This window comes from Myotis yumanensis, unplaced genomic scaffold, assembly GCF_028538775.1.
Source record: "Myotis yumanensis isolate MYYU_CA2020_CCGP unplaced genomic scaffold, mMyoYum1.0.hap1 SCAF_12, whole genome shotgun sequence".
NCBI lineage: Eukaryota > Metazoa > Chordata > Mammalia > Chiroptera > Vespertilionidae > Myotis > Myotis yumanensis.
This window is the reverse complement of record NW_027223763.1, coordinates 59,997,428-60,254,093: the sequence shown is the minus strand read 5'-3', so window position 1 is coordinate 60,254,093 and position 256,666 is coordinate 59,997,428. Positions and strand designations below refer to the sequence as shown.

At 42.0% G+C, this 256,666-nt stretch overlaps 1 protein-coding gene and 1 non-coding gene across 13 annotated transcripts; one reads left to right on the top strand and one right to left on the bottom strand.

Annotated features, from left to right (window-relative positions):
- Positions 1–16,026: 16,026 nt before the first annotated feature.
- Positions 16,027–243,408, top strand: SLC24A2 (solute carrier family 24 member 2). Of its 12 annotated transcripts, none has more exons than XM_070431739.1 (12): positions 16,027–16,196; positions 18,075–19,159; positions 91,246–91,359; positions 153,182–153,220; positions 156,035–156,143; positions 178,989–179,039; positions 198,340–198,438; positions 200,866–200,984; positions 219,084–219,224; positions 228,134–228,223; positions 237,428–237,594; positions 241,530–243,408. In XM_070431739.1, the coding sequence occupies exons 2-12, from the start codon at positions 18,230–18,232 to the stop codon at positions 241,777–241,779; spliced, it is 2,109 nt and encodes a 702-aa protein (XP_070287840.1). In that variant the 5' UTR covers positions 16,027–16,196; positions 18,075–18,229; the 3' UTR covers positions 241,780–243,408. The 12 variants fall into 12 exon arrangements, with proteins under 12 accessions (XP_070287840.1, XP_070287837.1, XP_070287844.1 ...); XM_070431736.1 differs by having other exon boundaries at positions 219,081–219,224; XM_070431737.1 differs by lacking the exon at positions 16,027–16,196 and adding an exon at positions 16,685–16,800 and having other exon boundaries at positions 219,081–219,224.
- Positions 196,574–196,680, bottom strand: LOC139021373 (U6 spliceosomal RNA). Its single transcript, XR_011473478.1, has one exon. It is a non-coding gene; the product is annotated as a U6 spliceosomal RNA (small nuclear RNA).
- Positions 243,409–256,666: the final 13,258 nt, after the last annotated feature.

Sequence of the window (256,666 nt, the reverse complement as noted above, 5' to 3'; positions counted from 1 at the left end):
CCCTTGAGATCAGAACAAGACAGTTCTTGCCACTTCTTTTCAACACAGTACTGTACTGGGGGGTTCAAACAGGGAAATTTGGGGAAAAATAAATAAAAGGCAACAAGATTAGTAAAACTCTCTACTTAGAAATGACATGATCTTGTATACAGGATATCCAAAGGAATCCACTTAAAAAACTATTAGAATTGGTAAACAAGTTAAGCAAGGTGGCAGGATATAAGATAATATAAAAAAAATAAGTGTATTTCTATACACTATCAATGGATAATCCCAAAATGAAATTTAAAAAATAATCCCATTTACAATAGCTTTGAACAGAATAAAATACTTGGGTTAAATTAACAAAAGAAGCGTAAAACATGTACTCTGAAAAGCTATAAAACAACACATTGTTGAAAGAAATGAAAGAAAACCTATATAAATAGAAAGAATTCCCATGTTCACAGGTTGAAAGACTTAATATTGTTGATCTAGCAATACTCTACACAATCAACACAATCCCTATCGAAATCTCAGGGGGCTTTCTTGCAAAAATCTAAAAGCTTGTCCTTCAATTCCTATGGAAATGCAAGGGACCCTGAATAACCAGACCACACTGAAAAAGATCATTGATCCAGGACTCACGCTCTGTTATTCCAGAACACTAGAAGATGCTCCAGATCATGGTCCAGTGTCAATATCATTCCTTCTTCACTAAAAACAATTGACTTGTACATTTTTAAAAGGTGAATGTAATGGCATGCGAATTGTTTATCAATAAAAATCTTTTAAAAACCCCAATTCTCCAATTCATTTTTCTCAAATATTTAAGTACCCCCTTTCACAATTTCTAATAATGGCATAATTTCCAAACTACTTTTCAACTCTAGCTCTATCAGCTGCCAATTGAGAAGCAAATATTTCTCTAATTTTCATTATTTCATTTCTCATATCTTCCAAAATAGTGGGTAATTCTCTCTGATGTTTATTTGATGAATAATAAGTAAGAAGTTATCAAGAAAGCATGTATTTGATATCTAAAAGCATCATCCAGAAATGATTGAATATGGTGGCTTATCACCAAGTTAAAATAACTGGAATTTTAAAAAATTATGTTAAAACTCCAGACTTTCTCCTTAACATTACACGGGCACATCTGTATAAAGTCAGTAAAGTCTTTATGTCAATATATTTCACTAAAATCATTTTTTGTCTGGTACCACCAATATAAACTTTTATAGCATTTCAGATCTTATTTCTGTCAGCTCCCCAATGTTAAAAAAAATTCCAACTGTCTTCAAAGTATTGAATTTTTCATTTAAAGGAAATTATTCTACTATATTTTCATAGAGTAAATGAAGTTTTATCAATAATGATTGAAATTTTACTGCCTTAATTTATGTTTTCAAAAAAAAATAGTGTTCTCTTTTCAGTAGATAGATGTTTTTAACAAGCCAGGACTACAAATATGGATTATAATTTATGTATTTATATTGATGTTATTCTCTTTTTAAAGTCCTATTAAATATTCAGGCCTAAAATTGTCCATTATTTCTAAGGATTTTCAAGTCACTTTATTTACTTTTTCAAGAATTTGATGACTGAAAATTTTTTTCTTAATAATGATTATAAATGTTGTTTGAATTACAAGATTTAATATGATTCCTAAACTAATAAAATATTTGTGTTTAATATTTTTACCTTTTAATAATATAATTTTTAGCCCTGGCTGGGTGGCTCAGTTGGTTGGAACATATTCCCAAACACTGAAAGGTCATGGGGTTTGAGTCCCTGTCAGGGCACATACCTGGGTTTAGGGTTCAACGCCCAATCAGGGCATATATGAGTGACAACTGATCAATGTTTCTCTTTCCCTCTCGTTTTCTCCCTTCCTCTCTGTAAAAATCAATGAACATATCCTCGGGTGAGGATTAAAAATATAATAATTCTAGAAGCCCGGTGCACGGATTCATGCACCGGTGGGGTCCCTCAGCCTGGTCTGTGCCCTCTTGCAATCTGGGACCTGCAGGGATCTGGCCGAAACTGGCAGTCTGACATCCCCTGAGGGATATAGTAGTGCGTGAAGCGGCAGGTGGCCAGGGAGGAACCCGAGCCTGGGTCGGGTGCTGTGCCTCTCCCACTCATCCCGGCCCCACTGTGCCTTCCACTGCCGCTGCTTGCAGTATTGCTGTGGAGGTGGGAGAGGTTTGTGCCACCGCAGCTGCACTCACCAGCCATGAGCCTGGCGTCTGGTGCCTGTTGGTCAGCTGAGCGGCGTTCCCGCTGTGGGAGCACACTGACCACCAGGGGCAGCTCCTGCATTGAGCGTCTGCCCCCTGGTGGTCAGTGTGCATCATAGTGACTGGTCAACCGGTCATTCAGTCATTGGGCCGCTTAGGCTTTTATATAGAGAGATAATCTTTATTTAATTTCTTCTTATACTCCTGCTGATCTAAATTTTTCCTATTAATTATACTTAACAGAAATTTTGAGAAACAAATACATTTTGTTGTCCTTCATTCTAGGTATTTGTATTCAACCTTTTGTTATAAATCCTTATATTTGAAAACATTAAAATGTACATTTACACAAGAATTGCAACACAGTAACTATAAAAGACAAATGAAAAACAAACCATTCTGGATGGCAATCACAACTATAATTCCAGGATGAAAATAAACTGGTGAGCTTCCCAAAGCACAGAATGTTTTATAAAGAATACACAATCTATCTGCACTGCTTACTGGATATTGGCCAGCTGGCTGCAGAGTTACAACTGTTTCTCAGATGTTGTTATGAAAGGTGGCCATTTATCAAAGTTATTGGGATATTCTACAATATTCCCTAGGATTTGTGAATTTATTATTATTAATATTATTATTTATGTTATAAAATTAACTTTACTGCGTATCACTGTTACTGAAATAAAATTTATCAAGTAGTATAGAAGTATTTCCATATTTTAACAAGCAGTCTGGCCTTAACTATCTGCCCTGTCTGAGTCTGCATGGGCCTCTCCATATAGGGAACATGAAAATTACCCTAAAAAAAAAAAAAGGGGACTATCTCCATTATAGTCTCATGTGTGCCTGGGACAGGAGACTGACAAGACAGGAAGTGTTTAAGGAAAAATAGTGACTCTTCCCCATTACCTTTGCTAAGAACTTTCACCAAGACAAGGCTGGAGGCCCATTGGTCCTCCCTGTGGATTAATCACAAGGCAGAATCACCACTGGTTATGGGGGAAGTGAAGACATCCATGGAGAGAAGACTCATCCTTCCCATCCAACTTGTGAGAGAAAGATACACATGAATTCTCAGAGTTTCCAACAGCAAGAAATAGAGTTCAAGATAAACAAGAGGGTCCTTTCACTCTGAGTCACATGTATAATGATGTCCATTGCAGTTACTTATAATTGGGACTCAACAAAAGAGTAATGGAGGAATTGTTCAAATAGATTATGATCTACTTATAATAAAATATTCTGGCCCTATCCAGTTTGGCCCAGTGGATAGAGCGTTGGCCTGTGGACTAAAGGGTCTCAGGTTCAATTCTGGGCAAGGGCACGTGCCAGAGTTGTGGGCTGGATCCCCAGTAGGGGGCATGCAGGAGGCAGCCAATCAATGATTCTCTCTCTTCATTGGTGTTTCTATCTCTCTCTCCCTCTTCCTTCCTCTCTGAAATCAATAAAAATATTTTTTTAAAAAATATTCTGTAGCCCTTTTTTAAAAAAGTAGTCTTTCAATAAGGTAGTAGTACAAAAGCACATTTTCTTCATTGAAATCCCTCCAAAACAACAAAATGTATAGACAACAGTATGGTAATTACCAGAGGAATTGAGGGTAGGGGAGATAGAAGAGGGTTAAGTCGGGGGGGGGGGGGGGGAGATAAGTGATGATGGAAGGAAACTTGACTTTGGGTGGTGAACACACAATAAAATATACAGATGATGTATTATAGAATTGTACACCTGAAACCTATATAATTTTATTAACCAATGTCACCCCAATAAAGTCAATAAAAAATAACAAAACAAATCATATAGTCAAGGGAATTCCATCTACAATCAAGCCAGGACATGGCTCTATCCCAAACTACCAATGATAAAGATTTCCATGAAATATAATGATATTGGGACAAATTAAGGGAGAACTCCAAAAAAAGTAATACATAATATTCCTTTTATTTCACTTTTATGAATTGAATAAAACTAAGTAATTTATCTCAGCATTCAAATGTACAGCAGTACATTCCTCATCCCACAGTTGAGGCTCAAGACAAACATCGCTGAGAAAAAAAAATGGCGGAGGCTTAGACGGACGTGTTGGTCCTTCGTCCCGGAGCAGATAGGGGCGAGCAGCTGAAACGGGTAACAACCAGCCCGATCAAGCTGGGGAGGTTCAGCTGAGAGACAGTCTGCAGCCAGGAAAGACAGAGAACTCCTGAAAAATGCGGATGGTTAGAGATTGAGGCTGAAACTTCCCCCTGGGCGCCAGCGCAGCGGCGAGACCGCGCCATCTTGGGAAGCGGTTACCTACCAGCATCCAGAGATCGGCTACTAACCCAGCGGCTACTAACCCGGAGGCGGCGACTTGCGGGCGGCGCGACTGCGGGAGCCCAGAGGAGGCCTGCGCCCCTCCACGGAGGGGCGGACACTCCTGGGCAGCCAGCAGAGGCACAGCGACCACGCCATCTTGGGAAACAGAGCTGCTTGAGACTAGGATCCTGGCCTCAGCACCACCCAGTCTGATCTCAGACGCATACCAGGACCCTGCAGCCACTGGGGACAGAGACCTGTGACCACAGCTACAGACCTGCAGACACGGAAAGTTCGGAGATCCCTGCAGCAGATCCGTGAGTAGCAGAGCCCATCCCCCCTTCCCCCAGGATCGCGGGCAGTGCCAGAGTAACTAACTGATAGACCTACCCCTTGCCGGGGCCTCAGCGCTGCAGAAACTTTGGCCTGAAAGTGCGCGAGCACCTTAGAACTGATCCTATGCGCACTTCGGGCTTCAGAGCCCTGGGCTGGGAGCAAAAACGCGCACAGCACCAGGAACTAATCCTGTGCGCACTGCTGGCATCAGAGCCCTGGGCTGGGAGCAAAAACGCGCACAGCACCAGGAACTAATCCTGTGCGCACTGCTGGCATCAGAGCCCTGGGCTGGGAGCAAAAACGCGCACAGCACCAGGAACTAATCCTGTGCGCACTGCTGGCATCAGAGCCCTGGGCTGGGAGCAAAAACGCGCACAGCACCAGGAACTAATCCTGCGCGCACTGCTGGCATCAGAGCCCTGGGCTGGGAGCAATCGCGCGAACGGGAGTTTGTCCGCCTAGCACAGGCCCAGAAACCCCGTTTCTCAGGGCAGGAGGCAGCACCAAGCACCAGTGACTTGACTGTGTTTCTTATCACCTGCGCCTGAGATCCTGATTTCCTGTGCATTCATACTAAGAGCCAGTGAATCCAATTCCTGGTGCAAGGGCACACAGGGACCCTGATTCTCAAGGTGAGGTTGCGCGAAGCAACAGAGACTCTGATACTGAACTCTTGGGGAACTCTGACTCCTGGCGCAAGCTAGGGGGCTCTGCTCTGGTGCTAAACACGCATCAGGGGGGCCTCTATTTCAGCACAGTGCAGGCAGGGTCCCTAATTCTAAGGGCACGCGCGAGGCCACATTGAGTGTTGGCAACACTGACACAGAGCGAGCCTGGTTCCCACCAACCAACAACAACCACACATCTTAGTGTCAGAGCTCTTCAGTGACACTAGGGTGGTGGGAGCCTCCCACTGCGCACGGCCCAGGCCCACGCAACTCAACCTTTGAACCATCAGGAGATAATCAGAATGAAGAGACGACACAATACCCAGAGGAAAGACAATGAAGAATCACCAAGAAAGGAAATTAATGAAGCTGAAGCGTGCAACATGACAGAAAAAGAATTCAGAATGATGGTTGTACAATTCATTCACCGGATGGATGAGAAAATCAACAACCTATGCAAGAATCAGGAAGAAATGAAAAGTGATATAGCTACAATCAAAAACACCATGGAAAGTTTCAACAGCAGACTAGAAGAAGCAGAAGACCGAATTAGTGAGTTAGAAGATAAGGCAGAGAAACAAGCTCAATCTGAACAGCAACTGGAGAAAAGAATTAAAAAACAGGAGGAGAGCCTAAGGGAGCTTCAGGACAACATGAAACAAAGTAACATACGCATAATAGGGCTGCAAGAAGGACAAGAAGAGCAGCAAGGATTAGAAAATCTATTTGAAGAAATAATGACAGAAAACTTCCCAGATATGGGGAAGAAAAAAGTTACACAAATACAGAGAGTCCCAGGCAAGATGAACCCCAAAAGACCAACACCAAGACACGTCATAATAACGATGGCAAATGTACAAGACAAAGAGAGAATCTTAAAGGCTGCAAGAGAGAAACAGAGAGTTACCTACAAAGGGTCCCCCATCAGATTATCAAACGATTTCTCAACAGAAACACATCAGGCCAGAAAAGAATGGACGGAAATCTACAAAGTGATGCAAAGCAAAGGACTGAATCCAAGAATACTCTATCCAGCAAGGCTATCATTCAAAATTGAAGGGGAAATAAGAAGCTTCACAGACAAAAAAAGGCTAAGGGAGTTCATCACCACCAAGCCAGCAATGCAAGAAATGCTAAAGGGACTGGTGTAAAAAGAAGAAATAAAAAGCCCAGAAAGAAAGCAGCCACAAAAAAATAGAAATGGCTACAAACAAGTACCTTTCAATAATAACTTTAAATGTAAATGGACTAAATGGTCCAATCAAAAGATATCGAGTGGCTGAATGGATAAAAAAACATGACCCTTACATTTGCTGTCTACAAGAGACCCACCTCATTAGAAGGGACTCACACAGACTGAAAGTGAAGGGATGGAAAAATATCTTTCAGGCAAATGGAAATGGAAAAAAAGCTGGGGTAGCAATACTTATATCCGACAAAATAGACCTCAAAGTGAAGGCCATAACCAGAGATAAGGAAGGCCACTTCATAATACTAAAGGGATCAATACAACAAGAGGATATAACCCTGATAAACATATATGCACCCAATGCAGGAGCACCCACATACATAAGAAAACTCCTGGAAGGTATCAGGGGAGAGATCGACAACAATACAATCATAGTAGGGGACTTTAATACACCACTAACATCACTGGATAAATCCGCTAGACAAAAACTCAGCAAAGAAACAGCAATCCTAAATGACTCACTAGATCAGATGGACTTAATTGACATCTTCAGAACACTTCACCCCACAGCTGCGGAATATACATTCCTCTCAGGTGCTCATGGGACATATTCAAAAATAGACCACATATTGGGTCACAAGCAAAGTCTCCACAAATTCAAGAAGATTGAAATCATAAAAAGCATCTTCTCAGACCACGATAGCATAATGTTAGAAATAAACCACAATAAAAACAACCCAAAATACTCAAACACTTGGAAGCTGAATAGCATGTTATTAAATATTGATTGGGTTACCGATGACATCAAAGAAGAAATTAAAAACATCCTGGACACTAATGACAATGAAAACACAACAATCCAAAACCTCTGGGACACAATGAAAGCAGTCCTGAGAGGGAAGTTTATAGCTCTACAGGCCTACCTCAAAAAACAAGAAAAAATGGTAGTTAATCATCTAACTCTACAACTCAAAGAATTAGAAAGAGAGCAACAAGAAAAGCCCAGAGTGAGCAGAAGGAAGGAGATAATAAAGATTAGAGCAGAAATCAATGAAATAGAGACCAAAAAAACAATACAGAAAATCAATGAAACCAAGAGCTGGTTCTTTGAAAGGATAAACAAGATTGACAAACCCCTAGCCAGGCTCACCAAGAAGCAAAGAGAGAGGTCCCAAATAAACCAAATCAGAAATGATAGAGGCGAAATAACAACAGACCCCAAAGAAATACAAATGATTGTTAAACAATACTACGGACAACTCTACTCCAACAAACTAGACAACCTGGAGGAAATAGACAAATTCCTAGAAAAATACAACATTCCAAAACTCAATCAGGAAGAATCTAAACATCTCAATAGGCCAATAACGATGGAAGAAATTGAAGCAGTCATCAAAAAGCTTCCAGCAAACAAAAGCCCAGGACCAGACGGCTTCTCAGGGGAGTTTTACCAAACTTTTAAGGAAGAACTGAAACCTATCCTCCTCAGATTACTACAAAAAGTCCAAGAGGATGGAACACTTCCAAACACATTTTATGAAGCTAGCATCACCCTAATACCAAAACCAGGTAAAGACAACACAATGAAAGAGAATTACAGGCCAATATCCCTCATGAACATAGATGCCAAAATCCTCAACAAAATCTTAGCAAATCGGATCCAGCAGTACATCAGAAGGATCATACACCATGACCAAGTAGGATTTATCCCAGGGATGCAAGGATGGTACAACATCCGTAAATCAATAAACGTGATACATCACATAAACAAATTGAAAGAAAAAAACCACATGGTCATATCAATTGATGCAGAAAAAGCATTTGACAAAATCCAACACCCATTTTTGATAAAAACTCTCAGCAAGGTGGGAATAGAAGGATCATACCTCAACATAATAAAAGCCATATATGACAGGCCCACAGCCAACATCATACTCAATGGACAAAAACTAACACCATTTCCCCTAAGAACAGGAACAAGACAGGGATGTCCACTCTCTCCACTCCTGTTCAACATAGTCCTGGAAGTATTAGCCATTGCAATTAGACAAGAAGAAGAAATAAAAGGCATCCAAATTGGAAAAGAGGAAGTAAAACTGTCCTTATTTGCAGATGACATGATATTATACATACAGAACCCTAGAGACTCCATCAAAAAACTACTAGACTTAATACATGAATTTGGCAATGTAGCAGGATACAAAATTAACCCCAAGAAATCTGAGGCATTTCTATATACCAATAGTGAACTTTCAGAAAGAGAGATTATAAAAACAATCCCATTTACCATCGCACCCCAAAAATTAAGATACCTAGGAATAAACTTAACTAAAGAGGTATAAGACCTCTACTCAGAAAACTATAGGACATTGAAAAAAGAGATAGAGGAAGACATAAACAGATGGAAGAACATACCATGTTCTTGGATTGGTAGAATCAACATCATTAAAATGTCCATATTACCCAAAGCAATCTATACATTCAACGCACTTCCCATTAAAATACCAATGGCCTTCTTCAAGGATCTAGAACGAACTCTCCAAAAATTCATCTGGAATAAAAAAAGACCCCGAATAGCTGCAGCGATCCTGAGAAAAAACAAAGTAGGTGGGATCTCAATGCCAGATATCAAGCTGTATTACAAAGCCACTGTTCTCAAAACTGCCTGGTACTGGCACAAGAACAGACATATAGATCAGTGGAATAGAATAGAGAGTCCAGAAATTAGCCCGAACCAATATGCTCAATTAATTTTTGACAAAGGAGGCATGAACATACAATGGAGCCAAGATAGTCTCTTCAATAAATGGTGTTGGGAAAATTGGACAGATATATGCAAGAAAATGAAACTAGACCACCAACTTACACCATACACAAGAATAAACTCAAAATGGATAAAGGACTTAAATGTACGACAGGAAACCATAAAAATTCTAGAAGAATACAAAGGCAGCAAAATCTCAGACATATGCCAAAACAATTTCTTCACTGATACAGCTCCTAGGGCAGTTGAAACTAAAGAGAAACTGAACAAATGGGACTACATCAAAATAAAAAGCTTCTGCACAGCAAAAGAAACCATCAACAAAACAACAAGAAAACCCACCTCGTGGGAAAACATATTTGCCAACGTCATATCTGATAAGGGCTTAATCTCCAAAATTTATAGGGAACTCATACAACTTAACAAAAAGAAGATAAACAATCCAATCAAAAAATGGGCCAAGGATCTAAATAGACACCTTTCAAAAGAGGACATTCAGAAAGCCAAGAGACATATGAAAACATGCTCAAAGTCACTAATCATCCGAGAGATGCAAATCAAAACAACAATGAGGTACCATCTCACACCTGTCAGAATGGCCATCATCAACAAATCAACAAACGACAAGTGCTGGAGAGGATGTGGAAAAAAAGGAACACTTGTGCACTGCTGGTGGGAATGCAGACTGGTGCAGCCACTATGGAAGGCAGTATGGAGGTTCCTCAAAAAATTGGAAATGGAACTCCCATTTGACCCTGTGATCCCACTTCTAGGAATATATCCCAAGAAACCAGAAACACCAATCAGAAAGGATATATGCACCCCGATGTTCATAGCAGCACAATTCACCATAGCTAAGATCTGGAAACAGCCTAAGTGCCCATCAGTAGATGAATGGATTAGAAAGCTGTGGTACATCTACACGATGGAATACTATGCTGCTGTAAAAAAGAAGGAATTCTTACCATTTGCAACAGCATGGATGGAACTGGAGAGCATTATGCTAAGTGAAATAAGCCAGTCAATGAAGGAAAAATACCACATGATCTCACTCATTCATGGATAATAAAGACCATTACAAACTTTTGAACAATAATAGATACAGAGGCAGAGCTGCCTCAAACTGATTGTCAAACTGCAGTGGGAAGGCCAGGGAGGGTTGGGGGGGAGGAGGGAGGGGATTAAGAGATCAACCGAAGGACTTGTATGCATCCATATAACCATAACTAATGGACATAAGACACTGGGGGGTAAGGGAGGGCAGGGGTCTGTCAAGGGCGGGGGGGAAAAAAGGACACTTATGTAATACACTTTGTAATACTTTCAGCGAAAAATTAAAAAAAAAAAAAAAAAAAAGACAAACATCGCTTCTTTACCAATATTTTAAACTATATTTTATAGTGAAATTCTGAGCCAGAGAGAATGCAGCAGCAGAAGGAAGCAAGCAGGGCACCACTTTTTTGAGCTCTTAGAAGTGCTTGCCCTCGGAATGGGCTGTTCTGATGCTGGGCCCCTTTCCCAGCCGGTCTCCTTATCTCTATATTCTTGCTGATGTGGCTCCGAGAGGCAGAGGAAGCCCCTGGAGGTCACTCAGGACGTCTTTGCTGGAATCAGGAAGACAGACAGGGTTTTGGACTCCAAGTCCCTTCATGAAATCAATAGACTCCTCCCTCCTTCCCTCCGCCCAGCCCTGCCTCCGTACTGCTTCCACCTTGGTATTCAGGAGCCCTGAGCTGAGCTGGTATTGCAAAGAGAAACTCAATTTTTGTACTTCCTGAGCATTTAAGCCCGAAAAAAGTCCTGTCTCTAATATAAAAACCACAGGCATTCATCATTTCTCAACTCCTTAATAGATAGGGAGGGAAAGAAGAAGAAATAGCAATAATTTGGATGTGTTGCTTAAATGCTGCTGCTGAAACCGCTGTCGAAAGCAAAGTAGCGAGTACTTTTGTCCCTGTCTGAATGGGACAGTAGGAGTACCTACTTCTAGTACCCTAGATGTCAGTGTTTTCCTCCTAAATTCTAAATTGCACAGAAATTTCTCTCTGCTTTTATTATTCTCATTGAACTGGAATGGGAGTTCATAAAAAAAAAAAAAAAAAAAAAGGCGGGGGGGAGCCAACTTCAAACAAAAGGAAAACAGAGTCAACCCAGGGTTGGGGGCCTGAGGAGGACATTTTTTTAGAGAACACCAGGGTTTTATTCTGGTATTTACACCTGTGATTTTTAAATAAGCAACATGGGTCCTCTTAGGAAGTAGATAATTATCCTAGATTGTCAACCAGCTGGTGGTAGAAAAAAATCCACAGGAATCACCTAAGCTTGTAATCCCAACAGGAAAAATGCAACTAACTTGGTTAGGCAGCAACTAAAAACTGCAGTCATATAACAATGAGGATTAGTAGAAAGAACTTGGCCTGTGGAGCCAATACTGGGCACAAATGAGAGCTGCTTGATATTAGGCAAGCTCCTTGACCTAACTGAGCCTCAGTTTTTTCATTGGTAAATGGGAATAATAATAATAATAATGAGATTGGAAAGATAAGTTAAAACTTCTAGTTCATGGTAGGTACCCTGTTCATGTTAGTTCCCCCCCCCCCCCCCCCCCCCCGCCGCTCGCCCCCAATCTTTTCATTCTTCTCCCAAGCATACAACAACTGCACTTCCTTCCTCCTTGAAATAAATATGGCTGTGTGAGTTGCTTTAGCAAATGAAATTTGAGCAACTTTAAAAGCAAGTCAAAGATTTGTCATGCATCTTTTCTCTCTAGAAAGCAACTGGCAATGTTGCAGATAAGTGAGCAGCTTGGGGTCAGGGGTGAGGATGACACAGTAAAATTCACAAAGGATGGGTATTGTGAGTGAGAAACAAGAACTTTTGTTACTTTATGCCACTGTGATTTTTGAGCTCTTTGTTACTGCAGCATAACCTGCACCTTCCTATTAACTCACTAACCTTTAAATAACTGTATTTGCCAGTAACTCGTTAATTCATTCCACAGATATGTGTTGAACAAGCATGATGCTACATGCTGGGAAATGCATGATCCTGATTCTTGCCCTCAAAGAGCTCATGGTAAGGGGGGAAAAAGAGGGTCATTCTCGGAAATCTTTAAAAAAATATATCTCCTGTTGATTCTAATGATTAACAAGAGTCAAGGTTGGGACATATATCAAATCCTTCATATATGTCCTGACTGCCTGCAGAAACTGGTCACAGAGAAGCTGGAGATGATAACATAAGGGTAGTAATGTGGAGGGAGAATGAGAAAAAGAAAAAAAAAAAAGACGGTTAAACTGACAAAGTAAAAACTGAGTACTGCATCTTGTCTGTTGGTTGCCTGCAATTTAACCTGCCAGGAACTCTCTCTGACTATTTTAGTACCATGGGACTTAGGAACAAAAGTCCCCGGGGCGATCAAGGGACATCCCCTGGGCGGGGCACCAGAAGTAAAAACCGAGGAATCAGAGGCATGTTAGAGCTGCCTTGGGGAGATAGTGGCTCTGGGCAGCAGCAGAGGGAGAGTGTGGAAATGGGGATCGCCACCTGGAGCAAGGCCCACAGTGAGTGCAGAAAAGGCACCTGGAAGAAAAAAAAAGGAAGGGAGGGAGGGAGGGAGACAGGTAGTGTGGGAGGGTGGAGGGAGGGAAGAGAGGAAGGGAGGAAAAAAGAAAGAAGGGGGAGGAACCTCGAGTTTAAAAGAAAGGATAGTGCTCGTTGGCTAGAGCAAGGCCTAAGGGAGAGCCCAAAGCTGGCACCAATCAGTTTCTGTCCCTTAGAGCATTCCAGCAGGCCCCCACATGTGTGTCAGTCAGATGCCTGCCCCCCTCGGGCAAAGCTCCAAGACCAGCAAAGTGACCGACCGCTCTGCACAAACTCTGGGCCTCCACAGGGCGCCTCTGCTGGGCCTGAGGAGGCTGAGTGCAAAGCGAGCGCCTTGAGAGCTGTTTCTCAGGTTGTGGTCGCTTGTGGGTCTCATGGCTGGGAGCCCCGTTGGTTCTCAAAGCTAGCAAGGAGGCCTGCTGCCTTTCACCCCTCAATTCTTCCCTTCTTCCTGCCTGTAACACAGATGTAACGCCTGGAAGAGGCAACCACTTTGTGGCTGTGAGGATGAAAACCATGCATTAAGGAAGGCCGATCAAAGGATTTGGGTTTCTTGATGGCATCATTGAGCTATCATACAAATCCTAGAAAGTCTGCATTCAGGCTTCTTTTTACATGGGACAAACTCTCATTTGGTTGAAATTCTACGGATGAGTTTCTATTATATGCAGCCAAGTACAAACCTTAACCAATACAACCTGCACACTGATAATTTCTTCATCTGGACCTCATCTGGGCCTTATTCCCTTCCCATCAGTGGGACTCTGGCTATTTCTGGGCTGCATGAGGAAGTAGCTGGCTAACATTTATAAAGATCCTGGGAGAACATTACATGGTTATAGGAATATATTTTAAAAATCTATTCCAATCTTTTTCTTTTAAGCAGAACCTGTATACTGTACATAGATTCTCTCCTTCCCACCCTATCCCTACGTAGCCAGGGGCACCCATTGCGGGAGGGAAGATTAGAATCGTTAGACCAGGAAAGCACAGACAAAGAAAGGCAAGGTAAGGTAAAACCTAATTGATCACCCTGAGGTTCAGTTTGTATAGAAAAGGCAGAATAAATGCATGATTGTTTCTTTTTTAAAAAAACAATTTTTAAATAATGAGTTCATTCCCTTACCCATCGACAGTACCAATCAATTGAGTTGCTTTAGAATTCTTTTAAACTTGTAGATATAATCCTATTTGATGTGTTTGCAACAATTGTAACTATCAAATTTTCATGCTCAAATTGACCCATCCTTGCCTAGTGGGCAAGGCCTATTTGAATTGGTCCTTAGTCATTTTGACACAATCCTAGTGGTTGATACTTTCCTTGCTTTCTGTAATTATTTTAAAATAAAATGATCTGGTGTCTGGGATTTACTTTAAAATGATGGCATGAGAAAAAGATGAACCAATTAATTGGCCATGAGTTGATAACTGTTCGGGCTGGGTGGTAGCCCCATGGAGGTTCATTATACTATTCTCTTACATTTGTGGATGTCTGAAATTTTCCAAAATAAAAATGAAAGATAAAAAAAAAACACCACACTTCAGCTTATGACTTCCAAGAGGACTCTGAAGTCCTTAGCAAGACAATGGTCTTAAGTGCCTGACTTTGATGGGAGAAAGAGATTTCTAAGGCTTTTTTAAAAAAATATATATTTTATTGATTTTTTACAGAGAGGAAGGGAGAGGGATAGAGAGTTAGAAACATCGATGAGAGAGAAACATCTATCAGCTGCCTCCTGCACACTCGCTACTGGGGATGTGTCTGTAACCAAGGTACATGCCCTTGACCGGAATCGAACCCGGGACCCTTCAGCCTGCAGGCCGACGCTCTATCCACTGAGCCAAACCGGTCAGGGCATCTAAGGCTTTTTTTGATGTAGCAAGAGTAAGTGTAGATAGAGGTCTGATATAGAACTGTATTCAAATTCATAAGTAGGGAGCAATCCGGATATGACCCACATCCCCCCAGTCCCAGGAAGGCAATAAAAAAAAAGAAGCCTGGGCTGGCTTTAGCTCAGCTGTTCCTTCTTCCTGTCAAGTCTTCGCTTGCCAACCACTCCTGCTTGCCAGGGTGGTTCCAGACCAGGGGCACCCTCCAGTCCTTTAAAAAACAAACAACAACAAAACAAAACAAAACACCTCTAAGTGGAAAACAATAGGAGGGTAAAGGGTAAGGAGAGTGGAGAAAGTCCCAGGGTTTCTCGTGGGTGCCTCTTGGCAGTTTTGGTGGTGGTCACAGGTGGGTAGAAGGGGGTCCCTCACGAACTGGCTTGTTTCTTGTGCTCCCACTCTTGGGCCCATTTCTTGCCTCTAATCTCCGACAAGCCTGACTCATTTTCTCGTGGTCAAGAGGCTCTTGCTTTCCAGAGAGGGCAGGAAGGAGCACTGAGCTGGGAGCCCAGATGCCAGCGTCTGAGCCCTGTCTGTAACTCAAGATGACACTATTTTAGATCTCAGCTTCATCACCCATGAAATAAGCCTCCAGTGTTCCCACCATGCGAAGCTGGGACTCCAGGAGCAGACGGCCTTGTAGGCCTTCATGCCTTTCCCCCAAACATCTTTTCCACCTTTACACATGACATCACCTCCCCAAGAAATAGTAACTGTGGTCACTTTTTGCAAACAACTGGGGAGGAGGTGCCGGGCATAGATGACACCAAAGTTGGCAGCACTCTCAGGCTTGGGGAATCCGTGCGACCCGATCTGGACGATCTCTCCTCTCTGTCCTTGCTCGCCCGCAGATCCTGACCCCGGTTCCCACTGCGGAGAAATCTCCTAAGAGACGGCTGCCGGCGTCGCCTCTGCTCCCGGGGGGCGTGGAGCCGAGCGCGCGGGAGCCGAGCGCGCCGCGGCCACGCTCCCCGCGCAGAGCCGGGAGGGAGGGGCCGGAGGGGCCGGGCCGCACCAGAGGCGGCGCGCGGGGCTCACGGCGCTCAGTCTCCCTCGGAACCCAGCCCGGCCGGCGGCAGCGGCGGCGAGTGCGAGCCGGAGCCCGAGCCCGAGCCCGGGCCTCGGAGCGGGGAGGTGGAGGGCCGGTGCAGGGCTGGAGCAGCGCTGGACTGGAGCGCAGACCGCGCCTGGACCCTCGCCGTGTGCGCGTCTCCCTGGCGATCCCGGTGAGTGCCCGAGCCCGAGCCCCTGCCAGCCGCCAGGCTTGGTGGCCGCCTCGGTCCCTGGTCGCTGTCCCCAATCCCGGTGGCGCGCACCCCGCTGCTGCGCCGCCGCAGCCTCACAGGTGGCTCCGCGGTGGACGTGGCTGCCCCAGGCCCCGCCAGGAGTTAGCCAACTCTCTCCGCTCCCGGCGCGGCTCCCGAGCCTCCGCGGCTCCCACCTACCGCCCTAGCTTCCGGCTTGGGGTGGGGAGCGCACCGAGGGGTGCTCCCCTTTCCCCACCCACCGCTAACGATTCGGGGAGATGTGGGCCAAGCGCCTCCCCGAGCTGCAGCTCAGCTCCCGGCTCGCTAATGGGACAGCCTGTCCTTTAGTTTTCTTCTCCTATGAACCCACCAGGGAAAGTTCGGGACCACACGGGGCAAAGTTGGGGCGTGGCTGGGGGCACACTTCGCCGGCGGGGGCCGCTCTCCTGGAGCGGAGCTGTGGGTTTTTGCGGGTCGAGCCCGACTCCAGCTGGAGCCGACAGTGCACCCTGGGAGTTGAGTTGGTCTCTGCCGGTGGCCGGCTCAGCGGCTCAGCGCTGTCTGCGACGATCCCGGGAGAGCTGTGAGTCGCTCTATGGCTCCTGCTAAGAGTATAGACTAGACAGCTGGGACGGGCTTGGTTTATCTCAGAAATAAGCGGCATCTCCGCCTGGTTTGACTTGTGCTCTTGCTATGCAAACCTGAGCTCCAGCTAATCTGTGTTTAACTGGCGTGTGTATAATTAGCTTATTTGACACCTGAGATGATCCCTGCGAATGTCCCTAAAGTGAAATCTTTGATGTGGGGATTGAGGGGGGCGGGGCGGTGGGAGGGGGATGCGGAGGAGGAAGGGGAGACTGTTTTTAAAGAAAGTTAGAGAGAGGAACCTTCAGAGTATCAGCAGCGGGGTCTGGATATTTTACCCATCCCCTCTGTGGGCTAGAGAATGAGAGCTGCGTGGATGTCTGACTAGATGAGTCGGTATTGGGGCTATTTTGGGCAGGTTTTGTGGCTGGAGGTATTGCTGCAACTTGCATATTGTTTATGAAGTACACATTTGGTCTCTTGAAATAGCCTTCTTGTTAAGAGTTGTTTGATTTGCTAAGTTGTCTATTTCGAATATGACTGGAGATTGGTTTTTAAAATGAGCTTTAGCTGACAACAATGTCTAGATGTAGAGGGAAGACCATTTGTTCGTGTCGCTAGAACATTCTTTTGTAAACTTAAATTTTTCAACGTCTAGCTTTCTGCATCTGATAGAGGAGAAGCTGTTCATGAAAAAATCAAATCCTGAGATCTTTATGTGTTCAGGAAAAGACTGCTCCCTCCACCAACACTCAACCTTTTCCAAACAGTAGGTTAAATCAGAAGATGTGCCTGCATCTGGAATTACATAATTGGACTAACAGAAAACAGTAAACAGTTGCTGGTTGTCAAGTACATGGGTAGTTCTAAAAGCAGTGGTATCTTTATAGCACTGGGAGGTTGTTACGTGATTTAGGGTGGAATAAACAGACAGATTTTCATCTAGAAAATTTTTATACTTCACACACATCTACATAGTCTATACCTAACATTGGACTTACCAAAATGCTTGTGTTTGTACATAGATTGTTGTAAGTGCCTACTATGTGCCACATCCTGTTCTCAGTGCTTTGTGTGCTTTAACTCATCCTCAAAGCAATCCTTGGTGGTAGGTGCTGCCATTGTCCTCGTTTTTGAAATGGGGCAACTGAGGCACAAAGGAGTTACGTAACTCACACAGCTATAGGATAGGACTGTCTTAAATCTACAAAGTTGGTTTTGTAAAAAAAGACGTATTTATGATGACCTTATCCTTGTTTTTACTTTTTGAAGCATAAATGTCGAAAGTATTTCCTGTGATGCATAAGAACCCCTGACTGTGGAAGTGCCGTGCAAGCACCATTGACTCTCAAGTGAGGCAAATTATGAAAGAGCCGTCTGGTTGAGTTTACAACTGGAAGACCACCACGCCCACCAGGAAACCCGGGATGGAGCCGCACCAGAGCACCCCCCTCACTTTCCCTGAGAAACGGTGTCCAGAGAAGTCACCGTCTGGCTGCAGGAAACATTATACTGTCAGGAAAAAACTGAAGTTCATCCGAATCTTAGGCCTTTTCATGGGCCTGGTAGCCATCAGCGCGGTCCCATTTGCAACTGGTGTCTTTTCTGAGACAGAGACACAGAGCCCAGGAGAGGCCAATGGTGCAAAGGGCCCCGGGGTGGCACCCAGTTACCGGCAGAGAACTCTCTTAGATTTAAATGACAAGATTCCGGATTACACTTCACAGCCACCTCTTTCTGAGGAAGGCACATCTGAGAATAGTACAAAGGAGGAGCAAGGAAACTATCCAAGAGACATCTTTTCCCTCGAGGAGCGAAGAAAAGGCGCCATCCTTCTCCACGTCATTGGCATGATCTACATGTTCATCGCCTTAGCCATTGTCTGCGATGAGTTCTTTGTTCCTTCTTTGACTGTCATCACTGAAAAGTTGGCCATCTCTGATGATGTTGCCGGAGCCACCTTTATGGCTGCTGGGGGCTCGGCCCCAGAACTTTTCACGTCCCTCATCGGGGTGTTTATTGCTCACAGCAATGTCGGCATAGGCACGATCGTGGGCTCGGCAGTGTTCAATATCCTCTTTGTTATTGGCATGTGTGCTCTGTTCTCCAGAGAAATCTTGAACCTGACATGGTGGCCACTCTTTCGGGATGTGTCCTTCTACATCATTGACTTGATCATGCTGATCCTATTTTTCCTGGACAACATCATCATGTGGTGGGAAAGCTTGCTTCTCTTAACAGCTTACTTTGTCTATGTGATCTTCATGAAATTCAACGTCCAGGTAGAGAGATGGGTGAAGCAAATGATAAGCTGCAATAAAGTCGTCAAGGTGGCAGCACCAGAGGCCCAAGCAAAGGTTGGTGGTGGGGGTTGTTTGTCGAATGTTCTGAATTATGATGTTTTTGAGATCTGCCATTTTTTAATGTGATGGTGTTTGGGGCTGCAGTGGATAATGGGTTGCTTTTTACAGTTCTCCGCTAGCCAGACTAACATGGCAGTGAGAAAAATTATGTGGAAATGTTCTTGTGAATCTTTACTAAGTTCTCAAGCTGCTTGCTTCAGAGTAAAACACTGATATAAATATAGGTTACATAAGTACCCCAGAGCAAACTCAGTAAACAAAATGATCTGTCTCTTATTTTCTGCAAGTAGGTATAATGATTCTGTGAACAATTTAATGTTCATGGGGAAGTTAATGGTAATTAAGAAAGAACATTTGTGTCACCAAAGCTATCTCTTTTTTTACAAATATATTTTATTGATTTTTTAATAATAAAAAATTATTAAAAGGAAGGGAGAGGAATAGAGGAAGGGAGAGGGACAGAGAGTTAGAAACATCGATGAGGGAGAAACATGGATCAGCTGCCTCCTGCACACTCCCTACTGGGGATGTGCCCGCAACCAAGGTACATGCCCTTGACCAGAATCGAACCTGGGACCCTTCAGTCCACAGGCCGACGCTCTATCCATTGAGCCAAACCGGTTAGGGCCAAAGCTATCTCTTTAAGTCAACAGCCTAGTAACTAGCAGGACTGGTCATTAGAATGGGTCATGGCTATTTTTGATCCACACAGAAATGCTCCGGATCACTTGGTCAGGGACTGATTGGGATCCATTACAGAGAGTCACTGGCAGGCTCTGCTCTCTGCCGATGTAGCTCGTGGCACATTTCGCACACCATGATAAACATGCCCCAAATATTTTTATAGTAGACTTTGAGGGGTTTTTAATGACAATAAGTGGCCATCCTACCACTTAGCTGGTGAGCATATTGGTAAAGAGCTTAGGAGAAATTGATCTGCAAAAATGTAAATCCTTGCATTGGGATGTTGTCTCTGAATGTGATTTTAAACAGAAAACCAAAATACATATGCAGACTTCATACTAGCATCTGGGGAAATCTCATGTGTGCAAAAAAACAGATGTTGAGTGGAGGGTGAGATATTTTGTTCAGCATGAACAGAAAAAAAATTATATCAATTTAGTATAACTCCTTTATGGTCAAGTTCGATGACCTATCCATTTTTTTCTTTTCTTTTTTTTTTTTGTAGCAGCCATGAAATGGGAGCAGAGTGCAGAAAAACATACCAGTAATATTTCTATTTATTATATGCAAAAGAGAACTGTGTTTTTTAATATTTCACTCAGTGTATGGTTGTTTGTTAGAAACTGCAGTAAAAATAATCACTTCGCAATATACATGCAAATAAGCATTCCGGTGTGATACATGAGTACATATCCTTGTGGGCGTAGAACAGGGTCATTACTAAAGCCCCTTTCCTTACTCTAACTTTATAGCCAAAACAATGACCCCTCAAGCCCTCTCCTTGACTCTGATTGCTAGTTTGAGTGGTTTGCATTAATAGTGTTACGTGTTTATGGCAACTAGAGTACTGAAGGAAAAGCATATATTTTAGAGGCAAGGAAATGATTTGGTGTCATAAATATCCTGGGCACATCAAGGGTAAAATGTCTTTTTGAGAACTCACCATTTTTTTTCCCTGTTACCCCATAGTGCAGCGGTTCTCAACCTGTGGGTCACGACCCCTTTGGCAGTCGAACGACCCTTTCACAGGGGTCGCCTAAGACCATCCTGCATATCAGATATTTACATTACGATTCATAACAGTAGCAACATTACAGTTATGAAGTAGCAACGAAAATAATTTTATGGTTGGGGGTCACCACATGAGGAACTGTTTTAAAGGGCCAGAAGGTTGAGAACCACTGCCATAGTGGAACTTCATTAATTTAGATACAGACTTGGCTAAAGGTTATGTTGGCAACATTCATGTAAAAGGAATTTGTAGGGCCATGCAATAGTGTATTGAAGATTGCAGGGGGGGTTGTATTCTGATTGGGGTGGGATGCTGGTCTCATGCATTTGGGAATAACTTTTTAAATACCGTTTATAGACAGTGTTTAGTCAGTCAGAAGCCATTCATTAAAGTAGTTCTAGCAGGATTTTTACCTTCTTATTAGATGACTGTCATGTCATTTTTATGGTCATTTAAAAGTCAGAAACTTAGGCTCACATTCCTTAATAGTTGTTACTCAGTTCCATAATTTTTCGCTATGCTTGATAGTGTGCATATTTTAATTTGGAGATTTTAGATTTATCTAATTAAAATAGGAAGAAGATTGTATTTATGACTATGACTCCTGTTTCTGATTTCCCCCCAAGTGTGTTCATGTGTTATTTTCCTTTTAGCACCAAATACCTTTAATTTATTCCTTTTAATTAGTGTTATTTCTTTTGGTATTCAAAAACTAAGTTGAACTATTAATATAATGGAATCATAATTTTTAACATAGCTATGCCTTGTTCGGTAAGCAAAATGTTTGCTGGGTGAATCAAAATGCTAGAACACAGTTACACAGTTTTAGGTGAAACGGTGCATAATGGTGTGCGATTTCCTTCAGTAAAATTTTGCCTTGTCAGTTTCACTTTTGAATGAATGATTGCTGAAAAATTTTGTTCTCAGCAGTTAGTCTTTATCAAGCATCTGATTTCAGAATCTTACGGAGATTTTGCTCCCGAGACCCTAAACATAAGGTGTCCCACAGGCAGATGAGTCCTTGGGCGTGGCCATACAATCCTCTGAGGTGCAAGATTGATTTCTGGCTGTGCACCCCACCTTTCCCACAGAAGTCAGTGCTTCTAGCATCATCAGAACACTCAAAAGGAAGATCCTAAGCCAAAATCCAGCCCTCAGTGGAGTCTTCATAAAGAGAAATGTGCTGTATGTAAATTTAGGAAGCAAAATACTAAGCATGTCTTCATGCAAAGCCACTGTATTATCTTATTGCATAATTATGGGGCATAGGAATTTGGAGAAGTAGAGGAAACATTTTATATATTCTTGTACAAATCATTAAAGGTTCTGGCTAAAAAATCTGGACTCTAGTCAGTGAAATATCTTTGGAATGACTTGCTTCATAGACAAGTTGAAAGTCTTAATTTGGTTCCATTATTGGTGAAGTAGGTATAGGGCAACTGTGAAGCATGGAAAAATGTGAACGGCCATATTTTTCATAGTTAAAGTCATAGTTTATCATCTCAATTGCTCCACCCTGTGTGGTTTTTATTGGTAATTATTTATTTTAGTGATAATATTGTCCTTTTAAAAAAGCTGTGTGGTGTCACAACATGGTAAAGGTACCCTACCTAGGCTTTGACTTCGTGGAAAAAAAGGGAGGGTACCCCCATGTGTGTAATAAGCCCTGTGATCTCAGAGAAGTCACATAAACTCTCTGAGCCTCCTAATGAAAATAATAATACCTACTTGATAAAGTTTGGAAAATTAATAAACGAAGACTGTTCAGCAGCTGCCATAGTCCTTGGCAAGTGTGTGTTGTTCAGTAAATGTTCTCTCTTCCTTTGATCTTTTGTTCTTAAATGGAAAGAGAATCAGAATACATTATTTCAAATTTGAGAATTTCAAAACATTTCTGGAAGGTTGGCATTCACCCCAGTGAATCACTGAGTTAAGCAGGCCATTGTTTAGAGGCAAATACTGTTTGTCCTATTATAATATTTATAAGCCCTAGTTCACATACAGTGAATATATATATATATATATATATATATATATATATATATATATACACACACATATATATACACATATATACACATATATACACATATGTATACATATGCAGGCCACTTATTATCATAAACTCCAAGGAGACCTCCAAATGCCTTTGGTATCCCAAAATTTTATTGTGTAGAATTTTGCTTGAAATAAGTAGGCCATTAACTGGGGTTTAGAAAGATCTATGCTAAGCAGAGATTTTTGTTTTAAGGGTGTTTTTATTTATAAATGGTTAAGATTCTCATCTAAAAACCTCTCCACAGCTGGTTAGGAGTAAGTTTGAGTCCTGAAGGATGCAACGCAGGCGAGTTCCAGGGCTTTAGAAGCAGTTCACTGTGCCGGGCCGGCTGCTGAGGTCTGTTGATCTGCTGTGGTGCTAGGCTGTCATTGGCCTAGAAAGCAGCTGTCCATGGTGTTTAACTTCTTAGACTTGGCACTGTAATCTGACAGCAAGTCAGCCCAGTTGTAATGAAGGGAATGTTCTAAATGAAGATGCGTAAAGCTGATAGTCTAGGAACAGGCTACTTAGCAATTTAGGTGTGCCTTGCTTTATTCAGATTGTGTGTTCCTGAAAAGTTGTTTGTAAGCAGAATTTTTGCAATTCAAATTGTTATTAATGTTCATGGGAAAATCAGAAATGAAATGTTATAAATATTTCTCATACAGTGAAGTATTTCTTAAAAACCATAAATAATATTATGAATACAAATATATAGTCCCGAGTTTGCTTAATGCACAGAATCAATACTAATAAAAGGGTAATATGCTAATTAGACTGGGAGACCTTCTGGACGTCCTTCTGGACAAAGCCATGGTGACGGGCTGAGGCAGAGGTGGTTAGGGGTGATCAGGCCAGGAGGGGAGGGCAGTTGGGGGCAAGCAGGCCAGCGGGAGGGGGGGCAATTGGGGGAGAGCAGGCTGGCAGTTGGGGGCAGTTGGGGGCAATCAGGCCAGTAGGGGGGACAGTTGGGGGTGAGCAGGCCAGCAAGGGGGGGCAGATGGGGGTAATCAAGCTGGCAGGGGGGCAGTTGGGGGAGAGCAGGCCGGCAGGGGGCGCAGTTGGGGACAATCAGGCCGGCAAGGGGAGGCAGTTGGGGGCGAGAAGGCTGGCGGGGGTGGCAGTTGGGGGTGAGCAGGCCGGCAAGCAGGTAGCAGTTAGGAGGCAGCGGTCCCAGATTGCAAGAGGCATGTTTAGGCCCACAACGATCGGGCCTAAACTGGTAGTCAGACATCCCCGGAGGGTTCCCAGATTGGAGAGGGTACAGGCCTGGCTGAGGGACACCACCCCCTCTCCCCCCAGTACGAATTTTGTGCACCAGGCCACTAGTATATTATAAAACTCAACCTTTGCTTCCCCTCCAAGCCTAGTAAACAAATTAGTAAAATAATTGTACAGATTCCAAGGAAGGGAAGGGAAGATCGTCCTTATAATAGGTAAAAAGATAGTATTACTTCACAAACGTGGAAGCTGTCCTTCTCAAAAGAAAATGTGGGCATTAAAATTCTTAACAGACTAGATGCCTATGAATCTACTGTGCTTATCTAGGGGTCCGAGTGGCACCATTTCCCCCTACTTATAGTAAAAGTAAGCCCTTCAGTTACTGCATGTGATTCAAAGAATGAACAAGGCATTTTGAGGGACCCGCAAAGCCCAGGGGACTTTAATACACTGCCCCCCTTGCTACTCTGGTGTTACCCTGGCTACTCTGGTTTCTTCAGCAAGGGACTACCTCAACTTTGTGAATCTTCCTGACAGTGTTCAGGGGAGACGTTACCCCCTGACCTCCCTTTCTCCCTTCCTCTTCTTCTTCTCTCTTTTGTCCCTTTATCTCCCTTCTCCTCTTTAACCTCCCTTTCTTTACTTTCCTTTTTTTTTTTTTGGTAGAATCAGATAATTTGTATTTTAACTTTAACAAGGTTGTTATGTTAAGCTGCTCTCTGGCTATTGAGGAGGCAAGTACATCTATAGTGTGGATTGGATTGGATTGGTTTTTGTTTTTCATTCTTTTACTATCAACCTTCTTTTGTTTTAGGTAAGTCTCTACTGAACAGACTATACTGGCATTTTGTTTAATTCGGTTTCACAATCCTTCTCTTTTAACTGCAAAGTTTAGTTTATTTACATTACGGTGATTACTGCTACATTTAGATTATTTTCTACTTGGTATTTTATACTTTGTATTTGTTTTGATCTTTTTGTTTCATTTTATAATTTTTCTTTGCCTTTTGTTTTAGATTGAGTTTTTTCTGTATCTTTTTTTTCCCCATGAATAGTTTGGAATTTATATACCCTATTTCTATTTTTTTAGTGTTTACCCTGAGTTTTAACATGTATATTTAGTTCAATATAATATAAGGTAAATATCTTTATACTCCTGCTAAACAGCCTAAGATCTTAGGACATTTTAATGCAATCACCTCTCCCCCGTTATATAAGATTTGAAGTGCATGATCTAAGTTCTACCTTGATATTTTATAGTAGCTTTATTGAGGTCTAATCTTCAGTTTTAAACCTACAAATTAGACATTGTCTCTATGCCATCAGTGTTTTTAGATTTACCCACATTTTTACTAGCTTTCCCTCCTCATTCCTTTTCTCATGTCAGACTATTCTCCTATGAATTTTTTCCTCTGCCGACTTAACATTCTTTACAAATTTGTTAAGGTGAATGCTCCTGATTTTTATTGCTTAGAGATGTATTTTATTTTTGTTCTTAAAAGACCGTTTTGATGGGTAGAAAATTACTTTTCAGCCCACTTTGAAAATAATATATCACTGAATTCCAATTTTGCTGTTCAAAAGACTGCTGTTGGTGTAAAAATTGTGCCTCTGTAAGAAATCTGTCTTTTCTCTTTGACCGCTTTTAAGATGTCTTCTTTGTTTTCGGTGTTCATAATTTTCCTTATGGCAGGACAGTTGTGTTTTTTCTCACTTATTTATCCCCTGTTTGTGATTCATTAGACTTTTCGAATTTGAGGATTAGTATCTTTCACCAATTTTGCCTCTACCTCACTCTTCTTGTGATCTAGAATTCTGGTTAGAAATACCATCTCAACCTATGTTTTTTAACTCCTCATCTTTTTCTTTTAAATCTGTGTCCCTCACTGTGGTCATTTCTTCATAACTGCCTTCTAGTTTCTAATTTTCTCCTCAATTTTGTCTAATCTATTCTAAAGCTCATTGTTTAGTTTCTAAGATTAATTATTATATTTCTGATTTCTAGAAGTTTTTATAGCTCTTTTTCAATCAGTCCGGTTGATTTTCATTGTTTCTTTTTCTTTCATGCCTTCTTTTATGAAACATTCAGGGAAACCTTTATATTTAAACATGTTAAGTATATTTCCATTTCATCGTTGATATTTCCAGTGTCAATATCATTGCAGGTTTAGTTTTGTTATTTACTGATTCTCAATTTGTAAGGTTGCTTCCTTATTTAGTGATTCTTCTATGAAATTTTGAACTCATATTCCCTGGAACTTTACCTGTGGGAAGTCGTTGAGGCCTGAGTTTTAAGTGTATTCCTCCAGAGAGGACTGTATTTTTCTTTTCTCAAGCGTCTGGGAGTACAACAAACCTGGAAACATTCTAACCTAAATGTATTACTTTTTTCTACCTAGGTAGTGTGAATTGAGACACACATTCTCTCTCTCTCTCTCTCTCTCTCTCTCTCTCTCTCACACACACACACACACACACGCACGAAATTCTTAAAGGAGCCTTTTTTTTTTTCAATGCCCTCAAAACCAACACCAAACTAGGCACATCTTGCTTTCTTCCTTTGCCAGGCATTTTTTTTTCTTTGTTCACCTCAAAAAGTGTCATCCCTTCAGGATTTGCAGCTAATTAGGAAGGAGTGTGGCTGTGTGGGCCTTATGTTTATAGTTTCTAAAACCTAGATTTCAGGCAACTGTGGAATGGCAAACACCTTGAAGGCAAAGCAGTGCTTGTGTTTACTTGGTGTTCTGGGTTCTATTCTAAGAAATTCCTCATTCCTCATGAACATATTTGGGTAATTTAACAACATATGTAAAACATAATGTCCAACATGTTTAGATATAAAGGTTTCCCTGAATGTTTAATCCCTCATATTGCCAGAAATGTATGTTTTAGACTAGATTTATGAAAAGATAATGCATATAACAAGGAAACTGATAGGGAATTTTAATTGTATTCTTTCAGAATGTTTAACACCACCTGGCCATGATAATATAGCTCCTGCCAACAACAAATTTTGAGTAAAATCAAATCTAATAGGCAATTCTAATAGTAAGTTACATGGGTCCACTTTAAATTTGCCTTTTAAATAATATTTTTTACCAAATACTAATATATCTATTGTACAAGATTACAAAAATACACCAATATAAAATATAAAAAGAACATTTAAAATAATATACAATCTCTCCATTGTACCATCCCAAGGTAAAGTAACCCTACACATTTTTGCATGTAGTCTTCCAGATTTTGCTTTTTCTTACACACACACACACACACACACACACGCATTTACATATATCCCTATATATTCAAATAAATTGGAATGATATTGTATATCCAAAACTTTAAACTTATGGGTAATAACATTTTAATAGTGTTTTCAACTCAGCTTATTATGAGCATTTCCTCATGTCGTTACATGTTCTAAAATGTTATTCACTGTTTAGCGTTATCATAAGCTAGAAAGTCATTTTCATGTTATAAATTACTGTGACATATAAGTACTATAAAAATGCTACAACTATTAGCCTTGCACATGAATTGATGATTTTAGAGAAGCAGAAATTCTGAATCAGTTTATGAGTTTTTTTAAGTTTGTGCTACATTGCAGCATTTTATAGGTAAAATAGCATTTCATTGTTTTAACTTCGATTTCTGTGATTAATTGGGAAACTAAGTATGGAGATTCAAATTTATCTTATGTAGATTGCCAATTTCCCATGTTTCCTTTGTATCATCTTAAAAGTTTGCCGTGATGGCTCAGATCTCTTACAAATATATACTGAGAGTCACTAACCTTAGCTGTCACCCTCCCTGCATTTCCATGTCTAACTAAAGCCAGGAGTTTTTGCAGTTTATGTTTTAAAGGATAAAGTATTCTGGAGGATGAGGACTTGTGACCCAGTAGTTGGGAAATGAGGTTCAAGGGACTGGTTGTGTCCTACAGCATGTGACCTTGGAGGACCCTGTACCTACTAGGCCTCTGTTTTCTCATCTGAAAAATGGGAGATTTGACATGGATGACCTGAAAGATTGCTTTCAGCTTGTCATTTCTGTCCTGAGAAGTTCTAATACTTACTATGTCAAAGTAATAACCTAGTACATTCACCTAAAACAAAAGGCCAGATTCTAACCATACTCATATCACTGAACTCTTTTTCTAAACTGGCTTACATGACCCTAGCCAGTTTGGCTCAATGGATAGAGCATCGGCCTGTGAACTGAAAGGTCCCAGGTTTGATTCCGGTCAAGGGCTCATGCCCAGGTTGTGGGCTCCATCCCCAGTGGGGGGCTTGCAAAAGGCAGCCATCAATGATTCTCTCTCATCATTGATGTTTCTATCTCTCTCTTCCTCTCTGAACTCAATAAAATATATTTAAAAAATAAAAATATATAAAAAGATGAAATACAAATGGTCAAAGAAAACCTGAATAATCAAGGAAATGCAAACTGAAATAAATTTTTAAACTGGTTTACATGGAATGTTTTCATGCAAATGATTTACTGGCTTGGCCAAGCAATCATTCTGGCTGAAGCATGCTGTGGGAGTAGCTCTTCCAGACAGACAGAACAACTTGCATGGGAGAAAGTCATTTAAAGTTTACTGCAGGCCACTGGGCTTCCTCAGCATCTGTGGCTTCACGCAGTGAAAACCCCACCTGGCAGCTGCAGGTGCCTCCCTGGGTTGCTGATCTCTCCGGGGTTGAGAGAAGAAAGAGATCTGGAAACCATGCATGTGCTTAACACCAGGTCCTTACTACACCGCACTCTAAATTATACATCACATCAGGAATCTGAGCATAAGGAAACAAGTGATTGCCTAAGGTCCAGATTTAGTCATGCTACACTCCGTTTGAACTTGGGTCTGTCTGACTCCTAAATGCATGCTTGTTCCCTCAGTGCTTCTCACTGGACAATGGGGAATAAAGACAACACAAACCTCCAAATTAGATTGACATTTCATGTTGGGCTCTGTTAAGTCAGTGGCTCTCAAATATGTTTTTACCATGACCCCCACTAAGAAATATATTTTACATCCCAACCCAGTATATACATGCACATGCATGCACACGTAGATGTGTATATGTTTACATATACATATAAAAATAAATCTAAGTCTTATGTCATATTTTCTATTGTATTAAGAAAACTAGTTTTGCCCTGGCCGGGTGCCTCAGTTGGTTGGAGTATCATCCCATAATCCAAAAGATTGTGGATTTGATTCCTACTCATGGCATATACTTAGGTTGAAGGTTTGATCTCCAGTTTAGGCATGTATGGGAGGCAACCGATAGATGTTTCTCTCTTTCTCCCTTCCTCTCTCTCTAAGAAGAAATAGAAACATATTTTGGGTGAGGATTTAAAAAAAAATACTGGTTTCAACCCTCCAAAGTAGTTTCATGACCCACCAATGGATTGTGACCTGAGATATATTTTTTTTAATATCATGTTGAGATTTCTTTTTTCTCTTCTTCCTCTTACCAGAGCTGCCCTGCAAGCCTGTGCTAGTTTACTAGTCGTTTGTCTGATCAAGGGATGAATCGGGTCAGAAATGCAGGCATTACCCTGCTGGACAAGCTGTGTGGTTTGGGGCGGACTGTGGCTGCCCAGGGGAAGGGGTGCCTCTTCTTCATTCAACAGAGGTGCCCTTTGGGCTGGTGGCGGCCTTCTTCTTACCTTCAACTTCTCCCTTTTATACTAGGCTATTTAGACTTCCTCCCCAAGCACGCACTACATCTATGACCAGTTAGGTAACCGGCCAGTGTAGATTTCTGCGGAGTCCTCAGATGCCAACACCTACCAAGGCGTGTCTTGCTCTCTGTCTGTGACACAGATTGATTGCAGGGTAAGGAAGGTGCAGATCGAAGCATGATATGCTCCCTGAACCTCATCCTTGGCTCCTGATAAGCTTGTCATCGGGTGGAAAAGAAATGTAGATGAAACAGGGAGGCATGAAATCAGAGAGAAGCAGAACCTTGGCAAGAAGACCGAAGCTGCATTTCAGTTACGTTGGTTTCCTTTTTATGACGGATTGGATTTGTAAACCGAGGGATACACACACGGTTCTTGTGCTAGAAAAGCTGGCGTGTTTGGAGAGGGTCTGGGCACCAGCTGTGGTAATGCCATGTCTGCAGCTCTGAAGGATGCACTTGGAGTCCTGCATTGCAGGGCCAAGCCTGAGGAGATGGGTCCCTTCCGTCCCCCACACTGGCTGTCTAAACCTGGTCCGAACGCTTTGCCCAAAGTGTCCTCTCTTTATAAATGAAGGGGCTAGTTTCACTTCAGGATACCCCGCTCCAGCTCCAATAACTGTGCTTCTCTGTTAATGGGAAGGAAACCGTGTGTGTCTGTAATTATGGACTAAGCAATAAAAGAGGTGGTCAGGTAATAAAGCCCGGAACTTGCCTCCTTCAGAGTTCTTTTCCAATGAGCGGGGATAGATTCGTTGGAGGGGCTCTGAGGGCTTCTTTACCCACCTGTGGGACCTTCTTGGAAAGGGCCAAGTGAGTGTCTGGTGCTCTGTAACCTGCTTTCTCTTTTACTGCTTGCTGGACACTGAGCTGGGCAAGCAGGTAGAAATACAGGTTTTACCCTGAGCAGCCCTATTCCTCCCACATAACCTGTCGTCTGTTGCCCTAACCACTCACGTAGGCTGAGTCCACTTCATTTTACCTGCTACCTGATGGCAATCATATAGATGTTGATAGGCACTGAGCACTGGTATGTGCCAAGAACCCGTGATTCAACTTTCTAAAAAGGAGTAAGATGGTTGAGATGTAACACAATGGAATTATTATTTAAGCCTGGGCTAGAGTGTGACCCTCCTCGCTATTTGATCTTGGGCAAGTTACCTAACCTCTCTGAGCTTATGTTTGCTTGTTTATAAATTAATAGAATTTCCCTTGTAGAGAGGCTGTGAATTTTAATGAGATTGGTCAAGAAAAGTGCATAACAGAGGATGAGCCCAACCACCCACCCAAAGTTGCTCTACTCCTGGTCGCTTGTCCTCTGAGTCCCTTGCCTGTGCCACTAGCCTGCTCTCCCTGGTCCTGTGTCTCCTCTGGCTTGTTTTTCTCCTGCCTCCCTGCCTGTCTATGCCTCTCATACAGCCATATGAAGGTACAGTTTCCCCACTAATCCCTCACTAACAGTCTGATCCTCAGTGTTTGGACTTGAACCTGCTTCCCACTGTTCTTGTACAGGATTAAGAGAGCAGCAATTTCCCTATCTGTGAAACTGAACCTCACTCAACCATGAAATTCTCTGGAGCCCTCCTGCCACTGCCCTATAAATGTACTTACTCTTTTCTTACATACATCATCAATATTTCATCTTAGTTTGTCATGCCTCCATTCACTCGTGGCTGTGCCTTAACATTGGTTTGCAAGCTTCTGTGTTTCCTGCCTTGGGTTCAATCATACCCTTGACTCGGGGACTAACCAGTCCCATTTGCAGTGTTGGGTGCCTAGTTCATGGGTAAAAGGGCAAAGGGACTTCAAGATGTTGATAATGGCCCTGGCCTGTGTGGCTCAGTTGGTTGGAGCATTGTCCTGTGCACTAGAAGTGGGCGGATTTGATTCTTAGTTAGGGAATATACCTACGTTGTGGGTTCAATCCCTGGTTGGGGTGCGGACGGGAGGCAACCAGTTGATGTATCTCTTTCACATCAATGTCTGTCTGTCTGTCTGTTCACATCTATGTCTGTCTGTCTCTCCCCGTCCTCCCTGCTTTTCTCCCTCCCTCTCCTTTTCCCTTCCTTTCTCCTGCCTTCCTCCCCTCTCTAAAATCAATTTTTTTAAAAAAGATGTTGATAATGGTGGTAATGAGTGTTCAAAATAAAAAGTCTGGGCCTGAATCAATCATAAAATGTATGGCTTATGTATTCAAGTCAAATGGCAGGCAACAAATTTCTGATTTAAGAAATAGGAATCATTGGAAATTCTCTAATCCTCTCAGGTTGCAAGTATGGGTGCCAGGACAGCTAAGGGCTCTCCATCATAGAAGCGAGATTACTTCCAGATGTGAACTTGGCCCATTTTGCTGCCTGGACCTTGGCACTTAGCTTTATTCATCTTGGTTGTGGGCCACTCCTGCCCACCCACCTCTCTCCCTCAATGTGGCTGCTCCCACGCCAGGCCCTGGGAACACTGGCATCCATCTTGAACAAAGCTTCGTCAGTGGAGCTACATACAGTAAATAATAATACCGGTAATGATCTACTTCGTCATTGTCTAGCGTGAGCAGTCATTGCGCACACCTGATTAATGAGCACACTCCGAGGGTAAGGAGAACTTATCCGAGCGATCATGCTTTGTACAAAAAAAAAAAAATGCACAATGGATTCACGCTCCAGTGGTTTCCAAGGCACTCGGGAAATATCCTCTCTCGCGCCTCTAGCTCGCTTCTGCTGCACAGTCACTGGTGGCACGGCGGACGCAGCGCCGCGGCCCTGAGCAAGAGGCTGATTTATTTAAAATGGTTCCGATGTGCCAGGCTGCTCTTTTGATGCTTCCTTTGAAGGGCCGTGACAAATCGGCTGTTTTCTGCTGCCTTTTATTTTAAGACCAATTAAGTGGATAGCCACAAATAGCTCTGACCTTGAAAGTCTCAGGGAAGGTGAGATGTGATAACAGGCTTAGGAAACATATGTTTTGGCACATTAGTGCTCGGCAAGTCACACACACTTAAGGAAAATAAATAGAACAGGACAAGATAGTGCTGTGCTTCAGGAGGAAACATTTGGATGTCCTGGAAATATCTGCACGTGCTTCACTGGTGGATAAGCATAAACTGTGCTAACAGTTAATCCAACTCTATCTCGCTTCGCTGTGGCTCTGGGCACAGGGCATGGCCAGTGACATTCAGTACATAGTCACCTTGGATCGGCATCCCCGCTGCATGCCACTACTGAGCAATGCTTCCTTCTCCTCAGCAGCCCCATACATCCTTTCAGTTGGTTATTTTTAGTAAAACAGTGCTTAGAGCACCATACCTCCATTTCAGCTCCATTTCTGGCAAATGTGGATCACAGGACGAACCTTCTGTAATTGAATATGTTGTTTTAAAAATATTATCAGCATGGGGCTCCCCATTAAAATGTTTAGAGTTCTAGAGTTGAGTTATAGAGGTTTAAAGAGATTTTTTAACCATCCTAAAAAAATAATATGAATTATTTTGTGATGTGCTGTGCGTTGCTTTCTTCTCCTTTTAACCTAAACCTAACTAGTCCAGAGGGGGGGGGGGAGGGGGGGAGGAATTGCTTGTCCAAGAATCTTATGGATTCACTGGATGGTCATTGTTACGTTTTAGTTTCTACACACCTATTTTAAAAAGTCTTTATGTTCCTACTGCCTCATTAAATGCTCCAGTATCTCATGAGTTATATATGTGTTTATCTGTCCCCAATTTTCTACATCAAGAAATGGGAGCAGATGGCTTTTCCCTCATCTCGTGGGATAGTGTGATAATTAATGAGGTGATAGGAATGGATCACTATCTGAGCCCACGTTAGAATGTAACTGCAGACACTAAGAGACAGTGGCAAATGCTGAATGAGAATATTAGGAAATGGGATTAGAATGATTTCAAACACATTTTTATTGTAGGGTTTAAGTAAATTGTCTTTAGAGAAAGGATTGCTCTAATGTAAATATCCTGAAAACATATTCATGGAGTCATTGTAAGAGATTAATAGAGCACTTTCTGGCAAGCTATACTTGTATATGATTGTAATCTCACCAACTTACATTTATCTGGAAGTACTGTATCTAGATGTCCAGAACAGAACCAAGATCCAAAGCCACAAGGACTTGGGAGCAGCGAAATTGATACTAGAAGATTAATGCTCTAAATCACAGGCACTTAATCATATAACAGCATTTTGAGACTCTTACTTTTACCAAATTCAAATAAGTTAGGTTGCCTGGCTTTTATGCTCACAAAGAAACTAGAAGCAGCCCACATGGTGTTATGGGGAGGAGGATGGTAAACTCCTAACTCGGGGTGGATTCCTATGTGCACAACTATAGCCAGACCGGCTCTTGGCCTGCTCACTGTCTTTAAGCAGATTTTGAAAGGCTTCCTGGTGTGAGCAGACCAATTAGAAGAGGCACACACCTTCCAAGTGTAGAGAACCCAATTCGTGCAAAACGTGATGAGCAGAAGACATATTTGTGCCAAGAGAAAGGTGCCATCTCCTCTGGGTAAGCAGAGTGCCTCCAGGAGTTACACCTTGGCATAGAACACCCTCCGTCATACACCTCTGGACAGTGCAGACATGCAAGGCATACGTCGCTGCCCTGCAGATTACATCAATGAGACAGCCAAAGGCAATGAGGATCAGAAGAACCATAAAACCACTTGTAAATATATCTGTCCGGGGTAACTGTAGGTTCCAAACAGAGTACTTTGCCTTCTCCTGGCACCTATGAGCATGAAAGTGGTAAAGTAATTAATGATGGTAATATCCATAGAAATGTTGAGAAAGTCTGAATCATGTCCACTGTGCCTTGTGCTAGAGCTAATGGAACTGTTGCGACAGAATGTACGTTGGGAGAGGAGTGACCTACGTGTTCACGTCACTGGTGCCAAGATTCTGGTGAGTGGTGATGGTGGCCCTGGCCAGGAAGCAGTGAGAAAGGATCAAATTCTGGACAGATCTTGAAAGTAGAGCATTAACACCATTGGCTGATACATTAGATTCATGGTGAGAAAAAAGAGAAATCAAGAATGATACCAAGGTTTTTGGCCTGAATAACTGAAAGAGTGGAATTGCCATTAATTGAGATGGAGAAGACATCAAAAGGAGAAGTTTCCAAGGGGAAGTTCAATTTTGGGTTTAAGTTTAAGGTTTAAAAGCAGCCACTGAACCCATCAGTAGGTGAGTGGTACATTTATAGAAAGTACCACTGAGCCGTAAAAAGAATGTAATCGTTCCTTTTGCAATAGCATGGATGGATCTAGAGAGTATTTTGCTAAGTGAAGAAAGCCAGTCAGAGAAAGACAAGTACCATATGATTTCACTTATATGTGGAATCTAATGAGCAAAATAAACTAACAAACAACATAGGAACCGACTCATAGATACAGAGAACAGACTGACAGCTGTCAGAGGGGAGAGGGTTGGGGGCTGGATGAAAAAGGTAAAGGATTAAGAAAAAAACTCAGACACAGGCAATAGTATTACCAAGGGAATGGGAGTGTGGGGGAGGTAGAAGAGAGTAAAGGGGAAATAAATGGTGATGGGAGGAGATTTGACTTGGGGTGATGAACACACAATACAATATACAGATGTTGTGTTGTAGAAACCTGTATAATTTTATTAACCAGTGTTATCCCAATATATTCAGTTGAATGAATGAATGAATGAATGAAGCAATGAGAAGGTCATTGGTGACAAGACCTGGCGTGGTGGAGTGGATGGCGTAGAAACCTGGGTAAAATGGGTAAGGAAATGGGAAGATGGGAATTAGAGATATATATAAAGGGGAGCAAACAAATATGTGCAAGTCAACAGAAAATGTGGGGTCAACAGACCTTTATTAAGTGGGAAAAAATTATAGCACATTTGTGCAGTTATGCGAATGACACAGTGAAGTGGGAAGATTCGATGATGATACTAGGGGAGAATTGCCGGAGCGATGTCCTTGAGTAAATGGAGGGGGAGGAAGATCCTGGCACAAATGAAAGACTTGGCTTGGAAAAGTGCTACTTAGAAAGGGGTGAAGCCAGGTAAATGCACCCCTGCAGGAAATGGGTGAATTGTTGGAGGGACTTGTGGAAGTTCTCTTTTGGTTTCTGTTTTCTCAATAAAATAGATTTCCAAAATTTTATTGAAAAATGCTTTGATGAGTAATATATTCATCTGTTGATCACACCGACATTCAACAAAATAGAGTTTTGTGGCTCAGATTGAATTCCAAAAATCTGTATTGCTTGGGAAGCCAAAAATAGAGTGATAAACATCAACCATCTCATTGTGAAAGACCACATTATTTTTTTGATAATAGCATGTAACAGGGTATTTATTTAGCTGAGTTCATTGGGCCTAACCGGTGGCTTTCTCACTCCTGTAGAAACCCAGTTATGCAGTTATGGTTTATGGTAGAAACATTGAAGACAGAGAAATATAAGCTTCATTCGGGCAGGAATTTATTTTGTGCACACATGAACTCCTAATGCCTAGAAAAGTGCTTGGCAAATAATAGGGGCTCCATAAACAATTATTGAATGAATGATTGATGCCAAACCAAGGGTAACAAGAGTATTTTTCACTTGAAAGGATGGTTATCAACAATTTTAAGTGGTATGCTTCTACATTCTCGATTTCAACTGACAGTGTCCATACAGCTACATTGCTGCTACTTTTCTCCGAACACTTTATTTTTCAAAACTGACTAAAGAATATTGTTTATGGCTCTATGTTTATGGGATAATTTCAGTCTTTTCATCCATAAATTCACTTTGCAGTTGAAAAGCTGGGAGAATGAAAATCTGCTCCACGATCTTATCTGGTCCAATCTCATTATTAAGTGGTTATGGAGATCATAAAGTTTAATGGGTAAAATGCTGGGTACCATCTGTTGGTGAGTTGGACACCTACACTGAGAAACCAGATATGGTGAAACTTCAAAACAAGGCCTTTGGTATTTAAGTTATGCCAACTTGCTAGCATATGGCAGGCATAGTAAGAATCAGAAGCTAAAGAGAAGCATCATGCTTTGTTTTACAAGTCTAGGTGCCTGCTTGTAGTTGTCTTTGATCTTCTGTGTAAGCAGTAGGATCTCAAAATAAGCTAATTGTTCTTTATCCCCCTTTGTTCGGCAAGATGAGTGTCTTTGCATAAATCAATAGGCACATACTGATTGCTGTGCAGTCTTGACACAAAATAGCTGGGCAAGCAGTCTCTCCCAGAAGCCTCAGCGGAAAGGTGTGTTGCAGTGTGCGGTAAGCTATTGAGTCAAGGAGAACAGATCATTTTACCTTAGTAGAGAGAGAAGATGTGTTTTAGCTCTAACTGGCCTGGGTAGCAGGAATTATTGACAGATACTAATGATTAGTAGGAAGTAAAATAACTTCCTTGAGGCATTGGATTGTGGTACCTTTAGAGGAATCGTCATTCTTCTTAAGAACAAACCAAATCTGCCAAGGGTCTCCCTTCTTCTTGGGCCCGCTCATGTGCACAGTCCAATTGAAAGATCTTTTTGATGAACACTGTTCCCATGGGACTTTCTGGTTCCATGGACCAACAGAAGAAACCATGCTTTCTTATTCCTTTTTAACACAGAGAATTTATTTTCCAAATAATGTTACATTCTCTAACTCTTAGGCCTGTTTGGTTTTAATAGAAGACACAGAAAGGGAAGGTGAGAGTTTCATATGAAATAGTCCCACTTGCACAGTACAGTACAACTTCATGAACCTGCCAACAGGTTATTTATCATTGCCCCTTCCCTCCCCTTCTGAGGAGGGCTTGGGTTGTATTCATGTGGACAAGCAAATGGTAATGGGAACTGGGGCTGATGGGCCCTTCCTGTGTCTAACTTCTTTAACAATGTAGTTCAGGCAAAAAGCTGGACTTACTTCTATTGGCAGGTCATAGATTATTTTTCTTCATGCTCTGTCAACTAGTTCTTCCTATGACATTGAAATTACCCTAACGTAGACTCAGCATGAAATCTCTTAAGTTGCCCCCTTGGTATGTCTAGATCTTTGTCAAAATCTTTACTAGGTTGTATGTGATTTTAAAAGACTGGGAAATCCCAAGGGCTAGTTGGGGTCTTTGGGATGTTTCTTTATTTACATCCTGAGCTTCGCCTTTTCCTCAAGCTATTTTTTAGCTATCAAAGAGATATTTCAGTTTTGCATCTATTTGCTAACCAAGAAAAAAAAAATAACCTTCTAGGATTTTAGGTGAGCATTATTTTAAAGCAAAAAGAAGAGGAGGAAGTGCAGGAGGAAAAGAAGTTGCATTCGAATTTTTTCAATCTTCTTTGCAACTAAATTTATGAATCAGTGAAATTTTCTAAGTATTGGTTATTTTTTTATGTAGCCATGTATTTTGTTACTATGTTAATCTTATTTAAAAACTCTCAACTTATCGAGCATACAGTGTTCTAAATGTAGGACAGACTCCATGCCTGGCCCTGGGGGTGGAGAGATAAGTGAGACAGCCTCGCCTTCAAGGAATTTATAATCTATCACTGTTTGGCCAGTTGTTTCCGTTGTGAGTTGGCAAATTGAGTAGGTTGACCCTAGAGTTTTGAGGTAAGCATTTCTGTTTTTAAGGGGCTTCAGTGGAAGCCTGAGGCATGGATCCCAAGCCTTAGATTTATACATTACTGGTACCCTCACCCACTATCCCCCAAATCTTCCTAAAACTTTAGTATTTGCTAGAAGGACTACAGAAACATGTTCTTTTTTGAGTGAACAGACGTCAGACCCCTTTTAAAGAACCTAGTGTGAAATAGAACCATACAAAATCTGATGTTCTAGTTCCATAATCTGGGTCTTTAGTATAATCTTCAGTGTCTCCCAAAAGCAAATTATTTGTGACATGAGGACATGTTTGCCCAAGCAAAGAACCCAACTGAGCCTCCCCCCTCCACCCCAAGACTTCTGACCTATGGAAAGTGCAAGATAATAGATGGTTGCTATTTTAAACCTCAACATTTGTGGTAATTTGTTAGACAGCAATAAAAAAGTAATATGAGCACCCATGATATGAACATTATGTAAAACACTATCCAGAAATGTTAGAATATCAATAGCTAAGCTTTGAGTATTTTCAAAAAATCACCATATTTCATCCCATGATTCTCCTCTTCTTGGAGTTTCTGTGGAATTGTTTTCTTTTTCTCTGTGTTTATATAGCTTAAAAAAAAACTCCTCTACAGAAGGACACATCTATTTGTTTATGGATTTATAATCAAATATTTATTATTTATCAAGTATGTATGTGCCTGGCATTCAGCTGGGCATTTGGAGGTAAAATCTGACTAAGGCCTGACCATTGCACATCAGGAACTCACAGACAGGAAAGCAGATTATTTCATACAGTTTCGATGCTCGAGTTTGAACGTTATAGCTGGTTACACAGGACACTGGAAGCAGTTAGCATTTAGCTTGGTGAATTTGCCGTCATCAGGAGCCTGGCTCTCAGCCCAGCGAACTCATAAACCGGATTGTGATGGCCCATTGCAAAGGGATTGTCTCCCAGAGGTGGACTTGAATTGCCCGAGCTCATTATGACTCCTGTCTATTAATACAAACCCAATTAGAGCCCATGAAAATACAATGAGAGCTACATCTCTAAAACCAAATGGAAAGCTCAAATCAGCAAATCAGTGCCTTATTATCCTCCAGTAGGCAAGTACATGGAAAACAAAATTATAATAATCAGGATGACAATCTATTAATTTACAATGAGGAATTAAACTGTCAAGTTGACTAGTCTGACCAGCACATCGGCTCTGTATAGATAACAAAATGAGAAACCAGATTATGGCATCAGGATGGACTTCAGAAGTGTTCTTTTGCCTAAATGCTTGCTAGACTCTCACTGCAGCAGGGATGACCTTACACTTGCTCAGCCAAGATTTTCCTACCCTTGAGAGCCCTTGGACAGGCCTGGCGAACTCTGCCTCAGGGCCATACTTTCTGCTCTTTGCTTTACTTCACACCTGACCACCTGTTCATGCTGCATCGCTATATCAGAGTACAATGTTTCCACTTAATTACGGTCACTTTTAAGTTCTCCTTCTTTAAGGTTACTCCCAAGTCACCTTGATTGAAATTTGGGATATTTTCAATATCCTATACTCTTTATTCCCACATTACAGACTGTTCCCTAGGTTTGTGTTCACAGAGGGCTAATCAATATAATATGATAAGTGATGAAAAAGAAGTGTACAGAGGGTCCTAAGGGAACTTGGGGGAAAAAGAAACTAATATTTATTGGATTTCTACTAGGGATGAGGGACTGTGGAAAGCATTCTACACGAATTACTCATATAATCCATAATAACCCCATCGTGTAGGAGCTGGAGATTAAGGAATGTACCATTATCACAAAGTGAGTAAGAAGCAGGACCAGTGTTTAAGCCCAAGGCTTATGTTCTTAACTGCTGTGCTCAGCTGCCTTCCCTTCATCATTTAGTCCTCACACCCACTCTGAAAGATGGAGAGGTATATCAGTCTGAGCTCAACTGCAGAAAATAGAAACCATTCTATTATTTAAAAGAGAGAACGGGTTTTAATGTAGGAACTGGGTGCTCCTGGAGGAGCAGGCTGGGTCTCCAGGAGAGACTCCCAGGCTACACAGTAAGACTGGCCTGTCTTAATCAAGAAGGTGGGGAATCAAGAAGCTGCCACTGGAACTGTTGCATTCTGGGATAAGCACCCAGTGCCCTGCCTCTCAACATTATGGTCCTTGTCACTAAATACTACAGATTCTTTTTTTAAAAAAATCCTTCAGTGATTGCTAGGATAAAAGGCAGAAAAATTAGAAGCATAGCCTCCACTTTGACCCGCTAAATGTAATTTGAGAGTCTCTGATTAGCTATATGTGAATGATGCCTTATACCATAGCTGCAAGGGAGGCAGGAAAATCACATTGTTAGAATTTCCAACCCCTGTAGTTCAGGAAGGCTTGCTAGACGGAAGGTGGAACAGATGCTAAGCACCAGTTCCCATGTCACTGGGGAGGAGTCCCAGGCTGAGGTTACACAGTGTGTCTAAGGTCACACAATGTGAGATAGGCTGGCCAGGCTCTAATGAATTGGTCACACTCTAAGCTTTGTGGTCATGGTCCTCAGCATCACCTACCATTCCCTAACTCAGCCTCGTTGGGGAAGGAGTGTTTACAAGAACATCTTCGTGGGGAAACTGGGTCTTGAAGGAGTGCTCTGTGGTCATGGGAAGGCAGTGCGTGGGTCAGGGCCTGTGATGGCAGGTGGATCCTTTCTTTTACTCTGCCACTGAGAGTGTGGCTCCTTCCTCAGGATCTCTGAGGAATCAATTAGTGGCTAACCTTGATGAAATCTATATAATAGATTTCTCACCTCTATAAAGAAGTTTAAGTTATTAATGTCATGGAAAAGGTTAGGGACCAGTTTTTCCCTTTTTCAGTTTCTTAAAGTATATCTTTCTTGCATGCATGTTTAAATATATGATTTAATCAATCATTTACACACCGTTGCTGCTAGAAAGACTATTGGTTCTCAAAGAAGCTTAGTGGTGGATGTAGATGGGAGATACTGGCAGACGCTGACTATTGGAGTCAAAACAGGATCCCCTTCGGTGACAGAGAGACATCTGGGGAGACTGACTCACTCTCCCCATATAATCTCCATTCAGATGCCATAGGATGCCCATGCGGTCCTCAGCCTGGTTTTCTCACTAGTACATACCTTTAGTGGGACAGTAGATTTGAAGGAATATTTTATTCCTTAAAGAGGTGACTGAATAGGCAAATGATGGGCCTGGTGGAAAACAGTGAGGAACTACTAAAGCAAAGACGTATAAAAGGATACTTGAAATGTGAAGGTTCAGATCTCATTGTTCACAATAATGTAATTTAATTCATTCCTTAAAAATAGGGGTGAAGATAACATTGTAGTTTGAAAACAAAGGTTGGTCTTGTGCCAGTCTGGCTGAAGCACCAAATTGCATAGGAAATGGACAAACTCTGGGAGATGTTAGTAGTTTAAAGACATTAATTTCCCCCCATGTTTCAGCTCTGCTCATCAGCACTTAGAACTCTCCAGAATAAGAGCTATTCTCTATTCTTAAAAGCTTTATTGATTGTCAACCCAGATAAAATTCAGGGTTTCAAAACTGCTGGGGCTTGGGAATCTGAGAAATCAGGTGAGTTGCCCTTGGGAAGCCCCAGTTAAGTAGAGAGACGTGGTTAGATGAGAAATGATACCGTTGTGTGTTCCTGTCCTCTCTGCCTGCTGAGTCAGGGGAACACTGGTGTCTAGAGACATCAAAATGGGTTTTCTGTGCCTGTCTTCTCCATCTAGCCAGAGTGTGCACAGAAAAGGAGAGGGTGTGATAAAAAGTGAGTATAAGTCAAATCCCACTTCTGCCTCCTTTGAAAGCTGTAACTTTAGGGATTCTGGCATTTCCATTTATCTTGCATCTGACATTTGTCCTCATTTTGTCTGTTAATCCATATAGAGAAGTTTGAGCATAGAACAGTGGTTGGGAGCTTATACTGGTGCCAGATTACCTTGGTTCAAAATCTGACTTGATAGCTTATTACCTGTATGACCTTAAAGAAATCACTTAATATCTCTGCTCTTTAGTTTTCTCATCTATAAAATGGACATGATAATAGTCCCTACTTACAAGGGTTGTTGTGAGGATTAAATTAATAGATCACGCCCCCCCCCCCCCCCACACACACACATCTTCTATAAGAGTTTGCTATTATTTGTTAATTTGAGTTCTTTATTTCTTCTTCCCCACAACCAAATGAGGAAATCATAGTTATTAAGACTATTTTACATTTGAGGAAATGGAAGCTCAGTGAGTTTGAGTTTGCCCAAATTGACAGGGCTCATAAGGGGCTGAGCCAGGATCTCATGACCGCACAGCCTGTATTAAATGGCATCTTCATTTACTGTGAGGACCACCCTGACAGACTTAATGCTTAAAGAAACAAGCATAATTTTTACTCAGCCATAGGGAATCCTTGTCTTTTCTCATTGGGATCCCATGGTAACCCCTCATTTTCTGGGTCAGACTTGCTCTCTCCTTCACTTTATGAACCCCCATCATTGCCCCACATTTGATTTCTGCTAATACACAGTAACTCACCTTTCTAGGTTTGTATATCTGCCAAGAAAAATCCCCTGCCTTCTTCTTCCTTTGCTGGATCAAGTCCTCACTCTTTCTGCACCTAATTTTTCTGGTTTCTGTTCTTTCTTATTACTTTCCTGGCAAGCAGCTAGCACTGATGTCACACAACTGAATACTTGGCAGGCACTCATCAAATGAACATTTTTAAGACTTTGACAACTTTTTACCTATAGAGAAAGTGGTTACTACACTGCACACTCTAATTTTGGCCAAGGATGGCTCCTTTGCAGAAAGAAGCTGGTGCATAGAGAGGAGCAGGACGGGTTCTGTCTGTGGAGATTAGATGGAATCATCGTGCATGTGCTCAGAACTGTCTAATTCAGCCAGGGCCCCCCTCTTATTTCCTAGCGGAGTGCATTCCCGGGTTGGCATCACCCTTCTCCTGATCTCAAGCCATAGACGTGCGAAGGAAGCAACCCTGGGCCTATCTACAATGCTCGGGAAGGTGGGCCTGGCCCTTGGCTCATCTGCATGAGTCTAACACTTGATGGGAAACTTGGGGGTGTAGCTGTAGAGTTACAGAACTCTCAGCTGCCGGAGTCTGAGTCCCTTTTTTTCTCCCCAAATTCTCTGGCTTGTCTCCCTTCCCCCCAATATTGGTTCAAGTTTCATAGGATGAAGCCAGTAGATCAGTGATTCCCAAAGCTGGCTGCACATTTGAATCATCTGGGAAGTTTTAATAAGATCCTCCAGGTTCCAGCCCACCAAAGAGTCTGATGCAGTGGTTCTTGAGTGGGTGTGAGCATCAGTATTTTTAGAAGGTTTCTCAGGTATGTCTATTTTGCAGGTGACTTGAAACCACCAGTTGACTAGCCATGGTGCTTTGGCCAGCCCTTCATATCTTTGCCTCAGTTTCTTCTTCTATCAAATGGAGATAATAATTCTGGTTTCATAGGGTTGCTGTCCTGATTAGAATTAGAATAGATAAAGGGCCTAGGAAATTTTCTAGCACATGAACTCTGGGCCAGCATTCATCATAATAATTATCACTGTTATAATTATTCTAGTCAGAGCTTGTGCAAAGTCTCAGGGAGTCACAGGTGACTAAAGCAAGTCCCTGCCCTCACACGCATACTCCTCTGAAGGAGACAAACATGTCACTGTCACACCCAGTACAAAGTAGCAAGCCCCACAGTGAAGGCAGGTACAATGTGCTCTGGGCAATGGGGAAGCAAGCAGTTTCCGGGAAGCAGGCCCACCACTTGAGCAGGGTCTAGAGCAGGGGTGGGGAACGTCCGGCCTGCCATAGAAAGCCCAAGAAATCATTTGCTCTGGCCCTGCCAAGTCATCGGGGATTTAACCAAATTAAATATTTGACCAAATATAGCAGGCTACTTTTTAAGTTGATAATTTTGTATGGCCTGTGAATGATGGTATAAATATCCAAATGGCCCTTAGCAGAAAAAAGATTCCCCACTAAAACCTTACACTAAAAATGGTCTAGAACAGTGGTCGGCAAACTCATTAGTCAACAGAGCCAAATATCAACAGTACAACGATGGAAATTTCTTTTGAGAGCCAAATTTTTAAAACTTAAAACTATATGGTAGGTAAATTGTTATTAACTTAATTAGGGTACTCCTAAGCTGGCCTTTGCTAAAAACATCCTCAATCTGATTGAGGTACGTTCGCTGAGGTACTTCCAACTCTCCCATCCACACTTGTCTTGTATACTTGTTTTGTCTATCTCCTTTCTGAAAACCGACTTCTGCGCATGGGCCACGAAGTTTCAATCGCACTGTACGTGCGCACCCACACGTGATATTTTGTGGAAGAGTCACACCCAAGGGGCCAAAGAGCCGCATGTGGCTCGCGAGCCGCGGTTTGCCGACCACTGGTCTAGAAGGACAATCTTGCCAGATAAAAGCAGGGTAGACAGGACATTCCAGGTAAACGAACATCCTATGTAAAGTCATCTTGTTGGGAAGAGCATCAGATGGCAGACAACCGGCCAGTACGTAGTGTGGCGCCATCTGTCGCTGGGGAAAGTGACCGTTGGCCCAGGGGCTGGAAACAATGACCAGTGCCCCAAACCTTGAAGGACCTGTGTGCCTGCCCAGAGGCCATGTGGGTTTTATCCTCTAGGCTTGGAAAGCTGCTTAGGGTTTTAAGAATTGGAGACATGCCCTCAAATTTGCATGTTAGCCTGGATGGCATGACTCAGTGGTTGAGCATCGACCTATGAACCAGAAGGTCACAGCTCGATTCCCATTCAGGGCACATGCCTGGGTTGCAGGCTCCATCCCCAGTGTGGGGCGTGCAGGAGGCAGCCAATCAATGATTCTCTCTCATCATTGATGTTTCTGTCTCTCTCATTCTCCCTTCCTCTCTGAAATGAATATATATTTTAAAAAATAAAAATAATTGCATTTTAGAAAGCTGTCTCCTATAACAATGAGAAGAGGAAATAAAAAGGAAATAGCTGGTTGGATGGGGGGAGGGAATGGCTCATGATGACATCTTGAACTAAGGAAGAGGCAGGGAGTGGGACCTGAGGGGCAGCCTCAGAAGGCTGTGGCATATGCCTGATGAAGGGAAAGGTGGTTCGGGGATGCTGGAGGCTGCCAGCCTGGGCTGTTGGAGTCTGTAGCCTGTAATTGAGGCAGGACTTACTGGAGGACAGGCCTTAGGAAAAGGGAATGAGTTAAGTGTTGAGCATGTTGCGTGGGAGACCTTCAGGTATCCAGGGAAGGATGTTTCCGTGGTGTTCTTTAGACTGCTGAGGAGGAAGAGAGGGGTTGTTTTGCCCCTGGGCCTTTTCCATCTTCCCAGTCAATCTTCCTGCATCTGGACCTCTGTGACAACATTATCCTCCAACCAGCTTCGAAAAGTAGAAATCAGAGTCATCTTCAAAGGCGCCCTTTCCTTGATCCGCCTTCCCAACACCAGTCTACACCGGCAGCATCCAATGATGGATCCTCCTGGTCCAGAGGCCCTGGTAACCACAATTCCTCTTGGCTTGAGTTCCTGTAGGGTCTAGCAGCCGCATGCACCGTCCGCCAGCTTGGCAGATTACACCGGGCGGGATCACAAAGCATGATCCCAGATGGAAGAATTTGGGTCCTGGTGCACTGCAGTTCAACATGGACTTCACACTGTTAAAGAAAAAGGTTCTTAAGTCCAAGTGGGGTGGGCGTGCGAACTAACCACTGCTGCAGGACCCTGGGCCCCCCAGAGTCTCACCCAATGGGGATTGCTAGATTAAATATAGGACGGCTAGTTAAGTTTAAATTTTAGGGAAACAGTGAATCATTTCTTAGCGTAAGTATGTCCCACATATTGCCTGGGATAAACTTAAACTAAAAACAGTGCCTTATTTATCTGCTATACAAATTTAACTGGGCACTTTGGGTTTTTATTTGCTAAATCTGGCTATCCTAACCCCAATCTTCCTTGGACATTTCTTGTAATGCAAGAATCTCTTCAAATAACAAGTAAATGGCCCCTTTTGCCTGTAGCACAGGGAGACCAGCTGAACTCGATTATGGAGTGACCTAGCTCTGATTCTCCCTCATTTCACACCCAATAAACGTCTTTGTTTCTTTTTTTGTTGTTTGTTTTTGAATCTCTAGTGGTCTTTATTTTAGCCTATGAACACAGCCATCTAAAAAAGAAAAAAAAAAAGATGTGAAAATATAGCCAAAAGATATTATGATTGGTTTTATAGAATTCAAACAGGAACACAAGCCAAAGGAAATAAACTATGTGCTGTTTCTCTGTCTCCGTTAAACAGAGATAGTGAAGACCCGTGTTTCGCTGAGCATTCTGGGGGTCTGAGTTGTGTGCCTTTTTGTTATTGATTTTATTAACCTTTCTCCACTAAGTAACCTGAACTGAGGGCAAGGCAGAGAGGCGACTTGGGTCAGTATCTGAAATGCACACGTCGGCCTTGCTGATTCACCATGCTCTTGGAGGCTCCTTGGTGGCATCTGGGAATAACCGGAATCTCGCTGTGCCGATCAGATGCGTCTCTTCCTGCGCCGGAAGGTCTCCAGGCAGAGGGAGACTGCACAATCTGGTGCAGCAACCTGTTCGAGAGAGGAGGAGGTTCTTCTTGTTCCCCGTTGAACAGAAACCCACTTCCTCTCACACTTTCTCCTTCTGAAATGAGGAAAGGCGCTTGCCATCCTCCCTGGGATTGGACTTAATCTTGTGATTCTTCCTTCTGCACCTGGAGGTGCTTTTTCCCCTTCCGGTGAGGCCAGTGCCATCAGGAAGCTGAGATTATGTTTGACTGTGTTGTTAAAAAAACAACAGCAAGATACAATTGTACCTAGCCTGCCTAGACAAAAGACTGACAAATACTGCTGAAAACTTAAAGTTAAATTACAAAGATCATACTCCCTATGAGTATTCATCCTATGGGTACATAATGAAACTAGTGTCTCATACAACAGTGTGAGAGAAATAAATTTACAATAAAAATTACAGAGATCACCATTTTCATCCAACCAGCCAAATCCTCGCTGCTCAGCTGTGACTCCACAGAAGTTTAATTAAACGTTCTCACAAGGACACCTCGACAAATTGTTCTACCACTTCCCCTACTGCATCAAAGAAAAGTCCGTGCTAAAAACCCTGTCATTTCTCGATGTAATTTCCAAGGGAAGAGAATAATGTTTTGTTACTTTGTTGGGGGTAAAGAAACCAGTGTCTCAGGGTAAACAGGAAAATCTGTCTGCTGTTTGTGAGCCTGGTGGGAGCCAGGGAACCGAAACCTCAAATCCGCTTCCCTACACACCATGTTTACAGCTGCCTCTGCTGCGCTGAGTGTGAGCTGCTGTCAAATGCTAATGACTTTGGATTATTTATTTTTTTTAGTAAATAATTCAATAAATACCCTGGGATGCACTCATGATGTTCACTATTGCATATCTCTTTTATGAATGTGTAGCTTTTGTAAAACCAGAAACTAGAGAAATCTGTATAGGCTAAGAGGTCGAGAAGCAGCCGAGTGTCAGCCCCGGGCACAGGCTCAGGAGCAAGACTGCTTGCACTCCGCGTCCTGCGGTGGCACCACTCACCAGCTTTGGGATATCTGGCAATTTATCACCCTCTTGTGCCTCAGTTTCCTCCCTGTGAAATGCAGAGAGTCGTGTGGGTGAAATGGGTTCATACAGAGCAGCTGTGTCAGTTTCTAGCACACAGCCTTCCTGCGTATGGTATGTGCATATGTACGTGTGTGTGCCACCATGAGTGTGTCCTAGCCGTCTATGAGGCTATGCTCATTTGATCTGTACTTGGGCCATTTCTTCCTGAAGCAGGTAGAAATCCATGAGTGTATAAAAGACATTCATGGTAAAAGTTAATTTTCAGCTAAGACATGAAGAATTTGCTTTGGCTCATCTCATGAAAGGCAGTGTGGCGTGTCAGATAAAAATAATTTTAATAACTACCTTCTATCACATGCCTATTGCATGTTGGACACTGTGCCAAACACTTTCGCAGCATCACTTAGTCCTCTCGGAGGTAGGGCTATTATTCCTGTTTGGTAGATGAGGAATTGAGACTTAAAGAGGTTAAGTATTTTGGTACCTACTTGTATAATACAACACAAGGCCAAAAAAAGCAAGTTGCAGAAGTGTTTATAGATCTATAGATCTTTTATAGAAGTGTTTTAGAGATCTATACATGCTTATAATGGAAGAGATAGAAAGGAAAGGTGTAAAATGTGTATGGGAATGATAAATAGCCAATCTGGGAGTGAGGAAAGGGAGGGGGGGAGAGTACAGAGAGGCTTCGACTTTATATTTTCTTTCAAACAAGTGTCAATATGGCAAAATGTTCGAACCTGAATGCCAGGCAGAGGATTCACAAGTGACTAGTATATTCTCTGTGTCTCTTTGAATGTTTCAAACATTCATATTTGTAGAAAGAGGTTCTGTCATAGTGGTCTGGAGAGTGCCCGCACAGCACTGGCCCACCGCAGACAGTCAACAAATGGGGTTTTTCTTGACAGCAGGCCGTTTGCCCCTATAAACACTGATATGAAATAAAACTTGATTCTATTGTTGGAATTACATTCGGAAGCGAAAATCCAGCAGGTTTGGAGCTCTGACAAGAATCCCCAGAAGGAACTCAGAACACCTTTTGCAAATGTTCTTGCTAGCGGTCACATAAACCAACAAGATAGACAAGTGTGACTAAAAATACAAGTGTGACTAAAAATAAGTATCTACAAGTGTATTAAAAAAATGTTCTCTATCAGAAATAGCACTCAGCCTGCCTCCCCATGAATCTCCTGTAGGCTTTTGACCTTCACTTTTTTTAAATATGTGAATTAAAGAAGTGAGGAAGGGAATACTGGATTTAGAGTAATACCAGAATCAGGGAAACTTTATTTTCTTAGTCGATAAAAATTTTAAAACTTCCCATTGCATGCCCTTGGGTACATTTTATAATTTTGGGCTTATTGCAGAAGCAGTATCAATTTTATTGATGCACTACTCTGTTGTAGTAGTGGAGTTTTTATTACTGAATTCCATTACAGTTAGTTAGAGTGAACCTACACACATCATCTGCAGTTGGAGTTGCCTCAGGCACCCTAGCAGCACAAAGGTATTGAATATTTTCCTATCAGGATTAGCAATTTCCCGTCTGTTATGGCTACTCGAAGAATCAGCAATGCATTTTTTTTTAATTTAGGTTTTGCATCTACTTTCAGAACTACTTATAACTTTGGTGAACAAAAGATAAATAAAATATTTCAATTTTTTCATTGACGGTCCCACTGGAAAGTTGCCACAGGCTCTGAAAACACAGGCGCTACTTACCTCCTGATAAGACTGTGCAATTGAAGGGAGGATTGCATTTGCACAGGCATGTGCGAGTTCATTTAAAAAAGACAAAGACTCCCTGGCCAGTGTGGCTCAGTTGGTTGAGCATTGTCCTGTCCACCAGAAGGTCTTTGGTTCGATTCCTGGTCAGGGCACATACCCTGGTTGCAGGCACCATCCCCGGTAGGGATGTTTGCGGGAGGCAACTAATGGATGTTTCTCTCTCTCTCTCTCTCTCTCTCTCTCTCTCCCTCTTCCTTTCTCTCTCTCTAAAAATCAACAAAAACATATTGGAAAAAAAATGAATAAATAAAATAAAAAAGACAATGCACTATAATGGATGGTGGAGCTTTGGGTGATGTTCTTACTTTTCTGTAATCTTTTCTGCACTTTCCAGTTTTTCTGCAACTGATACACTTGACACTTACAAGTAGAAGGAAATGCTATTTCTAAAACACAGAAAGAAAAGCCTGGAATTTTTAATATTTTGTGTGTACTTCCTTCCAATACTTTTAATATGGATAAAAATTTCTCTACAAAATTAAAAAAAGAAAAAAAAGGCTGGGATTTATGTTAGGAAACCAGACTAATATTCTTAACTCTGACACTTCATAACTACAGTTTAAGAAGGTCACAACTTTTTATTGCTAGTTTTCACATTTATGAGATGGCTCAATGGGGATAATAAGCTTATTTGGCTTGCTTCGCCTAACATGTAGGCAAATCACAAAATTATATTATATGTGAAACCCCTTTAATAAAAAGTGCTACGTCAATGCAGGGGCTTTCCCAGCATGTTGAAGAGGGATTGGAGTTGTAAGGTGAGATACAACAAGGTAAATTAACTCCCTTCCAGCAGAATTTCTTCCCCTCGTGGACTCACAGGCAGGTATATTTTAGGGCAGTGGTTCTCAAACTTCACCTGGAGGGCTCATTGACCTATAGATGCTGGATCCAGCCCCAGAGCTGCTGATTAACAGGTCTCAAGATTTTGCATTTCTTGAAGTTCCCAGTTGTTTCTGATATTGTTTCTACTGGGATCGCCTTGAGAACCACTGTTTTAGGATATATAAAGGTATATACATGCACACAAATATTCCAGATTGTTCCATGACTAGAAGCTTCCTGGTGACCTTCAAGAGTATACTTCCTGGTGACCTTCAGAGTGAAATTGTATTGAAGTTGGCTGAGGAAAGAGTCATGGGTGTGGAAAAGAAGTCAACTCTTAGAAACTAGATGTTTGGGAAATTTTGAGAGTGACATAGCGTTTGAATGAGAAGCAGAGTCAAATGAATATTTAAACAAGAGATGAAACTTGCCGAAGCCAGTTTGGCTCAGTGGATAGAGCGTTGGCCTGTGGACTGAAAGGTCCCAGGTTCGATTCTGGTCAAGGGCATGTACCTGGGTTGTGGGCACATCCCCAGTGGGGGATGTGCAGGAGGCAGCTGATTGATGTTTCTCTCTCATCGATGTTTCTAACTCTCTATCTCTCTCCCTTCCTCTCTGTAAAAAATCAATAAAAATATATTTTAAAAAAAGAGATGAAACTTATGGCTGGGGTCCATGAAGTATTTGGTTGACCAACTCACAGTGTTGTGCAGTGTTTTAAATGAGTGGCCAATATTGAAAAGTTATCAGACTTCAGGTGGAAATCCAGATTTCTGCCTCTTTTTAAAAAAATGATATGTGGCAAATTGAGGTCAGCATTCCCACATGACAGCAGTTGGCTGGAGCCAAGGGATAACTCTTCCCCTTACCTGAGGCATATGCAGTTAAATAATTTACTTAGAACACTTTATATGATGCAAGAAAGAATAGATTAGGGATTGCAAAGTCCCTCTATCTTTGTTGGATATAACACAAATTTCCCCCAAAAATGTCTTCATAGCAACTGCTTTGGGCTACATACAGCTCCCACCCACACCCATTCTGTGTTCTGCTCTGGGACAATGGTAAAGTCTGAGAAATACCACCAAAGGAAAACACTTGAGTCTTCAAAGTTAAACTTAGAGTAGCATAGTAAGTTAGCATTGTTTTTAAAATGTAGAAGATTGGTGTTGCCTGTATTTGAAATACTGTTTCTGTAAAAAGCAACTGATTAAAATTTTGTATTATTTATAAGGTGAATTAAAAAGTAATGTGTGGTTAACCTCCCATGAAGTGATAAAGTGATGGACCAACCCTATGACATAACCTGAGGTGTAATTATCAAATTTAGCTCTAACTGCTTTCTTAGCCCAATACTGATTTTGACTTTTTTATCTTTTTATGTGCTGTTGTTTTGTGAGAGAAACTAAACACAGATTTTCTTTATTTTTAAAATAACAAGGTTTGCTCAGACTTACGAAAAAATCAGAGACATTTAAATTTTTTTAAGTCTTTCATTGAAACACAGAAGAGTTCTTTGGTTTTCGTTGGAAAGACCCATGTCCCTTTGGGATGTCTGTCTGTTGAGAGAGGTCCTCGTTGTTCCACTCCAAATGCAACAAGACAGTCCATGAAGCTGTCATCCATTCCAAAGGCAGGGCTGCTTTCTCACCATTAGAAGTGCATTTGTGGCCCATAGAAACCAACTGACTCAATGTCCTGTGAGGCTTCCCTGAGGACAGGCATGTGTGTGAAACGGGGTGGAGGGTGACGTTCGTGGATTCCTTTCACAGGTCACTTTTTAGTTTGCCTTGTTCTTAAAAGAAGAAATGTTCTAATGCTCTTTAGAGTGCCTTCATGAAATGAGGACATCTTTATTTCTTCCTTTACAAGCTTTATACCTTTTCTTAAAAATATTTTTTTAGTGATTTCAGAGAGGAAGGGAGAGAGAGAGAAACATCAATGATGAAAGAGAATCTTTGATCGGCTGCATCCTGCATGCCCCACACTGAGGATCGGGCCTGTAATCTGGGCATGTGCCCTTGATGGGAATCGAACCTGGGACCCTTCAGTCCACAGGCTATCGCTCTATCCACTAAGCCAGACTGGCCAGGGCTATACCTTTCTTTTTTCCTTGCTTTATTGCATTGGTTAAGGCCAATACTACTTTTAGACCAGCATATCACAAACACAGTAAATTTATTTTAAAATGCATGGGCTCCTCTCTCAGTTGGAATCTGTTACCTTGATGGTTCACTATTACCCTAACACCATCTAGCCTAGTGGTTCCCAGCATGGCGCACATGCCCCACAGGGGAGCAATTTGATTTTTAAGGGGAGCAATTTGAGAATGAGTTATTAACAGTGAATTTTTTGCATTTATTATGGTTCTAGGGGCCTCATATACAGTACATAAACATATATTATGACATATTTATGCATTTCAGTTCTCTATTATATATTTTGAAACTTCATTTGCTATTTTTCCATATCATTTCATATTATTGTTATTTTTTTAACAATTTCTTAGTGATTTCTTCCTTAGTCCTTCAACTGTCCTTCATTCTTTTATTTTCCTCTTTCATGGATGCCATGTTCTTTGGAACCTTGTTTAGACCAAGTTAATGGCCTTTTAGGCTTCCTCCATGTGAATAGGAGTTCACTTTTTGAATAGTAACAATAATATGTCACAAGGGGGGGCATCAGGATTTTAGAGATACTTAGGTGGGACATGGCCCAAAAAAGGTTGGGGACCACTGATCTAGCCCCTAGAAAATGTATCCACCATATTTCTTGCATTATCTTTGAAACACAGGTGATGGCATCTAGATTCCATGGCAGTGTGTGAGCCGTGCTCACGTTGGTAGTAAGGACAAACACTGCTTGGCAGTGAAGGGAGGTAGGAGTGGCAGAAGCACTTAGAGAAAAGGGCAAATTAATTAACTTGACAAATCTATTCTCTGAGATAGCGTGAATGTATAGATTCCTGTATAAAGAAGTATTGTTTACTTCCCTTTGTGTTATTTGTAGTTCTGGGGATTGGGCAGTTATGCATAAATTAGCAACATTTTTGTGCAGTAGTTGTACAACCCAGCTAAGGAATTTTACAATCAGAAACAACTTATATTACTCTTCAAAGTAAAAGTTAGAAAACTCCACACAAAAATAAACAAAAGACGGCTGTTGTAGCTATATTAAAGTTATTACATTTTGTTTCCTTCGTCTATTTTATTATACTATTAAAAATGTAGCGACTACATCATGCATGCTTATCTTACTGAAATCCAATATAAATGAGTATTTTTTATCATTTTCTGGACATCGTGTAGTAAGAAACTTAGAAGGTTTTAATTCCATTTAATCTCCTCCATTTTTGTATTACTATTTTCATTCTAAAGTTATCTCTGCATGGCTCAAGCTATTTTATCCACTCTCTGCTCACTTCTTCAGAGAGCTTTGCCTGTGTCATCATAATTAAAATAACTTCACCACCTGGGCTTAGTAGCTCAGTTGGTTGGAGCATCGTCCCATATACCAAAAAGGTTCCAGGTTCCATTCCCAGTCAGGGCACATACCTAGGTTGCAAATTTTATCCATGGTCAGGGCACATATGGGAGGCAACCAATTGGTGTTTCTCTTTCACGTCAATGTTTCTCTCTCTCTCTCTCTCTCTCTCTCTCTCTCTCTCTCTCTCTTTCTCTCTCTCTCTCCTCCCATTTCCCTCTTCCGTTCTCTCCCTCTCTCCCTTTCTCCCCCTCTCTCCTTTCTTCTCTCTCTAAAATCAATAGAAATATCATGGTTCAATTCCCAGTCAGGGCACATGCCTGGGTTGTGGGCTCGATCCCCAATAGGGGGCATGCAGGAGGTAGCCGATTAATGATTCTCTCTCATCATTGATATTTCCATCTCTCTCTCCCTCTCCCTTCCTCTATATGAAATCAATAAAAACATATCAAAATAATTTTTAAAAAGAAAGAAAATAACCTCATCCCACCTGTTTCTTCTCATTTCTTATTTCCTTTTGTTTCTCCTCAAGAACTTATAACCTGAAATAAGGTATGTCTTTTTCTTGTCTCTTTCATTAGAATGTAAGCTTCATAAAGGCAGGGCTATCTTTAAGAATGCAGGTATTTTTCATCAGGACTTGGCCCAATAAGTATATGTTGACTCACAAATATAGGTCAGAGTTGCTCAGTAGGGACCGTAGGCACTAACTCTCAGGATCAGGAATGCAGGGGAATATAGCACTGGAGAGCTGCTGCAAACCACCAGGCAGAGGAATTATATCAAGAAAACGTGCGAGGGACACTAGGATCACTCCAGAAACTGCTAAGTGGGCAGATTTCCTCTCTTCATGTTTTTCCTTCCTTCACCATTTCCTGAACATCTGTTCTAATCTGGTTGCCAGGCTAGGTGCTGAGTACTGTGCTAGCCCCCATGCTGTGTGCGATAAGCAGCATTCCCCATAACATTCTTTCATAGATTATCATTGGAAACAAGACCTGCCTAAAGGTGAAAGGGAGTAATGGACCAGATGACTGAAGAGAATGTTGTAACCAAAAGGAATGGTGATTGTTCTGCTGCTGAGGCATTCCTGGGCTGAAGGGAATCAAGAGCTTTGATCCTGGTACCCTTAGGTCAGCAATGTTAAGATGTGATGCTGCCCTAACTGGTTTGGCTCAGTGGATAGTGGGTCCGCCTGTGGACTGAAGGGTCCCCGATTCGATTCCAGTCAAGGGCACATGCCTGGGTTGTGGGCTTGATCCCCAGTGGGGTGTGTGCTGGAGGCAGCCAATTAGTGATCCTCTCTCATCATTGATGTTTCTATTTCTCTCTCCCTCTCCCTTCCTCTCTGAAATCAATAAAAAAATATATTTTTTAAAAAAAGATGTGATGCAAAAGGGCATTCACACATAAAGATGCTGAGAACTGGTCCAAGAAAATTCTAAATCCAGAGGCCCTGGATTGATGGTGCCCTATTTCCCTCATGTGGAGACTCAGGGACCAAAGGCTACCAGACCTGGAAACTTGGACGAGGGTATCATTTGGAGAGCAGCCATATCAGCCTTTTGTATTTTTATTTTTGAAGCACCCGTCAAATCTTAAGACTTTAAAACAATAGTGTGGTGATGTGGAGAGGGTCAATGGAGTGGAAAAAGTGGGACATCTGTAATACTTTCAACAATAAAAATAAATTTTAAAAAATAAAATAAAATAAATGTCCCATCCTTATGTGACCTTACAGTCACCGTTTTCTTCCCTTATAGCAGTTGGGCCTGATGGTGTAAGGGATACTTCCCTCTGCCTTTTGCCCATTTCTGAAATTCAAAAAACAAAAAGGTCACAGGTTAATTCCCAGGTTTTACTCACAGAATGGCAGCTGGAAAAAGTCAGGGTTTTTCTTTATAGTTAGAGCCGTATTATTTTCACAGTTTCAGTTCTTGGCCTTTTCGCCAGCCTGACAGGCAGATGGGAGGGCAGCTGGGCCTGCAATAAAAAGTGCCCCGAGCAGCCCGTCCCTCTGTGTTGTGGTCAGCCCCGAAAGAGAAGAGACTAGCTTCTGTGGATGAGAGCGATTGGCATTTGCAGGCAGAGTAATTGCACGGGAAGAGGCCACCGTGTGTGGGGGAGAGGGCGACCTCAGGCTGTGACCTTAGGATGCCCTCCTAACGCATGCCCAGCATAGCTGAGGCCTCCTCCAGAGACTGCCAGCCCGGAAGGAGTTGCAGGGACCCATGTACCCATGCCTGTTAACAGCCAATGTTTCCAGTGTTTCTGCAAGTGCTGGTCTCAAGGTGCCATCTCAGTTCCAGCTACTAATCAGTGCTTTTTCTGAAAGCTAGTTGGACTGTGTGGAGACTGACCCCACACCTCTGCCTCTTCAAGGCCAGCCAGTGGGGCTAAGCCACTTGGAATGTTTGTTGGGGCGGCATACATAACTGGGTGCCCACTGGGGGTGAGGCACTGGGCTGAATAGAATAGGCAGGTATCTGCACCTGTCCTTTTTTGGATATGTCCAAACATTCATCAGGATGAGAACTTCTTCTTTTTAACCCAGCAAGCAACCCTTTAAAGTTTTATATTGGGCATCCACAAAAAGCATGACCATCGGTATCATTTTTGAGCACCTGCAGTATGCCAACATCTCAATGCTTTCCTCCATGTTCTCAAATGTTCACAGCCCTGCAGAGTAGATACTGTTATACCCATTCCTCAGATCAGGAAGATAATGCACAGGTGGTTAAAGAAATTGACTCACAGTGAGTAGCTTGCAAAGGTAGGATTCATATGTAGCTCAATTTGATAACACTGTATGCCTTTAGAAGCTGTGTTAGTGACCATTTACATCACAATGTAGTTCCCCTAACTATTGATGCGTGTTTAAGCTGCTCCTCTTCTTCTCCATAAGCAATGGTACAATCAGGGCTTCCATCTCTCTAGTCCAGCTTAGGTTGCACCTGTATAAAGAGATCACACCCCAGTCACAAGTTTATTCTTTTTGTAAGTTATCACTCAAGCAATGTTGAGGTGCAGTCAGTTTCCTTCTCTATAACATTCTCCTTCTCTTCAAGGCAAGAAATATAAAATGCTAAGATAATTCAGCTAAGGGGTGAATTTTCAATTCTTTAATTCTTCCCTTTGAATATGCAAAGTGGCCAGAGATTGTGGTATTCATTTACATCAAAGTTTCATTTGAATGGACTGATGACAACAATCTGTATCTTTTTTTATGACTTATCATCATCATCATTATTTGATAACAATTTTATTGTTACTAACAATTGTATATCCTCCTATAAATATATTTTAAATACACATATACTATGTAATTGCAATAAATGGACATTGTAATAAATATTCTATATAATAAAAGGCTAATATGCAAATAGACCAAACAGTGGAACAACCGAACAACCAGTCACTATGACATGCTCTGACCACCAGGGGGCGCGTATGAAACATGGTGGGCGTTGGCCACAGCGGGATGGTGGAGCAGGTGAGCATGGGCGCCAGACCAAGGCAGGGCGCCAGTCACTGTTATCGGGGCAAGCCTCTGGTGGTTACGGAAAATTATTTGCTCCTGCACACCGTGGTCCCTAGTGCCAGCCCCACTCGCACCCGCTGCCAGCTCCATAGCCACTGCTTGCACCCGCTGTCGGTGCCCAGCACCGGCCCCGATTGCTTGGCGCTGTCAGCAGGTGCAAGTGGTGACTGCCAGCTGCTATCGTCCCTCAGGGCTTCTCCACCTACTCCTGCTCCTGAGGGGCGATCGGGGCCGGCAGCCACCTCTCACACCCGCTGCCAGTGACAGCCTGGGTCGCACCCATTGCCGGTACCAGAGCTGCCACTTGCACCCACTGCCAGCACCAGCTCCGCTTGCACCTGCAGCCAGCGCTGGAGCCGGAGCCATCACTCACACCCGCTGCACTTGGCACTGGTCCTGATTGCTCAGCACCGTCAGCAGGTGCTAGCAGCAGCTGCAGGCCCTGATCGCCCCTGAGGGCTTCTCCAACTCCCCCTGCTCCTGAGGGCCACTTGCACCCACTGCTGGTGCCTGCCCCAATTGCTCCATGCTGTCAGTGGGTGTGAGTGGGTGTGAGTGGGGCCGGCATTGTCAGCGTGTGGGAGTGGTGGCGGGGGGAGTGGGGTTGCTGGCAGACAGGGCCAGGGGCCGGATGAAGGCACGGAGTATGGGCCGAGGCCCGCCCCTGTGCCCACCTCAGCCTCGCAGCCCACAGTTCCTTTCAAGGTGCACAAATTCGTGCACTTGGCCCCTAGTATTAATTATAAGTATACAGGCAGTCCCTACTCTTCTCGTTTCTAGTGCCCCTGCCATGCAAAGTGAGAACACAGTTCCAATATGCACAAGCATTCCCTAACAGGTTTCTGTGCAAGTGAGAACTACCTGTCATCATTATTTATTCAGTGTCAGCTCTGCACCTGGTACTGTATTTGACATATTACCCATGCTGTGGATAGTAGTCAGCTCTAGCTGCTATAAAAAAATACCACAGACTGGGTGGCTTAAACAACAAACATTTATTTTCTTAGAGTTCTGGGAACTAGAAGTCCAAGATCGAGGTTTCAGTCCATTCAGTTTCTGGTGAGGGCTCTTTCCTGGCGTGTAGACTGCAGCCTTTTTACTGTGTCCTCACATGGCAGGAAGAGAGAGGAAGTGAGGTCTTCGGTGTCTCCTTTAACCTTAGTAACTTCCTTATAGGTCCTATCTCCAAATACAGCAGGTCCTTGAATGACATGGTTTCATTTGGTTTTGTTTCATTATAACATTGATGAGATGCTGTAAGAACTTAACTCTTAAAAAAAAAAACTTAACTCATATCAATTAGCCCATGGTAAAATTGGTTTCTTTATATGTTGTTTCACTTACAAGTTGCAGAACCTATAAGTGAGGACTTACTGTACAGTCACATTGGGAATTAGGGCTTCAACATATGTATTGGGGGTGGGGGGTGGGGGCACAAACATTTAGTCCATAACCCCATGTGTATAATCCTCACAAGAAACACATTTTACAGATGGAGAAACTGAGGCACAAAGAAAGTAAATCATGGTGGCAGCTCATGCCTTGGTCCCCACCACCATGGCTTTGTCTTAGAAGGAAGTCGGACGTCTGGAAGATGGCCAGTTGACCTGGTTTAATTAGTATATTACCCTTTTATTAATATATATATTAGAGAAAGGGAGAGAGATAGAGAGAGAGAAACATCAATTATGAGAGAGAATCATTGATTGGCAGCCTCCTGCATGTCCCCTACTGGGGGGGATCGAGCCCACAAGTAGGCATGTGCTCTTGGCCAGAATCGAACCTGGGACCCTTTAGTTCACAGGCCACTGAGCCAAACCAGCTAGGGCTGGAATGCTACTTTCTTTATCCTCACTTTTCCAGTTCATGCAGCAAACACTTGTCGAGTGTCTACTGTGTGTAAGGCAAGGGGATGGGCTCTAGGGTTGTTGGCAGAGATGAGTAAGACAAACATGACCAACTCTAAACTCATGTGCTCTACTTTACTTTTATCAATTATTTTATTGTTTTTCATTTACGTACAGTAAACTTCATTCATTTTTTGTACTGCTTTGTTTTGAATCCAAACCTCAAAAGCAACAAATGTTTTGCTGTTGAATATGACTTAAATGTTTGTGTCCCCCTAAAACTCATATGTTGAAAACTGTGCTTAGGTCATGAGGGTGGAGTGCACAGGAATGGGAATAGTGCTGTCATGAAAGAGACTCCACAGAGCCCTCTAGTCCCTTCTGCCGTGTGAGGATACATGGCTGGCACCCCGCTCTCAGTCTTCCAGCCTCCAGAACGGTGAGAAATGCATTTCTATTGTTGATAAGCCAACCGGTCTGTGGTATTTGGTTATAGCAGCCCAAACAGACGGAGACACCTTTTATCCCGCTAGTGCATGAAGCCAGCTAGCTTCGAGTTCTTTGGTCCTCTGTGCAAACACGGAGGAGCCTTCCACTATCTGGAGTTTCCTAAATCAACAACCTGCGCAGTTACACTTATTTTTGATGTAAAATGTTGGCTACGGTTGTTTTGGTTTGGTTTGGCTTTGAGGTAAGCAGGATGTGGCCTTTGGAAGGTATGCCTGCCTTCTCTGCCTTTCTCCCCCCAGAGTTGAGAACCTTCTGTACTCATTACATGTGACAGCATAAGGCTTTTTCATTGTAACAGAGCAGAGTGAATAAAAGAGCTTTAATGAAAGGAACAGTCTTCTGAGCTAAAACTGCATGCCCACCGTGGAGCGCTGGAAAATGCTAATACTCCGTATATTAAAAGGACAGCCAGCTTAGCCCCCTTAATGCCCATTTGCCTGAATTTATGAGATATCATTCTTTTCGGTTTGGCATTTTAAAAAGTTATCCAGTTGGGAGTGAGTCAAAAACTTTTTTCTGTCACTAATTCACTGAAAATGCCAGTGGCACAAAACAACTCAAGTGAGACCATCTGCCCGTCAAAAACCTTCAATGCCCAAAGCTCAAGGGGGGTGTACTCTTTGGACCTGAGCTGGGACTGACACACTGACGAGGGCCCGGCCTCCACGCCCAGGGCAGCTGGCCCCGCTCCAGCTCCCCACATCTTTGCCTGAGGACCAGTTGAACCTACGTGAGCTGCTGCTATTTCACGGGGAAAGGGCTAATGACACGGCCCTCCCATGGCTGGTCAGGCCCTTAGGCGTAACCCACTTTCTTTCCCTTTGGTGAACTTCTAGAGGTGTGCTGTGAAGACTGAAAGCAGCCCCTTTACCCACTGACAAAGGACGGGGAATGACCTTGGTTTATGATTTCTGATTTTTAATAATAAATGACCATGTTTTCACATAAAGGCAAAACTAAGCAGGTCTTTGTTTAGAGGGATGTAGTACAATAGGGTTGTTTCTCAGATAGAGTCTTCCTTTAAATATTTAGGATAAATGAATTTTCAAAAATGATTTCTTCGAGCTCTGGCCAGGTGGCTTGGTTGGAGCAGCCATCCTGTACACCAAAAGGTTGCGGGTTCGATCCCTGGTTGGGGCACATACAGGCGGCAAAGCACCAATGTTTCTCTCTCATACTAATGTTTCTTTCTCTCTCTCTCTCTCTCTCTCTCTCTCTCTCTCTCTCTCTCTCTCTCTCCTTCCTTCCCTCCCTCCTTCCCTCCATCTTTCTCTAAAATCAATAAAAATATCCTCAATAAGGATTAAAAATAATTTCTCCTAGAAAAAGGCAAAATTACCTGAAAACCTAAAACAGTTGTTGAAGGAAGAGTGAAATATGTAGTGTTCATTCTTCTGACAAATAGGTGCACGTGTCTGCTACATGCTTAGGTTTCTGCAGGACCCAAACTGGCCCCAACCTCTGCCTTCCTGGAGCTTACCTTCTCATAGGGTACAGCATGAGGAAACGATGTAGTGTTGGGATGATGCAGAGCGCTGTAAGCAAAAGAAAAAATTAGGAAGAAAGGTTGGGAAATTTTAAAGTCAAACTCTAATGCAGGGTGGGGAACCTTTATTCTGCCAAAGGCCATTTGGATGCTTATAACATCGTTTGTGGGCCATACCAACTTAAAAAGTCGCCTGCCATATTTGGTCAAACATTTCATTAACTCACCCCTAATGCCGTGGCAAGGCCAGACCAAATGATTTCACAGGCCTTATACAGTCCTGGAGCTGGATGTCCCCACCCCTGTTCTAATGCAAAAAAAAGGAATGCTGGTTATGAGCTAAGCATGTAAAGCGAGTTATTTAAGGCCACCTTTCAAAATCTGGATTGAAGCATTCTTTTTTTTGTTTCCTGGGGGAATGGCAGAAATATCACTGTATTATAAAGATCTCCCTCTTCTTTGCTTCTATCCACCTAACAATGTCTTAAGTTATTTATATCAACTTGAGTTAGAACTATACAGCATTAAATCAAAGCACACTTGCCTGATATGAACAAGTCAGGAGCAGTAGCTCCTGCAGACACAGAATTGCTGTTTTTACTTTCTGTGTCCATAAGGTGACACAATCCTTGCTTTCTTGGTGGTGGAAGAGCTTTATCCCAAATTACTCAGGTGCCTGGGTGAAATGGGAACAAGTCATAAGTCTAGGGTTGACCTCACAGAGGCATCTGGCAGAACGATGACCTGCCGTGTACTGCCAAGCAGTAAATACAATATGCTCTTTCGGACATGAAGAAAAAGCCCAAGATGTATCCAGAGCATTCAGTGTAACTTGAAAGCTAACCAGAAAAAAAAGAACAACCCTGTTCTTGCTTTAAAAGAAAGGCTCTCTTGATTAGGTTGAATTTGCCTTGGGTAAACAGATCAATTGCACAGGGTACAAAAATATTCTATAGAACAGTTGATGAACCGCAGATGAATTGAACTAAGTGAGCCATATGTGGATCACTCTGTCCTGTAATGATTTTAAGTGAGTCATCTGCCTGGCAGCTAGAGGATCTTTTGTGCCAAATGGTGTGTTCGCCAAGAGGAATTCGGTGATAGCGAAGAAAGCACAATCCCAGTTCACACTTGGTTCAGTTTGGGGAAGGTCGCTGAGGTCTCCACGCTCCAATCACAGCCTTCCTATCTGTCTCTTCCTGTTGTAAGGGCAGTGGCAGTGCTGGGCCTACTGGTTGGAAGCAATAGGCACCCTCCAATTTTATTTGCTTTCACACTAAAACAATACAAAATGAACAAACAGGATAGAATAATCTGGACTCATACTAATGCACCAATGATTGCCCTGTTGTTTATGGAACCTGATTTTGCCGTCTCCTTTTACTTTTGGTGGTTGAAGTAAGATATTATTTTTTTTTTATTTAAATTCTTTATTGTTTAAAGTATTGAGGTAAGATATTCTTGAAGTTCTATTTTCATCCAGGCGAGTAGAAAGTTGTTATTGCAGCAAGGAGCCTGTTGAGAGAAAGTATAATCCTTTGCCATGTTTAGTGTGAAATGCCTGTCTGAATAATGAAAGGTCTTGCCATGAAGTGACTCCGGGGAGACTGGTTTGGGAGGTGTTATAAAGCTAAGGAAGAAACCTTAATCTGCCCGCACAGGCCTGGACGCTGCTTCCTCCCCTCAGTGAGCCTGTGGATTCCTCAGAGCTGGATTGGCTTCAAGAATCAAGTGATCACAGTGTTTGTAAATAGTCCTTATTATGCAGAAGCCCATACACTAAGAAAATAAGGTTATTTCTCCCAATACTGTGTGAGTTTGAATAGAAAAGGGCCAGGACATAGCATGAATTGGACTTTTCTTTCAAACCTGACATTCCTCTAACCCAGAGAATTTTGGTGGTGGTTGTGTATCCTGGGAGTAAGGGGAGAGCTGCTCTAAGATGTGCTACATCTAATGCTAACCTGTGGACTCACAGCCATCCAGTGCTGTGTCTTTAGGAACACGGAAAAGGAGTACAAGAAGCTACTGCCTCCAAGCTCTCACTCCTGAAATACCTAACAGTGGCCTTCGTGTGTCTTTTTAAAGCTGAAATCCTTATTCATACACCATCTCACCATATTCTTGTGTATATTTCCTTTAAAATGGCAAAAACAAATGTGTGCATTAAATAAAACACTGTGGTATACAAAAATGAAGCCCTGGGAAGATAGCTTATCTGGTAGAGAGTTTACCTCCAAATCTGAGATTTTATCAAAACATTCATCGGAGTTTAGACACATTCCATCCTAAGCTGAAAGAGTAAAAATAAAATGTCGAGCCAAATTCTCTTACCTAAACTATTTATTTACTCTGGAAGAGGCATGTTTGGATTGGCATTAGCTCTTTAATACTAAAGAAAAAGCTGATTGAATTGTATGTGATTACAGTGTACAATGTGAACCTAACTACTTATCAGACGTATATTGTGCAACGTATACTCCAGGGTGCTGTTGACATTTGGGGCTGGATGCTTCTTTGTTGGGAGGCACTGCCCTGGGCACTGTAGGATGTTTAGCACCATCCCTGGTATCTGATCTAGGAGCCCCCGACCCTCCCGTTGAGACAACCAAATGTGTCTCCAGACGTTGCATTTCCATTTTTAAACTAAGACTGAATCCTTTCTGCACTTAATAATGTGGCTCTTTTGGAATCAGAGCATATGGAGGTAATTAGATTGGGCATAAACTCGCTGTTCTCCATTTATAAATGCTACTGAGAAGTCACTTGGCATTGTTTTGCTGAAATGGAAGTAATATATCAGACCTTGTATTAATAATATTACCTTCTGTCAGGGCCTCCTCCTAAATTACCCTCTCTAAAAAAAGCGAAGTGCATTTAGAAATTTTATTCTGTTCCCAACTCGTCTTTTTCAGATCTGAATTATGCAGTGTTTTTGCAAAATATTTGTAGAATCTTCAATGTAGGTTTAACTTCGGAGACATCACCTTTTTCACAGGAAATGGCTTGTTCAAATTGTGTCATGCTTGAAAACCCGATATGATCAGTGCTGCTGCATCAGTGTCATTCCCTTCCTCCTTGCATTCCTCACTAAGACCGACTGAGCAACCACCAGCCACGCACTTAACTGAGTATATGAGATTCACCCAACCTCGTGGCTGCGGGTTATCCAAAAAAGAAGTCTTCTGGGCAGACTTGCTCTTAAATTCTTCTTCAAATGAATTACCATTCTCTCCCAGTTATAATAATTATCTTGGTATCAATATCACTGCATAGCAAATTAAATTATAAGATAATGGCAGAAGTAAAAGTTATGTTTGGGTATTAATCTTATATGGATGTGCTACAAATCATATTATACCATAAGTTAGATTACTTCATAAATTAAAGGCATCTAAATAGTTCAGTGCATTCAACCAATATACAGTTATGAATTGCAGTTACTGAATATGGCAGACTTCATCAGAGAAATTTACCTTGTATAGAACTCAATACCTGAGAAGTTTTCAATAAATGTTGTTGAATTAAGCTCTTTATGATAATCTCTCTACTAAAGTATGATACATATAGAAGACTTTATAAACTGTGAATTTTGCTTTAATAGTTTGTTCTCACTTTTACTCTGGCCCTGTACTTCTTTTTATTCATCATTAACAGAAATTCTCTTAAAATTAGTTTTCAAGGAGAATTCCATGAATAGGACAGTAAATGATCTGTCTCGATCTGGCTCAGCTATACTGGAAGGAAAGCTAATAGCCCTAATATTGTTAGGGTCCCTTCCAGTTCTATATAATCAATCCTAATGTCATATGGCAAAAATTACTTATTTCAGAGAGTATTTATTAAAATCAATATAAGAAGATAAAAGATTCAGTTTATGACCTTAGACGGAGTTTAAGGGGAGACAACTTTGACCATAAGTGAAATGGAAGGTGATAGAATGTTTGGAATGTAAACCACTTGTATTAAATAAGATTTTTTAAATGGGGAAAGAGTACCAGATGTTCTGTTGGGTCGTTCTTTTCTGGTGCATCTCATTTTTCTTTGTTGTTACCAAAAATATGAAATAAATTAAAACTTCACATGCACGCAACCAAAATAGAAAAAGAGAGTAAATGACAGCAGCAGCTAAAATAATCGCCATACACTATTTGGAGATTTATATGAATTAAGTTGCAGGAATGTTCATGATAAAAGTGGCATCTCTCATTGAAAAACAATATAATTTATCTAAAAATGGATACATGTGTGCTGCTTAGATTGACAGGTTTTTAAATGTTGATGATAATTTTATCACCCAAGCTCCAGTTTTTATGTGCCGTTTGCTTTGGGATTTTCCTTGAATTAAAAATTGAACAATCTTACTGCGGTGCAGAGATGATTTCATTACTTTCAGAGGTGACCTTCTGGATTCTATTAGGACAAGAAAAATAGCCTTTAATACCGTCACTCAAAACCTATCTTCTCATACCGGCTTCACTTTGTTCTAGCCCCTTGAAATAATCTAGAAGCTCTTTGACATTTCTCCTTCACTGTGTCCTTCCCAACCAGAGTCAGTTAGGTGTGGGTATGGTTGTTTGGTAGTCTTCTATATTGTTTTCTTTGTTTATTTGATTCTGCTACTTGTGATTTTGGTTCCCCTGCTCTTTAAGTTGAGAGTATCTTGAATAGCCTATTCCTTTGTAACTTTGCAGAGTCTAAGTCAGATCTTGTACCTAATGGGTATCTGGTAATAGTATTAACTGGTCCTTTCTGATGAAATATCCCTTTAAAGATTTTCTGGATTTTTTATGAATTTTTAGCTATTTCATAAGAACTACAAAGTGAATATTTTAATCAACTATTTTAGCTTTCCTGTTGAAGATATAATAGCGGCAAAGGAGACAAGGCTTTTATTAATGTTACTATGTAACAAGTCATAATATTTTTTATTTTAAAGTAATAACAAAATATGTGTCCAACCTAGTATTCTCAGCTCAGCCCAGGTAACTTCTATAAGGGGTCATGTTTTTAATTTCTTCAATAGAATTTTAATCTCGTAAACTTTCCCAGGTAGCATTCTTGAAGATGGTGTCTTATTTCACCTGCTTTAGGATGCCTTAATCCAATTTTTTCACCTCAGTAAACCTATTTACACCCACTTCCTACTATACATGAAACTACTTAAATACTGTTCTCTGTAATTTCCATTTAAATGTAAACAAGGTCATGGAAATAGCATGTACAAAAAATATAATAGCAATTGGCAGGTAGTTTCTGGAATGCTTTGTCTTCTAGGAGGGATTGTGTAACCAGTGGGATGTGAGGAATTTGGTAAAGTATCATGGAAAGTAACCTATATTGGGAAATTAAGAGGAAAGGTGAACAAAGTGAAGTTGAAGAAGTGAAGTCTATTAATCTGAAAAAGAGCAACAAACCTTATTAATTCAATGACTATTTTCAGGTGTCTGAAGAATAATGGCCAATGTTTTTTCCATGAATATACAGAGAGTAAGACTTTTTAAAAAAAGAAATAAGGATTAGGTGGCAAAGATTAAGGTTAGATAGGATAGAAATATCTCCCAAATGAAGACTGTTGTGTGTTGGAGTGATTTATTTAGGAGGACTGTGGAATTGTCTCATTATAAAGTCATAAGAAAGAGGAAGATACATAAGTGTCTGAAATGATGGAGACTAAATGAGATTTTAAAGAGCCTCCTATTTTAATGGTTTTTAAGATTTCTTTCCATTTATTACTTAATTTCGTTATTAACTTCCATGATTCCATCAAATTTATCATCATCTTGTGATTAAAGCTTTTTAAACCTTTATTCTGAAAGAAGACTTTAATGTTTTATTATTTGATAAGAACAGATATTTTTGTCCCTTTTTCTCTATGTTTTTCTTTTTTTATTGTTGTCACTCCAATCAATAAAAATCACTAGCTCCAAAATAAAAAGTAATTCCAGATTTGCACAAAAACCCTCTGGCCAGGCTCAACAGAGGGTAGACATTTTAGAATATTTATAATGGAAAAGGCTAACTATAACTGAAATTTAGCTGAGATAATTTTGTTCTGTGTCTTTATGAATATAAAGAATTGATGTTTTGATTTCAAAATAAACCAGGTGAATTGTATTTTAAAAGTGGGATTTCAGAGTGGAAAAATTTCCAGATTAGATAATTAGATGCTGTTTTCCAGCTCTGTGTGTGTGTGTGTGTGTGTGTGTGTGTGTAAGAATTTACATTCCCATCTCATTGGGACAGCAGTGACTTTCCTTAAATCTGTAAAAGAAAATAGTTACTATGGACTGAAACTTATAGAAAAATTGGCATTCTTATAGTTCAGAATTACACATTCCAAAGCAGAATTACTAGGACTTAAATAGCCTCTTCTATCAAGCACTATACTTTGGAAACTTAGAGAAACAAGTCAGGATAATATTAACATCAGGGAAATATGTTGTACTGGAAGAACTTTCAAAAAGTATAACACACACACACACACACACCACCCTACACGCACAAATTATTTCAGAACTACAGAAAGGAAATTGAGGGTAGGAGTTTCTATTTAAGTGTCAGAGAAGGACAAGTACTATGTGATTTCACTTATATGTAGAATCTAATGAACAAAATAAACTAACAAAGTGGATACAGATTCATGGATACGGAGAACAGACTGACAACTGTCAGAGGAGAGGGGTTAGGATCTGGGTGAGGAGGGTGAAGGAATTAAGCAAAGAAAAAAAGAAAGACTCATGGGTACAGACAACACTATGGTGACTGTCGGAAGGAAGAGGGTAAAGGGGGGATAAATGATGATGGAAGGAGACAACTTGGGGTGTAAACACAATACAATATACAGATGATATATTGTAGAGTTATACACTTGAACCTATTCAGTATAATTTTATTAACCAATGTCACCCCAATGAATTCAATTTAAAAATTAAAAAGAGAATACATTATATGCTCTTGGGCTATACCAAATGATTTTTTAAAATACGTTCAGTGTAAAGTATCCCCATACAACACACTCTCAGAAGCGGCAGCTTTATGGAGAATTCTTAAGCACCATGGACAGCTGCCATTTTCTTTCTGCCCTTTTGTAGTTGAACAGCATTTGGAACCGGTTAAGAACAAATTCAGGGCTCATATGGTTTACATGCTCACTGTGAAATTCTACCCTGCATTTTCTCACCAGGCTGTCTCAGATGAGCACTTCCATCTTCAAAGGGGCCCTTCCCCCTTCATTGTGTGTACCATCTTATGCAAGTCCTTTTGCAGTATCTAGTATATTATTGTAGACTAGAGGCCCGATGCACGAAATTCATGCAAAAGTAGGCCTTCCTTCCCCCGGCTGCTGGCACCGGCTTCCCTCTGGCACCCAGGACCCAGGCTTCCCTCATAGCCCAGCTTCGTCCAGAAGGACGTCTGATCTAATTAGCGTATTATGCTTTTATTATTATAGATTCTCAGAGAGAATCATATTAATGATCCAAAAGCCCTAAATCAGCCTCACTCAGTTTTGGTTGGCACTCACCGAGGTTTTTAAGATACAATATAGCAAGGCAGGAATTGCTTGTATTGGTTCATTATGATACTAGTAACACAGCTTCAGCAGGTTTATCTCAAGCCAGCTTTGCCCATTTTTGTTACCACCCTGGCCACCGTAGGGATTTGTGTGAACCTTATCATAGAGCTCCAATAGAATCTGGATGGACATCAGAGTTATCTCAAGTAAAGACTAAGACCCTGAAAGATGATGTAGCTTGCCTGTTGCTAAACATGGTTTCTAGGTGTGATCAACTATTATGTGCACTAACCAAAACCCAGAAAAACATAATTCAGAAAAGAGGATAATAACATGAGACTAAACATTCTGAGTGGTTGAGGTGGTTATATGAAGTTTGCTTAGGTTGGAAATTCATTTTGCTTAATCAGTGAACCAGCTGATATTCTTGTAAGTACTCAGGATTTCATCTTAATCAGAAATGAAACTTCATATACATCCCTAAACTCAACCCAGACTGGTTCCTGTCTTTCTCTGCTCTGTTTCTTACCTTCTGGATTCTTTCTCTTCTGCCGTTGGTGGGGGATTAGGTGCAAATCCACAAGAAGTCCAATTCCTCTCAGTTATCAGCCTCAGCTCTTACCCTGTACAAAAAGGTCTGGGAACCAAGATGTAAAGGCATCTTGAGAGAACTGAGCATCATCTGAGATCATTGAAAAGAACTCAGATTCAACAAAAAAAAATTATGGCCCTGCTTGGTGTGGCTCACTTGGTTGGAGCGTTGTCCCATGCATCGAAAGGTCACTGGTTCGATTCCCAGTCAGGACACATACCCAGGTTTTGAGTTTGATCCTAGGTTGGGGTTCATGCGGGAGGCAACTGATTGATGTTTCTCTCTCACATCAATGTTTCTCTCTCTCCTTTCCCCCCTCCCTTCCTCTTTCTCTAAAGTCAATTTCAAAACAAATGTATAAAAAATATTTAAACAAAAAACAATGTGAAGTAATGTAGGTTAGAGGTGAAACAGAGTAACAGTGCCAAAGAAATTAGTACTGAGTAATGAGTCATCTACAGTTTTTTCAGATGTTAGCTGCACTTCCTCTCCCACTAATTTGATGACAAGAGTATTGTGAGGAATAGACTCGTCTGACCTGAAAGCTCAGTGCTGGTAACCACGGAAAAGAATGTCTTGCAACTGTGAGCACCAAGATAGCAAACTGCCTCAGAAAACTCCTTAAACAATAAAATCCTAGCAGTCCATGCCCAGAAGGGAAACTCATCAGGAACCTCGGCGGGTTGGATCATGTATGAAGTCGAGGTGGAGAGGAGCTGGTGAAACTCACTGTGTGGGAGGCTTGATTGCTTTCTGCCAATATTCCATTTGACAGCTTGTTGCAGATGGGTTCCTCTTCCTCATACAGCTTGAAACATGTCAGGGGAAATGTGTCCCACTTTCCTCCACCAGCTTTAAAATTTCAAAAGGCAAGACAGCGGTATGAATTCAGAGGGAGTCATGAGGGAAATAAGTTGACACCACACTTTAAAGTTCCAGAAGTTAAAGAGGAGTGAAAGTGGGTCATCTTTTAATGAACTAATAGAAAGGCATTGCCACAGTGGGAACTGATGATCCAACTATTTGAACATGCATGAGATTCATCTCAATCCTTGGCATTTTCAATGTTCCTGACACGTGTCCCCTTAAGCCTGGCTGGCAGTAAGGGACTCAGGTGCCAGTCTAAGTAACACAGTGATGCTGGCACTGAGGGACTCGGGTGCCAGTCTAAATAACACAGTGATGCTGTCACAGCATCGTCGTCCAGGTGTCATCGTTGTCTTCATGTATCCCAACCCAGCTAGATCTTAACACATGCATGCCTTGTCTTTTTGTAACTAAAGTTTTGAGTAAAATTTTCATGTGGTTGAGTCATTGAAAAATGAATTCTTTGACCCTTTTAAAGAAAACCTTAGCCAGTATAATAACTGCAAGAGGCTTCAGTTAATATTAGTCATAGGAAAAGAAGAAAAACTGTAGCAAACAACTGAGAAAATAATTTTAAAACCAGGTTAAAAAATTTAGAATCTCAAGCATTATATTGGGCCAGATCAGGTAAACTGATATTCTATGACTTTATTGTTCATTAGTTTAACTTTTAAATTTAGATGACTTTGTATAGACTTCAATTTTTCTAGAATTCTAAAAAAAATCAAATAAATAGGTTTTGTTGTTGTTACAATGTTCCTAATGACCTATGAAGCAAATATTTTAGCAGCATCTTTTTAATTGATAAATGCATTTTATCCTCATCCTTTGAATATTAGGAATCCATATATATTGCATATGCCAATTCCTGTTTAATCAAAATCTTAAATTGACCTTATCAATTCATTCTACCAGTTTCAAATAAACGAGTATACTGGGCTGTTTATAAGGCACCTTTCTCCCATAGAGCCTTAGTATGGGTCTCTTTCTGGTCTAACATTCCTATTTTCTTTTCTGAAAACTTGAGAACCAGTGAGTCAGCACAGCATGTTCAATGTTGCAGAGAAATATACTGCAAAGCTTAGAGGCCTTTGGCCCGTTCTCCAGGCTGCTATTCATTAGCTCTTGCCTTCTGATTCCGCCTCTATATTTTGTCAAGTGATGCGACTGTACTTGGCATTTCAGGAGGAATTCTCACAATCTTTGGCAAAGTGAACTGCAGTAGTTCATCCATTATCCAGAACTCAGATGTCAGATTACAAACAACTTCAAACATCTGGAATAGCACAAAGCCAGGTTTAATGGGAGAGGGGGGAAGTGTTGGGAACATATACATGTGTGTTTTATAGGATTTTTTTTTTTGGTCTGGACTTGGAACAGATAAAAATAACATTAGTAGCCAGGGGTTCTAATCCTGAAACCCTGAGACCATTCCTGCTTGTGTTTATGCACAGCCTCACAAAAGGATTCCTGTTCATAAGGATGACCATAGGTCATTAACACACACACACACACACACACACACACACACACACACACACACACACGCATGCCGAGCGCACACACTCAATGTTACAGATATTTTGTTACAAAAGAGAGGGAAGAATTGTGTGTTTTGAAAGATTTTAATCAGTGAAAACATGAAAAATGGGAGAGTAAAATTACTTAATTTTTAAAAAGTTGTACTTCATGTATTCACAAGTTATTCCCTGGAGATTCTTGGGAGCTCAGGTGTTGTGGAACTTCATTTAATAGGTGACTAGATTCAGATTTTATGAGAGTTCTCCAAGTAGGAGATATCTGTACCCCTTCTCCAAAAATGTGCAGTTTTCTTTGCACTTGTAATTTCTCTTCAATGCTCACAATTCGTTCCAGAAGAAAGTCAGCGTCTTAGAAGTTATTCTAATATGTCTTAAGGAATTTGGGAAGAATATAACAAAATTTAGGTGGGAAAAAAATCAATCTTATGGCTAAGTAAGGACTTCAGAACATGAATTAATATACTAGGGTTGGAGTCAGGGTAACATGCCCTGAATTGATAGGCCTAACAAGTAATGCTCATAAAAGCCTCTTAGAAACACATTGGTTTGTGAAGGACAAATGTCGGTCTTTAATCAAGCACTTTTCTAATTATGCGAATGCTTTTTGTTCAATGGCAAGCTGATATCAATGTTTGTAATGGGTGAGAACATTGTTTCTTGATGATATGAAACGATTGTAATTTTTGGTCTCAAAAGTACATACTATTCATAAATGTGGCTGACAAATACATTTAAAATGTTTTATTTCTGCATTCAAAGCATCCTTTTAGACATGGTGACTAAAAGTGTGCCTGTCATTATTGTATATAACAACCAATACAAATTTAATAGCTAATAGGTTTGAAGCCTTTCTGCTGGTGACATGTCTCCATTGCCCCCAAATGAGGACATTCTGTCTTCTTCCAGCTTTCCAGTGGTGCCTACTTTCTTCCTTCATCTACTGTATTCAGCAAATATTTATAAATCATCTGCCAGTTGTCTAGATACTAGGTGCCAGGGTTACAGCAATGAACAAAACAGATGAAGACAGAAAAGAAACAAAGAACTATATGATATAATATTAATCAATGGTAAATACTGAGGAAAAATAAGACAGGGAAGGGGGACAGAGCAAGACGGGTGTCTGTTTTAGCCTGGGTTTTGAAAAAGGTTCCCTAGAGGTGATTTTTGAGTACAGACCTAAATTAAGTGAGGGAGCGAATCATGCCAATATCTAGGGCAGTGCTTCTTAACTGGGGGTGATTTTGCCTCTCGAGGGACTTTCTGGTTGTCACAACCTGGTCAACGTGGGAGCAGGGGGGTGGGAGAGTTGCTATTTGCCTCTAGTAGGTAGAGGCCAGAAATGCTGCTAAACATCCTAGAATGCACAGGGCCGCCCCCTGTAACAAAGAATTCCCCAGCCCAAGGTATTAATGGTGCTGAGGTTAAGGAATCCTGATCCAGGGAAACAGCATTCGGGCCAAAAAGGAACTAAAAACACAACCGGCTCTGAGATGGGAACATATTTGACACGTTGGAGGAAGGCCTTGTGTCTGGAGCACAGTGACAGGGATACTTACCCAGGAAAAGAATTCAAAGGAGAGCTTAGGACCAGGTTGTGTGGGATAGTGGTCAGGAACTCTACTTCTCCATTCTTCACCGCTGCCTCCCACTCTGCTAAGCTCCTCTTCCACAAACCCCCTAGGAGATGTCCAGAGAAACTGACTCTGGGTCTTTGTAGGAGAAAAGGATTTCACATACTTGTTTAGCTGAAGAGTAAGTTCTCCACACCCATCTTGCATAGTGATGGCGGTATCTTAGCACTGGCTTTCCAACGATCGAAATCTGTTCACTGAAGTTGTAGAATGGAGCTCTCCAAAATGGTAGCCACTAGTCTCATGTAGCTATTTGAATTTAAATTAGTGAAAATGAAATAAAATTAAAAAGTCACTTCATCAGATGTACTAACCACATTTTAAGCGCTCAATGGCCATATGGCTGGCATTTGGGAGAGCTCAGATATAGAGCATTTTCCTCATTGTTTTATTGGGAAATGCTGCTGTCAAGTAATTAATGACATAAGGAACCTTTGAATTGAGCAGTTATTTCCACTTGTGAGAGATAAGGAAACTAGAACCAAGAAAGGTCACCTGAGATGCCCAGGTAACTGTATCAGGTTTTGTCCCATAAGAAAACACCCCAAAAACTTAGTAGCTCAAAACAGAAATCATTTCTTTAGATTGCAGTTCTGTGGGTCATCAATTTGGACTGGACTCACCATGGCAGTTCTTCTGGTTTCAGCTGGCTTAACACACGTGACTGCCAGGTCAACTGCTGAGTTAGTTGGGAGTGGTTGGCCTAGGCTAGCCTCCGCCATGATGGCTCATTATGTACTCTTCATGTCTGTCATCTCTAGAAGATTGCTCGGAGCTAGTTCACATGGTAGTGGTGTCAGGGATCTTGGAACAAGAACCAAAGGCTAGGTTTGGGCCACCCACATCATTTCTAATTTATTGCATTGGCGAAAGGAAGTCATAACACAAGTCCTGATTCACAGGGTAGAGAAATGGACTCTTGCTGGGAGGAGCTGCAAAGAGTTGTGACCATTTTTAAATGTACTATCATCCCATAGCTAAGAAGTTGAAAATCGGACCTCAAACCCAAGTCTGTTATGTCTAGTGGTGTTACTACTCTAAATTTCTCAGAGCTTTTCCTCACCTCTTTCTCTGCTGTCTTCCAAGTCCTGTTTCATTAAAACGTATGTGTTTGCTCTCCAGGCCATTTAGAAATTTCCAAAACAAGACAAGAACCTTGGATTCTGGAAAATGGTGTATATTCAATTAGTACTCAACTAATTCTCTTATATTATCCTACCCAGGAAAATGACAGATCCTTTTAAGTAAATAATTAAAAAACAAACTTTATTTTATAAAATATGTAAGAAGAATTTTGAGAAAATATTTTTAACCTTTGAGGCAAATGGTAGCCCCCCAAAAAATGACCATCTAAAGAACAAGCTTAATTTTGAAATGGAGGCACACTGAGGGAAATCAGACTAAGAAGCTGGAGCACAGGGGAGTCTCAGGGTAGGGACAGAATATGAACTTAGGGTGAGTGCTTCTATAGAAGGTAAAAGAAGATTGTGAATGATTATAATCCTAGGGAAACAACACAGGTGTTAAGTAGACTCATTTAACATGATTGTAGTCAATGCTTTCTTGTACTATTAATCTCTTTAAAATTATAGCCAAAATTCTGCTATGAAAATTTGAACAGCCTTTTTGGAAAATAGGTTGGCAAGATACATTAAAGGACTTAAAGTTTTGTTAAAATTTTCTCAGAATTTCCATTTCACAGAGTTTATCTAAACAAATGCTCAAATATACAGTCAACAAGGAATGTCCATGAATGTTAATGGCAGTGATGGTTGTGAATGTAAAAAATTAGTAACAATCTAATTGAGCGACAATAAAGCAATCAGTAAATCTGTTATGCTAATTATTAAAAATAAAGTTTTTAAGCAGGCTAGAAGAGGTTGATGGGGGAGGAAAGAAGGACCTATGTAAACTTTCAACAATAAAGCTTTTATAAAAATAAAATAAAGTTTTTATAAACAGTAAAATCTTTAGGCTAGAAGATTAGTGGGGTAAAATGATTAAATCTGTATATATGTTCTAATTCTAATTTTGAATAACTATACTTTATATTTTGAATGAAATATAATGAAACATGAATTATTTTTATAATCAGAGAACATTTTTAAAAATTTACTTTATATAATATAAAGTATTTGAAAACCATTCACCTCTGAGGAGAGTTATATTCAAATGCTATTGCTTTTAGACAAACGGCCAAAAATTTAGAGGTATAAATAGATCCAAAGTAATTCATGAATTTATCTGAATCCTTCCCAAAGCAACTTTTAAGGATAAGTTGATGAGATGTTTTACTTACTAAATAGAGTTCTATTTAACTTATTTTTTTTTAAGTAAAAGAAATCTTGAATCAATCTTTTTCAAAAACTTCAGGGACAGGTTTCAGTTTTACATGGAGTTTCATGTATTTCAGTCATGAGCACTTCTTTGTCTTAGATTTAGCCACTAATGAATCCTACTCTTTTATATTCAGATTCTTTGTTTTCATTGTAGCTCTTTCTTACTTAAAAAACTTTACATGGTTAAAAAATTAAAACAGTACAAAAATGATCACAGTGAAAAAAAAGTCTCCCCACCCCAGATCCTCAGTCCCCCAATGTCCCTTCCCACGAGGACACTGTTAGATGGATTCTTCCATCAATAGTCTAAGGTGGTACATGCATTTTTATGTGAATAGACTCCCACCCTTTTTTTTAATACATATTTTTTATTGATTTCAGAGAGGACAGGAGAGGGAAACAGAGGCAGAAACATCAATGATGAGAGAGAATCATTAATCAGCTGCCTTCTGCATGTGCCCTACTGGGGATCAAGCCCACAACCTGTGCATATGCCCTTGACTGGAACCATACCCGGGACCCTTCAGTCCTCAGGTCGACACTCTATCCACTGAGCCAAACCAGCTAGGGCAGCTCCTACCCCTTTTTTCACGAATGAGACCATATTATACACTCTGTACTACACCTTTTTTTTCTTCCTATTTTATTTATCTGGGAGATGATTTTGCATGAGCACTTAGAGATCTCTCCATCTTCCCAGGAACCATATGGAATCCTGGTCTGCAGTCAAGAGCTTTAACCCCCTCAGCCTCTGGGACAGTTTTCTGTGTTGCTCTTATCCTGACCTTCCTCAGGCTCTTCCTGCTAAGACATTTCGTGACTTCTCAGGAGGACAGATGCCATGGTGTCATTCAGGGACACAGCAAAGGTTCCCGTACTGTCCCCTGGACTCTGCAGATGATGAGCAGGTGACTGCCAGATTTATGCTTCATTAACCAGCCCATTTTCCTCAGTTATTTCAAGGAACGGTCCCAAAGTCCTTTCAAGGGTGGAAACTTGATTTTGGAGCTCCCGGTTCTGAGTCCTCCTCACTGTACAATTTTCCACCTGCCCACACTGCAGCTTCTGCTTCGCTTTTCTGCCCACACACCCGAGATCTTGTTCTCAGTTCTGAGTATTACTCAGCAACTCTGTTTTCTAACTTTAAAAACAAGTTGAAAGGACAAAGTCCCTACCAAATCGCAGATGTAGATTTCACATTTCTACTTAGTACACTGTATGTTATGTGCTTTGGTTTCTTTAGTTAGATGCCACGCTTAAATTCCAGGCATTACCCTTATATTGTACAAGCAATATAGCTCCAGTTTAAAGGATGAAAAACGTTAATTAGTTTCCTCAGTCAGTAGAGTTTACCCTCACTCATAAATTTGCTGAGATCTTGGTAGTGGATGCCTTTAAAATCTTCTCTAAGTGCTTATGGCAGTAGCTTTCAAATTTTGTGGTGTCAGGTCGCCTTTACAGACTTAGAAATTATTGAGAACCCTAAAGAGCGTTCGTTTATGTGGGTTATATTTTCCCCTATTTACCATACTTGAAATTAAAAGTGAGGGAAAAAATTAAAACCCGAGAAAAATCCGCGTGCATATGACATTAGCCATCAGAGCAGTGGCATCATTGTCAACATGTAGTCTCTGGAAAATGCCAGAATATGCTTTGAAGGAATGAAAGCAGAAAAGGCAACTACTGTCTTAGTTTTATTGTGAAAGCAGTGTTGACCTCACAACACCCTGCATGGAAATGCACCGACCCTCAAGGATCCCTAAACTCCACTTTGAGGACTGCTGGCCTCTTCTACACATTTGAAACAATTGCTTTGCAAGGAGAGCCAGGTATTTTGTGTCCAGAAATATTTCTCTCACTGCCACTTAGTTAATCGTGGCCTGAAGTGACTGACCTTAGGTCTCCATGCGGAGGACAAGAAGGAAATAAGCATTTGTTATGTATATTTTCAGTGTCTCTTCCATCATCCCCCACTTTCAGTTTATCACCAATCTCACTCCTTTTGCAATCATCCGTTTGCACTGACATTGGCCTTGTTCAAACTGGGATTATCTCTCACTGCGTTAATGCAGCAGCCTCTTAGCTGCTCTCTAGTCCTCCTGTCTTGCTTCCATGCCTTCCTCCATGCTGTGGCCAGAGCATTCTTCCTAAAACTCCGAGCAGAACATACCGAGTCTGAGAACTCACATTGCCCTCTGGGTAAGTTAGACTTCCTCTGCATGGCTTTCAGGGCCATTCATGACTGGGCTCTGCCGACCTCTCCAGTGTCACTTCCGTTCTTTCCACGCCCCCACCCTCTACCCCAGATTCATACCCTAACTATTTTAGTTTCCAATCACCTGAATATGCACGCTCTTTAAATGTGGTGTTCCCACCATTGAAACCTTATTACACTGATTCAATTCCTGTGGGTTGTTTTCTTCCACTTCAGCCTGTTGGCTCATGTTTATTTTCCTAGAAAGAACTCAGTGAAAACATAAAAGGAATGAGGAATATAGTTTTATTACTTTTATTTTTTTTTTTTCAAGAGTCGTGGTTACAGCAGAAAATACAGGTAAGCAAACACAGAAGAAAGTTTTAATCTCCTTTAACTCCACCACGGTTGGGATTTTGGTATATAATGTTATCTGTCTCTCTTACTGTCTTGCTGTCTCTCTCTTTCTCTCTATATCTGCCTCTCTCATTCTCTCATATGTATGAATTTATACATATTTTTAAATCTTTACCAATGTAATATCATACAGAAAATAATTCTTGTGAAATCAGCCTGTTTAATTGCCATTTAACTGCAAATATCTTCTTTTTTGTGTGGGGGAAGGAGTCGGGGGAGAAGGGGGGAATGGGAATGGTGGGGCTCCTCCCCAGAGGGAGAGCGCGCCTACAGATACCTTCCCATGCCGCTAATCATCGCCTCGGGGCGTCTCTAGCTTTAAGGCTTGTGAATCACTGGGGAACTTGTTAGAAATGCCGAATCTCAGACCTGGCTCCAGAGCTACTGAATCAGATGCTGCATTTTAACAAGTTTCAGGTGAAGGTGATGGACCATATTTCAGTTGCAGAGGTTGACATACTTTCTGAAGACTGTTGTGTCCCCAGGGTCAATGTATTGAAGTTTATGTGATTAAGCACCATGTTGTCAAACATCAGTGTTATTTCCAATTTCCTGTAAGTGTGAGGCACATCTGAATAAATATTAGCACACATCCATCATTACTTCCTTAGGAAAAAATACCCTGTAAGTAGTTTGCTGGAGCATACATCCTTTTAAGGGAAATCATTTCTTTTTAAAGAATCCAAAACAGTAATGAATTCCACCTCAGAAAACATAAGACTAAAGTGTAGGCGTGGCACTTCCTGTCGTCTGCATTTCCCCATCAGCAGTGAACCAGGACACAGCTTTCTTTGATAACTTTGGTAATTGTGATCACACTGTTCTTATTATTTGAAGTGCCTTCCCTCTATCTTCTCTTTTTTAAAAAAAATATATATATATTATTGATTTTTTACAGAGAGGAAGGAAGAGGGATAGAGAGTTAGAAACATCAATGAGAGAGAAACATCGATCAGCTGCCTCCTGCATACCCCCTACTGGGGATGTGCCCACAACCAAGGTACATGTCCTTGACTGGAATCGAACCCAGGACCCTTCAGTCGGCAGGCCGACGCTCTATTCACTGAGCCAAACCGACTAGGGCTCTATCTTCTCTTCATGTCATTTTGTCCACCCTTAATATGCAGTTCTAATGTCACTCCAAAAAGTCTTCCCTAACTGTCCAACTTAAAGTGGGCTTGTTTGCTTAATATTTTCACCATTATCCTCTGCGCCAAATATCTCAAAGCATACTTATTTACTTTCTCTTGATGCCATTTAAACGTATCACTTGGCACTGCCCTAGGGAATGGATCTTCAGTGCACTGCATCCGGGTCCTCTGCAGCACCTCTCATGGCAGTTTACACCAGAGAAAGATTTGGTGTGGTGGAAGGAACACATGACCTGCAATGAGAAGGCCTGTGTTTGAGGCCCAGCTCTGTCATTTACCATCTGTGTAATCAAAGAGCGAGTCATGTAACCTCTCTGAGCCCTAGTTTTGTCATCTGTAAAACGGTAATAATATCTATGGTGCTTAACTACCAAATCACTTAACGAGGATGTTGTGCAAATTAAGACTATAAACCATAATTTTTTTTCCCAACATCTAAGAATTACTTTAGTGAATTACACTAAAGAGTTTCAATTTAGGGCTTATCTGTCTCTATAAACTCTGCCTCATCAATGCAAGTCACATTCTTTCACTCAGCCTACCCCTCACCAGAAAGAGCATATCTGCCTGGCCAATGTTGCTCAGTGCTTGAGCATTGACCTATAAACAGTGCAATTCCTCATCAGGATATAAGCCCAGGTTTTGGGCTCGATCCCCAGTAGGGGGTGTGCAAGAGGCAACCCATTGATGATTATTTCTCATCATTGATGTTTCCTTCTCTCCTTCCCTCTCCCTCTCTGAAATCAACAAAAATACAGTGGGGCCTTGACTTACGAGTTGAATTCGTTCCGTGATGGAGCTCGTAACTCAAATTACTCGTATGTCAAATCAAAAAGTGAACGAGTGAGACACGTGATGCTGGGCTGATGTTGTGGCATTCACTGTGACGTTCACTGCGCCAACTAGCGGTGGGGTATCTGAAGCTGGCTCGTAACCCGAATTTTAGCTCGCAACTCAAAGCAAAAAATTGGCTGAGAGACGGCTCGTATCTCGAAAAACTCGTTAGTCTGGACACTCGTAAGTCAAGGCCCCACTGTATTTTAAAATTCAAAAAATAAAAAAGAAAGAGCATATCTGGGGCTCAAGGACCTTTTCCAGACAGCAGCATCTGACAGGAATTAAACAGTGTTAGTTCTTATCGCATTTATGCTTCCTATTTATGTTAAGCAATGTTGGTTCTCTAGTTATAGGGGTGATATGAAGCCCACTTTTTAAGTAACATTTAAGTTTTTAAAAAAGGCAAGTCAATTTAAAGTCAAATGGTTGGTAAATAATAGAGCATAAGTCATGAAAATATGGCAAAATATCATGCTGATGTTATAAAAATGACTGAAGGTTGGGCAATTTCTACCTATGGGAAGCCCCCTTCCAACTGCGTAGCAATACGTATATAGATATCTGTTGTTATGTTAGCTATGGTGTGGGTTGTTCTCCAACAGAGCCCTAGACATAATAGATTCTCAAGAAACACCACACAACTGTGATTTAAAACTGACTGAAAAAGCCAACATTCTGTTTTCCTGACAAACAACTATCCACTGTTTCAGCTTACACATCCAAAGGACACAAAGAAGAGAGTTTGTTTCTGATAAAGAAGTTGGATATAATGGTAGTAAGGGAATTGATCAAAGTAACTGGGATGGCTCAACATACACCAGTTACACCTGGGTGCAAACAGACAGTATGTTACTTGGCAACAAGGCCTTTCTCTTTATTACCAAAAACGGTATTTGAAGAGTAGCTATTGTACAGAGGATACTTTGCCGGGAAAGATTTGGCAAAATCCTGCATTTATGGAAAAACAAAAGGTTTACTATGTTCTGGATTAACATAATTACTACTATTGTATTAGAACTCACAAAAAGGTCACATCACATTTTTCAATTAACTTCGATGACATCTCTCAAAGAGGGGGCAAGTATTATTAATTCTCCCTCTATCAGGGATGGGGCTGTCTGGCCCATGGCCCATATAAGGCCTGCAAAATCATTGGGTCTGGCCCTGCCAAAGAATTAGGGGTGAGTTAATTAAATGCTTGACCAAATATAGCAGGCTAATTTTTAAGTTGATAGTTTTGTATGGCCCGTGAGTGATGTTTTAAATATCCAAATGGCCCTTGGCAGAAAATAGGTTCCCCACCTCTGCTGTAGATAAAGACTTATAATCAGTCACAGAGAGCTTAATGATTCGACTAAGATCATAGGGTTATTTATTGCCAAAATGAAAAACAAAAGATGCTCACTCTGTAGACGTCTTGTAATTTTGTCATTAATACCCATCCAGGACATGCTTCTGGAACACTACATCTTCTTGTTGATCTGAGTATTAAATGGTTTGATTCAGTGTTTCTAGACTTGGATTGTGCAATAGCTGGATTAAATTAGGTGATATTAAATTAAATAGTGGCATTTAATTAAGTTAGATGAGATTAAGATGAGCCCTGATGTGTTTGGTTTTAAGAGAGCAAAGGGGAATGAGTCTTTGATTAGAAGGATGCTGACCAATTCACTTCTTTTTTTTTTTTAAGAATTTCAATTTTTAATGAACAGAATATCTTAGTGGCTCCTTTTAAGTCATAACATATTTACATGTTTGAGTCTTGTTAAATATTATTATTACAATTGCTTATGGACTAAAAGCCTGATAAAAATGAATGGAATGGAGTCTTTTACAGTGTATTTTTTTTCTCCATTTGCATCTCTCCCTACACTCAGTACACTTTCTGCTCTTCTCTGTCCCTGAGGATGTTGAACCTTGTAGACCAGTTTTTCTCAACCTGTGGGTCGAGACTCCTTTGGGGGTCGAACGACCCTTTCACAGGGGTCGCCTAAGACCATCGGAAAACACATATATAATTACATATTGTTTTTTGTGATTAATCACTATGCTTTAACTGTGTTCAATTTGTAACAATGAAAATACATCCCGCATATCAGACATTTACATTACGATTCATAACAGTAGCAAAATTACAGTTATGAAGTAGCAACGAAAATAATTTTATGGTTGGGGGTCACCACAACATGAGGAACTGTATTAAAGGTCGAGGCATTAGGAAGGTTGAGAACCACTGTTGTAGACTAAGTAACCAGGGCTCTTTGCCTTCTTGCTTCCAGTTGAATTGGGCCCATGACAGAAGGCAGGCGGATGGGAGGAGAGAGAGGTTGGGCATCACTACAGCTCCTGGTGAGCAGCCCCTCTTGCATGGCTACAGCTCCTATTAGACTCTTATAACCTCATTTCTCCCTTTACTCTTCAGGTGGTGGCTTGCTGCTGTTGCTAGCTGCTGGGTACTCACTCCTCTATAAATCACTTCTTGAATTCCTCTTCTCTTTATAATCAAAACCAAAGCAGGAGAATGAGGTGATTAAAATCTAAGGCCCTGGAGTTGAACCAGTTTAGTTCCAAATCCTGATTCTACCATTATCCATAGGATCTTGGGCAGTTATTTAATGTCTCTGATCTTTGGCCCAGTTATAAAATGGGAAGAATAACAGTCCTTATATACTTATAACAAGGATTTCATGCGTGTGTTTTTAAAAAATGTGTTTAGAACAGTGCCTGCCAGGGGTATAGAAATACTACAAGGTGGAAAACGTTTCTGAAAGGGAAAGTGTGAGCTCATGTTTAGACATTTCAGGCCCCTCTGGGGTTTACAGTCCTCCTCTGGAGAGGAAGTTATTCTCTTACCTCAAATGATGGCAAATGCCCTTTGGATCTCTTGTTTCTTTCATTGACAGGTTGTTATTATCAAAAAAAGTTCTAAGCAGAACGTTTTCCATGTTGTCTTCAAGCCTTTGTCTCATAGGAGACTTTCTACTCCTTTACTAACATTGTCACTTTGTTGTCCTAATGTCACCTCTACTGAAACAGAACTCAATATCACCTCCTCAAACTCAGGTTCTCTTCTGACTCTCCATGGCTATCATCCTCCCATAGTGGCCTAGAACTCATTCCTTAGAACTCTGGGAGATGGTGTAAAACACACATGTGGTAGCCTAAATAATGGCAACCCCTCCCCCCAAAAGAGCCATGTCCTAATCCACAGAACCTGTGAATGTGTTGGTAAATGTGGTGACTCTACAGATATGACTACATTAAGGGTCTTGAGTTGGGAAGACATCCTGGATTATCCAAGGGACCCAAAGTAATCTCAAGAGGGAGGCAGCAGGGTCAGAGTCAGAGAGAGATCTGAAGGTGCTAAGCTGCCGACTTTGAAGATGGAGGAAGGAGCCAAGAGCCAAGGAGTGGGAGCAGCATCTAGGAGATGGAAAGGCAAGGAAATAGATTCTCCCCCTAGCATCTCCAGAAATAACACGGCTCTAATAACACCTCGATTATACCCATTTTGGAGTCCTGACTTCCGAAACTGTTAGATAAATTTATGTGCTTTAAGCCTTTAAGCTTTTTTTATAGCAGCATTAGGAAATGAATAAAGCACAACTCAGAGTTCCTCCACCCAAAGGGCAAGCGAGCCGGGGTGTTTATATATTGCCTATGAGTCATTGGCTGAGGGCTGCTGGGTGTGGGCTGTCAATTCTTCAGCTGTCAGATGAAGGGAGATACACGCTAGCAGTCAGAAGTCAGCCAGAGCTAAAACTTCAGGGACATGGACGGGGCACCAACAGAACCTGCCACAATGTGTCCTTCACCTGCTCTTCCTATCTGATCTGCCCCCACTATCATCTCCCCTTTGGACCAACCCTGCCAATCAACCTCCCAGAACCTTACAGATTAATCTTCCCAGAACAGGGAGAGCCTGAAGTGGGTTTCTCCCTTTCTCAAACATCTTCAATGGTTCCATAAGGAAAGACCTTTACAAAAGGGAGCCCAGAGGTCAAAATAATAAAACCCAAGGCTGGATCCCCTGATACTTTCATCTTGATCCTTGAACTGTAAATGTGGGCCTGCAGGAGGGAGAGCAGATGTGCTTAGGTATCTATTGTTTACAGAGTTCCAGGCTTGACATATGAATCTTTGGAGCCTTGAAATATAGATCCCTTAGGTCTGCATTCCTCAGAATAGCAGCAACACCATGAGGAAGTGAGAAAATTGATTTGAAAATGGAGAAGGTTAATTAAAGGAAACATTGAAGATGTGAGGTTGTCAATTGACAGGAGCCTGAGAAACTGAGTTCTGCACATTTGCGGAACGTCACACATATATTTAGATGAACCCAGAATCTAAGGAGACCTGATATCGGAAATAACTTCCGTGCACCAAAGCAAGGACGCGTCCCCCCTTCCTGCTCCGCCTGCCCTAGTGGGAAGTGCAAAAGCTTCCGAGCCTTTGTATAGCAGGCTGTGGGCTCAAATGATTCCCTTAAAATTTGTCCACAATCCTCACACTGATTTTCCCAAGTTATGCTTTGTGCTACCTATGGGTCCAAACCATAAAGGGTAGAGAAATGGAAAAAAAAAAAAGAGTTTATACATCTTAAACATATCAAAAATAAATAGGCTTTTAACTGAAAACAGGAAGTGCTGCTGCTGGAGTATTTTTATCCTTATTTCATAGTAAGGGCGGGGCAGAGCCTAAGAAAGGAAGGAAACTAACCTACACTGAGCACTGCACAGGTGCTTGGTTCCCATTGATGCTCTGAAGAAGGTGTTAGTATCTGCACTTTGTAATCGATGAGGCTGGGTTCAAAGACATTACATAATTTGATTGATATAATAAAATTAAGAAGTGTTCATTTGGGATTTGAACCTCAATCTGATTCTAGCATCTGTAGTCTGTCTTATTTATCTCATGCACGACATAACTTACATTTATATGGTGCTTTTCAAAGCATTTTTCTTATGCCCTCTCTAAACTTCATCTGTGAGGCATATTTAATGGGTAAAATTGCAAAGGCTCAGACCTGTTTGTCCCAAAGCGGTTCAGCCAGTAAGCAGTGAAGCAGGTCTGAATCATGAGGCTCCGGTCTCGTGGCCTTTCTAGTCTGTTGTGTCCAGACCAGAAGGGGCTGAGTCATGCAGACTGAACCCAGTTGGTAGCAAGCAATTCATTTCAGAGACTCAATCTCATCAGAAAAAAACTAAGACATTGTGTTTTTTCTTAATTATTAAAGTAATGGAATCGGCTTAAAGAACATTTGGACAACATGGAAAAGAAAAAAATAAAAATCACCTGTAATATCACCCCCCCCAAAAAATAATGACAGGTATTATTTTGATTCATGTATTAGAGATATGTATGTGTATTATATTTTTAGAAAAGTAAGATTATGCTGGCTATAGTTTATAGTAATATCCTGTTTTCTCATTAGCATTTGATGATGATAGTTCCCCAGGTCATTAGGTAATCTTTAAAAACTGCCTTATATAACCTAATATCACATGAACATAACCTTAACTTAGTTACACATTTACTTACTGTTGAACACAGATATCATTCCTGGTTGTAAACTATTACTCATCATGCTGCAATTTGGGAATCTAAACATAAAATTTACATATCCAAAAGCAGTACATGAAAGGGCCAATTTCTCCACCTGGAGTGTTGTTATTTTAAAACTTCTGCAAGATTGATAGCTGCAAAAAATGTCTTTTCGTTTGCATTTTACAGATGGCAGCCAAGTTGAACTTGCTTCCCCCTGTGTACTTGATCAGATGTTCTGATCCACACACAGTACCAGGTTTGTTTCTGTTCTGCCACAGTCCTCAGAGACCCAGCAGGAGGTAGAAGATGATCAAATATTAAAATAACTCCCCAAACTCCTATATCAAGCCATGTGCCAGCATGAGAGTGTCAGCACCTCCAGACAGGAATGGAGTGTTATTCATCTTTCTTATTCCCAGTTCCAGGCTCTGAGCCAAATACCTGGCAGATTCTCGATACATTCGCTTAAACCATTGCAATAGAACAGGTTCTTATTTCAGATTTCTAACTTGCTCTGTGACTTTCAACAAGTTAGGTCACCTCTCTGTGCCTCCATGCCTTCAGCTATAAATGAATGGAAACGTGTCGCCACATGCTGAGTGAACTAAGTGCTAGAGAAACGCTGTAGCTTCCATACAAAAGGCCTCTATGTGCATGGGTGCATGTCACCGGGAGGACTCCTTTCCCGCCCCACAGAAGGTGGCCAATTCCATGTGATTTAGAGACTCGGGCGTACAGTTCCCTCCCACTTTTCGTGCTGATGGACTGTGGTTGGAGCCCATTTCATTTTGTTCCTCTGCCTATTCTCAGAGTCTAGCAGAGTGTGTGGCCCAAAGGAACTATCTATGAGGAAGGAAGGAAGGAAGGAAATCATTAATGATCAAGGGATGGGTGAATGGAAAATTAGAGCTGGATGAGATCACCCGAGAGGTCCTCTTCTTGGTTACTGTTTTATTTTTGCAAACATATCTATGTTAGCATCCTCGCCTTAGTCGCACTTGCTAGAATAAATGTAAACAACTAGCCAGGTAAATTTAATTTGATAAAAATTTTCCATATTAAAACATTTTTATTCCTCTATGCTTTGCTTTGTTGTATTATTGGTCATGGCCTTCATGTTTATTAATAAAGAAGGATAGATTTTTCACTTTTAGAAGAAGTATGAAACCGTGATTTGATTACAAATTTATTTTTCAGATGAACTTTGTAACCATATCAAAAGAATGGAGTTATTGTTTCCACTTCCAAAGCTAATTTATTTTTTAATTTTAATTTAAGTATAGTTGGTGTACAATACTTTATTAGTTATATTAGTTTCAGGTATACAATATAGTGATTTGATATTTTTATACCTTACAATGTAGTGAGTACTTATGAAGCCAATGAAAACTGGAAAGCATAAATTGCATTCTTTGAAGACCTTTTTTCCCCTAAAAAATGAACATGTTTATTTCCACCTACTAAATATGCATGTTTTTAAAGTTTCACTACTTGGTATACAATCTGCAGTATTTCTAAAATGTAAGGAAATTAAACAAATCCATTCATAACTTTTCATGTATCATTTAGTTATGTAATTAAAATGACAGACTTCTCATGCTTTTCTCAATTCCCAACTGATTTGTCTAGTTAGAAGAAATTAGTGCCAAAGAAATAAGGCATTTGTTATATAATTGCAGAAGTTATTACAATTTTAAAAGCCTTTGATACAACCACTTATCTGAGGGACTTAATTCACTGATGAGACCTTAAAACATTGATAAACATGTTTTTAAATTTCTTAGCATTTCAATTTTGGACTACAACTGTTAAATGCCCAAAATATACTGTGTGGCCAGATTATTATGACCACCCCATCAGTACAATGAAGTGAATTAGTTATGCAAATAATAATAATAAAACCTTAAGGGTATTTGCTTAGGAAGTTTTCAATATTCAGCATTTTTGGAAGTGTCAATGAAGTACTGATGTGGTGGTCATAATAATCTGGCTGGTCATAATAATCTGGCCCCTCAGTGTATTCATAATTTTCCCCATATGTAGCCTACACAGCATTTAGTATAAAATAGCTGGACATGGCATGTAATTTATTGGGACCTATTATAATACTTTTGACATTTCAGGTTTTATCCCTGGCTCGGGAGGGAATGGGAGGCAACTGATTGATGTTTCTCTCTCATATTGATGTTTCTCTCTTCCTGTCCCTTTCTCTCTCTAAAAAGCAATCAAAACATATCCTTGGTGAAGATTAAGAATAAAAAAAGTCAATAAGGTGGCTTCAGTCTCCTCATGCAGTATTGTAGTTTACCATCAAATAGTATTAAATTACAGTCCGACTTTTCAAGCATGACTCAAAGAAAATCTAGTAGGCCATTGTTAGTGTCTGTAATGTTCAGAAGGGAAAAAACATTCTTGAAATCTGCCTTTCAAAGTCTATTTTCAAGGTTCAGGTTTCAACTCTTTTACGACTTTTTAGAGATAAGTGACTTGTTTCTGATTAATAGGATTTTCCATGAAGCCTGGAAAGAATTTTAAAAATATACTTTTAATTATGTGTACATAATTACCATTCATTTATGACCTAAGTTTGTCCTAAGGTAGCCACTGCTTTTAGAGATGGGAAAATGCAGTGAACTCCTTGGTCGTTTTTCATTCCTTTCTGGGGCCAGGAGGTAATAATAGTGCCCGTACCTCTTGCAACAGGCCCGCAGTTGACTGTTTTGCTCAGCTTCCTAATTCCAGTACTTACCTGCAGACCCACCGTCCCTTGGAGTGTCAAGCTAAGACTTGGTCCGAGCAGAGGGGAGGGACCTAGGAGGGGGTGTGGAAGTAGCCCTAAGCGCAGGCTCCCTGGGTAATTCTCAGGGGAGGAACTTTTATCCTCACATGTGGGGTTTCTGACTTGAAGTCCAGTACTTGTTCTGTATCCTGGTATTTTGCAGTGAGTGGCATAAATACCACTGTGGCACTTGAAAAGATTTTAGGTGGTACAACAAACATTTTTAGTGATTATATACTGACTTTGACATATACTATTAAAAGCATATAACTTGTATACTAAACCCATGATTTCTCTTAATTTATTACCTAGAACCATCAATGAGGTATTTAAATGAAGGAAAAGTGAATCCACTTTTAAAAAACATTAAGTTAGTAATAATATAGGTAGTCCAACCGAGCCACACTGGTGAGGGCTTCTCTTTATTCTTTTAATTACATGTTTTAGTTTCTCTATAGTTAAAATATGCCAGTAGTAAAAGATAAGACATGGTTTCCTTTCTGAATTGTAAGGAAAAAGATGCTTTATGGATTTTGTGACTTCAATGGAGTAATTTCTTATCCTTCTAATTATTCTATTGGCTCAACCTGCTTTATTTTTCTTCCTAGCACTTGCCATTATATGTCACTATCATACTTGCTATATTTATTGTCTCTTGCCTCCACTAGGCTGTAAGCTGTATGAAGTAGAACTTTGTATTCTTCATGTAGTCTCCCAAGCACCTAGCAAAATGCCCAGCACATAGAAGGTGCGCAGTAAAACACTGCTAAATGAATGTTGATTAGTGACTAAACTTTACAATTACCAAATCCTCTCATTTTTCAAGCTCTACCCATCAGTTAGCAGATCTGAAAAACACATACTTGTCAGCCATTTGACTTTTAGCCTGGTCACTTAACCACAAAAGCTCTTACAATTCATGTCTCTGTGTATAAAATGGAGATACCATCAACTCCTAGGGCCTTTATGAAAGTAAATGAAGTGACATTCATGAAAGTGTTGATCTCTCATGGTAAGCATCTATGTATCTATCCATGTGTCTGTCTATGTTTGAATTAAACCCTGTGGCACAGGATCTGACCCATAGTGAGTGAACCATAACTATTTATTAGCTTATTCATTTTTTATTAACAATTTTACTACAAATGTGATTATTTCCTTTCTAGTCATTGGTGGCCCTATCTAAAACCAGGGACAAGTAATCAATAGATGAAAGCATTGCCTTTAAATGCCTTCACTCTTACCTTTTTTATATCTACAATATGAAGAGGTTTAAAAACATGGTGTTCTCCCAGTGAAGTACATTTAGAGGCCAAAAATAGAACAGTACATTGAGAGACTGATAAGCACTAAAGTTGTCTTTTCTGTTCCTCCTAAAAAGTCAGTTTTGTTTTTTAGATGCTTCTCATATACAAAAAACAGTGTTAGAAAAAGGAAGCATTTGAGTTTTAAAAATATGATTTCTAAGGCACTCTTTATTTTCCCTCCCTCCTTCCACCCTCCTTTCCTCCCTCCCTCTCCTCCTTCCTTCCTTCTTTCCTTAGCTCTCCTCCTTCCTTCCCTCCCTCCCACTTCTCCTTCCTTCCTTCTTTCCTTAACTCTCCTCTCTTTTTCTCCCCCCCCCCCCCATTCTATTTGCAATCACTTTTAGATTATCTTTCAAGTTCAGATTTAACAGGAATGTATCGGCCTGCCTTAGGGACCCAGCATCTTATCAGCAACATTTTTGTATGTTCCCTCATTTTGGTTCTGCTACAATACAACAAAGGGGGACATGATTCCCTCGTTATTCAGTAAAAGAGACCGAGGTCCTAGAGCAGTTATATGATGTGCCTGAAGCCACACAGGTGGTAAACCAGAAAGCCAGGGTGATCATACCTGGGTTTTCCCCACTCTAAATTCAAGGCTGTTTTCATAGAGTATTAGTTCCATACTCTAGACTAAAATGGAATTTTTTATTTTGCACATTTAACAGCACCTTTCTTCATTAAGATTTCTACAAGCCGAACAAATTGATTTGCAAGTTATTTATAGAAATCATTTCACCCATCACTGAAAACGGTCTTTGCAGAGCTTTTCAAAAATGCACAAAAATATTGCGTGGCAGTTTAATGAAATAGAAAAAAAAGAGAAAGAATTATTGGAAACTACCGAGTGTTTATGCATAAACACATGAAGACATACGTGGGGGCATAGAGACGACTCCCCACTGCACTGCCGGGGCTGACATTTAAGGAGCATGGGCTTTTTTCATCATTTTCCAGGTCCTCTTGAGGCCAGGACTCCTGACTAGAGCATTTGTCACTCAAATTACAGGGCTCCAAAACAGTCCTGGAACTGGGGTGTTCAGCAAGACAGCTGAAAGTAGCAACTGGTGGGGACCTGAGTCAGACTCAAAGAAGAGAGCAACAGTCAAAGCCAGAGAATACGGTAAGTCTTCAAGTCACATGAAAAGGTCAAGGGAACCCCAAATAGGAAGTGAGCCAGGAGATGGAAACCTTGGAAACTCCAAGGTAAGTTGAGAAACATGGCCTGGGCCACTTTGGACCAGTTGTTTCAGAATGAAGCATGTGACCAGTGTGAGGAAGTCAGAAGCGATTGCCTGATGTAGCTACCCTAATGGATTTCACCTTCCACATGAATCCCTGCAGTTTCATAATGGCTTATAAATCTAAGTAAAATCTATGTCCAGATGGGCAAATACCATCCCATTTTACTCATCCCACACTCAAAGCAGAATGAGCTGGTTAAACCACCCAGACTACCATGAGAGAGTCAATGTGGAACCAGGGTAGAACCCAGCTCTGCAATGCTGTCATCTTGTTGTCTTCAGGGATGGATTTTTTCCAGGTTTCTTATTACATGCTCCCCTAACCATTTGGCTTTCCTAATGGGAGGACCCATGTTCAACAAGTCTGTAAGGATCGCAGCACCCTGGAGCCCAAATGTTTATGGTTGCCTCCACCTGTCAGATAGACCCAGGGTTTCACCTTCCTTGGTTTTTTAGTGCTTATGTGCTCAGTAACAGTATGGGTTTGCAAAGTGCTGCTCCCCACAACTACCTATACAGCTATCACTGTGTGAGGAAATGTGGGCTGTCCCTCCCTGATCATCACAGAAATTTGGTTTTGATCATTCTGGCCAAAAGACATCATCAGGACTTCCCGAATGGAGGTTTGCTCTAAGGATGTTACCCTGGTTCCAGAGGGAGACCCCACTGGGGAGGGGTTCCTTTTCCCTTTGGTGCAGCATCCTAATTTCCATGGGGCAGATCTCAGTTTCTTTTAGTGCAGCAGTTCTCAACCTGTGGGTCGAGACCCCTTTGGGGGTTGAACGACCTTTTCACAGGGGTCGCCTAAATACATCCTGCATATCAGATATTTGCATTACGATTCATAACAGTAGCAAAATTACAGTCATGAAGTAGAAACGAAAATAATTTTATGGATGGGGGTCACAACATGAGGAACTGTATTTAAAGGGCCAGAAGGTTGAGTACCACTGTTTTAGTATAAACCACCCAGTTGATTCAGTCTCTCTCCTCGGCTTTGGAAACTTGAGTAAATGACACAGAAACTGAAGGAAAAATCCTTGAATCTGATTTGGCCCCATAGGGTGACTGCCCATCAGTTTCTGCTTCCCAGAATCCCGAAAGAACCAATGCCGATTGTTTCTAGACATTATTCTTGATTTTCTCTTAACCCAGTGAGTTCCCCCATCTCTTTCCAATGAATTTCCATCTTCACATTAGCCAGAAAGTTTCTTTTCTCTGTAACCAGAGAATCCTAAGGGCTACCCTCCAAGGGGAGATGGTGAGTAGTCAGACACAGGAAGGAACTGTCAAGAAGTAGTAGAAAACACATCGGTGTGAGAAGCCCTTATTGCCCTGGTGTCTTGGGCATCAGATCATAAACAGCTTTCTTAAGTGTGCTCCCCCCAAATGTTCCTAAATGCCCCCATTTAACCTCAGGAAAGCTTCCCTGTCTGTATGAATTCCAGTTCTGCTTGCTCTCAGCTACATTTCCATCATCCTGTGCCGTGGTCCTTGCTACTCAGAGGCTCTAATTGGAAGCCTCCAATTAGTAAAAGTGGGAAAATGAACTAAGCATTGTTTAATTAATGAACTCTGGTTGGCCACATCTTTCATGATAAAATAAAAAGCATTTCTTGCAGATTTAGCAAAACATTTAGAGCACAATTTCCAGGCAGGATACTGGCTGCTGAATGTGTAATGCAGGTCACTTGATCAGAATGGCTTCATGTGACCAGACCAAGCGGCCATCACCTTCTCTGGACCCTTCCATTTCCAAAAGAACAGTGAGCTCAGCTCCTCTGCGCCCTTCAAAATACAGCTCAGCATTCATGCCATCTCCCTGGAACCTTCTCAATTTCAGGAGCCGAGGCAATCACTCCTCGCCCTTTGCTCCAGTTGCACTCTATGCATGGACACCTGTGTTCCTCACGCTCCAGTTTTGTAATGGCTCATGTCCATCCATCTTTCCCACTAGCCTGTAAACTCCTCTCTCTCGGTGTTTTCACCGCAGGCTTACTATGGTGTCTGGCATACAGTGGACATTCAGTAGTTAATTTATTGTTCTTTAACGTGATTTGCTCCCCTCCCTGTGGCAAATGCCCTGCACTAGAATTTTCTATCAGCCTCACACTAAAAAAGAGGGTTGTGAAGCTGACTGTTCATTGTGGGCTCCTTGCTTTACTGCAACCTTAGCTCATCGGCATTATTTTTAGAAACAGCTGTTTTTGGTTTGGTTCGGTTTTGTTTTTTAATCCGTCTCACTCCAAGACAGTACAGCCAATCAATACAGATCTAAAGTAGAAAGAATGGAAAATGGATGTAAGCCATTACTTTTTCTGGGGTTTCCCTTTTGGCCCTATTTTCAAAAACCTTTCATATCTTCCACCACCTGCTTAGAATAAGTACAAATTCGTTTAAACAGTTACATATTTTAAGATCAACTAAATGAATCTCTTTGATCCCAATTAACGATGCCAGGGTCATTCTTACGGTGCATTTGTGTTTGCTTCTGCTGTGTGTGTCCTGCTCCCTACGCTGCTGCCGTGTCACACCAGATAATGTGCCGGTGTGACCTGGAAATGGGCCTTTCCTTCAGGGTATTCTGCATCCTCTGTCCACAGGGGAAGCTGTTCCACTTTTAGGGTGTGATATTAAAGTGTGTTTCCCTTTGGCATTTTAGTTAAAACTTATAAGAAGGATAACAGCTATAAAGAGAGGTTTGCTATTAGAGGAAACTGGTATCTTTCTTCCTTCTAGTATTCGTTCACAATTTAATTTAATTCATTCTGGCCCATTGGGGTTTACAGAATGGCCCAGGTGTTTGCACGGGGCTACCTAAATTTTGTGTGCAACTGTCTGCTACCAGTACGGAGAAGAACGCTGAATGACACTTCATGAGTGCTGCTTTAGACACTGAGAAGCTTACTCCAGGCCCAGCAAACATTTTGGGATAAATATTTATCACTGCAAGTCAGCATTGTTAAAGTTAGAATCTCACCTCACATAAAGCACATCCATGATGCAGGATAATGAGCTTTAGAGGCCCCTATCTAAGGTCCCAGTTCCAATTAGTGTGTGCCAGAGAGAACTGCATGAGAAATGTCAACAGCACAATAAAGCTGGTGGATTGGGCAGGAGAAATGATGATAAATCACCCTAGCAGAACCCATCAATCAGGGCCTGTTTCTGTTGCATGAAGGAGTTGTTTTGGCAAACTAGTATTTGTCATTCCCTCTGAAATATTCTGCAAGCATAATGTACTATTTCACAATAGAAGGTTGACTGAATGAGTCTCTGGAGAATACAGCTAAATAATCTCCTCACTCAATAATCTGTAGATCATCAATATGTGCTTGTGATGTTTGTGCTAACTGAGAACAAAGATACTAGCCACCCACCCTATTGTTATATCAGGGGGCTCAATTATTGCCCACCCCCCTTTTTTAATGGTTGTGCTACATAGAGAGTGTCTTGCCTCCAAAACTTTTATTAGCTAAGCAATATGAACCAGGGACAAAGGAAAATGGAGATACCAAAATCCCAATGAGACCCAGTTTCTCCTCTGGACCATGGATGGTTTTCTGCATTGTATCCCAGACTCCACCTGGGTCAAACAGTAATAATTCCTGCCTTCTTGGAGATTACCTTCTAGAGGAGGAGTTCAGAGAGTGAACAATATAAAATGAGTAAATTAGATAGTATGCTAGCAGGTGAGAGTGCTATAGATGCACAGTATCTCAGCACAGAGCAGGTACTGAGATCCATTGGCTATCTGGGATAAAAAGCATTCTAGAGAGGAAGATCAAGGTCAAGACCCTGAAGTGTAGCGGGAGAAACATGAGCAAGAACAGATGAGATCAGAGAGGAAAGGTGGGGGTGGATGGCCCTTATAGATCTGGAGGGTCTCACATTTGCAGGACCCTGTGGTCATAAGAATGATACCATTTATTATGACACTAGAGGCCTGGTGCACGAAATTCATGCACAGGGATGTGTGTGTGTGTCCCTCAGCCAAGCCTGCACCCTCTCCAATCTGGGACCCCTTGAGGGATGTCCAACTGCAGTTGGACATTCCTCTCACAATCCAGGACTGCTGCCTCCCAAACGCTCGCCTGATTGCCCCTAACTGCTTCTGCCTGCCAGCCTGATCACCCCCTAATCACTCGCCTGCCAGCCTGATCGACACCTAACTGCTCCCCTGCCGGCCTGATTGCCCCTAACTGCCCTCCCCTGCAGGCCTGGTCACCTCTAACTGCCCTCCCTTGCCAGCCTGGTTGCCCCTAACTGTCCTCCCGTGCAGGCCTGGTTGCCCCGACTGCCCTCCCCTGCAGGCTTGTTCCTCTCCAAATGTCCTCCCCTGCAGACCTGGTCCCCCCCAACTGTCTTCCCCTGTGGGCCATCTTGTGGTGGCCATCTTGTGTGTTGGAGTGATGGTCATTTTACATACTGGGTGTGACTAATTAGCATATCATGGCTGATTAGCATGTCCCTCTCTTATTTGTGTTGGAGTGATGGTCAATTTGCATACTGGTCATGACTAATTAGCATATCTGGTCTTGACTAATTAGCATGTCTGGGCTAATTAGCATACCCCTCTCTTATTATATAGGATGCCATGTCCCCAGTGGGCTGGGCACCTTGCAAACATCTCAGGCTTCCAGCAACCCTATGAGGAAGGCATTTTTATTTCTATTTTATAGATAAGGCTGTTATGGAAGTTCAAAAACACTTGGCCTAAGAGGTAAACTTGGGGATGGGGAGAAGGAAACAGGTGAAGCAATGATCTGGGAGATGGAATCACCAGAATTCGGTGCCTCTTCAGACCTGGGCAGTGAACATGAGGCTCTCGGCATGACTCCAAGCCTCTGCTGGATGCTGGAATGATTAACCAAGAAAGGAAATGTGGAGGAAAGAATGGGTCTGGGTGGAGGAGTAGAAAGGATAAATCACAGTGCGTTTCAGTTTTGAATACTTTTATTTTGAGACACTTGAGGAAAATACAGAGAGTAGTAAACAGGTTGGATAAGGAATGGCTTTTGCAAGATCTCTGTCCTTATTTTTGTTCTTAGCAGTTTCTTCCTTTCATTATGATTCTTAAGATTTTAGTTTCTTGCTTTAGCTGGTTTGGCTCAGTGGATAGAGCGTCAGCCTGCAGACCAAAGGGTCAAGGGCACATTCCCGGGGTTGCAGGCTCAATCCCCAGTAGGGGGTGAGCAGGACGAAGCCAATCAATAATTCTCTCTCATCATTGATGTTTCTATCTCTCTCTCACTCTCCCTTCCTCTCTGAAATCAATAATAATACATTTTTTAAACAAAATTTAGTTTCTCTTTTTATACGATAACTCATTTAGGTTGTTTTTAAATAGCAGGGAAATCGAGTTACTTCTCACTAGTTGAGGCATCTAACAAAAAAATAACAAAGATTTATTAGTATCTCAGCTGAAAGAACAGGTCTCAATTCTACAAGCGGAGAAGTACCTGATCTTTATTAATTTGTACAAAGTGTTTTATTTTATATATTCTAAGAAAAGAATGAAATTATTGTTTGAGTAGCTCTGAGAATGTGCACATAAATAGCACCTGTCATGGTGGACACACTGTACTCCCTAATAGATAAAGTGTCCTGGACAAAGAACAGAGCCCCACTTAGGAGCCATTCACTGTCTGAAACCATGAAAGGGCCCACGTGGTGTAACCTCGGGGGAAAGGACGCGATGTCCTGCATTGAACAAAACTGAATCGTTTCCTTTGCCCTTTAGAGGGAAAAAAATCTGGTAGGGAAGAGAAAGTGCTTATTTTATTGCTGGTACATGCTGTTCCCATGAATTGTTGGAAATAAATATATACTCTCTACACTGCTGGGCTTTAATTCATTTACATTCCCTTTTTAATCAAAAATTTTAAATCTCTGCACTAAAAATGATGTATCCTGTATAGTTCCATGAACGCAGCTAAAAAAAATCATTTGCTTTGAGACTTGGATCTACACTGGTCCTTAACCACTGTAGACCTCAGTTTCCTCACATTTTTTTTTTACATTTAATTGAGGAAGCAAAACAAGGTTCCCTCTACCTGATTTGGAAATAATGGGACTTCTTAAGCTGTGCCATTGAAGGGTTCTGGGGAGAAAGCATTCTATTATAAAATATTTTTAAAAACTAACCATTTATCATTTGCTTACCGTTGAATGCGTATAAGTCATATCATTATCCTTACATTTTACAGATGAGGAGACTAAAGCCTGGTGAGGTTAAATGGTTTGCCCAGCATCTCATAGCTGGTGTGTTTCCGTATCAGGCTTATGCCTACTTTTGCCTGAGGACCTTAAGAGAACTCTACAACCAGTTCGTTTCCATTTGAGTCTGTCAAGGCTGCAGTAGACTGTTTCCTTCTTCTCACAATGACACCAACACCACCCAGGCCAGAACCTGGCTTTACAGGTGACATCCCTCGTGCTAATCCCAAATTCAGTGGGTTGGCAGTCACTGATGTCTTCTTATCCCCACAGCCTCCACATGAATCCAAGCCACCTCACTTTCTCCTGGACAGTAGCAGCACTTCTAAACAAAATCCCTGCATCTGTTCTTGTGCCTCTCCAATCCCCTTCCCCCACAGCCATGTTTTGACAGATTATGTCATTCCCCTGCCATTGCCTCGCACTGGCTTTCCTCAAGCGCAGGTGGGTCAGATACCAGCAAGAGCGAGAGCCTGCAGTGTCAACAGCCACACACCAGGCAGCTTCCATGCTCTGAGAGGAGGATGGTGTATCTTTAAATCAGAGAACTGGGTGTTTGAATCCCAGGTGTGTTGGTTTTCTAGGGCTGCCATAACATAGTACCACGACTGGGTGGCCTAAAACCTCAGCATTTATTCTTTCACATTCTGGAGCCTAGAGGTCTGAAATCAAGGTGTCAGCAGGATCATGCTCCCTCCATAGGCTCTGGGGAAGAATCCTTCCTTGCCTCTTCCTACCTCCTGATGGATGTCAGCAGCCCTTGGATTCCTTGGCTTATAGCTGCATCACTCCAACCCCTGCCTTTGTCTCCATCTGGCCTTCTTCTGTGTGTGTGTCCTCTACATCACAATCTCTCTCCTTATAAGAACACCCTAATCCAGGATGACCTCATCATCACCTAATGACAGCTGCAAAGTCTCTATTCCAAATAAGGTCACGTTCGCAGGTACCAGGGATTAGGACTTCGGCGTATCTTTTGTGGGGACACAATTCAGCCCAGAATAGCAGGTTTGCCCCCTGACTTTGCACTTCTTTGAACTTTGGATTTCTCACTTATACAACAGGAATACCGATATCTAATTTGGGGGGTTAGTGTGAACAATCATTGAGACAACACATGTAAAGTACTTATCACAGTACCTGTCTCATAGAGACCACTCAGTAAGTGTCAGCTATGTTGATTCCAGACTTCTTCCTTTAAAAATTCCCTGTAAACTAAGGTACCAAGGAAATGTGCCATTTAAAGAACCCCCGCATCCGATCCCTTGTAAAATAGAGCAAATAAGTGTCCCTAATTTATGTTTTTATTCTGACTTCTGTATGTTAAATCTCCTTATGCTAGGAAACATGGACTTTCATACAACAAAACAAATTGCAAACTCAAAAGGTTGGTTTACCCGGGGATGCTAATCAGACTAAGCTCGCAGAGAAATCGAATGAGGAAACCCATCCAACCTCCCTACCAGGTCACTACCCTTCAAGGGGAGGAGCCACAGGACTCTGGATGGCAGATGCTTCTAAGAGCAGCCCTGACAGTCTGTTGCTTCCAGCTGTCCAGCTGCTTATTAGAAGGAGAGACGAGATTGGGGGGGAAATCTGCCCCTGTTTGAAAATTCAGATCCACACCCCAGCGCTCTGCCCACTGCCAGGTGTGTTGCCAGCAGCTTTAGTGTCTTGAGGTTGGTCTCAGCAGCCCTGGGATTCCCTGTGACAGCACCGACCAGCCTGCCAGACGTGTATGTGCAACTGGGTGAAGTCTAGGCAGACTCCAGGACAGAGGATGGCAGAAATGCTTAATAAGAGAGAAAAACGAGACTCAATGGAGAAGCAGGATGGGCACAGGAAAGCTGTTTTTTGCTCTCAAAAGCTGGAGTTGACCCCTGCCCTCGGACAGCCTGGCTGCCTGTGGGATGTAGAGCCAGGGCCTTCCCTGCTCTTCTGATCCAGCCCTGTGTCCCTGGGAGCCTATTCTGTCGCTGGGTCAGGACGCATCTCCTGTTACTACCCTTTATGTTTGACAAGGTAGGGAGGAGGCAGGTTATCCTGGTGGGGGAACGGAGAGAGAAGAGATGCCTGGCTGCGTGTTGTGCTATCCTCCACCATCTGTAAAAAGAGTACAGCTGTGCTAGGCCTTTTGTGAAGCCATCAGAAGGCTATTACTCTAGAACTTTGTTGTGAGTGCAGCACCAGCACAAATACCAGCTTTGGGGACAGATATGGACTCACATCTCTCCTCGGGCCCTCTCTAGCTATGTGCCCTTGGACAAGTCTCTTGACCTCTTTGAGCCTCTGTTAATTTCTCTGTGAAATGAGGGTAATGATATTTCCTTTGCAGGGTTGTCAGGAGGGTTAAATGAGATGGCATAAGCAAGTAAAAAGTGCTCAGTGAATGTTGGATTCCATTTTTCCCACTCCCCTTTCCCTTCCCAGGGTATGGGCCAATATATTGAACACTTAGCCATTGACCTGCTTTGCAGGTGATAAATTCCGAGTATATCCTAAGGTAGAAGCCTGTTTTCTTTCAAAATTATAAAGATAAATTGACATTCTATTTAGCACATATTATGTAGTTCCTGCATTGATTTTTATAGGTCTGGGTGAAACCAGTAAGACATGGAACACACACACACACACACACACAATTCATAGGGCAGTGACTGAGACCAATGAGCAAATTAATTGTGAGAATGCAACATAAATCCTGATAAAAGGTGTTCAGAAAATAGGCACTAAATTTAATTGAGAAGTGTGCTTTTTGAGAACAGTTGTTACTTTTTAAAGGAGAAGTGGAAGGAACATTCAGCAGAAGTAAGCATGTATCAGGACGAGACGTGGAATGGAATTCCAGGCTTAGGGACTGCCGGTAGCTCAGTGTGCTCTGTGGGAGAATCAAAGTGTAGCCATTGGTCTTTGCTGAGTGCTTGTGATGAGCTGAGGGGCTTGTGGAGGAGAGGTTACTAACACCAGTTCTAGAGACCATTCAAACCAAACGGAACAGACATGAGTGTGTGACTCAAGGAGAGAGAACTTCAACAACAAGCCTTTGATTCCTACCTCGAGCCAGTCCCTAAGCTTGTCCTCAAGAATCATATAGCCTAGTGCTGCACTGAGCCCTGGAAATGTGGCTAGTCCAAGTGAGATGTGCTGCTGTAAGTATAAAATATACTCTCGTTTTTGAAGACTTGATACAAAATAATGTAAATTGCTCATATCTCATTACTAATTTTACATCAACTATATGCTCAAATAATACTAATGTGGGTTTATTGGGTTAGGTAAAATATATGATTAAAACTTATTTTATCTGTTTCTTGTTACTTTGTTTTTCTGATTATATTTTATTTATATATCTTCCGATAAAAATTATATATATTGAGTATGTACAACTGATGATTTGATATATGTATGCATCGTGAAATGATTGGTACAATCAGCTAATTAACATATCTCATAGTTAACATTTTTCTAGTGCAATGAGTGCACCTGAAATCTACTCTCTTGGCATATTTCTAGTGTTTGATACAGGATTAAGTATAGTCATCATGCCTGTTCTTGTTACTTTTTTAATATGGCGACTAGAAAATTTGCAATTACATGTGTGGCTCACATTATATTTCTGTTGGAGGTGCTGGTCTTGAGATTAGAAGGTCTTGGTGTGGGGCGACAGAAGGTCATGGAGCTATTACTCTGCTGTGGGGAATGAGCAGGGCTCAGATGCGCATCACGAAACAGAAGGATTTTCCAGGAGAACGATGCGTGTGCAGGCACCAAGGTGCAATGTGCAAGGTGTATTTAGGGTATAATGAATAGACTGTCTGGATGGAGCAGGTGAAAGACAATGATATTTCAATAAAATGACATGTTGTCTAACTCAGATGTGTTGGTAGGCTTCATATGGATAATAAAAGGAAGAGGTGTCCATCACTGTCAGTAATAATGGAAAATTACAAAAAGAGGTTCCCTGGTTTTCCATTGTGGATGGTTTTGTAGTCCAGGATTGCCCTAGAGAACATTAAAATGCTATCTCGTGATTAAAATGTTGAAAAAAATGAAAAAGTTGATTATTCTTGTCATGCCTTTTATTTGAACTTTCTCAGCCTAATGACTTCTTGGAGCTATAAATAGAAATGTGTTCAAGGAAGATATGGGTGAAGGCACAGGTAACAGATCCCTACATGAGGCTCTTAGGATAGTTAAAAAAGGCTCTAATCTCTCCTGATGGTGTCCTGTGAGACAACTAGATAGGACCTTCAGTGACAAGAAATACTCAGCTGAATTGATCCAACATGGTATTTTTTTATTCTTGTGTTTAAAGTACTTAGAAAAACTATATCCCTGGACATGATGATTTGACAATTGCTGACTTTTCCTTAATCATCCGAAGGATGATAAAACAAGATCCTGCCTTGATACTGTGTTGAGTACTTTATCTGTAGTTTATACAGAAATCTCTATGGTATTTAGGGATCCATACACTACAAGAGGCAATGTGGTAGGACTGGTCATTAGGGGGAATGTCAGTTGAATAATAAATACATGGATATGAAAATATGTGCCATGGATAAGTTACTTTGTTGTATTAAATGAGGAGAAATTAAACCAAAGTGCTCATAATGGCAAGATTTTTACCCTGTCTCTCTTGCCTAGCAAACCCATAGAATCACATAGATGGAGTTTCTCATGGCAGAGGAAGGCCATTAATCCCATATGCAAAGTTCTGCCAAAATGTTCTTGAGCAGGATCGTTAGCTGATGGGCTCTCATGTACTAGCCACATCCCAGGGGGCCAGAATTACTGCATGTCTCTGCTTAGACCTGAGTTCTACACCTGGGGTCGCCATTTCGCAGCATGTTCCCCTTTAGGAAAATACAAAACCTCTCTAAGCCTTAACTCTTTTACCTGTAAAATGGGGTAGTAACAAAACCTGTCTCACAAGAGTGTCATGAGGACTACATGAGCCCTCTGTAAAGTGCCCTGTGCCCAGGGCTTATTATCTTGATGGTGGTGTTGGTTGTGCAGGGGTTTCTAGTATAAGCTTTCCTTGTATAAGAGGAATCAGGAAGGGTTTTTTTTCAGATGAAGTACTTTGAACCCAAGGTTTCCAAATATTCCAGTTTCTAACACAGTGGTTTCTCTGCTGCTCCATCGTAAAACATGACTCATTCTGAAAGAGAATGCTTTTCACCTTTCTTTCCACCTCTTAGCAACTCCCTCACCTGTGCTTCTCAGGAAGACTTGGAGCCGCTTCCCCTTTCTTGCTTCCACTCCTGGCCGGAGATATTTTTTAGGACTCTCACTTCTGGGTGGAGAACATTTTAAATTATTTCAAGGGAGAATTGATGTGTTTTCCATTGGTGCCCCAAAGCAAAATTCGCTTGCATTGATCATCAAGAGAAGGATCGATGCAAGCAGGAGGATAAATATAAACACACCGAGATGTAAGGGTTAAGTCATCACTAAGAACAGTCTCCTCCCACCCCCACCCCCCAGTGTACCTGCTTATATGAATGAGTCACTTCTACTAAAAATAGAGGCATCCTTAAGAAATGGCAGAGCAGTAATTACTCAGACAGCAGCTTCCTCCACCTGCTTCCCTAGGGCTGGAACTAGGATGCATGAAGACAGAGGCTCTGAGATGGTTCGGAGGGTAGAACAATCAGAGAGATCCACTGTGACAAAGGAAAACTTTCAGATCCTATACCTTTCATCTGTTTGCTTTATATTTCTTTATATTTCTTTTTTTTTATCTGGAAGAATTGCAGCTTGCTGAGTAGCCAGCCTATTTGCATTTAAAAGGGACTTGGTCCCCCTCACAAGTCCTGCCTGTTCATCTTAAAATTGGAGTTGGTGTCCTGTAGCTTTAGGCTTTGATAGTAATGAAGGCCAGGACCTGAGCCTCTGCCTGGCTGTCCTCTGATGGTGTTCATGAGAAGTAACAAGCATATTTGAAAATCCTGAGCCCCTAGGGACACTGGCTTCCACTTGTCCCATCCTGGATATATTTGTGCCTCTTCAGGAAATCAGTTTACTCTTCATCATAGCTCAGCCACTTAACACAGACCCAGCTGGTCTAATAGCAAAAGATCAGCCATGCCATCAACACTGAAAGCAGTCTTCAATACTGTGTTCAGACCAAATGGCATAAAGGGAGATAATATAGGCACTATATTTTACCTTAGGAAAGTCGGGGACCCAGCAGAAAACATGTTTTACACCCAAAATAAGTAATTGAGAATTTAATGAAGTGTCTGTTTCCAAAATATTAGATAAGTGTCATGTTTTCCCAGGGATGCCAGAACATAGTCCACAAACTGAATGGCTTAAAACAACAGAAGCCTATTGTCCTATAGTTTTGGAGCCTGAAAGTCTGAAATCAAGGTGTCAGCAGGGCCATGTTCCCTATGAAACCTAAGGAACTCTTCCTTGCCTCTTCCCAGCTTCTGGTGGTGGCCAGCAATCTCTGGTGTCCTTTTGCTTGCAGCTGCGTAAATCGAATCTCTGCCTTCATTCTCCCTGCCTATCTGTCTTAACATGGCCTCCTTCTTATAAGAACATCAGTCATATTAGATTAGGGACCACCCTACTACTTAACCAGTTACACTCACAGTAACCCTGCTTCCAAATAAAATCATATTCAGAGGTCCTGGGGGTTAGAATTGCAGCGTATCTTTTGGGGAGGAACACAATTAAGATTCAAGGAAACAGTAAGATTCAAGGAAGCACCTGGGTCCATCTCTTGCCTTAAGGTACAAGGGACAGAGGGTCCCTGGAACTCTCTGATACCCGTGGCTGTAGAAAAGGACTACCTGATAGGAGTTGTGGCCTTAGGGAGAGAATTGCAGCCACTGGCAGTGGACAGCCAGACAGGGAGGGAGCAGGGGAAATAAACATTCTGACCTCTGTCTGTCTCATCTCAACCTCTGATCTCCTGGATCTGCTGCTGGTACCTCACATTGATTGATTCCAACAGGAAGCCCCCTGATGCATTCCCTAAAGGTTGGCCTCCTACAGCATGGAGCTGGGTGAAGACTAGATATTGGAAGGGCAATTAGCATAGCCTGTTAACTTCTCCAAGCCTCAATTTACCTCTCTGTAAATTAGGAATAATAGTGCCTACCTCACAGGCTTGCTAGCTTGGTGCCCAGTACATAGTAATCGCAAATGTTAGCAATTGTTTTATTATGAGTTCTGGTTATATTCAAATGACCCAACTTCCATGCAGCTACCTTATGAACCTGATAAATATGAGCAGTATAGAAGTCATGTGTATGAATGGACACAGATACTCACACAAGTCTTTTTCCCCACAATGTTCTATGATTTTTTGAGTCATAAACCCAGATGAATGTTGTTCAACACCTGGGACCAGTACTGGCCAGAAGGCAGCTTGGACAAAGGTTGGGATAATTTCCATAATGGAGATAGGGCCAATAGAGTGCCCGATGTACAGTGTTTTGGTAGAGCTATGGCTGGCACCCTCAGGAGCTCACAGTCTAGCAAGACACAGGTAACTCACTGCAAGCAGAAATAAATGAGGTTGTAAGACTGATAAGAAAACTGATAGTTCTGCAGTAGGACATCTGAGAGGATTTTGTGGAAGGGTTAATGTTTGGGCTTAACCTTGAAAAAAAAGTAGGATTTGGGCACCTGGAGACTGGGGACCAGGGGAAGCAACAGACTAAACAAAGTCAAAGAAATGGGACTGCACAGAGACTACATAGAGCATGAATAGATCTGGTGGCCTACATGTGTGGATGGAAAGATATAAGACATCAAAGAGGATTATAGGGGTTATGGGACTAAAAACAGTAATGATAGTAAAGAATCTAAAATGCCCGGCTGATTTTCCACCGAGAGCATAGCACTAAATATGTAACAGATATTATGACTCTCTAGGCCAGTGGTTCTCAACCTTCTGGCCCTTTAAACACAGTTCCTCATGTTGTGACCCAACCATAAAATTATTTTTGTTGCTACTTCATAACTGTAATGTTGCTACTGTTATGAATCGTAATGTAAATATCTGATATGCAGGATGGTCTTAGGTGACCCCTGTGAAAGGGTCGTTCGACCACCAAAGGGGTCGCAACCCACAGGTTGAGAACCGCTGCTCTAGGTCATAGCAGTCATTCCCTCATGTTCTGACTGTCCTCTGACTCTCTTCCCTCCTCAGGACAGCCCTATTTCATAGGTAGTTGTTTCAAGGTCCTTCTGAGATTGACCTGAGACTATATCCTGGAGTGAAGAGAGGCAACTCTGAGAAGCCAGCAGTGGCTCCAACCACTGCAAAGGTAGGAAACCCAGTGCCACCAGCCAACAAACTGCACACAAAAGACAAGTGCCCAGGAGTGGCAGGAGCACCAGAGAGAGAGTCACCCTGGTGGAAGGTAGCCCCCAGAAACAGAGAGGCCCCATAGATCAGTGTTGGGGAGATGCCAATCCCTGAGGAGGTGGGAGAGGGTGGATAGTGGACACCAGGGAAGGGACTCGGTTTCACCTGATGGGTGACAAGCTCTAGTGGAGTGCACCCAAAGAAGTTGAGGGGAGGGAGCAGGTGAACAAAGAGAAATGGAGGCATTTCAACCACCACAGTTACAAAGAAGTGGGAGGAGAAGAGTGTGGGAAGTGCAAAGAGACGCCAGCTACAAATCAGATTTGAAGAGGCAAAGGAGGTGGAAAGAAAATGCAGTGATAAGAAGGAGGAACATAGGAGCTTTGTGACTCTGCTCTGAGGCTCTGAAGGTGGGAAGAAAATATGGGAATCTTCCAAACAGAAAAAGTGAAAATCTGGGAAAAGACTGAAGGTATATCAATACATGAGGATGGAAGATAGGAAAAGGATTTTAGAGAGGGTATTTGGAATCAAGTGGTAAGAAGAGAGTTGAATGAAAAGAGACTTGAGATAGAAAGTGAGGCTCCACAATAAAGATTTTTAGACTGACCAAAAACAAGAGATCATCCTAGGGTTCTGAAGGCCAAAATAAATAGGACAGGTCGTGGTAGGTGCAAATAGGGGATAAAATTAGACCAGTGTAAGGTCAACAGAACAATTTAGACTTCCCAGGTATAAGTTTTTACTTTTTCTATTTTCCTTTTTTATATTGGTTGTAGTCTTGGTAACCGCAAAGACTCTGTATTCTGTTCGTTGTGGTAGCTTACATAGCAATTTGACTTAAATGGAAGCTCTCTCTATGGAAATGATCCATTCCCCAGTTTCAGAGAGAAACACAATCCAGTTCACAGCATTGACGCTGACAGTCTGAGGCCTTGCACAAACAATTCTGAAAGAGCCCACTTGTCATAATTACAGACCCAGCTTCCGAAATCTAGCGGGAGAAAGTGATTCAGGCTCTGCAGGTGCAGATAGAACTTGTGGCCACCGTGATCTTTTTTCATAATCAACTATAGCTCCTTCAGATTCACTGTTAAAAATGTGGTTTCCAAGCCACTGTGTCCCCCTCCCATGTCCACAGAAGACATCACTGCACAGTCCCAGTGAGCCCAGCCTCTCCCAGTGAGCCCAGCCAGGTGTGAAGGAACTCAAATTGTTCTCAGCACAGCACTCCAGGTCACCTCCACCTGCCAACTGTAATTGCCAAGGAAGTTGAGACGCACTTGCCATCAGCCTTTGGCGAGTCTTTACTGTGCTTCTTACAAGAAGTTTGTATGACTGGAATTAGTATCACTGGGAAACTCTGTAAGTCTGTAGTGAAGAAAACCCTTCACTAATTAATGCAGTAACTTGAGGCCATGTTACAGATGTGTGACGCCCTCGGTTTTATCCAGCCACATCACTGAACAAGAGTTATGAACAATTGTGTTTTCCAGATAACTGAAACCTGTTCACTTCAAGTGCCATTTCTGATGGAAATCTTTCTAAGGAACACTCATTACACACTCCCTGGCTTGCGAAGCAGAGTACATTAGATACAATTTAACCTTTCCATTTTTTTAACATATTTTAAAATATTTTGTCCACTTCTACAGATGTCTCAGAAGACATTTTCCTCTCTTCCTATTAGCTCTTATATCTGTAGAATGCCCCCAAGGTCAGCTTCTGGCGGTGTGCAATCTTTTGTGGTTCTATATACGTTTTTGGAATATTTTTTCTGTTAAATACAGCATTGGTCTTGTTAGGGATTGTGTTGAATGTATAAATTGCTTTGGGTAGTATGAGCATTTTAATGATTTAATTCTTCTTTATCCATGAACATGGTATATGCTTTCACTTATTTGTATATTTTTAAATTTCTTCACTGTCTTATAATTGTCCAACTACAGGTATTTTACATCCTTGGTTAAATTTATTCCTAGTATTTTTTGGATTATGATACTTCACTGAATTCATTTATCTGTTCTAGTAGTTTTTTGGTGGAATCTAAGGGTTCTCTATATACAGTACCATGTCATCTGCAAATAATGACAGTTTTACTTCCTCCTTTCCAATTTGGATACCTTTTATTTCTCCTTCTTAGCTGATTGCTGTGGGTAGAACTTCCAGTACTGTGTTGAATAACAGTGGTGAAAGCGGACATCCCTGTCTTGTTCCTGGTCTTAAGGGAAACACTTGTAGTTTTTGTCCATTGAGTATGATCTTGGCGATGGGTTTGTCATATATGGCCTTTATTACATTGAAGTATATTACCTATATTTACACAATGGTTGCTATATTTTATCAAATGCTTTTTCTGCTTCTATTGATATGATCATGTGCTTTTTAGTCTTCATTTTGTTTATATGGTGTATCACATTAATTGATTTGCAAATATTGTACCAACCTTGCTTCCCCAAAATAAATCCCCCTTGATCATGGTATATGACCTTTTTAATGTATTGCTGTATCCGGTTTGCTAATATGCTGTTGAGGATTTTAGCATTTATTTTCATTAGGTATATTGGCCTATAATTTTCATTCTTTGCAGTATGTCTGTCAGGTTTTGGAATTCTGGTAATGCAGGCCTCATAAAATGAGTTTGGGAGTCTTTCCTCTTCTTGGAGTTTTTGGAATAGTTTAAGAAGGATCGGTGTTGGTTCTTCTTTCAATGTTTGGTAAAAATCACCTGTGAAACCATCTGGTCCAGAACTTTGGTTTGTTGGGAATTTATTTATTTATAAATTTATTTTAGTCTTTTTTGAGAGTATTACAGATGTCCCCCTTTTTCCACCCATTGCCCCCTTCCACCTGGTTCCCACCCTGCCCCAGGCCTTCACCACCCTATTGTCTGTGGCCATAGGGAATGTATATATGCATTCTAGTATAAATTCTTTGGTTAATCTCTTCCCACCCTCTTCCCCCCTTCCCTCTGAGATTCATCAGTCTGTTCCATGTTTCCATGCCTCTGGTTCTATTTTATTCATCGGTGTATTTTGTTTATTAGATTTCTTGTTCATTTATGTTGATTTTTAGATACAGTTGTTGACAGATATGTATTTATTGCCTTTTTATTGGTCATATTTTTTATCTTTTTCTTCTTTTTCTTCCTCTGCTAAAAGAATACCCTTCAACATTTCATGTAATACTGGTTTGGTAGTGATGAACTCGTTTAGCTTTTTCTTGTCTGTGAAACTCTTTATCTGACCTTTAATTCTAAATGATAGCATTGCTGGGTAGAGTAATCTTAGTTGTAGGTCCTTGCTATTATTCATCACTTGGAATATGTCTTGCCACTCCCTTCTGTCCTGCAAAGTTTCTGCTGAGAAATCAGCTGACAGTCATATGGGTACTCCATGTAGGTAATTAACTGCTTTTCTCTTGCTACTTTTAAGATTATCTCTTTGTCTTTAACCCTTGGCATTTTAATTATGATGTGTCTTGGTGTGGGCCTCTTTGGGTTCCTCTTGTTTGGGACTCTCTGCACTTCCTGGACTTTCAAGTCTACATCTTTCACCAGGTGGGGGAAGTTTAGCTTTTTCTTGTATGGGAAGCTCTTTATTTCTCCTTAAATTTTAAATCATAGCCTTGCTGGGTAAATAGTCTTGGTTGTAAGTCCTGCTTTTCATCACTTTGAATATTTCATGCCAGTCCCTTCTGGCTTGAAATATATCTGTTGTAAATCAGCTGACAGTCTTACTGGGAGCTCCCTTGTAGGTTACTAAATGTATTTCCCTTGCTGCTTTTAAAATTATCTTTGTTTTTAACCTTTCCCATTTTATATGATATAGCTTGGTGTGGGCCTCTTTGCTTCATCTTGTTTGGGACTCTCTGTGCTTCCTGAACTTGTGTATCTTTTTCCTTCACCAAGTTAAAGAAATTTTCAATCATTATTTCAACCAAAGGTGAACTAAAACCAGGTGAGCTGCCCCATAGTGCTAGCTGCATTTTACTGGTCAGATATTAATACAGGGCAAAAAAGGTGGAAAGAATGGCATGAACAGAAGCAGAAAAAAGTAGGTATGACATGTCATCTTGCTCACTGTGCCTTTTGCATAGTAAGGGCTCAGTAAATATTAGTTAAAGACTTCAATGGATGAATGAATCATTAAAACTAATGTTATACGTGATAAAGGGGAAAGACTGAAGTCAAGGACACTAGTTTTGAACAGGCATAAGGATTTGAACAAGGGTTATTGTATTAGATTCCTATAACCGCTGTAACAAATTACCACAAATTTTATGACTTAAAACAACACATGTTTATTACGTTAAAATTCTGAAGGTCAGAAGTCTAAAATCAGGATGTTGGCAGGGGTGTGTTCTTTCTGGAGTCTTTAGAGGAGACTTCATTTCTTTGCTTTTTTAAGTTTCTAGGGGCTGAACTGCATTTCTTGGCCCATCTTCAAAACTCATCACTCTAACCTCTGGTTCCGTAGTCACACCTTTTTTTGTTGTTGTTAAGCTAACTCTATTACCTTCCTCTTATTATGACCCTTGTGATTACATTAAACCCAACAAATAATCATGATAATCTTCCTATGTCAAGATTTTTAATTTAATTACATCCACAAAATTCCTTTTGCCATATAAGGTAATAGATTACTGAGGTTAGAAAGTTCATGGACAACTTGGGGACCATTATTCAACCTACCGTGGTAATATCAAATTCCAACTTTTTTTCTTTCACCAAACAAAAAGCCAGAAACTAGAGGAAGTACCCTATCATCAAAACAAATAAAAGTGATAATATAATAATCAATAACCTCTAATCACATGCATATTAAATATGAGGTACTATTAATCAGCTTTAGATTTAGAGATTCAAAAGATCTGGAATTTCTCTCTAGGCACAAGGATATTTTGAGAGTAATGTTAAGGAACAAAGTACTATTATGCCACAATGGGTTAAGAGGCATTTTTTAAAAACAGATATTTTATTGATTTTTTTACAGAGAGGAAGGGAGAGGGATAGAGAGTTAGAAACATCAATGAGAGAGAAACATCGATCAGCTGCCTCTTGCACACTCCCCACTGGGGATGTGCCCGCAACCAAGGTACATGCCCTTGACTAGAATTGAACTTGGGACCCTTCAGCCCGCAGGCTGACGTTCTATCCACTGAGCCAAACCGGTTAGGGCAAGAGGCATTTTTATGTTAACCTTTACAGAACATATTGACTTCATGAGTTGACTTTGAAAATTAATAAAATTTAAAAAAAGAGTTTTTGCAACCAGGAAAAAACAAAGGAACAAAGTAATGTGGGTATCTCCTGCAGTCAAGCTGTTTACTTGAGGAAGGATTCACTGGCATCTGCTCACAAAGGACTGCCCAAATGGGAGAAGGCGACAAAGATTTATAAGGAGAGGAAACCTAATTACTCTTTGAGAGAAATAACTATGGCCAGAGATGAAAACTAAGTTATAAGAATAAGCGGAAGGCCCTGGATTGCTTCATAGGAACACCTGTAAGAATTAGGAAAAGGCAGGCACTTCCCAGCATACACTGTCATCAGTTCAGTGATCTCATTAATTTTTTAGGGCTCATTAGCTTGATGCCTCACTCTTCTCATTTTCAAAATAAAGGTGCTCATCTTCAAAATAAAGAATCTCCAGATTTTTTAAAATCTAATTTACAAAATAGTGATAGTTTACTTACACTCATAACAAAACATTCTGGGGTAAGGCTGGGGTAGGGAGAATGAGGGGAGGGGAGGGGAGAATGAGGGAAAAGGAGAGGGAAACCTAAGAGAGAAGGGAGGATTTCCCATTGGCAGACTTGTATGTTCCTTAGTGCCTTGATGTCATCTCTCATTCTTCCCAGGAGCACTCATTGGTTTTCATGGGTAATGGTGTTAAGATCATGGCTTCTAAGTTAGACTCTGCTCACCATATGACCTGGACAAGTCCCCTTATTTCTCTCTGCTATATCTTTTTGTCTATAAAATAGGAATAATAATAGCACCTGGGTTGTTGCAAGAATTAAACCAGGCAGTATATGTAAGGTACACCTAGTAAGTACTATTGTAAATATTAGCATTATTATTATTAGATACTATTATTGCTGACATTGCTAATAGTTGGAGAGTTGTAGTGTTACTAAGGAAGCTTATTTCATACCGTATTGTAAAAGCAAATGAGATAATCAAGACTTCAGATCTGTGCGGTACTGTTAGTCCAGATCTGAGCTTCATTCTATAAAGGTGTTTATTTTTTAGGTTTCAATTTTTAAAAAACAGCACATAGTTTATCTTTGAGTCATGTAGACATCCTGACAATGCAAGTTGACCACTTAGCTAAGAGGTCTCTTCAAATGTAAGTTACAGTATAGAGTTCTCCATTTCAGAAGCATTTCAATCTTGCAACCTGGATTGGCTATTAATACTGGCACCAGAAAAAAAATAGAAGACAAATTTGTTTTAGAAAAGAACAAAAACTGTGAATTAAATTCTATTTTAGTTGTAAGTCTTTGTTTCTTGTTTTTGTGTTTTTATTTGTGTGTGTATACATGCCATGTTTTGTTTTGTCTGCAGATGGCTTGGCTGTTTGTAAAAAAAAAACTGGTCTATTCAAGGACATAGCTGACTGTTTTAATGAGGCCAAGGTCACAGTTTCAATTCCCATTTGGCCAGTTAGCTTTGCTCTCTGCTCCCTGTCATAGCGACAGGCTGCTCCCTCATCATCATATCCAAGCCTGTGTCCCATGGGATGGGAGGATGAGGGGAAAGGCAGATTATCAGGGCTGGTCCACAACCACAGGTCAAGCTTATGGTACGACAGAGTCCTCTGGAAATGTTAGCTATAATCACTCATCAGGTTGTTCTTCTTTGTTTTTATGTGATCACCACTGCATACTTTTCCCTGCAGAAATCTATTTTGGGCTCTGTTTCTCTTAACCAGTAGACTAGATCATTTCAGCATCCATCCTCATTACCACCAGAATAGTCTCCTGGGACCCAATTAGTAACACTATTTTTTGTCTTCTGGAGATATTACATCTTCGGTTTCTTACATTTTCAGCTCTAGGGTTTGTTACCCAAAAAAATCTGCTAATAACAGCTAACATTTATTGAGCACTTACCCTGTGTCAAGACCTTCTACATGAGTTATCCCCTTTAATCCTCAAAATAGCCTATGAGGTAGAACCTGATTTTCCTTTTGTCCAATGAGTGCTGAAGTTGAGAACAGTACAGTCAGTAGGAATCAAGATTCCTTCAGTTGCTTCTAGATCCTGCACCCTTTAGCCACTGTTCCATGATACTTCCCTACAGACCTGACACTCTGGACAGAATAATTAGCAACTGGGTGATTACTGCAGATTCACACTGCTCTGAATTGGTACCTAATTTGGGTGGATGCTATTATATTGTGTCACCCTTTTTGGGGGGACTATATCCAAGACGGCCACCCGGCAAGCTGTGCTCATTGGACGAGTTCTTCCTGTGCCAGCAACTGAATCTTATTCCTATGCAATGTCCACATTCTTAGTTGAATCACATGCCACGGGGGGTAAGTAGGCGATTGCTTGGACCTCAGAAATATTTCATTGTACAGAGATGTTTGAACATGCTAGTTCTTGTGACCAAATGAAACCTATATTTGAGGAAGTCTTTGATCCAGATGTACTCGCTCCAAATGTCAGGATGTACTAGACGCTATTTTTGGAAGTGATTCTCAAATGCTAAAAGAAAGCCCACATTGAATTTCAAACACAGTTGTTCTTACCAGCCTCCCAGCCCTTAAATGAAGATATGGTTCTAGTGGCTTAAGGAGCGGAATGGTATAACATCAGTGATTTTTCTTAATACACTAGTATTTCAGATCTTCCTATAGATTTTGAAATAGCCAACACAATTCAAGATGCTGATCAACAAGTATTCCCCCCCACTTTTTTTAATCCTCACCCAAGGATATTTTTCCATTGATTTTTAGAGAGAGTAGAAGCAAGAGGGAAAGACAGAGAGAAATATCAGTGTGTGAGAAACACATTGATTGGTTGGCTCCTGCACGAGCTCGACCAGGGCCCGGGCTGGGAAGGAGCCTGCAACTGAGGTACGTGCCCTTGACCAGAATTGAACCCAGGAGCCTTTGATCTGCAGGCTGCCGCTCTGTCCACTGAGCCAAACAAGTATTACCTTTTAAAAAAGCAAAGATAACTTAATACATCTCAATGCTTATCATAAAAGCAAGTACAAAATGTCTACAGCCCCAACTTCAAGAAACAAAGTTTTATGTACCTTGATTCTCAAAACGACTTAGCTATAGCTTCAAATCTCTAAATATTTACAGTGTTTACAAGTTGGGTAATATTGGGCACTGATTCCTTTCTAGCATTTAAATGGGTCAGGCTGATCCCTGATCTTGAACTTTTCTAGATGATTTCCCCATTTCCCATCATCCACTTCTTCTGAACAATTGCTGGGGTGGTGTGGAGGTGGGTGGTGTGGAGGGGGGCAGTTTGTTTTTAATTGACAATGGTCAAGTTTACTAAGCCCTCTTATTTTGGAATGAGTATCAGTAGGCCTAGGCCAGTGGTCGGCAAACTCATTAGTCAACAGAGCCAAATATCATCAACAGTACAACGACTGAAATTTCTTTTGAGAGCCAAATTTTTTAAACTTAAACTATATAGGTAGGTACATTGTTATTAACTTAATTAGGGTACTCCTAAGCTGGCCTTTGCTAAAAACGTCCTCAATCTGATTGAGGTACGTTTGCTGAGGTCGACCCCTTCCAACTCTCCCATCCACACTCGTCTTTTATACTTGTTTTGTCTATCTCCTTTCGTTCATCCTCTCTATATGTCCAAACCATCTCAACATACCTTTCTCAATCCTCGACACTACATCTTCTTTCACTCCACAACGTTCCCTAAAATTAACTTAATAAACTTTACTTAAAGTTTTAAGTCAACTTCGCACTGTACATGCGCGCCCGCACGTGGTATTTTGTGGAAGAGCCACACTCAAGGGGCCAAAGAGCCTCATGTGGCTCTCGAGCTGTGGTTTGCTGACCACTGGCCTAGGCAGTCTGAGTAAAACCCGTGTCATTGAATAACTTCGAATCATTTCCTTCCCTGTTCTGGCTTTCCCAATCTGCCTGCACATGTGGGTGGTACAGAGCCTGTGAAACTGAATACAGACCAACCCTTTTTATGATTGTTTTATAAACATAAAAGCCAATAACCAACCCTAGCCCTTTAATCGTACAAGTGTCCCTTTTTATTAGCTGTCCCTCCTTGCCATTGAATCAGTATCTACCCAGCACTCCTCGACCCAACAGAATTGAATAATGGTTTCCCTGTGACAAATAACGCTCTTACAAATTGTCTCCTCGCTGGGGCTTTCTTCCTCCGGGTGAATTTTTTCACTTCTTAAGTGGTTTAATTTCCTTGTTTTGTAGCATTCTGTTCTATTGGTGCAGGTTCTAGTCTTAGCCAATTTGACTATTTTTCTTATCTTCGCCTTTTCTCTTTCTCTGTTCTGAAATTCTTTCCGTAAGCGGCATCCAACACTTTGGGGTTTTTTGTTTTGTTTTATTTTGTTTTGTTTCTCAATTTTCCCACCTCATCTTCTGCTACTTCTCTGAATTCTTTAAATCTAACATTCTGAAATGTGTTATCCTTGTGTGGCAGGTTTTCCTTTATTAGAATCAGACAGGTGTGGCAATACCACTTAGTAATTGGATGGCCTTAAAACAGGTTGTGTAGCCTTGCTTCCCATCTGGAGGAGGAAGATAATGAGTCTACTGTACAGGGTTGATGTCTCTCTTATATGAACTAATGACTGCCTGCTGCCTAATACCGTTTATGACACTTCAGTTAATGTTAGCAGCATTTTTATTTTTGAGAACTAGGTAATAGGGCTGTCTTGGCAAATGGCTTTTCATCTTTTATCTTTCTTTCTTGCTTTGCACAAATACTCCTTGCCTCTACCACCAATAAGAGGAGGAAGGAGGTTCAAACTCAGGGTTCACAATGCTTATATGAATGTAAAGAGCTGTTGTTTAATTCAGGTGGGACACCCAGTAAACTTGTTTATCACAGGCATTTTCTTTGTGCTGATTGTGAAATCAATCATTGATAGAAGCTATAATCATCATATGTAATAAAAGGCTAATATGCAAATCGACCGAACAGCGGAATGACCAGTCTCTATGACGCACACTGACCACCAGGGGCCAGATGCTCAGTGCAGAAGCTGCTGCCTGGTGGTCAGTGTGCTCCCACAGGGGGAGCACCGCTCAGCCAGAAGCCGGGTTCACGGCTGGCGAGCACAGTGGCAGTGGCGGGATGTCCAACTGATGGCTTACTAACGGCTTAGGCCTGCTCCAGGAGCAGACCTAAGCTGTCAGTCGGACATCCCCCAAGGGCTCCAGACTGCAAGCGGATGCAGGCCGGGCTAAGGGACCCTCCCTGAGTGTATGAATTTCGTGCACCGGGCCTCTAGTGATTCTTAAAGAGGTAAGAACCTATATTCACTTAAAGGATTGGGTTTAATAATAGAGATATAAATGATACCCAACTGATTAATTTCCTAAGCACTCTTTCCTGCTGCTAATAAATCTTGTTTATTTCCTCCTCTCATCTTAATCTAGAAATGTTCTTCTTCTGTTTATGTTTATGTTGTCCCACCTTTAAAGTATCTTTAATGCCCCATTTCCCTGTTTCTTCCATGGTGATCCTTGATCAAGGTGCTGTTCTGAGCAGTGCTTGCCCCACCTCATCTCAGGGACATAAGTCACATGAAAACAGCCATGAACATCCACATCTTTTTCATCCTCCCCACTTGCTTCTTACTTCTCTCATTTTAGAGACCTATTTATGTCTTGTTTTCTTTGGCCAAATTTTCAATAAAAGATATTTAGGAAATGCCAACAGAGACCATCTGTAAGTTCCCTCAGATAAAAAGGATGACTTGAAAGAGTTTTGACAGCTAAGTGCTCCTGTAAATACCTTTACTAATTCTTTAGGTTCTATGGGAGAGATATAGATGACTGTGACTTATTTTTTGTGGAGGAAGAGTTCACAATATTAGAGGGAAAATAAATAAAAATAAACTGCTAAATCAAGGAAGAGTGTGAATACTGCTTTCATAGAGGAATCCTCATGATAAGAAGGAAAAGGAAATTAATTTTACCTTGGAAGACTTCATGGAAGAGGAGAGATTTAAAGGATAGAAGGAAATTCAACAGACATCTACAGAGGAACTGGCCAAAGATAATATTCCAGACAAGTGATACAACTACACAACTAGCAACTTCTTTTCCTCCGTATGTGTGTGTGCGTGCACCTTTGCACATGTGTGTATACATATATGTGTCTGAGGATGGGGAAAGAAATTGTTGTGTGAAATGCATGTCTGCAAAGATTTTTTGCAGCCATATTTTTAAGGCTATAAAAGCCACAAAAACCTATGTTCACTGCAAACATGCTCAAAGAGATAATATCAGGGAGGGAGAGAGGGAGAAAATCGGGAAACAGTGTTTACATCTTGTTCCTGTCTGATTAGCACATCCTTGAAAAGGAGAGCTTGTCATTATGTATCAAAACCTTCCTGATGGGACTGCGTGTCTGTCAATCTTACCCCACCCAATTTGAGGCCCCACACGCGGATCCATTCCTCCCAACAGTGACCTTTCTTTCAAAGGCAAACCTGTCCTGACATCATTGATGTTTTTAATTCAGCACTCAGCACTTTAGAAGAATTCTTTCTGAAGGAAAGAAAGTGTGTCAGCCCTAGAGTGACATCCCCCGCCCCCAACCCCTTGCTTGCGGCTGAGAAGGATATGATGTGTTTTTTGTGATAATCAGCGGCAAGGGCAATTTCAAAGAAGAGAAACAATCTATTGGGTGAAAGCGCAATTTCTCTTCAAATCTTAAAGGGGAGTCTGAGAACAAGCAAGAACTTCAAATGGTTTCTGTTTTACTTTGTGAGAAAAGAACCATATAAGAAGATGTATATGCACCAGAGCATATCCGTTTGACTCTTAGTTGTACAAAATCGCTAGAATTCCTTGCTTTCTGGCTAAAGCTCCGATCCTGCTGAGCTATTGAGCCTATCAGTGATCGTATTGTTTTACATCATTTCCAAGGTGTTCTCATTTACATCATCCCATTTCCTCTTCCTCACATTCTCAGAAAGAATTCTCATAGTGTTATAGCTGAGGAGGGTGTGGCGCTTTCCCAAGATCACTCAGGTGGGAAGATTGGGAACGAGACTCCAAAGGGGTCCTCTGACCCAGGTCCAGTGCCCTTTGCATTTCAAGCACAGCTGCTTCTCTAGGGGTCAGTGCCTTTATTTATTTTTTTTTTACTTTATTTTTATTGTTGACACTGTGACCGATGTCCCCGTTTTCTCCTCCTTTGCCCATCTTCTCCCAGCCCCCAAACCCTCTTCCCTCTGGCCATCACCACACTGTTGTCTGTTCGCTTCGGCTGATCTCCTCACCTTCTTCCATCCAGTCCCTCCCGCTTCCCCTCTGACAGCTGTCCGTCTGTTCCATGTATCCACGCCTCTGGTTCTGTTTTGTTCGTCAGTTTCTTTTGTTCATTAGATTCCACACTGACTGGACAAGGACAATTCCTCAGAGAGCCTTTACAGACTGAAAAGTTTATATTTGTGCTTCATAGTGAACAATTAGAGCAAAGTCTTCTTTCTTGTAGAACCAATGTGGGGAACCCAAAATTGAGGTGTGGAGTTGGCCAGAGGCCTGGGAGAGAGGCCCCTCCTCACCCAACCCTGTGCTGCTCTTGAGCTCAGACCCATGGTCGTTGGGACCCACCTAGAAAAAGCTCATCCTTTCCGCCTTCTGTGCTGAGCCCCACCTTTTCCACACCCTTCTTTGCATCACGTTTTTGTTCTGTATTTTTTTAAAATTTCTCTTTATTGTTGAAAGTATTACAGATGTCCCCCTTTTTTCCCCATTGACCCCCTCTGCCCTGCTCCTGCCCCTCCCCAGGCCTTCCTTCAGCACACTGTTGTCTGCCCATAGGTTTTAAAAACACATTTATTTTTTGTTACTGTGTTATTGTTATATGTGGAGAATTCACTCTGAAGTACAAAATGTGTTCTTATTTTTCTCTTACAGCCATAAACTCACAAACTAAAATATGCTAAATAATAGTCTGAAAAAATCAATTGTAACAATGCAGCATACTCATTGGGAGAAAAAAAAATTTAAGTTTAAAAAGTGTCCATTTACAGTTAACCATCAATATGAGATATTCCTAAGATGGTAGAAATTCCAGAAATATTGGTCTTTACAAGTGAATATGAATAGAAATTATATTAATATGGTAGCTGATGTAATGAGGAGTAGGCAAGGTGTTGTTTTATGTCCTTGGTGACTTGGCCCCTCTGTCTATGTCTTTGCAGATATAGCTTGAATATTAAGGTTGTTTCTTTCATTTGTGGGGGTGAGGAGATCTGAAAAAGCTAAACAAAACAGAATGTAATAAAATAGGATGTTTTTTTCTCACCTTTATATATTGTATGTATCTTATTCTCCTTGTTTAGTTTCATGCCTATTCAAATTTTGTTCTGAAATTTTTATGGTTAGTTCATGAAAAAGACCCCATTTGGGTAAATGTACCTTTTGACTTAGAGGTCAGAGAGTGAGAACACTAATAGAGTCATTCACCTTCAAAACTTTCAGAGCAGACAAGTAACGTTAATGATGACAAATATTCCTGATGAAGAATTCTATTTTCAGATATTTATAAGTATTCATTAATCAAAGTATGAAAAATGGCATGGTTAGTTTTTTAAAAATATAAAATCAACACGAGCATTTTATGTCTCAAGCATATTTCTTATGTAAAAAAAATAGAAAAATATTCATAAGCTAAAGGCAAGAGAGGGAAGCAGGACTGCAGTTTAAAAAAATGTAAGCCATAATTGATGACTAAGAGCACAGACCTTGGGCCTAGACTACCTGGGTTTGGATCTCAGCTCCTTGACTTATTATAATGCACTTTGGGCAAGTGATTTGCTTTCTGCTTCCTCCGCTTTCTCAGCTTCTCCAGTCTGTAACATGGGGATGGGAATAGAACTTATAAGCTGTTATAAGGATTCAGTGAGTGAATTTATGTTAAATACATAGACCTTTCCTGGCCTCATAAGCACTCAGTGTCACCTTAAAAAATTATAAACGTGTCAGTTTAGTCTGAATGTTCTTATACTTGAGAATCCAATCTTCCACCTCTATTCGTTTGAATCTGAATGTCCTAATACCTTTATTTATTTATTTATTTATTTATTTATTTATTTATTTCCAGAAGAGCAGAAATCAACAATTCTAAGCACCACCTCTCCCCACCACCCATAATACCAGTACTTCTACCATCAGCATCTCCAACTCTGCACCTTCTTCTCACTTTACATAAACCTTTGCTCTTCAGATGGGAGATGCCATTCCTCACTCTCCTCCAAGTTCACAACTGCCGTGTTGAGATGGACTAGTGTGTCTTCTGGTGTGAGGTAGTGTGTGTCATAGGCAGTTTATTATTATTCCCAATGATGAACGTACCCACGTTCATAAATTTGCTTTTACCAACGAGAGTAGTTTCAGGTTATCTCAGTTACTTCAGCCTCAATAATTGAGTTCCAATAAGCTTCCACAAATAGGAAGGAGGCAAAGATGAAAACATCTGGTGAATCCTACACTCTGTGCACTGAGCAGATCACTGGTCCATAGCTGTGCAAGTATTGCACGTGTCACCTTCATGGGTTTCAGAAAAAAATTAAAGTTGAGAAGTGCTGTCCCAAGCAACAGGTTGATAGTGATGCATTGCAAGTGCTTTGCAAACTGGAAAGGCATACCCAGATGTTCATAGTTATTCTTGGCAAATACATGTTACAGAGAGAAGGCTCAGACGTGACAAGTCTGCCCCTTCCAAAGAATGGAAGAGTGTTTGGGGCAGTTGTTCCAGGGCCCAGTATCCATGGCAATAAGGCTCTCTCATCCGTCCTCTGGAGCATATCTGGATTAGACCCACTTACTGGCACATCAGTAGCAAACACTCCAAATATGCAGAAATATATCCCAAAGGTTCTATGCTCAATTTGCTGCCATTTTAAGGGCATTTCCGCCAGTTATTCAAATTTAATAATGATAGCAAATTGTGGAGTAGCAGGGGCATATCAAAGAATAAGCTGGCGATTCTTCCTACAAACAAGATTTAATGAAAAACATAACATCTGGCCTGAATAATGGCTCCTTTGATTTCTACAAACAGACAATTCAGTAGGAAAGAAATATTAAATCTAGTATTTTTTATACTGTAGAGTCCATTGAATTTTGTAAAATGCAGGCATACGGAAAGCAGGTATTTATAATTTTTAAATATTTAGAATTAAGATACAAATTCTTTATCTTAACAGGGTCAGGACAACTTACATTTGATATGCAAAGAGCATTCAAAATCAGTAATTACTAAATTAAATCTGCTGAGTTTTTGTAAGTGGCCAGAGGATTTATGAATTCATTCAGACCTGTAAAAAAAAATTAATAGCATCTCTAGACCCAGGATCTCATGATCATAAAGCAGTGATGGCGAACCTATGACACGCGTGTCAGAGGTGACACATGAACTCATTTTTTTGGTTGATTTTTCTTTGTTAAATGGCATTTAAATATATAAAATAAATATCAAAAATATAAGTCTTTGTTTTACTATGGTTGCAAATATCAAAAAATTTCTATATGTGACACGGCACCAGGGTTCAGTTAGGGTTTTTCAAAATGCTGACACGCCGAGCTCAAAAGGTTCACCATCACTGTCATAAAGCATGAAAAGTCGTAGCAGCACAAGCCCATGTAATACACCACCCTCACAGCCAAGCCGCACAACAACAGAGCCAGCAGATTCCATTTGATCGGTGTGAGCGGGACCCCTGGGCATACCGATACGTTAGGTGGCCTCTGCATCAGCGAGCTTGGCTCCCAGAGTGTACACTTAGCTTAGAAGACTGACCTTGTGGTTTCAGTACACTGCCACCTGGTGTCAACCCTATGCCAGCCATGGCTTCTGAGCTGTACATATTGAACTCCCCTGAGCATTGTCACTAGCCCACTCTGTCCAGGCCACCTCCCAGATGATGACTGGCCACATTGTCACTAAGGTCACCCTGCTCCCTCCAAGATCGACCAGGGCCCACTGGTCCCAGATCCTGATGTGTGGACCCAGCGCAGGATGTGAGAGAGAGTGTGTGGTAGGCCAAAGGTGGGGACACCTAGCCTCTGTCCCACCTGGGGAGGCCCAGGTGCATGAGGAACCTTTCTTTCCACCTGCATCTTCCCCTCCCCAAAGCCAAGCCAATCTCCCTCCCTGCAACCTGTCCTGGGAATTCTTCAGTCTCAAGGACCCTGTCCACTCCCCCTTCCCCCCAGCTCCTTCCCCCCTAGGCAGATCCCACTCTAGATTATGTGGGAGCTATGTCCTCTCTAGGCCTGCTGAGGTTGGTGCTGATTTTACTGAAAGAAAAATGGAAACACATTTTGGCTTTAGAATTGATGGGATTTGCTGGTGGATTGGATGTAGGAGAAAGGAGGAGGAGCAAAATGAAGCTAGACTCCTAATTTTGGGGCTTGATCAGTAAGGTAGATGGTAAGGCCATCCTCTATTAAAGGGTGGGTAAAAGATTAACAGGTTTGTGAAGTAAAAATAAATACTTCCAGTGAACATGTGTTGCTTTTATAGTCCAAACATATACGTGTTATGTTAAGTGTTAAAAAATGTTTAAACAACCTAAAATAAACCAAAGAAATATGAAGATGTTTTGTAACATCTAAATTTGTGATTGGACTGATCCCAGCAGCACAGAGAGAAAGGCACCTACTAGTCTCCTAGATTCCATATTTGACCTCCCTCCCATCTACGTAGAAACAAAAGCCATCTTTTTATTTTTTATATTTTTATTTAATTTTTTTTTAGAGAGAAAGAGAAAGGGGAAGGGAGAGAGATAGAGAAACATCACTGTATGAAAGAAACATTGATCAGCTGCCTTTCACATGTACCCACACTGGGGAATCAAATCCACAACCCAGAAACTTGCCCTAACCAGGAATCTGACCAGCAACCTTTTGGTGCACGGATTGACCCTCCAACCCACTGAGCTACACCAGCCAGGGACGAAAGCCATCATTTTAAAACAAATCTCATCAGCCACTTGCTTAAAAACCTTATTGGCTTACTTACCATTTGGACTTTTAGAATAAAATCCAAATTCCCAGGGCTAGACATAGGGTGAGGTGAGTGAGGCACAAAATTTAAGAGGCCACCCAAAATCTCAATAATCAAGATAAATAATATTTAAATGCAGCAGTTTTTAAAAAATCAAATAGACAAACTACAGGCAAGGGGCCAGTCCCTTGTTTTTATAAAGTTTTATTGCAACCAGGGCCGAGATTCGGGTGATGTGAGTGAGAAAGGGTCATGGGAGTGCTGGGTCAAAATGTTTAAAATCTTTATTTAGAATCTTGAACTTTGGGCTCAATTACGGAATTTTTGTTAATGTTGATTTTTGAAATATTGCATTTACATCACTTTTATTACTGAGTAGGAACTGGGGCTTAGGGGGGCCCCCAGCAACTAGCTGGAGGCCACAATGCTAGTCATGGGCAGAACCAGGGCTCTTTGAAACACCCCGTTCTGCAGTGTGACTCCAGGCCTTCACCCTCCTGATTCATACCCTGTTTGTTCTCAGTGACCATGTGTTGTTTTCATGGTCAAAACATAAATTTATAGATACAAGTTTAAGTCTTTAAAAATGTTCAAAGCAACCTAAAATAAATCCCAAGCTCACGAAGAAGTTTTGCCCAGCAGTACAGAGAATGGCACCCAACTTTAACATCTCAAAAGGTGAAGATTCAACTTATTTTCCAAATCGATCTGATCTCATGCAGTGAGTGCTCAGAGAGGCACATGGGTTAATAACAGCAAGAGAGTCGTTTTAGATAAAACTGATGAAGCTTTTAGGAAAGGTGCCAGGCAGGTTCACATTGCAAGGTATATGACATAATGCTTTCTTGATACTTAAATATCCTATGAAAATAATTTTGTTTTGTGACTTCTTAACAGAGAGAAAAGGGTTTTCTTATTTACCAGAGAACCCGGCAGCTTTAATTTTCTTATTCATCTAGTAAATCTATATTATCCTGAAGCACGACGAAGGACCTTAGAAATCGGTTAACAAACATTTTTAAGAGTGCATATGGTTTGAGGTTTGATTCATGGAATAAGTATTTGTAGGCTTTCCAAATACCTTGTTTCTCTTAGCTTCTCACTCCTTTTCTCTCATCTCTGTGCCTTATGTTTTTAAGGTTGGCCTGCTTCCTCTGTGAATAACTGGGTAAATGGATTCAGCAGGGCCTAAAAGCTATTGACTCTCATCTTAGTTAAGTTCTTCTGTTACAGGAAATGTGTCTATCTCAGTTTCCATATTTGAGATTTAAGAATTCCCTCATGCACAATGCTGTCATCATTACAACTGGAAGTCCAAACAAGATTATTGGTGAGAAAGACCTGGGTGTGTTCCATGCACATGTCTCCAAAGCATTTGCCTCACTCTCAGTTGTAATTTCCAGCATCTGACCGGATGATGGTTGGCATGATTAGTAGGTAGTATGCTGTCCCTTGTCATGGTGGCTGGGCAGAATTCTGAGGGAACAACTAGATGCATGCAAGGCCCCTTGAGTCCTAGGCTGGGGACTTCTACCACATTCTCTTGGCCGAAGCAAGTCACAAGAAGAGCCCAGATCAAAGGGAAGGGAAATAACTTCTACCCCCCTATGAAGGGAAAGGTGTGGTGGTGGGGAGCCCTACAAAGTCCCTGTTGCAAAGATACATGGATAGGGGGAGGAGAAGCCATTTGCAAACAAACTACCTCAATTAATAAAGTGGGAAAACCCATTCAATTACCTATAACATAGTAGCTTTCCCTGGTGAGTTCTTAACAAGGTTATATGGGGGAGGGGATGAACTATGAAAGATAATCTTTGTGTTGGTAAAACCACTTGCAAATGCAAAATGGCCACTGTTTTATGAGAAACTAGAAAAACTGAAGGTTATACATTCTCATCTGTCTGGGATGACTAATGACTGACGTGCCCAGTTCTCCATTGTTATGTGAAGTTTAAATTCTTGGCCAGAGCTTCTGAAAGAGTCTGAGTTTGTTCAGGGATAGGAATTTCAACCTGACTATCTGCCAGTTTAGGGATCTAACTGTTCTAGTTAATAGATTTTTTTATTCTCATACCGTATATGGTTTATTAAGTGCTTGTAGGGATCCAAGAATTTTGCATATGTCATCGTATTTAATTTGATAACCAAACAGCCCTCTGAGATGGCTGTCATCTACATGTTACATGTGTAGGAACTGAGGCTTAGGGAGGCCTCCAACTAGTCATTGGCAGAGCCAGGCACTTTGAAACACCCCGTTCTGCAGTGTCACTCCAAGCATTATCCTCCTGATTCATACCCTGATTGTTTTTAATACTTAATATTAGAAATAAATGTCAATATCTAACTCATTGGAATATAATTAAGTCATTACCAAAACAAGCAAAATAGGGATTCCCTTAGATATCCTAGGATATTTAAAAATGCTTATTTGTGAATCTCTAATTTGATAGAGGGAACAGGTAAAAAGAATGTATTAGAATCATCTGCCTAATGAATATCCATTGGCAATAAAGATAAATTCCATTTACTAAAACTTGATTTCCCACAAAACTTCTTAAGAATGCATGTATTGCCCTAGCTGGTTTGGTCCAGTGGATAGAGCGTTAGCCTGTGGACTGAAGGGTTCTGGGTTTGATTCCTGTCAAGGACACATGCCCAGGTTGCAGGCTTAATCCCCAGTAGGGGGCATGCGGGAGGCAGCCAATCGATGATTCTCTCTCATCATTGATGTTTCTATCTCTCTCTCTCCCTCTCCCTTCCTCTCTGAAATCAACAAAAATATATTTTTTAAAAAAGAATGCATGTATCAGATAAAAAGAGCATCCCATTAGGAGAAAAAAAAACCTTTTATCCTTCAACTAAGTGCTGTCTAGTGCCCTGAGAGTCTATCCTGTCCCAGGTTTTAACATACTTATGGGTCCTACCTGGTCTGTAGCCTCAAGCCTGCAGAGAAGAATAGGGTCAGACAGTCCTGAGCATGAACCCCAACTTTATCCAGTACTGCATCTGGGCCTTGGGCTATTTTCTGAGCCTCAGCAGAGCCTCACTTATTCCAGCAGTAAAATGGGATTGATGGTGCTTGTGGAGCTATAAATAATAAATTAGATAATGCATTTAAATCAAGTTGTGCAAATGCTAAGTGCTATTGATTTGTCTCTCACCTGCATTTGTCCACAGAAGCTAGCACAAAACAAAGCACAGCAAGCAAGACCCCACAATACACAGCTAACTTCACTTCACGGTTGTTTATTGTTCTTTGACATCTGTGTATTCCACACCTATCCTCCCACACGGAATATTTATAAAACAAGAAGTGATGGGAAATGGCATTCAGCAGACAAGTTCTGACCTCAGCTCCTGCCCGCTGACGAACTAGCTGTCCTTACCCCATCCACTTGCTTGATCCCTTTGAGCTTCACTTCCTTCCAGCTGCAAAACAAAGGCGATACTCATGCTTCTGCTAACGCCACGAGACAGCCACGTGAGAACACCCAGCACAGTGCCTGGCACTTCTTCACCCCCTTGTTTTATTCCCTTTGGCATTTACAAGGACATGCACCCATTTCCAAAAGGCAGGAGAAAAAGAGACTTTTCTCCTTTTTCTTACTCATTTATTTTGGGGCTTTTTTGTTTGTTTTGTTTTGCTTCCCTGTCCTGCGTTTCTTCAAGGTGAGCACAAACACAGGTGTAAACCACGGGAAGAACTCCCAAAGCCTTGGAACGAACAGTCGGGCGTGATGAGAGCCTGTCACCAGAGTGGCCCTTTGGCACTCTGCCCACTGAGTAGAATTGGACCATCTGCAGTGACAGTCGGATCTTTTTCCTAAAGAGTTGGAACTAATTGGGAATGTGTCAGAGTGTGTAACATGCTTTGTGCCGCCTTCTGCTCCAGCTGGCCTCTGACAGCACCCACTTCGGTGGCATCAGGCTTTTGATGGGTAGACGAGATGGTCCTTTAGGAATTCCTCTTTTCTGTCAGTTAGTAGTTGATCATTTGTGTCCTTTGTAATAACATCTTTCAGCTTCCAAAGGGCATTTTGAATGCATTAAATCAGTGATTCTTAACCTTTTTAGGGTCATAGTCCCTTTGGGAATCTGATGAAAATTATGGGTACTCTTCCTCCTGAAAATTCATATACTTATGCAATTTTACGCATCATTTCAGATATTTCACAAACTCCTTCCCCAATCCAGACTGTGGGACCCAAATTCCAGCACTAAATAGTATTTATAAATGTCTGTGTGGTCCCTATTGTCTACCAATAAGCTAATACCAAAAAGCAGTGAGGAAATGTGTACTTCTTTCTGTCTAAAGCAACTTTTTAAAAATGAAACAAACAATTTGTGTTGATCTGCTTTTGTGAGTTGATGGGATAGGTAGGGAACAGAGGAGGTCTCAGCAAATAAAACAGGTACTTTGTTTTGCACATATTAATAACCAGCCGGGGGACAAAATTGTAAATATAAACATAATTGATCATATTTTTAAAAACACCATTGGGAGGTATTAACCTGTTAAGGTAACATGTCACCTATTACATACGAAATGTAAACACATGGTATTATGGTTATACTAGAGGCCCAGCACATGAAATTTGTGCACGGGTAGGGTCCCTAGCAGCTGCCGGCTGCCAGCTGGGGCCTCCTTTCCCCCCAGCTGCCTGCTGCTGCTGGCTGGCCAGGACCTCCCTTCACACCTGCCTTGGCCTGGCGCTGCCCACTTACCTGCTCCACCATCCTGCCACAGTCCTGCTCTCATTGGGGCCCATTGGGGCCAGCAGCACTTCCACTGCCACCTGCTGCCAGTGTCGTGTCACCAACACCCGCTGTGGTCTGTGCCACCCCCTGGTGGTCATCGCACGTCTAACTCCTGGTCAGTTGAACTCCCATCCGTAGGGCCAATTTGCATATTAACCTTTTATTATATAGGATAGGGGAGTGCCCATATCCTTAGATGATATGTTTTGGGGTGAAGATAGCATAACATCTACATCTTACATTAAAGTGATTTAGGAAAATTATAAATATATACATATATTGATAAAGCGAATATAGAAAATGTTAACAGTTACTGAATCTAAGTGGTGGGAATATGGCTACCCATTGTACTACTCTTTAAATGTCTGTGTTTAAAATTTTTCATTATAAAAACTTAGAGAATGAGTATACACACATTATTTTGAGGAAAATTTTAACATAAGCACAGTCTTTCACTCTTGGACTGGATTTCTTCAATCAATTGGCAAGCATCATTTTCCCATGGGTTCAGTGTATTTCTCATTGTATTAGAATCCTGCCCAAAGATGTCCAATGCTACTCTAATTTAGTAAGTAGTAAACCTTCAGTGATGACATTATGTAACATCACATGATTATTATCAGCATCTGTGATGCTTTCTGGGCAATAAGCTTGTGCGGCAGGACCCATGACACAACGGTGGGTCTAGAAACCATCTTCAGGAGTTCTCAAATGGTTAGGCCAAGGCTGCAGAGCCAGCAGTAATCAGGAAGAAAGCTTTTCTTACATGACATTCCGCATGTCATTGTCTCCTAATTCTGCAGCCGATTTTTAATTCCAACACTGAAAATAGTGTTGAATATTTAGCCAAGAACATGGTGCTTGCTATCACATCGTCCCTCCTGGCTCCGTTTGACAGTGATGCAGTTAGGATTCCCAGAGCATCTCTTTCATTTCTGTTACTGCAAGGCTACATCTGTTTTTAGCAGTACACAATTTCCGTTATGCTATTGACAGATAACAGACAAGATATGCCCTGGGAGACCACAGCCACTGTCTGGAACCAGAAATGTTATTTTAAGATCCAAAACTTCCAAAATCATCAGTTCATTACTCCTTCATCAGCAAAAATAGAGCACTGTCCTTACTTAATGGCAGATCTCGACTTCATCTCTAGTTTTCTGTTTTACGCTTTGTCTTTTACGACTACAAGAATGCATAGTATTGGAAATTATATAGTTTATTTTTAAAATAAAGTCATGTCCATTTTGTTCAAAGGGAGGCTGATGATTTCCTTAAATAGTTCTATGAGTAAATTTCCTCTGTCCTTCCTGAAGGTGAATTCAGAGTGTTTTTGTTTACTTGGGGAATGCGGAGAGAGTGGTGTGTTGGACCCAGGAAAATCTAGTCATTAGGAATGTGGTATGTCAGTCCCACTGCCTCCACTTACTACCTGTATGGATTGCGGCAAGTCAGTTAACCTCAGTAGACCTTCCACTCCTGATCTTTAAAATGGATATAGTAGATGCCCAGCCGGCATGGCTCAGTGATTGAGTGTCAACCTATGAACCAGGAGGTCACGGTTTAATTCCCAGTCAAGGCACATGCCCAGGTTGAGGGCTCGATCCCCAGTGTGGGGAGTGCAGGAGGCAGCTGATCAATGATTCTCTCTCATCATTGATGTTTCTGTCTCTCTCTCCGTCTCCCTTCCTCCCTGAAATCAATAAAAATATATTTTAAAAAATAAATAAAATGGATATAGTAGCAATTGGACATCCATAGTAAAAAAAAAATAGATCATAACCAAATCTCACATATTATACAAAAATTAACTCAAAATGGGTGATGGGCTTAAGTATAAACCATACAATTAAAAATTTCTAGAAAAAAAGTAGGATAAAATCTTCAGGACCTAGGACTAGGCAAAGAATTCTTTTTTTAAAAAATATATTTTATTGATATTTTACAGAGAGGAAGGGAGAGAGATAGAGAGTCAGAAACATCGATGAGAGAGAAACATCAATCAGCTGCCTCCTGCACATCTCCTTCTGCGGATGTGCCCGCAACCCAGGTACATGCCCTTGACCAGAATCGAACCTGGGACCCTTCAGTCCACAGGCCAACGCTCTATCCACTGAGCCAAACCGGTTTTGGCTAGGCAAAGAATTCTTGGATGTACAATTAAAAACCAATGCATCAAAGGAAAAATTTACAAATTAAAAACTTGCTCTGTGAAAGACCATTAAGAGACCGTTAAGAGGATGAAAGGGCAAATTACTGTTGGGGAGAAAATATTTGCAAACCACATATCTGACAAAGGAGTTGTATCTGATTTCACTTATTTATTATTAAACATGCATTTATTGGGCATCTAACACCACTCTGCTAGGTACTATGGAATAATATAAAGTGAAAAAAAGCATGCTCTCTGTCCTCAAAAGGGTGCTCAGTTATGGGAAAGAAAGAGATGAGACAAGTAATACAAAAGAACGAATTGGGGAGCCAATGGGGGTACATACGGTGCAAATGGAATATGGGAGTAGCTAGGCAGTATTTGAGATAAAGGTCTCTGTTGTCCCCTTTTTAAAACCCATCTCCATGGCATGAACAATCTTGGTTTCCTCCTGGCCTCTCTTGGGAACAGGAGAGCAGATCAAGGAATGGAACTGATTCTTAGTTTTGGTACATTTGATACATCATTCAATACATGTATTGATACATCAGTACATTTGTTATTTTCCCAAAGTCTAATTACATTTTCATTTAAATTGTTAAATATTTAAATTGGGTTTACATGACATTCATCTGCTTTCTGAGAGTTCCAAAACTAAGTTCAGCAAATCTGGCATCCCTATTTTTCTGCATGCATGGAAACTGTGTCAGAGTTCTTTAGGAATTAGGTGCTGGTATGGTGTCAATGAAATGTTTAGGATCACATGTTAAAATGTGGTGGAAAATTAATATGTTTTGTTAATGAGGTTGCATGTTATCTAGGAGAACATAAAAGTAAAAAAATACATGCATCAAAAACACAAAGTTACATTATATTACATTATATTCAAATTATAGGCTTTTGTTCTCCTTGGAGTTCAGGACTTCTTTTTGTCTTTAATCTTAAATCCGTAAAAAACTTTTAAAAAAAACATTGGCAAAAAACTTTGTTGCCAATAAGATTGTCAAAATGTAATTGCATGTTTAATGTTATCAGTTTTAAGATTACTTTAAATATCTAATGCCCTTTGCTATATGTTATTTATAACACTATAGAAGTTAATGTTCTTTATAGTCAGTGGTTCTCAACCTTCTGGCCCTTTAAATACAGTTCCTCATGTTGTAACCCAACCATAAAATTTTCATTGCTACTTCGTAACTGTAATGTTGCTACTGTTATGAATCGTAATGTAAATATCTGATATGCAGGATGGTCTTAGGCGACCCCTGTGAAAGGGTGGTTTGACCACCAAAGGGATCACGACCCACAGGTTGAGAACCGCTGTTTATAGTCTTTGCTAGCTTCTGCCCAAACCAGAACGCATACTAAATCCAGCATTAATAAATTAGTCATAAGGCATGATTACAAAATTGATGGTTAGACCATAGTTAATTGACTTAAATGTATCCCTAAATATATCTTAATATCACAAAAATATTAATATGTTAATATTAATATCACTTAATATTTTTAATTTATCTTTATTGTTGAAAGTATTATAGATGTCCCCTTCTTCCCCATTAACCCTTCCACCCCACTCTTGCCTCCTCCCCCCATTCTTGCCCCTCCCCAAGCCTTCCCCCCACTATTGTCTATCCATGGGCTATGCATATATACATATAAATTCTTTGGTTAATCTCTTAATATTAAGTGACCTAAATACCACCAGTTCTGGGTAGGGGAGGAGAGGGGTAAAGGGGAGAGATCAACCAAAGGACTTGTATGCATGCATATAAGCCTAACCAATGGACACAGACACCAGGGCGGTGAGGGCATAAGTGGGGGGTGGGGAGGCAATGGGGGGATAAGGACACATATGTAATACCTTAATCAATAAAGAAAAAAAATGAAAAAAATAAATACTACCAATTCTGTCTGGTTAATTTTATGATAATGACATTCTGGGATGTTACTCCATAAATATAGGTATTTTTGTCCATTTGGGTCACATATTTATCCCTAGAACCTAGAAGAATACCTGGTATATATAAGAGTCCAGTAAATATTATCAAATAAATATTAAGTGACTAAATGAATTGCCCTTATTCAAAACTTGCTATTCAGCCTTCCTGTTGATGCTTCAGACACAATAAATGTGGTTATTTCATGTTTTGAGTTGTTCTCTCCCTGAAACAAAGAAACAGCCTTAGTCCTTCAAGTGACAGCAATAAATTGAAGACTGTGCACATGTGCTTCCAAATAAACTAAACATAGACCAGGATCACATGACACCGTGATAAATGGGACCAGCAGAGGACCCCACTCTTCCGAACTACTGCTGAGCTATAAACTCCTTAATATAAGTCCATTTGTTACAGGAATAAACTAGTTTGCAGTGTTACTTGAACCTAAGCCATTGTGAAGATCATAAAAAGTGCCTCCTTGACCTTCAAGAGACAAAAATAATAATGAAAATCTGTGACAATTGTAGATGAGTCTAAATAATAATCCTAGAAGAGACAAAAGACAAGAAAATAACTATGCTTTCTCTATTCCCAGGCCAACTTTTTGTACCATATGAAATCTGTCACTCTTCATTCACAGCAATCGCTTGGCAACTATTATGTGGCCCCCAATGAAAGTCAGAACTCATAAATAGTTCTTAATATACATAAACGGTTTTTACTGTATTTGCAGTTCTAATGACTCAGTCTCTTTCACACAGTCCACTGCAAGGCAATTCCACTTCTTTGCTTCCCCAACAAGGAAACAGGCTCTGGGGCCCAGCGGTCGGAGCTTCTATCCCTGCTCTGCAACTTATTGGCTATGCAGCCGCGGACAAATTGTCCAACCTCCATCAGCCTCAGGGTCCTCATGCATTAAAGGCGGTCAAGGTGGTTATAATACCTACTCTTGTGAGAACTCAATAAAATGTTATATGTGAAACATTTGCTACATACCAGGTACTGAACTTTTAATAAATATTATCCATTATTACTGGAATCTACTTTATTTGTGGCAAATTATTCTGTGGTGTGTCCACAGACCACAGAATTATAAGCAACATATAGCAAAGGGCACCAAATATTTGAATAATGGCAATTCATTCTTCACTTAACAATACTTATAATATTTACCCAGTATTTGTTGGACTTTTTTTGTAAATTTCAGATCATCTTAGACATTTTTCTTTTTTTAATATATTTTTATTGATTTCAGAGAGGAAGAGAAAGGGGGAGAGAGATAGAAACATCAATGATGAGAGAGAATCATTGATTGGCTGCCTCCTGCACGCCCCACACTGGGGATTGAGCCTGCAACCCAGGGACATGCCCTGACTGGGAATCAAACCATGATTTCCTGGTTCATAGGTCAACGCTCAACCACTGAGCTATGCTGGCCAGGCTTAGACACTTTTCTTAAAAAAAAAAAAAAAAGGTAAGGCAATCCAGAATTAATATGTGAATGCATCTGGGGTTCTTTACTGGTCACGGGACACCACTAACAGATTGTATTTGATTGGCATATCAAAATGGTTCATTGGCAGTTGTGAGAATTGCTCAAACGGTACCACAGAGTATATTAGCAACATCTGGACTATTCAGGCAGTGAGAGATGCCAGTGGTAGTTGGGTTGTTAATTCCTAAATTAAGTGACTTAACCAGGTGCTTAGTATCCTGAGTACAGAAACAGCCGGAGGCACTTCCTGCTCTCTCTCCCTCCATTTATAAAACGGGGACTACTGTCTTCTATGTACCTACTTCATAAGAAAGATGAAAATAGGGGTTCTCAGGGGGTGGATCTAAATAATCATCATGACTGCCAGTTTAGCCAGTGGAGCAACCAGCAGAAGAGCTTTGGTTACTGGCACAGGAGCGCACAGTCCCCGTTCTGTCTGAGTGGCCTCTCTTCCATGCCACCGGGTTGCATTTTAAGTAGCCACATTAGGGACCATAGAGGCACCAGGTGGATGCTGTTCTCGAGGCTCTTTCACTATTTGAGAGGCTAGCTGGGAGAACTGGGTGCGTTATGCACCCAATACGGCTTACCAGTTCTGTGAGAAACATTTAAAACTCCTTTTTATTTTTTCCATCTTTATTGATATAGTTTACATATAGCATCCTGTAAGTTTGAGTTATACAGTGTGTTGACTTGATACATTTCTGTATTGCAGAATGGTTACCACCATAGGGTTAGCTAACGCCTTCATCATGCCATACATAATTACCATTTCCTTTTTGGGTGAGAACCCCTGGTGAACAGCACTCTGTAAAACTTTCTAAAGGTCTGTGCTGATGCTCCGGTGGGGTGTACTAGGAAATTATTTGAGATGTAAGAAAAAAATACTAGTATTCTCCTATGTGTTTTTATTTTTAAGGAAGAAATTAGTCCATGTTTATTTAATGGTTGAGAGGAGCACATAAACTGGATAGATAAATAAGAGAGCGATAGGTGATAGACCTTCGCATTACATACATATGTTTCTTGTTCAGAATGTTTTTGGTAACGGCATGTGATCAATCAGGTTTGGAGACACTAATTATATGCAGTTGGATAGATGGCAACTCGTCAGTCATAGTCCAGTTCTGCCTCTGGAAGTCACCCTGGCCTCTTGCCTTACTGAGTATTCCCACATCATATTTCCTAACAATTTTAAAGGGATCACATCAGATGCCTCATCTCATCTGTTAGAGTAGCTGCCCTCTCATGGATCAATTTTTTCCAAGTTTTGAGGGGACTTACTTTACTATTTATCCAAATCATGACTTTCAACAATTACCCAACACACCCAGGTGCTCACACTGGACAATTCACAAACCACCCTGCACAGCCTGGCTTCCGGGAGTCAGAGAACTCCTAGCCCACAATGCCAGCCAGCAGAAGCTGAACTCGAGACCAAGCCTGTAGCCCTTTCTGAGCCTGATCTTTTTCTGCTCACAAGCAGCATCCTACCAAGTGAAGAGTGTTGACCAGAAACCTCCAGAATTCCATGGGAGGTGAGATCCTTTGGGTTCAGGTTTAGGTTGTACCTTCTCTGAGTCTCCCAGCCTCCAGAGCTTCCTGTTCAAAACCAGGCCCACTGCCTTGGGTGTGGGTGAAATAGCCACCATGGGAATAGAAGAAGACAGCTCTGGTCCTTAAGAGGCTACCATTCATTGGTGCCAGCAACTGGAAAACAAAATCGCTTTATTCTTAAGCAATATGTGTGGAGCCTTTACTATGTGGCACCTGCTGTGATGAGCACGAGTAATCCAGTGGAGAACAAAAACAGACATGGAGCTCACCTTCATGGGACTGATTCTAAAAGGGAAAATATTAAAAAAAAAAAAAAAGGCCCACTGAGGGATATGAGATACAAAATGCTGACCTAGCATTGCCAATCCTATATGCTGACAATGCTGATTCATGGGACAAGGACAGCATCAGAAGCCAAAGCAGGAAATGTAATCTGTTGTATATTTCCTCCTCCCTCAGTGGCCAACCTAGGACTATCCTCTAGTGTCCTATACAAATCACCTCTCCCCATCCTAATCAGTGGAATGTTCCTACTTCCCATTTAAACCACTGTGCTCTCTTTAGTCCAGCTCATAACCTTGAACCTACTTTTGTCATATAATTTGACATTATTCTCCCTTGTGGCTCCTAATAGTAAAAGTAATGATAATAGAGTTAATACATATGCTCACTAAGTACGAAACATTGGTCTAAGCACTTTATATGTATTAACTTTTTTAATCCTCACAACAACCCTCTGAATTAGTTACAATTATCATCACCATTTTACACATGAGAAAAAATAAAGCATAGAGAGATTAAGTAACTTGTCAGAAAAGTCACATAGCTAATAAGTTACAAAAATAAGGAAATGAACCCAAGCAGTCTGGGCCTGAATTTTATGTTCTTAAACTATATGACATCACTTCTCATGCTACATTACTTCTTCTAAACTGTTTAGAAGGCAAAATGTTGTTTCTTAACTGTCTCTAGGCAATTTCACTGCCATTCCCTCCATTTGGGGGAATATCTATTATTCTGAATTTTTTTCTGCTATCCCAAATATTTCAAGGTCCTGGGAATTATTCAAATAAATAATCAAAATGCATTGCTTCCAAAATATGAGCTTCCATTACCAGAGTTTTTACCTAAAAAGCATTTGACAAAATCCAGCATTCACATATGATAAAAACTCTTAGCAAAGTGGGAACAGAGGAAACATATCTCAACATAATAAAGGCCATATATGACAAACCCATAGCTAATACCATGATCAAAGGGGGGAAATTAATAGTGTTTCCCTTAATATGAGGAACAAGACAGGTATGTCCACTTTCACCATTATTTTTCCACATAGTACTGGAAGTTCTGGCCACAACAATCAGACAAGAAGAAGAAATACAAGGCATCCGAATTGGAAAGGGGGAAGTAAAACTGTCATTATTTGCAGATGACATGATACTGTATATAGAGAACCCTAAAATTCTACCAAAAAACTACTAGAACAGATAAATGAATTCAGTAAGGTAGCAGAATCCTTTATAATAAAAGCCTAATATGCTAAGTGTCCAGTTGTCTGGGCATCCGTTCAACCAATCAAAGTATAATATGCTAATGATATGCTAAGACCACTCAACCGCTCACTGATGTACACTGACCACAAGAGGCAGACGGTCGACTGGTCGCCCAGTCACTATGACGTGCACTGGCCACCAGGGGGCAGATGCTCCAACTGGTAGGTTAGCTTGCTGCTGGGACTGAGCAAGATGGGCCAGACATGCCCTGGAGCCCTCTCGTGGTCCCTTCCCAGCTGGCCAACCTCCAGTGTCCCTCCCTGGCCCCAATCGTGCACTGGTGGGGTCCCTTGGCCTGGCCTGCACCCTCTTGCAATCCGGGATCCCTCGGGGGATGTCAGAGAGCCAGTTTCAGCCCGATCCTACAGGCCAGGCCAAGGGACCCCACTGGTGCATGAATTCGTGCACCGAGCCTCTAGTACAAAATAAATATCCAGAAATCAGTTGCATTTTTATGCATCAATAATGAACTATCAGAAAGGAAAACTAATAAAACAATCCCATTTACAGTTGCCACAAAATATAACAATAAAATGCCTAGGTATCAATGTAAGCATGCTAATGTGTCTCTTGAAGCCAGTGTGGAGGGGTGTTTCTCTCTGGGCTGCCAGCCTCAGCACTTCATCAATGTCTGAGATCCTTACTTTCCTACAGGACAATGATATTGGGATAATTACCTGGCAACCAGTGGTGAAGGTAAACGTACTTTGAATTTAAATCTCAGGATTGTTTTTCTTGAGGAATTTATTTAACCCCACCCCCCTTAATATTTCAGGGATTATGTTAAGACACAGTAAAGAGAGGGAGAGGGAGATGATTTTTGTGTCTGGTTAAGAGGTTCTAGAGTTTCTTTCCTTTTAGATTCCAGATTTCAGCCTTTTATCTCGTCTTCCCATAGGCATTAAGGTCTATTGATCTTTAACCAGGAGAGCGATGTCGAATGATTTTGTTTATTACAGGTAAATATATTGAAAGAAAAAGGAGACATTATTTCATACTTCTTGCTAATTTTTGAAATAGAAGTCAGTGATTCAAATCATTCCTCACCCACCCTTTCTAAATTCTAAGACATTAAAATGAATGTCAATTAAATTTTGGATTAATATCTAATCACTGGCATCTATGTTTTGGATCACAATTATGACAAAATAATTATACTTTTAAATTTGTTTTTTACAGGCCTTATATGCTTCTGGGTCCTTGGCACAGTGAATTTAGACACATCTCACAGGACTTAGTGAGAGGTTATGGTAGTGGACGGGTTATGGTTGTTACTTGACTGTTGAGCCAAATTGCTTGTCTGTCTCTATCTGTTGCCAAGGCACTGGCCAGAAAAACCACCCCTTACTTTATACACTGGTATCGGCATATGAAATCTTCCCAGTGACCCGTTTGATAATGTGATATGCAGGTGGGCAATTACCAGCCAGAGTAAACCAGGAGCCATGTGGCTATGATGCAGCTAAATGGTGCAGTATTTGCTTAATGTTTATATATGAGAAGTGAGAGTGGAAGCCTGTATGAGGGGTAAGGCTCTGTACAAATTTACATCAAAACAATACTTAGGAAGCAAGATGGCGGCGATATAGGCAGACGCGTCCCAGGTCTTGTCCCGGAGCAAACGGAGTAAGCAGCTGAAACTAATAACACCCACCCCGAATTGGCAAATTTACTCAGCTGGTGAGACGGCTTGCAGCCTGGAAGGGCAGACCTCCCCTGGAAAGGTTAAAAACCAGGGATCTGGGCAGGAAAGTTTGCCAGACCTGAGCCCAGAGGGTCGGAGGGAGACCGCATGGCAGACAGCCGCGTCTCTTGGGACAGACACAGACCCTGACCAGGGTAAGGAGTTCCGCGGGTTTGCTGGCGCCAGGAGATTTGAGATTTGGATTTTGTGATTGCGGAGAACTGAGACTAAAGGGGGCATCCTGAGGAACTGATCAGACCGTGCAGTGCCCATAAGAGAGGAGCGTTTCCCAGACCATGCAGTGCTGGTAAGAGGAGCGTTTCCCAGACCGGTAAGAGGAGCGTTTCCGCGGCCGGCCGGCGTTTGTCTGTTTCTTTGTTTTCACTGAACCCTGCTCATAGGACAGTTCGGATACAGACACTCACCTGTGCTGAAGAGAGGGTGAAGGTGCAGACGAGGGGAATCTGGGGAGAGGCTGAGGAAAGAGGGGGAGCCGGAGGAGGTGGCAGCGAATTGAGTGCTGAGACCCCCCTGGGCCCAGGACTGGGGCAGCCATTCCTCCAGAGGGTGGAATTCCTCCCCCCAGCCCCCCAGGCAAGGAGCACAGCCACACCCAGATTCCACCCTGTATGAGATAAAGGACTAAAACAAGCTGATTAGTCCCTGGGAGTTACCAGGGTCTGGCCTATAGAGGGATTTTCAGTCCCACCAACAACACAGAGCAGGGTAAGGATTAAAAAAGGATAGAGAAGCTGTATAGCCTCAGAGGCCAACCCAAAAACACTGCCACCCAGAGGTTGAGCCACAAACTGACTCTTAGGGGAATACAAATTAAGGCAGACTGGATCACAAATACGGCCTGCTTTAAAATCAGGACTGTGATTTACAACACGGAGGAACAGTGTAATGCAGGCAACACTCTCCTAAATACCTGGCAGGACCAAGGCGAACCAGGCTGAAGAGTAGAAGAACCGAAAGACCATCACTACTGCAAATTTTTTCTTTTTCTTTTTCTTTTTAATTTTTTCACCTTTTTACTAAGAAACCAATTTTTTTTTTCTCTTTTTCTTCTTTTTCCATCACCTGATTTTACCCTTTCAATTACCACATTTTTATTTTTAACCAGTATTATTACTCCTACCATTTTACCATTTTTTAAAGTGCCATTTTATTTTCTCTTTATTTTCTTTTGGGATTAGTGTTCTCCATTCTATTTTCATCGTTCCTTTAGCATTAATTTTCCCTATCTCAATTCCACCTCTTTGCTAAAACCCTCTTCCTTACTTTTCCCCTTTTGGTGTCCTGTTTCTCTTACCCTATTCCTGCTCCAGACTTTCCCAATTCCCTCTTTTTACCCCCTGTCTAATTCCACCCTACTTATATATCCTATTTCCAATCTACTGCTCTAAATCCTTATACACCTATTCTTTATCCTTCTTCACTTTCCAACCATTTTTTTTTCTCTCTTATCTTTCTATTGTTTTCTTGATTGTTGAATATATTGGGCTTTTTTTTTTTTTTTTTTTTTTTTTTTAATTTGTTTGTTTGTTTTGTTTTGTGTTTTTTCTTCTTTTTTAGGACTGGTTGTGAGGTTGTTTTTCTTTTTCTTTTTCTTTTTTTTTTCTGCTGGTTTTTCCCTTCCCTCCCCCACCCCACCCCAGCTATTTTTGTGCTTCTGTTTTCCCTTACCCCTCTGGATATTATTGGTGGTTTGTAGTTTGCATTCATCTCCAGGGATCTGTTGCTGGAATTTGTTGAGATTAGTGGCAGTTCTATTGGAGTTTGCTCCTCATACGGGGAGTCTCTTCCCCACTTCTACTTCATTCTCTTTTTTCGCTCTCTTTTTTTCCCCCCTCTTTTTTCCCAATTCTATTTTTGCACTCCTTTTTTGTTTGTTTTTTTCTTATTTTTCTTTTCTGTTCTCTCTTTTATCTTCTTCTCTTCTTTCTCCCTTATCCCCTAATTCTCTTAATTCGGGTGGTCACCTTTATTTGGAGTTATTAATATTGTGAATATACTTGTGTTCAGTGCCTGGTACGTTGTGCCTTGCTCTGTTGTATTTTGTGCCTTTAAATCAACGCAGCAGATCCAAGCAACAGCAGCCCCCTGATCACCGCAGCCTCCTGATCACCACAGCCTCCTGATCACCACACCCTCTGTCTGTGGAACAGCAACTGTACGTGAAGCCTCCCCCCACCAGCCAGAAGAGCCAACACAGCTGTGAACAACACCCACCAGAGGAGCTGCTGCCAACTGGAAAGCAGCTGCTACCGCAACCGTCTGAGCAGCAACCACAACCCAAGGAGCCCCTGCCACCCAGGGAGCAGCCACTGAACACCTCAACACCTACATATGTCAGCGAGATCAAACATGGGTAGGCAAAGAAACCCCCAAAGGAAAGAAAAGGAGGACTCGCCAGAAAAGCAGCTAAGTGAGACAGAGATATGCAACATGACGGAAAAAGAATTCAGAATAAGGTTCCTAGAGTACATGCACCACATGTTCAAGAAGCAAGAAGAAACAGATGAAAAACTCAACTACTTATGCAAGAAGCTAGAAGAAACAGATGAAAAAATCAACAACTTAAGTAAGTCCCAAGAAGAAATGAAGAGTGACATAGCTTCAATAAAAAACTCCATTGAAAGTATCAACAGTAGACTGGGAGAAGCGGAGGACCGAATTAGTGAATTAGAAGACAAGGAAGCAAAACACACTCAAACTGTACGGCAAATGGAGAAAAAAATTAAAAGACAGGAGGAGAGCCTAAGGGAGCTTTGGGACAACATGAAACGAAACAACATACGAATAATAGGGGTGCCAGAACAACAGAAAGATGAACATGGATTAGAAAACCTATTCGAAGAAATAATATCAGAAAACTTCCCTGAGGTGGGGAAGAAAAAAGTCACACAAGCCCAGAGAGTCCCAAACAAGGTGAACCCGAAAAGACCCACACCAAGACACATCATAATTACCATGGCAAATGTTCAGGATAAAGAGAGAATCTTACAGGCTGCAAGAGAGAGACGGAAAGTAACATACAAGGGATCTCCCATTAGATTATCAAATGATTTCTCAACAGAAACACATCAGGCCAGAAAAGAATGGACGGAAATCTACAAAGTGATGCAAAGCAAAGGACTGAATCCAAGAATACTCTATCCAGCAAGGCTATCATTCAAAATTGAAGGGGAAATAAGAAGCTTCACAGACAAAAAAGGGCTAAGGGAGTTTATCACCACCAAGCCAGCCATGCAAGAAATGCTAAAGGGACTGGTGTAAAAAGAAGAAATATCAAGCTCAGAAAGAAAACAGCCACACACACACACACAAAAAGAAATGGCTACAAACAAATACCTTTCAATAATAACTTTAAATGTAAATGGACTAAATGCTCCAACCAAAAGACATCGAGTGGCTGAATGGATAAAAAAACATGACCCATACATCTGCTGTCTACAAGAGACCCACCTCATTAGAAGGGACTCACACAGACTGAAAGTGAAGGGATGGAAAAATATCTTTCACGCAAATGGAAAGGAAAAGAAAGCTGGGGTAGCAATACTTATATCTGACAAAGTACATCTCAAAGTGAAGGCCATAACCAGAGATAAGGAAGGCCACTTCATAATACTAAAGGGATCAATACAACAAGAAGATATAACCCTGGTAAACATATATGCACCCAATGCAGGAGCACCCACATACATAAGAAAACTTCTGGAAGATATCAGGGGAGAGATCGACAACAATACAATCATAGTAGGGGACTTTAATACACCACTGACATCACTGGATAAATCCGCTAGACAAAAACTCAGCAAAGAAACAGCAATCCTAAATGACTCACTAGATCAGATGGACTTAATTGACATCTTCAGAACACTTCACCCCACAGCTGCGGAATATACATTCCTCTCAGGTGCTCATGGGACATATTCAAAAATAGACCACATATTGGGTCACAAGCAAAGTCTCCACAAATTCAAGAAGATTGAAATCATAAAAAGCTTCTTCACAGACCACGATGGCATAATGTTAGAAATAAACTACAATAAAAACAACCCAAAATACTCAAACACTTGGAAGCTGAATAGCATGTTATTAAATATTGATTGGGTTACCGATGACATCAAAGAAGAAATTAAAAACATCCTGGACACTAATGACAATGAAAACACAACAATCCAAAACCTCTGGGACACAATGAAAGCAGTCCTGAGAGGGAAGTTTATAGCTCTACAGGCCTATCTCAAAAAACAAGAAAAAATGGTAGTCAATCATCTAACTCTACAACTCAAAGAATTAGAAAGAGAGCAACAAGAACACCCCAGAGTGAGCAGAAGGAAGGAGATAATAAAGATTAGAGCAGAAATCAATGAAATAGAGACCAAAAAAACAATACAGAAAATCAATGAAACCAAGAGCTGGTTCTTTGAAAGGATAAACAAGATTGACAAACCCCTAGCCAGGCTCACCAAGAAGCAAAGAGAGAGGTCCCAAATAAACCAAATCAGAAATGATAGAGGCGAAATAACAACAGACCCCACAGAAATACAAATGATTGTTAAACAATACTACGAGCAACTCTACTCCAACAAACTGGACAACCTGGAGGAAATGGACAAATTCCTAGAAAAATACAACATTCCAAAACTCAATCAGGAAGAATCTAAAAACCTCAATAGGCCAATAACTATGGAAGAAATTGAAGCAGTCATCAGAAAGCTTCCAGCAAACAAAAGCCCAGGGCCAGACGGCTTCACAGGGGAGTTCTACCAAACATTCAAGGAAGAACTAAAACCTACCCTCCTCAGACTACTACAAAAAATTCAAGAGGAAGGAACGCTTCCAAGCTCATTCTATGAAGCCAGCATCACCCTAATACCAAAACCAGGTAAAGACATCACAATGAAAGAGAATTACAGGCCAATATCCCTCATGAACATAGATGCCAAAATCCTCAACAAAATCTTAGCAAATCGGATCCAGCAGTACATCAGAAGGATCATACACCATGACCAAGTAGGATTCATCCCAGAGATGCAAGGATGGTACAACATCCGTAAATCAATAAATGTGATACATCACATAAACAAATTGAAAGAAAAAAACCACATGGTCATATCAATTGATGCAGAAAAAGCATTCGACAAAATCCAACACCCATTTTTGATAAAAACTCTCAGAAAGGTGGGAATAGAAGGATCATACCTCAACATAATAAAAGCCATATATGACAGGCCCACTGCCAACATCATACTCAATGGACAAAAACTAACACCATTTCCCCTAAGAACAGGAACAAGACAGGGATGCCCACTCTCACCACTCCTGTTCAACATAGTACTGGAAGTATTAGCCATTGCAATTAGGCAAGAAGAAGGAATAAAAGGCATCCAAATTGGAAAAGAGGAAGTAAAACTGTCCTTATTTGCAGATGACATGATATTATACATACAAAACCCTAGAGACTCCATCAAAAAGCTACTAGACTTAATACATGAATTTGGCAATGTAGCAGGATACAAAATTAACCCCAAGAAATCTGAGGCATTTCTATACACCAACAGTGAACTTTCAGAAAGGGAGATCAGAAAAACAATCCCATTTACCATCGCACCAAAAAAATTAAGATACCTAGGAATAAACTTAACTAAAGAGGTTAAAGACCTCTACTCAGAAAACTACAGGACGTTGAAAAAAGAGATAGAGGAAGACATAAACAGATGGAAGAACATACCATGTTCTTGGATTGGTAGAATCAACATCATTAAAATGTCCATACTACCCAAAGCAATCTATACATTCAACGCACTTCCCATTAAAATACCAATGGCCTTCTTCAAAGATCTAGAACGAACTCTCCAAAAATTCATCTGGAATAAAAAAAGACCCCGAATAGCTGCAACGATCCTGAGAAAGAACAAAGTAGGTGGGATCTCAATGCCAGATATCAAGCTGTATTACAAAGCCACTGTTCTCAAAACTGCCTGGTACTGGCACAAGAACAGACATATAGATCAGTGGAATAGAATAGAGAGTCCAGAAATTAGCCCGAACCAATATGCTCAATTAATTTTTGACAAAGGAGGCATGAACATACAATGGAGCCAAGATAGTCTCTTCAATAAATGGTGTTGGGAAAATTGGACAGACATATGCAAGAAAATGAAACTAGACCACCAACTTACACCATACACAAGAATAAACTCAAAATGGATAAAGGACTTAAATGTACGACAGGAAACCATAAAAATTCTAGAAGAATACAAAGGCAACAAAATCTCAGACATATGCCAAAACAATTTCTTCACTGATACAGCTCCTAGGGCAGTTGAAACTAAAGAGAAACTGAACAAATGGGACTACATCAAAATAAAAAGCTTCTGCACAGCAAAAGAAACCATCAACAAAACAACAAGAAAACCCACCTCGTGGGAAAACATATTTGCCAACGTCATATCGGATAAGGGCTTAATCTCCAAAATTTATAGGGAACTCTTACAACTTAACAAAAAGAAGATAAACAATCCAATCAAAAAATGGGCAAAGGATCTAAATAGACACCTTTCAAAAGAGGACATTCAGAAAGCCAAGAGACATATGAAAACATGCTCAAAGTCACTAATCATCCGAGAGATGCAAATCAAAACAACAATGAGGTACCATCTCACACCTGTCAGAATGGCCATCATCAACAAATCAACAAACGACAAGTGCTGGAGAGGATGTGGAGAAAAAGGAACACTTGTGCACTGCTGGTGGGAATGCAGACTGGTGCAGCCACTATGGAAGGCAGTATGGAGGTTCCTCAAAAAATTGGAAATGGAACTCCCATTTGACCCTGTGATCCCACTACTAGGAATATATCCCAAGAAACCAGAAACACCTATCAGAAAGGATATATGCACCCAGATGTTCATAGCAGCACAATTCACCATAGCTAAGATCTGGAAACAGCCTAAGTGCCCATCAGTAGATGAATGGATTAGAAAACTGTGGTACATCTACACGATGGAATACTATGCTGCTGTTAAAAAGAAGGAACTCCTACCATTTGCAACATCATGGATGGAACTGGAGAGCATTATGCTAAGTGAAACAAGCCAGTCAATGAAGGAAAAATACCACATGATCTCACTCATTCATGGATAATAAAGACCATTACAAACTTTTGAACAATAATAGATACAGAGGCAGAGCTGCCTCAAACTGATTGTCAAACTGCAGTGGGAAGGCCAGAGAGAGTTGGGGGGCAGGAGGGAGGGGAGTAAGAGATCAACCGAAGGACTTGTATGCATGCATATAAGCATAACTAATGGACATAAGACACTGGGGGGTAAGGGAGGGTAGTGGTTTGTCAAGGGCGGGGGGGGGAAAAAGGATACTTATGTAATACCCTTTGTAATACTTTAAGAGGAAAATAAAAAATAAAAAATAAAAAAATAAAAAAATAAAAATAAAAAAAAAAAAAAAAAACAATACTTAGTAGTCAAGGAAATTATTTCTCAATCAGTGGCTTTCAAGGGTCAAAGGAAGTGAGACGATTTAAGAATTTGTGAATGATTTATGGCATTAAAAATGCTTTCTAAATGGACTGTATGTTTTATTACATGAGAGATGAGGCATTTTCAAAACATAGCAAATAGATAGCAAAATTCACATATAGAATTGGGGTTTCCACCAGGGAGGACAACAGATATTAATGGCAACATCCATTATTAATTATTGATCAATTAATCAATGATTTGCCATAATTATGGAAGGACATAATTATAGAAGAACAGTTTAAATTATATAAAGAGCTGAATTATACAGTTCTTTTTTATGCAAAAACATATCTCTCTTATGCCCTGGCCTGGTGGATGTTCTGCTTTCATGATGAAGAGGAGGTCTGTGTTGCACACCAAAGCCCCAACTTGAGACCCTTCGCAATGCATTTTAGGAATTCTTTTAAATATTCCTTGAGAATTACTGGGTATGCTATGGATTAGTCTTTTTTACTTTTTTTTACTTTTAATTTCTTTATTGATTAAGGTATTACATATGTGTCCCCACCCCCCATTACCCCCCCTCATGCCCTTACCCCCTGTTGTCTGTGTCCAATGATTAGGCTTATATGCATGCATACAAGTCCTTTGGTTGATCTCTCCCCCTTACCCCCACCCTCCCCTATCTTCCCTCTGAGGTTTGACGTTCTGATCGATGATTCTCTGTCTCTGGATCTGTTTTTGTTCATCAGTTTATATTGTTCATTATATTCCATAAGTGAGTGAGATCATGTGATATTTATCTTTCTCTGACTGGCTTGTTTCACTTAGCATAATGCTCTCCGGTTCCATCCATTCTGTTGCAAATGGCAAGAGTTCCTCCTTTTTTACCACAGCATAGTATTCCATTGTGTAGATGTACCACAGTTTTTTAATCTACTGTCTGCTGATGGGCACTTAGGCTATTTCCAAATCTTAGCTATGGTGAATTGTGCTGCTATGATCATAGGGGTGCATATATCCTTTCTGATTGGTGTTTCTAGTTTCTTGGGATATATTCCTAGAAGTGGGATCACTGGGTCAAATGGGAGTTCCATTTTTAGTTTTTTGAGGAAACGCCATACTGTTCTCCACAGTGGCTGCACCAGTCTGCATTCCCACCAGCAGTGCACAAGGGTTCCTTTTTCTCCACATCGTCGCCAGCACTTGTCGTTTGTTGATTTGTTGAAGATAGCCATTCTGACAGGTGTGAGATGGTACCGCATTGTCATTTTGATTTGCATCTCTCAGATGATTAGTGACTTTGAGCATGTTTTCATATATGTCTCTTGGCCTTTTTTCTGTCTTCTTTCGAAAAGTATCTATTTAGGTCCATTGCCCATTTTTTGATTGGGTTGTTTTTCTTCCTTTTGTTAAGTTGTAAGAGTTCACTGTAAATGTTGGAGATTAAACCCTTGTCAGTGATAACATTGGCAAATATGTTCTCCCATGCAGTGGGCTTTCTTGTTTTGTTGATGGTTTCTTTTGCTGTACAAAAGCTTTTTATTTTTATATAGTCCCATTTGTTTATTTTCTCTTTAATTTTCACTGCCCTAGGAGCAGTACCAGTGAAGAAATTGCTTCGGCATATGTCTGAGATTTTGCTGCCTGTGGATTCCTCTAGTATTTTTATGGTTTCCTGTCTTATGTTTAAGTCCTTTATCCATTTTTAGTTTATTTTTTTGTATGGTGTAAGTTGGTGGTCTCATGTCATTTTTTTGCATGTATCTGTCCAATTTTCCCAACACCATTTATTGAAGAGACTGTCTTGACTCCATTGTATGATCGTACCTCCTTTGTTGAATATTATTTGAGCATAGTGGTTCGGGTCCATTTCTGGGTTCTCTATTCTATTCCATTGATCTATATGTCTGTTCTTGTGCCAGTACCAGGATGTTTTGAGAACAGTGGCTTTGTAATACAGCTTGATATCTAATATTGAGATCCCACCTACTTTGTTCTTCTTTCTCAGGATTGCTGCAGCTATTCGGGGTCTTTTTTTATTCCAGATGAATTTTTGGAGAGTTCGTTCTAGGTCTGTGAACTATGCTGTTGGTATTTTAATGGGGCGTGCATTGAATCTATAGATTGCTTTGGGTAGTATGGACATTTTGATTATGTTGATTCTAACAATCCATGAATACAGTATGTTCTTCCAAATGTTTATGTCTTCCTCTATCTCTTTTTTCAGTGTCCTGTAGTTTTCTGCGTATAGGTCTTTTACCTCCTTAGTTAAGTTTATTCCTAGGTATCTTAATTTTTTTGGTGCTATGGTAAAATGGGATTACTTTTTAGTCTCTCTTTCTGTAAGTTCATTATTGGTATATAGAAATGCCATAGATTTCTTGGCATTGATTTTGTATCCTGCTACATTGCCAAATTCATTTATTAAGTCTATTAATTTTTTGATGGAGTCTTTAGGGTTTTCTATGTACGGTATCATGTCATCTGCAAAGAAGGACAGTTTTACTTCTTCTTTTCCAATTTGGATGCCTTTTATTTCTTCTTCTTGTCTGATTGCAATGGCTAGTACCTCCAGTACTATGTCAAATAGGAGTGGTGAGAGTGGGCATCCCTGCCTTCTTCCTGTTCTTAGGGGAAATGGTTTAGTTTTTGCCCATTGAGTATGATGTTGGCTGTGGGTTTGTCATATATAGCTTTTATTATGTTGAGATATGATCCTTCTTTTCCCACCTTGCTAAGAGTTTTTATCAACAAAGGGTGTTGGATTTTGTCAAATGTTTTTTCTGCGTCAATTGATATGACTATGTGATTTTTATCTCTCAATTTATTTATGTGATGTATCATGTATATTGACTTGCAGATATTGTACCATCCTTGCATCCCCGGGATAAATCCTACTTGGTCATGGTGTATGATCTTTCTGATGTATTGCTGGATCCGATTTGCTAGAATTTTGTTGAGGATTTTGGCATCTATGTTCATGAGGGATATTGGCCTGTAATTCTCTTTCATTGTGTTGTCTTTATCTGGTTTTGGTATTAGGGTGATGCTGGCTTCATAGAATGAGCTTGGAAATGTTCCTTCCTCTTGAATTTTTTGGAATCGTCTGAAGAGAATAGGTTTTAGTCCTTCCTTGAATGTTTGGTAAAACTCCCCTGTGAAGCCATCTGGCCCCAGGCTTTTGTTTGCTGGTTTTTGATGACTGCTTCAATTTCTTCCATAGTTATCAGCCTATTGAGATTTTTGGAAGGTTGTATTTTTCTAGAAATATGTCCATTTTCTCCAGGTTGTCTAGTTTGTTAGAAGAGAGTTGTTGATAGTATTTTTTAACAATCTTTTGGATTTCTGTGGGGTCTGTTTTTATTTCGCCTCTTTCATTTCTGATTTTGGGGGGTTTTTTTGGTCCTCTCTCTTTGCTTCTTGGTGAGCCTGGCTAGAGGTTCATCAATCTTGTTTATCCTTTCAAAGAACCATCTCTTGGTTTCCTTGATCTTTTGTTTTTTTGAGTGGTTTGTTTTTTTTGTTTGTTTGTGTTTTTTTTTGGTCTCTATGTTATTCATTTCTGCTCTGATCTTTATATCTCCTTCCTTCTGCTTACTCTGGGCTTTTCTTGTTGCTCTCCTTCTAATTCTTTGAGTTGTAGAGTTAGATGATTTACTACCATTTTTTCTTGTTTTTTGAGGTAGTCCTGTATAGCTATAAACTTCCCTCTCAAGACTGCTTTCATTGTGCTCCATAGATTTTAGATTGTTGTGTTTTTATTGTCATTAGTTTCCAGGATGTTTTTAATTTCTTCTTTGATCTCTTTCATAACCCAATCCTTGTATAATAGCATGCTATTCAGCTTCCAAGAGTTTGAATTTTTTGGATTGTTTTTATTGTAGTTTATTTCTAATATTATGCCACTGTGGTCTGAGAAGATGGTTGATATGATTTCAATCTTCTTGAATTTGGGGAGACTTTGCTTGTGACCCAATATGTGGTCTATTTTTGAAAATGTCCCATGTGCACTTGAGAACGTATATTCTCTGGCTTTGGGGTGAAATGTTCTGAAGATGTTAATTAAGTCCATCTGATCTAGTGAGTCATTTAGGATTGCTGTTTCTTTGCTGATTTTTTGTCTAGAGGATTTATCCAGTGATGTCAGTGGTGTATTAAAGTCCCCTACTATGATTGTATTGTTGTCGATCTCTCCTTTGATATCTTCCAGGAGTTTTTTTTTATGTATTTAGGTGCTCCTGCATTGGGTGCATATATGTTTATCAGGGTTATATCCTCTTATTGTATCAATCCCTTTAGTATTATGAAGTGGCCTTCCTTATCTCTTGTTATGGCCTTCACTTTGAGGTCTATTTTGTCCGATATAAGTATTGCTACCCCAGCTTTTTTTTCATTTCCATTTGCCTGAAAGATATTTTTCCATCCCTTCACTTTCAGTCTGTGTGAGTCCCTTGTTCTGAGGAGGGTCTCTTGTAGACAGCTTATATATGGGTCATGTTTTTTAAGCTATGGATTAGTCTTAACAGATCTTTCCTATAGTTGGCACAACCTTTTTACTGACCACCACGAATTGGGCTTCCAAAAGTATGATGTGTTGGTGTGTTTAAAATTAAGGGGGTTACAAAGCAAAATGCATAATAAGAATACCAAGATCAAGCCTTAAAGTCACATTGTTGTTTTTTTAAGAGACTGTCTTCTGTAACACCCGAGGGGTTAGATTAAACTTGCCAGATGTTCAATGGCCCTGAAAATAAATTCATAGCACCAAGGCCAACCAAAAGCCAGGTAATTAGCTAAATAATCTAGTGGTTAGAAACTGTACGGTCTACAGACAGTTGAATTGTTTCTTTGTCACCTTCACTGTTTATATTCCAATGTAATTAAAACCCCATTAAAATTGAATTCCTAACATAATCAGCAGCCCATTGGCAGGACTGTGGGGCTGCTTCAACATGTAATTAGTGAGGCTAAGTCAGGTGAGGGTCAGGAATTATCAGTAGATGTGGGTAAGCCCCTGAAAATGAGCTAGCCTATGTCACATTTCTCATCTCTTACAGTGGGGCTACAGGAAAGGCAAGTGGGGGGCGGGGGATGTTTTAATGGCCTCAGCTGCCATTTGTGTACCTAAATTTATGTTGTAACCTGATGTGTATTCATGTCTGCAAATTACACTTGAAAGAAAAATAACAATGTCAACTGCTGCTGACATTAAACAGTGGGAGATTTTGTACAGGATTTCAGACTTTTCTCTGCACTCAGATTTTTCTTTGTAGCGTCTATGTACAAGGCATTTCTTTTCATTTATTGTATCTCATGACCCTCCTTGCTTGTGAGAGAAAAAGGAAGTCAATGGGATAGATATTTTTTTGTCCTTTCAAACCAAAAGGCAGGCTTGGATTTTTTTTTCTTTCTAGTATTTTCTTTAAATATGTTTTTTAAATGAAACTCTTAGCTGGTGATAGTTTGCTCCTCTAAAGCCCACCACCCTTTTCATTCTGTTTCTTCATGTTCTGTGGCATCACTTCCAGCTCATAATTATTTGTCTCCCATTTAGCCACAAGGTGTAAATTTGCTAACTGAAAAGGCGTGCTCTAACAGTTCACCTCAACGTGCGTCCAAAGGCTGAGCTGGCTGCACTGGATAATTTCCCTTGGGGATTGTTCTGTGTAATGTGGGGCCATTTGTTGAGCTGTCTGATGTGGAAGAAGAGAAAATGAAAGGGCCTGCCAGACAGAAACAGGATCATGCAGTGCCTTTGAGAGCAAAGAAGGAAATCAAAGGGCAATTTCAGGTCCACTCCAGTTCCCCAAGCATGTGCCTGGGAACTAGAGAATCGGGATTTTTTTATATTAGTGCTTTTGGAAGAGTCACTAAGAGAAAGCCCCAAACCAGGAGGCAGTGGCCAATTTAGTAATGTTCATGGGCTGTGCTCAGAAATTACCACCAAGTCAGAATACTTCTGTAGGTGCCTGGGAGTTACTAATTCTTCAAGGGTCTACAAAAATGTTTGGAACTAGAAGAAAAAATATACATTGATATTGACTCTAAACTCCAAAAAAGTATCTACAAGATAATTAAACATTTAATTGAATGTCTACAAAATGTTCATTATCAACTTAAGTGTTAAATGTAGTCTTCTTAAAAATGACATGGGAAAACAAATTGTGAATTGATCTTTCTTACTTTTCAAGGCTTTGAGCATGCCGATCATAAATTCAAAGAATTGCACGTAGCCAGTAATTTGAAATGCAAAAGTATAAAAATCCCTTTTTTTTTTTTCTTTTGCACAAAAATGTATATTTTAGATGGAATGTGGGGGCCACTTAATGTTCTTTGTATGACGTGTGTGGTAGGACTAAAAAAGAGAGCCTAGGGCCGCGGCAGATATTTCCACTTTTAGCATGAACAACTTGAAGGAGTGGGGGTAGGAGAGAAGATGGATTATCTGAATTCCATGTGTGATGAGCCTAGTCCAGTGGTCGGCAAACTCATTAGTCAACAGAGCCAAATATCAACAGTACAACGATTGAAATTTCTTTTGAGAGCCAAATTTTTTAAACTTAAACTATATAGGTAGGTACATTGTTATTAACTTAATTAGGGTACACCTAAGGCTTAGGAAGAGCCACATTCAAGGGGCCAAGGAGCCACATGTGGCTCGCGAGCCGCAGTTTGCCGACCACTGGCCTAGTCTAATTCAGTGACCTTACCTGTTCAGGCTCTATTTATTCTTGTTGACCACACCTGGGGCAGTGAATGTTGGCTCCCTCCAAGAGACATGGAAAATACCACTTCCTTGTAATCTTATTCCCGGCAGTAACACTTGGGAATAATCCTTACAGAGTTTTTTTCTTTACATATCCTAAAGTATCATTATTTGTTTTCAAAATGAGATAGAAGTAAGATTTGCTTTTTTTTTTTACTTAATATAGCTTAGATATTTTTTTTCATGTCAATACATGTATGCTCACTCCATTTGTTTTAATGACCACATGGTATTCCACTTTGCAGCTGGGCCCTAATTGATTTAAGTGCCTTCTATTGCTGGGCAGTTAGGTTGTCCACTCAACTTTGATCTTTCAGGACATGTACCATATGCCTAAACAAACCATTATCTTGGCTAGAAATATACATGCTTTGCCCCTTGTTTTGGCATAATCCTTCCCAAGGAGCAGAAAGAAAACCTCACAAATATTTCCCTGTACTGATGATTGTTACTAAATGTGAAACCTGTATGTGCTTCATCGTTTGTTTATTTGTCTCTGTTTTTGTCTCTTTCTCTTACACAGTCATCTACAGTCAGGGACAAGGATGAACCGACTCTGCCGGTAGGAAGCAGTGGCCCTGTCTGTATGTGCCTGTGGAAGGGGGGGGTGGGGGTGGTGGTGGTATGAACAAGGGGCTCATGTGCTCAACAAATCATCCTCTCCCTTGAAATACTATGCTGTGTGTGATTGTGTGCGCGCGCTCTGGCCTGCACTTAGTGTCAACTGAATTCTGACATTCATTGACAAATTATCTCTGGGGCTGCTTCAGAAAGTCTCAGTTCTCTCTTTCATTTGGCATGAACTTTTATAGGAGCTGAAAGAGTGAGATAGTCCCACATTACATTCCAAGGAATGTTGAGCTGATATTTGGGGACATTGTGGGGAGGCATCTAATGCTTGATGTCTGTTTCCTTTATGTATCTGCATGCACCTAGTTTTTGGCTGGAAATTTCTTTGGGTTCCATAAAAAGAAAAACTGCATGAGATCTATATATCCAGTATGTGCCTAATGCCCAAAAGAATGCTTTCAGTTCTTTTATAGCTATAATCCTTTGCTAATGAAGATCTTTGCAGCAGAGTTCTGCCAGTTTCTCAGAATAAGAACCATAGTCATAGTGGTCATGACCGATTATTAACAACAAGCACATGTTTCAGTTCCTGTCCAATTAGCACATCACATTTTATGTGTGAAGCATGACAAGGAAATGACCTTCAGAGTTTTTGTCTTTACATTTCAAATCTATTCAAATCTCTTCACCTTGCCTCTAAAATATTTTGAACCTTAACCATCTAAATCAAATAACACAATGCATTAAAAAATGTTACAGATTTTTAAGGCAGAAGGGCATAGGAATGAAGATTCATACGGCCCCATCCTTCCTCCTCTAATGCTTAAAACCAAGATTTATGACACTCACGGAGAGCCCATAGGATATGCCAGATCCAGTATTGGGCTAGCGGTGTAGACCCAGACTCTTCCCTTGAGGAGCCCATGATCTGGCTCATCACTGAGACACCGGTAATCCCCTCTGATTCTTCTCCAAACCCTGTAGAGCTGGGAACATAATTTCTAGTAGAATATCAATTATAATAAAATCAGACTAAGAAATTCAGACATTTCCGTGTACTTCATACTGACATTTTACCCATACTTCAAGCTTACTATAGGTTTAATGTTTGTCTCCAACATACAGATTATGATTGTTAATAAGTATTCTTCAGAGTAAGGCTCCATGGGCAATAGTTCAGAAGCTGTCCAAGTTTACCAAGTTAACCTGATTTTTTTAAGCTTAGTAGTCTAATGTGTATCTTAAAACTCAAAAGGTGCTTTGGTCTGGGATGTAGCACTTTCCAAAATATTTGACCATGGAGTCTCTTATGGGACTTTTCTTGGGACGCACCCTGTGGATCCAGAGTTCAATGGAACATTTTGGAAAACCCTGCATTGTAGAGGATTGGAAGGCAGTGGGAAACGGTAATCTATTTTAACCAGACCCCAGAAAAATCTCATGTCAAGAATTTGGATCGAAAGTTCAATAAGAAATTCATTTCCGCACATTGTGTTGCCCTCTCTTAAATCTCTGTCTGTGAAGCTTGGTCTCTGGAGCGTCGTCCCCTGTGTTAACCAACACAAAATCAGTCCAAGAAGGAGAGGACAGTTCCTAATCAGGATAAAAGTTGTTTGCAATCCACTGTTTGGATATTTTTTTTTAGATTGTTTGTTTTTGAAGATTTTAACGAAGAGTTTGTTGGTAATCTCACCTCTAGAGGTTCATTGTTCCTCTCTTAACCTGCCAGTTTCATTTTATTTGCCCAAAGGTTCACTCTAGCAGGAGTTTATACAAAAGAAATCCTCCCTTTGAAGTTAGGAAGTTTCTCTGTAGATTTATAAGTGGTTCTCTCTCTTTAAATCTCACTTAACACAGACCATAGGGCTTCATGGACTAGAGCTGTGGTCCAGGGCAGAGAAGAGAAACACTGGGAGATGTGGGAGATGTTCTTTTGGGGAGAAGGGGGAAATACTAACACCTCTGTCATTTATTTTCTATGTTATTCTTCATAATATCCACTTTTTCAAGTGTTTTATAATATATATGCTCATTTTTTAATATAGATATGGATATAGATAGATACAGATACAGATGGATACATATACATACACATACATACTCAAAACATTTTACTGATAGGGTGCACAATCCAAACATTGTAGAGACCACCCACTGGTTCAGGTAACAAATTCTGAGAGAAGCAAACTTGAGATTCATTCCTCTACCCTCCGTTTCTCATCTGTGTAAATTGGACACCTCATTTCACTTCTCTATGACAGTTTCCTCATCTGTCTAAAGGAAATAATAACCCGACTGGTGTGGCTCAGTGGTTGAACGTCAACCTATGAACCAGGAGGTCACCATTCGATTCCTGGTCAAGACACTTGCCTGGCTTGCAGGCTCGATCTCCAGTAGGGGGTGTGCAGAAAGCAGCTGATCAATGATTCTCTTTCATCATCGATATTTCTCTCTCTCTCCCTCTCTCTCTCTCTCTCTCGCTCTGAAATCAATTAAAAAATATTTTAAAGGGAATAAAAACAGCGCCTAGTTCATTTAGTTCATTTTGTGAATGAAGCATATAGCACAATGACTAGCATTTACTAAGCTCTAAAAATAGTAGCAAATAAATTTATTTAATAGGAAAGGCTGTGAGAAAGCCATTCCTTTGGGGGATTTGAAATGTACCTTGGGAATCTTTGGTCAACAGTGTGTGATCATGTGACAGAAACAAGTGACCACCAGACAAGGGGAGGATCTTACCTATAATGCACTTGCCTTTGGTTTCTGAGAACTAACAGCATCTTTGTCTGGTTTCTCTGTTCAGGCCAAGCCACGTCTCCAGCGAGGTGGAAGCTCTGCCTCCCTCCACAACAGTCTCATGAGGAATAGCATCTTCCAGCTCATGATACACACCCTCGACCCACTCGCTGAAGGTAAACACCAGGCTTTAGTTTGGAAGCTTGTTTGGGGGGAAAGAGGACATACTTCTCTTCATAAAACATGTTGACGCTTCCGTCACACAAGCCTGCCAATGTCCTCATGCTTAGCATCTTCCAGAGGAAGCCCTGGTCCTCTGGTGTGCTTTATCTGCAATAGCTCCGTTCATAATCGGAGATGTATGTACCAGGCGTAGAATTGGACATCCATGTGCCTTTTGATTCTGTCTTTTGATTCCTCCAGCATAAATACACTTTGTTATGAGACAGAGAAGACAAAGAGGTTTTTCTCCCTTCCCGCTAGAGTGACAGTTCCCTTTCTCATCCTCCCTAAGTTCCATAATGAAGTTGTATGCTAAGATAAATTGTGCAGCTTTTAAAAAGAAGAGTGAGAGAACTCGTGACTTAGGAAGGCCAAGGGTAGTTTGGGGAACCGTGTTCACTGCTGCACATCGATATTGTACTGATTCCTTGGCAAGTGGAGCGTGGGGGTCCTCTCTAAAGTGCTTAGGATTAGTCACTGGGGCCCCAAAAGGCCTGATTCACCTCATTAGGAAATCATATGAACCATCCCAAAGACTCCAGTATTGAGTTCTTCCAGTTTTGCTCATTCACAATGAAGGCAGATACATTAAGTTTTTTAAATTGCCTAACTATCCTAAAAAATTAATTTTTCAGGTAGGTGGATATCTGATGTGTCAAATAAATATCAGAGTTAGGCCACTAGCGAGGGGGTCACATATAACCAAGTCTGTTCTCTCTTTGCCCATCGACCTTATAATTGGGCCTGATATTGCACAGGGACTACTAACCTGGGGAAACAGTCTCTGCTACTGAATAAACATGTGGGATGAGATTGTCAAATAATGTCACACAAGTCAGAGCTCAGACCCAATATGAAGCTTTGCTCAGTAATGTCCAGGGTACAGGCAATCAGAGATTCAGGTGAAGTAAAGAAAACTCTGGGATGTCAGGAGTGGCTCCCCAGGTCCTACCTCCCCTCACTGCCACACACCACTCCCCCAGAATAATAGGGGAGGATCAAGGGGCCACCACTCCCTGTGGAGTTTTTCAATGATGAAAAATTTTCCATTTTGTACCCTAGAGAGTTGTAGAGCTGACGTGATGTTTTCCAAGGAGCCCTGCTTCAGAGACCCTGAGTTCTAGATACTAGCCGGACACATCCTAAATATTACTACTCTATTTACCCTGAGGCCCACTTGACAAGGAAGTTAGACCCAGTCACTAGCCTTCTTCTCCTTCTCCCGGGCACACCCCAGAGAAGGAAGTGAAGGGATCACAGGTCAACGTCCTCCCAGCCACTAAGCCCTTGTGTGGCTTTGGGCAGGTTAGAGTCCGACTAGCATGTACTTGGTTTCTTCATCTGTAGTAATAGTCAGTGACCTCCGTTTAGCACTTCATAGTTGACAAACATTTTCACACCTACATTATGCTTTATAATAACAGTTCATAGCTAACATTATTATACTAATTTTATAAAATATCATACCATTAAAACATTTCTAATTTATCTACTGTTCTCTCTGCCAGCACTTTATTCCAAGCCATCTCCATTGCTTTCCTGGATTCTTACAGTAGCTGCCTAAATGACACTTCCTGACCACCTAGTATAAATGGACCCCCAACCCTCATCTCTCCATCTACCCTTTAATTTTTCTTTATTGCTCACATTATGATTGTGTGATTATTGGTTTACTGCCTGTCACCCCCAGGATACAGTAAGTTTCTCAAGAGCAGGAACTCTATTCTATTCACTACTTGTCCCCAAGATTTAGCAGAGCGCCTGGCATAGATTAGCTGCTGAGGCTCAGAAGGATTAAGCAATTTGGAAAATTCATGCTTTTAACCTATAGTCACACAATCAATTTCAAAGCCCTCTAAACCCCCACAGGTTTAAGATTGTATCTTGGTTATTTTGGGCCACTATCTTCTTCACCCATCTTTGTAGAGGGCCACATGAGGAAAGTAAAGAACTATTTTATCTGCTTCAACTCCCTTATGAGCAGGCAACTGAGTATATTTATTTTTGCCAAGCCAGTATTATGTAGTTATTAAGAGGACAGACTCCAGAGCTAGAGTCTCTGGGTCCAGATCCCAGCTCTGCATTTACTAGCTGTGTGATCTTGAACAAGTTACTTAACTTCTCTGTACTTCAGTTTCCTCATCTGTAAAATCAGTATAATAGAGTCATGTCTAATTACAAGATTATTATAAGTATTAAAGAGTGAATATACATAAAGCATTGAACACAGTGCCTAGCAGGCCATAAGTACCACATACAGGTTTAGAATTATTCTGTTTCATTATTTTGAAAAGTAATACAGCATATGATTTTTTAAAAAATTCAAAATATTCAAAAGGCTATGGTAAAAAAAAAAAAAAGTCTTTCTCATCCATTAACCTCCCAGTTTTCTTCAGCCCTTCAATTCTCCCCTTGAAGAAACCACAGCTACCAATTTCTTGGGATTCCTTCCAGAGATGTCCTATGTGTGTGTGTGCGTGTGTGTGTGTGTGTGTGTGTGTGACCTTGCCCACAGGTCTCAACAATCTAAATTTCTCTTTTGTTGTTGTTGTTTTTTGGGGGCGTTCAGTTTCTGGTAGAGCCATTTTTTTGTTTTGTTTTCTGAGGGAGGTTGTTTTGTTCCTGTGAGAAAGGAAAAAGTAAATCCGGGTTGTCTCGAAGCTGGGCCATCAGTGATTTCTGAAACACCTGGCCATTGTGGGTTGCGCTGCAGTTAAATGTTTGCTCCTGCTGTATCCATATGTGCCTCTGGATGCAGGCGCCCACTTTCAAGGTGAAACCACTCCCTGAAGGACATGGAGTGCTCTGATGGTGCGAATCCGAGAGGATGCTGAGCGCCATAATCAGTTCTGGACTTGAGTGATTAGAAAATATGGAAAGCACTTCAGTGCTTTAAAATTGCTCCACAGCACGCAGCCAAGGAAACAGATTGCTCTGGTATTTATCCCCCAAGTTCACAATCATTTTCCATTTCAAGAACCGCCAAAAAAAATTAACCCACAGCTCTCAGAAATCGTCATCTCTCTTTTGGTTTGCATCTGATCATTTGAATTCACATGTCCTTGTGCCAAACTGTCACTCTCCTTTAACAATGTACAGGCTGCTGGTTGCATCACCACGTTGACGGCATAAGCACTGCAGTGCTCCCCTGTGGTGTAAGGGACCATTCACTGGTGTTCTTGGTGTCCACCCAGCTGAGTAGTGCTTTGGCATCGTGGGGCGTACGGTCACTGTTCTTCAGAGGGAAGTTTCCAACTTCATTTGAAAACATCGTCTAGGACAAATGGGCTAGAGGAGAGCTGTATAAGGCCCAAGAAGTCATTTGGTCTGGCCCTGCCAACGCAACCACAGGCAGGACTCGAAATTCAATAAATCTAGAAGCTTTTTTCATAGCAACATAAATTTATATTAAGTGGATTATATTAGGCGAATGATGTTATAAATATTCAAATGGCCCTTGGCAGAAAAAAGGTTCCCTACCCCTGGACTAGAGAAAGACACTTCCCTTGGTCTCATCTGTGCTCCTCAGGGGGTTTTGTCTTCTCAACCCCAATGTTGAGCCCTTGCCAAAAGCTTTCATTGGTGGTTGGTTTGGCCTCTGAGCCTGAGTCACAAGACCTAGCAATGTTTGTGTTTCGGTTTGCTATTGATATGTAACAAAGCACCCAACACTTGGTGGCTTAAAACTACCACCATACTGTTCATTGCTCATGATTTCATGGGTCAGAAATTTGCGCAGAGATCAGTGGGGTGATTCTTCTGTTCCATGTGGTATCAACCAAGGTCCTTTGGTGTGATTCAGCTGGTAGATGGGCAGGTTAGAAGGTCCCAAAGGGCCTCACTGATGTGTCTGGCACCTTCGTAGGCACAGCTAGAAGGCTGGGCTCAGCTGCATCCTTCTGACTCTCCAGGTTGTCTCGGGTCTTTCCACATGGTTGGACTTCTGACATGGCAGCTAAGTGTTCCAAGAGCAAACCCTCCAATCTCAGGGGGGAGCTGAAATCATCTTTAATATAACCCAGTCTGTCTCAGGGACACACACCGCTGGTTGGCTCATCTGCTCACTATTCATTGGTGTGCTCTGGGCAGACCACATTGTGTGGGAGGGACAAAGCCACAGTCACCCTGCCTCGGGTGAAGGTTTAGTCTAAACAAGCCTGGAGCAATGGCTTTCTAGGGCTACATGATTCTGAACAGGACATTGTTCGTGAAAAGAGGAATCTCCTGAAGATTCATGTAAATTGTTGGAATAAAGATTTTGTTCTTTTTCTAAGAAAGCCCTGGAGAACTAGAATCATCAGTCTTTGAGATCACAGCATGACTATCTGAACTGATCTTTCTAATAAATTTACTGCCCCATATTGATTTTAACATATTCTCTAAACAAGCCATTATGTTTACCCAGGTGTACATCTTTATTAACCTAAAACAAGGACACTGGATGTAGCACTTTGGGCATGAGAAGTAGCTTCTACTATCAATTTGTCTCATAACAGTAGCACCAAGTAACATTTGCAGAAGCTTATTGCCCAGGCACTATGCTGAGTGCTCTGTGTAAACCTTCTCATTTAATCCTTACACTAGCCCTACCTACTCCATTTTTCAGAGAAGGACATTGATGTATAAAGAGGTTGTGTCTTGCCTCACTAAGTGACACAAGAAGTAAATGGCAGAGCCAAGAATGTGAACCCAGTATCTTTCTGATTCAAGGTCTGGGTTTATAGTTCTCATGCTACTCTGGTGCCTTGTGTGTCTTCATATCCAACTTAGTGTTCCTTGTTCTCCTGGTGTACACACCAGCATAAATACCAGGAGCCTGGAACTATCCCTGGACCAGTTATTCATTCAGTCTGTAACATGTGAATTTTCCGTACATAAGCCTTTGCAGCAAAACCTGTGGTAGCCTTAGCTCTCCCCTCACTTCCCCCGCACCCAGAACTGCAGCCCCCGCTCATGCGTCCCCCATGCACCTTCCTCTCATCACTTGGCTTTTGCTCAAGCACATGCAATGACTGTTGACCTGCCTGTCCTGGATGTCATGGGTACTAACCTACACAGGAAAAGGAATCCCATAGGCAACTTGCGCAGAGCCCAGTGACTGTGTGATGACAGTGGAAACATTGGTATGAGAACAGGATGGATAGAATAGTATTAGAGTTTGACCATGTAGCCTATGTGGTCCAAGTGTCAGACTGCCTTGCTCAGCCTCTTGTTATGAGACCTAGAGCAAGTTTCTCAACCTCACCGGGCCTCAGTTTTTCCACTTGTAAAATGGGATAATGATAGCACCACCAGCATAAGTTCATGATTACTATTACTCAGCCTTTTAGAGCCTTAGTTTCTTCATCTGTAAAAGGGAATAATGATAGTTCTACTATCAGAAGCTTGTGGTGAGTATTCAATACAATAATACCCAAAAAGTATATAATTACTTCTCAGTGACTAGTGGCAATGATTTTTCAGTTAAAATTGCATTCAGTTCATGCAATAAAATTCAATTGTAGTGGTTCAACTTAATACTTTTTTAAGACTTTGTTTTTAGAGCACTTTTAGGTTTACAACAGTGAGAGGAAGGTATAGAGATTTCTCATATACTGTCTGCCCTCACACATGCATATCCTCCCATGCACATCACACACCAGAACAGTACATTTTTAAACAAGGATGAACCTACATTGACACATCATAATCACCCAACGTTTATTTTAGGGTTCATTCTTGGTGTTGCACATTCCATGAGTTTGGGAAAATGTATAATTATCCTATATCCATCATTCTAATGTCATACAGAGCATTTTCTCTGCCCTAAAAATTCTCTGTGCTCTGCCTATTCATCTCTCCCCCACAACCTCCCAAACCACTAATCATTTTACTATCTCCATAGTTTGGCCTTTTCTAGAATATTTGGAATCATACAGTAGATAGCCTTTTTAAATTGGCCTCAATAGTTTTTTAGAATATTACTTTACTTATTTAACAGGAAGCCCAATAGTAAACAGTTGCCATTAGGGATCAGTGTCCTGTTTCTTCATTCTTTCATCCAGAGAGTGTTTTTCTCATTCTCATCCTCATTTTCATCCTCATAGGAGGGTGGCTACTCCCGCTACCATATCTGTAGTCTGGAAGGAGAAGACAGTGCAGCAGTATTTTTATCAGGAAAAGCTTAGTGTTCCCAGAGGCAGACTTCTGCCTCCATCACATGGGCTAAGTAACCATCCTGACTTCCAAAGGAGCCAGCACTGGGCGCTCTGCCTCCCCAAACATGGAACTCCCTGGTAGACCCAGTGCAGGTCAAATGTGTCCCCCTTCTTCTCCCATCCCTAGGGACCTTCCTCCTGTCTCTTCAGATTCCTGATGTACAGAGAAGAGGTGTGATATGCCCCCTTCTTCCTCTCTTTTAGAGGACTCTCTATTGGCCCATGGATCCAACTTTTACACAGTGCCCCTGAGTCCTCCCCAGAAAAGACATGCCCTAAAACCTGTCATCTGAGAATCTTGGTTCCCCTAAAGCACAAATGAATTATGGCCCATCTCTGCTCAAAACCATCTCACCAACAGGAGAGCCCTAGTACTTGCAGTGGCCCTAAGGCCTCCTGTGACCTGCCTCTCCACGTTCCTCTCTGTGCCTCTCCCCTCTTCCCTTCTTCTCTGCTTTACTCTGCCCTCCCCCACTCCTTTCCTCCTCCCTCAGCCCTACTCTCCTTCTCTCAGGTGTCATTCCCTTTGCTTCACTTCTCTGGCTGCCCCTTCTCACAAACCACAAACACACTCCTGCCCCAGGCTCTCTGCATATTTCCTTCTTCCCCAGACAACCAAATGGCTTCTACCCTCCCTTCCTTCAACTCAGCCTTCAAATGCCACCTGATCAAAGAGACCTTACTCAGTCAACCTTTGAAAACTGTCAGCCCCAAAATAGTGATAATAAAACAGGTTTCTGGGTTTCCCTTGCCCTGCTCCATATTTCTCCATAACACTTATCATCATGAATGGATTTAGTTGTTGCTCACTGCCTGTCTCTCCACCCTTATATCTCCAGAATGGCACGACATGGGGCAGGCTCTATCTCCAGGGCCCAGCACATATGGGCCCCAATAAGTATTTGTGGAATGGATTAATTGAGTGCTTGCTTTGATCATCTTTTCTGCTGGAGAACTGTATGTCTCTAGCCATGTAGATTGTCTTAACCCATGTCCTGTCAACGGCTCTTTGGTTGTGACCAACAAAGTCCCATTTCATACAATGGTTGTCTGTGTAAAGGTAAATAACAATCGTGTCTGCTGTGGCCACCGTAGTAACCCCAACCTCTGGGAAGGCACTGACATTCAGTCGATGCCCAGTCAATATTTGCTAGATGATTAGATGAATCTCCCTCTAGTTCTGAAATTGCTGCTGCAGTGGGAAATGTTTGCTCTGTGCCTCTCATCTTCTTGAGTTCTCCTGTTCACTTCTTCCTCTTTCTTTTCCAACTTTTTGTTCTTCTTTTCTTTTCTTTCCTTTTCTTCCCTTTGATATACTGTTGGATCTTTTTATTGTATCTCATGGACCTAATTTTTAAAAAATTACAAGATTCTAAGAAGTTTGTTGTTTTAACCATTTCTTTATTTTACAAATTCAAACACCTGTAAATAGCACCTACCACATAATTTGGCATTAAGCTGTGTTTAAGAAGGGAACTGCAGAAGAAGCTCTTCATTCGGTTCCTATGGATTCTTGCATTCTCTCTACAATTCTAGTAATTTCTCCTTCCTTTCAGATTTTCAAATTTTGATTTACATTTTTTCCCACTATAACAACAATTTTATTAGTAATAGCAAAATTTAACAAATAAGTGGACTTGATACCTTAAGAAACACAAGAGTAGGAACAATAGTTGCTTAGTGGGCCTGTAATTGAACTGAAGGATCATTTAACTGAGACGGTTTGGAACAGCAGGTCCCCATGCCTGTTCTGCAATTTCTTTGAGGCTGTTTTTCCATGACACAACCATCAGAATCCTGTAATGAGATGTCTGAAGATGACATCATACTCACTGCCTTATTTGCTATTATAAAGACGGGGACATTTCCCCACGGTAAATTCACTTCATGTTATCAGCTGGTCTCTGCTGTTTTCACTTTATATCCAGCACATTCCTGCTATATCCAGATTGGTCAGGGTGTCCTGGGAGCATGGCTCTGGCCTTTCTGAAGGACAGTGTTGCTCGCTCATTTCCCTCTTCAGCGGCTACATGGCATCCTGATACCATCTCTGCCAGTCCTTTATCAGTCTGGCTCAGGCAGTGGGATATGAACGAGCAACTTCAGTGACCTGAATTTCAGGACGTTTTGATGGGAAAAGCCTCACAAATGAGTAGCAAATATCTATTTTTTACCATCCTTCCTGTACCCCAGACTGGGTTTTCAAAAAAATATTTTTATTAACTGCAGAACCCCACTGATAAAGGAACTCCCACAGAGAAGAGTAAATCGTTTTTTTGAAACTGTTAGAACTATTAAGAGTTCACTCATCAATAAATTTAATTTTTTAAGAAGAGTTCACTCACGTCAGATCCTTTATCAGCGTGCCGGATTCACTCGCCTTTCTCCAGACCAGCAATAACATAAAAGAAATAAATACCCGATTCGCAAATGTGACAAACCCATAAAGTACCAAGGATTTACCCAAAGGAAATGTTTAAGAACATTATGGCAAAACAATAAATAACCATTTCTGAAGAACATAGAAGACTAAGTCATTGTTGATATAAAGTCCTGATAGTCATCTCATAATTCTCTCTGAGCAGTGGCTGTGGGAATGACTGTGTTTTACCTCGGAGGAAACTGGGGTTCAGAAAGTGACATTACTTGCTCAATCACCAGCCCCTCAGTTTGCCTTCAGAGCCTGAATGTTATCAGTCGCCCACACAGGACTCTCATCATAGCCAGACTCACTCATCCTCTGTGCACTGAGCCATTCGTGTCTCCTTTTTTTTCATCTTCCCAGTTCTTTAGCATATACATTGAGTGTAAACCTGATGCTGACACCAGGATCAAACTTTGACTTGCTTGCTGGCGTTTCTTTTCTTCTTACCAAACAGCAGAACTTGTTATTTCCCCAGCTTCCTTTTTTTTTCATGTAATGTAGTTTTATTGCGTAGTATGCTATATTAGAAATGATCAGAAACCCTGCTTGTTATTTGCCTGGAAGGAAGTCATCTCTATGAAAAAGATCTCTGCTATTTTCCTGGCAAAACTTTCCACCAGGAGCCAGGAGCAGCATGGGCCTCCTTCTGCGCTGTCTCCCGATGGCTTCATTGTCCGTGTAAATATCCAGCCCTTGCCAGTCTATGTGGAGGTATTTTTGTGAGATTATCTGCATTTCTTTTCCACTTCACAGGCTTTTTATGTCTTTCAGATGCTTCTATCTTTAAAAACAGCTTCAATAGGAGCTTTCCTAAATGGCCATTTGATCCCAGAAGAAAGTCATTTTCATGCCTATTTTATTCAAAATCTGGAGAAGTTGTCCCTGACAGACAGTGCTGTACCTTTTCTTTCTACCCCAACTCATAGATCAGTTTAAATTAGCAAGAAAGGTGTTGCATGCAGCCTCAGCTGGTAAGCGAATAGGCAACGGGAGTGAAAACCTTCTCTTGGAGAAGAGTAAAATCCAATCTACTGGCCGTGTTTTTAATAAGATGACAGTAGCTTCAATGCCTGGGTAGAGAAAAGAAGGCTCTTAATGCCTCTCATAGAGCAAACCCACGGACAAGTTTAAGAGCTCCTCTCTTTGGGGAATAGTAAAGCATTATGCTCAGATTTGAACGTCAGAGACGGTTGAAATTGAATCTGTCTTGTGTGTTGTGCACATTGTAAATAAATTTCACTTGGGGCATGAAGAGAATGGGAATGGTTTTCCTAAAATAAATGTTTCTGAGTATGGGAATGGGTTCTCTCTCTCTTTCTCACTCCCTCCCTTCCTCCTTCCCTCTCCCCAGTTTGTTTTCAAGTAAAGGACACAAAGACATGTGACCAAAAAATTGATTTTGATGGCATTTGAGTATAAACATAGACAAAGATGGAAAAGGACAAAGGAGCATCTATAAATTTGCAGCTCCATCTTGAACGTATCACATGCTCAAAGATGCAGTTAGACCTGCTTCAGAGGGAGGACTCAGAGTTCCCAGAGATAGAAAGCAGCTGTCACAGGTACCAAAGGATGGAGGCAATCATTGAAGCTGAAAAAGCACTTTCATTTTCCCAGTGCCCAGCTGATACATAAGTTATCAGTGGAGTGTGTGGGCCAGTCCTGGCACCTCATTAGCTCTATGTAGGTGTTTGCCAAATAAATCAAATTTTTTGGTTTTGCAACCATTACATTCTTAGGCAGTTTACAGTGGTTCAGTAGTAAATCAGTGAATTATCTTTTCTATATTTTCCCTTTAAAAGAGGCCTATTCACAATGTGCCAAGTTTTTTAAATCCTGCTAAACCTGTCTTTTTAGCAATCTGGATTTCAGGTGAGCAAAAGTTATCCTGAAGCTGTATAATTATAGTTTCTGTATTTAAAAAGTTCTCCCATTCTTTGTGCAATGGAAGGAAATCAAGGTGACATGGTACTCAACTCATTTCCTTCCCCAAAGTCTCAACTTCATCTGGATCCGTAGTTGGGCAGACTAAAAAAAAAATGTATCCCCAACATATTGATAATAATCTATTAGAGCACTTACTGTACTAATTTTTTCCATCCTGCCAAAACATTTGTACACTTGAGGGTTATGAGGCCCTGCATCCTCCTGCATCATCAGGTCACTGGTTCACTGGCAGACACTTGCTACTTCATCTGAGGTGCACTTTGGACTTTCTGTGAAACTTACCTTAATCTTCTGCCCTATCTTTGCATCCTGGATTTTAAACTCACTTGTATAGTCCCACTTTATATAATACTAGTGCCCGGTGCACAGATTCGTGCACATTGAAAGGAAATTAATTAGAAGGTGGCCGGCGGGGCAGGACTGGGCGAGATGGGCCAGACACACCCTGGAGCCAACCTCCCACGGACCCTCCCTGGCTGGCCGCTCCTGGGGCGGCACTGAGGCTCAAAGGGCTTCTGCAGAGTGAGCAGGGTCCCTCTGGCAGGTGGGGTCTTTCAGCCTGGCCTGCAGGGATTATGCTGAAACCAGCTCTCTGACATCCCCCGAGGAGGTCCCAGATTGCAAGAGGGCAGTTCTTGGGTGACACACCCCAGAATCGGGTTCCCTCCTCTCTGGTTCCGGGGTGCGTCACCTGAGAACTGCCGCTGCCAAGTCACCAGAACTCAGCAGCTCCTGCATTGAGCATCTGCCCCCTGATGGTTAGTGCACGTCGTACCTACCGGCCAGTCTATGGTCAGATGGTCGCTTAGCCAGATATATAGATAGATATAGATGATATAGATATAGATATAGATATAGATATAGATAGATATAGATATAGATATAGATATAGATATATTATTTAAGTGGGAATACTGGTAAGTGGATTTACACTTAAAACCAATGAAATTTAGAGGATTGCATCAACATTCATCCTACTTTCAATTTGCTCCTTTAAGTTCTCTGTGAGTTTGGGTGATTGTCTCCATTGTGGTAGGGATCTATGTATTCAGTAAAGTGACATCCTGGACAACACTCAAGTGTAGAGTAATACATAGTGTGAGGATAGCTTTTCATTTGAATCACTTCCACATCAGTGGCATTCATTTCCTTTCTGACTTCCAGTCTTTTTTTTCCCTCGGTTTCATTCAGTTCTCAAATTCTCTTGCTTTCTCATACTTCTCTCTTCACCCCTTGCCCTTTCTCCCCAGTTGGAAGGTTGGGGTTGGTTTTTTTGTTTGTTTTCTTTTTTTCTCTCTTTTTTCACTTTATTGCTTTTTCCTCCTCCCCTGGGACACTTTTCCTGTATGCCTTTCTGATACTGTTAAGTGCCCGGTGCAGCAGACGGTTAGACTCGACTGTGCTCGCCCCACAGCCTGGTATAATTTCGTACTGGTTCTCTGTGTCTGGCGGAGGCCATTAAATCCCACCAGGCTGCAGGGTGGGATTCAGGAGAACATCCAAGTTCTCTGGCCAGCGCACACATGGCATCCGTTCTGTGCACCAGTGTCTCTGGTTCTGGGACCGCCCTGCCATGCTATCACTCCTGGTGGCACTGGGTGATGTCAGTTCTCTTCACAGAAGCACTGAAGGTGATCCCAGGAGTTGAGGTCGCATCCATGTTCCCTTCACAGGCTCCCTCCCCACAGGGATACCGAAGGCAGAGTATTTGTATTCGATACTGCAGAGTGAGAACCCTAAAATGGGAGGGAGCATAGGCCTCAGTGCGGAAGGCAACTAGGCTGAGGAGATTCACACAGCACTATTAAATACAGATTTAGTTCATTCCAGCAGCTCTTAATCACCTGCCCGTGCCAGGAGCTCTGCTGGGTGCCCGCATTAACAAAATGAGTTCTTGATCCCTTGCCCGAAAGGGCAGAAAGCAAACAGGTGGAGGTACTTGATGAGCACACAACCCACAACTGGAGGAAGTGACTTACACCAGGGACAGGGCCATTCAGGAATGCTGTGCTCAGGAGGGAACCTCAAAACTGGCTTCCAAGTGATTAAATAAATTAGGAGACCTAATAAAATCCCCTACACAAAAAGGTAGTATATGTGGGATTTTGAGCTGTATTCTCAGTTTGCATTTTGAAAGGCTTACCCTGGTAACAATGTGAAAGGTTGGTGACAAGTGCTGGGAGACAGTAGGCAGGAAGAAAGATGAGGAAACGAGTTCAAATGAGACTATTGCAGAAGCCTCGGCAGGGCCTCTGAGTTAGGAGGGGAAGTGAGAATGCCACGGAAAAGACAGAGTTGAGGCTGTTTGGGGGCAGAATTGATAGGGCTTTGTGACAGGTCGGGTTGTGGGTGTGGCTTATAGAAACATGAGTCTTACTTTAGGCCCAGCCCTGTGTATCTTAGTCACGTGTACTATAACCAAGCTCACAGTTCTATGAAAGAAGATGGTGGCCCTACCTGTATGCACCACCTCCTAAGTTCTTTTTTTTTACGGGGCAGCGGAAGAGAATAAAATATTTTGCCATTTTTAAGACTTAGCAATAAATATGCTTGTGTTCCCCAGCCCAGATTTGATAACTTACTCAGAAAGTATCTTCTGCTTGATTTTGTAAACATGATCTTTCCATTTACAGAAATGCAAAAATTTACCCAAGATGTTAGATGTCATTTAGTGAAAATGTTAGCTTTCTAAACCCTTACACACACACACACACACAAACAAGCATGCACACACAAAATTATTAGTAATGTGTTTTAGAAACTTGCTATTAGAAGAACTTGAACAGATTTTTCTGAAATAAGAAATAAGTTCCAAGTGTTACATGGATGGTATCTGATAGTCTATGTTCTTTGCCGTTCAAATCATATTCTTTCACCATGTTTGACAATATCATTTTCTCACTAGAAACTCCAGCTATAAAAGAAGATACCAGAAAAACTATTTTTTTAAAAAAAACAATCTTTTTTTAAAAAATATATTTCATTGATTTTTTACAGAGAGGAAGGGAGAGGGATAGAGAGTTAGAAACATCGATCAGCTGCCTCCTGCACACCCCCTACTGGGTATGCGCCTGCAACCAAGGTACATGCCCTTGACCGGAATCGAACCTGGGACCCTTGCATCTGCAGGCCGACGCTCTATCCACTGAGCCAAACCAGTTAGGGCATACCAGAAAAACTACTGAATATTCATTTGAACTCTGAGTTCGTGGCCATGGAGGCAATAATAATGACAACTGGAGTAACTACCACTGATTGAATACTTCTCTGTGCCAGACACTGTGATGAGCTTTTCATATGGAGTAGCTCATTCAGTTTTCACATCAATCCCATGATTCTATTATATTATAACCTGATTATATTATAACCTCTTCTATGGCACCATTTTACAGACAGAGACACTGAAAGTTAGAGTAGTTAGATAATTTTCCCAAGGACACAAGGGAAGTAAAATGGAGTCAGGTTCAAATCCAGATTTGTTGGACCCCAGCACTCACTCTCTTAACCACTAGACATCACTTTTCCAAACAGGATCCCCTTTGAGCTTTCCTTTTGAAAATAAAAACCTAAGGATCTTCATATTATCTTTTTCCCTGACTTGTACGTTCTTTAAATAATGCCAACAGTCTCCGTGGGCCTGAAATCAGATAATACAATAGACTGACATTCATAGATTTTCTTTGGCATAACATAATGAGTCATCATTTTGTCATTCTTCTTTAACCTGTTTCTCCCACAATAAACGTATGCAAAGAATGCTAGAACAAGGTTCTAATCCTGGTGGTCACTTGTTGTGACTTATTTTAGCCTGGATACTCATTACTCACTGGGCTTTGGCCCAGTCATAGAATGATGGCTGACATATATTGAGGACTTCCAATGTTCCAGGCATTGTATAAAGCCCCTTACAACAACACAGTAAGGGAATACTAGAATTAGCCCCATTTTACAGATGAGGAAACTAAGGCTGAGTATCTTACTACAAAGTCACACAGCTAGTAAGTAAAATCTGGATTATAATTCACCTCTCTTGGCCCCCAAACTTATGCCGTGCTGTGAGATCTCCTTATTTGGCATCATGGTGATAAGGTCTCCTGATCCCAGGTTCACTCCAATTTTGTGAAGATGAGAAGAATACTATCTGTGGCACACTATGATTTATTTGAAGGAAAACCAATAGATGCTTTAAAGCCATTAATAATACCTACCATATATTCAATGCATATTATGTGCCAATTATGTAAGTACCTATAATTCTCACCACAACCCTACAAGGCCACTATTATTGTTCCCATGTTACATGTGTGTGGGCACTGTGTGTCAAGAGGTTGAGTAACTTGCCCATGATCTCATGACTAGTGACTGACAGTCCCAGTTGTCAAGTGAAGGTCTGTAGGCTCCAAACTATAGATGATAGTGCTGTCATGCTATTCTGTCATTTGCTTTCTTCCATCCCCTTGCAGGGGGTGGTGGGGGGAGAACATTGTGACAAAGCATCAGTGTTAAAATTATCTTAAGGTTGTTACTGAGGTTTTTAATCATATAATTAAAAGGATACTCATAAAAGCCCAGGAAATCTTTTTTTTTTTTTTTAGCCACATTTTGGAGTTGATTCTCTTGCTTAGTTGCTCATTATTTTCTTTAAAAAGTCCTTTACAGAAACCTGCTTGCTCTATCCTGGACTCTCCCCCACCCCTATCCCAACCCACCTCAAAAGGAAGGCAGCAGAACAGCACACTCATCCAGAGCATGTAAATTACAGTGAAATATGGCCTGAGTCAGCTCCTCACAGGACAGAAATCAGTAACCATTGATATTGCTAAGCAACACCACAGAGGAGCAAGGCTGCAAATTAGGTGACAAGTTTCTAAGAGTCAGAGTATCTGGGGACTCACTTGGGCATTTCATTATGAGCCATCTGGATGATCCACAGTAATGACCAGACATTATTGTTCACTGTTCGAGGATGATAATTCCCCTATAATTATATGGCACCTCCCTCTGTGATCCTAACCTACTTTACAGAACCTTCCACTGTATTTTCCATAATCCAGATATTTCCCTACAAGATAATTGGGAACAGTTACACCTACTGGGCAACTTCCATTACTCCCCAAAATAAGATTTAGGACAAGCAAACAAGCATCACTCTAATTACTTGTCTGATGGCACAACTAGCTGGGCAAGGACATGCATTAAGGAGGATATTAGTCATGGGATCGTAGCAGCTCCATTGGCCTGACATGGGCTCCACCTTCATGGTCCCAGGGGAGCTCAAGGTGATGAGGCTAAGCCCTTTCCAAAGCCAGAAGTGAGCAGATGGTACCTACACCAGATAAGCTTTGAAGGTGACAAGAAGGTGAGCCAGAGTCCTTGACCTTCTTGGGGAAAGGTCAAGGACCCCGCCCAGTTCCAACAGCTAGCTGGTCTCACTTGTTTATTCATTCATTCATTCAGTTAATATTTACAAGAAAATTGGATTAAACAACCTGGTTTTAAACCAAAGGTTACAAATTGATAAGCCAAATATGACCCAAAGTGTGTGTTTTTTTAATTTGGAATTAGTTGCCAACATTTAAAAAATAAGGATTTTTCACATAAAAATCCAAATACCTGGCTTCCCTTAAATAATTACAGAAGATCTATCAATACTGTGCCTGCATTTGCTCATGAAGCTAGAGCCGTGTGACTGTGGCTCCTTTTTAGGCAGTACTGTCCAATTTTCCAGAATCACCACCCTTCTTTAATGTCCCAGCCCACTTTGCTCTTCTGCATACCTATTGCCTGTGGGCCATTGCTGCTTTGTCAGAATGCCTACTGTGTTCTAGGCACTGGGCCAGATGCTAATGATCACACTGACTCCTGATTTGACCACTGATGTTGCATCAATACTTCCTTGGGGCTGGGGCCTTGAATGATAAGAGCAGATGGAAATAAACAAGGAAATGCATGCGAAGAGTGGAGGAGACAATAACAAACAACTGTGTCTGGGTTTTCAGGAAACTTGTTTCATGAAAGGGCTAGATTTGGAAAGCATGGAAATCAGGTGATAAATTTCTAAGAGGTAGCTGGGTGTATATGTTCATAAATCCTACTTGAAACTTAATAGCTGATAGATACATGATTAACCACAAGTTCAGCCCTTCATTTTCATTTTGCAAAGTTCTTGCCTTGCTTCCAAAAGCCCAAGTGAGAGATTTTAATCTCACGAGAAGAAACAGACGTACTCATTAGCATAGATTTGGAAGAGCTGGATGTGAAAAGAACTCCGTAGGGCAGAATCATCTCTGTTGACACCTTGAGTGTGACATACATGTGTTACCACATGTGGAGTACAGCTGTCCCTGGGCGAATGTGTACACAGTTAGGAGCCTCTTAGGGAAGTTTAACATATGAACATCAATCCCCCGCAGAATGTTGAGCAGAGCTGCTGCAATGAGTCAGTACTTCCAAAGCTTTTTTTGAGTGCAATTTTTGAATTTGAAGGTTAATATATTCCTTTCCTTCTCACTTGAGGAAGAAGTGAGGATTTGTGGTTGTTCCCTCACTTACCCTCAATCTCTTAATGTTTCTTTCTAGTTGCCTTGGCATGAACATTTGATATAAAATAATAATGACCAAAGAAAGCCTTTTAATGGAAAGCAATTAATTTTGGTGGCCCATGCATTTTTTGACATGAAATCAACAAAACGTTTAAAATTGGGCTGCATTAGAAAATATTTAACTCACAATTCATGTTTATTTTGTTGAAAATTTTTCACATGAGGAAACAAGTGAAAAATGTTTAATACAGATAGCCTATAAGAAACTTAAATCATGTATAGGTCTACAAATATAAATGCCATGTTTGTAGGAAGTGGGATGGGAAATTACAAGTACTCAACTCTCATACTACCCATTCACAAAACATTAAAACAAACACTTTTACCCAATAATAAAAATATACACAAATTTAAATATCACCTTAAGGCTAAAATGTAAATACTGCAAAACATGGTTTTAGAAGTTAGCCAGGCAGCCTTTCACTAAACCAAAAGTTCTTCTTTTGACAGTCTTCCTTGCGTTTAAGGGAAAAAGTCTAGGGGTTTTTGTTGACTTGCACATGTCAAAAATAGACATTGACATTGGTACCCACACACAGAAATAATTAGAGTTTGGATAGGATTTAACTACGCCGGACTGAGTTAGATGTTCATGTTGGGCCTGTGGCAGAAAATGAAGAGGGATACCAATTATTAAAGACTAGAGGCCCAATGCACGAAATTCATGCAAGGGGCTTGGCCCTAGCAGCCCCACCCACTGGTCATTCCTGAAGGTCGTTCACCATCCGGTCTAATTAGCATATTAGCTCTTTATTATATAGGACTAGAGGCCCAGCACGCAAAATCACGCAGACCCGCCCACCCGCGCATGCCCTGCCCACCTACCCGCCACCCCGCCATGCTCACAGCCCCGCCGAGCCACCAGTCTTGCTGCGATTGGAGCCTGTGGGCCATGGGGGAGGGACCGAGAGGTGCTCCATGCACTTCATGGTGACTGGTCGTTTGGTCGTTTTGGTCATGACGCCTCTTGGCCTTTTATTATTATGATGTCTTTGGCACCCCAATGCAAAGTGCTTAATAGACATGCTCTCACCTGATCATCAAAAAAATGCCTTAAGAATAAATATGTAATGCTCTTATCTCCATTTGGCAAAAGAAAGATCTGAGGCTCAGAGAGGATCACCCAACTTATCAGCAGTAAAGCCACACTGTGGATTGACTGTCTTGTCTGTCTCACTCAGGAGCACTCTTAACCTTGATAGTGATGATGTGGTGTCAACAGTCAAGAAGCTTCAGACCCAGTGTCTGTATTCCTGGCTTTAGCAACTCCAAGGAAGTTCAGCAAACCAAAGCACCCTAAACCTCACTGTCATTTGAGACTGTGCATTTGTATACTTCATTAAAAGTATAGGGGAGCACATAACATGAGGAGAGCACTGTTCTAGGTTCTGTTGGGAGGGACCTAGAGAGGAATAGGGTCTCTGCCGCCAAAATATGGACAATGCAGTTCGAGAGACAGGCTTGAGTGCAAATATGAGAAGGGAAGGTGCCTAGGTCCAGCGCTGGATAAGTGGCGGTCAGGTGCATGAAGAGTCCACGTGTCACATCCTGCCACCCTGGTTGTGCTCTTGGTTTAATATTCCCCATAGACCTGAGAGTAGAAGAGCAGGACTGATGGAGAAATTTCCTTTAAGCATCTTTCCCAACATGGCAGATATCTTTTGTTGCCGAACAACAGTGATCTACTTAAAACCTCTATAAGTAGTATAGAATTTGTTTTATCAAACCTGTGTAAAATACCAAGTTGTCTAAATGCTCTGCTCCATGGCCCATGGGTTCTCCCTTACTCTTCTTGGTGGTGCTTACAATAAAAAAGCTGCCCATTATCGACTGTTTGGTGGGTGTCATTATCTCATCTACTCTCCACCACGACTTTCAGGGGTACATACAATTATGCCTCTTTATAGCTGAAGACCTGGAGGCTCAGAAAGGTCAAACCAATTTGCTCAAAGTCACACAGCTAATAAGTAGCAGATTTGGGGTTCAAAAGTACACCTTGGCTTCAGAGTCCATATTTTTAACTTCCACTCACTACTGAAAATAATCCTCCCATGGTTGTGATACAATCTAGTAGCTATACAAACTTCTTCGATAGGTATTAGTCATTACCAAGCAGCTACTGTCTGCACTGAGAAAGTCTTAATTTTTAGGTATTCACGTTCAGTTCAAACCAATACCAAAAATAAAGCAATTCTTTTATTTAAAAAAACAACAATACAAGTTAATCATATTTTTCTCCATCAGCCACTTAAGTAATAAATACTTATTTTCATTGATTTCTCTACATCTACTTTCCATTCTACTTAAATGGAAAGCATAATGCTTCTATTGATTCTGTTTTGTGTTGTGTGTGTGTGGTTTTTCTGTCAGAATTTTGAGGCCTGAAATATGAGAAGTTATTTTTCTGCTACTCCTATCTAGGAGATTTGCTGAAAAGAGGTTGAGAATGCAATAGACCTCAAAAGTGAGAAAGTCAGTGTTGGAAGGAGGAATCTGTGTCCAGACTCTCATTCAGAAAGGAAAATTAGGAGCCAACAAAACTAGTTCTTACTCACAGATTCTTTGAGACTAAAGACAAAACCCTTCCCTTGACTCATCAACTATGAAGTATGGACAAGAACTCAAAGGGATCTTAAAGCCAGGTAGTGATATTGCTGACAATACCTGGAAGGAAGTGGACTGAGGAATGACAAAGGTTCCACCCTTCTTAGAGATCTGGGAGCTTGGATGCCTGTGGCCCCCGGGCTGTCCAAATGGCATAGAAGCAAGTGCGGTCGCCATGAGAGGCAGCATTCATGATCAGCTTACAGCTCATCCCAAACCACTGGGTTCTGGAATGTTTTCTTAGGCTGTGTGGCCTTCTTAGAGAAATGTTATAGAGAAGAGGCACCAAGTGGTACCCAGGAGAAACTGCCCGGTGATTCATCCCTCTTCTCATCCTGGCTGCCTCTTAGTTGATATAATAGGCGTTGCTAGGTAGTATTCAACGGCACTCTCTTGAACTCCCTCACTTCCTCCCTCCGATCCCAAAGAAACTCAGCTTGGATTAGGACCAGTTTGAACCCTAATCTAGTGATGCTACAGGTGCCTTGGTTATTCTCCACGGGGAGTGTGCTGACTGGAGGTCACAGTGTCTGAGACCACTTTCCACGAGGTGTCCATAGGCCGTAAGTGCACCGTGTGCTCTGACTGACATGTGTATGTTGCGTTCATCCTAGTCGCCTGTCACACCTCTCTGCCTGTACCCCCTAAAGCCCTGGTTCAGGGGAGAGCGTCTGGGCTCTTGGAGATACTCCCCTGTCCCCTTGAGAACACGGAGCGCTGAGTTCACCGTCTCACCATCCCATTGCTGTCAGTGTGAAAGACCCCGTTCTAGCGGGCTGGTTCTCTTCACACTCTTCTCTGCCTTCTCCTTCATGGGCAACAAACACAGTTCCCTTCACCTGGGCAGGTATTGCCCCCTTGCCCTCCTTCCTCACTGTGCTTTGCGTTGCTATGTCGCCTATGGTTATTCAGCTTTTCACTACTCTGATTCCTTCTCTTCCACCATTTTTAGCCCATTTTGATATGTTCTTTTCAGTTCTTGTCCCTCTGTCCCATTCACCATCCAAGGAAGCAACTCAGAAACAACCTAGACATTGTCACAGCATTAAGAATGTGTGAGCGATGCCAGGCACAAACAGTTCCACTTTCGACGACACAAAAGTAAAATAATTAAAGAATACAATTGTATTGATTTATACCTGGTTCCACAGGAGACTAGGCAAAGCATAATCATTTCTGCCTCAAGCGGATGTGTGACAGTTTGGACACAGTTGTGTGAGTACAGAGGTTGCATCGAAAAAGGTTCATAAAATGCAACAGTGCGTCTTCACTGTAGGATATGCTCTACGCCAGATTTTGCAAACACAGAGCCGCCCACATTCTGTTTCCTGAGCAAATAATAGATTATGCCAGCTGCTTATTCTACTGTTTTACCTCAGGGAAGGAGTAGAGGTTAAAAAATTAGTTGGCTGATATAATCCATCCACTTACTGCAAGACCACACACACATACACACACACACACACACACACACACACACACACTGTGTGTAAAGCCATTATGAGCATGTTTAATATTTATGAAGCTATTTAGATCATTTACCAATTCCAAACTTGTCCAATGTCATGCATGTAACAGACTGCTGTTTTTAAAATCCAAAAAAAGTGTACATTTCACTGAAGGCAATCCCCAGAAGACATTAAAAAACTTCCTTGTTATTTACACAAAATTCAATTTTTTATTGAAGCATTTGCATCCTTTGTCATGCATCTTACAAAATCCAGAATAGGCTGCTTTTTGTAGAAACATAAAGATGAGGTGATTTTTCTCCCAAAAGCATAATTTCGTATTGGTGTGTTAAAACAGCATTAGGTAAAATTTTAGGCACGTGGCAAAAGGATTTATAAAGAATGTCTAATATAAATATAAACTAGAAGAATATTATTGTGTTTTAAGCTGGAGCTTTCATCTCAAATACAAAACCCATCCATTACTAGATGATTCATATGTGGGTTTTCCATGGCGGCCCAAGTTAATGAGCCATGGAAGCTTTCTGCAGAACCACAGGGATATCTCTTGAGTCTAATTAATTGCTTGAAGTGTATTGAGAGAGTGTTGTCACAACAAGAAAAATTTTATTTTTTTACCTGCTTACAATGTTGCTTTAGAAATCTGGAATTTTCAGATAAAGTTTCTATTTTAGAACAAGTAAAAAAAAAAAAAGAAAAAAGAAAGAAGAAAGAAATGACACATCCCCATCTCTTCCCCCACCCAAGCTGCCACTCCCACCAGCTGACTCAGAACAGCTGGCTTTCTGCCAGTGGTTTCCATCACAGCCAGGCCTTTGGTGATCTGCACACAGAGGCTGCAGGTCACCTCTTGCCGCCTGCAGTCCACCAGCAGCGGGCGATGCCTTGGTCTGGGAGCTGTGGCAGCTCTGTCACCTGTCTGAGCCAGGTGGTCTTCCCTGGAAATACGCTTCTCTCTTCCTCCCAGAGCACTCTGCGCTTTTCACAGCTCCTCCCAGTATGCTGCACCATTAGTATTCCGTGTTTTCTATCTAAAATGCTAGACGAGAATGTAAAGGGAAGTTTAGAGTCTGGTTTTTCAGTTTTGGTTTTCCCAGGTAGCCTTCCTCAGTCTCTAGGAAGTTGTTCTGTTGCAGCAGGACTGTGACATGAACTTCTGGGACTGCTGCCCCCACGGCAAGGCCTCCGTGGGCCCGGACCTTGTTCTCATTCAGCCTCTCTCGTGGAGTGTCACCTCTATAAAAATTATCGGGCTAGGGTCGACCTGGTGTGGGGTTACCTTTGCTGAGTATTTTGTTTCATCAGATGTGAAAATCACTGTGCCCTATTCTGTAATGCAGACATCCTACCCGCAGTGGAATAGTATGTTTTCAGTGATTTCTGAAGATGGGCGTGAAAACTGTCTGCCACATGGCCGTGTTTGCACATCTCTATATAGTTACGATTGAGGAGTTTGACAGTAACTCTGAATCTGATTAATTAAGAATGTGTAAAAACAAAGTTCTTGCATTACAGCTCGTTCCTTATCTTTGTGTCTTTTACTGTGATGTTGTAGAACTTGGATCATATGGAAAACTAAAATATTATGACACAATGACTGAAGAAGGTAAGAATCATTTTAGAATTGTATGCTTTGGCTTTCTTTTATTTCTAGTGTCTGTTGCTTGCCCATTTTTTTAAAAGTCATTTTCTTCCTCTTTGCATGACTTCCGTGACGTTGTGTGAGTTATTTTTCTTTCTGCGTTTTCGTCTAGTTTTTGCCATCGTGTTCATTTGGAATTGGAGATGTGCAATACCATGGGTAATCATGTTATTCCATTCAAAAGGTCCAACCCATTGTGATTGTGTAACCCACTCAGAGAAATGGTGTCGGCAGCGTAAACACAGCCACACACCCATTGTGTCAGCATTGCTTCCTCCACACGCTCACGACAATGTAGAGAAACACGTCCAGCCAACGCTCCTCTTACAGTGTGCCCTTCATTTCAGAGAGGGGTTTATGTCCTGGTGATATTCTGATTTACACAAAGGAATAAGCGACCTACAGTAACTCCTGGACCCCAAACCAGCTAGAGACCCGTTTCTGATTCGGGGTTGCTGTCGGCTCATGTCCTCAGCTCCCACAGTTCCTGCTGACTCAGCAAAGTCATTACTCTGAGAGACCAGGGTCAGCAATCCAGCTGGTAGATTTGTACATGTTGAGATTCACCCACTAAGAGCTCGGGCATATCATTTTAACCATTTCCCTGGGGCAAATGGAGTCTGACAGTGATTTATTTTTAAATGTATTTACTAATCAATTCCAGGCACTATCCCAGGGCACCGCTTTGTCCCAGTTGATCATTGTTCTGGGATTAGTTCACCATGGAACAGCAATTTGGAAAGTTTGCATTCTTATAAAGGGACTTGTCCTATTGCCCTCTCCCTCATCTCACTGAATAATAAACAATGCATGTAAGTTATAAAAACATTTGGGGTTTTTACATGACTTTTACACTGATATTGACAAGATATCAAAGGTACCCCTAGAAGGGGAATCAGCTATTTTTATCCTTCAATGTGAGAGATACTCCCAAATGGGTTGCATATCTTGTTTTCAGCCTCTAGCATTTCGAAGTTGCCTTAGCTTGCCATAGATCTCCCAGTGGCTCTGCATGCCAGAAGCAGAACATCAGACAGCAAGAGGAAGCTCCTGTCAGCCCCTCCCCGCTCTGGCTTCTGCACTACCCACGGGTCCTTTCCTGCTATCCCTGTGCTTTTAGAACCACTGTGATGTTTCCTAAAGCAGCAGGGTTGGGGTCTCAGCCTGGGCCCTCTTGTAGTCATCCCAGGGCTCTCCCCAAACTTGGGGAAATGCAGACCCTTGGGGCAGTGAGGGCCCCAACAGCAGGAACTACCTATGGGAATAAGTGTCCTACCACTGAGCGGCAAGAAAGACAACCCAAACCTTAAAGGCAAGCACCTGTCCCAGCTCTTTCTATTCCATGTCTTCAGCCCACCTTGGCTCTTAGTGGGATTGGCTTGAGAAGCCAGAGCTGGGACTCGCTGACTTTATCATTTGGTCGCTCTCCCGCGTCTCCCCAGCCCAAAGCCTCGGTTTCGTGGCTCAGGTGGCAGGTAGGTTTGTTAGTTCCTACCTGACCTGTCACGACCCTTCACTTCCTACTCCCTCCTGTCCTTTGCCTTCCACCCTTAGGTTCCCATGGCCAGAGCTTCTGCCTCCCTGTTGCCTCCGTTGCCCCATTTCTCTCTTACCTGGTTTCCTCCTTCTTTCCACATCCATTTGAACAAGGGTTGCTGCCCAAGCGTCCCTTTCTCTTCCTCCCTACACCAGATCACATGAAGATGCAAAACGGCTACTTCCAGTCTGATGACTGCCCTTGCTACTGGCTGGGCTTTCTGGGCAGGGAAACAAAGTCAAAGTAATGTCTGCAGTGATGGCCCTGGCTGGCCCTGGCCCGGACCGTGACACGACTGTGACATTGTGTTCGGGGGCCTCAAGGGTCGCCTCAAACACTTCTTATTCTTCTCTTGACTTTCCTCTCCCTTCATGCATGTCCCTTTGTGTGCTGTTCTTAGCTGAACACTTATTCCCATCACAGAGATAGCTAATAGTAATGAAGGCAGCATCTTTAAAGTGTGCTCTATGAAATACTAGTTTCATATGATTTCAATAGGAATCTTGTAACAACCCAGAAAAAACAACAAGAAAGCAAGATTGATTTCATAGTTAAGTAAGTGGGAGAGCTTCTAAGTTAAATAGGTTCCTCACCAGGGGAGTCGGAGCCTCAGTGGTACCGTGCACTGCAGCCCAGAACGCATTGTCAAAAGGAACGGAGTTTGCAGTACTTCGCAGACGTCGTTGGCTATAGAGCCCATTTTTCCAGGAAGCCTGGTGTAGACTGCTTTGGAAATGCCGGTGAAGGTGTTCTCTTTGCCCTGGAATGGGAACCTCTGAAAGATGAGTCTTCTGAACATGCCGCAGTCCCCCTCGGGCACTCCTAGAAAGAAGGCTTGGAACAGGAGGTCTCCCTCTAGACACTTCAAACCACACCCTCTGGCAGCTGCCTCCGTGACAAGCCAGGCTTACACCTGATTCTGGGATCCCATCTAAAATACTCAGAACTAGCTCAGTAACCTCGGACCTGGCAACTGCCATGCGGGATTCCTGCAGACTCTAGGGGCCTCTCCCGGCCAGTACAAATAATAATAATTGGGGTTGATGTCACTTCCATGTTGTACAATGTAAGGAAGTGTAATGAAGATGAAGATGTTTGGGGTATCAGTGGACTAGCCAGCCTTCAGGAAATACCCACCTCTGTTTAAGCATTTCTTTTCACAATCTTAGAATCTTAGAATGTGACTACCCCTTGAGCAGAGCTTTATCGTAAATGCCCATGGGACTAGTCATTATTTGTAACTATTTTCAGGGAATTCTCTGGATGTTGGATGATGTCAGCTACTGGCAATGAGGCCTGAGGGTTTTTTCCCACTCAAGTGGATTTATATATGCCACCTCACCCTAAGGGAAATTGAGTGATGAGGTCCTAAATATAGAAAACTGTTCTGCACATATTCAGTTCATTATTTTAGCACCTACTGTATGCAGGTTACTCTGCTGGGTCCTTTGGGGAAACACAGGATTAAAAGGTAGGCAGGTGACCCTCATGGGACTTGTAGACAGGCGAAGAGATAAAACACAGCAATCACTTAGCCACCAGGAAGAAAGTGGTTAAATACCATAGATATTCAGAAGAAGATGACACACTATGGGAGGAAGAAAGATTGCTTTCAACTGGGGAGAAGATTTTGTGGAGAAAGTGATCTTTCAACTGGGCCTCAAACAATCAGTAGATACGAGTTAATTGGGGAAGGACGAGTGGTAAGCTCTGACCTTCCAGGCAGAGAGGGATAAAAGGATGGGGGCACACCCACCTTTCCTGGGTGCCTCCCACCTGCCAGGTACAGTGCTGTGGCCTTTATGTCATTTAATCCTTATAATGATCCCACAAGGTAGATTTCATTGAAGATGAGAAAACCAAAGCTCAAATAAGTATTTTATTAAGATGAGGAAACTAAAACTCAGAGAAGCAAAGTATAATTTGCTCTGGAACTCAGAGGTGGTAAGTCGTGATGTAGGACCTGAACTCAGGACTGGGTTGACCCAGCCCTGCCCTCCCGGACCCCCTGTGGTTAGCTGTACAAGGTGGAGTGAGGACAGGTTAGATTGGTGGCAGTATAGGGAGTAGGAAAAAAATCTTGAAGGAAAACCACATGAAGGGAAAGGTTTGAACCACAAACTAAGGACATCATGGAATGAACAAGGAGCTATTGAATAAAACATAAACCCTTACTTGAACACTTCACCATAAAAAGTTTATTTTAATAAAAACAATATACTCACTCTTAGGCACTGAATAAAATTATGACATTTTTGCAAAATTTGTTCTTGCCCTTTAGGGCACTTTCCGTTCCTTCCTAAAACCTAAACTGCAGCAGCTCACTGGACCACACCCAACCGCCTCTCCCACCCCAAGCCAATCAGAATTGTATTCATTCATTCATTCATTCATTCATTCCCTAATGCATGGTTAGTGCCATGTCCGACAACACAGTATGTCCCAGGCACTAGACTGGGCACAGGGCCTTTGGAAATTAAATGCAGCCCTCCCCCTAAAGAACTCGCACCCTAATGGGGGACACAGACAGAGAGGTGAGTAGTGAGATGCACAGACCCGAGGTACTGGGGGAGCTCAGCAGAAGGCATCTCCACTGCCTCAGATATGGATATAAAAAAGTTATATTTTCTTCTATCCCTCTACCTTCCTCTCTGTAAAAAAATCAATAAAATATATATATATTTTTAAAGTGGCTTAAGTCAAATAGAAGTTTATTTCTCTCTCAAGTAAAAGAGGCCCAGAGGCAGGCTATACATGGCAGAGGTGGAGGCTCCACAATAACCCAAGACCCAGATACCTATGAGATACCCAAATGGAGATGTGGAAAAAGGAGTGGATATAGAGTCTGGAGCTTGGGAGAGAGGTCAGGGCTATGGATATAAAAGTCTTGGGTTAATTTCATCCCAAGATGGCAACTACCCCACCAGCCACCTGATACTAATGTGCTCACTTAATAGTAACTGAGCACATGCCCTGTACGAGACATTGTGTTAGACTTGCTGGATTAGTGAGCATCACTCCTGCCAAGGACTATATTTTCCTTCTGCAGCAAGGTGTTTCCAGAGATGCAAACCAATTACTCCAGAAATAGTCTTTTGGTGACCTCAGATCCCTCTACCTGAGCAGCCATCCTCCTATCTCCTCATGGGGCGATACTCCCTGTTCTTAGAAGAGCAATCTCCAATTTTACCTAAAGTTAATAGCCCATCTGCAGATACACGGATGTCATACCATTGTCACGCTGGACAATTCTCAGTACATTGAACTTGGCTCCCTTACTAAAATTACTCTAGATGGAAATATAAAAAGCTAGTTGGAAAGACAACAAACTTATGCAGTAGAACAAGATAAATTAAAAGAAGAGACCTTTTCACCAATGGCATTATAAAGAACCATTAATGTTTGTTCTTTGAAGATAAATGTTCATAAAAACATATAGGTAGGGAGATAAACAGAAATCCTGACTAGTAAAGAAGTGATGTATGGGGGAAAGCTGCTTGCGATGCATTAGCCTAAACTTACTGACACTTAATAGAAGCCATTCCAGAAAAATAATTTCTCCACTATTTAAAAAAGTTCATTTTTGTTCATTTGTAAAAGAAAAAGAAAAATATAAAAAGTTGTAATATCAGAGGCAAAAATTATAATGATCTTTCCCTTAATGAAATTAGCACTTCTGTTTCATGGAAACCAACAGCCCCTTTACCAAACTGAGAAACTAATAGTCTTACACGAATGAATCATGGGGTCCTAAATTAGGCTGAGTTTTGAGAAACCCCATTATCACAAAGAAGCAAAAGCATTTTCAAGTCACCTAGTCTAGCCAGTCATTTGATATTCTTAATTGCAGTGAAATAGTCCAGTACTTTTTCAAAGAAAAATTGAAGTTTGGAATACCATGTAACAGTGTTTTTTATTGCTCAAGATGTTTTCTCTGAAAATGTAGTCCTAAAACAGTTATCTGTGGCTTTCACATGTTTTAATCCGTGCTTGAATGGATGAGATTTTGTCATATACACTGATCTATTAGGTAGGATAGGTTCAGCTATATATAGCATAAAATACAGATTAAAAGTGGCTTAAGCCCTAACCGGTTTGGCTCAGTGGATAGAGCGTCAGCCTGTGGACTGAAGGGTCCCAGGTTCGATTCCGGTCAAGGGCATGTACCTTGGTTGCAGGCACATCCCCAGTAGGGGGCGTGCAGGAGGCAGCTGATCGATGTTTCTCTCTCATCGATGCTTCTAACTCTCTATCCCTCTCCCTTCCTCTCTGTAAAAAAATTAATGAAGTATATATATATATTTTTTTTAAAGTGGCTTAAGTCAAATAGAAGTTTATTTCTCTCTCAAGTAAAAGAAGCCCAGAGGCAGGCTATACATGGCAGAGGTGGAGGCTCCACAATAAGCCAAGACCCAGGCTCCTTCCATCCATCTGCTTCACCATCCTTGTATTTGACTTTCAACCTCAAGGTCACCTCATGGTCCAAGATGGCTGGTGGAATAGCTCCAGCCATCACATTTGCATTCCTGGAAGGAGGACTAGCCAAAGTGATTTTCCCCAGCTGGTTTGACTTATTTTTAAGGGGCCCTCCTTTTAGATCAGTGGTTCTCAACTTGGGGTCGAGACCCCTTTGCCTGTCAAACGACCCTTTCACAGGGGTCACCTAAGACCATCCTGCATATCAGATATTTACATTATGATTCATAACAGTAACAACATTACAGTTATGAAGTAGCAACGAAAACAATTTTATGGTTGGGTCACAACATGAGGAAATGTATTTAAAGGGCCAGACAGTTGAGAACCACTGCTTTAGATCCTCCCAGTAAAATTGACCAAATCTCAGTTCCATGACTACACCTAATTTCAAGGAAGCTTGAAAATGTAGTTTGTTACATTGGATTATTTGCTGTCCCAATAACTTAAGTATTATGTCATTAGGAAATGAAAAGGGAATAGATAATAGATAAGCAACATGCAGTGTCTCCACAAAAGAGAAATAACACTTTTGTATAACTATATGTTGATGGGGAAGACTCTGTGAGGGATATTGAGAGCTTGTGTTAAGCTTGAGATACCTATGAGATACCCAAATGGAGATGTGGAAAAAGGAGTGGATATAGAGTCTGGAGCTTGGGAGAGAGGTCAGGGCTATGGATATAAATTTGTGAGTCACACAACATAGGTGTGACTTAATGCTACAGAACTGGATAAGAATACCGAGCTAATGAATAGGGAAGGGGAGTCCAAGGATTGACCCTAGATACTCCAAAATTTAGAGTTTGGGAAGAAGTAGGAGTCCCAGCAAAGGAGACTGGAGTGGGCAGAAATCCAGGAGAAAAGGCATCCCAGAAGCCAAGAGAAGAACTGTTCCAAAAGAGGGCAGTGAACAGGAGATAGCATCAATTATTGACCAGTGAGGTTGAAGAGTTGTTGTAGCAGACAGATAAAAAGTGATGGATAGGAAGTGAGATGCTTCCAATCAGGAGTTTGGGAGCGGTGCATTTGTTGCTAATGAAGAGGTCTGGGGCCTGGCCCACAGGAGTGGGTGGGTAAGGTCAGCTGGAGGAAAGGGTATCTAGAAGCGAGTAGGTTAGGACGGTAAGGAACCAAGCGCTGCAGGACCCACCCATGTAAAATTACCAAGGATGGTGACAGGAGTAATGGCGGAAAGAAAAATAGTGAACTGGGTTCCCATATCCTCAGGAACACAGGAAGAGCGACAAGGAAGTCAGCTGGAGCAGAGGTGCTGGAGGTGATTGGCTTGTACTTCAAAGGAGGGAGGAAAATGGTCTAGATGTACTGAGGAAGGGATAGGATGCAGGGCATTTGGAGAAACAGGAAGCTGTAACTAAAAGGAACATAGCTTTGTTTTAAATGTCTACTTCACAGGAACTATCTAATGGATTATATTAATAAAGAACTGGATCAAATAGTTTATCAGTATATCTTGGAGATGTTCTATATGAGCACTTTTGGAATCTCCTCATTCCTTTTAGCATCTGCATAGTATTCCGCTGCATGGCTCTGCCATGGTAGGTTCCGTCAGTACCCTGTTAATGAACATTTAGGATGTTTCCATTTTTGTTTATTTCTCTAGTTAATACAACAGTGTTACATGAGCATCTTCTTTGCCCACATAATAAACTCTACTGAGTAGATGATGTATATAACAAATTCCGAGAAATACCCATGGTACCAGTGTATAGAGTGAAGGGCGGAGGGGGAGGGAGGCAAGGAAATACCAGACCAATAGATATGCACGTTTCAAATTTTGAAAGATATTGCCAAAGTGCCCTCCAAAGGAATTGTACCAACTTACACTTCCCTCAAACAAATTTAAATGAGCTCTTTGAACAGAGATTCAAAGTGGCTTTATTACAAAGCAGATAAGCCTTTGTAATGGAACTACCTTCTAATTTACTTGTTTTAGAAACCTGACTTTTTACCAAAGTCGATTTAAAGCCAGGGTGCAGCTAGGGTGGAAGTCTTTGTCCTCTCTAAATTGGATGACAGGCAATTCCTCCTTCACAGATCATCCAATTCCCGCCGCAGCGTGAGCACTCCTCCCTCCAGACCACTCCCTGCAGAAAGTCTGAGCGGTGCACTGCAAGTTAACTTGCCACCTTCCAATTACCAACGCAGAGCCCCGTTGTGCACAGACACCATTTCCAATGCCATGTCATGTTTCATTCACTCCAGGCTTATGGTTTCTCTCATTCAGTCCAGCTTCCCATAACCAGAGGATTTTTCTGGGCTCTTGGGAACCGATGCTTTTTGTAAGGCTGGGCCTTATTAAAAAAAATATATATATATATATATATATATATATATATATATATATATATATATATGTATTTAACTCACCAGCTATTGACCACATTACTTTTTAGAGATGTATTCTTAAAAGTATGGGTCTTAGGAAGACAGCAGCCTAGTGAATGTGCATAACCAGACTAACCAGCTAGTAACCAGCATCAAATCTGTCAGAAAGACCAAACCAGCTGTGTGGGTAAATCCACGGTCTTCCTGAAAACCAGGACCCAGGAAGTCTTCTACTTAGAATACATCCAGCTTTTCAGACTCATTGCATCTTATTCCCATGATCTCAACTGGCAGCAGTAAAAGCAGAAAGATTGGACCTGGCAAATAAAGGCAGCTTTGGCCCCATTGCACATGTAGACGGTGTTAAGTGGCAGCAGAAGGCACATTGTGGGTGCTTCTTTTTGTCTATTTCTGACACCCCTAGAGCTGCAAATGTTAAGTTGCCTTCATCAGTCATACTTGAATACTGTTATTATATATTAACTAGATGCCCGATGCACAAAATTAGTGCAAGGGGCTCGGCCCCGGCTGCCTCGGCTGACCCTCGCAGCTCCGGCTTCATCTGGAAGGTTGTTCTGCTGATTGGTCTAACTAGCATATTAGCTCTTTATTATACAGGATAATATAACTCTCCCCCCTTCCCCATGAAGCTTTCTCTTTTTAAAAAAAGTGGGGATATGTTTTACCAGGAGGCTGGCATGTTCAGTTAAGCATGGTAAGTTTCTCTTCTGATTAAATCTGAACTGAACCGAATCATCTCATTGTAGTCAGGGGCCTAATCCTTCAGTCATTTAGTTAAGAACTCCCAGCACGTGTTCACACCTCTGTCACAAGCCCACGTTTCCAGTGAGATACACAGTCATCTGTTTGCAACGTAAAGTTTCGGATTCAAGAAAATGGAATATAGAAAGTCAGATTAACTGACAGTTTGCAGCAGACAGGAGACAGGAGATGATGCATGTACGTGAAGTATTGCCACTACTGAATAACTGTTAGCCAAAGCTAAAACCTTCCACTTTGCATCACGATAGACAATTGGGTAATAGATAGACTCATCATAAGAAAACTGGGGTTTTTTTTAAGTTCCTTTTTTTTTACATATAAGCCAACGTAACCATTCAACACATATTTACTGAGCACGTACTATTTGCCAGGTGCTGTGAACAAATCAAAACTCTGCCCAAATGAGTAGATTATTAATCTACTAGATATTATCATAACGCATTTGCAGAGACATACCCAAGAAATGGACTCAGACAGACTGACTCAGAAGAGATCTTTGCACCCAATAGGTGGTATGGGAGCTCAATGTTGGCAAATCTTGGGATCTGAGACCTGCCTTAGTGAAGTGAGTCTTTATTCATTTCCCTCAGGGTGCAGGGGATGGGAATAAGAAGAAGACATCCATTCAAACCTTTTATCTGGCAACCCCTGCCTGGCTCTGAGCTCCTAAGCTGAGATCAAACGAACCCCTTTGAGAATTTCTGTGTGGGAGCCATTTGTATCTGTGTATATGAGATAGAATTGTTCAGAAAATTAAGTTCCCAAAATAGCAAAGCAGGTGACCTAAAATGAGAAAGAGCACTAGCTCTCCAGCAGGGCCGGCCTCAGGTAAGGTCAGTGCATTGGCCCTGTTGCTGAGGCAGTGTGTGCTACATCTGACACATGCTGGGAGGATTTTTGATTTGTAAAATCCCAGTTTTGCCTGATCTTGATTAAGTTACCTATTTTTTTTAAAATCAGAGTCTCAAAAAAGACAAACATTAACTGTAAACATTATTAGACTTTGGAAACTGAATCACAGCCTTAACCAAGAAGGGAATCTGTGAGTTTCCTGCAGCGCCCTTCTGGCCCTTCCTTCTTCCTCTGCCCCTAAAGGGAAAGTAAACTGAATAGCTTTTCACGCATCAGGCACTCCAGGCACCACACACACACACACACACACACACACATACACACACCCTTTGTTGTGTGTTAATGTTGTTATGTTCATAAACACTTCCTGAGGGCCAGCCTAAGAAGGAAGCACTGGGGATGGATGGATGGATGGATGGATGGATGGATGAAAAACAGCATCCCTGTCCATGAGGGGCCCACAGACTAGCTGGGGAGATGGCCAGTAAAATGCCTCTGAGGTTCTATGATAACTGCTGTGATAGGCTAGGGATCAGGGTGCTGTAGAGAAATGGGCCAGGGTACTCTCCTAGCCCAGAAATGGGGCTGAGGGAAAGCTTCCTGAAAGATAAGATGCCTAAAAAGAATAACACAAGCAAATAAGAAGTGTGGGGCATTCCAAGCCCTGTGAAGGATACATTGGAGGAATGCTTGCAATGCAATTGAAAACTGGGAGACCAACTAAGAGGTTATAATCCACATCCAGGCTGGAAAAGTTGGATCTAAAGTGTTCAAAGGTAGAGTCAAAAGCGACATGGCAACTATTGGATGAGAGTGAGTGTTGGCTGGAAAATAAAAATCCAAACAGCAGAGCCAATTCCTAGGAAGAAAGATGACGGGTAGGGTTTGAGGCATGTTGAGTTTAACCATCAGAGGGACTTCCAAGTATAGATGCTCAGAAGTTCATTGGATAAGAGGGCCTGGGCCAGAGATCTGAATTTGGGAATCATCAGTGTGCAGGTAGTGGTCCACTAGGTGCTATGAGAGAATGTGGGGAATAAGGAAGAGAGAGCAAGGAGAGAGTCCGGAGGAATAGTGACATGGAAGACGCATTCTTGGGAGACCTTGAAAATCAAAGAGGATTTCAAACAGAGGGGTGAGGAATATTAGATGCCACTGAGACGTCCAATCACATGGAGGCAAAGGTGGCCGAGGGAAGGTTTAGTGGAGTTGTACTGACAAATGCCAGATGCAGAGATAAGTAGTGAAAAAAGGAACCATCGGACACGGAAGTACCAGCATAGACCTGTTTTCTTCCAGAGCCTCACTGTGAAGGGACAGTGAGAGGGCAGCATCAGCAGGAAATCTGCAGTCAACAGAAAGTTGATTGAAACTTGACCATGAGTCTATGCTGAGGGGAAAGGGAAGGAGTGAAGATAGAAGAAGATGGATTAGGCAAAGGCCCTGGAGAGGAAAGAAATTGGAAGAAAGAACAAAATATTGATTTTTAAGATGTCAACTTTTGAAAAGCATTGGAAATCTTCCAAAATATTTATGAAAACACTCTATTTCCAATGATAAAGTGACTGCTGGGAGAGATCTTAGAACCAATTTACATGTCGACAGATCTGCTCTTTACACGTGATTCCGAAGGCTATTATGGAAAATTATTTTTAAAATCCTTAATAGGGAAAGGTGGCTGCTTCATTTCATTATATGATGTGTTTGGGCATCACTTGAGATACAGTTATATATATATATATTCTCATTAATTACAGGGACTAGTCCTTTGATTATGTCTATAAATGTAACTGCAATTAAATTATGTTAATAATTTTATTAGGTGGCACATTCACAAAACATTTACTAAAGACAGTTTAGAAAATGCTTCATGCCAGCACTAGTTTCATTTCCATTAATATCACTGTAGTCTTATAATAAATGGTTTTCCATTATGCTTCACGAAAATTAGAAAAAAATAATTTAGAGGCTGCACTTCAAAAATAGATGTAAGGATAAATGAACTCTATGTTCTTGGAGTTTATTGTTTAAGATGAAATTATTATTTTTAATGTTTAGCTTTTAAGAATAAAAATCAGACCAGATTCCATTAGGTGAATCTGCTGCCCTACATGGACAGTTTATAGAATGGAAAAGGAGTTTGTTCCTTCAAGCTGTCAGGTAGCGTCTTGATTTCACTGTTCTCTGATACCCTGCAGGAGGGCCCCACCATCAGAGCATGAATCTTAAGTCCTTGTCTCTTGTCTGTCTCTGGCTCTAGGCTGTTAACTCTGCCAGGGCACCCCCTGGGTCTGCCTGACTCACCACACGCTGCCTGGTGCAGAGCACAGGCTTGTTAATATTTGCAGAGTGGAAGCTAGTCTGTCATTTGCATTGACTTTAAAGGAAGGCTCGGACTCCCTAGGGAGCTCCACTGCAATTCAGTGAGCGCATGTGATGGGCCAATCATTATTCCAAGACACTCCTGTAGGCAATCAAAGATGGCGGAGAGAAGGTCCCTTCCCCAGAGAAGCCTGCCCTCTGGTGGGGAACTCAGACTTGTGGGCAGCAAACTGAGAAAAGGGCTGTGACAGGGGTACAGTCAAAGTGCCATGAGAACGACGATGGCTTTCCACCTGGGAAGGAGGGGTGTGGGAATCGATGGAGAAAGCTGCACGTTGGGCCTTCGTTAGGCCTTGACCATGAGGAGCGTATTACTAAAGGGGGAGGAGCCCAAGCCCAGCTTCCTGCTCTGCTCTCTGTCCTGCTTACCGCGCTGCCTCCTCTAACACTAAGACTCCTTTCAGCCCTCACCTTGGAGGCCCAGGCGATGTGCAGCCGGGGTGATGTTGCGCCCCTGTCTTCCGCCTCTGGAATGTGAATGTCTAGTCCACCCCATTTTCTCCTGTTTACCTCCAGAAAGTGCCTGGGGTCCTGAGGACTCTCAGCCCCGCTGGACTCACGGACTTGGGTAGACCTGAAAGGATCTATTTTGGGTCATTAGCCAACAAGAAGCATGTTAAAGACTTACAACCTCATCTGTTTGCCTGGAAACCACAAACAGGATTTATCGAGTCCTACTGGGTGCTGGGGATAGGATGGTAAACAAAACTGACGGAAACCCTGTCCTCCTGGGACATGGCTACTGTTGGAAAGCAACAAACGATGAAGAGTGATAAAGATGTAGTCCGTTAGATGATGATAAATGGGGATAGGAAATGCTGAGAGAGAAGCTGCAAATGTAAACGGGCTGCTCGGAGAAGCCTCGAGGAGAGGGTGACGTTTGAACAAATACTTGTAGGAGTTGAGAGGGAGCCCAGTGGATCTCTGGGGGAAGAAGATTCCAGGTAGAAGGACCAGCAAATGCCACAGCCCTGCAGCGGGATAGTGCACAGTGTTTCCCAGAAATAGTGCGGCTGGAGCAGGAGAGCTGGGCGAGGGGGCGGGGGAGGCAGGGTGGTCTCCATGCATCTCCCTGGATAGAACTTACAGGTGCTTGTGAAGACTTTGGCCTTCACTCTGACCTGGGGAGCCACTGCCGGATTTTGCACAGAGAAATGAGTGACATGATCTGATTGACTGATTACTAAGGATGCCGGGATGAGGTCAGCCTGGGGATGGAAAGGTAAAGGGGGCAGGGGAGATGAGCTAGGAGACTAGCAGAATTATCCCTGCCAGACCTGATGCTGGGGGCGGGAGGGGGGGGGCGGGGAACGGGAGGGGGAGACAGCTTCAGAAATATTTTTAAAATAGACACAACAGCCCTAACCGGTTTGGCTCAGTGGATAGAGCATTGGCCTGTGGACTGAAAGGTCCCAGGTTCAATTCTGGTCAAGGGCATGTACCTTGGTTGCAGGCACATCCCCAGGAGGAGGTGTGCAGGAGGCAGCTGATCGATGTTTCTAACTCTCTATCCCTCTCCCTTCCTCTCTCTAAAAAATCAATAAAATATATTTAAAAATAAATAAAATAGACACAACAGACTTGCTCATGGATTGCATATGGGGTGTGGAGAAGGAGCCCAGGATGACCCCAAGGTCAGAGTTTGCTGTTGCCACGTCAGTTCTGTTGCCTGGCTTCTCGGGTTGATGAGGCGAGGTCTGCCTGACTAGCGTCTGTGCTTCCAGAAAGAAAAAAAAAAGGCCAGGAACAAACAGAAGGAAAGTTCAGGTGCACTTTTGCTCTTTAAGCTACAAAGACAGAGGCAGGAAAGGCAGAACTGACAACACAAAAATAGATTCAAATACGCCATGTTCAAGTTTCCCCTTCTGTTCCATTTTTTTCTTTTCTTCTCCCAAACTGAGGCCTCTCATCGAGGTGCCTGTGGGCGCCCCCTTTGCTGCTATAGATCCTTTCGCCCCACTTCCCTGTGTGGCTGATGCTCGGATTGTTCTGCGTCAGCCAGGAGCTCATCTGGTCGCCAGCCCCAGGCTTCCTTTGTGACACTGCCTGTTCCAGGCGTGGTGGGGACGATGTCAGGAATTTCCAGGGGCCCGTTCGATTAATTATCGGCAGAACAGAAGCAAAATCCATCTCCTTTGGGTGAACAGACACTCCTGTGTTTATTTTATGAGGCAGCTTGGGGCTTCTGTTTTCCATCAGAGTGATTGAATCAAAGATTTTAATTTCGGTGGTTTCTCAAAATTTGTTCTTATTCACATTAGGCCCTTAAGTTTGGATCCTTTCCTGCCACCCCTTGAGTGCTGCTCTCTGGGGGACGCTCAGCTGGTATTCTCTTGCAAATTGCAGACCAAAGTGAACTGTATTAAAATTGCCACCAGGGGCCTGGTGGTGGCGTGGCTCAGTGGTTGAGTGTCGACCTGTGAACCAGGAGGTCACAGTTCAGTTCCCGGTCAGGGCACGTGCCCAGGTTGTAGGCTTCATCCCGGTGGGGGAAGGCGGGGTGGCGGCAGTGACAGCCAATCAATGATTCTCTCTTATCATTGATGTTTCTATCTCTCTTTCCCTTCATTTCTGAAATCAGTAGGGGTTTTTTAATTTTTAATTGCCACTAAGTTTTGACAGAGGTGCCTCACAATTTAAACAGAATTTGCTATTTTGAGATTTTAAGTGTATAAATATCTGTTGCTCGTTAACAGTACAACACTTTCAGGGTTTACACTGAAACAAAGTATATTTTTTAAGGTTGCCTTAAAACATGTTTTTAAAATCTCTCCTTCACTCTCTTTGAAAAGTACTCAAAAAGGTCTTGATTCTTTATCCCCAGGCACAAAACTAACCTGCTCCTAGCTCTCTCCTCTCTGCCTCCGTGTGGGCATCAACCTTTATGCCAACGTGGAATCCGGGCCTAAAATAGTGTATTGAAGCAATCCCTTATCACCTAGGTCTCCTGCCCCTGAGGCTGCTTAGCGTCGATTCAGTTTTGAATGTCAATTTTTTTATTTTCAGTAACTTATGGGAAGAATGTCCTGTCACTCACTTCCACAGTAATAACGCTTTCCGAGTAAATTCCTGATCACTTACTGAGTCAGCAGCCATCTAAACCCATGATGCGTATTAACGCATTAGAGCCTTCCAACAACTGTGTGAGATGGGTGTTCTTATGATCCCCATTTTGAAATTCAGAGCCTGAGTTTTAACAGAGAGAGGAGTTAAAACTCTGGGAGGTAAAAATCACTAAGCTCTTTGGAGCCTCCCCAGATCCATTGTATGGCCGCAATAGTTTCTTGCCCGTTCTCTGCCTGCACAGGGGATGGGGAAAAGCTGATCGCATCTTTCCTTTGTAAGATTGCAAAGGTGTGAGGGTTTAAAACACCGAAGGTCAGCTCCATCACCTTGACCTTCTCAATTTCAGGAAGATGTAAAGGGATCCTTTTCCTAACCAGTTTTGGAACTGACTTTGGAAGACGCACTGAAACCTGAACCCCAGTCTGACATGGTCCCCAGGATGCTTAACCTGCCAGGTCAGGATGTGGCTTATTCCCTAATCCTGCAAGTGTGGACTGAGACGGGGAAGATGGCAAGGGTCCTCCTGGAGCAACGCAAGGCCACGTCACCCTTGCCCCTGAGCTTTCTGTTAGTTCCTTTTCCTTTTTCCTTTTACTTCCAGATTGCGTTCAATGCCAGGCATGTGGTAAGCCCCTTCCACAGGTTCTCACTTAAACCATGCATTGGACTCATGAGCCAATGCCATAGGAATCCCTATTTCATAGGAAAACTGAAACTTAGAAATATTCAGGAACTCACCAAAACTTAGCCAGCAGAGCAAGGAAGAGAGGCGAAGCTTCAACTCAGATCATCCTGCTTTCAAGTCACATCCATTCAATCACAATATTGTGCTGTCCCCGTCACACACACACACACACACACACACACACACACACGTGCACCCTGCTTAATGTCCTCCCCAGCTGTGGCTTCAGGCTGAACAGGTCCTAAAGGTGTGTGCCTTCTGACCCCAAGGGTCCCTTTGAGAATCACAGGTCCTGTGATGACTTCTGCCCCTGCTCACTCTTGTCCTATCAACCTCTTCCTCAAAAGGTGCCCTGTGGTGATCCCAGGGGTGTCTGGTGATCGCTTCATCAGGTGCTGCCCCCCATCCTCAAGGAGCACCCCGGGTGCTACATTCTGAAGCTGGACCTGCAATTGCTGCTGTTTTAGAAACTGGTCTTTAAGGTTAAGTCCTGCTCGGCTGTGGAGCAGCCATTGTCAGCACTCAGAATGCAGAATGGCGATCAGTGAGGCTCACGGGACAAAGGTTGAGCCAGCCTTTGCAGCTTTGCCTCAGGCACACTCAGAGGGCTAACCCTTTGTGCCACCACCACCCCCTCCCCGCAGAGCATGTGGGAAAAGTGGTGACACTCTAGAAAACCCCAGATGACCTGTTAAAATGTTTGAGAACCTACGAAATCCCAATTCTGCAATCATTTCCTACCCTATTCTCCCAGACCTCCTTTAGAAAATTTGGGGAAACCATTCCATGCGTGATGGTGACCATCGCCCTGATGTTTTCTGGCACAAAGAGTGGCCAACCCCTTCCATGCTTTGGGTCTCTTTTATAATCATTTCTCTCTGAGAAGGTTCCAGTGACCACAAGCCATACGGCAAATAGCTGGTTTCTATCGATAGCCTCTCTGCCAGGATTCATGACTTTGGGGCGTTACTTGGATTGGACGATTTCAGGTTTTATTTCCACAGGCTTATTTGTTTCCTCTTTTGAATGCTTTATTGCTTCGTTATTATTTTATATATAAGTTTTAAATAGCAATGATTGATCATCTTTATGTCATAACGCTGCTGACTGTTCCAACTTCAGAGAAGGACCCTGAGACCACAGAACGGTTTTATTAGTGGAAGCATCATCTCCTGTAAAGTTGCAGAGCTTCCTTTTTCTCTTCCGGGCTTTTCGGTAGATGACCTGAGGGCTTCTTGGGAGTTTCTTCTACAAGAAGTACCCCGTTTAAGCTGAAGTCAGAAAAGAGTCCTGCATCCACACTTCCTGGGCAACCTCCAGACAGTCACAGCCCCCAGCCTACCTCCTCCTCCTTTTTTTTTTTTTTTTTTAAATATGGAACGCTTCACAAATTTGCATGTCATCCTTGCGCAGGGGCCATGCTAATCTTCTCTGTATCGTTCCAATTTTAGTATATGTGCTGCCGAAGTGAGCACGCCTCCTCCTTCTTTGAATTCTTTATCTTTCTCTCCTTTTTCTTCCCTTTCTTGTTCCCTTTTACCTCCTCCTTTTCCTAGTCCTCAGACTTCCTTTTGTTTCCATTTTTTCTTCCCAGAGTTTCCCTTGGAGATTAGATAGAAACAACTACACGCCAAAAACTTTTCAGCATGGTGAACCTAATGCCAACCTTCAGTGTCCCTCGGGGAGGGACATCACGCCCATCACTTCATCCATCTTCCTCATGCCTCGCGAAGCCCCAGCCACAGGCTGACCTCTCTCCACGCAGTGCTGTCCTTCCTTTGAGATGCTCCTCTGGAGCACATTCATTGCCGAGACTAAGGTGCTCACACCCTAGAGGCTGCCTCTGTGGTAGCAAGGCCTCTAGGATTGTGACTAGTGGAGCGTGTGAGCAGAAAGGGCTCGGTCCTGTGTCACTTTCACCGCTGGAAGCAACTGATCTCACTCTCCTTTACAGCTTCGGTTGCTCCCAACCAATCACACCAGTCACCACTATGACCACACCCCATGATTTCCACTCCTGGTTGGGGGAGGGGTGGGTGCCAACCTGCCATCCTGGGAGACTCGTGAAGAGAAACACTTTTGGTTGGATTTGGTTAGATGTTGGTATAACTGGAAAAGAAGAATGAGATCCCCTGTTAATACGCTGCTAAAGAACACAACTACCAAACCAGAGAGGTTGTGGTGTTTTCAGAGTCATGAATAAAGCAATAATCAGTTTAAAATAAGGTTCCTTTTTACCTTGAATATTCAGGGGGGGAGTGGGGAGGACAGCAGAGGGAAATCAAGAATTAGAGAAGAAAGAAAAACGTATTATGGTTCACTAATCTCTACACTTTTGCATGCTTTTTTTCTCTGCTTGTTGCATGCACTTACCCATTAATTATGTCAATAATGGAAAAGAAATGAAGCATTATGCTTGTGGTACAGCTGTTTAAAATGATTACTTTGAGACTGGTATGTTTTCCAGCACCTTTCTCTATGCATCTCATCACCAACAGACATCGCTTGCTGTGCTCAGTTGGTCATTCTTCGCCCCAAACCCCCACCCCTCAAAAATGGAATCAGTTGCCTCCCTGATGCTTTACTGCAGCTGACGCAGCTGATTTGGAAAGCTCTGATGCTTGCTCCTGACTTGTTCAGATACTGCAGTGTTCATTATGATACACATCTGAAAACCAAATTCAAATCAAAGGATCCCTAGGCATGACTTTCCATGGTCAACCCCATTTCTGGGATGAGCATTTAACCCCAGAGATGCGGCTGTGCCCCCAGAGCCACTCTGTGTCTTTGGAGTTGTTTTGGATCTCGCAGCAGGGGAGGGTTGGGGGAGGATCGGTGCTTTGTAAGCCATTGGGAGGGAGAGAAGAGATCCAAGTGAAGCCTTTCATCTATGGGCTGGCAGCTTGAGATTCTCAAATAGAGAAGTGAGCTGAAGAATCCACACAGGTAAGAGAGCCCTTCCTGCAGGACACGGGCTCGGGGATTGGACAGGAAGGCGAGGGCGCTGTGACAACGCGGCGCACGTACCTGAAGAAGCCGCGGGCCTGCTTTGCCACTGCTTCGCCATTTGCCACGGGCCTCTCTTCATTTTCCTCCTCATCCTCTTTCCTTCCCACCACTTTCTCTTGCTTCAGGGAGGTTCAGAGAAAAGGCTTCCATTCTCCACAAGATTGCCAAGAAGAAGTGCCAGGTGGATGAGAACGAGAGGCAGAATGGGGCTGCCAATCACGTGGGTGAGTGCAGGGAGACCTGGTCCAGGGCCCTTCCTGGAGTGCGTGGAGGGGAGCGGAGAGCAGGACCCCGTGCGCCCATGACTCAGCACCGACACAGACCCCTGCAGCTCAGCCCTGTCCTGAGTGTCGGGCGGAGTCCAGTGCCCCTGGTGGGTACAGGCCATGGGTAGACACTGTGTCTCCTGCCCTAGGGGAACGCCAAGAAGAAGAAAATGATTCTGTGAGGAACCTGAAATAAAGCCAGCTCCTAAACCGGGCATCTCCCTTGAAGACTAGAAAATCACTGTACTTTAGGGATGCCACATAAAGAGGACACACACACACACACCCCATCATTGACTATTTAACAAGAAGTAAGAGAGCACCTCTTCTGAAATTCTTGCCTGGTAACCAAATTTTATACGTATGACATCGCATACAGCACACCCACTGAATTACCAGCTGGTTTACTTGGTGGTGATTCCTGAGTGGCAGGGCCCCTGCCAGATGCCACAGCCTCCCCTTTCTCAGGAAGTCCACAATACGACTAGCCCAGGTCTTTTCTGGCTAACTTTTTCTGAGCTCCTGTGTGGCTAGATGAGGACATTCAAGCATCTTATCTTAACTTGGAACATGTTCCTCCTCTCCTGTCTGTAACTGTAATAGAGCTCTCTAATTCTAAATTCAAACTAAATTTAGTCTAATCTGGATCTATGCTATAAATGATGCTATTGCCCAAGATACTAAAATTATCTGCAGACAAAATTCAACAGTGTTGCATTCAAAATACATGTGACTCCTTAGAAGAGTTTCTGTCTCTCCTGTTACCTGATTTACAGTTCAGGGGAAATCTTTGGCCAGGAAATAGTCAAGATGCTATTGGGTATGAAGGGGGGGAAAAAGCTGGAAGGACATACACTAAAATATGAATAATAGCTACTTCTTGGAGTTGGGATTAGGAATTATATTTTTTTTTCTCTGCTTGTTTATGCTTCTGTGAACTTGGACTAATTGTTTGGAATTAACATATCTTGCTTTTGTATTCTAAAAATGCAAAGCCACAGCACAAAAGTCTAACTGCATAGGCTGAGTTTTGTTTCTGATATTTAAGTTCAGTTACACAAGCTATTTTTCTGCACCACTTGTTGATTTTTGTGGATTCTTCTGCACCACTTGTTGATTTTTGTGGATTCTTCTGCACCACTTGTTGATTTTTGTGGAATAAGGCAGCTTGCAGTACAAGACTTAGATGCCTGGGTTCAGTCCCAGTCCTTCTCCTAATGACTGGCTGACCTTAGACTTGGGTTTAACCCTTCATGAGAAGGTAGGACACATAACTCCAAGGATGCTCCTGTGCAGACTGGGTCTCTGAACAACTTTATAACTAAAAAAAAAAAAGTTACAAAATCTATGTCCGAAATCTTTTCAAAGTGAGCCCAAGTTTTTTTCACACGTTCTTTGGTGCTGAGACCCCAGCCTGCCATGTAAAACACGGCATGAGCTAAGACATACTCGGCTAGGTAACGTGCCTGGGAGGTTGTTTATTCTCACCTGTTCATGTCTTTTCTTGGGCATCTTAACTCCATTTTGGTACCCAGCACCCTCCGTTGCTAGGGTCAAGTTTGACCATTGCAGGCCTATCCTGAAGTTGTCTTACTTCAGCCAATAGACTCCCCAAAGCAGAGTTTTTCTTTTCCCCCAGACTTAGTATGTTTTAGTTTGGTAAATAACTGGGCCAAGCTTCTGGGATAAACTGGCGTAGCCGCACACAGCAGATCATCACATGCATGTCACTGTCACTACTAAAATCATGGGAAGATAAAAAATTTGAATTTCTATGGTTTTCCATATATAAATATTTTATGCCTCTATATTTCACAAGTAAATACATAAATGAACAAACATTTCCCTGTGATTTCCAAAATTGGGCCACTTCAAATCCAACAATTTTGCTGTAGCTCTCCCATTACTTTGTGTGATGTTTTACCAGCGAGAGAAATTGTTGGTTCTTCTGAAGTTGCTAGAAAAACAAGCATTTGATACTCTGTGAGCAGCCTGCCACTCTCGTGTCTGATACCGATGGGTATTCTGGTGCTCCCGGCGGCCCTGACACTGAACCACACGGCTCCATGGTCTCCCGAAGTCCAAGACTCTACCCAGCATGGCCAGAGGGTCTGGGAAGCTCCTAACCTCCTCCCGCTGAAGGCACAGCAGACCTGGCTGGTGCCTGCACAGCTCGCCTGGCACAGGAGGCTGAGTCTGCTAGAACGCCCAGGGAGGAATGGTACAAACCTTCGCCGCTTGGTGCAACCCCAGCCTTATCTCCCCTCAGAAATCACCATCAATCGTCTGTCTCCCTTGGCCAGTATTTTAGGTGTTCTTTCCAGTATGGCCCTTCCCCCATTGATGCCATTTGCTTTCTTTGTGTGTGTCCCCATTATGTCACAGAAAAAATCGAGCTCCCAAACAGCACCAGCACGGAAGTTGAAATGACGCCATCCAGTGATGCTTCAGAGCCCGTGCAGAACGGCAACCTCTCCCACGGCATTGAAGCTGCGGAGGCCCAGGTACGGCTTCTGGTCATGGCCTTTCTGGGCTGCTGGGGTTGGTTTTGCGTGTGATGTCCTAGGAGAGTGGCCCGGAGCCCACCTTCTCCCTGGAGCCCAGCTCCCAGCGGGGAGGACCCAGGCCAGGTCTTACTTGTTCGTGTATGTACTTCCCAGCACCAGCCCAGGACCCTGCGTGCATCACATTCTCCATGTACTGAATAAATACACATATTCTCTAAACCAGGGTTTCTCGGGGCGAGGTTGGAGGACTCATGCATCAAATCATAAAAATATAGATCCTGCCCCCTCCGGTGTGTCCAGTGGTTAGAGCTTCAGCCACGCACCAAAGGATCTCGGGATGGATTCTCGGTCCAGGGCATGTACCTGGGTTGCAGGGTCATTCCCCAGCCCCGCTTGGGGTGTGTGTGGGAGGCAATTGATGTGTGCCTCTCACATTGATGTTTCTCTCTCTCTCTCTCTCTCTCTCTCTCTCTCTCTCTCTCTCTCTCTCTGCCTCCCTTCCACTCTCTCTAAAAATCCATGGGGAAAAAATAGCCTCAGGTGAGGATTAATAACAACAACATGGAGATTCCCTGGACCTGATGAAACAGGATCCCTGGGAAGCAGCATTTTTGGACTTGCTTCCCAGGTGATTCATAATGCATGATAAAGTTAGATAGCTGCTATGGTCTGATCTTTTCTCTGTCTTTAAGGTCAGGATTATGTAACAGAGACACCACAGGAACCACACCTCTATGAGCCCTGTTTGGGCTCCTGCAGCTGAAAGTAATCAATATTGTCTGCCCTGATCGACCATTCAGCGGTGCAGCCAGGGGACAGCTGTTTGACCTGGTGTTATACCCTGTGCCACAGATGTGGTGCTGGGCACTTTATATGTGTTCTCACCTTTAAAGCCCACAGCCGAACCCTAGCCAGTTTGGCTCAATGGATAGAATGTTGGGCTGTGGACTTGAAAGGTCCCAAGTTCATATGCCCGGGTTCAGGGCTCGGTCCCCAGTGGGGGGCGTGCAGGAGGCAGCCAATCAGTAATTCTCTATCATCATTGATGTTTCTATCTCTCTCTCACTTCCTCTCTGAAATCAATAAAAATATTTTTAAATAAAAATAAAGCCCACAGCCAAAGCTAGTCATTTAGTGTCTCCATGTTAGATGTGTTTGAGAAAGCTAAAGCTTCCCAAGATGAAGTAGTTACCCAGGATTACCTCACTTGTAGGTGGCAGAGCTGAGATCTGATCTCGGGACTGTCCAAATATAGCACCTGCACTGCTTCCACCACGCAGCTCTGCCTCAGTACCGCAGTGGCTCAAAAAAAGCAGGCAGAAAGGAAAAGTAGGTGGTACTTGTCAGGTCTCTGGGTTTCATCTGGAATTTCTGAGGCATGGAGTCCCAAGCTCGCATTTTAATCAGGCACCTAGGCGGGTGTTTCTCAAACTTTAATATGCTTATGCATTTCCTGGGGGAAGGTGTTAAAATTCAAATCTGCTGTTCTAACGAGCTCCCCGCGATCCTGATGTTGCTGGTCGAAGGACCACACTGAGTAGCACTATGCTAACGTCTGAGACCCACTTCTCTAGACAGGCCTTTCCCAGTGAGCTGAAAAGCTTACGGTGCCCACAGAGGAGCCCGGCTGCGGTGATGCAGCCCAGCACACTCTTCCCCTGCATCCCAGGATGCACTGCGGCAGAGGGGCCTGCACTTAGGAAACATGCTAATGCAAGGAAAGCCTCTTTGCATAAAGGAGAGTAAAGATGTGGAGCATATGTCATATACCTATTGGTCATTTGAATGTCTTCTTTGGAAAGATATCTATTTAAGTCCTTTGTCTATTTTTTAACTAGGATTTATTTTTAACTTTTCCTATTGAGTTGTAGGGGTTCCTTATATATTTTGGATATTAACCCCTTAAAAATATACATCTTGCAAACATTTTCTCCCATCCATAGGTTGCCTTTTCATTTTGGTAATTGTTTCCTTTGCTGTGCTTTTCACAATATATACTTAAATCTTCACATCAGACATGTTAAATATATAGGATTTTATTTGTCAGTGATGCCTCATGAAGCTGGGAAAATCAATAACTAAAGGAAAGGATAAGGAAGCAGCAGCTCTTTCTGCCCTTGTCTCCTCTGCCTCTGGGCTCTCACCCTCCTGCCCAGAGCCCTGTGGTCCCTCCGCATTAGCTCAGGGGTGAGCTGGCAGAGCGGCTTATGTCCACATGGATAAGCAGCATGTGGCAGCAGGAGCAAGGCCCCAAGGACATCTGGTTGCCCTTGGTGACGGCACAGTCACAGGTGTGTGGAGGGCAGCCGGGTCGCTGTGCCTCTCCATCTGGCTGGCAGAGGGACGTCTGTGCCCCCCACAAGGGAGCACCTTGCAACAGGGAAGTGAGAGAATCCCAACTGATCACTCTCTGAGCAAAGCTACAGCCCCCAGGTCTCACACAGGGAAACAGGACAGATCTGTTTCCCCTGATATGCTGAGAGCTTAAGGACAAAGAGCCATGACCGGCTGGCTGCCGAGCGACCTGGCAGTGAATTCCAGATCCACCAAAACAAGTTACCTAACCTCACGTTAGTTTCCTCGTCTGCAAAGTACAGATAATAATAGTACCTGCCTCTTTAGGGTTATTAGGAGAGTTACAGAGCTAAGTGCTTCTATTTATATTATATGTTCATACTTACCATATAAATCTATATATATAAAAGGCTAATATGCTAAGTGTTCATCCCACTGGTCGCTATGAAGCGCACTGACCATCAGGGGCAGATGCCCTAACAGGAGCTGCCGAGCTGCAGTGACTTGGCAGTGGCAGTTCTCGGGTGACGCACCCCAAAACCAGAGAGGAGGGAGTCCGATTCCTCTCAGGGCCACATGATTCCACCTTCAGCCGTGGACTATGTTGTTGCTGGGGCACTGTCAGCCCCGAATCTGGTTTACTGCACACTTGCGTTTGTGTTCCACACCCTGTACAACAGCAACTTTGCAGAGAGCCCTCTGGCACTCCGGGACCCCTCGGGGGATATCGTAGAGATGGTTTTGGCCCAATCCCCGCAGACCAAGCCGAGGGACCCCACCTGCCCAAGGGACCCTGCTCATTCCACAGACCCCCTTCGAGCCATAGTGCCACTCCAGGTGCAGCCTGCTGGGGAGGGACCGTGGGAGGTTGGCTCCAGGGCGTGTCCGGCCCGTCTTGTCCAGTCCCACCTTGCCAGCCACCTTCTAATTAATTTCCTTTCAATGTGCATGAATCTGTGCACCAGGTCACTAGTATATATATAAAATGCTTGGGGTAGTCAGGGTGTAATAAGTGAATAAGTAAACATTTGTGGTAGGTAAATCATTATGGTCCAGTGTCTGTACAAAATGCTCTGGGAGGAAAGTCTACTAGTAAAAGCTTCTTAAAAGAGGTAACATTTGAGCTGGATATTGATGGGTGAGTAGGAGTTTGTCTCTCAGAGAAGGAGGAGATGACCAAGAGGAAAATATGTGCAAAGGTGTAAAACTTTAAGAGGGTAATTCATGGTTAGCAATTGGTGAGAAGGTCAACGGAACTATAAGGTGAAGAGTGAGGAGAGATCCACCAGGAAAAGTAAACTGGGCTGAAATTCTTCAGCTGTTTAATTAAAAAGTTTGTAGTGTCAGGGATGTGCTAGGCACTGGAGATGCTCACATCTTCGCTCTAGCAGAGCGAGAGACTGCGACAACAAACCAAGATACAATTTTTGGTGGCCATAAGGCCATGAAGAAAGTAGAGTATGATGATGCAAGAGAGGACCAGCGGAGCGGCCCCTTTAGGTTGGGAGATGAGGGAGGGCTACACCAAGGAGGTGGTGTTTGAACCCGGGCTAAACTCCAAGGAGCCAGCCAAGGGAACAGCACCCACAGAGGCAGAAATGAGCTTGGCTTGTTTGCGGAACAGAAAAGTCAGCGTGGCTGCTATTCACAGGCGGAGGGAGTGAGGAACGTGGCAATGAGGTTGGACAAGAGGGCCAAGCAGAAGTGGCCCACCTTGTAGACGATGATAAGGAAGTTCACTTCCTTCTAGGGCAGCAACAAGCCATTGGAGGCTCCCAGATGTGACCTGCGCTGGTAAAAGACCCCTGGGGCTGTGGAGTGGGATCGGATTTGGGGGCAAGAGGTTTTGTAACAAGAATAGAGCAAAGAAGTCGCTGCAGGAGTTGAGCTGATGGTGGCGCAGACCAGTGCAGTAGCCGTGGTAAGGGGAAGTGCGTGGATTGGGAAGGGCATTGTAGGCACCCCCAAGCAGTCTGAACTTCCCCTGTTGGGGGAGTGGGGGGCAGTGGCAGCATCAGGTTTGTAGGATGGGAAGCTACTCTTTCAGAACGGTTAGGAGGCCAGCGTGGAAGAAGGCTCGATACAGCACAGCGAGGTAAGAGCCTGTGGGTTCAAGGATCAGCAAACTATGGTCCGTGGCCAAATGTGGCCTGTACAACCCATGAGACAAGAGTGTTTTTACATCTTTAAATGTTTTTCTTTTAAAAAAAAGAAAGAAAGAAAGAAAAGCAGCATATATGACAGCGACCATATGGATTACAAGGCCTAAAATATTTACTATCTGGACCTTTACAGAAAAAGTTTGCCCACCCCTAGTTTAGACCATCTGCAGTCTTTAAAAAGAAAAGAAGGCTGAGGACGCTCTTCATGTACTGATGGAACTATCTTCAATGTATGCTGTTAAGTGAAAAAGGCAACATGCCAGATTACATCCAGCATGCTCTATTTGTGTGAGAGGGAGACGACATGAGCACTTGCTTCCGATGCTGCTAAAGAGACTGGGCATGCTGACCACCTCCACGACAGGGGCCTGGTGGTGAGCAACTGGTGCGGGAGGGAGTCTGTTCAGTGTGCAGCCTCTGTAGCTTTTGAATGTTGAACCGCTTACCTGTATTACCCAGTCCCCAAAAATGCGACAACAGAAACGACCGTGGGCTAAATTAAAAGAGCAACATGCTTTAGTGGTTTAAGAGCAGAGACTCCGGGGACAGACTGCATGAATTCAAATTCCAGGTCTGCTACTTACCCCGCTGTGTGACTTCGGAGAAGTCACTGAACCTCTCTGTTCTCCTCTTCTCCTTTCTGTGAAACAGGAATGAGAAACAGCACCTACTTCATATCATTGTTGTGAGAGTGAAATGCTCTTCACAGTTCTTGGCACGCAGTGAGCGTTGCGTAGGCATTTGCTATTATTAGAAGCACTTAGGAAAACGTTTTTTTAAATGGCTATGGAGGCCCATATGACAATGGCAGTGCATGGATGGCAGTAGCTAGATTTAGGTCTGTTTCTGAGGCCGAATTGAGAAGATTTGATATTAAATTGGTCAGAGAGCATGAACAAGAAAAGGAGGCTGTCGATGATGCTGAGGTTCCTGAGCTGGAAGATTGAATGACAGGGTAAATTAGGGCTATGACTCCAGGGTTAGAAAAAGCCTGTGACGTTGGAATGCCCAGGCCACCGGAAGCACAGTTTCACAGAAATCACTCGGGGCGTTCCTGTTGTGTAGTTTTCTTTCTTTCCCGGTTGTGTTTTTATCAAAATGCACGAATGATGAGGTGTACATCGGCTTTATTAATGGGTGTGATGAGCCCATGCATCACGTGCGCATCGCTGGGATCCTCCTGAGAGTCTAGTTCCATGTAATTAACGTGCTGTTTTTAAAACCCTATTTACAAGTGAACTACTTTTATAGCGACACCTCGTCTCATCCCCGAGAGCTTTCTTCCGTACAGACTATGCCGGCAGCGAAGAGCATTTTAAAATATTCTCTCCCGAGGAGCCCCTTTGCAGGAGCTTTTTTGCTTCATCTGTATATTCTATGGAATCAAGAAAATAATGCAATTTCTTAAATGGCTTAATGCTCATTATCTATTCCCACCGACTGCTGGCACAGTCTTATTGATTCTAACGTAGAGGGAGCTGATTTGAGCTGCTACTGAGAATTTACCAACCTCCAAATTTTCAGTGTTGAGAGTTTATCCAGGTTTGAAAGGCAGTTGAAAGAAATACTCTCTGCCACCCAAGTACCCAGCATTTTTTTACATTTCAATCCTGCCAGTCTAGCCAGGAGCCAGCTGATGGCACGTGGCTGGCTTGCTGCATGAGGCTGCCTGCCCAGCTGGGTCATGGCCCTCGGTGCCGTGTCACTGTCCTTCATGCCGCGTCATGGTCTCCATGCAGCATCATGATCCTCGATGCCACCCCCTCCAGCCCTTTGAGCACACACTCACAGGAGAGGGTAGAAGGGGAAATGCCTTGAAAATTTCATAGATTCTGAAATCTGAAAATCTAACTTGTTTTTTGATTGTGTCCTACATTTGTGTGTATTGTGAGATGGCTTTTTATATGTTGCAACTTTTTTTTCATCTAGTCTCTGAAATGTCTCCCTGTCCTCAGGGAGATCAGAATTGTCCTGACTTTGGTTAAGAGTTGCTCAGATGCACCAGTGAGCAAGCAGATTTATACAAGAAAAGCACAGTCCTAGGAAAAAGAGAGAAATAGATATGCGTATGTACACAAACATAGATAGATAGATAAATAGATAGATAGATAGATAGATAGATAGATAGATAGATGATAAATAGATAGGTGAATAGATAGATGGATAGACAGATAGGTGAATAGATAGATAGATAGATAGATAGATACGGAGATATGTGTAAAATGCAGGCTTTTTCTTATTTCCTTACTTTACAACTTAAATAGTACCTTACCATGTTCAGCGCTTCCTGTGTCCCGTCGGGAACACATCCCTGACTTATTTCTTCTCAGTCCAGCATTGGTCTTCACGCGACCTCTGTGGAGTGTTTGAAGCCTCAGAGCGCTGGTCACATGGTGGCTGGAAGGCTAGTGACTGAGTAAAGGATGAGCAGGGAAAGACGATGGGAGGGATTGTGATTTTAGGTTTCTCTAAAAAATGAGTAAAGATACCTCTCTTCTGTTCAATTTGGATCGCTTGGGGTAGTAAAAAAGCATCCTTAGCAAGGACTGGATTATTGTTGTTTAAAGGTACAGCTATTGACTTTGGAGCCCCTTAGAGAGACTTCACAATCAGCATTGGTCAAAACGGTCAGCTCTGATGGGGATTTCCATGATTGTCTAAGCAGGTGGTACCTACAAACCATATGGTTCTTTCTTTCTAAACTATCACTCTTAGTTAGGAAATGTTTGCGATGCTACCAGAGGTGAGGTTCAACAGAGAGACTGAACCTCAAACCCTCCTATTATTCAAAGAGCAAGTATCTGTTCTAACTGATCAATGTGTAATAACCAGGTCCACCATTTTGAAAGTTTAAAAACAGTCAAGAATCACATATCCCAATCTCTTGAAACATAAGAGATTCTGGCCCCCAAGGAATGGGGGCTCTGGTGGGAAGTGGGACTGTGTCTGTGTCTCTGACACTACCAGGGCCCAGGGGCAGTGTGGGGGGAGAGGCCAGGGCCTAAGAGTGAAAGAAAAGAATATCCAAAGGTTCTCCATCCCACTTAATTTTCCTAGGCCTAGGCCAGTGATGGCGAACCTTTTGAGCTCAGCGTGTCAGCATTTTGAAAAACCCTAACTTAACTCTGGTGCTGTGTCACGTATAGAAATTTTTTGATATTGCAACCACAGTAAAACAAAGATTTATATTTTTGATATTTATTTTATATATTTAAATGCCATTTAACAAAGAAAAATCAACCAAAAAAATGAGTTCGCGTGTCACCTCTGACACGCGTGGCATAGGCTCGCCATCACTGGCCTAGGCCATATTAGATCTATTATTGCCTTAGGAAAGAAACTCGTTAGTATCAGAGAAAACCTAACACTAACTATAAAATAAACAAAAACAGAGATTCCTGCCAAACCATAGCACATGCATTCTATATCTGGAGGAGATAACACTCAAAGGCCTTGTGAACACATTTAAAAATAAATAGCTATAGTCCAACTCGAGTTTCTGCCTAAACTTGAATATTGACACAGAATTATATCTTCACTAAGAATCTTACTGTTAATTATACCATTTGTCATTGTGCTTTCTGAAAGTTTGAAAAATGTCTATTAATCATTCATCTAAGATACATTAAGGGCTGACTGACTATTAATAAAAAGGGGGGGGGAACTCCATTACCACCCTGAAAAAAATACTGACATTAATACTACTGTTCCTGTGAGTAATTCTAATCCAATTGATAATAAAATGATGAGAATGATTTTTGAATTATTTTTTATGATCCTCCAGTTGCTTTTATGTTGGCTGATCACTTATGATTTGTATCAGCAGGATTTACGAAGCCCATGAAAACTATGAGAAAACCAATTTACAGCAGCAATACAGAAAGAAATCTATCTTGTCAGTAGGTTGCACCTCAGAATTATTTGGGAAAAATGCAAAGTGAAGGAAAGCAATTGCATTTCACCAGACTCTCCAAATGCCATTTTACATTATAATAAATGGTTTTGGGGCTTCTGGGAAAACTGAAGTCCAGACAGCTTCATCACTCACAGCAGAATATTTCAAGACCTTGATTTCCATTCAAAGTCACGTAGAAGCAAATTAAGTTTTTTTCAGGTTGCCAATACTTAGTGAAACCTTATCATTTTGTGTTTAATATGCTAAATTCTTGATGTTAGATTTTTTTCCATCTATATGTAAAACGAACCATAAGATAGTAACAGAAGAGTGAATTATTTCTTACCACGAGACGAGCAGAAATGTATCACTTTTTTTTTTTAATTCTGTTTGCTACTTAAATGTTAGCTCTGTTGGTTTAGCTTGTCCACACAGAAGGCAAGACAAATGTCTCGGATGGTGCTCCCTTCCAAAAAGAGATGCACTTTGTACTTATCTCTTAGAAAAACGTAAGTGACAGAAACATAGAAGACAAGAATAGAGTGCAGAGAATGAGGGATATTAGTAAAACATACAAATGCAAAGACATTGAAAAACTAAGAGAACAAAAAAGAGGAGAGTTTTCTTAAGACTCAATAAAGAATGAGTGGGTTGGAAGGCATTTAAAAATAAATTCCAGCAAGAAAATCCAATGATTTATTTCAAAGTCAAAAAGTTTATTCAAAAATGAGATCTTTAAAAGAGATAAATACAGTATTTTGTTATGGTCACCCAAGCAGACGAATACACCGACCATATGGATTTTTCTCATTTTAGCTGATTTCCTTTGTATTAAAGCACCGGTGGCGTTTAAGGTTACAAAGCGGAAAGCACTCTGGAACGTGTCTTGGGAGGCGCCTTCCACTTGCCAAATAGTTGTCCATTTCAGAGCCTCTCACTCTATCAAAGTGTGACTGTGCATTTCTGGTGATTTTACCTTTGAGAGTTCCAGCTCTGCTACTGCTTTTCACTCTGCACAAAACACAGACTCAAGGTGTCACAATATTTTGAGTCTCACCATCTGTTTGGAAGCTTTGTTTCTGATAGGAAGTCTACTTACAGCCTACCTCCCGAAATAAAATAGCATTTTCTCCGTAGGGCTACGAAACTTTCCCTTTCATGTTATTTATTCATCTTACCTAGGAGGAAAATAAATTAGATTGTTGGCATCACTACAGTCAGTGAATGCTCAGTCAGTATATGACTGGTTAGATGAAGGAGCAAAATTATTACCGTTTCCACTTTCACATCAAATAATTGAATTATAGGATTATATTGCTGGAAGTATCATAATTCACTTGGTCAAACCACTTTCTCATGGGAAATTATTTCTCTGAATATTTATTAAACCTAATAACAATAATCAACCTTTATTGAGTGTTTACTGTGTGCCAAACGGTGTTCTAAGTGCTCTTTACGGATTAGCTCAGATAATTTTGTCGGAGCAATAATGTTGTAAAAGAACATTCTGCAGCAGAAGTGGGTGTGCGTCTATAAGTCCCTTCTCCAGCAGTCCCCTCGTTAGGGAAGGCACTGTCAGGGTTTCTTCTCTCCCTGGGAACCTCCCACACACGCACTAGAAGGGGAACATATACCATTTCACCAGTTCCCCAGGAGACCTAATTGGAAAAGTAAAACACGCCACCTCTGTCGAAGACAGTATTCTGAATGCTTCCATAACGAAAGAGAACAGAGGTAGAAGGAGAAGCAGAGGGTCCTTGTTTAAAGACGATGCTGTTTTGTGGTGCATCTTCTTCGACTGAGGTTCTGTTGGCCTTTGAACAATGAATGCTGGTGCCTGGAAATAACCCACCTTCTATTCCAGTCCTTGCTAAGGTTAGCCTCCGGAAAGTTTATTGTTGTAAAGGGTGTGATCCATCTCCTACAGTGTCCCCTTGAGGTTCATTTTAGAGGTATCTGGTGCAGGATGATCCGCAGTTATGGGAGTCAGGGGAGACATCAAGCAATGGAACACGCATAACATCTACAAGCCTCATTTTGGCCATTGGTATACTCGGTTGTCGCCTCCTTCTGCATCAAGCCAGGGCTAAATTCCTGCATTTTCTTCTTGGATGGAGATGCTACAGAACAAGACTTTCTTCTTTTTCTATATTTGAAGACATTCGTTGATATCTTAGCACTCACACTTCATTTTTTTAAATTTGTACCATAGAGATATTACCCAAGGAGAAAGAGGAGGAAAGAAAACATCACAACACCCCCTCCTATCTACAACCCCCCCCCAAATCTGCTTTCTGTTTCCCCTTCCAAGCTGCCCGGGGTGTTATAACAAAAATGCCATAGACCGCAGAGCTTATAAACAACAGAGATTTATTTCTCCCAAGAGAGATCCAAGAGCACGTGTCAGGTGACGGCCTGCTTCCTGGTTCATAAATGGCAGTATTTTCACTGTGTCCTCACTTGGCAGAAGGGCCAGCTAAGAATCAGATGTTTCCGATCAGCGTTTTTATGAAATGTGGACCATCCAAACCATCAGAATTAGTCTAGGCTCAAGAAAATTATGTCAATTAAATGCTTCGTATTTGCTATAGCTAGTGTTTTTTGTTTAATTGGTCAAATTTATTATCAAATAAAGCTGGGAGGCCTGGTGTGATTGGGCAGAAAGCATGTTTGTCCCTGTTTTTTAGGATTGAGGAACGGAGGCATGGTAGAGTGGGGAAAGAGCCTTGGGCTGGGAGTGAAGGGAGGTCACTCAGGCCCCGCCTCGCGCTGTGAAGTTCCTGTGGCTTATCACTTCATCTCAGGTTCCTCATCTGTCAAATGAGGGGATGGCCTCAATGAGTCAGGGCTCTTCAACTCTGAAATTCTGGGGCTCCTCTTAGAGCCTAAAGCTAGTATTCTAAAGATTGCAGCGGCCTATGGTTGCTGCTTGTCTTTCCTGATCTACCGGTGTCCATACAGTGAATTGAAAGACAAGTTCTTGGACACCAGGGTAGTCCCACATTAAAGCAGTCCAGGGACAAAGAAGTTCTGCCTCACAATAGCCTGGTTTTTAACCACTCCTGGAGCCTAAAGGGCAGTGAGCTACACCAAGACCAGATGCCTACAGACCACACGGGATACATGTTCTTTGGCTAGTCCAGCATTTCCACTGATTTGCCTAAGGTCGCACAGCCAGTTAGTCACAGAGATGATACGAATGGCAGGAGGGAAGATAACTAACATTATTGATCCCCTGGTGTCTACCAGGCGCTGTGCATCCTTCAATTGCCTGAGTTACTACCCCCAGTCGATGTAGATGAATGCCTCACACATAGTCTAGACATTTCACGTGTTTTATTAGTGCCCTTTAAAAAACTTCGTTGAGTGTGACATTTTTAATATTCTTGGTGCACCTACCCAACCTCACTTGTTATGCTCAGCAGATGTGTTTATGGCTCTCTATTCCACTCTTAGCCCCTGGGGCCCTGCAGGTGACTCCCAGCATGCACAGGACTCTGGGAGCTTTGCTGCATTTGGTCATTCGTGTGGGCATCTTTGTTGAACAATATGGAGATATAAAATGATTTTTTTCCTAAAGATATAAATTACAGAAATAGCAACAACAAATATGTTAAGGACCATTCTCTTTAAGTCGAAATAAAAATCACTTAAAACCTTCACGTTCACCCAACTTGACCATGGCCCAGTGCTTTAGAGTAAGTGAATTATATTTTTACATGGCTATTTGAGTGCTGGCATTTTACTTTATTCAGCGTCATGCCAAACTGAAGGGGCTCCCCTGGGAGAAGAGGTGGCTTTCCTAAGTGCTGAGGCGTGTGGTCCTTCTGTGGGGGGATAGAGAAGTGAGAACTTCCCTTCCGGCCTGAGTCCAACCCCATCTGAGCTAAGAGCTAGGCAGGGCCAGGCTCTCCTCTGAGGTTGCTCCTGTTGACTGGAGAGGAGCTGTTATACAATGAAGAAAACTGAAGATGCAGATGGCCTATTTTCAGAGGCCTCTGGGTTTTCATTTTAATTCTCTGATAGAAAAGATTTCCCATGGAAATCTCGTGCAGTGCCCTTCACAGACAAGAATGAGAAATTGGGTTGCTTCTGAGAAACATTTTTCTGGCTGTAGAGGTAACCTCTGGACTGGTGAGTCCAGCTCAGGCCCCTCCACTGGAGATTATATGTTTATTCTGGGCCAAACCATCCATACCAGGCACAGGTAGGAACAGTGTAAGGTGCACCTACAAAAAAGCTGGACAGGCTCAGGGTAGCAGGATACAGACAGGCGGCGGCTGCTCCTCCCATTTATAGGTAAATAAAAATTAAAATCAGTTGATTGCTTCAGAGACCTCCCAGTAGATGCTAACTGGCTCCTGGAACTGCTGTCTCCTATCTGCAGATGTTCTGTGGCCAGACCTCCAGATACCAACCTCCAGTATCAATAAGTGAATCCTAGCAGTGGTTGTCCACTTACCGAAAGTTGTCACTTAGAATGACGTCACCTCCTGCTAAAGTTATCCCCAAATTTCCATTACTGAGGAGTTTTAGTTGTATGTCTGCCCACCCACCTCCCCTCCTCGTTTCACAAAGATTAGAGGCTGCTTGCAAAGAGACATCTGATGAAAAAGGATAAAAGGAACAGTTTTGAGAGAATTCAGCAAAGGATGTACAGGCAAGGACAAGAGTAAGATGGGAGTGAGCTGAGCATGGATTCCACTGCTATGACTGCCGGGTGTGGGTTACAGATTTGGCTGTGAAATCCCCACTGCAAAGCAAAGGAGAAAATAGTGTCATTTACCTGATTCACAGTATTTTTAAGGTTTATTTCAAAGTTTCTCCAAAGAAGCATGACTTTTTCTAGTGCTGAGATATGAAGGCTGTTGCTCCCTCGATTCCTCATAAACAGGAGCCTGGATCAGCCCGGGTTAGGTTCCATCGTGAGCAACCAAAACCCAAAATGACTGTGGCTGGGAAAACAGAATGTTCGTGGAGGCGGTGTCGGCAGCCCAGGGCAGAATGGCTCTGGCTGGGTGTCGGGCTCAGATCCTTGTATATTGTTTCTCCACTTCATGGTCCAGGATGGCTGTCCACCCTCTGACTGAAATGCCCCCACTCCACCCCCAGGAACTGGGCAGGAGCGATGACAGACACACCTCCGCCCTTTAGGATACATCCCGGAAGCTGCAGGGAGACCTGTGATTGCGTCCCAGTCGACTGGAACCTAGTCACATGGCCACACCTCGTTGCAGGAGAGGCTGAAGTGGAGTCTTTATTCCAGGCCTACGGAAAGTGGGCTTCCTGTCACCGAAGTCCATGGGCGGTATATCTGTTTGCTAGGGCTGCTTTAAGAAACTAATTCAGACTGGGTGGCTTAAGCGACAGAAATGTATTTCCTCACAGTTCTGGAGGCTGGGAGTCCAAGATCAAGGTGCTGTCGGGGTTGTTGTCCTCTGAGGCCTCGCTCCTTGACTTACAGATGGCCATCATGCTGTGTCCTCACATGGCCTTTCCTCTCCGCGTGCAAATCCTTGAAGTGTCTCTGTGTGTCCTAACCTCCTCTGCTTACAAGGCACAGGTCCTATTGCCTTAGGACACACCCTAATGGCTTCATCTTAACATCATCATCTCTTTAAAGGGGCCCTACCTCCAAAGACAGTCCATTCTGAGGTGCTGGGGAGTAGGGCTGCAACATAGGCATTGGGGGGAAACACAATTCAGTCCATTACAGGCAGAATGGATATTAGAGAACAAGCCGCCCCCCCCCCTCCCCCCTTCTGCCAGCACCCCTAGAACTGGGTAAATATGTTTTCTGGAGCTATTTGTTCTGTCTCCCCTTTTAAATTCAAGTCTCCTCAAAACCAAGAGCCCCAGGACACAGCACACTGCTCTGCACCTAAAGGCAGTCCTTGAATACCTTCCGTGGTGGTGGCTACAGCTGGAACCACAGCTGGAGCAGAGACTGGCGGCCAGGATTCAGACTCTACCATCTCCTCCCGCCATGCTGCTCGGATTCCTTCAGGGTCCGGCGGCCAGCAGACCGCCATGTGGGAACTTAGAGCCGAGTGTTTTAGCCTCGGATTTTCCATGTCAAAGGTTGCAGAGCCTTAACGCAGTAATTGCTGGCCCTGGTGTGGCACAATCCTAGGGTTTCCACAGAGACTCCAGTAGGTACCAAACTATTTGAAACCTTTATATGAAAAGTCATTTGAATGTTTTCTGGGTCACTTTGCATTATTTTGTTTTCTATGGTCACCAAAGAAATTTTAGGAGGTAAGGATAGGTTGTTTCACCCAGCCGGTGTGGCTCAGTGATTGAGCATCGAGTATGAACCAGGAGGTCATGGTTCTATTCCCAGTCAGGAAACATGCCTGGGGTTCGGGCTCGATCCCCAATGGGGAACATGCAGGAGGCAGCTGATCAATTATTCTCTTTCATCATTGATGTTTCTATCTCTTCCTCTCCTTTCCTCTCTGAAATCAATAAAAATATATAGGTTTTTTTAAAGAATAGGTTGTTGCAAGGTCAAAGCCAGCATGCCCCAACTCCAGGAAAAGTTGGAAAACCAGTGCCTGAACCTCAGCAGGCTCTCCCCAGGGCTAAGACTAATGAAATGCCAGCAGCCCCAGTTTGGGCGAAGGCAAATGGGTCCCAGACTTGTAACGGTTTGTTGGTGTGTGTGTGTGTGTGTGTGTGTGGTTTTTTTTTTTTTTCATTTTCTAACCATTTCACAAGCTGTTGCCCATTGAACCAGAGTAAGACTGCACTTGGAAAAAAGACAATTTCCCCTAAACTATGCTGACAGCCTTGCTTCCTAGACACCTCTGGAATCCACCCCAGGGTTTTGGGCTCTTGGGCTTCTCTGTAGCAGGACTGGTCCCCCACGAGGCTAGGAAGTCCCCACGAAGAGCACTGTTTGTACAGCCTAAGACACAGTCTCTCCTGGTCCGTTTCTGCCCTAGCAACAACCACCCCAAGTGCAACTTTTGGAAGCTGTACAATATAGCTAATTGTTTGCATTGGACAGTAGTATGTTTAGAGCTTATGCCTCTAAACAGACAACTATTTTCTGCCATTTGCTGGTGGCGCTGCCTGCCTGGTGACTTTGGCAGATGGGGAAGGAGCTAATCCGTAGGTTATGAGCAGAAGGGCTATTGATGAAATGTCACCATCTGTTGGTGTCATTAAAATGATCTGAGTCATAAAGAGTTGCTTATGTTCTTTTGTCACAAAAAGGTTAGCTTAGAGTGTAGAAGTTGCTAGATTGCAGACGGTAGTGGGAGACCAGACGGAGTGTCAACCCTGGAAGGGGGAGGAGTCTGATGAACCCATCTGATCAGCTTGGTGAGTCTTCAGAGAAGTGCTGGGATCCCCTGACAATAAAAACAACCATCCCATGTGAGACCGGGGACCTGTTCGGAACGATGCAATGCCTCGACTCTCCCATGGTCCTCCCCATTTTGAGGCATCTATCAGGTGGGCAGGGAAAGTCAGTTATTTGGGTTAAACAGAAAAGATGATCATATCTGGGAGGGAACAGTTAAAATGCACCTGTCTCCTTCATCTTCACTGGCCTCATTAAGAGAGATTATTCAGGTAGCCAGCTGACACCTAGAGAGACCGAGATCTCAACTGGGGATGATATGCGCTCTATCTGCTGCATCTTGCAGGAGGATATGGGGTGGCTCAGAAGGGGAACCAGGACAGCACACCCATGCCTCCCCCATGGGTGGGAGCCCTCAGGATGAGGAGAGAAAGCAGTAAGTGGACCACATCAAATTGCATAGCAAAGAAACCAGCTTTTGGTTTTGTTGAGTGTATTGATTTTCTGGTTTCAATTTCATTGGTTTCTGCTCTAATATTTTAAAATCTTTTCTTTTGCTTACTTTGGGTTTAATTTGCAATTTGCTCTTTTTTATTCTGGTTTCCTAAGGTAGGAACGTAGATTATTCATTTTAGATCTTTCATTTCTCCCAACATGTTGCATAGCAAAGGGATGGAAAATGTGAGGCGTATATTTAATGAGGATCTGGACGACCAAATTAAACTGCGCCAACTTCCTAATTCTACCTTGTTACCTAATCCTCTTCATTCCAGCCTATTTGCTGTTTATAAACTATTTTACCCACTGCCAAGGACATATGCCCAATGAGAAAGAACCTGTTAAGACCTATCCTGTCTAGTATGACTTAAGATTCCTTTTTAATTATTGCTATTATTTTTAACTTTAACTCCTGGAGAGAGCGTGTGGGTGATTGGCTAAACCACTACTCCTTTTGGCAGCTCTCAGATTTAAATTATAAGTAAACATAACACTCACACCCAGCCCGGCCTCTCGTTGAGCCCTTACGCCCTATCCCACCGGCCTGCACCTGCCCACCTGCCAGCTCCTTCGGGAGAGGGGCGCCGGTGGAGTCAGAGCTGCTGCTGGAAATAGTGCGCGATGCTGGAAGGAGGAGCCACGGGCAGCTCTGCATGAAGCCTGTGCGGGTTATTTATATGGCCTCCAAAGGAAGCATCCTGGAAAAGTTCCTGATGATATTTTTAGATCAGATGCTTGGTCCTGCTGCCGCACTTTCATTTCTAAACAAGCAGGGATGGAAGTGATGGATGCTGTCTGCAGGGCTGTTTCGGAGGCCCGGGGGGCCCATCTGACAGGCTAATGGTCATCCCGCCAGGGCCCAGATCCGCCGTCTGTCTGTTCTGGCTCTGGGACTTCAGGAGCTGCTGACGTCAGCAGGTGATGAATAAAGGCCTGGCTGCCTGCTGCCACGTCTGAAAGTCTGACGTTCTCCCAGCTCTGGGGCCACGTGCAGGTGACAGCCCCAGGCTCCATGTCCTGCTCGACTTCCCAACCCTGTGTCCGCGGATGGATGGGACACATGTTTGCATAATCAGCCTTTGGCTAGAAATAAAATGGTTTAGGATTTACTAGTAATGAGATGATCAAACTGGTTAAAACTCACAACCACACAGTAATCCGTGGGCCAGTGAAGGGAGTTGAGTATTGTTACTGAATTATTGCTGTGGTTACTTTCATTTGCCCACTCAAAATCAGTGCTATTAATCAATCAAATAATTTTTTAACAAATTTAATAGCCCTAGCTGGTTTGGCTCAGTGTGTAGAGTGTCAGCCCAAGGACTGAAGGGTCCTGGATTCAATTCTGGTCAAGGCGCATGGTGAGGCAACCAAATTGATTTGTCTCTCTCACATCAATGTTTCTCTGTGTGTGTGTCTCCCCCTTTTTTCCACTCTCTCTCTCAAAATCAATGAAAAATATCCTCGGGTGAGGAGGATTAACCAAAAAAAAAAAAACCATTTCATATTCTTCCCAAGGATTTCTATGATGAATCCTTTGGCTCTGTCCTCAAGGAGAAGGGAGGAGGAGGAGAAGGTGAGTGTCAGGTCTTTTGCTCTGCAGATATGACTTCTTATGAAAAGCTCCTGGGTCATAGCTGTAGCCCAGTCCAGGTGAATGACCAGTTCCATCTGAAGTGCTAAAGAGTGTTCAGGGAGGAAAGAGAACGTTCTGGAGTCCTCATGGCGGGGCATGGTATTGTCTGTTCCTCGAATTCAGACTGTGGCGGGTGGGGCTCTCTTACAACCTAAGAAATGCATGGAGGAAGCTGCTGGCATGAGCCAAGAAAACTCCTGAAGTGGCGCGGAGCCTCCGCCCTGCTCTGTGCTCTGGCTCCTGCAGCCTGTGGACATGATCATTGGTTCAGTTTTGTGTGTTTCTCTCTCCCTCTCCACAGCAGACCACAGAAACGGGTGACGACGAGGATGACCAGCCTCTCAGCCTGGCCTGGCCCCCCAATCCCCGCAAGCAAGTCACGTTCCTCATTGTCCTCCCCATCGTGTTTCCTCTCTGGCTTACCTTGCCTGATGTCCGCAAACCTGTGAGTATAGCATTTTTGAATCGATTCCTTGTTTGAAAGCACAGTATATAACAGGATGCCTCGTCTGCTTCTATTTGTCTTAAATGGAAAAGGGGGGTAACATATATACTAGTACATGCGCATGCTTATAGATGCCTGAAGTTTATCTGGACTGTTTGCATTATTGGTTCCACATGAGAAACCACCCCAAAACTTAGTCGTGTGAAACCACCACCATGTGTTCCAGGAATTTGAATAGGGCACATTGGCGATGCTTGTCTCCACTCTGCCATGTCTGTGGCCTCAGCTAGGAAGAGTGACATGGCTGGAGGCTGGAGGCTGGAGGCTTCTCCAACTGAGCAGAGATGATGCAAAGGCTGGACGCAGCCGGAATCGTCTATTGGAAAGCCTAGGCGTGTCCTCTCCATGTGACTGGGGCTTCCTCAGGTGTGGTGGCCTCAAGACAGGCAGGTGTCTTCCATACAGAGCAGGCTTTGAGAATAGGTGTTCCAGCAGCACAAGGCAGGAGCTGCACGGTGTCCAATGCACTAGTCGCAGAAGCCATGTAGACTCAGTGGAGCTGCACATTCCTGGTCAAGGCAGCCATAGTTTGTCCTGATTAAAGGTGAGGAGACAGAAGGTCTACCTAAACTATATCGGGTCCTAGAGTGTATGACACTCTGGAGAGGAAGAATGTCACAGCATTTGCACACATGTTCTAACACCACCACAGCATTGTCCCTGAACACTCACATTTTGTTGAATATTTATGTCCATGGATTACTCATTTGATTCAAAAAGTAATTTGAAGAAATGCATTCATGTAGTGCAAATGTTTGCACGTCTGATCTCCTTCCTGTATTGTTATCATTACTGCAATCAATATTCTTTTCTGCCGTTAGTAATGTACTGGGTGCTGTGAACATAATACCATCTTATGATCAGCAAAGTACAATCTGAATGTAGATGAAACCAAAAGAACACCCCCTCCCAATGTTGTTAAACTGGGTTCTAAGGCCATTGCCCCAAAGGGTGAAGGAATTACTGAAAAATAAGAAAAGGCTCTACTTGTTATTACAGCCTTATAGACACATACTCATTCCACAAAAGTGTATACCTATCATGTATCAGCTTCTGCCCTAGGTATTTTCAATAAAGCATATTGTGGAATCTCAGGAAACAACTGGTATGAGAAAAATACATATCCTATATAATAAAAGGCTAATATGCAAATTGTCCCCTTGGGAGTTTGATCGCTAGCTATGATGTACTAGCGGCAGCCAGGGGAAGGAAGGCCCCAATTGGCCCTGATCGCTGGCCAGGCCTAGGGACCCTACCCATGCACGAATTTCGTGCACCAGGCCTCTAGTGTGTAAATAATTGGCATAAGTAGAAAGAAACTTAGGTACAAAGAAATTAACTAACTCATGCCTGGTCACTTCCCAGGGGAGGGAGCTGAGATTCAGTGTCAGGCCCCAGTGACCACACAGCGTGAGCTTCTCATATTTCATGATGCCAGAAGGTGGACATCTGAAAGCATTATTTCTGAAAGCATTTGGAATAGACTACTGTGGTAACATCCAACATAATTTAGCATAACTCTTGAGTCTTATGATGATCCACTTTCCTCACTTGAAAAAGATCAAAGAAAAACCCTGTCCCATTAGCCTGACCTATAAAAAATCCAGCCTGTTGGAGAGCCATGTCTTGTAAAGTTCAGGCCAGGAAAGGACCCCCTAGTGCCGTGGTCGGCAAACTGCGGCTCTTGAGCCACATGCGGCTCTTTGGCCCCTTGAGTGTGGCTCTTCCTAAGCCTTAGGAGTACCCTAATTAAGTTAATAACAATGTACCTACCTATATAGTTTAAGTTTTAAAAATTTGGTTCTCAAAAGAAATTTCAATCGTTGTACTGTTGATATTTGGCTCTGTTGACTAATGAGTTTGCCGACCACTGCCCTAGTGTAAGGACCCCCTGTCAGACTCCCGACAGAAGTTTCCTAGTAAAGTTAAAGCAGCAAGTAGCAGAGCACCTGCTCTCTGCAAAGGCTGGCCTCCTGGAAACCCACAGCCCAGCAGCTGGGATGTGTGCAGTTTCTTCCTGGCTCACATCACATGGCATTTCCGAGATGTGCGTGCTCACATGCGCCCACACACTCACTTGCGTCCTCTCTGTATTTCCATTTCTCCGTTTAGCCCAATGCTTTTGCTCAGCCCCAGGGAGGAAAATAGAGTGAGAGACATGTTTTTGTAAATCCCCACAGCAGGCCTCACTGTGGCACAGCCCAGAGGAGAGGATGATTGGCTAATAAGAGGATGTCAGCACACAACTGGGAAAAGTGCAGGAATGGGGAAAACATGTTAATAGCTGGAGGCTCTGGGTCCTCAGGGTCAGGTGGGACTCCTAGAGAAAAGGCTGACAAGGTGCTCATCCTCTGCATCGTCTGAGCTGGAGGGACAAGGAAGCTGTTCGAGAAGATCCAGCTCTCAACCAGCAACTCCTGGACAACAGTCAAGGCTCTGCTGTGGCAATAGTTACCTGGAGCAGCACGACTATGCTGGCTGATGCTACAATTCCCAGGGGCGCAGAGCAAGAAAATGCAGCTGTACATATCCCTCTCCTCTGCAGGACCACTGGCAGGTCACTCACTGTACAGGCAGTGTGAGAGCGCTCCCCTGCAGCCTGGGCCACGTTAGCCAATGGGGCTTTGGCTCATTGCAGCCCCAAGTGCCATCCCTGGGGTGGACTAGATGTGCCCTGTCTGTTTCTGAGTATACTATGTGCTCTCCCGAGCAGAAATGAGACACACACACACACACCCAGAACATTTGGTTGGTTTTAGAGTTCTTCAGCAAATATTTATTGAGCACCTATTACATGCCAAGTATCAGACTTGTGCCCTAAAAGAGATATGAAGACACAGAATTCAGAGTTCCTACCTTTAAGGAACTCTAAACTGAGTACAGGGAGCAAAGCATGGCCACATGGAACTACAGAGCAAGACTGCACAGCTGTGTCGGTGAGAGGAGCCAGACTTGAACCCGGGTCTGCTGACGCCACGGCATTCTCATTCTACCATGGTAAACGGCGGTGGTTTTACCCAGCAACTCATGAGCAGCACAACCTTGAGAAAGTCACTTCTCATCTCTGGACCTCATGTTTTCTCTTCTGTGAAAGACAGGGTGGAAGACCTCTAGATTCCCGGGCAGCCGTGACCTTCTGTGATTCAAGAAAGCATAAAGAGATAGCCATCAGGATGGTGTTTAAGGTGACCGCACAGCCCGTTTGCCCAGGGCAGTCCTTAGTTACTGTGGGTACAGGTTTGGAAGTTGAACTACGTGGTTACCCTTTACATACAGGAAATGCCAAATGAAAGGAAGCATGCTACTTCCTCATGTACTGCCCCAGGGCCTCTTGAAAAATTACCCAGGAAGAGGAGAGAACAAGTCAAAAATTATTAATTAGTAGACATTTGCTACTCCTCAGGGCCTGGCAGCTCTGCCTCCTCAGTGTAGTTTTTTGTTTTGTTTTGTTTCCATCACCATTTAGCCCCTCCATCCTCCTCAGTAGTTTTTGAATTGCCCATGGAGATGAACATCCAAACCTTGACAATAATTACAAAGAAAACACAATTTTTTTTTAAAAACGTATACATCTACTTTCAGAGTAAATGGCACTCCCACTTGTTTTTATTTCCACTTCATTTATATGCAAATGATGCGACAGTGTTTGTTGTATTATATACGCTTCCAGCTCAGATAATTAGTCTGGGCTTCACTTTTATAGTTTCCTTAAATTAATGGCTTTGTTTTGAAAGTTAAAAAAAAAAAAAAAAAACTAAAATGTAAACCTTAATGAGGAACATGTCTCTGATGAAAATTGAAAATAATAAAGGAAATAAAGACCCAAAAAGATAGATCCTTTCATGACGTAGGATGGGTATTCTTATAAATCAAATGAGATATCAAAACATGACTCATCAGAGCTAGGAAGGTACCTGAGAACGCAGCAAGGTTTTTGCTATTTTTATCACACATTGATTCATTCACCAAGTAGATTTATTATGTCTACCATGTGCCCAGCACAGTTCTAGCAAGGAGTAAGTGACCACTGAACCCAGAGAGCGAAGTGATTGTCCAAGCACACCCAGCTAATAAGAGGTAAAGCCATGACTCCAGGTCTCTACAGTCACTTGCTCCTCCCTGAGTTTCAATTTCCTAATCTCTTAAAAAAAAACAATCTGAGGATAATATAGTCAAATAATAACGGCCATTGATATCTGTGCACTTACTGTGTGCCTGGCACTTTGCTGGACACTTTATGTGCATGAGATCCTCAGACTGACTAGATATTGCTATTCCCCCATTTTACAGATGAAGAAATTGAGGCTTAGAGAGATTAAATAATTTGTCTCAGGACACATCACTGGTAATTGGTGAGCAAGAATTTTTTTTAATATGTTTTTATTGGTGGTTGGGTTTTTTTTAAACAGGAAGGGAGAGGTATATAGAGATAGAAACACCCATCACAGAACATTGATCGGCTGCCTCCTGCATGCCCCTTACTAGGCATCAAGCCAACAACCCAGGCATGTGCCTTGACTGGGAATTGAATCGTGACCTCCTGGTTCATGGGTTGATGTTCAACCACTGAGCCACACTGGCCGGACATCAGCAAGGATTTTAATGCCTGTCCTATTAATCTAGAAACCATACTTTTAATCTTTAATAGGATTGTTTTTGGAGAACTTTGTTAAATATGTACGCCCCAGAATCTTCCACAGAGTAGATGCTCAGTGAGTATTTGTCGAGTTTAAATTAGTAAGGATATGGCTAATTTGTGCAATGAGCTAATGTTCAGCAACGTTTTGCAAGCCAAGAAAATATCACTCTGATGTACTAAAAGCTTCTAATGAGAACATTAGCTGTCAATTATACAAGGAAGCCATTACATTGGGAACAAAATGGCCGGCACACGGACACAATTTGCTTTTTGCTAATTAGCGTTAGGCCCATCCCAGCAGATGTCAGGATGAGCCCCCATTACTAACCATAAATTGACATGGCAGCCCTTGTCTGCAAGGGCTATTTTCTTCCCTCCATGGAGACGGTAACTAAATAACTGCCCAGGTGCTGCTGAGCCGTGATGCCTGGAATGAGGCCATAGAGTCCAAATGAGGGGAATCGTTCAGGAAAAAAATGAAAGAAGAAGGAATAACCTGGGCTGTGAGTCTGGAAATGGTAAGGTAGTTTGACAGTTGGGCAGCGCTGAGCCAAACTGCTGAAGCTCGAAGGGAGATGCTTCCAGAGCAGGGACAACAGGGAGGCTGGGTGCGGCAGATGGCCACGCAGCTGGGATGCTAGTCTACACTTCCCTGATGCTCTTTATACTTCCTGGCTTTCAGAGCATAGGCTAGTGTTATAATGATGGTGATGATTATGTGTCTGTGGCTGGGTATATTTTGAGTGTTACTGGCCCTGTTTTTCTTTTGGAACGAGTCGGTATAACCTAGATGTTAGGAACACCTGCTGTATAGTCAGACAGACCTACTTTTGAATTTTATGTCTCGTTCAAGACCTGGGTACAGAGTAGGTGCCAGGTTTACCTACCCCTAGTTAATGATCAAGGCCTGAAAAGTCACCCGAAAAAGTTATTTTTAACCCTTTTTTAATGATCCCCAAATATTACACTAGATCAAGGTACATTTCAGTGCTCTTTCATTACTAATGGGCTTCTTGATTAAGAATCATAAGCACCAAGTTTTGAATTAGAGAGGTTTTCACTAATACTGATTGAACTTAGTTGCTTTAAATCCTTAGTCTGATGCCTGACTTTCTACCTTTTGACTGGGAATGTTCTATGGTTCAGGGATATTTTTTAGATGAGAAATATATTCAAATGATTTGATTCTGAGTTGTGACATTATATCAGTGAGCAGACATGCAAAGTTATAAAAGTTAAAATAATAACTACATACTTAGTAAATGAGCTAAGCTGGAAAGGGAATGATCTATGAAATGAGGACCCTCCCGGGACACCCAATACATGTGCCATCCCATCAAGCATGGAGATGGTGCTCCATTCCCCTCAACAGGATGCTCAGAATCAAGCTCACTGACTGCTGTTCAACCACATGTGTGGCCCCACCCTTCTCTTCCCTGTGTCAGAGCGGGGCCATAGGAGATGAAACCCTCATCGCACTTGGGATCCCGGAACAGTGACCCGTGACCAGAGGAAAAGGATGAGGACTGGAATCAGCTAAATGCTTTGCAGGGGAAACTTGATTTCTTAGCAGTGGCAATCCCAAGGCTCGGGGAATCTGGTCTCCAGGATCCAGCTGAACTCCCAGTTTTAAAGGAATTTGCTTTCTAAAGTGAATATCTCCAATGATCCCACTTCTGGGAATATATCCTAAAAACCCCAAAACACCAACCAGAAAGAATATATGCACCCTTATGTTCATAGCAGCGTTATTTATAATAGCTAAGATTTGGAAACAGCACAGGTGCCCATTAGTAGATAAGTGGATAAAAAAGCTGTGGGCCATTTACACTATGGAATACTATGCAGCTGTAAAAAAAATGAGGGAAGGAATCTCTTACCCTTTGGGACAGCATAGATGGACCTGGAAAATATTATGCTAAGTGAAATAAGCCAATCTGAGAAAGACAAATATCACATGATCTTACTTATTTGTGGAATCCAATAAACAAAATGAATTGACCAACAAAATAAGACCTGAAGCATGAAGGCATGGAATAGACTGACATACCTTGATGTGGGGTTGGAGACAGGAGAAGAGATAAACCAAAGAACTTTTATACTTATATGCATAGCCCACAGACACGGGCAATAGAGTAGTGAAGACCTGGGAGGTCGGGAGGAGCTAGAACAGCAGTTCTCAACCTGTGGGTCGCGACCCCTTTGGCGGTCGAATGACCCTTTCACAGGGGTCACCTAAGACCATCCTGCATATCAGATATTTACATTATGATTCATAACAGTAGCAACATTACAGTTATGAAGTAGCAATGAACATAATTTTATGGTTGGGTCACCACATAAGGAACTGTATTTAAAGGGCCAGAAGGTTGAGAACCACTGAGCTAGAAGGACAGGAATAAGGAGGAAGGGGGGGAATGGGAGATATCCATAATACTATCAACAATAAGAAATATATTTAAAGTGAATGTCTCCATCTCCACTTTGAAAAATGGATTACTTTTTCCCATAACCTGTTAAACTGCTCACATCCCCAAAGGGGTCTGAATCTTTGGCCAAAATATTTGAGAGATGGTAGAGGTGGGGGGCAGTATTTGAGAATAAGCTTGTGGCTACTCCCTGTGGCCTGCTGTCTCCCCAGTTTCATCAAGCCCGCTGGTCTGCCCGATAGCCCAGCTAACGAGTGACCCCAGAAAAGCCACAGTCATTCAAGGAGAGACATGATTATTGTGAAATTTAACAGAACTGTGTGAATGACAATAAAAACATATTGAAAACTTGAAATTAGTAAAGAGAACATAAGCCTGGTTTAGAGCGATAGAGACTGTGTTCATCTTATGGATATTCAAAAGATTGCCGTGCACAAGTTTATCTTTTCCTTTTAATGGATTTCTCAGAAGCCATAGCAAAAAGTGTTCTACATGATTGCCCAAGGTCAGCCCTTCAGACAGCTGAGATAGCTTTCATCCCAGTCAACTCCGGGATTCATTTCTCTGGACAAAATTGGATGGCATTATCAAAGCAAAAAATAGATTGTTTCTCAAAGTAGAAAGCTTTGAAATAAAAAGTGTTTGCCAATAATAGGTGATAGGCTCTTAAAACATTTTGCAAAAAGGGCCTCCACAGAAAAACCACTAACAATAGGGCAAGCCTGGATTTCCCTTTGGTGGGGTCAGGTAAGAAACACTGCATTTTGAGTGTCTGATTCCGGCTGATGTTTGAAGGAAACTTTAAAAGTGCTCGCACTTACAGGATCATCGAACAGACTGTCAAACCTCAGAGGGAAGGCAGGGGAGGGTGGGTAGGGGGAGGGGGAAATAAGAGGTCAACCAAAGAACGTGTATGCATATAAGCATAACCAATGGACAGACAATGGGGGTGGGGTGAAGGCCAAGGCTGGGGAGCAGGGGCAAGCTGGGAGAGGACAATGCGGGGAAAGGGGGACGTATGTAATACTTTCAACAATAAAGAGTTTTTTAAAGTGCTTGTACCGTAAGCCTGAGATTGCATAAAGTCCAGCGGTAGAGACAGAATTGGACATAATTAAGGCTGGAGAACATCCCAGGAGTGTCCACTCTGCCACCCCCAAGGAGAGCCATACAGTTGGGCATCTGTATGTTCCCGTCCCAATGAGTGGTTCAAATGTCCCGGACTGGCCATGATCAGGGATCTATAGAAACCGTGGTGATGGCTTTTTCTGTGTGGCTTTTCCTGACCACTCCTGGGACTGTAAGATGAGCCACTCTGTTTTTGAATTCTTCCTGTTTCTTGTAAAATGTAATTAATCTCGTAGGTTTTGTGGTATGTGGATTATTATGATGCATGGGTTGAAGTAATAGAAACTGATTCTGATGAACTTGAGTGGGAGGAAGAAAAGTGAGCAGGAGAGGGAGGGAGGATGTGGGGTAGTTAATAGGTTGAAGGCGAGGCTGAGAAACCAGGCCTTGGGAAGGGCATCTGAGCATCCAGCAGCAGAAGACATTCTCTTCAGGAAAGTTCCATCTCAGGCACTAGCTTTGCAATGATTTGGCTCTAACCAAGTTCACATTCCCCAGAATCATACTGTCCCAGCTTGCCCAGGGGTGGTCAGGGCCTTTTGATTGCCAACCCTACCAAGACGGCCAGCTGCATCAGTGGATTTAGCTTTGGACTATCAGATCCACTCAGTTGATAGAACTGACGCTCTCGCCTCTCCCTGGTTCTCTTTCAGTCAGCAAGGAAGTTTTTCCCCATCACGTTCTTCGGCGCCATCACCTGGATCGCAATATTCTCTTACTTAATGGTCTGGTGGGCACACCAGGTAAGACTTTGACCGTGGCGCCATCTGCCTGGTGTTGCTAAGTTGTTAACCAGTGTGTTTGCTTTCTGAGACTGTCACAGCAGTATTGTGTCTGACGAGACAACTTAAATATTCCAGGACTAAAGGAATTTACCCCACTTAACTTTCCCATGTCTCCTGGCCTTTCCCTGGAACGTGAAGTCAGAAAGCTCCGGTCAGGCATGTGGAGGAAGGAAGGCAAACCGAGCTGCTTCTTGCCCTCTGCAGCCTGAAACCAAACCAGCTCAGGCCTGGGAGGGATGTTGAGGTTCTGCCTGACTCGGTAGCCCTTACTTTCTCTTCAGGAGTTAACCGGCCTTCCTTTTTTTTTTTTTAATTAATCCTCACTCATTGATTTTTTTATTATTATTTTAATTTTATTGGGGTGACAATATGAACATATAGGTTACATGTGTGGATTACTAATTTACAAAATCTGTATATAGGACCATGTGCCCACCACCCAAAGTCAAATCCTCTCCTGTCACATCATATTAAGACCCCTTTCTTCCCCCACCCCCGCCCTCTGGCAACCACCACACTCTGTTTGTGTACATAAGTTTCAGTTTCATATTCCACATATGGGTTAAATCATATACTTCTTAGCTTTCTCTGTTTGACTTATTTCACTTCGCATAATGTTCTCAAGGTCCATCCATGTTGTTGTAAATGGCGCTTTCATTCTTTCTTACGGCTGTGTAGTACTCCATTGGGATGTTGAGGTTTTGCCTGACTCAGTAGCACTTACTTTCTCTTCAGGAGTTAACCAGCCTTCTTTTTTTGTTGTTCCTCACCCATTGATTTTTAGAGAGAGTAGAAGGGAGGGGGAGAGACAAAGAGAAACATCAATGTGAGAGAGACACATTGATTGGTTGCTTCCCACTCACGCCCTGACCAGGGCCATGCCCTGGACCAGAATCGAACCCAGGACCCTTCAGTCTGTGGGCCAACGCTCTGTCCACTGAGCTAAACCAGCTAGGGCCAGCCTTTCTTTTTTTCAATTACAGTTGACGTTCAATATTATTTTGTATTAGTTTCAGGTATACAATCATATACTTCACAAAGTATTCACCATCATATTTCTAGTAATCACCTGGCACTGTACACAGTTATTACAATATTATTTACTATATTCCCATGCTGTATATTACATCCCATGACTATTTTGTAACTACCAGTTTGTACTTCTTAATCCCTTCACCTTTTTCACCCAGGCCCCCAACACCCTCTTGCCTCTTGCAACCATCAGTCTGTTCTTTGTACCTATGAGTCTGTTTCTGTTTTGTTTGCTCATTTATATTGTTCTTTAGATTCCACATGTAAGTGAAATCATATGATATTTGTCTTTTTCTGACTGACTTATTTCACTTAGCATAATACCCTCTAGGTCCTTCCATGTTGTCACAAATGGTAAGATTTCTTTTTAATTTTTTTATGTCCAAGTAATGTTCCATTGTATATATATATTACAGCTTTTTTATTCACTCTTCTATTGATGGGCTCTTGGGTTGCTTCCATATCTTGGCTATTGTAAATAATGCTGCAGTGAACATAGAGGTACATATATTCTTTCGAATTAGTGTTTCGGGTTCCTTTGGATATAGACCCAGAAGTGGAATCGCTGGGTCATAAGACAGTTCCATTGGCTCTTAGTAAAAGACCAGTCATAATGCCTATCACAAGAATAAACTCTCAGTAAGTGTTTGTTTTAACACATGAATGAAAGAATGAGATGCGAAAGGAGAGAAAATAGTGGTAACCATTATTGATTGTGTACTGTGTGCCAGGCAACTCACATCCCTTTGTCCTTATAATCTTGACAATAACCCTTGACAATTTGTCCATAAATGCAAATCCTAGGAGGGAGGACCTATTATTATTCACAGTTTACAGTTAAAAGAGTTAAGCTTAAAGCTCATAAGAAAATTGCCCAGGATCATATAGGTAGTAAATAGCAGACCTGAGATTCTAACCCCTGCTCTGAAACTTCAGAATTTATGCTTTTAATCTCAATTATAAATTACCTAAATTACAAACTGCCCACTTGGATCCTTTGTTTCATTATTATATTAGCCTTCACATTATTATACTTTTAAACATAAGTAAAATATAGCAATTTGAAATAAGGAAATATATTCCTTCAAGAACATATATGGAAAGATATCTCAACAAATGGTGCTGGAATAACTGGGTTTCCATATGGCAAAATAAATGAATTTAGATTAGAACCTATTTTCAAACCTATATACCTGATAAAGCACTGTATCCAGGATATACTAGTATAAAAATCCCCTAAAGCTCAATAATAAGAAGGCAAGCATATGGCACCCTAATTTTAAAGATGGGTGAAAGATTTGAATAGCTATGTCACCAAAGAAGATATGCAAATGGCTAATAAACACAAGAAAAGATGCTCAACATCATTATTCCTTAGAGAACTGCAAATCAAAACCACAATGAGATACCACTTCACAGTCACAAAGATGGATGGATGTAATTAAAAAGACAGCCCAAAACAAGTGTTAGGAAGACTGTGTAGAAATTGGAACCATTTTATATTGCCGGTAAGAATGTAAAATAGTGCAGTCACCTTAAAAAGCAGTTTGAAAAGGTAATGCTCTGGGACAGAACCTAGAGACAGGACTTGGTTGGAGATCCTAGACAGAACCTAGAAAGAGAACCTACACACAGAACCTAGAGACAGAACCTAGTGAGAGAACATGGCAAAAGAGCCTGGACAGAACCTGGCTACAGAACTTGGCGGGAGAACCTGGAGAAGCTGGATGGAGAACCTAGCGAGAGAACATGGCACCAGAACTTGGCTACAGAACCTCTGGTGGGAGAACCTTGCTATGCTGATCAACTGACGTAGCCTCCATGTCATTCCTTCTTCGCCGACTCCATCCACACCTTTGGGGACCACTGGACCTGCTGGGGCTGGACCCCAACAACGTTTATATGAGATACCTAAGAAGGAAAGGAGAATAGTGGTGGCTGGGGGTAGAGGGAATGGGAAGTTAATGCTTAATAGGAACAGAGTTTCGGATTTGTGGGATGAAAAAGAATTCCAGAGATGCTGCAGACTGTAGCATGTGAATGAACACTACTGAACTGTACACTTAGAAAGGTTAAGATGGTAAATTTCATGTTATGTGTATTTTATCATATTTCAAGATTTTTTTTCAGTTTTGTGTCCAGCATTATAAAAAATGAACCTTACATCCAGAGCCTTCTAACTTTATTACCACCAGTAAGCTCCTAGTGTGTAGAAATTCTGATAGAAGCCTACCTTAGTTTCAAAAAAAAGGCTTTTCCTTTTATTTTTCCATCACTTTGCATGTACAGAAGTCTCAGACCCTTCTCATTTTTCCATCTTTGTCACTTGCTACCTGTGAGCTTTTGGATAATCAGTTTATTTTCTCCTCACATTAGTTCCTCTCTTATAAAAGGGATATAATGCTATTCAGTGCACCACCCATAGGATAAAATAAGATGCGGAATGTGGAAAAATTTTATAAACTAAAGTTCTACACAGGTGATAAAATAACTTTAAAGTTTTTATCATATATGAACATGATAAAATATAGATAAGCCTAAAGAATAAAATCAGATCACCTGTAATGCCAAAAAAAAAAAAAAAAAAAAAGATAATGCTCTGGTGGAAAAAAAAAAGCAGTTTGGCAGCTCCACAAAATTTTAAGTATAGAGTTACCATATGATCAGTGATTCCACTCTTGATGTATACCCAAGAGAAAAGAGGCCATTTACACAAGAATGTGTAAACACATATCCATAGCAGTATTATTCATAGTAGCCAAAACTGTAAGCAACCCAAATGTCCATCAACTGATGGACAGATAAGTAAAATGTGGTCTATCTATATGATGGAATAGTATTCCACAGTAAAAAGGAATGAAGTATTGATACATGTTACAATGTGAATGAACCTCTAAATTTTATGCTAAGTGAAGAAAAGCCAGTCACCAAAGATCATGTGTTATGTGACTCCATTTATATGAAATGTGAAAAAATAGTCAAATCTATAGAGACAGAAAGTAGGTTAATGGATGCCTTGGTTTGGGGAAGAAGAAGGGGAAATGGGGAGAGACTGATAATAGGTATAGAGTTTCTTCTTGGGGATGAAAAGGAATTATGCCCTGAGCAGTGGTTATAGCAACGGCCCACACACAGAAGGGTCTCAGGTTAGATTCCTCATCAACAGCACGTACCTGTGTTGCAGGTTCAATCCCTGGCCCTGATTGGGGCACGTGCAGGAGGCAATCGATCTCTCACATCTATGTTTCTCTCTCTCTCTCTCTCTCTCTCTCTCTCTCTCTCTCTCGCCCTTCCTTCCTCCCTCCTTCCCTCCTTCACTCCCTCCTTTCCTGCCTTCCTCTCTCTCTCCCTTTCCCCTTCCCCCTCCCCTTCCCTTCCATTTTCTCTAAAAATCAATGGGAAAAAAATTTTAAAGGAATTTAGGGAATCACTAACAAAATTTACTGAAAATATTGGCTGACATACCCAAAGTTATTCCTACAAGGTATTTTATATTATTACTATCATAGTTATCTTTTTTAATATTTTTTTATTGATTTCAGAGAGGAAGGGAGAGGTAGAGAGAGATAGAAACATTAATGATGAGAGAGAATCATCGATTGGTTGCCTCCTGCACACCCCCCACTGAAGATTGAGCCCACAACCCGGTCATGTGCCCTTGACCAGAATCGAACCCAGGACCCTTCAGTCCGCAGGCCAATGCTCTATCCACTGAGCCAAACCAGCTAAAGCCATAGTTATCTTAATGACATTTGACTTCAGATTATTCTTCTTGGATATTTCCTCAAAATCAGCGTCCCCTGAAGAAGTTCTTTTTGCCCCTAAGTCATTATTTTCCATATTCATTGAGAGACACTTGCTACCAATTCCTGGCAAAAAATTACTGCAGAGGTGGGCTACTTCTCAGCCTTCAGATTTCCAGGCTAAAATGATGGCTTTTCCTAATAATCATTTTTATTCTTTCATGCACTGATAATGAAAAAGCGGGGTTTTTCACTTGCTGGAATACGTTGTTTTATAGCTACTTCTCTTTGCCATCCTAGAAAACATTATTGTACAGGCTTTCACCATTTTCTTTTCAATGCTCATCTTTACTCCACAATCTTCTTTCCTTTTCATTCTCTTGTAGAAAAACATAAACAAAATGCCTGGAACAATAATAATTACAGAAAGTCCCAGAAATATAAAGAGAAGCCTCGCTTTCCAATAATAGATGAGAAGTTTCTCTTTCTTTCCTCCCATAGAAATGTGTTTCTCTTTCAAAACATCCACACAGCTGATCACAATAGCAGACTCTGTTCTGAGAGGTGTAGCTCAAATTCTAATGTTTGTACTTTTGAACTCTAAAAGCTATAAAAATAGCAAGAACACCACTTAGTGCTCAACTGTTTTGGTATCCACAGTTTTACCAATAATAAATCCTATTTGATACCCTTATTTGACTACTATTTGGCCAAAAGGAGTGCCCGTCACATAAAATGCTTTATGCATATTTCCCTTTGTATTTGTTCTTTTTACATAGTTTTTGCTTCATGTATCTTTTTCTTAGTAGATTTCATGGGTGATGAAAACCTGTGGTTAAAACCTATACTGCATCTAGTATGAAAAGTTAATTCTAAAAGTCAACTAGGAGCCTATGTCTCTGTTTAGCCAATATGACATTTTTGTAAATCTCCCTTAAACCAAAGCAGGGAACTGCATCACAGAATATTAGGAACAGCACGGGGTTTGGATTCTGAGTGCTTCTATCATTTGCTTTTATTAAAAATCAAGGAAATCCGCCCCCCAAGAGGCTCCTGGTGTCCTTTTTAGTTCTAACTTTCTCTGATGCTCCCCGAAGTGATCTGGATGCTGTCCCATCCATGCACCCATCACCTTGCCTCTGGGCAGCCAGAAGTCCCTTCAGTGAAATTCACTCAAAACGAGCTTAAGTAGAAATTCTCCTTCAGTAAAAGTGTTTCTAGAGCCACACAGATTCATCGGAGGTTTGATGAACAATGAAAATGCTTCATTATTCGTGTGATTTCCTACACTGTGGACTGACCCCACTAAACCAACTTCTGCTTCTGCTGGCTGTACATTGATAAATGGGAGCGGGAAAGGAAAAATGCCTGAGTTATCATAGCTCATATTTATGGAACATTTACATCTGACGATGTGTTATTTGCTTTATAAGCATCATCACATATAATTATCACAACTCTAAGGTGGATGTTATTAACCCCATTTCACAGATGGGAAAAACTGAGCCTCAGGGAAGCTGGCTAGTTGCACTAGGAGTGATAGGCTAGGATTTGCACACAGAGTTCTTTGTATCCCAAGGCGACACTCTTAACCACACCACCACTCTAATTCCTGCATATTTCTGTCTGCACTGGCATTCAAACTCCAAATATAAATTGATTTTGAAATAGTCACTGCTTGAGAACTCCCTCTAAGAAGTTAAATTATTAAGGATATTAAATAGATGGGAACTTATTGAGGGTGACAATCATTTAGTCAGCTTCTTTGAAAATGTTTCACTCCAAATCTAACAAAAAAGATAAGTCATCAAGGAGAACATTTTGCTCAAATAGGGCACTTAAGTTTTCTAGAAGAATCAGTGAAAGACATGCTAAAAAGGGGACTTATGAAATACTTTCAACAATAATGATTTAAAAAAAAAAAAAAGAAAAACATGCTAGTAAAATCACCTACATATGCAGCTTGCTTTGTTTATTCAGCAGGTATGCAAGCTGTGCTCGGAGTAATAGGGAGGCCATAGCAATAAGGCAACCACCCTTTGTGCACGGAGCTTCCTTTCTCGTGGGAGCCGGGAATTCGTGCACCGTGAGGACAGGGCAGACTAGTGCTACTCACCAGTCTCTGGAGCAGGCATGACCAGCAAAATAAAAATAACTCCCAGCTATGCTTTCAAGCTAGTGAGAACTAAGCTATCACTTATAAGTCAAAAGAGGGATTTAGAAATGTGCTTATTCTAGTCCCTGAAAATCTTTAAACTTACATCCTACTTCAGTCCTTTAAGTTTTTTTCAAAACTTGTGGACATCATCAGGTAGGCTGTTGGAAACCAAGTTGAAAGCATTATCTTAAAGGTTTTCAGCTCACCAACTTCAGAAAATATATGAAGTTTTTCAAAGTCCCCAAAAGACAAACAAGTTGCTCAAGAGAATGGAGGAGCTTCCATGTGAGGCTAGACCAAGCATGTCAAACTCAAAGGCTAACACGGGCCAAATAAGCAAGGTTTAATTTCATGTGGGCTGCAAAAAACCCAAAAGCTTCAATTTTCATAGAAACATAGGTTTATTTTGATAGAGACATGCTGAATACGAAGGGCTGAGATAAATGAGTAATTGTTAACATAAAATAATAGAACATTTTAATAAAAATTAATATTTTTTTCTTGAACATTAACTACCAGACACTGAATATAACTGCACAAATTAATAAGCATAACACAAATAAACCTATTTTTCTTGTTCTCCGAAAGCAAAATATTTCCTGTTGCACACACCAAACAAGTCAGTACAAGACTAATGATGTGGCAATCGGCTGCTAAAATATTCGCTGCTAGTATTAGTGGAGAGAAATGATGCGCCTGCATAGTGAAATGAATGCAACACGATTACAGAAATCAATCATTAGCGAATGTTGTAGTTCATTATTAATTATGTATAACAGGATATTGTAAAAATTAAGTTACCAAATTTTTATTAAAACGTTTCTTACATACTGTTATATTGGCTGGTCCGCAAAAATATTCATTGTGGGCCACATGTGGGCCTCGAGTTTGACATGCTTGGGCTAGACCAGTGGTCGGCAAACCGCAGCTCGCGAGCCACATGCGGCTCTTTGGCCCGAGTGTGGCTCTTCCACAAAATACCACGTGCAGGTGCACACATACAGTGCGAAGTTGACTTAAAACTTTAAGTAAAGTTTATTAAGTTAATTTTAGGGAACGTTGTGGAGTGAAAGGAGATGTAGTGTAGAGGATTGAGAAAGGTATGTTGAAATGGTTTGGACATATAGAGAGGATGAACGAAAGGAGATAGATGAAACAAGTATACAAGACGAGTGTGGATGGGAGAGTTGTAAGGGGTCGACCTCAGCGAACGTACCTCAATCAGATTGAGGATGTTTTTAGCAAAGGCCAGCTTAGGAGTACCCTAATTAAGTTAATAACAAGGTACCTACCTATATAGTTTAAGTTTAACAATTTTGGCTCTCAAAAGAAATTTCAATCGTTGTACTGTTGATATTTGGCTCTGTTGACTAATGAGTTTGCCAACCACTGGGCTAGACCAACTATGCATGATCAAACTCCTCAGTCTGTAAAAGTCAAGACCAAAAGAAAGTATAATTGCTCCCCTGGCCTTTCAATAATGTGTGCCATTTACTAAGGGCTTTTCCACAAATTATCACTTAGTCCTCACAACCACCTTGAAGGTGGGTATGACCCTCACCACTTTATACGTAGATAAGAAAGGGAGGATCAAGCACATTGCACAATGCATTCATTTAGCAATAGGTCAAGTACTTAAATGCCAGCCCATAGATTAGGTCCTCTGATTCCCTAAACGACAGTTTCTTCATTGCTGCCTTGCTGATTTCACTATATGTTTCACTTCACTATATGTTCTATATTATCAAAGCAAAATCAGCCAGAAAGTTTCCTCTGGAAATGGTAGTTTTAAGTGTTTAAGAGGAGGTTATAGACACTAGAATATGTTCAGGAAACATGGGGGTGCTGGATGTAACTCTTTAACCTTCAATGGTAAATCCATCTGCCACAGAATTTGGTGCCATTGCCAGGCACTGACCAGTTGTTGTTTTTAACTATTTTCTGCTTCCTCTTCCCAGTCTTAGTAAACCATACAGAGGCTTCCCTGTGTAGCCTTTTTCGAGATTATCTGTCTAAACCTTATGTGAATATTCCCAAACTCTTGGGTCTGAGTATCATTAACAAATAAACTCTATGGCAATGATTGTAGGTTATTCCTCTTTATCATTTCAGTGCTCAGCACAGCCCAGAGGAGGAACTCATTAAAAGGGTGTTGCATTGAAATGTATGTGGTTTGAATGGTTTTGTGACTACAAACTCTCACATGTTTGTCCCTGTCATCACTTTTAGGTTGGAGAGACAATTGGCATTAGTGAGGAGATTATGGGTCTGACCATCTTGGCTGCTGGGACCTCCATCCCTGATCTTATCACCAGTGTCATAGTGGCCCGGAAGGGGCTTGGGGACATGGCTGTATCCAGCTCTGTCGGAAGCAACATTTTTGACATCACCGTAGGGTAAGTAGAGACAGTTCTATAAAGATGCACATCAGCTTCATCGCTGTCTTTGCTTCTGTGAAGACATGACCAGGATCTCTGAGCCCAACACTAACCGATGTGAATAGGAAGTAAAGACTGAGAGTACCATTTGGTGTCACCAATTCCATTTTTCATTTTCAGAAAACTTAATGAGGAATAAGTCATCCCTAGACAGGCAGAAACACATACCTGCATACGGAGTGAATGTTGTAGGAAGTATTTTAAGAGAATTTCACTTCTGTGATTGCATTGGCTACATGTTATGTGATTATTCAATAGGCAGGCATGTCTGAGATGATCTAGTAGTTTCGCTATATGTTTTTTCATATTCTCATTCTAAATAAAGTCCCTACCGATCTCAGGTAAGATTTGGATTATAAAGCAGATTGGAACAGAGACCTGGCAAAAATATCTCATCTCCTTCCTTTGAAAGGGCTAGCAGGTTCGCATTATCATTTGTTTATCTGTGCTGGTGAAGATGTGCTAGGTGTTTTAAAAGTCAGACGATGAGATCTGTTCTTACAGTTCAGCAGACTGGAATTCTCAATGGGAATAACCTCTGAAGTGGCTCACACTGGGGAGGGGTGCTGTTACTTCTGTCATTTCATGTAACAGTCAAAAGTAAAGTTAGTCTGATGAATAGCCTTCAGTGGCAGCCCCCTGAGAAGGTAAAACATGGGATATTCTCCTGTATTCCCAGGAGAACTGGGCTCTTGACACTTGAATCTGGAAACTCACTAAAATGGATCAGCTCTTTCATTGAACATTTTGGATATTGTTCTCTCTTACACCTCTCCATCACCTAATATATATGATAGTAATTTTTCATTCCGTGTCTACGATGTGCATTGTACATACATTTTTACCCATTTAAACCACACAGAGATTCATAAGGTATTTTATCCTTGTTTTTTTCAGATAAGGAAACTAACGGGTGCAGAGTTCATAGTAAAAGAGGTAGCTGGGATTTGAAGAGTCTGTGCTTTCAAATGTAGACTATCTGTCCATAAATCCTGCTTTGAGCTTCCACTGTCTAAACCACCTTTAAGTTCCCAAGGTGCCCTCTCCTGCCATACTTCCTTTCTTGACTGACCCCTGTCACTCAAGAGCCCTCCCTGCCTGGAAAACTCCAACTTATCCTTCCAATGTCAACTAAAATAAGGGCTTCTCTGATTCTCTTGGGCCTGAACTCTTGTCATGGTCATGTACATCAGTCTGCCTGCAAAACTGAACTCCCCAAGAGCAAGAACTCACCAAAGCCTAATACAATGCCTAATGCATAGTAGTGGCTGGACAAATGTTTGCAGGATGGATGGATGGACGGACGGACGGACGGACAGACAGATGCCTTGAAAGGTGTATGTTTCAAAGGAAGGGTATCCCTCATATAAATAGTATTTCTCAGTTCCGCTACCTACACTAGAGTAGTTTTCTTGGCCAATCTCTTGTAAAAAGGAAAACAAAATGTTCTATAGTATAAAAGAGAAAATCCTAAAAACTGGGGAAAATTACAAGTGTTCTAAGTCATATTTGTCAAGTTTTTTAAAAATAAGTATTCTAGGAAATCGCAAAATGTTTTTTGTTCATAGTTCTTAAATTGTATATTTAGTAACAAATGAAAGTTGAAAGAAAAATCACCCCTAATCCAGTAGTAACCCAAGAACAACATTAGCTTTTGTATGTTTTCTTCCAAATATTTCACAGTTTTCTTAGGGAACATTCAGTTTTATCTTCTTAGAGGGCTTTTCTTTTTCCATTTTAAAGGCATTTATGCCTGGCATGGGGTAGGCATCTATTAGCAAATTAGTAAATCAACCATTTTTCTAAGCTTCTTCATAGCTCTCATAATTAACATTTTATGGCTCTAAAATATCCCATGCTGTTGCTTTTCAGTTTAACCATTATCCTTTAGTAAGGCCTTTCTATATTTTCTAATTTCCTGCTATTATGAACCGTTTTATGCAGAAAAAAACTCCTCTTTTAATCATTTTAAATAGGATAAATTCTTTCAAGAAATATTGATGAGTTAAAGATTATGAGCATCTTAATGGCTATTGATGTATATTTTCCCAAAAGTCTTTCCCGAGAGTTTATACCAATTTACAATGTTTTGGTAAAAGTTCATAGTCTTGCTTTTATTTTCTTTTTACTTAAGATTATTACATATTCATGGAAAGGATTTAGACAATACATAGAAAGCATAAATATAAATCACTGATAATTCATCACTACTTAACAAGTTCCCTATTATTCGAGATTTAAGGTAGACCCAGTTTTTCACTACTCAAAATAACACAAATTATCATTTTTCTGGATAAAGTTATATCTGCATTTTGAATTATTCACTATGCTCCATCCCTGACAATAGAACTGATAGATCAAAGGTATGGAAAATGTCATTTTTCCCAAAGGGTTTTTGCCTATTTGTGGTGCCATTGACCACCTCTTTACCAGAACTACTCTGAGTGTGTGTGTGTGTGTGTGAGAGAGAGAGAGAGAGAGAGAGAGAGAGAGAGAGAGTCTTAACAAGCTATGGAAAGTATGTAAATAGAATTGCCCAGGGCAAGTCCCAGGAGAGGTTTTGGTATCATCAACACCAGCACTCCCCTCCCCTTTGCTGACTTCCCATTGCTGATCGCAGGGTGCCGGGGTGCCCCCTCCTGCTGAGAGCTGGAATTGCCCCCATTCCCTGCAGTGGCTGAGTGGAACCCTCCCCTCCTGACATCTCCACTGAAATAAGCACTTCCTAGACAGGTTCTTGTGAGCAAAGTGCCTATAAATGATCACCATGAGGCAGTTATCCACCACTTCAGCGTGGCTCAGGTTAACACATGTTCCTGGATGGGGGCCCGCATGTGCCAGGCTCTGGGAGTTCAAAGATACATACGTATGGCCTCTACCTTCACATGCACTCTCTCCAGCAGAGGAGACGGGTGTAATCTCACTGTCCCTTTGCTCATTGTTTCTCTCAAGCTCCGTGCTTCTCCTTTGGAGGGCGTTGTGTTTGGAGAGGGTGCTGCCTCTTCCACACAGCTGAGGCCAGGCCGAAACGGAACCTCCCTGAGCCCTAGGCTGTGCAGAGGGCTCAGCCCCTGGGTGGCAGGGTTCGGTTTCCCCGGAGTCCCCCGTTTCCAGCCATGTTCCCTCCAGAGGGGCCTAGCCCGCTCTCATGGTGCACCTGGCAGCTAGCTCCTCTCCTGTCTTCAGAGTCGCCATTCTGGTTAGGAAACAAAAGATGTTTCCATATGTTAAGCCAAATGCAAAAGGAGAGAACAGGGATAAAAATCCATAATAAAGTTTTTTTTCATCACATCACGAATGTAAGATACTGTCTTCCTCAGACCTTTCAGAAAGGTCATTTTTAGTGAAAAGGGTGTCCCATCTTTTCCAACATAAACTTCAGGCAGCTCCATGGCATCGGCCCCACCATCAGCATTCATCTTCACTAGCTTTTTAGGTTGTTAATTAAGTCATTGCCATTTCTCTCTCCATTTAGAAAGAATAACTTTTCCATCTTCACTGCTGATTTCCATATCTTTTCTCCATTGGTCTTCTCCTCCTCTCACCCAAATGCTCCAGGTCACCCCTGGAGGTCTGAGAGTGACATTTCCATCTCAACTAGGATTGATTATTTCAAAACCAATTCAGAAACCACCTGCCGCAGTCATGTCTTTGATCGGATCCAACTGGAGAACACCTTCTCTCCATGCTCCCTCATTCGGTGGGGACGTAGATAAAGGTTTTTAAAACTCGCCTGACTTCCTTTGTGACTTTCAGGCCAGCCATGCCCAAGTCATAGTGAGCCTAACAAGACACCCCTTTCCCAGTATAGATTCCACGAAGCTAAGGTAACCTCACCTGCCTCCTGCACCCTGTCTGCCTGCCCCCTGCCAACCCTGTCCTCTCGCCCGCAGGCTCCCGCTGCCCTGGCTCCTGTACACCATGATTCACAGGTTCCGGCCGGTGGGTGTGAGCAGCAACGGCCTCTTCTGTGCCATCGTCCTGCTCTTCATCATGCTACTCTTCGTCATCCTCTCCATCGCCCTCTGCAAGTGGCGGATGAACAAAGTGCTGGGCTTCATCATGTTCGGCCTCTACTTCGTGTTCCTCGTGCTCAGCATCCTCCTCGAAAACCGGATTCTCATGTGCCCGATCTCCATCTAGAGGGAAAGCCATATCTTGAACCAGCAGCCCGGGTGGCCCCCCACCCCCCCGCTCTGGGTTCTAGACTCCCTGATGTCTGGAGAAGAGGCAGCGGGCACCCAGCCCGGGCATGTGGCGGGTCCCTCCATGTGGACGTGAGGAGGGGTGGACCCACAAGGACCCGCCGCTTCACAGGCTGCTGCCACCCTGGCCTGCTGAAATGGCTTCACGGGAGAGGCAGAGGGAACTGTCCATCTGAGGCTTCTCTGCACTCACCACTGACAGGTACTCCTCGCTGGTCGGAGGTACATTCTCGGTAATGATGCAAACAAGGACAGAGCTGCGTGTATACCTATACGATATACAGAGTATAAATAGATGCACATGAGCACACCGCCTGTTCCTGTACTATACCTCTCCTTCCACACCTATAGAGTAATACACACCTGTACACAAAGAAACACCATATATATAAAATTATATATATATATAAATACACATGCATCTTTTCAGGGATAGCTCTAATATATTTATAGTATCTATTTGAAGAGGGGCGTCAACCTTCTGTGTGAGCTTTACCTCTTAAGGGCAAGAGGTACATCAATGGAATCATTGCTGTGACCTTCTGCCTACCTTGGACTTCCTGGGATCCTGCTGGGTAAGGGGGATGCTTCAGGGACATAGGTTTCAGGAGAGAGGGCTGGGTGGAGAGAGTCTGTCGTGGTCCTGGGTTGAGCCCTCCAAACATTTCCACAAGCCAAACAAAGAAGACTCTCTGCCCACCCCACAGGGTTACCTGGGACAGAAGGAGGTCAAACCCAGGTTTGGTGGACACTGGTTTGGGGGCAGAGGGACGGTAACCAGGGTTGTTGTTTTTGGTTTGTTTTAAATATATATACTGCCCCAGCATGCAAGTAGAAACTATGATTGCAAACCAAATTAGCACTCTTCTAGGACAGCGAGACTATATAAAATGAACCTCTGCTGTTCCCATGCATGTCCCATTGCCATCAAAAGAAGGGAGGCAAGTATAGACGCAGTTGTCATGTAGACACATTTTGATGCTAAGGGCTCTCATATAATCCAAATGCTGCCCTCAGAGCCTGGATATGTAATAAGAAATTCCATCCAGTAGAGGCGCTTAGTGAGACTTGCCACCTACTGGGAATGGAAAGCATAGCTCTTTAAAGCATCTTCCAGTGTGATCATAAAGGGCTTCGGTGTCTGAAGAAATCATTATTCCTTAAGTAGAGCTCAGTTGACTCTGACCAATACTGCTTGGGTTGAGGCAGCGTAGAGATGTTTGGGGAGGAATTTGCACACGAGGAATGTTTCTGAGTCCTCGGTGGAGGGGTGCCAAGACCAGGATTTAGTTAAAGTTCATGCACCATCCATGTTTCTCCTGCCATCAGGACCCCACCTGGGACTCTCTCTAGCTTACAGAGTACACAGGCTATCCTCGACAGCTTCTTCACACTGGCCCCCAGCCAGCCCCGCCAAGGTGTTGATTTCCTGATGTTGCTCAGCATTCATGGGATAGTTTCATTCCATTCATGCAGCACCCCCAAGGTTCTGTTTGACACCATGTATGATTTCTCAGATCTATGTGAATAGAAAATAAAACCAGCAGGAAAAAAATGGCCTACTACATTGATGGAAAATACGCAGTCTTTCATTTCCCCAGTCACCCTTTTCCTAAAATCAGTTGGAAAAGTCCGTTGAGGATGGCTCATTCTTTCGTACTCATCCTACACCTAAGCTGGCACACACCCCATATGGGGGCTCTCCCACTCGTGTTCTCGTCTCCAGGCTATTGTGTCACTGACACTGCTGTGATTTAGTTGTGAGCACCGACCTCCTGGCATAGGGAGACAGGATGCAGACAGAACTCACCCCTGAGAAAAAGAGGAAGGGGACCTGGCATCCAGATCAAGCTCAGTATTCCTTCCACAAAACCTCAGCTCACTGCACAGGGCCTGGCAGTAACAGTCAGTGCCCATCCTTGCTCCTCACCCACATGCAAAAAGTGCTTCTAACGGAGGCCCCTGGGAGAACAGGCCGGCCGCCCAGGAGGCTGGCTCTCAGGTCCCCCCAGCGCTGCAGAGTCTGGCTTTCAGTTGTGTGAGATAAACCTGCATCTCCTTCCACAAGGGCAACATTCTATTTTGAGGAAAGAATTTGTGCTGGTTCCTTAGAGTGAAGGAGAATAAGTGAACTTTTAGTGAAAAACACTGCTTGTCTTCCCTGTGTGTGACTTGAAGGGGCGCTCGCAGAGTTGGTTATTGCATGGATGTGTATTATTGGCTGGTTTGTTATGTGAAAGAAGGTTTGAGTAGGTGACTTTGACTCCACCACAGATAGACTGTAAAACCGGAAAGGATGAGGGAGATCCGGTGCAGCCCTGTTCTTCCTCCAGCACTTCCTGATGCTCCCCTCATCCCCTCCCACCCCCTGCCACACCCCCACCCCCGCCTCCTCGCTTCTTCCCATTAGCCCCCAGATCACAGCGAAGATTCATCCAAGCAGCCAAGGAGCATTTCGCTTGCCTGGGAGCTCCATGTCATAGGGACCCTTGTGGTCATTCATGAAGATCTGTACTTGAGAAGACATTCTCTAGGCCCAGTCCCCACCTCCGTGGCGCACACTGTAGTGTGGTATACAGGCACCATCTCCTGCCCCTGCGGGCCCCTCGCTATGTGTCTGTGAGGTTAAGTGTTGGGCTATGGTGAATCCAGAGAGAAGTGTACAGGGTACAACAGATCTTTAAAAGCATAAAGATCATTCCCATAAGGAAGTTTCTTTCCTAAGTAAGTCACCTCTACTGCCTCTTCTGCATGCCTGTGTGTATACATATATAAACATATGTCTTTATAGCAGATCTATATGTGTATACACAACACTACCACTTACATCCTCACCCTCTTAGCCAATCACATTCAGGATTCAAAAGCAGGGAGCACACGTTTGCCAAAGTGAAGGAAGGAGAGTCGTGCTCACCAACAACTCAAGGGAACATTCCTCCTGACCTCCCAGGGTTTGTTCTGTGCACATGCACATCTCAACATACACACATGTGCCCAACCCATGTATTTCCCCTCTCTGAGAGTATAGATTCACAGCCTTCCAGCCATGTCCCTAGTGCTGATGGAGAGACAAAAATACACAACAGAAAAGTACAAGGGGGGAAATAATTTGCACTGCAGATACTCTCTTCGCTTCCCTGGAGCAGGGTATAAAATAATGCCAAAAATTCAAGAGCCAACTTCTTACTGCTCAATCTAAAATAAAGGAGCTGTACCATTTACCCACGGTGAAGGGCACAGGTTTGCTGTCACCTGTCCGCCGCCCTCGGCAGCCTCAGGACAGGAGAGCAACTTGGTTCAAACTGAGAATGCCCAAACAGATCCTTCTAAATTGGGAACTCCCCCACTGAGTCCAGCCGCCCTCTGAACCCAACGAGCTCCTGAAGAACTGAAGCTGGGAATTAGATGGTGTCCGCTCAGGCCGTGGGCTGAGCCAAGCAATGACAGATCCGGAAAGCACAGGCCCTGTGCAGGGAAGGAAAGGGAGTGTCGCTTATCAATTTGGTGGATGCGGAAGAATATCCTAAAGCCTTTTCAGGCGGTTTTAAAAAGAGGCAGGGACTGTTTCATATTCGGGGGAAATGCTTTGTAAGGCTTTTAACAAGTGGCACCTGACAAGGCCCATTATTATTTACTTTCTAGGGAAGACTCAAATCAGGTGGTTTAGAGCCTTTTCAGCAAAACACAGCTGCCTCGCTGATGAGACATTTGATAATATTAAAGTACATCCATTCCTGGGCAGGGAGAGAGTTGGCAAACTCCCCACCATTGCTCATAGCTCTTAAATCAACTCTTCTGTAAAGGGAGGTAGGAGGTGAGCTCTGAAGGGAGCCCCCTCCCCGACCACCTTCACAGAAAGCTGACCAAAGAAATGACAGCAGACAGAGCTGCTGACCAGGCAGAAAGATGGAGGAGATGGAACTTCTGTCAAGTGCTTCGCTGAAATGATTGGCTTGGACTGTCTGACATGGGTCCTATGACCTACCTGCATACAAGCATTTCAAAACACTCCAGTAAGCTTTATTCTTTACCTCTACCACCACACACACACACACACACACACACACACACGAGATTATGAGGATGCCATACTTCCGTGTACCTAGACAGATTGCTACTCCATTAGTTAAGTGGCCATAAAAGTCAGTCCTATTCCAAAAGAAATAAAGAAAATACACTCAGGATGATTTCTGGAGAAGTCAACTGTCCCCTGAAAGCTCATTATAGAAGCTAATACTCATCCTTGCTAAGCCAGATCTCACATAACCACTGGCTTAATATTTTTAAAGACACACCCTCAACTCTTATAGCTTCCCCAGCAATACTGTCTTCAATTAGGGCTTATCATTAAGAGGGAGTTAATGTGGGAAGAATAAAGAAAGGAGAAATCAACTTAGTTTTACTGGATTCCCAAGAAAGTAGGTGGCACACTGATATATACCCCCAGGTAGTTTAAAATAATTACAACATTCAGGCTTTTTTAAACCAGTTACAAGAGTCCCAGATTTAAAATGTTTTCCTTCTCAAGGAGGCCTTGGGGAAGGTAGGTAATATGCCCCTGGTTTGCTGTCTCTTTAACTTTAGCTTCTTGCCTCTGGATCTTTGTGTTTCTCTTTTAATCTCACTTCTTTGTATTCTCTGAAATGTATAGCAGACAAGAGAAGCAATAAAGGGCACTCACAGCCAACTAACTAAACTCATTTCTTATCATTACATCATCCCAATGTTTGTTTCACTTCACTGGGCTGTGGCGAATGGGGAATGTAGGCATCTATGGTAGTTGTAGACACACTCATGTTTGCTATGGAAGTAACGCGAGCTTTCCACCGAGACCCCGCCCACACACACAAAATGTGTGCACTGTCATTTCACACCCATTCCACGCACAGCCCATCAGTCATGCTCAGAACCACCTGAATTTCACAGTCGTCTTTACTCTGACTAGTGACAATTGTCTTTCAAAAGAGAGAAAGCGCTACTCAGGACAAACCGATCGACCACTTAGCCATTTTTTTAGAGATGAAAATGACCCTGTAGTTATGACTGGATAGACAGCTGTGTTCCAATGTGTGAGAGACTGGGCAACATCAGATGATCCAAACCAAAACACTTCCGCCAAATGATTGATGGACAGACTGGAAAACAGATAAATACCGAAGTTTGGAAAAGGGTTATGGGATTTGCTAAAGGCTTAATTCTGTTAAGAGAGTTTGTCCAACTTATTACCTTAATCTAAAGGACCCGCTCTTGTGGGAGAGGGGTCCCAGCACAGATGTGCCTGGTGTAACCCAGTTCGATCAACTAACATTAACAGCCATCGGCATCAGAAAAGTTTCCTTCCAGGTGAAACCTTGCCCTTCAAATCGATGACTTCACCTGTGTTTTTCTTTTGAGCAGAGAAGAACTGCAAGCGGGCACTCTTTCTATTTACCCTTGACACAGTTAGGAGTCACCACTATGTAACCCTTTATTTTCATCAAAACTGTCTTTAGATTAGTATTTTTGCATCATTTTTCCTAACCTTCATAATTTTTACAATTCTTCTCTACTAGGCCTAATTTATAAATCCTTGATGTTGCTCTTAAATTATGGAACCTTATGACTAATCATGACGCCAGTATGACGTCTGACCACACCTGGATTACAGCCTCGAACCTAACCCTCTGCTCCCTCTTTATGCACCCATCTGTGGCCCTTACCTTTCAGGAAATCATACTTCATTATTCACTCACATTAATCTTGGTTCCCTATGACTCTTGTATCTTTCTCTATCTCTCAGTTTGCCCAATGCATTTGAATAGGTGTCTTACCTACTAGGAGCCACTCTCCGCTTGGCCTTATGGAAACTCCGTCTGTTTATTCCAACACCACGTCCAGTTTTCAAGTCCAGGTTGGACCCAGTGCTTGGTCCCCTTCAAGGTTCTCACCACCAACACCCCCAGTTTACTCGCACTTGGCCAGTTTAATGAGCATTTCTCCATCTCCTGAATGTGAATATTCAAAAACACTAGACTCCTGCCCCCAGCAACTTAGGCTTTGCATAACTGACTACTACTTGGTTGGGGCGGGGGGGGGGGGAGGGGGGGGCGGGGGGGGGCGGCCGGGAATCCTTCCTAATTGCTACTAAACTGTGAACAGGATTCACAATCACAAGACAGCAGAGTCGCAGAAATGCCCTGGGCACACCCACAGGCATTTAGCCTCCTGTGAAAAGTGTGAACAGTGGGTGCAGCATTATCTCCAGGCCCTGGGAAGGTCAAGTTCCTGAGCTTTGTTTTACGATTATAATCCCACACTCACGGGAACTCAGAATGGGGGAGGCACCACTGGAGATCATTCAGAAACTCCGGACATGCATTGGCTTACCCAAAAGCAATTTATATTTTCAGTTTAAATAGGAAACAGAGGCAATGGTTGGACCTCCTCTTACCACTCAGTATGGCAGCGCATTTACTTCCTTGTGTGGTAGGTTGGGTGGGAATTGTAAGGTTGTTGATTGGCGTCCTGGCCCAGGAAAATGGGCGCCAGTTACCAACAGGATGGGCACATGCTCCTGCATGCTCACATACGGGGTTGCCCAGTCCTTCATCATGGACCTGTGGGTAACTAAGGCCTTGGGACTGACAGGGTTCAAACTCAACTAACCAAAAGAGAATATTTTTAAAATCATGTCATACACACAGAAAGAATGAATGGAGTCTGGATCCCTGAATAAAATTATGTTAAGGATGAAATTACATGCATGTGTTAAGGGTAGATAATTCCTTGGCATTTAATTAAACAGATCTTCAATTCTTCTCAAGATAAAACTGAGGATATTGGATGCCTTTTGGGTTTTTAATTTTTTTAATAATTGCACTTTATAGTACTTCACAAGAGACAATTGTCTTAATTAAAGCCATAAAATACCAATAATGCATATATTCAGGGCTTCTGAATATAGTCAGTTAATAAGCAGTCCATGAGTGATTCCTGTTTTGTATAGTTTGTTGTAAATTGGAGTCCTATTTTTTATTGCATAACATTACTGTCCTAGACAACCCTAATCTACATAAGTTTTAAGTGTGTACTTTAACAAAACTCTGAAGATCAAAGAAAGTATTCATTTCACAAAAGCATTCTTCATTTTCAAAATAGCTTGTTACACGGATCCGTTAAGTGGCAAGTTCTGATACTGTATTGAAAATCTTCCTTTTTTTAAATTATAGATGTACTACTTTTCAGGAATCCATTTGTTATGTAAAGCAAGGTTCACCCACCTGGAGAGTGAAATGGATAATTAGCAAGTATATAACTGGGAAATGTAAAGTTTGTTTTCGTGTCTATATAAATATAAGATAGGTCTAAGAAGTTCCCTTATAAAAATGGCAAAGAGAGATACACAATTTATCAATAATTTCTTGATTTTAAAACCTTCCATGGGAGGGCATATAAAACTGCACACTTCAGAATGCATTAGGTTTTTCTCCCCTTTCCTCTAAAATACACAATTTCTGGCCTAGTATAATAGACTTACATGTACACACAGGTGTCCCCACTACTAAAAAATCTGGTATTTCACTTTACCATAACTGTTTATGTAACTTGAAAGTGAAAAGAATAACTAAAAGCCAATTAATAGCCTAGAAATATTCACCACAACTGGGTAACTAAATTACTGATAATAGAATAAGTATGTATGTTAAATTGGACGGCCCCTTTGATTTTCTGCATAAATGGCCATTTTCCCTGAATAAAGTGTCTGGACCCAGTGCCAGTGATGTTCCTGTTAGGACTGTGTTGTGGTCTGAAGGGTTTCTCCAAAGAAACTCTCCCATCTAGAAGAGGGAGTCTCTGTCGGCGTACTGCCCTGCTGAACCCTGCATACAAGTCCATATGTGCCCTGCGACTAGCCTCACTGTCTCTAGCTAGAGTTTTAAAAACTCTAGAAGTGCCCGGCAAGTGTGGCTCGGTGGTTGAGTGTTGACCTATGAATCAGGAGGTCACAGTTCCCCAGTGTGGGGCGTGCAGGAGACAGCCACTCAATGATTGTATCTCATCATTGATGTTTCTCTCTCTCTCTCTCTCTCTCTCTCTCCCTCTCCCTTCCAATCTGAAATCAATAAAAATATTTTTTTAAAAACTCTAGAAGCAACAACTTCCAACTCCATGCAATCTGCGTTCTCAAAGAGTCATCTATATATATAAAAGCCTAAGTGACCGGATTACCAAACGACCGTTTGACCAGTCACTATGATGCACACTGACCACCAGGGGGCAAATGCTCAAACAGGAGCTGCCCCCCTGGTGGTCAGTGCGCTCCCACAGTGGTAGCGCCACTCAGCTGACCAGGATGAGTGGGGCCGGGATGTGCGGGAGCGGCTCCTCCCCGGATCCCCACAGACCACTCTGAGGGACCCCACCGGTGCATGAATCCGTGCACCAGGCCTCTAGTCAAAAATAAGAGTAAAAGCTACCTTCCTGCCGTCATGAAGTTGCTGCTAGCCCTAAAGAAAGATAAATTATAGATTTGTTCTTTGCATATTTTTAAAACAGACATGTCAGCATTGACCTCAACATAGATATTTGCCCTAGATCATGTAAACTGTTTGTTGGACAGGTGACATTAAAAATCTCAGAATGCCATTTTTGTAAAGGATCTTTTTAGGGATAGATGTCATCTGATGCTTCCCTTGCTCGCCTCCATTTTCAAGAAGCATTTGAGCACCTATCTTTATCCCGACAGGAATCCACTTGATGCACTTTCAAATTATTTTTGTCACTGTCTGTGTGTTTTGTTTATTCTGAACCGTTTTCACGGGACGACGAGATGTGTGAAGATTCTGCGTCAGTTGATTCTTGTGAATATGTCTGTACATAGACTGAGCACTGTATTTATTTGTACATAGGCTGTTTGGGATAATGTGTTTCTGTCACCTGGTCTTCACTCTGATAAAGGGTGTTTCTTCACTGTGTTCATGTTACACTTTCCACACTCTTGTGCTTCTACTACTGGTAATCAACATAGAATATCACTCTATGTAACTAAGTCTCCTCCGTGTGAAATATAACAGTAATAAAGTTGACTCCAAAAAGTGTTGTTGTTGTTGTTGTTGTTGTTGTTTGGAATAATCCTTGCCTTCAGCTAATCAGGGCTCCCAGGAACTCAAAAATTGAAACACAGTTGTAGACGCTTCACTGTGAGAATTCAAAGGAACAAAAGGGCAAACAGGGGTCACCGTTAGTTATAACCACCATTTATTCCCTGCATACTTACTCGTGTCACTTGAGCTTCTAAATGTCTGAGGGAACCTTCTGCACTAAAAGGATGTCTCTAACAATTGGATTTTAATTCATTAAATATATTGAAATTGTAAATTCAAAAGCCTAGTGTTCCCTAAGCCTTTAAGTTCATTTTAGAAGTCTTATTATAAATCTAATGCTTTTATGCAAAAATAAGAATTCACAGCCACTTCTTTGATTATATTCAACTCACCGAGAAGTTTAAAATACTAAATTCTAAATAATTAACCCAATTTATGAATTAAATTTTCCCAGGCCCTTCTTAAATTTTACACATTTAACATACCTAATTCTCTCAACCACGCCAAAAGCCTGGCAGACAAACCAAAAAAAAAAAACAAAAAACACGACCCCAGTCAGGTCGAAACGGCCCCGGTGTGGTAGGGACGACCCCGGTGAGGTTGAAACAGCCCCCGTGAGGTAGGGACGACCCCAGTCAGGTCGAAACGGCCCCGGCGTGGTAGGGACAACCCCAGTCAGGTTGAAACGGCCCCCGTGAGGTAGGGACGACCCCGGTGAGGTTGAAACAGCCCCCGTGAGGTAGGGACGACCCCAGTCAGGTCGAAACGGCCCCGGCGTGGTAGGGACAACCCCGGTCAGGTTGAAACGGCCCCGGTGTGGTAGGGACAACCCCAGTCAGGTTGAAACAGCCCCGGTGTGGTAGGGACAACCCCGGTGAGGTTGAAACAGCCCCCGTGAGGTAGGGACGACCCCAGTCAGGTCGAAACGGCCCCGGTGTGGTAGGGACGACCCCGGTGAGGTTGAAACAGCCCCCGTGAGGTAGGGACGACCCCAGTCAGGTCGAAACGGCCCCGGCGTGGTAGGGACGACCCCGGTGAGGTTGAAACGGCCCCCGTGAGGTAGGGACGACCCCAGTCAGGTCGAAACGGCCCCGGTGTGGTAGGGACGACCCCGGTGAGGTTGAAACGGCCCCCGTGAGGTAGGGACGACCCCAGTCAGGTCGAAACGGCCCCGGCGTGGTAGGGACAACCCCAGTCAGGTTGAAACGGCCCCCGTGAGGTAGGGACGACCCCGGTCAGGTTGAAACGGCCCCGGTGTGGTAGGGACAACTCCAGTCAGGTTGTAACAGCCCCGGTGTGGTAGGGACAACCCCGGTGAGGTTGAAACGGCCCCCGTGAGGTAGGGACGACCCCAGTCAGGTCGAAACGGCCCCGGCGTGGTAGGGACAACCCCGGTCAGGTTGAACCGGCCCCCGTGAGGTAGGGACGACCCCGGTGAGGTTGAAACGGCCCTGGTGAGGCTCAGACGGCCCTGGTGAGGTTGAGACTGCTCCAGTGAGGCTGGGACAAATAAAGGGGACCAGTATGGACTGATGAACAGGTGTAGATACAGAAGCAGAGCAACATTGAACAGAATGTTAAACTACAATGGGGAGCCTGGGGAGGGTTGGGGGGGGGATTAAGAGACCAACTGAAGGACCTATATGCATGCATATAAGATTAACCAATGGACACAAGACACGGGACGGGGGGGGGCGGGGGGTAGGGGCCGAGGGAATGTCATGGGGGGGAAAAAGGAGACATATGTAACACTCTTTGTAATACTTTAAGAAATAAAAATTATTATAAAAAAAAAAAAAAAAAAAAAAAAAACAAAAAAAAAAAAAAAAAAAAAAAACAAAATCTTCCTATGCACTTAACCAATTCCTATTAATCTGGTAAACAAATAAAATATAGTAAACCAGGTTACCTTAAATGATGTTTAAATATCATTTACAAACTTAATAAAAGTCACTATGCCTTTAAAACTAACATTGAGTCTAGTATAAATTTCAAATTGCAATTAGATTATCCAATAAGCCAGATTTATTTCAAACACCTTAAACTGCAAAGACAACATATCCCAATGATTATAAAACATACCTGAACCATATCAAAGTACTCATACTATAATTTGATTTACTTCATTATCTCTATCTTTCTATAATGTCTTCCTCAGCTTTGAAAAGTCACTCAACTAATGAGCAGATTTACCATCTCTGACAGGATAAGATGATTGAGCCCAAGTCACAATATCATTATTTATCATTTAAAGAATCAACAGCAGAACATGGCGCGTGGTCCCTACACATTACCAAAATGAGCCTACTGGAGCCAAAGGAAGTCATGTAGCCCTCGGGCTTTAAGTCAGATCTATCTCCTGCCCAGGCCTTTCAGCTGGAATCTTTTGCAATCCAATGGGCATCATTATAGTTACTTTTTTTTTATTGACATCGCTTTCAAAGTGTTGTCTCCTGTTTGAGTAGGTGAATTCTATAACCCCGCCTGGGTTACAGCCGGTTGTTCTGTACTACCGCAGTATGCAACTAATCTCTTCAGTGCCTGATTGGATTCTTCATCCTCTTTATAGTTTTCTTGTCTATTCTGACCACAGTTCCAAACATTTTATTAATGCTAAGTGTTTTGCATGCATCATTTCATTTAATCTTCACAAAAACTCACTGGGTTGGGTACCATTCTTAGTTTCCATTTTACAGATAGAAATATGAGGCCCGAAGTGGTTAAGTGACATGCCTAAGGTCATGCAGTAAGTGTCAGAATTTTAAATTAAACCTGAGCTTTTCTGTTAACCAAATTTGAGGACACATAGTCAAGTTTTTTAAAAGTTTGAAATCCATACTCCTCTCATCTCCCTTCCAAAATGAAGCCCACTTCTCAGAGAAATAGATTTATGAACTACTTTATATTTAGGGGAAAGTACAAGACATTTTAACCCTGCATTCAACCCAATGATACAAAAACTCTGAAGTTTGCCCCTAATGACATCTTCAGTGTTTGAGAATGTCAACATTTTCCTCAGCATGATATTAATGCTTATTTCAGGCTATATTCATTAGGTTGATCAAAATCCTTGATTAGTTATCTATAGAGAACATTATTTTTCCCTCTTTATTTTATTGAAATTTTCATGGAAACATTACTTTTTGTGTGAATTTTAAAACAGGAACTCAGTTCATCACTTTAGTTTTGTTTTTGTATGCATATCAAAATTTTTATGAATCACAGTTGTTATTGGGAATCTTTCTACTGAGCCCAGTGTTGACTGGTACAATTTTACAGACCTAGACTTCGCCATGAAAATTTGTTTTCCATCAGTATTTCATTCACAGCTCTGTAAAAGATTTCACTCTTTGGATATTATATTGCTAAAGAAAAGGCCATAGTACCCTGGAATTGCTGTATTTTCCCAGAACGCCTGCATCTTTTTTGAAGGACTGGTTTTTAAGCTTGACCACAGTGAAGATCTATGGCAGTGATAACACCTAGGTTTCTAGAGCACATCAGCCCTTGTTTATCTTTTTCCTACTGCCAATCTTTTCGAATTCCATTTTCTAAACTTATTTCTGATTTTAGTCTCAGCTTAAAGTTGTATGTTACTAAAATCATGAGAAGTCTCTACTGAAACAGCAACCAAAAAAATCAATTGTGATATGATTGATTGACTTATAAAATGTTAGAGGAAAACATTTCACCTGAGTAATTTTTATTACATGTTATCATGGTATAATTTGTAAAAATAAAAATGAACGACAAAAGAAAAACATTCACACACCTACTTATGTTAGCAATTGGCCTGCAAATATCTGTATAATTAATGGGCTTTTAAAAAACACTCTCTAGTTGTCACAAATACCAAGATACTGGAATACAAATGCATTGATAGTTTCAAACATACAGAAGTCTTGATACAAAGTGTGCTATTATCCGAGTCCAGAACTGTTGGGAAGACTGACCTTGGTCCACCTCTTCTATGAAGCTTTGGGCAAGTTACTCAATGACTTTGCATCAGCCGTCCCTTGTCTATAAAATAATACTGTGGTATTACTGCCCCACCATGGTTGTTGGAAAGAGTAAGTGGAATCATACCTCCATAAAGTGTCTGGCTCATAGTAGGCTTTTAGTAGATGTCAGTTCTCTACTCCCAACCTTATGTGATCTTAACAAGTTATATAAGCTCTCTAAGACTGATAAAATCTCTTAAATGGGTCTTTTATTGAGGTAGCTGAACACTTTATAAGCTTAAAGATTACAAGAATAGTAATGTTGGTCTCAGTATTCTCATACTACACACATGAGAAAACTAGACGTATCTTCCTGAGATGCCACTGTTCCTGGTCCCCCACATACCCTTATCCAGCAGTGTGCCAGGTGACGTGGGGATCTAAAAGCCCAGCCTGGTTAGTAACAACACACCAGAAAGGACTCCCTTTGAGCCCAGGTGTCAGGCTCATCCAGAGCATAACAAATTCTGGGCTGCACCAAAGCCCCCAGGATTCCCACAGCTTTTGGAGGCTTCGGTGATCTATACCTTTGAAGAACATACTGAAATACTCAACTTTTGCTTGGTCAATCTTGCCTCGTGGGCTAGCTCACACATTAAGCACATCCTGTGTATTTCTAGGGCAGACCTAAAGCATTTCAAAACCCAGAGTTGGCAAACACTCGGTAAATTATGCCCCCATTTCTCCCTCACCCACGGCAGACAGCAACAATCAGTCACAGCACCGTTCATTTCCCTGTACTTTTTCAGCCTCGCATTCCAGGCAACCACTACTGATCAGTCCCACTGGCATGCAAGAGAAACCTAATAAATGAGGAAACTGAGGAATAATTAGGCAGCGTTACTTTCCTGAAGTCACACTAAGTCAGGGGTCCTCAAACTATGGCCTGCAGGCCACATGCAAATACAAATATTGTATTTGTTCCCGTTTTGTTTTTTTACTTCAAAATAAGATATGTGCAGTGTGCATAGGAATTTGTTCATAGTTATTTTTTAAACTATAGTCCGGCCCTCCAACGGTCTGAGGGACAGTGAACTGGCCGCCTGTTTAAAAAGTTTGAGGACCCCTGCACTAAGCAGTTGAACTGGATATTAGGGTCTGGTTTTTGTTTTGTGTATAGTCTTTGCTGCAATAGCCAAAATGCATCTGGGGAGGGGGGTTCCCATGTTGCCATGTGTGTTGTGCATATCCAGCCATGGTGCACAAGGTCATGGTGCACAAGATCACGGGGTTGAGGGTTCACCGCTAGAGGACTGCGATAAACCTTCTCATGTAAAAGACTTAAGTGGGGTCATTAGGTACATTATAACCAGACAGTGAATAATTGGCTTCTAATTAGTGAGAACGGTGTAGGATAAAAAGAAAGGTCTTTGCTGCTAGGATTTAGTAATAGAATTTTCAATAATAAAAATCACCTAAGGGACAAAAACAAATAGAGTTGTGCCCAAATTTGGTCCCAAGCAGTGGGAAGGCAGGCATACTATCTGCTGCCAGGAGCTAATGACCCGAGACCTTGAAATAGAATCGGGCCAGGCAAGGTTGTAAACATTCGAGCTTTCCTGTCTCCTCTGAGTTCCCTCAAATGTGCAATCAATTGCAGTAGCAATCCACCAGATAGGGAAAAAGAAGAAAAAAAAATGTCTTCCACAAGGAAAGTAATGCCGTTCGTTCTCAGTGGCCTGATTCGGGGAGAGCTTGTAGGAGAGCCTGGGAGGAGGGGGAAGACCCAGTCTCCAATGTC

Bases quoted from the DNA above. Each gene is read 5' to 3' on its own strand.
- SLC24A2 (XM_070431736.1), top strand. From the start codon at position 18,230: ATGGAGCCGCACCAGAGCACCCCCCTCACTTTCCCTGAGAAACGGTGT. The intron at 179,040-198,339 runs GTAAGAATCATT...CTCTTGCTTCAG, and splicing joins TGACACAATGACTGAAGAAG to GGAGGTTCAGAGAAAAGGCT. The intron at 198,439-200,865 runs GTGAGTGCAGGG...ATTATGTCACAG, and splicing joins TGGGGCTGCCAATCACGTGG to AAAAAATCGAGCTCCCAAAC.